This window comes from Pholcus phalangioides, unplaced genomic scaffold (genome assembly GCF_987345545.1).
Source record: "Pholcus phalangioides strain wild (caught in Gottingen) unplaced genomic scaffold, Ppha-v1.0 ptg000004l_1, whole genome shotgun sequence".
NCBI classification, from domain to species: domain Eukaryota; kingdom Metazoa; phylum Arthropoda; class Arachnida; order Araneae; family Pholcidae; genus Pholcus; species Pholcus phalangioides.
The window spans coordinates 30418927-30707284 of record NW_028301597.1 but is presented as its reverse complement, the minus strand read 5'-3'; the positions used below and the strand labels follow the sequence as shown (position 1 = coordinate 30707284).

The window sequence follows — 288358 nt, the reverse complement described above, 5'->3', positions numbered from 1 at the left end:
GATTGTTTCAGTTGATCATTATTTTTGGATAACTCATAAATGAAAATTTAAAGAAATTTAAAACAATTATGTAAACATTTAAAACTACTCCAAGAATTTATTTGTACCCGGTAGCAACCGTATTCGACAAAAAAATATCATTCTATACAAAGACCATACATGCACTTCGTACACATTCCTCTGTGGAATATCTAATAAATCGTAAAGAATGTGGAATATCTAATGCATGTTCAGAGGAATCATTCTGATTAGATATCATTCTGAATATCTAATCAGAATGCATGTTCTGAGTGTATATGCGCTCCTAATGTATTTATTTTGTCAGAGTTGTTCTTGTTTTGTATTAGGGCTTGTACTGCCATCTAGCTTCCATATTTTGAAGTGAAGATGGTAAATGCTTGAATTTTTCATGCTATGTGAGTATAATGTTGAAGGTCTGACTGCTCTCTGTGGAGAGACTATCAAATGGGAGACTGACTCGTATTTGCACCTCGAAGTTGCATGTCATGGCTATACAGTCAAACCTCACTATACCCAGATTATAATTTATTGTTTTTTCCTCATTCTATAGGGTTTTTCTTTATGAATTTGAATTTTGTAAACCAAATTTTCAGATTCTTGGAGTTCATTTGATTATATTTAATGAAATCTCTTCAAAAAAAATCAAGTCTCAAGACATTATGAGATAAATTTTTAAATATTGCTTAGATTGTTTCCCCCCTTCCCTCCCAGCCTAATATATCAAGGGAAGAAACTTTTTTTTCTGGATGTTAATACCAAGGTGAACTTGGAAAGAAAATTCTTCTGGTCTTTGTTGAGACTCAAATCCTGGTCCTCTTGCAATCCGGGTAAAGTTAACCTCAGAATTACATCCAGAAAAAATTCTCTTTCTGGATAGAAAATATATTTGCAGCTATGCATAAGTATTCTTAAAAACATGTTATTGATCAGAACAATTGCAATACTTTCCTTTGTACCATATATTTTAATATGTAGCACAACGATTTATTTATCTCTAATTGTGTAAGCCTATATATTAGCACCATTAATGAAATTACAGATTAATTATATATTTGCTTCTATTTAGCTTGATAAAAAAATGTTTATTTATTTTATTTTTTTGGTATATTTCCTCAGCATCATGGAGATCCGAGCATTGGCGTCTATGTGATCGATCGGTACACATATTTTGCTCTGGAATATTTGGAAAAAGTAACTTCAGAAAGTCCCAGAAACATGGGACAGTTTGTAAGTTTTTTTTATACATATTTAGGTGTACAGTAGAGTAGTATATACTCCTCAATAGAGAGGAGTTGGAGATGAGATTGATGGTCAACGGATGCTGAGACACTGATAGCCTTCAACTGCTTTTCCAATGATTTTACGTAAGCAACTAGGGGACAATGCCATTGTCCACCATTATGAAGAAAACAGTCAAACTTGCCCCACTTTCTCAATGATCCCCCCAAAAGTGAAAATGGTCTACATCTGTTTTCGAGGGAGTCTAAATATTTTATAACACCAGTTACCCATTATAGGGCTAGGGGTTGCGTAGTCCCTTTGAAACTGCTGTACAATACATATGTAATACATAATATTCTTGAGGGGGGAAAAATAAAGAAGTTGGGTTCTTTGAGGAAAAAAAAGAGGGTCTCAAGAAGGAAATTCGAAAATTTTCAGTGCCTCAGATTATCCGGAAACTTGAACTTTCGAGACTACTGTATGTTTGTTATTTCACTTGAATGAATTTTTGTATCGCAAATGATATTATGTTTTCTGATATTAATGTTTTTTTTTTTCCTTTTGAAAAATATATTTTCAATTCATTCAATCATTTATTGTTTATTTTCAAATACTCTTCAGCTTCAGGTTTGCCCAAAACGTGTTTGCATTTCCACTGTCAATTATCGAAGCGATCTGTTCAGGAGACGTCCAGAAGATGTGCCGTTGACTGACTTCTTTGGCAGTGTGAGAAATGTTGAGCTGACTCGAAGCAAAATTGAACTCCGTTCTTTTGAAGATTTTGGCAATGTCACTCACACAGAGTATGTATGAAAATATTGTATTCCATGCAGAAAAATTGATAATTGTGAATTTTTTGACAACCCTCACAATTTTAGTCACATTGCTATTAAGCGCATTAATTATCAGCAGATATTTGGCTTTTTTTCTACTAAAGTAAAAAATGTTTTTTTAATACGTGAAATGTGTGGAACCAAGTGATTAACATATGCAAGATCACTTAAAGAAGAGGTCACCAAGTTCCCAGAAAAGCCTAAAAAATGTGTGGCACCTGAGAATTTTGGATACTACTTTACCATATACCAATGCTGGCCATATGAATTTACTACTGATCGAGTTGGGTTGGAAATGGCACCATATATCAGTGGCGGACCTCGGGTTCGGTACGGAAAGAACTTGTTATCTATGTTCCTCCCCGGGATCAAACCCGCGGACCTGAAGGTAGCCTTTATGGTGGTAGATGAACATCTTACCACTGAACCACTCGGGTGCAGAGAATTATGGCTATTGCCTAATTTTCTTGATTTTCATGCCCTGCAATAGCCTCTAAATAATTTCAGTAATTACTGAAAACTCAGATCATAATCAGGGGTAGTGCTGGTTCAATTATCAAGACTGGCATATCCTATTTTCCTCATACAATGGAAAGACAGAGAATGAATATATATTTTTTTTTCATTTAAATAAAATGGTCACATGCTTTACCATTTGATAAATCATTTCAAGTTTATCCCTATAACAGGAAAAAGTTTTCATTGCTTCGTATTTTTCTCTCTCACACAATCATTACAGTTATGATGAAGACAATGAGGAGTCCGAGAAACTAAAATGGCATTATGTGGAACCATTCCCAAAACTATGAAAGTAATCTCAAAAAGTAAAAATCAATGTACATATGTATCTATTTATAGCTTGGAATTAAAAAATTCATGTGTTTGTGTTTAATTGCATTAGTTAATGTTCAAGCCAATTAAATTTTGTTTGTATGCATCAGGGATATTCAAACTCATGTGGCAATGCTAACATATCTGAGGATGATGTCACTCTCCGCTATCCATACAAAAACTTTTAACAGCTGGCTGATGAGAAGATTAATTTTTCAGAAGACAAGAAAAAAGGCTTTGATGAATTTTCTCTCTTTCTGAAAAATTCATCTTTGCATCAGCCAGCTGTTAAAAACCTTCGGAATGCTAACATATACTATGGTTCAAATCAGCACAATGCCAAAATTTCCGAGAGTTTCAGTGAGCACAGTGTTAGTGAGCAACAGGTAAATAGAAGCCTTTTAATGTTTGAAATTTGATATAAAAAATTTGATTTTCTTATAATATGAACTACATTCAAAAAATTTCTTTCAGAATATATCTACAAAGGTAAAAAATGAAGCAATTTAAAAAATTCAAACATAGGCCTATTTCAATTCATTAAATGCATTTAATCAGTATCAAAACAGAAAAAGTAATATTAAAAAAAAGAACTTTGAATATTTAAGAAAGATTAATGAAAAAATATTTTTAGTTAAATTTTCCAGAAAGTAAATGCTAGTATTAAAAAGTTCAAGATTTATGTTTTCTGTTCAACCGGTCTTATAAGTACATCATTTATGTCCACGTGAGGTGGCATCTGCAGAATCGAAATAACTGTTGCTGCTATATCATCGGATTGAAGACAGAAATCAATAGATTTGTAGAACTTTTCAGCTTCTGAAGGATCATCTGGATTCATTCGATATGCAAATTCTGTCTCCACTATTCCAGGGCTAATGCTCTGAATAATCAAAAAATTCATATATAAACATATTTTCATATATCATATGTGAAAAATGTCATAAAAATCTCCCTGTAGTTTGTATAAAGACGAGCTGTTAATGTACCATCATTCATTCAATTGTTGGAGAAACTATTCTCAATTTGGACTTGTCAGCAAAAATAATTTTATTAATTTATGCTACTATCTGTCCATTAACGCCGTACAGTCACCCCAGGTTATATTTCTCCAGCTGGTACACAGCCAAATTTAGTTAATAGGGAGATGATTAGGAGGGTTAAATATATTCATTTTGACATTAGCTCCTGTCATTCTTTGAATTATTTTACTATGTAATTTTATATCAGAATGCAGATGAACTTTTATAGATACTTGTTCTGAGATGTGTTCAACAAAAAAAATTAATGAAGGTGGTCTTACCGCTACTCGTATGCGACTATTTAAGTTCTTGAGCTCCCGTCTATGACCCTCTGTCAAAGCTCTCACCATATATTTCGTACCAGAGTAAAAGAATGCACCAGTGGGAGGTATTCTGTGACCAGACATGCTGTATAGATCAAATAATTGAGTTACATATCAGTTAATTAACATTTCAATCAACATCAAAAACAGTTTTTTGTAATTTCCATTATAGTTTATCTATAATGGAATAACATCTCAAACAGTAAACACTGCACTATCTTTTTTTGAAAGTAAGTATCAGAGGAAATTGTAAGAATTTTACTTGCCTCATATATGTCTTACTCATTCATCTTTTTTTTTTTCATAATTAACGCTTTTAAAATTCAATAAATTACAGCTTATTTCACTTTTGTATAGTAGAATAAAAAATAATTTGTTAAAATATATAACAAATGTCAAATCGTAAAAGACTGACCTGCTTATGTGAATAATTTGACCATCATCGATACCATTCTCCTGCATTATTTTCACAGCTTCTTTCGTACAAAGGCAGAGGCCTAAAACATTCACCTGAACAATGACAAAATAACTTCATTTAGAGTGAAAAAATTTACAGTCGAACCAAAGGCATGCAGGGGGGGGGGGGGAACATCGGAGGCCCATGCTCTACAAGCCAACCATAAATTAGAAAAAATATGTAATACTTCCTTAAAAAAATTGAAATGTAGAAATAAAATACCTTTTTATATATGCTATTTTAATCAACTTCTGTTGATTTAAATGCTTTTTGAAGGGTGGTAACTCAAAATTGGGCAAAAAATTTTTGTGCCCTCTCCAAAGGTCGATCCTGCATATGCCCCCAAGTCAAATGTCCTTGTCACTCACTGGTCAGAGATTTTTGCTTAATCTAATTTTGAGTTAACCACCACACTTTAAAAAAAAAAAGGTTCATTTAGATGGGAATAGATTTTGTGTTAACGAGTTTCATTGAAGAGTACTTACTGAAGATACTTTTAATTTTTTGAAGAATACACTCACAAGCAATATGTATATTGGATTCTGCTTAATATCATCCTTCCCCTCATGCTAGGAGCACGAATGTACGTGCCCTTGGGAAAAAAAAATGTAGAAAATGACGTTTGAATGTTTACTCTACCCATGTACTATGGAAGTTATTTTCTTAAAATGTTTTGCAACATATTTCAATAGTGATACACATTCACATTTCTGACAAAACTTAGATAGTAAATTAAGGTATCCAACCAGCTGATAAGCAAAAAAAAAAATGAAAATTTTCACATTAGTGTTTCTAGCATGAAGGGAAATGATGATCATCCATATAATATAAACGTATCAAGCAGGGAACTTATGAAATATGAAATGTTTCAATTTAGGAAAGAACTCTGTGAATAAGACTTCTCAAATGAGATCCACTGCAGTATGTATTTACAATTATAATCGTAATTTAGGACGACTTCCTGTATTTGCTTCTGAGTTACACATATAAAGTGAAACTCCTATATAATGATCCTTAAAGGACTAGAGAAAAGTATTGTCATATAGGATTATATATAATCATTACAGAGAGCTGAAACATATTAACACTATAGGAAGTGTGTCAGTACAGAGGAGTAATATATATCATTATACACTGATTATCATTATATATTATACATAGAATCATTATACGGCAAAACCCACTTTTAGGGATATGCATTCGGCCCCGACCTCACTGTAAGTTATTGGAGGCTTCCACCAATTCTTTATTTCTTGTATTGATTCTGAATTTTCATGACTTGCAAAACTGTTAATTTTATTAATTCTTAATTTTCATAAATAATGGAATTATTTTTGATTCATCAATTCTGAAATTTTCATTATTTTTGGGAATTGTTTCCTCTCATTAGTTTAAAATTAGTTTCAGTGTTGAATTTTCATCAATTTTTGTGTTAATTTACATTTCATTGTTTAACGTTTTTTGTATGGATAGTTCTCAGCATTTTCCTGTATATTCTGATCTGAATGATAGATAGATGCTGATCCCTCCCACGGCAAAGGAAGATCCTAAGCATTTTTGGTGCCACTGAAATTTTTAAAACGCACCTGGCCCCGCTTCTGGTAAGGGCGAGCCTGAGTGAAACTCCTGTTTAACAATACTCATAGGACAGGAGAAGCTTATAGTTATAGATGGAATATTAACATTATGAAATTGCATTTTGGGACCAGAGATTAATGTCGTAGAGGTAATTATCTTCATAGATGGTATCATTATGAAGGATTTTCACTTTGTAAAAAACTTACATCTAACATTCCTTTCCATTCATCGAAATTTCCTGATAGAAGCGACGCTTTAGTAGAAAATCCAGCATTGTTAATGCATACATCAATGCGGCCATATTGTGTCTTGATTTCTTTGAACATTGATAAAATTTCTGATTCCTTAGACAGGTCACACCTACAAAAATAATAATAATAAGACAGTTATGTGACACTCTCTGACGTTTAATACAAAAATTTCTCAAATACTGATATTTTCAATTTGTCCAAAAAAGCATCACATACAAGATTATATTTATTTTAAAATACAGTCAAACCTCGTTAGTGCGTCGCCCAGTTAACACATCACTCCGCTTACCAAGTCACTTTTTGGAAGTCCCAATTGTCCTCGGGCAGGAATTGGCACGGCTATGGCTTACTCCATTTAACGAGTCACTCCGCTTTCTATAAGTCACATTTTTGCTCTCCCAAGAGTGACTTATTAACGAGGTTTGACTGTATTAGCGTAAAGAAGCTTTTAAAATCAATCTTAATGTTTGATGATGACAGATCCTGCATTAATTTGGTTGACGCATCATGCCATATTGAATTAATGGGAGAAATGCATAGGAAAACAACTCAGATTGTAGTTTTACAAAAATTATCTCAGAGAAATGAAGTTATTTCATGACGAAATAGAAATGTTTTCCATACTTTATGGCTGTGATAAATCCCGGAGGAAATTCCTTTGAGATATCGTTGATCTTTTCGGAATTTCTAGCGCATCCGATGACTTTCATGCCATGTCTAGCCAGATGTCTACAAATCGCTGCACCAATTCCGACCGACGCTCCTGTAACAAGCGCTACTCGTCCTTGCCATCTTTCCATTATGTTTATTTCGAAAAAATTAACTGAATCGACTATTTATTATTTGTGATTGACGCCTTAATACTGTTCACCCCAGTCACCACCGATATCGGTCAATTGGAAGTGAATATAACCTTCGACGGAGAGAGAGAGAGAAGCATCTATTGCGAAACAACTTGAATAGGGAAAAAAAAAATTTCAGATTCCAGAACTTGTGAGAGAATAAATGCGATAATAAATGTATGTAATAAATCTTTATTATCTTTGAGAGGATAAAATACTGCCATCTGTCGGAGGGAAAAAGACAGAAAACGTGTTCGTTTGATTATATATGTTTTAAATATTCGTATGTATATAGATTTCCCCGGAGAAGGAGTGGATTGAGAGGAAAAAAAAGTCATTAATTTTTAATAAATGAGTTATTTTCTTCAAGGGAAATCTTTGACAGTGCCTTCTTAATGTAGGATCTCAGGCAGAGACGCGCGCCGATGCCCCAAAAAACCCAAACTTCACGCTTTTTTTCTAATTTAAAAGGGCCCAATGTTTTTTTCTTGAGCCCGAGAGGCACCAACCCACTAATATCCACTTCAGCCCAGCCCAAGTGTTAAAAGAGAAAATGAGATCTCTAAGATTTTCGAGATCGAGCATGCAAATTAGTAGGTAGGCATTTCTAGCTAAGTGAGGGAGTCAGAAAAATCGTCTTGCCCCCGGGGCAACATGATCAGGGACGCAACTAGATGCTTAGTCACCCGGGACAAGTGCGCATTTTGGCGCCCCCATGTAATGTTGAAGGAGAGGTTTGAGAATAAAATTTGGGCCCCCTATGGCCCGGGGCACGAGACCCGCCTGCTCTCCCCCAGTTTCGGCCCTTTCCGTAAGGAATATTAACGTGGGTATCTGTCTGGTAGTTCAAGTTCAAGTTTCGGCCCTGCCCATGATGCTTTTAAGACGACCCTGAGTGCCGCCTTAGAGCTAGTGCAAGGGGCGTCGGAACTATTTTGAACCCGTAGGTGTTCGTCTTGAGATATATATATGGAAAATTTTGATTTCTGAATAAACTCTGAGGACCTGCAGTTGCTCATGCAAGCTCTTATATATATATATATATATAGCGCAGTGGTTCCCAACCGGGGATTCGCGCACACGTAAGGGTGCGAGAGAGCATTTTGGGGGGGGGGGATGCGAGATAGCGGAATAAAAACGACAACATGTTGACTGATTATTCAAACTGAATTTTTCAGTTCCTAAAAAAATATGAATCGCGTCAATATTTTGACGCTTCATCTTCAGACTTCTGTTAGCAAAAGTGTGTCGTACGAATTTTGCGTTGTAAAAGTTTCTTTTTCGATTAGCGATTGTAGTTTCATTTCGGTTGAGGAAAAATACCTAAATTCGTAGTTTGTTAAAATTGTTACCTCATGTTAATTAGCACGTTTGATACTGTCGTGAAAACACAACTCAGGAAAAACGTCAAAAAATTCAGTCAAGTGTCAAAGAAACATTAATTTATAGTTGGTGCGACAGGAATCAATGTGAAGAACGGTTTTTCCAATGAATCTTCTTTTCCAAATCTCAAAAAATTTTAAGGTCTTGTTTTTTTTAGTTTCGTTTCTAAATTTTTTCGAAAAAAAAAAATATGAAGCCAAAATTAAATATTAGCCATAGTCGAAAAAACATTAAACAATAAGTAAAATAATTCATGGAAATTAATTATCGAATAATTAATGTAATAAATTTAAAATAAAATAACCCTGAATTTTTTCTAACATACAATAACGTATTATCCAACGGGGTGCGGGAAGGTAAGTCACATTGCTCTGTGAGTGCGGGAAGCATTGGCGTCGGAGCCGGGGGTGCTGTGGGTGCTCGAGCACCCACGGAAGTTTGTAGAACGGCTCCGAGCACCCACAGAATTGATTCAAAAATCGAAATTTCCTACATGAATCTCAAGACGGGCACCCACAGGTTCGAAACACTTCCGACGCCCCTGGCGGGAAGGAAAAAAGGTTGGGAACCACTGATATAGCGCCTCCCGACTCCGATTTCACTGGGTTAGTGTGGCCCAGGGTCGCAACTAGATGCTTTATCAGCCGAGGCAAGCACGCATTCCGACGCCCCCGTATAACGCAGAAAGAGCAATTGAAGGGCGAATTCGCCCCTCCCCAGTCCAGTGACTGTAGCAGCATACCTGCCTTCTAGTTGCAGCCGCACCACAGACAAGACTTTACAAAGCATCCCGCACTTTGACAAATGTGCGCATTTTTTTCTTGACCCTTACCAAATATTTACATTTTGCCTACTCATTTTTCATTTCATTGACTTTCCAAGTCGTCGTTAGAGGAGGTATATAGAAGCCTCTTATAAGTTGGGAACCCGTTATATAATGCGCTTGTAAGGCTGCGCTCATAGTTACACGAGTTACGAGAATTGCGATTAGAGGAAGAGATGTCCACACATAGTAAAAGAGGGGGATAGAGAGAAAATGGCAGCAGGGGTTCCGAAATGCAAGGGAGTGATGATGATGATGAAGATTCCCTCCGCAGAAGAGGGGAAGGGAAAATATAGGAGAAATGGACAATTAGCCGATAGCGAGAAAATCAGATCGAGGTGAAAACAAACAGGTTTATTCAAATCGCGCACCTCATTGAGCGGCCTCTTTCTCCCCGCTTCTCGAGTATGCGCGAGGTAGAACAAAACGACACAAATGTTTTGTCACTAGTCTCTATTGTTATGTACTCCTGTACGTGTTGGTCTCCGCACTATATGCATAGCCACACAGGTGATGAATTCGAGGTAATAGAAATGAAAAAGTTTTTGTTTTTAAAAAGAGCGGCCCTGATATCTTAAAATCATACATGCTCAATCAGTGACTCTGAAACTAATAAGGTTCAGAATCTAATTAGACCAGTTCAGATGATCGATATCCATGCATATTTAATATGTATGGATAGCAGTCATTGAAATTTGAATATTTTAACTTGCGAGTGACGACACGTCAATTATTTTAGATGAGTTCCTAAATAAAATTTTCCGGTTCCTCGCCCTACGATATCATGCAAATAACCAGAAAAAAAATTAACTTTTTTTGCAACTTTTTCTTGCAAAATTTCCCAAATTGGGCTATTTGCAAAGCTCTGAGAGTTTAAGATTTTATTGATTCAAAATTTTTACTTTGGTTACCAAAAACTCTGATGAAAACTACATCAAAACTCTTTGGGGACTGATTCTGCCAAAATAGTGATGCTGGTTATGTTCTTGTGAAATTTTTATTATGGTATTCAGAAATGTAAAAAAAAAAAAATTATTTGAAACATTTTAGTTTATTGTAGCTCACAATCAGGTAATTGAATTACCTTTGAAAAATGGTCCTAATTTCTGAGATCTTTTGGTTTTCCTTTAATTCAGAATTTTTCCTCAATATGATAATGACAAACCATGCGTTGGGAGTTGGTACAGAAAATTACAACACATACTTTTTCTGAAAATTATGCTCATATCTGTTCACGACTTTTACAAAAAATATCTCACTTTTCTAGGATTTAATAATAATAAATTGCTGCTTTTCCAACAAATGTCTCATCAAAACATGAATTAAAGCCCCAAAAAATGGGTTCTATCATAAAAATTAGGTTTTTTTCCCCCCTCAAAAAAGTGTTCCAGACATTTAGGCAGAAAACCCTCAAAAATAAGAACTTACAAAATATTATTTAGCCATCATTAATTGAATTAAAAATAATTAAGTCAGTAGGTAGAACACAGTATATACATTAATAGTCAGTTTACCCAGAGCACAAATGTAATCTGGTCTTCCGTTTGAAAAAGTCTCTCTGCAGATAGCAGGCAAACTTTCAACATGATACTTAGATAACAAGAAAATTCAAGCATTTACCATCGTCAATTCAAACTATGGAAGACAGATGGCAGCAAAAGCACAACACCACAAATATGTAGGGCCACACATATAACACACAGCACGTTCTGGCACTGCATTAAAAATTCTGCAGAAGAACGTGCACAAGGTGTATATACAGTTAAAGTAGTAGCTCCTCAAGCACAATAAAGACAATGCCGTATCACCAATCATAAATGTAATTCAGATTAGCAGAAGTATCCAAAACTTGAAAACAGTGAAAAATACCTGTATAAAAAATAATAATTTAATGAATCTTTATTACATTAAATAAATGATGGATTGATTGGGAAAAGTGCTAGCTTTTGGGAAGTCTCGTTTCAATGTGATAGAGATCTTTATCCTCTTCAGAAATCACTGCTGGTGCACCTGACATCAAATCCTTGCCTTCCATAGACTTTGGAAAAGCTATTACTTCACTGATGCTGTGGCAACCAAACATGATTGCCATGAGTCTGTCAACACCTAATCAGAAAAAAAAAACATATATATGACTTTATATTGAATTTTTAACAATATCTTACAAACTGTAGATGATTATCCTTACTGAAAATCATGAACACTTTAGCTAGAGATATAAATTCAAAAGTAGGAAAAATAAAAGTAGCTGGAAAGGTGATTAAAAGATTAGCAAATCATAGCATTAAAATGGAGCATAGCGTTCAAACTTAACTCAATGATATTAAATTGAGAAACTAAAGCTTGCTAAAATTTATCATCTATATATATAGGCCCATCTGTTATTTACCTAATGCGATACCACCATGAGGAGGACAACCACTAGCTAATGCATCTAATAAATGCTGCAAACTGCTTGAATCCTCCTGTGTAAAATAAAAAATATTTAAACAAAACATGGGTGAAATGAAGTGAAATATCAGAATTCAACACCAAGATACTATTGCATTACTGTGACACAACTGATGATTTCCTTGTATTAATTTACTTTTAAAAATATATATGTGTGTGTGTTCCGTTGAGCTTAATACAAGAAGCCAAAACATCCAGTATTATCTCATACTAGCTGTTATTTGTGAGATCTATGAAAGAATATTGTCCCCTGTATGCCAGAAGCATCAATGTGGAATTTTTTTTATATCATCTGGTTGAATACCTTATTTTGCAATCTAAGTATTGTTTGAAACGCAAATGCGTATCCTATTGAAACATGTTACAAAACATTAAAAAAAATAACTTCATGGGCAGAGTAAACATTCGAAGGTCATTTTCCAAGGACATTGCACTTTTATGCTTCTGGCATGAGGGAAACGATACGTATAATATATAGCAAAACTTATGTAACAACTTAAGGGGATCGGAATAAAATATTGTTATAGAATATATTAATGCTATGGGAAATGTCCCATGTGACTGGAGGGTATCTCATTATAGTAGAGTTTTATTGTACATGGTATATTATATAAAAATAAGCGAAAGAGATAGGAACATCAAGACCAAGAGTTCACATTGAAATCGCCAATGAAATTCAGACAGAATGCTTAATTATGTAAGGTCATTGTTTGTTAAAGTGCATGTCATAGCTCCTAGGAGGCATAACCAACCTTTATCAAAGGTATTGCAGTGAACTGCTGACATTTATGGTTAAGCCTATTCTGTGCTTTGAAGTGGCTCTTTTTTAGACTATTCTGGGTTACCCGGCGGTGACCTATTGGCTATAAATTCTTTGAAATATGGAGGACTAGGTTACCGTTTCAGTTAGTAAGTAAGTAAGATTATCTTGGTAAGCCGTAGATAACCATTGTCATGACAATGGAGTGGCAGGTGGCATAACCACTGATAAAGACATAAAAAGCTCTTACGCTCAGCTAAACTAGGAATAAAATTTCATTACTTTTAGAAAAACCAATGTGTAATTAAATTTAAATAAAAATATTTTATAAGTATATGTACATGAAATGTGAAATTGGTTAAATTCAAAAACCACATATCATTGACATTGTCATATCAACTACTAATGCAACACCATTACCCTAAGAACCTCTTCTAGTACATGTTTCTGCAAGAGGGGATCATGAATTCTAATGGAGCCACCACCAACTTCTTGGCCATTCAAAACTAAGTCATAATGTTGACCAACTGTCTGCAAAGAAACAAATCAGTTATCATTTATAAATCACTACATTTGCTGGCATATTGGACAAGATCTTTTTTATGTGCACACAATCAAACACTGAATATCAGAATATGACTCGTCCAGTTTTTACAATGCATTTTCCGAGGAAAAAAAAGGAAGGCATCTATTATGCATGCTTCACTACACATCAAGGTATGAAGGAATTCAATCAAGAATTTCAATAAAAAATGTTACTGTACCAAATAAAAATGAATGAATAAATGAAAATTTTATTGATCAGTACATATGTGCCAATCAAGGTTGGAAATACCGAGAAAAAATAACAAAATAACTGTTTGGAAAAGTGAATAAATGTTACATACAGGAGAAAATATTATCGTGTTCTTGTCAAGTTATATGCAGGTAATATAACTTGACAAGAACACAAAGAAAATGAAAAAAATATGCACCAGAATAAGCCCCAAATAAATACACGTATATCTCAATAAATTTCAAATAATCATTTTAAAACATTTCACAGAATTTTAACATGTTTTTACAAGACTTAATTCACATAAAATCATAGTGTTATTCTATCTAAATGAGTTCTAGGAAAATAATTTTTATACTTTCAAAGGATCTGTATATACGTTGTCGATGTGTTCAGGCAGTGGTGCTGTGAATGGGTGATGAGCCGATTCCAAAGAACCTAAAAATAATTTTTTATACATAGAAAAATATTTTTGAAATGTACAGAGAAGGTAGCCAAAAACTCAACATGAAGAATTTGAGAAATGTGAATGCAATAGACATAAAAACATGATATCAAAACACTCACCATCTTCAGATTCAAAGAATAGAGGAAAATCTGTAACCCATAAAAAAGACAGAGAATCTGATTTGAATACATCCACACCAAAGGATTGTATTAACTCTGCTCCCTGAATCCTGATTTTCCCCAGAACTGTATTCTAAATAACAAAAAAAAAAAAAAAAAAATTTAATAGTTGTGAATTTCGTTAACCTGAAATAACATTTTCTGCAAAACTTATATTTGGCCCTAACAGAGTTCTTTTAAAACTTTTATCAAATAACATAGAATTCGGTAAATGCAAAATAACTCTTCCTAACTTCCTCTGTCCTTTCAGATTTGTGATGATGAGGTACGACTGACTTTGAAACAAGACCCAACTGACATTTTCTGACAATGTTAGATTTCAAAACCAAGTATAAAAAAGAACACACCATATGATTTAATTTCCCTCGTTAATCAAAGAATCTTTAATCAGAATAATGTAAGCGAGAGATAAACACAGCTATGGAAATTACAATAGAGACATAATTAAATTCACTAAACCAGAAAGTTACTCACAACTTTGTTTTCAGGTCCCGCAGCCATCAAAATCAAATCATTTGGCTTTACCTTGAGAATCTCATTCACAGCTTTTTTTACATCATCTGTCACATGTTTAGCTAGAAACGAATCCCATGCCAATTCTTTCTTGATGCGCACTTCAATCAAGTCCTGGAATTTAGAGATGTACATCGTAATCTTCATTTACCTTAAAAAAACCAAGAGTATAAAAATAAACAATTTTTTATATTTGTATGCAATTTTGTTTCCTCTTAGTTTTGCGAAAGATGAAAATGTTTCTGTGCATGCAAAACCGGGAAATACAGGGGAGCAATGCCCTCAGTATCAATCACACAGAACAGAATATCTTATGTAGTGCATACATATCATCATGCCACCTCCCCCCCTCAGCCTTTTATGTCTATCTCTGCCTAGGAACCACAGGTGATATCTCAACATTCTGCAAGCAGAAAAAATGGGTCCATGCAAGTAAAACAAAAATAGGAGGGAATGTTGCTTGAATTTCAATATTTTTTATTTACGAGAAAAAAGAAAAGAAAAACTTACCGGTACACCTAATTCTTGAGCTCTTTGTTTCATATCTGCAAGGACTGATTTATTTATGAATTTCTGGAAAAAAACAAAGAAACATTAATGAATAAAAGAAAATAGCAGCATTGGATAAAATACTGATAAGCTACATTATAACTTATGTATTGTGTACGTGTGTGAGTGAGGGAGAGCGAAAATGTTTCTTCACTACATCATGATAGATTTTCTTTGGAAGCAGCCTCAATAGCAACATGTACAAGTAATGATAAGTTTTGAGGGGGGAAAAACACATTTCATACAAAAATACCAAAAAAAAAGCTCAGGTATTAAAAAAATTACTTACAGAACCAACTGGTAATGATATTGCACCTATGATACAGTTTTCATCTGCAAGTGCCTTGTCAAAAATTCGAATTCCTTGGCCAGCAAGAAAGGGGCTCAAATTGTGTATCTATGCAAACGAAGAAAAAAATAAATGGATTCTGATATAAATAAGAACTAAACATACATTCTTGATCATTCCAAATGATATCAACTGATATGTGGCTTTCATTCACTTATTAAAAATGTATATGAAATAAATATACACTTAATTTTTTTTTTTTCAAATATTTGATGCATCTGATAATGTTAAATGATACTGATTCTGCTAAACTAAAATTTTATATATTATGACTCTTTACTTCTATCATTTTTAAATGCACTAAAACCACAGAACTTACAGCTTATTAACACTGTGTTATTAATTAATAGAGATTTTCAGGGTTAATATATGGTAAAGCTAAAAATTATCATTGTCCCAATTTTTCAAATTCTTCTCATTCTGGCAATTCAACTTCTGTTAAAGTTGTATTTCCAAAAAAAGTTTACATCATTCATATTACTTTGGAATTTAAGAAGGGAAAAATGGTAAACAGTTGGAATAACTATTACCAATATTTCATATCGAGTGTCTGGCTTATCGGTTCCATACAATTTCATTGCATTTGCATATGTCATGCAAGGAAATGGTGTTTCAATCTTATGCTTATCTTCAGGCCAGCTGTAAGATAGAAGTTTCTCCACTAAGTCTCTAATACAGTCTGCTGTGGTGAAAGATGCTTCAATATCGACCTAAAAGACAAACTCATAAATATCTAAGAAAAAAATAAGATTCCTTAAACTTGAAAAATAGTCTAAAAAAAATTGTGGGTGATCAATTTTTGGACAACAGTCGAAAAGCAATTGTTTAATAAATTATAAAGCATGAATTAACTCTTTGAACTAACCTGAGTAAATTCAGGTTGCCTGTCACTTTTTGTTCCCTCATTTCTATAACATCTGCATATTTGGAAATACCTGTCAATTCCACCAACCATAAGAAGCTGTTTAAACTGAAATATTGGTGAAAATTTATCTTACAGCTAAGTAAGAAAAAAGAGAAATGTAAAAAAAGTACACATCTGTAAAGCACTTTTTGAAAGAAACATAATTCACTTTCTGGTACTATGATACTAGTTATGAAATATTTATGGCAACATTACTCAGCCATTAAGGCTGTCTTAAAAGCATCTAGGAGTCCTGGCAAAATGATATTTCTGAAGCCTCCCCCTACCTGGCTAGAAATTCCTGCATACGAATGTACATGTTTATGCTTACTTTCCATTGTTTAAATTAGATATTTTCATGAGGCTCCCTGACCATACCCGGTCGGACCCATGCGTTAAGATGGCACTGACAGCTAGTGACTAAGGCATAACTTTTTTAGCATGGGGCGTTCACACTGGTAACTGGTACATAAGTACCCTGAACCCAGCTCTTTTTTAACATTTTATTAATGGGGTATCTGCTGGGCCATAGTATGTCTTTTCGGGCCAGAGGCAGACTTTTCTCTTAGGGGAGGCACTTCTTGAAAGGGTTGTTATTATGCAAAATAAGTGAAAAATTTTTAGGATCCCTATCTGGCTCATGGCCCTGGGGTAGTGCCCCAGTTGCCCATGCCTAGTTATAATCCTGAGTTTCTGGCCCACCAGTGAAGTGAAAAACTGTTTGTCTATCAAGGATTATGATTCCAACAAAACTGTTTGATGAAAGTCTCACAAAATGACCTGCCCTGAAGAATAGGATAAAAGTTTTGGAGAAAAAAAAAAATTTCCAGCTTGATTAGACCATAAAATATTTGGGAAAAAAATTATGATTGATATGGTGAGAGTTTTAAAAAGAATTATTAATTGCAAAGAAAATTGAGAAGGTTTTCAAAGACATTTATATTTTCTCAATATATAGAGTAGTTATAAACTGACCACTACTCAGATGTAGGTAGCTCCCATTCTGATGGAGGTATTTTGATGAAACTTGGTATATAGGATATATGGACCATGGGGAAAATGAAGATTCAATATAAAAAAAAAATTCAATTTTTGACCTCCAGGTGAAACAGTGGCACTTTTTTTTTATCACACTTATCTTTTTTCCATGCTCCAAATAATGTATATATGCCAAGTTTCAATGAGCTACATCCACCACAATGGGCACTACACACATCAGAGTAGTGTCATAATTTAACTGACACTACTCTCCAACCAATGTAGTGCCTGTTGTGGTGCACGTAGTTCATTGAAACTTGGGATATACACATTATTTGGACCATGGGAAAAATATAACTGTGATAAAAAAAGCGCCAATTTTCCACCTGGTGGTCAAAAATTGAATTATATTTTTTTATATTGAATCTTTATTTTCCCCCATGGTCCATATATCCTATATACCAAGTTTCATCAAAATACCTCCATCAGAATGGGCACCACATACATCTGAGTAGTGTCAGTTTATTTATAACCACCCTGTATTCGAAAAACAAGTCATTCTCTAACCATGTTTAGACATATTTTACAAATTCGAATAGATATGACTTTTTGATGAGTCCAAAACAAAATACAGATGAATGCTTTTCTTCCCTATGATTCATGTGGAACAAAGAACACTTAAATTGCAATAATTGAAAAATTTATTTTAATTTAATGCATAAAACTAGACTGAAAAACTTTTGAAAAATATGTTGATAAATGTGGGGAAAATATTAGTATTTTTTATTAGTTTAAATGTAGCATATATTTTTAAGTAGATAGGCAAATATCTCTATAGCCTATTACTGAAATAAATGTTTTTAAGAAATGGATAAACGACGCAGAGGATAATTCTGATAATGTTACACAAAGAATAAGCAAATAAAACTAACCTGCTGTGGACTCTGAACCAATGTATAACATTTACCAGGATATTTCGTTGGCACAATAAATTCTTTGGCACCCTGAAAATATTAATACACAGGAGCAACTGAAAATTGTTATTATAATGGACAATTAAAATCAAGAAACAAGAATTTATATTTATTAGATATAAATGGAATATTAATCGATAAAATTTAAAGAATGGACATGGCATATTGCACATGTATATAAATGTAAATTAGGAAATGATTTTTAATATAGTATATCTCACCCCTGGTGTCCCACGAAATAAAGTTGGTGTCTCGACTTCGACAAAATCTGCGAAAATATTTATTTTTGTTTATTAAAAAGTGTGTTGAAATCATATCACGAATTTATGCTATTTTGAGGGAGAAGGAATAACATAGGATCACAAATCACTCACTATGATGATTATGTAAAAAGTCTCTCATCTTCATAACGACTTTAGATCTTGTCCTCAATATCTCTTGAGATTGCGGATGTCTCAAACTGATATACCTGTATCTCTGTTTTACTGGTTCTTGGACCTATTATTAAGTAATACAAATTGTATGGATAATATATCATCATAAGTATTGTACGTAAAAAGAATTTATTACCATTATTTTTTACTAATCAAACTATAACATACCTTCTCATATGTTCTGGAAGTGAATGGAAGATTTGGAATGCAGGTGTTTAATATTGTCACCTCGTTTGCTATAACTTCTATTGATCCTGTTGACATTCTCTGCAAGACAAAATGCACAATACTGATCAAAACTTTGCAACATATCTGATAACTGGTCCTTTTCCACTTGCTACATCGTTTTCAAGTCAGTGCCATAACTAGCCATTCTTGTGCCATGTGCAAGAATTTGCATTTAGGCCATTCTTGGGCCTCAGAATAACCTTTTTAGGCTCATTCTGGCTCGCCCCTTTCAAGTGGGTCCTGAGCGGGTGCACCTGTTGCACCTGCCTAGTTATGGCACTGTGTAAAGTATTTATGAATGTCTAAACATGTTCAAGTGGCATACTGAATGGAATGCCTACAAAATTTGGCTCCATTTTGGCTGTGTTAAATTGTAAATAGTGCCTTCATGGCAATTCGCTGGATAGGGCTAGTTTTTTTCTGTCATATTTAAAACCTTGAGAGGGAAATTGGGCTAGGTCCACATTGAAATTGAAAAAAAAAAAAGTTTATCATAGAAAACAGCAAAATCTTAAAATTTCATAAACAAGTACATGAATAGATGATAGCATGTGCAAAATATTGCAACTATTAACCAAAATTATAGGTACAATACCAATTCACGAGCAATTTACATAAAATATAACCACAATCAAGGTTATATATTAAAGTTGTATACAGTCATAGAAGAACCTGAGTGGTTAGCATATTGTACCGGATAATTTTCCACAAGACTTCAAAATTGCAAAACAAGAAGCGGTTTGACGGACAAACACAGATTTTAGAGAGATATAGATGGCTTTTTTCTCAGCCAGAGATATCAAGGAAACAGTTATTTTCCGGATATTATGCTGAGGTGAGCTCGGAAAGAAAAGTCATCACGTCTCCGCCAGGACTCGAACCCAGGCCCTCTTGCATAGAGGATGCCCAGGCCTCTAGCATGCTTGCCCGGTATGCAAGAGGGCCTGGGTTCGAGTCCCGGCGGAGACGTGATGACTTTTCTTTCCGAGCTCACCTCAGCATAATATCCGGAAAATAACTGTTTCCTTGAAACACAGATTTATTTACAGAACAGCAATTTACACGTATTTACAGGCTAATCAGAGAGCTAACAACTTCTTCGTACAGTTTAAACACAACTGACTGAATCTCCTTGTGCCTCTCTGAGCCTGTCTAGCCTGCCATCTTGTGAGCGCCGCACTATTTATAACCCCGACGGAAACTTTGAGAAATAGAACATTCCACAAAATTCTATCTTACAGTTTCCTAGTCGGCGGCGCCACCGTACGGAGGGGCCGAACCAATGTCTGGAGGGCGGGGCTTTCTGGAATACTCTCAGCAATAGCATCTTCCTCTGATGAACCAAAACCGGCATCAACCAATTTCGATATTTCTGAGAGCCATCGAACAAATCGCGCCATCTATCGCCTACAGATCATAACAATATCAATCTACAGCTAAGCAGATTTCAGTCAAAACCTCTGTTTAAGCCATAACTAGGATTTTTGGCGTCCAGGACAAACATGATTCAGCCACATGTGGGGGTGGCAAATAAAGTTGTGGGGGCAAATATTATTTTTGTCCCCACAACTTTAAGGTTTGATAATTTTATAAAGTGTTTTTTGTTGCCATCTAAAATCGTTGCAAAAGCCATAGATATACACTTCTAAGCTACTTTTACAGGTGATGGGAGCAGTTCAGGGATCAAATATATGAAGGTGCAAGAGAATTCTGCCTACCTTTCAAAGAAAAACAAGGAAACGAGAAAGAAAACGTAACAACAAAGGGAAAAAATACAAAACCTTAAAACCTTCATGCTAAAAAAAGTAGGCTTGTATTTTCAGGAGCCTACACAGTATTTACACTGAAGAGGGCAATGTGGAAGGTTCTGGGGGGGGGGGGGGGGTAGAAGCTTTAGATTTAGTGTAAGATCCTATGGGTTGGCTCGAGTTGGGGGTGATGAGAAAAAAAATTTATAGAAGGGGTGATGGAAGAAAATGTTCGCAAACTATGCTCTAACGCAAAGTGTGTTTCAAATTATAGGGTTCTATAACTTGCTCGGTCAAGCACAAGAAATTAAAGTACTTAGAGGATAACCAAAATGAGTCAAATATTATTAAAAGCTTACCTGGGTTATTTTACCTTTTGGTCGTTTTCGAGCTACACCTTTTATCTGCACAACTGATTCTATTGGTAGTGAATTCACAAAATTTTTTGTCGTCATATCCTGTAAATTACAGAAACATTATTTTTTTGCAATAAAAGGTTAGAAATTAAAATTGAATATCTTATAATAATGAGGAATCAAAAAGTAACATGGACAATTTTCAAAAAATCACGGTTCTAGATTCCAATTTCCTTCCCTCTGACTGAATATTATCTCCACACCAACCATCTTCAACTTATTGCTCGCAAGTACCACGGTGATCCTCAAAGCTCCAAGTACGCTCAATGTTCATGTTTGATTTAGTGATCGTGAGCACTTGATCAACGCTTCAATTAAATGCCCTGTAGAAATTGCATTAAAGGATTACAATTATGCAGATTTCCAGTATAGGTATTTAAAAGTTGGTATCGGGAGAGGCTTCTTTGTTTGATGATGAAGTGTATAGGCAACGCTCGCGACTGAAAAAAGATTGGAGACTCCTTATATACACAGAACATCACTAATTCTCATAGAAAACATTATCAGTGAAATTTATAATTATTTCTAACAAACAGTTCTTAACCATACATAAAGTTCTATAGCAAGTTTGCGGTGAATTAGAGTGCTCACGAAGAAAAGGATTGAACATGGCACATAGGTGTGATGAATTTATAAACAGTCATATGAAAATTATCTTAGTCTCAAATTCCAGTAAAGATTATAAATAAAACTAAGGTTAGTTGAGACAACAGGAAAAAAATACGCATTTTTATTCAAAATAATTGGGAAGCGGACAGGAACATAGGAATGTAAATCAGAATTAATTGGGTTAACATTGCTCCCTACAGAAATCAGCTTTGAATGTCAATTATTTATGTTGCTGTGGTGTCATCACAATTGTGTTATAACCAGTCATTTTAACCGAAACTTTACACAAAAACAAAACAAAAAATGTGCCAAGTAGCATGACTTTAACAGAAAAGCATCAACACAAGGAATCTATTTTGTATATTTAATGATATCAGCTGGGGAGTGTTAGTAAAATCAATTTATAAATGTCACTTACATGTTCGTCAAAGAGAATTTGAGTTGCTCCATATGCGTCTTTTAAAACGACGAACTTGTTAAATCTCTGGTACGAAATCCAGCCGCATAAAGTTACTTCCAATCCATCGTGTTTTTCTCTGAGTTCACCGCAATTATGGGTACGCCATGTGAAACTATTCATCCCTGAGATATAAGAATTACAGAAGTATTTGTAAAAAAAATACTCAGTAATATTAAAACAAAATTGTATTGTAATTTCAAAATATATATATTTTATCACAAAGGCGAACTCTCTGGACGACCAGACATGAGCATCACAACTCCACGACTCATTTGTGTAGATTCTGACCACGAGGTCCTGATGACGGCTCTCCATTGTAGAGCTGAAACGCGTCGACCATTCAATCAATTAAATTTCATTTGTCTTAAAAATGTGTCAATTTTTGTATAAATTGTATAAAAATAAATATATATATATTTGTATCATATTTATATAATTTATGGTAAATAATGTAATAAAAGCATCAGGATCACATCATAAAGCATACATGCTCAACCCATGGCCCGCGGGGCAAAACATAGCTTTCAAAGTCATCTGATGTGGCTGGTGACCTCAAACCTAATTTGTAAAAATGAAACTAAGTGATGTTTCCAGATCATTTGAGAGAACTACTCAACTGCAGAGCATGTAAGTGGACTGCGGCACATATGCAGATCATTTGAATGAACAGCGGTACAGGGTTCCAGTTCACTCAAGCAACCCTTGGCACATTTTCCGGACACTTGAGTGACTCATGGTGTAGCTCCACGTCATTTAAAAGGAGGCTTGTTGCACTTTGCCGGATCCCTTAAGTCAGCGGTTCTCAACCTTTTATTTTTTGAATCACTGAGCCCTCACTGGCCCCAAAGCAGAATATGCCGAAATGTGCGACGTACCTCGCAGAACAACCAGTGCTGTTGCAGAACAATCTGGAAGAATTTTAAGAAAAGTGTAGAAAAACGCTATTATGTAGATGCAAATTTTTACCGCAGAAAATTTTAAGTCTGCTGAGGGATCGTTGCAGAACGCAAAACATTCTGCTTTGGGGCTCACTGGTATATAACTTCTACGGTGGAGCCCCCGTAGGCCTATTTGATATTTATTCATTAAAATTAGTGATTTATTTTTATTATTCAAAAATATTTATAATTATATATATATATTTTTTTTCAAATTTACTGCCTTTATTTTCCTCGAGCGGCCGAAGTTACTTGCAATGCATTTCCAGAGCACTTATATGATCAGTGGTACTGTTTCAGATCACTTAATGTCTCATGGCACATTTACATATAATTTGAGCGAACCGCGGCACAGTTTCACATCACTTTATTAAGCGGCCTGTGGCACATTTTCACATCAATGATGTGGCCTGCATTCTCCCAAAGGTGGATATATTTTAATAAAATAAAAGGTTGATATTATTTTTAATGGAAAAGTACAACTTATGACCTGTTTAAACACTTGCCAAGTTTTTCCATCAAACTGAGCACAACTCCGGTCTATATATATTGCCATGAGTAATTTACTAACAAATGAGTTGTGTGGGAAGTGTACCTAACAGTTTTAGTGCGTTTCTAGTGTTGTGCATTAATTTTCAGTGCTGCCACCTATCTAAAACTGAAGTGTAAAGACTGAATATTTGTACCGCTGTAGGCTAGACTTTTCCATGAGCACTGACTACTTAATTACCTACATCAGGACAGGTTTTTGAGCTCTTGATGACTTAGAATTTAGGTAACTACTAACCTATGTGACACATGTAAACAGGCCTTCAGATCAAAGGTGTTCAACCTTCAGGAGATCGCAAGCCACTTCACTGATTTGAAAATGTGCCACGGGCCACTCAGTTGAGACATCAGGAACAGTGGTGCCAGTCACTTTAGTGATCTATAAATGTGCCATGGGACACACGTGTGATATTTTTCTTTCAAACCGAGAACAGCTGCGGTTCTATCGCCATGTGCAATTTACTACGAAGTGAGTTGTGCCGGAAGTGTGAGTGTGTATCTAGAATTGTGCCTGATTTTTCAGTGTTGACATCTATATTTAAAATTGTAAGAGAAGTGTAATGAGATTGAATATTTGCAGCTCTCTGTATCAAGACTTTTTAACAGGGAGACCGGCTCGCATTCGCGCCTCGAAGTTTAGGAACCACAGAAAACCAACTTGAGTGATCTGAAAACGTGCCACTTGAATTCATTTTCCAACAATTAGGTTCAACGTCACGGGCTACATAAGTCGAGTCCGAGGGTTACATTTGGTCCGCGGGCCATGGGTTGAGAATACATAACTTGGATCATGGGAGCTTTCATTTGTATCGATATCACATTTCCCGACAAAGTGTTGCGTCATTGATGAATACCGGCGATTATTATGAAAGTAAAGCCGGGTTTTCCTAGGAGCAGGTTTCCTGTGCCGCGCGCACCGTGATTCACTCAGCGCGACACGCCGTCCACTCGCCAACAAGAAGCAGCATGACTGTTTTCCTACAGAGCGCAATACGCCTGACGACAGCGCTTTACGTCGGGCGTGATTGGCCGACTGCTGCTGGAGGAGTAAAATGCGTCGTGCGCCGCGGTTTTGCCGATATTCTCTTCACTCTTGTGTGTTTTCTTTTCCTTCCCTTCAAACCGGAGCATGCAGACGACAGAGTGGCTGATGCCAAAGCCATATACTTTATATAGCCGCCCTGATCTGATGCGCCTCGCTAGGAAAACACAAACGCGTAGCGTGATTATGTAACACGTTTCTGTCGGCGCGAAATAGTCTAATTCGGTTCACGCTGCGCAACAAACCTATTCCGGCGTTAAGAAAACAAAATAATCACTATTACGTGAGCATAATCGGCGGCGAATGGTGCCACTGGCTGTCAGGGAAGAGCTGAGCACACGATAAAGTCTTTGCATGTTCAACATCCCTGGCGATTGTAAACAAACAAACCGGCAGTTAACCCTATAGGTGATAGTGATGATTGTGACTTCATACATAAGTAAAGAAAAAACTTATAACCATACGTCCCGTCTGAAATATAGTCAACAGTTGTTTTTTTTTAACAGTAATTTTTTCCTTCCCCGTTCTCTTTAGTTCAATCATCATTTTCAGTGACACATTTTTCCATATTTGTCGCATGTTAGACGTTTTTGAGCCACCCATCAGTGAGTTTTGATGTTATTGTCGATGTCCCGTATTTTGCAAAGTGAAGGTTAAAGCCTTACGAGCCAATCATTCTGGATAAAAGAGCTTGAGGAAAGTTTGTTTCTTTGTTTACGAATCAGTTTGAAAAACTCGTGCTTTCTCTTCCCCACATGACTGTCGAGATCAACGCAAGATCTGCAACTACAGAAATGAAGGATTCCGTTGCAGCTAAAATGAAGTCGATCGAGGATCTGCCACCGGAATTATTGGTAAGCATATTTACGAATTACATGCGAACCGAAGGGCCGAAGAAATTCTTGAGAAACATCCCATTAGTGTGCCATGGATGGAAGAAACTCTCGTCTACTATCTCCTTGTGGGATGAAGTGACTTTAAGGTCACTGGATTATAATATCGAGCATTTAATCAAGTTAGGAGAAAGAGGATTTCTAGCCTCTACTCGGTCCTTGAATTTAAATATCTACTTTCGGGATGAATGTGATTTTGGTAATCGTTGGAAGCCGGATCACGTGGATCTTTTCAGAGTGGCTCGCTATTGCCGTAACTTGAGGGCAATCATGAATTCCGTGACCGGTGCAATTTCCAACTACTGTCTTGCAAATCAGTGTGATTGTGGGAGTGCAGTGTCCGTACGCCAATTAGAACCGGTATTCAGCGTGTGGGCGCCGAAATTGAAGCATTTGAGTTTAGAGAATTGTTACTTCAGTCACGATAACGAGCCGATTCCGAAGGTGGCCGATCTCTGCCCTGCTCTGGAAGAATTCAAAATGCTTGATGCTCGTATTTTGAGCAGGGAGATTTGTTTCCGGTGTCCGATAGGCAAACTCATGAGGGGATGTCCCAAACTCCGGGTGGTGCAACTTTACTTCTGTGACTTCGTGTTCCAGGACGATGAAGACTTCGCTGGGTTCAGGGATGTGAGGGAATTCGTTGCGTCATGTTGTGATTATAACGGTTTCGACGTGAGCTTGATGTTAAGGAATTCCACAGAGTTGGAGGTCCTGGAGGTCTGTGGAAGTTACGAAGAAATGAGGAACCTAGCGGAGATCCCATCCGAGAAGTTGAAACATCTTCGAACTGATTACAGAGGAGGTCCGATGAATTATCTTATGAAAGCTGCAACGAAATGGAAGCATACATTGAAGGAGCTCACGGTAGGTATGCCGTACGGGGAATATTTCACTCCTGTTCTCGAAGCTTTTTTAGAGAACAATCCAGAACCGCCATTGGAGACATTGTGTCTTGATTACTATGTGATGCCAATGCCATTGTTGAAGAAGCTCGTCCGAGTGTGCAGGAACCTCAGCTTCCTAAAGTTGGGGGGGTGAAGAGGATAATCATTCACCGATAGTGTTCCGGAACCGAAAAGAAGTCGAGGAAATTCTGGATTTGGATAAGCCGTACTATCATTGGCAAGCAGAAGAAGAATATTTTATTTTGTAGCGAATATAGTAAAATTTGCTTACTGTTGTTCGAATTTACCTAATGGCGTGACTTTGCGTAACGGACAATTTTTTTTTTTTACTTTCTCTACTTCAGAACTTCTACCTTAAGTCTGACAATCAAGATCGTACTTTCTACATAACATCTTTCGATGCTGTATCTTTCATTATTTTGTACATAAACCATTTATGTTTTAATTGTGCGTTCATTCCACACTCTACGAGTTTGTCAAAACAATTTCGTGACAGCATTTGAATGTGTCAAATACAGGGCAGGACTTTTACTCTAAGGAAAAAGGTCCAAAATAATGCTTCTTTTGACTTATTCAGGGCTTAGTGGCCGTCTTCCATGTTGACAGATATGCCGCTATGAATTCCAAACATTTGTGTTGCTCTCAGCCTGCAATTTAGTAGCTACACAGAGAAAATTTTAGGTGCCAATACCAATTTTTAAGTCGTCATAGCAACCTGACACCTGGGATTTGTCCAGCCCTATTGAAATATATGTCTATTGTACTACATAGTGTCCCATAAATTCATAAAAAGTTTAAAAGTTAATAGGGGAATTGAAGGATGGTTTGCGAAAGTGTTATTCTCTCAGTATTTAAAAAGAAAAATTCCACTCTAGGGTTTTGTGGGTCCTTGCTGGTGGTTAAAATTTAAAGTATTTTCTATTAATTATACCTATTAGTCATTTACATAGCACCCTAATGTTTTCGACTTGCGCCCCCCCCCCCCCCCCCAACATCCTGAACCAAGGCCCCTAACTCAGACTTTTCACGGGCCCTCCATACTTAATTTGTAGCTTGAAAAACTAAAAAAATAATGAGAACCGCCCTGTCAGTCCCACTCATGTGGGGCGGCCTTGGTTTTTGAAGCGGCATAGATATGATGAAGATGCAATCAGCGTGAACCCTCATTTTTCACCATTCGAGGTCATCGATGTCTTCTGCACATTACAAAAAGAAGGGGGAAAATGTAATGAATAAGGTGGTGAGTTTTTTTATTTTCTTTTAACCCTCACCCTTCGTGTTCTTTTTCGCTCTTATATGTATGTATACAGGGTATCCTGTAAGTGCTAATGCAGCCTTTATCTCATCAACCGTTTGTCCTCTAACTTTCAATAAGAAAGTTGTTGCCCTGTCTTTCCGTTATGCCTGTTCCGTTGCCTGTCTTTCCATTCCAAGTTATGAAAGAACACCAAAAATTAACGGACAATGCTGCTTTTCCTTGTTTATGCTGTCCTTTCCCAATTTTTCTACAATTTTGAAACTCGAATATCTCAGCGAATATTGCACTTGAAAACATGGAATTTGTTGTTGGCTTCAGGAAGGGACAGGGCAAGAACTTTCTAATTAGAGTTTAGTAGACGGGGAGGGGAGCGTTTAAAAATTTAGATTTTTTTTTTTATTCAGATACACACTGTGTATTTTCACTCTTAAAACTATTAAAAGGTAATTTAAAAAAAAAAAATTTTTTTTTAGCAGTTCTTAAATTTAAGCTATCCCCTACGAAGGATGCTCGATGCGAAAAAGATCACATTAGGACTTACAAATACAACGCCACAACAGGCAAATTGCCCATCGAGGTGGCTGACTTAAGGACATCATGGATCCCCCACCCCACGAATAGGTACATCCGGGAATGTGCGTGTACGTGTAGTGCAACCTGACGTAAAGTTTGTTTTCTGTGTAATGCTTGTTATGTGTAGTGCTGCCATCTGCCACCAGGTTTTCTAACTATGAGTGAAGTGTTATGATTGAATGATTTACCGTTGTAGGACTGTTGCTCTCCGTGGCGAGACTTTTTAACGGGGAGATCGGCTCGCATTTGCGCCTTGAAGTTGGGAACCACAGAAAACCAACTTCAGCCGACCACCACTGTGGGGTTCGAACCCGGATCCTCGCATGACGAGTCCGTCACTATAACCACTCGACCACCACAGCGGCGACAAGACACCCTTTATAGTAGAAAGATACATTATATGTGTGGAAAAAATCACTAACACGAGTATAGAAAGAAAGGAAGGAAAGGAAAAGTTACTTCCATAGAGATAGGGTGCTATAAAGCTTATGGAGAGAGGAAAGAAAACACAGAGAACTTTTGTTTGAATTTGTTCCTTTGGCGTTTGGACACAATATTACGTCCGTGATCGTAAAGGGGGTTAATAAGGGAGACCCCTAGATGATACTTGACAAAAATGTTCACAACAGATCCGCCACGGCATAATGCCATGTATGTATAGTGTGATCTTGTATGACCTTCACCATGAAAAAAAGGATTCAATCTTGAGCAAGGAGAATGTGCGGAGGGGGGGGGGGGAGGAAAGAACTCCAGCAGCAATTCTTGACTAGGGTGACCATACGTCCCGTATTTCCCGGGACAGTCCCGGTATTTTCTCTTTTTTTGGCCGTCCCGACTTTTTGGCAAAAGTGTCCCGGTTTTTCCCGTATTTCACACGACGCCTACTTGAATTTTTATTCCTTATTGAAGTCGAAGATTGAAATTATTTTTCAACTCATAAATTATTTTATGACAGTTACAACTATATATGGGATATTAATCTCCCACATTTGCCTTGGTAAACGTTTTTTTTTTTTCGTGGAACACATTATAATCCACTGCAATTTGCAGTAATGCATCATTTCCCGCCATTGTGATTTTTCCGTAATTTCAACAATATTTGGCAACTTTGTTTGGTTTTGGCATCGTTTTTGGCGATAATTGGCGATGTCCCGTATTTTCCCGTATTTGGAATCTCGATGTCCCGTATTTCTCTCGAGGAAATATGGTCAGCCTATTCTTGACGATGTTTATTTTCTTCCCCCCCCCCCCACTTTTCCATACTGAAGAATGAACCCTCTCTTTCGTGCAAGGTCAGGGGCCATCTTTCCGTGGTGACACTATACCATATATGCAATGCAAATTGTATTAAGTGCAATGTACGATTTATGTAAGAATTTTAAAAGCATACTGTCTACGAAGCAATTTCGTGATGGCTATAGCGGTAACAGAAAATGATGAATTTGAAACATTGCATGTCATACGTAACGTCCAGTGGTGGCTAATTCTGGGGGAAGGGGGGGGGTGCCGAAATTTTTTCGCTTTTTTTTCTGGTACTAGCAATCTGCCGTAGTATTTTTCTGCGTACGATCCGCATGTGAAAATTTCATTTATCGATTTTGAAATCTCAACCAATGGAGAGAGGGGGGGGGGGGGTTGCTTGGCACGTTTTCTGATAAATGCCGATTTTCGTGCTCTCATCAAAATGTGGACTATAAATATTATTAGAGATTTATTTTTTACATATTAATTTTTCAAATTATTATCTCTCTATTCAATAAATCTGTAGAGATAAGACGCAGAGCGGTGCATACGGTAATCAGGGCCGTCTCAACAGCATCATGGGGCCCCCGGGCCAAATGCTTTTTCTGAGACCCTACCTGGCAAATCCCCGAAAAATTCAACTACTTTTCATTTTTCTGAGGCCCCTTCCCTCTCGAGGCCCCCCCCCCCGGACCGTGCCCGGATGGACCTATGTTTTAAGCGTGCACTGACTAATCCGCAGTAAGAAATTCCAATGGGTCTTTTTTCAACGCATTATACGCAGTAAAATACCATGAGTGGGATTACACTATAAAAGTTTTTGTATAAAACTTGTAAAATGCAACCCCAATAAGAGTATCGATTACATTCGCTGGAATGAAACCGATACGCGTATTAGTTTTTTTTCCCCAAGATCTTTCATCAAACTCTTATAGTGTAATCTCGACCTTAGGGGGGATGTTGAGGGATGCTTACGTCATCAACTACTCTTTACAAAAAATATTAAAAATTCTCAATGATATACACTGGTGTACGAAATTAAGAGAATTTGCAGATTTGGTCGATTATCTCTAGAACTACTGTACCGATTTTAATGAAATTTGATATGTACATACAGTGATACAATACAAAACAAATAACCATTCAATAATTGTAATACACACGCATGATCGTGCGTAACACTCGTTGGAGTCAGAAGGTATGAAACAGCGGTTGCAGAATAAACAAAAAAATGGGTTAATAGGGGCTTTGGTCCCCTCTTACAGATATACAAGGTCTCGCAGCGTGATTTCATACTTGAAATAAGGCAGTTTATCATTTCCTGTGGCAATTGGTCCCACTCGTTCAGCAACGCTGTTTTCATTCCCTGGATGGTTCCCAGAGGGGGGTTGCGAGTTGCAATTGCCCTCCCCAGAGCGCCCTAGACTTGCTCTATAGGGTTAAGGTCAGGAGATCTGGCTGTCCAATCCTTCCGGCAAATATCCTCACTCTCTAGAAAATCGTCGAGCAAAAGAGCTCTATGTGGCCTCGCGTTATCGTCCATTAAAATGAACTCGGGGCCAACTGCACCCCTGAAAAGGCGAACATGGGGCTCCAAGACCTCATCCCTATACCTCACACCAGTCACAGTGCCTCTTTCAAAGACATGGAGAGGTGTGTGGCCATCCAACATGATGCCTGCCCAGACCATAAAACCTCCTCTGCCATAATGGACGATGTCGCTGACATAGGAGGGTAGGTAGCGGGTCCCTGGTTCTCTCCATATGAACATACGGCGAGAATCGGTGCTTAGGCTGAACCGGGACTCATCAGTGAAGAGAACGGTCGCCCATTGATCCATACTCCAATCTCTATGCTCTCTGCACCATGATAAACGGATTCTCCTGTCCGTAGAAGTGAGTGGGACACAAACAGCAGGTCTTCTTGCAAACAACCCTCTCTCATGAAGTCTTTTGGAAACAGTCACCCTTGATAGACGGGTTCCTGTGGCTGCATACATGTCACGAGAGAGCTGAGAAGCTGTAGCACTCCTGTTATGCCTCGCTCTAATCGACAAATGGCGATCTTCTCTGGCCATCGTGGCTCTTGGACGACCTTGCCCAGGCTTTCTCTCGATGGATCCGGTATCCTGGAACTGTTTCCATAAGTTACACACGACGCTGGGCGTTAAATTGAACTGTCTACAAATCTGGACTTGAGATTGGCCTGCTTCTAGCCTCCCCACAATTCGCCACCTCATTCCATCATCTAAACGTTGGTGGTTACTCATTTTTACTGTTACAGTTTGAAATTAACCGATTGCTGCAAAATAACACCAAGAAATTCGCCGAGGTGTGCTGGCGAACGAAATGCGTCTTAACTTACGCGCGCTTATAAAGCCTGTTTCTCTACTGGCTCCGCCTACACACACGTGTACGCTTACGTATTTGACGTACAAGATTTGCATTTTTGTCTAGAAGCAGTGGTTTTACATTCAGTTCAGTTCTTTTCATGAAATTCGATAAAATATGCAAATTCTCTCAATTTATTTCACCAGTGTATTATACTTTTCCCTTTTTATACATGTTTTTACCTCTTTTTCCTTTTCTAACGTGCGATTAAGTCAGCACAAGATTTATCACCGATTCGTCAAATAGAGATAATCCAAATGTCTTGCCAAAAACTTGTACGTGAAGTGGTTGAATGCAAAGAATACTCACCAAGCCGAGAAGAGAATAGGGGAAAAAAATGCACCATTTTCCACACCACCCAAGAGGTATGGTGCCAGGCGCGTTACCCCTTTGTGTACGGCGGGTTCCCACGTAGGCATATTTCCGTCTTCATCCTGCGCAACCCGTCGAAGATCTTCTCTCGACGGGCCCCAGAGCAGCAACCGCAAGTTGGTTGGGTGCACTGGTAGAGGTCTCGCCCGTACACCACGTTTCGGCCGAGCCCCGGACCCGGTTAAGGTCGTATGGCTCGGCCCAACGATGGAAAGAAGCCTTTCGACGTGGGCTGCTTCCTCTGCCCCGGCTTCCTTGACAGTCAACCATCTCGCGCGCGAGAAAAATGGCGACCGACCAGCTGCACACGGGGCAAACTGGGGATCGGCCATCCAAACTCGCTGTCTCCGAAGATAGGACGGGCAAAAGCCGTGGAGCGCTCCTCAGAGGGGGATGGATAAGAATGAAGCAAACCAAAAACATTATGTTTCCAATCAAAACAATGCAATTTTTACATTGTTTAAGAAATTCGTTCTAAAAAAAGCTTCAACAGTAAAACTTCATAGCTCATTGTTTGATTTACGAGGTGGGCTTCAACATACCTACGCCAGGATTTCTCAACCCTGGGGTCGTCGTGGGACTTCCATATGGATCGTAGAAATTTTCTTACAGCTAAAGATTCTTGAGCTACGGGTCACGATTCAAACTTGACGCGTAGGGTCTACCGACATATGTCATTCAAATCAACTAACAGCTCGGGTGTCTTGACTTATGTATCGCGACCAGGACCGCCATTGGGAGGGGGGGTCAGGCGCCGGACCAGAGGGGAGGGGGCTCAAATTTCACCCTTTACCCTCACCTTCAACATTACAAGAGGGCATCATCGTGGTCCCTCCCCCCCGGCTGACCAAGCATCTAGTTGAGCCCCTGTCTACGGATCCGGTATCTTGGAACTGTTTCCATAAGTTACACACGACGCTGGGCGTTAAATTGAACTCTCTACAAATCTGGACTTGAGATTGGCTTGCTTCTAGCCTCCCCACAATTCGCCACCACATTCCATCATCTAAACGTTGGTGGTTACTCATTTTTACTGTTACAATTTGAAATTAACCGATTGCTGCAAAATAACACCAAGAAATTCGCCGAGGTGTGCTAGCGAACGAAATGCGTCTTAACTTACGCGCGCTTATAAAGCCTGTTTCTCTACTGGCTCCGCCTACACACAAGTGTACGCTTACGTATTTGACGTACAAGATTTGCATTTTTGTCTAGAAGCAGTGGTTTTACATTCAGTTCAGTTCTTTTCATGAAATTCGATAAAATATGCAAATTCTCTTAATTTATTTCACTAGTGTATTTACTGGGAATGCTAAAACGAGAAAAACCTTACCTTTCCCCTAGACCCCCTTTTGATAAGTTCTCTAGTAGACCTCTCTGACTATTCCCCCCGTCCTGCTTCACTCACGGGGGGGGGGGGGCTGTTCCATGCCGCTGATAGATGTTTGTGGTTTCTACTGTGCTATGAATGGGGGGTCCATGGGAGACACCGGGATTTCAGGGGGATCCACGACTGAAAGTATTTGCAGGGATAGGAACATTGCGCCAAAATTAATATCTTGCGCCGTCCTGCTCCAATATTGTATTTTCGTATTTTTCTGCGCCAAAATAGCGAATTTTGCTTCAGTTTGCCTGGAATTTTGGAAAGGACGTCAAAAATTGTTTGTTCCTGCTTACCGCGAAACGATTCTTTCCGATAAGAACGTGTTTTATTATGTCACGGTGGCAATGGTTTTATTCCACTGTACTTAAACTATCGCCTTATTTAAACTATCGGACTTTCATCGATAATATCCGTGATTGTGAAACAGAAGGTGGTTTGCAATGGTCTTTCAGCTATAAAGCGCAAATGTGAGTCAGTTTCCGTTTTCAAAAAAAAAAAAAAAAGTTGCCACTGCACGCAGCAGAAATTACTGTAGTCGATCGTCATTGCGTCAAATCCTGATGTCTCTTGAAAAAAATTTCATTCCGGGAGTAAAAGAGCATGTCCGCTGAATAACGAATGTGATTTAGAAATTAATAAAGAACCGAATAACCAGCGTTAAATCGCCAATGTTGCCAAATAACGAGTGTTAAATCGCGAAATAAGAGTGTCAAGTCGCTACTTTCGCCAAATAACGAGTGCTGAATCGCCAAACGTCGTGTTGATTCGTCCAGAATTCTCTCCCATTTTGCAACAGTTTCTTTCAGAATATTAAAAAATTGAAAACTTATAGAACATTTTTATCCCATTTGAACGGCTGCTGTTCCAGACAGCAAATAGTATTCTCAGTAAGCGAAAATCATCTTAAATAGACTGATGTGACAAATTTTATGACAGCCACTCTTTTAAACAAGGTGCCAAAAGCCTGAAACACCAAAAGAAAGATGATAAAAAGATGTTTGGAAAAGACAGTGCGAAGAGATGGTATTTTTCGGCCCGAAATATGCAGAGAAATTTAATTTTCTGGATGTTATGTCGAAACTGATATTTGGATAGAAAAGTGATTTGTCTCCTCCGGAAATCGAACCCGGGTCTCCTTGCTTACCGAGCAAGTGCGCTAACCAATACACCAGAGACACACTTTTCAATTCCTTATTACCATCAACGCCACCCCTTACCCTGTATTTGGGAACCGTTGCAATAGATCAGTTTCCCAAACTTTTTGTTCCATCGCCCCCTTCTTTAGAAATTTTTTCCCCTCATCGCCCCCCGACTCAAGCAAACCCATAGGATCCTATGTTATACTCGTAGCTTCTATCGTCCCCCTGGACCATTCCATCGCCCACCAGGGGGCGATATTGCCCACTTTGGGGAAACAGTGCAATAGATGATGCGTGATATAAGGCGGCTTTAGGAAGATAGGCTAACAGTGATATAATCTCTGTTAATCTCTCTGAAAATTACAATGATCGAAAGCAGATTAATTTCAGGAGTTGAACATAAGGTATATTTCAATCAGCAGTTACACCAGCAGAACCTCTCGCTAACGGACAACCTTGACGCAAGAAATGTTTCTCGCTGGGGAGGAGGGGGGGTCCGTTAATGGGTGGTAAAATATAATGGAGCCTTTTGACGAAATTAAAAAGTGTTCGTTAATGGGAGGTGTCCGCTAATGGGCAGTGTCCGTTATGAGAGGTTTTACTGTACTGACCACCATAGGGTACGCAGAATTTTCTCGAGGGGGGTTTCAGATTTTTTTTCCCCTTCTAAGGGGTTTTTACGATAATAACACTATAATCTTGGCTCAAGCGGGGGAGGGGGGTTCTAATCCTCCCCCCCTTTGCGTACGCCACAGTAATTGACCTAAAATTTCCTATGAAAATATTTTGAAGCACGATGATGTGCAATTGAAATGTAGTCGAAGCCTGAAATTCGCTCTACTTTACTGAGTTGAGATGAGCTGTAAAGTACGAGATCAGATCATCAGAATAATCTATACCTCAAGATGTGTCCGCCTAGAACTGTCGGCTCCCAGACCACGAAATGCTTTGGATAAATTTAACCTTTTGCAGTCCTATGTCAAGGTGAAATCGTTATAGGACAAACAAACAACTGGACGACTTGAGATACGTCAAAGCTTCGCGCGGAAGCTTTCCGTGTATAGAAGGTGTTGCCTGGTCCGCCATGAGGAAGAGACAACTGTACTTCTCATCGTTACAACGATTCCTTAAGATAGGTAGAAGGCTCCCTCAGTGAATTCGGTTTTTTAGCGAAACTCCGCTTTAAAAAAACCGCAAAGAAACAAACATTCAGGAGCCTTCCTCATGGCGGACCAGGCAACACCTTCTATAGCAGAAAGCTTCCGCGCGAAGCTTTGACGTATCTCAAGTCGTCCATTTTACCTTTAGCCATTGGATAGATATAGCAGTCCGACGTTTGCAAAATCTTTACCTTTTCTGCAGTATATTCAATGACTATAGGTGAAATGGACGACTTCAGTGACCACACCAGTCATTGGGGGGGGGGGGCGTTGCTTTATCCCTTCTTTATGAACGGCTTCAAGAAAATAGTGGAGATATGATCTTTCTGTTTTAACTTCATGAAAACCTTATTTATGGAAAGCTGGCTGTTTAGAGGTGGACAAAGGTTTACTTTAATCAGTGACATTTGATCTACAAAGAATCGAAAATCATATTTTGAAGCACAATGATGCACGAATGATCACTCCTCTAGGAGTTTAAATTCATAATTACACAGTAGAAGAGTTTTCTGTATTATTAGCGTCACGAGCACCGCTAATGCCTATAGTAGATGAGCACCCATGAAGCAGCTCTGAAATATTGCTTTCATGCAAATCATCATTATACCAGTTCTTGGAATCTTTTAAATGGTATTTAATTGGAGAGTTCACATATAAATATTTTGCGAAGACTGAAACGAACATAAGCATGGGACGCCCTTGGGTATTTCAGTAAGCACCTACGTGCGTACAAACAACAGGTTGAAAGGTTTTTGATCTAGTAAATTGAGTTAGGCACCCATATATCTCCAGTTAGGCTACAACATTGATATACCAAAAAAAATTCATTAATTAGGTAAAATTTATTTAATTCATATGGATAGAGAGGAATAGGAAAAAAAATCCATTTGAAACAATGTCTTGCGTTTGACTGTTACTATGATTGTTTAAACTGAATGCATTCTTGTAAAAATATATTTCAAAGCGCAACAGTCAATTTTTCTTCAGTTTTGGATCGTCGCCGGACCGGATAGGACGTTCAAGACCTCCTTCGTATTATCGATTATAGGTTTCCCCGCGAAATGTAGGTATTGATAATTCTTTTATTCTCAATTGTAACTATTTCACTCTGTTCAAATATGGTGTGGATGGAAACCAAATAATTTATTTATTTTTTTCAGATGGTAGGTGAATGGCAGGTCCGTAAGAAGAGTTTCGACAACACGTGTGTAAGGATTCTCGTTCGGGTAAGTACGGGCATAGTCGTTTAGGTTTCAATTAATGATATGTTTTATTTCATACTCAAGTTTTTTTTTTTAAATTCCTGTTTTGTTCTATGTTATGGATAGGAGCTATTGAGGAAGACTTTTGGTAGGATTATTAGTTTTTCAAAAAGTGGGCAATATCCGGGAATTCCCAAAGTGGGAAATACGGAATGATCCAGTAGAGGGGGGGGGGCGGACATGAGCGGAGATACGGGGGGGAGGGGGGAGTCTAACGTGGGGTCGGCTGATCTAATGTATATATTGTATGTATAGATGAATTGACATCATCATCATCATGCCCCCCAGCAATAATGACTTTGCCCCCCCCCCAGACTTCCAAGTCAATCTCCGCCTGTGGGGGCGGATCAGTAAAAGTGTTAGCTTCGGTCAGGGGCGATGAAAGGAAAAAAAATTAAAGTTTGCTTGCAAAAAAAATATTGGATTAGAGTAGGGGTAATTTGTTATTGAAGCACATGCTTTGGTACGAATCTAGCACAGTGGTAACTATCAAGACACTGGGAAAGAGGTCTTCAAACTTTTTCGAATACCAAGCGGTGGTTTATGCCTATTATTATCAGAAGAGCACCCATACGGCAATTTTGACACTTCCTCAGATTTAAAATAAGTATAATGTTAATTATGCAAGTTGAATGAGATGCTCAAATGGTGATAGTCAAAATGGGATGCTCAATCAATAGCTTAGAGCACGAAATCGGAATGGAGCACTCTTAGGTGCTTTAGTGAGCATCGTAGTTATTGCTAGGTTCTCGGTAGAATATGGATGTAGGGATTCCTCGAGAAACTTGACAAAAATGTCTTATTAATCAAAATATGTTGTAATGGCCAAGTAAGTGAAATATAATGTGTCTAAATAAATGTCCCAAGCCGACCCCCACTCACTACGGCCTTGACGATGCATTGTAGAGCAGAGCAAAGAAATACGGATTCGTGAATCAAATATCTTTGCCGAAATTTAAATTATTATAATTTTTCCAACACAACTTATGTAATTGATAGTTACAGGGAGCCAAGTTGTGTATACCGTATTCCTCCACATTAGCGGACATGCTGTAAAACTTGAAAAGTTGCTGCGGGGTCTGGTCCGTTCCTAGCATGTTGGGAAAAACGAGGTTTAACAAGGTTCACAGTAAGCATTCAGCCAAATCAAATCAATGGATTTTTAGAGTAAAATTGTTTAAAAATAAAATATGATTCCAAAATTTCCCAAAATGCTGGAAAATAGGGGTATTCCTGGCATGATGGTTCCCTTGTTGTTTCCCGGCATGCTGGGTAATAGGGAGGGATACGGTATACGTACATAAAAACAAATACTGTATTAATCTTTATTTTTTTTGCTCTGAAAATATTGGGGATGGGTAACTGGATCCTACACCACATTGAACCATCAAAATGCAGATTAGATGATAATAATATTAATAGATGATAATTCGATACATTATATTACAATAGATGCTGTCTTGAAGAAGATAATCGTCTCGAAGTCCAACATCCTTGCTGAGAGATGACATCGAAGAAGAAACTCCATCTTGCTGGGATCTTTTACGAATGAGTGAGCTCAATCCGTGTAGCTATTATTATCGCTATTTATAATATGGTGTAAGATACGTATAACATTTTATACGTATAAATCATTGTTTTCTAAAGTGGGCAATACCACCCTTTGGAAGGCGATGGAATGGCGGGATCTTAGCTACAGCTATGATATTTGAGTTGGGAGGGGGCGATGGGGAACAAAAAGTCTGGGGTAATTCTGCTATAGAATGCTTTTATTTTCCACTAAATTTATGAATAACTAATTCAGAGTTTAAGTTAAGTTAAACTCTCTCTTAACAGGGTTAAGTTTTCTTACATATAAATCAGGCAAACAATTTTAATTAGTGTAAAAGAAGGACAGTTCAATAGTTTTACCAAATGCCAAAACATATTCCGTTCAAATAAGAGTAGTGCCAATTGTAATATTTATGAGTTCGAGTAAAATTCAAACTCTATGGACGAAAGTAAAAAAATATATATATTTCCGAAATAAGTCGCACGAATGCTGAAGAGTCCCCAGTGGTGGATAATAATCTATAATACAGCTATAGTCATGGATAATTTCGGTAAAAAACCAAGAGAAAAGTGAAATAATCAAATAGTCCTGACATATTCCCTGATCTGGAACTAAACCGAATTAATAGAAAAGTCCACAATATACAAACAATGCAGAACGAAATGAACTGATTCAAAATAAACAGGCGTAAACTGTAATTATCATACCAAAATACATTCAGAAAAATAATACAAACAGGACCACCTTGACGAGGGACTCAACCAGTTTTGCGAGTATTTTTAACTTATTTATAAATTGTCTTCTAACGGTGAATCAAATATGGAATAACAAAATAAGCTGGAGTATTGAAACATAAATTCAAAATGAAAATAGTTTCCGATCAAATAGGTTAAATAAGATTATTTGAGAGGCCCTATTGACACTCTCTGAGACTAAAAATAACCTAAAAGGTCACATTATGTAATTATAACGGGGATTTCTACTCTGAATACACTCTAAAATACATAGTTTGACATATGATAGGGAGTCAACAGATTGAAATAATTTATGGTATAGGGCTACCATATAAGGCACGGCTTATACCCTGTTGGTGAAACAAGTAAGTGAGCGTTGCAGAAAGCTTTACCAAGAGGGTATGACGAGGCTGCATATGCGTATCAGCTATAGCTATAATGCTATATTCCTCTCATACGTAGATGGCTTGCGGCGTCATTAAACTGGCAAACGAGTAGGTGAGCGTGCTGAAAAATTTGCCTTTGAAATGTGTCAATAGAATCTACGTGGATGCCAAAGTGCAGAAATATGATTCAAAGAATAAACCTAGTATAGGTTTAATACTTGAACAAAATAAATATAATTTTAATATTTGAAATAAAAGTAAACAGAAGTTCTCTCTTTATATAAGAATAATTTAAGTAGAGGTTTTTAAGTGGATAAACGGAATAGTATTTTAATATTAATATAAACTATGCAGAAAATTAGTAGCGAAAATATCTGGTAGAAAGATAAATTTTATGGCTTCATTTAAATTGATAGGTGGTTACATAATCGGTTTAATAAATGATAGGAATCGATTGTAATACTTATATAACAATCACATCACCTACTGTACTCTTCGGCATTCATGTGAAAAATCACCATCGTCCATAGGCCGTACAATCGAATTGAATTATCAATTCAAAAAATGCCTGCAGATCTTAACTTAAGAATGCCTTTCTATCAGAACTAATCATTTGGTTAGTAAACAATTTCCCCCAAGGCGTAGATATTTTCCAATACATACCTTAATACCTTAGGATTAGTTCAGATGCAACAGAAATAATTGTAAAATTTTTATTGAAAATTAAGCAATAGGTGACGGAAGAATCCGAAAATCTACGGTAATCAGATAAATTTTAAAAAATTTACCAAACGATTGCGAAAATGTAATTAATATCACATATAATTCCTTGTAATTTATTATGCTAGAGTTTAGAATTCTAATACTTGAGTTTAGGACCAATATGGGCACGGCGTCTACCCTGTTTGGTAAATGAGTAAGTGAGCGTTGCAGGAAAACTTTACCAAAAGGGTATGGTGAGGTTGTTTATACATAGGTCTCGGCCTTGTATACGGGACTCCTACACGTAGATTTCTGGAAGAGTTTATTCCACTGAAAAGGGAGTAGGTGAGCGTTGCTGAAACCTTTGCCTTTGAAATACGTCAACAGAATCTATGTGGACGCTAAAGTACAGAAAATATGAGGAATGACTGAAAACTAACTATGTATAATTAATATTAAACTATTTTCAGACTATAAGTATCAATGCACTACGCGTAATTTATTACACCAAAATATATCTTTAAAGTAAACATTTAATACAAAAATTCATTGAATAATATAAATAACATAAATTAAAAACATATAGCACGATTCCGAGAAACACCCGTTCCTATTTTTTAAGAAAAATTGTAGCCTTTACCTGCAAATAATAAATTTTGCAAAATTAAAGCTATGTCACATAATTAACTGATTATAAGCATAGAAATTCATTGAATAAAGCCCTTGCTATAGGAAAATCAATTATACATAGAACAATTTAAGACACAGTTATAACATTAATACGTTCTAATTTGAAATTAATGAATTAGGGTCCAAAAAAAAGTAAAATAAACTGAAATATATTATTAATTAATTTTCAGAATAAAAGTGATATTACACTATAATATTTTTTTTGAAAATCCCTAAAAATACATCATGAACTATTTCCAGCAAATAATAAATCTTGAGTCGAAAAATTAAAGGGCATTCATGTGGAATTCAATCGGACCTGGAATTTAAGGATATAAATCAGTTTCCCAAACTTTTTGTTCAATCATCCCCCTCCCCCTTTAAAAAATTTTCCTTCTCGTCACCCCCCAACTCAAGCCAAACCATAGGGTCCCATATTAAACCCAACTCCTTCCGCACCTGAATCTTTCCATCCCCCCCCCCTCATGGTGTGGTATTATCCATTTTGGGAAACACTGATATAAATTCACTAAAAAAATTTTCCAAAAGAAATAATCATAGTAACAATTAAATTTCTAACAATTTATATATAATATTAATTATTATCAACGTAGTGTAAGTATAAACTTTTTAGTGTTTTTATGTAAAGCACGGCGTCCACCCCGTTGGTAAACGAGTAGGCGAGCGTTGCAGATACTTTACCAACCGGGTATAGAGAGGTTGTATATTGGTATGTGTACATGCTTCTCACACGTAGATTTCTGGAAGCGTTATTCCACTGGCAAACGAGTAGGTGAGCGTTGCTGAAAATTTTGCCTTTGAAATGCGTTGGCAGCATCTGTGTGGATGCCAAAGTGCAAAAGAAAGCAAAGAAACTGTAGATCATAAGATGTAACGGTAAAAATTTTTCCTCGTAAAAACAGTATATAATATTAACTACTAAAACAGTAACTATTTCAAATTATGATTTTAACGGTTTCAAAACTATCATTAATGCCCTAATCACACTACAAATATTCATATGCTGCTAATATTTTCAACACACACACAAATAAACTAAAATTTTAAATCAAACTTTTTTAGGATAAAAACCTCCCGTTTGCTTAAAGTTTACAAAAACACAAACTCTAAAAATACTAAAATGCCTAAGACGCTGATAATACTAAACTGTACTAAGGACGATAGTCTATCTAATTTTTCAAGCTTAATCACTCATTAAAATCATAGGAGATGGTAGAAGTTTCGATATTTGACTCATTAAAGTTAAAAAAACTCCTAATAATTTCAATTTATCACAAAAATTAGAAACTTTGCCTGGTTTTAATTTATACAAAAATTGCCACGCTTTCAAGAGAAATAAATTCAATTGGTCTGACCACGAGGTCCTGATGAAAGCTCTCCATTGAAGAGCCGAAACGCGTCGACCATTCGACCAATTGAATTTATTTGTCTTGAAAGCGTGGCAATTTTGGTATAAATTTCAATTTAATTTTCTCTATTCCGTTTTTGCTGTCTCCAAATACTTTTTTACGTGATACTGCCGATTCAACTTTCATCCTTTCAGATCCAAAAGCCTCGTAGCTGTTTCAGGACTCCAGTTAAGAAGACATAAATAGGAGTCTGGACGGGATTCCTGAAGAAACATTCGACGTTGTGTAACCATTGATTTGAATAAATACTCGAAATCTTAAAAATAGACTCGTTCATGTAATAATTATCGTAGACGCACTTTGATAGTGTCACGTGTACTAAATATTTTGAAGAAACCAATAAGTTTGATTATATTAGCTCCAACTTATGAACATTGAAGTGTTAAATAAATTGTATTGAAAAATATCGTAGCAACAAAGAAACGGGGGGGGGGGGAGAGAAGTAGGGAAATACTGAAATATTTCGACAAATAATTTTACTAGAAAGGTAGCAAAATTATATACAGCCAAACCTCATTAGTGCGTCACTCCGCTTACCGGATCACTTTTTGGAATTCCCAATTATCTTCAGGCAGGAATTGGCACAGCTATGGCTTACTCCGTTTAACGAGTCATATTTTTGCTCTCCCACGAGTGACTCATTAACGAGGTTTGACTGTATATGAAAGAGTGTATAGTGAAGAATGTTGATGAATTCGAATCAGTTTCCCTCTTGATATAGATAGATATACGTACAGTAAATGTTATATTAAATGCGATAAATTGGTTATATTATGCATAATTCAATCGGTTGTTATACGCGATTTCTAATCGTTTAAGAAAGCTTCATAAATTTATCATCTTCATCACCATTCATGCATAATACTCAAGCGTCTTTGATAAACTTGATAAATATTTTAAAAAAGTTATCACTTTTCTTGTGACAATTATACACCCGATACGAATTTTTTCCCACGTTAATATAGACAGTTCGGTTCTTTGAAAAAGTGATAAAAACGCCCGAATGACAATATTATCCGTGATTCTGATAAGTGGCATAGACCGTACAATACACATGTATAAATAACTATAAATATAATGTTACGTCTATGCCAACATGGACATCATTTTGGAAGAGCATCATTTCCATTATTCTCAATGATAAAACATACGTTTTAAATGAGATATAACGAAACTGCGGATCAAGAAAAACTATCGTTGTAGAGGGATTATCGTTATATCGAGAGACGGCACGTGCCATCAAATTTATGCTGCGTTGGCATCTTTTTTTTATATCGGCGTTGTTAGCACGACCAGAAAATGTACTTTTATGCATTTAATCGCAGGGAAAAATATATACTGGTCATAGCCGTTCCAAAGGCTATTCGTCGACAGAAAGTTTGCGTATATCGGGAAAAAAGCCTCAGCAATCAAAGATACTGAAAAGATTGAAGAAAAACTTCCTTTTCTCCGTGAATTTTTTTTACTCAAGTTTGTTTTTGTCTCAATGGAGGTCGTCGAGAAGAACGCAGAATTACATGTTGACGAATAATGATGAATTCCGTTCCAGCTCCCGAAGAACAGTTGGCGGCTGTAGATGCAGCTAAAATGAAGTCGATCGAGGATCTGCCACCGGAATTAATGGCGGAAATTTTTTCGAATTACATGCGAACTGAAGGACCCAAGAACTTCTTGAGGAACGTGCCATTGGTGTGCCAGCGATGAAAGAAACTCTCGGCTACCCCGTCCTTGTGGGATGAAGTCACTTTGAGATCTTTGAACCTTAATTTCGATCATTTACTCAAGCTAGGAGAAAAAGGATTGCTTTCTTCTACCCGTTCCTTGAATTTAAATACCATCTTTGCGGTCGAAAATGCTCCACGTGACTTTACTCGACGTAGGAAGCTGGTAGCCGCGGATATCGTCAGAGTGGCTCGATACTGCCACAATTTGAGAGCAATCGATATTTCTTACCGACAGATATCTGTAATTGCTATGGAGTACCTTGCTAGAAAGTGCCCGAACATCGACCGATTGATCATGGATTCCGTGAAAGGTACAACATTCGACAACCATCATCGGTTTGATTATGACAGGGCATTGTCCCCACGCGTGCTAGACCCGGTATTCAGCGTCTGGGCGCCGAAATTGAAGCATTTGAACTTGGAGATGTGTTTCTTCAGTCACGAAGACGAGCTGATTTCGAAGGTGGCCGATCTCTGCCCTGTTCTCGAAGAATTCAAAATACTCAATGCCCGTGTCCTCGGTAAGACGTTTGGTTCCAGCTGTCCGATCGGTAAACTTATGAGGGGTTGTCGCAAACTCCGAGTGCTGCAACTTTGCTTCTGTGACTTCGTGTTCCAGGATGATGAAGACTTCGCGGGATTCGGGGAACTGAGGGAATTCTTTTCAGTATGTTCCAAGTATCACGATCTCGACTTGAGCCTGTTGCTAAGAAATTCCACGAAGTTGGAAATCTTGGAGGTCGATGGAAGTTACGAAGAAGTTGGGAACATACCAGAAATCCCCTCTGAAAAGTTAGAACATCTCGGGATTACGTACAAAACGGGTTCAATGGAGTATCTTGTGAAAGCTGCGAGAAAATGGAAGTACACATTAAAAGGGCTTACAATTGGTTCACCTCATAGGCATGATCTTATGAGTGTTCTCGAAGTTCTTCTTGAGGACAATCCGGAACCAGTGTTAGAGGCATTGTGTCTTCCTTGCTATGTGATGCCAACGCCGTACTTGAAGAAGCTCGTCCGAACGTGCCGCAATCTCAGCTTCTTGAATTTGGGAGGGAAAAAGGAGCGTGACGCACCCATAAAGTTCCGGAACTGGAAAGAAGTCGAAGAAATTCTGGATTTGGATAAGCCGTACCACCGTTGGCGGGAAGAAGAATACGTGTCATTTTGTACTGGAAAGTAAAGTTCGCTAACTATCAAATTTGCTCTGTGGTGTGGTGTGACTTGAAGGGAGTGCATGTCCTTGGAAGAGAGAAGACATTTGAAAACTTTTACATTCAGTCTGATAATTAGTACAATGTTTGAAAATATCTTTCAGTTGCTATGATAGACCTTGAAATATTTTTAGATGAGAAAAAAAAAAAGTTTTTGGTTGTTTGTTCAGATAATAAAAGTAGGACGCTGTCAAAATGATTCTGTGACGTCATTTGAGTCCGAGTAATATAGTGTTATGATGTAGATATTCAAGGAATACTTCTCATACAGTAAACTGGGGTGACTTGGATGCAGATCGTGGGCATTTTTTGTATTATCAATCTTAGGAATCTTCATCTGTCTCAAACCGGTATCACACTATAAAAGTTTGATAAAAGCTCTTTTTGTGTAAAACTTGAAAAATTCAACCAATAAGCGTATCGAGTGCATTCCCTGAAAATAACCAACAGATTTATCGGTTGATTTTTCAAGTTTTGTACAAGATCTTTTATCAAATTTTTATAGTGTAATACCGACCTTATATGAGCATTTTTTAATAAGATTTGCACTACTAGGAAAAAGAAGTTCAGTTATTTGTTTATGCAAATATATTTGTTTTGTGACTTGTTATAATGGAGAAAATAAATGCAAAGTCGTACCCAAGTCACCCCCACCTGAAGGGGTGATTACTCTATTGCTTTGATATTTCGCTTTTCAAAAAGAATGTTTTCATCTCACCCAACTGGAAATAATTAGGGACAAATTACATGCGCGTATAAGTACATAAATTTTGTTTTTATTACAAATATAAATACAGGGAATTATTCTTTAACGTCTACAACAGTAATTCCCAACGTGGGCATTACCGCTCCCTGGGGGGATGATGGATTGTTCCGGGGGGCGGTAGAAGCTACGGGTATAACATAGGATCCTACAGGTTAGATTGCGTTGGGGAGCGATGGGGGAAAAATTTCTGAAGAAGGTGGTGATGGGATAAAAAGGTTGGGAAACTACTGTAAATATGCCTGGTCGAAGATACCCGTTTTAGCGTTAATCTTTAAATGTGGTTTAGATCTCTTAAATTGATTAAAAAGTTTATCTGATGTGTGCAATTTCTATAGTGCCTGGATTCTAACGTTTTCTTATATGTTCGTTTCATCTGTATAACTGTGTGCCTGTAACGAATATAAAATATTGTTCTCACACAAGTCACCCAGAAAATATTAAACATTTCACTAATAAAACAAACGGTGTTTAACAAACTGATTTATTTAGATTAATTATCATCCACAGTTAAAACCCATCAGCCCTGTCAATCTCCCGCAGAAGTCTTCTTTACGGGCGGCACATGAGGCTATGCATCCGGGCAGCAGGTAAGCTCGAGCCGCCCCTAGTAAGATGGATATTAAAACAATGATTTATGAAACTACACAAAAACAGATTTTTCTAATAATTTTTATTTTATCACATTGCACCAGAAATATCGTGTACAGTGCTAGTCCCGACACAGCTGAAGATTGTTTTCTAATAAAAACCTTCTCACGTCTAGTAGATTCTGCAGGTCCTACACTGAATACGCATATCCGAAAATAAATGTTTTCAATAGAGAATTTCTATATTTTAAAAAAAAACGACTTTTCCCTGGAAAAAAGCATTTATTTTTGTGAATTAAAATGCATAAAATGCGAATTCCTGAAAATAAATAAGTAGACTTTTCTTCATGTTGTAAAAACACAAAGTAGCGTAATATATAATTATAACGCCAATGGAATGATGAAAAATCGACCTTTAATTTGAAATTGGAAAATAAGTCACTCGATGAAGTTGTGCGGTGAACAAACCTAAATGATGTGACGATGGACACTCCTCCCGTCTTGCAGTTTTTTTTTACCTTTGAGCATCTAGTTCCCAGGAATTCAGTTGTCATAGCTGCCCCCCTTTCCCTGAAATTTATAACTAAAAATAACGCATATTAGGGAAACGAAATATCTTCAAAGACAGGAAGAATACGATTCTTAATGCTTCAGAGAGTAAGTAACATGTGAATCAACAATCTTTCTGTTCCACTAAAATGAAGAAACCAGCTCCATTAGTGTAACTGTCCGAATGGAACGTTATCACCGTCTCGTCTTCCAAAAACTGGTATGTTCCTAGAAGAGAATAATATCAATACAGAAATCATGGCACACGAAATAAATAATGGAGTAATATACAGTATTTCTCAAACTCAGTCTTTATTACCTAGTAACTTGTATACGATGGCCATTCGAAAAATAATAAAGAACTATTTCATTATTCACAAAAACAACCAATACTTATATAACTGTACATGCACCTCGTACATATTCCGCGGCGTGAATTTCTAAAGAATTGGTGCATACTCAGCAAATCACCAACGAATAAGGCAAATACAAGGAAAATACAGAACTCCTAATGCATTTTGACATGGAACTGGGTGTCGTCTTCAGAGGATAAGAATTGCCACACTGACCGAGGATACCACTTGGATTAGTAACCAAATCTTAACTCTCGGTTGCCCGGCGGGAAGGGGTCATTCAAGTATTACGTCAGCATCGAGGGGGAGGGGGGAGTTTCGGATTTGATGACTTTTGATGACAAGGGGGGGGGGTTTGAAGGTTTCTTACGTCATCAAACACCCCTTTTTGAAGATATGAAATATTCTAAGCTGCTGACGAAATTTTGCTAGGGGGGGGGGGGATCAGTGTTTTGTTGACAAGGGGGGGGGGTAAAAAATGGCTGAAAATCTGCTTACGTAATACTTGAATGGTCCCAAAGAAAAAATATACGTATGTCCAAGTGAAACGTCGTGACCAGAATGAATCTGCGCAGCTTCAGGGCGTTACAGAAGAATCGCATGCCTGCTTCGAGACGTCTTACAAAACTTCTTACACGCAGGCGCTCAGCTTCATTCTGGTCACGACGTTTGACTTGGACGAAGGTATATTTTTCTTTCCGCTGAGCAATCAAGAGTTAGAATTCGGTAACCAATCCAAGTGGGTTCCTCGGTCAGCGGGATAACTTTCATCTTCTGAAGACGACATCCAGTTCCATGTCGAAATGCATTAGGAGTTTTGTGCTTTCCTTGTATTTGCCTTATTCGTTGGTGACTGACTATTATTAGGAAAAGTTTGTCTACTCTTAAAGAATTGGTATATGCCGGAATGTGCGTGTTCTGAGTGCATATGCAGCCTCTAACATGTTTATATTGTCAGAGTTATTCGTGTTTCGAGTTCCAATAGAACTGCCATTTGCCTTCCATACTTTGAAATAAGACGGCAGATGTCTGAATTTCGTTTTATGAAAATATCATGTTGAAGGTCTGCGGAGAGACTTTTTCAAATAGGAGACCGGCTCGCATTCGCGCCTCGAAATTGGGAAACCAACTTCAGCCAACCAACACTGTGCCGCTGATAGGGTTCGAGCAGGAATGTGGGTCCAGTCTCTTAGCCCTTATTAACTGGCTTATATCCCCTAAGGGACAGAGTGTGGGTCATGTCTGGTCCAAAAGTCTTAGCCCATAGCGCCCGAATTGCGTGGTAGTAAGATGCTCGTCTACCGCCATGAAGGTTGCTGTCTCGGCCCCGGGTTCGAAAGAGGATATAGATAAGATATTTTCCCTAACGAACTTGAGGCAACCACCGATAGACAGCGCCTTCATTTCCAACCCATCTCATTAATGGCAGTAAATTGCAATATGGCGATATGGCCAGAGTTGGTGTTTGGTGAAGTAGTCTTATAGCCCGTACGATCGCACAACAGCAGTCCAGAGTGACTACAATCATTGGAGAAGCATACTGCAACCAGGCGAGGATCGGGGGACCGCCTCCAATGTGTCAGGACGGGGGCAACTAATTGTGTAAGTTCGTGGGATCATCCTATGTTTTATGGGACAGACCAATTTTTCCCATAATTATTCGGCTCTTGAGAAGAGCGATCGCTACCCTCCAGATCCACTCCTAGCTACAACCCATCTTTCTACGAAATCTTCCGAATTGGGAAAAATCGTGGCTCTCCCTCATGCTCCCAATATTGTTGCCCAATATTTAGCCCCCACAACCTCAAATGTATTACACCATATAGCCTTTATCTTGCTCTGTGGGAATATATTCCCTCGGAGGACGAAATTTGTGCTGCAGGACCAACGATTTCTTGCCAACATGGCTGAAAAAAAAAGGCGAAGGTGATTTTGAAAGAAATATCAGAAGACGACCACGTTTTCCAAGAGTGGCACGCCCTGGACCTAGAAGCAGGGCCGTCTTAAGAGTATCATGGACCCCTGGGCCAACTGAGGCCCTACCAAACAAATTCTCGAAAATTTCAACTAGATCTCATTTTTGGGAGACCCCTCTTCGCGTGAGGCATCCGGGCCCATCCCTCAACACGGCACTGCCTAGAAGCAAAAAGTTATGGAAGACCATTTTAAAAGAGACTTCAACGAGCTAAAATTTAACGAATACACTATAAAAGTTTTATAAAACTTGAAAATGCAACCAATAAGCGCATCGTTTACATTCAAGCGAATGTAATCAATAGGCTCATTGTTTGTTTTTTTTTAAGTTTTGTAAAAGATCTTTTATTAAACTTTTATAGTGTAATCCAGGCCTAATCAAGTCATTCTTCTTGACTGGCCGACGCATACCATAAGGCTGTGAGCAAAGGCTTACTTATCGAGTCGTATTCCATTCTTCCACAAAGTTTTTGATCCGAAATTTCGAGGTAGTCCTTTTCGCAGTCATTCGACTGCTCGATGTCGAACGTGTAGAACTTCACCTGCAGAGCACATACTTTGAAAGAGGACTTCTTGACGGTGTATCGGCAATCTGTATCATCCGGGTATGAGCCTGTCTGGTAACCGGGACTTATAATCTGGATTGTCTGACCAGTGAATGTCTGGTCACAGGCTGTGAATAGAACAAACATTACATGAGTCAGACATCGGGAAGAATTTGTTCTTTTGAAAACAGTCATTGAGGTAAATTAACGCGTGACAAGATCAGAGCCGCCCTAATGGGGGGTGTGCGACAGGTGAGGTCACGCCGGGGCCTCCAAATTTTGGAGACCCCGCATTCACGGTCAAAATAATTTATTTTAGAAATTCTGAGTTTTAATAAATTCTGGAAAAAATGAATTATTTCTTTTATAAATTCTGGATTTTTTTTTAAAAGAAATGCTGGACTTTCAAAAGTTTCCGAATTCTGAAAATTTTCATCGATTCTGAAACTATAACTATTTCTTTCAAATTGAATTTTTATCAATTCTGAAATTTTGAAGTTTTATCATTTTTAGAATTTGGAATTTTCATCAATTCACTATTTCTTTCACATATTCTGAAACTATTTCTTTCACATATTCTGAAACTATTTCTTTCACATATTCTGAAACTATTTCTTTCACATATTCTGAAACTATTTCTTTCACATATTCTGAAACTATTTCTTTCACATATTCTGAAACTATTTCTTTCACATATTCTGAAACTATTTCTTTCACATATTCTGAAACTATTTCTTTCACATATTCTGAAACTATTTCTTTCACATATTCTGAAACTATTTCTTTCACATATTCTGAAACTATTTCTTTCACATATTCTGAAACTATTTCTTTCACATATTCTGAAACTATTTCTTTCACATATTCTGAAACTATTTCTTTCACATATTCTGAAACTATTTCTTTCACATATTCTGAAACTATTTCTTTCACATATTCTGAAACTATTTCTTTCACATATTCTGAAACTATTTCTTTCACATATTCTGAAACTATTTCTTTCACATATTCTGAAACTATTTCTTTCACATATTCTGAAACTATTTCTTTCACATATTCTGAATTTTTCATGATTTACATATTCTGAATTTTTCATGATTTACATATTCTGAATTTTTCATGATTTACATTTTCTGAATTTTTCATGATTTACATTTTCTGAATTTTTCATGATTTTCATTTTCTGAATTTTTCATGATTTTCATTTTCTGAATTTTTCATGATTTTCATTTTCTGAATTTTTCATGATTTACATTTTCTGAATTTTTCATGATTTTCATTTTCTGAATTTTTCATGATTTACATTTTCTGAATTTTTCATGATTTTCATTTTCTAAATTTCCCTCTCCCACAGAAGAGAAAAATCTTGGCTAAGAGGGTCCCCACTGTTATTTTCGCACCGGACCCTGCGTCTGGTAAGGGCGGCCCTTTACAAGATTTAGGTAAGATCTAAAATAACGTGATTTTAATCATAAATAATAAACTTTTATAAAATTTTCTCACATTTCGGAGGCACGGGACTGCATCCGGAAGTCAGCTGTTTGATTTCGATCCGGAATCCTGAAAGCTGGTCGTAGCTGTCGGTTTTAAAATGAAGACTTATCTCGTTTTGAGCTTTGGGGAAATCCACGAGCACTATAAAATAAGAATAAAACTTCAAGAATACAATATGACACACTTAACTTTAAATCAACTGAAAATTTTCAAACGATCTTCCTCTGTATATGAAATGATACACGATACACGTGTGGAGTACTTGCGAATTTAGAAATGGAATTATCGTCTTCCCCGAAATTAGCCGGTATGCCGTAAAAATCGGGGGCCGTCAGCATTTTGAATGTTGGAGTCTGGTCCATTCTCGGCATGCCGGAAAAAAAAAGCAATTTTCCATGAGAATCACATGATACACATTCAGAAGACTGGTATCGGTATCGGGATAAAGTAATACTTTTCACTGTAGCAAAACGTGTTTCCCTCATGAATTTGATGGAAACAATGGAAATTAATTTACTTATCGCTCTAACCTAATTATGGCCAGCCTAATACAAATACTGTGTTTTGCCTTGCACATTTCCATGATTCACATATCCAGAAAGACAATATTGTCGCTTTAGTGTTATAATATCATGGTTTGCAATGGGATTTTTTTCAATTTTTTTGCTCTGCCTATCCGAATCTTGAACACACATGATCAACGAATACAAAATATTTCGTAGTGTACTAATTTTTCTATTTAATTAATTCTATTCAGCAATTCCAAATACCTGCAACGTAGCTATTATAACAGAATAGATTATCATATGCTGAGAACAGACAAGGTTCAAATCAGCCAATTCAATCAATTCTCGGAATCGATATATATATAATAAGGGGCCGTTCAAGTATTACGTCATCATCGATGGGGGGGGGGGGTTCCGATTTGCCGACTTTTGATGGGGAGGGGGGTTTGGATAATGCTTACGTCATCAACCACCCTTTATGAAAATATGAATTAGGATTCAGAGGGGCAGAGCTGATGACGAAATTTTGCTGACAAGGGGGAGGAGGGGGTCAGTGGTTTGCTGACTTTTGCTGACGGGGGGGGGGGGTAAAAAATGGCTAAAAATTTGCTTACGTAATACTTGAACGGCCCCTAATTATACGGAATCTGTGACATGAATTTCCGGCCATGTCGAAAAGTACGGTTATTCCCTGAAGGCTGGCCTCTCTGGCTGTTTCCCGGCATGCAGGCTAATGCTGGAGAATACGGTATACAATATGTGAAATTGTGCCATATATGCAAGACTTATATCCCTGTCTTGACATTACCTGTCTGGCCGTCTCTCTTGCCACAATATCGATCACCCTTTATTTCCAGATAATCTCTGTCACAAATGGCACTGTTGTCGCTAGCCACGTCAAAGTGAGCGAAGTACAGTTCCAGCTGACAGATGTTCGGATTAGCTCGAATGATTTTGAATTCGCAGTCAGTATTCGGTTGGTACAGTAGCGGGAAGTTCTCGCTCTGTATGAAATTCGTCTGTTCCGAAAATGTTCCGCAAACTTTAGCTGCAGGACCTGCACCGTAGAAAAAATCAAGTAAATTATATATTAATTGATTATAAGTATCAGAGTCGGAACTAGGTGAGGAGAAGCAACAGCCCCGTTCGACAAAATTTCAGACACGCCAATTTTAGGTAGGAACAAGGAACACCGTTATAAAATTATCGAATTTTAAGGATGTGTGGGCAGCAAAATCATGTTTGCCTCAGGCGGCAAAAAATCCCAGTTACGACCCTGATTAGGATAACCACAAAATAAATGCCTTTAAAACTCAAAATGGCATCAGAGTTGTGTTTTTCTTACCTATGGGACGGTAGCAAGAGTTTTTGACTTGACGAATCCTTGCTTCGAATCCTCTTCTTTCCGTTAATGCATCGGATTTAAAAACCATTCTCAAATTTTCGGATCCAGGTTCATAAAGAAGCACTAATGTCAGAAGATATATCGAAATTAAATAAAGACAAAACACAATTTGAACCACGTTTTCTTATGGTGTCTGAACACAGCATTAGAAATGACCGACAATAATTCTATCAAAGAAGAGGGAAGGCTATGAGATATGTAATGAATTATAAACGTATAGTATGATTGTTATTTCACCTTTATCGTCGGGGGTTCGAGCCCCGCACAGTTTGTTTCCCGATTTATCGGTCTGTAGAAAATCGCTCGTACAGCCTTCACTGTCTTCGATGTCAAAGTCCAAGAACTCGAGTCGGACTTGACAAACCGAAGGATCAATTTTTTTCACCGTAAATACGCAGAGTGAAATTGGCGGGTAATCTTCCGGGTAATTTGGTGAATGTATCACTCCCGTGTCTTCATCCACCGTCATATCGCAGGATGCCGCTGAAATCAATGGAATGGATTTAGAAAATATACATCAAAAAGCAAAAAAGTTATAAAACCTTTATAACATTGACAGCAAACGCTTCTAGAATTTCGCAATGTTAACGCATAAATACACTCACGGGGTGGAGGAACTATGCTACAAGAATTCGGCAGTTGTCGTACTATGATGTCAAACCCTCGTCCTGCTCCAATGGAGTCCGACACGAAATTCAACGTCATCACGTCACTTCCAATCGATGAATAGTCCAAGACCTCTGGAAAAATATATGAACATATATTTAGATGGACGCTTGAGATCCATGCAGTGGTTTATATCACAGAAACAACGCTAAAGACACGTATATGTTACGGTAAAAACCCGAAGAGTGGTAAAAACCTAGGTTTTACCAAGTCGAGTTGGTGAAAGCCCGAAATACGCTTGAAAACGTATACATTTCGGGCTTTTACGAAGCACTTCGGTAAAAGCTGACATTTAGTAGCTTTCATAAAAATTATAAAAATGCGAATTTTCAAATTTTCATAAATTTGAAAGCTTGTCATTTATCAATCACGACGATATTGATGCTAATTAAGATCTTAATTAATTAACTAATTAGTCATTCAAATTGGTGAAAATTAGTGAAAATGCCAATTTTATAATCCCGTTATAACGAACTCCAGGGTACCGGAGAAATCACTTCGTTATAGCGGAGAATTTCGTTATAAAGGAATTTCAGGTATTTGCATTGTTCTTATGCAAACTTATCTGGGGGATTAAAAAGTCTTCGTTAAAACGAGGTTTTCGCTATAACGGTATTCATTAAAACGGGATTCGAATATATATATATATATATATTTTTTTTTTTCTAAGCAGCAGCGAATGTCCAACCACTAAAAGAAATATTGATTCGGCACACTTGCGGAAAACATCAAGACATAGCAAACGGTATTTTATGATGGTATTCATAAAATATACTCAATGTGTGTGTGTGTGGGGGAGGGGGGGGTTATCACAAAATTAAGAATTTTCGATATTATAGTTTTATAATCATTTTCATGCTGCACACCGGTTTAAAACCAACAAACAATTTTACTCGAAAAGAATTATAACAAGTACTTTTGTTTTTATTGGATAGATGGGGACAGGAGTCCCAGTTCAGCTCTGTTTCTCGCGTATGTAGTAGTAGAGTTAACATGAAATATATGTATTCGTGTTCATCACGAGAAAAATAATAGCTGAAATTCTACGGCAAACATCAAAAAATAGTAACCAGTAAAGTAATTAAGTATGCAAAAAAGTATTGAAATGAACAGTTTTTGGTATCATATAACATGTTGTTTATGTTGATGTTACTCACTGGTTTTAAATGAACAACCAATTTTATTTCCTGCATTAGTGGCCGTTCAAGTATTACGTCAGCATCGATGTGGGGGGAGGGGGGTTCGGGTTTGCTGACTTTTGATGACATGGGGGGGGGGGGTTTGAATGAAGCTTACGTCATCAACCACCCTTTACAAACAAGAACATGCGATATTCTCAATGGCATCTTACTCTTTGTACAAAAAAACGAGAAAAACGTTCCTTGGTTCGTGGGCACCTGAATTAACATTCTTCCTATTGATAAGTCCTCTATAGAACCACTAGTCCCGCTGATCCTTCAACCGATTTGGAAATGTGTCCGGGCCGCTCAAGTGTTCTAGAAATATGCAGCGGGCCACTTAAGTGCTCTGGAACTGTGTCGCGCATCACTCAAATGGTCTATAAGTATGCCGCGATCACTTAAATAATCTGGGAATGTCTCTAGGGTAACTTGAGTGTTGTAAAACTGCACTGCGGGCCACTTAAATGATGTAAAACTGTGCCACGTAAGGGATCTCTAAATGTGCCTCAGACCACTGAAGCGTTCTGGAACTGTGCCGTGGGTCACTTAAGTGATCAGTAAATGTTTCGCGGGTAACTTAAGTGATCTGTGAATATGCCACGGGCCAACTTGAGTGATCTTAAATGTGCCTACTTGAATGATCAGAAAACGTGCCGCTTAGTTCATTTTTACAAAATTAGATTTGAGGTGGCGGGCCACATCAGATAACCTCGAGCGCCACATTCAGTCCGTGAATCATCATGACATAGAGCATGTGTAAGCGATCAGAATAGTGACCTTATAAAGTAAGGAACTAAAACAGTAAGCAGGCATGAACCATTGGAGTGACCAAAACAGTGTGCAATCATATGAAAGTGTGACTGAGAGGGTATGTGAACGTTGGAATGACCAAAAGAGTAACTTAGAGATACAAGTGTACTTGCAGGGAGGGGGGGGGGGAGAGACCAAGCACTGGTGGTGAATTCGAGGAAAGAGTAGTCAAGAAATTAAGAAAATCAGTTTAGAATGGTACAAGGGCTGCAAAATTTGAGTAGCCCACAAGCGATAAAACCATAAATGTGCTTCTGGGAGGGACGGGGGGGGGGTGCATTATCATCTGCAAGAAATTGGGGGAGGGGGGGAGTCTTTTTTTCAAATCTTCTTGAAAAAAAAGATGTGACATTATACAGAGAGCTTTGTTATTCCCACTGTGGCAGTTGTAATGCAGCTCAGTGAAAAACATTTATAAAACCTCGTAGAGAGACGGTTATAATCGATTGTTGATTAATTGACTAGTTGAATGTTCCGAAGAAGACGTTAAGTGCTTACTGGAACTAGCCTGAGTACCGCACAGCCTGGACCTATCGGGAAACTCCAAGTAATCTTCGCTGCAACCGGCGCTCACTGCCACATCGAATGACCGGAAGTCTAGCTCGACTGTGCAAGTGCTCGGTTCTGGTCTTCGGATCCTATATTGACAACGGAGGCCAGGCGTGTAGTATCTCGGATACCCAGGAGATGAGATGCGTCCAGATGTTGTTGATATCTCTATATTGCAATCTGGAATTCGAACCAAAATCACCTTTTTTTTGTTTCAAGTAAATTAATAATGCAACAAATGTTGATTCTAAATAATGTTTTAATTACGTATATATATATTTTTTCCCCTGAACTCCTTACTAGTGGGTGGAGTGGTGCAAGTGTTCCTTCGTTGCAGGACTCCTATATCAAATCCGCGGCCGGTTCCATAAGAATCGGTGAAAAAGTTCATCGTCAGAGTATTACTGCCAGTTGGAAATTTCACGATTTCTAGACATAATGACGAAAATTTGATATTATGTATCAGTATTATAAACTCTAACTTTTTAAAACAACGGATACACTCATAAACAGTTACAATAATAGGCATTATTTCCTTGGATACAGAGGGGGGGGGGAGGAATACTACCGACCTCCCAATAATTACACACGTGATTCCATGTGAAAAGCTATGGAAAAGTGTTTTCAGTTCTTTGATTTGACCAATACTTATGGAGTTATAACGCATTAAATATTGATAACGTCACTTTTGAGAATCCTGCCAAATTCACCAAACATGCACCAAACTCATAACTTGGCGTTTTTAAGCTGATATCAATAGTATAACTCTGAGAGTAATCAAGAAAGCTAAAGCTCTCTGTGAAAAAAAACTAGCTTTTTTTTCTTTACCTTTTCTTTTAAAAATTTGACTTAACAGTGAAGAGAAAATAAAATTACCACATTTTGGCAAAAAAAAAAGCAATAAATCTCATTTGTCGAAAGCTTTACAACTCTGCTGATAAATTTGTCATTATGGTGGGGTGATGGTAGCACGTAATAACAAGGTCAAAATCTCTACTCTACACGAAGGAGAAAAGAGTCAATCGTGAAGGAACTGAACTTGACTTCTAACGGGATTGAATATTTCAGTTAATTTTCAATTAGCGGCAACCCGCTGCATTGGGAAAAATTTTGTTTTTCGTTGGGTGCTTGGCGCTTAACTGACCGTTACAAAACTGACACATCACAAACTTCCGAAACATTACAACTCCCTCAATATTCGTCCGATCCTAAAAATGGAAAACACTTTTCCATATTCGTTTTTCACAAGGAATCACGTATGCAATTATTGGGAGGTCGATAGTATCCACCCTGCTGTATAATTACGAGTACAATGATAAGTACGAATAACGTACAAGTATGAACTTACGAATTCCAGAAGTTGCTCCGCATATCCTGGTTCTGTCGGGCATCAGCAAGAAATCCTTGGAACATCGATTTCGAGAAAATTCCAGCTCGAACTTCCTAAAATCAAATTCAACGCTGCAGACCGTCGGATCCACCCGCCTCACAGTGTAAGTGCATCGCTGGTTCGTCGGGTAAGAGGACGGGAAATTCGGGCTTGTGAAACTACCCCTGTAACTGCTAACTTCCTGATCACAAGAACCTGGTGAGAAATTCAACGACATAAACAAATAGTAATGATAATAATATCTATTATTTCAAGTGTGTCGAAATATAACAGTGTGTTGAATGCTCGAGCTTTAGCTCTGATCTCAAAGAACTGCAATTATGTATTATACAGGGTGGACGAGAAGTCCTGAACGCATCTTAAAAATTGATAACAAATCAATCAGTTGACATAGAAAGGTCCAATTCGCACTAAAGTACTTATCAGGGCTTAGAGAGATTTTTTTCCATTGATAAATTAAAAAAAATTCAAATTTTACTCACAGGTGCCGCTGTAAAACGAAAAACTCGATATAAAAAGTGACACAAATAGTGCATGAGTAATGCTTATGAAAATTTGCGTCATGACAAAATGCCTACACCTAAACGAGTTAAAGGTTGCTCATGTTGAAATACGGTAGTTTTATGTAACGCAAATTTGGCATAAACATTAATTATATACTGTTTGTGTTGCATTTTATGTATATCGAGTTTCTTGTTTTACAGAGCCAACTGTGTTTGAAACTGAACATTTTTTTTTAATTTATCAAAACAAACACTAGGCTATATGATAAGTATTTTAGTGAAAATCACACTTATTATATGATGACTTTCTATTCAATACGTTTCTGTTCAGTTTTTCATCTTTGGAATGTTTCCAGACGTTCCATGCGTACAAGATTCAGAATTGTCCACATGGGGGTCATGCATTTTATAATACAATTACATTGTATATCCATGAATTCTTGGGGGAAGGTGGTGGCTAAGCCCTTTTACAAAGTTTATTTGGGAGGGAGTGGAGCCAAGCACCCTGAGTTCCGTGGTTCTGGTGTCTTACCCAACATGGTGTACGTAAGATGAACTTCTATCGATATAAGCACATACACACAATCTGCCCATTGCGATATTCAAATTTATGGCTCAAAAATTAAAGCAATTTAGAAGTAAAAAGAGTGACAAACACTGAATATTTTTACGAAAATAACAGGACAGTCGAACACATTACTTCGTAGGAATGGGAAGAATGCTAGTGGCCCGTAAAAACGGGATGTATGGTCTGCATGTTAGTAGAGTGGCACGCGCATTGAAAATACTCTTGATTGTGGCACGGCTTGGAAAACGGTTGACCATCCCTGGCATAGAGTGTAATTGAACATTAATTGTGTAATTTAACAAAAAAATCTAATTCGTATGTAATAAAATTAGTATTTTAGATTTTGGTAATCGAAATTTTCGAGATAAAGAGGTCAGACTGTACTTCAATTACCTTTTGGCCCTGGCCTGCTGCACGTATTGAATAGTTGGGTCACGTGGATGTCAAAACCTGGTCTCTGTCCGTACTGGTCACTTAGAAAATACAAGTTGATGGAGTCGGTGTTTTCAGGCATATCGATTAGTTCTGTAACAAATCAATACATTGAAATCACTGATACAAAAAAAGTTCCGATACTGTCTTATAATCTTTGGACTAAACGAACAACACACAGAGACATACGTTTTCCGCTAACTCTCCCACACAGACGGCTCAGATCTGGTAGTGAGAGATAGTCTTTGGTACACCCAGGTCCACCGTACTCTACGTCAAAAGAGCGGAAGTCCAGTTCGATGCTACAAACGGCACTGTCCACTTTCCGGATGATGTATCTACAACGTTCGTTGGGTCCGTACGAGTGAGGATGATTAGGAGTTCTGAAATGACCGGTTATAGTCGATATCTCTTGATCACACTGTTGAACTACTGCAGAGAAAAGGAAAATCAATATTCGCATACCAGTTGAAATAGCATTTGACCGCACAATTTTTCATGTTTTTCTGGATGTAACTTTCAAAGTATTTGTTGTCCTCAAAATTATTATAATCAAAAAAATTTTTTTTTCTGATCATACCCGTGGGTTTTGGAAGTGGAGGAGTTCCACCGCAAGAATCGGGAACTTGGAGAACTTCAATGTCGAAGCCTTTTCCTGAAGCATAACCATCAGTTATAAAATGGAAAGTAAGTAGATCACTTCCTCTTGGAAACTCCAGGATTTCTATTCCAAAGAAAAATAATCAAACACTAAATTTTTGAAGGTCTTCAGATAAATGAAGATGCACAGCGCGTTTCATACAGAACTTCAAAATTTCGTAAGCTAATGGGGGATTTATTCATATGGGTTATACATACTTGGTTTTGATGTGATCTAACAGATCAAATCATCACAATTTTGCCCGAGCGCAAAACTTGCACAACATGAAAATCCAGGCATTTGCCGTATCTCTTCAGAATATGTGAGACAGGTGGCAGCACCAGTGCAACACGAAACAAGCATAACTTTAACAACATAAATACGTCAGGGTCCATATACATACACAACATGTTCTCGCATGTAACCGATTCATTATAAATTCCTTAGAGGAATGTTTATGAGGTGCATGTAAGGTTAAGAAGTAGTTTACTCCAACCAAAACACGCCGCAAGTACAACTTGCTTGAACAAAAGCATCCATTTTGAAATGGATGCCTCTAGTCCTCTCGCAACGATAGAATTCGGCAACATAAAAACCTAGGTGAGTGAAAACTTGAAAATTAGTGCTACTAGATGATATCAAAACCCAACTACATAAGTCTTTTGGATACATGGAGCTTATCAAATTGCGAAGCACATTATGAAACATCCTACATCATAACGAGCAATAGGATCATGTAAATACGTACTTCTTGAAGGGTATGCCTCGCACACTCTAGATAAATCCGGCAGTTCCAGGTAATCTCCATGGCAAGGTGAATGCGAACTCCGTCCGAAGTCGATCTTCCTCAACTCAAGGAGAACTTTGCAGATTCTGGGATCGGCTTTGCGGACAGTATAAGCGCAGCGAAGATTCGGGCCGTAGCCATTTGGGAAGCCGGGTGACGCGATCGAATTCGTGAATGTATCGATGTATTTATTACAGAAATTTGTCCCTGAAAAGAGATCAATGTGATACATATCGACTGAAATTGCAATACACAATAGAAGGAATCACTTCAACGTGAAGAAGTCAAAATTTCAAGCTTTCTAGAGCTTACCGAAGAAAAGCAATAATCAGTTTCTTCAACATGTATTCAGTACTTACTGCTAACACCAGTGACTCCGCAAGAATTCGGAATCTGTTTCAATTGTATCATGAACCCTTTTCTAGTGCTTTTTCCATCGCTTTTGAAGCGTATAGTTATAGTTGATTGACCGGAACGGTATTGAAGAATTTCTGAAATTAAATAAAAACACGGTTGCTCTTTTTTTGCCCCATTTCATAAGATATTTCATATCCGTATAAGATGAATGCATATTTTTTACACGGTATAACCTCCCATATTAGAGACCACCAAAACAATTTTTAAATGCATATTTTCGGAGATACTTTTGAGCCGAGAGAATTTACGAGAAATAGGAGTGACAATTTTTCTGAGATGAAATTTAAAAAATATTCACATAAATACAAAATCCAAAATCACATTATTTAACCTTTAGTAGACTGAAGATCATTTTAGCTTTTTACAGCTTCGATAAGAAATTACTAATACAATACAGTACAATACAACTAATACAAATACAACGCCACAACAGGCAAATTGCCCAACGAGGTGGCTGACTTAAGAACATGAACATCATGGATCCCCGAGCCCCTACCTACTACTGCTACACCACATATGCACCCCCCCCCCCCCGCGGAACCCCCCAACGAATCGGTACACGCGGGAATGTGCGTGTACGTGTAGCTCATATTAACTCATATATGAAAATTTTCTTATCTAAAACGGATTGAGCTCCTTTTTATTTCGGATACAGGGGATTCTAGTACAGTAAAAAGGATCATAATTCATGGAATTATATATCAATGGATCATAATTGTATTTACTATAGTATACTAATCTAGTATAGTAAATTGAATCATAATTCATTGTTCATTTAAAAAGAGTTTCTCTGAATCTCTTTTTTTTATACCGTAAAACGGACTACTTTGACCAATTTTTTAAAAATTTCATTAAAAAAAAATTACTTCCCAATAAACCCAATATTATTACTACTAAAAGTTCTGGTAACCTTTTATATATCGATATACTATGCATGTAAATAATGAACAGATTTTTTTAACTAAACCTAATTTATAAAAAAAAAAAAAACTTTCGCCCAATTTTACCCTTGTTTGTACCTAACTTTAACCCACTTCACTCTTTCCTATCTTGAAGCATTAAATGAAAAGCTAGGATATTTCGTGAACCTGTGGGCTCGTAATAAAACTTCAATTTTTGAAAGATAACTTACATTTCAACCTGTATTGATAATAAAAATAGCAATAGCTACATGTTTGGTTTTTTTTTTTTTAGATTTTTTACTTAATATTCATGTCTTACAAAATTGACCGAAAAAGACCCCTTTTAATATCCTTTACAGACTTAATTATTATAGACACATAATCACACATTTTGCCAATGTGACTAGCAAATGCTAGTTTTCTTCCTCGGCACTGAAACCCATGGGATTGCCCTTGTTTGCTAGGGAATGTATTTTTAATTTTGTTTTAAATGGTATTTTGAGGTATTTTAAAGTTATCTGCAGTTTGTTTGGTTTATTTCAACAGATCTAATTGCATCTAAACACTTTTTGAAGGTGGGCATTGCTATAGTCTGCATAACTTCGACTTCCAGGAGCCATTCATACGCCATCTTTCAAGTCTGGAAACAAAAACTTGAAATAGGATAGCATAGTTAGTAAATGCATAATTATGATTTTAAGTGTACTCACAAACAAATTTCCAAGGGTTTTAAAAAATACGACCTACTTTGGCCCATCGACGTGTTTTTGAGGTTACCAGAGCTTAGATTTTCAATTAATGTTTTCGGAAAACAATGAAAGATTAAACGAAATTTCAGTCATAACTACAGTTGAAAGCATCAGATTTTGTTTCTAATTAGGCATTTACCTATCTTGAAAAAGTTGTTACGACCTACAAAGTTGAAAGTTTTTTGAGAGATGGAAAAACAACGTGCAAAATCACAACATACAAAACACGGTTGTGCCTAGTCGGGCATTTGTGGACTACTTCCTCCTCCTCCTAACCAGATCATGACCCGCTGCTCTGCCTCAACGAAGAGATTTTAGCATGTTGTCGAAGATGATTTAGTGCACAGCGTGGGCGTTAACGCCCCATGAGGGGTGATGGAATGTTCCAGGGGGACGGTAGAAGCTACGGGTATGACATAGGATTCCATGGGCTAGATTGCGTTGGGGGCGATGGGAGAAAAAAATTCCTGAAGAAGAGGGCGATGGAACAAAAAAGGTTCGGAGGCTATGATCTAGTTCATGCTGGAAGCTGTGCATGTATGTGTCGTGAACTTAACGTGAAGTCTGTTTCTATGTCATGCTTGTTATGTGTAGCGCTGCCACCTGCCGTCAATATATTTTAATGAAGTGTAAGAATTGAATAATTGTATCGTTGTAGGTCTGTTGCGCTCTCTGTGGCGAGACTTTTCAACGGAGAGATCGGCTCACATTCGCGCCTCGAAGTTGGGAACCACAAAACCAAGTCCATCCTACCACCGCTGTGGCAAGGGTGGGGTTCGAAATTCTTGAACTACCTGATGCACTCAGTTGCCTTGGTCTACTTAGCAAAACTATAAAAACTAGTTCCGAAATTGTTTTCTACAGTACTATCCAGAGTGCATTTTATTATTTTATCGTTTTGGGCAAAGTATAGCCAAAGTATGTCCAGCAAATGATTCGAGAACGGCATGCAGTCCAGAAGAGCGGCTCAACAAAGATGATTTGAAAATAAATAAGTAGATGTTTAAATAAACATATATATTTAAACTGAATAAAAATGAAATTTATACGCCCATATGAATAAGTAGTTTACCAGTCTTTTGCCATCAAGTGATCGGCGAAAAAGCTTGGTTTGTGTTACTTGGCTTGGAATTCCAAAATCGGCTTTAAATTGTTCCCACCAGTTTTAAACCCGAAATAGTTGTTATTCGTTCAATGTGATCCAGAAAACCCAAAAGTTAGACCTCTTGAAGGTCTGCTATATTTAAACGTTCATTTGCGAATATTAGGCTGATCTTAATCTCAGAAAGACAAAATTGTTCCCAAAATAGCGTTTCGAACTCTCACGATTAGATCCACGAAACCGGACAGAAGTTTTGTGTGACATTTCGTGTCAATCGAATGTGTGTGAGTGTCTTTTCTTCATGACAAGCGATGCGTAATGAGTTTTGTATTTAGTTATTTTTCTTGTCATTAATTTTTATTTCCTCTTTCAATCTTCAGCCATCGTTTTTAATGGAAGACAAAGCAAAACATTGCGTGTGCTCTCGTGTCACTCACGCAGTGAAACCGCAAGGGCGTGTGTCTTTTTTTTTTTGCTGAAAAAAAGACAGCTTCTTTTACATTTTTAACATCAGATTTTACGTGTTTCTTTTCCTTCAGGGATTTAAATAGTTTCGAAATAAGCGTACAATAGCATATTAATGTATGCAATTAGAGATTGCGTTTAGTAAAATAGTTGTAGCAAAAACTAAATGGCTATTAATGTTGTAATTCTTTCTAATGATATATCTATTCTACTTTTATTTCTTTCCTTTTTTATATACAGTGTTTCTCAAAACTCCAAAATTCGGGAGGCGGTGGAGCACATTGAAATAAGCCATACACATGGTAACAGTGGTGGTCCTAAGATTCGGGAGATGGGCCAGTCAAGTTTTTGTATGAGACCCCTAAATATTAATGAATGATGCTTTCAGAATTTAAATCTTACTTTTGGTTCCAGCTGCCAGCGTACCACATAGCACCCCTTGCTGGCCATCCCGTAGATCCAGGTAATCAGCCAGGCAGTTGGGGCTTTCCTCCAGATCGAAGTCATTCAGCGTCATCTGCACTTTGCAGGTATCCACGGTGTGCCTCTCGATGACGTAGTAGCAAGTACGATAATTCTCGTAATCCGATGGATAGTTCGGGGTAAATACCCAGCCTTCGCGATCTCTCACCAAGGCGTCACATTCTGACATTCGATCTGCCCCACGACCTGTTACGTACGAAACAAAATATTAATTCTTAGTCCATTGAAGCAGTAGTTACGAAACCGTTATACCATTCGATAATTGGAATAAGTCGGAAAAAATATTCCACATAATTTCTCCATAAATTTTGTAGGGAGTAAAATTCATTTGTGAATTATGTGACACAAATTAGGCTTAACCAAAGTGAAAACAAATGAAGTGGTTCTTTTTCAGACTCTTACCATGATTTCCACCACCGAATTCTGGTCGATTTACCTGTAATTAATAACAAAATATCACTAATGAAATATGCATATAAAAATAATAAAAATCCTAATATATGAGATAAAGAGCTAAGTGTTATAAATTTTTCAGTCAAATTCTTATATATCAAGCAAAGAATAGTTACGAAACCAATGCAAGGGCCACCGCCGTCGTAGGCAACTCCTTCCCCTACAAAATTGGTTTAAAAAAATTATGAGTAGGGAATTCCTATCGAAACTATACAGGTCGAATGCATGTTTTGAGTGCATGCGTTGCCGTATAGTTTATATGCCAGTGTTATGTTTCTTTCTTGTTATACTTGTACAGCCATCGGCCTTCCATATTTCGAAGTGAAAATGGTAAATACCTGAATTTTAGTATTATGTAAGTAGGTTACAAGTAAGTATCGTGTGTATAATTAAGTATAATTATGTTATGTAAGTATCGTGTTGAAGTTGTCTGCTCTGTGCGGAGAGACTTTTTCAAGTGTGACGGGCAAGACAACTACGTACTCATCGCACATTCTCATCATCTGTCTGGTATGAAGAATAGTCCGTTGACTTCTCTGTAATGAATTTGGCACCAGAAAGCCCGAGCGTGATTCCTATTCGAGCACGTTAGGGTGACACTGTGTAGAAACCAGTACGCGCAAGTCATCCAAAGACGGCAACGCTGCCTGAATTGTATATAACTCCAGCTAACGTTTGTAAGCAATACCACCAGAGCACATTTCGGCACACTTCATGCATAGCACCCAAGCGTCGTTGGTAAATTTAATAAGTACTAAAAAATATCACTTTTACCGGTGATTATGCTATGCATAATACCCAAGCGTCGCGTCGTTGATAAACATGATAAATCGTACTGTATGATAACAGGTATGCATAATCCCTGATATAAAGGCGATAAATTTCTAGTATTTATCAAATTCACCAACGACGCTTGGGTATTATGCGTAATCTCCGGTAAAAGTGATAATTTTTTTTCATTATTTATCAAACTTACCAAGACAATTGGTAAGGATGCATAATAGCCGATTTATCACATTTGCCATAACGTATAAATAACACATACGTAGCAGATTCCGACATGCAAACTCATTCGTGAGAAATTTCTCAAAAGAAAATTTATAAGGTGCATGTGCAATTTAATGGTAGTTAATTTTTTTTCACACTATATGAGAAGCCTGGGACCCGACTTGACCATAGGCTACTCTAAAAGTTTGTCAGAGCTAGGCAAATAAATGCCCGAAATGGGCGAAAAACTGTCGGGCAACAATGGTTTCTCGGCCTAAACAATCAGTTTCAGAATGTTTACTTTGGTTACCGTGGTTCCCAACCAATGCGTTTCAGACATGTATATGCCTTTCCAATGCTTTGCCATTTCTTTAATCCTATTTAGTATATGTATAATAGTTTATATATGCCTTTATAATGGTTTGTCACTTTTTAAATCCTCCCAGCAATGAGGCTTTTTGGATCACGTGATATTCCCTCCTCTTGAAGGACATGCAAACCGTAGAAATAACCAATATGGCAAATTCCTGCGCGACTCATGAAAGACACAAATTTAAGGCCGGTATTACACTATAAAAGTTTGATAAAACCCATTTTATAAAACTTGAAAAATCTAACCAATAAGGTTATTGGTTACATTCTAGAAAATGCAACCGTTGACCTTATTGGCTGCATTTTTCAAGTTTTATAATAGTACTTTTATCAAACTTTTATAGTGTAATACCGGCCTAAATAAAAGAAACGAAAAATGAATCGTTTTTCCCGAAATGGGCGAAAAACTGTCGGGCAACAATGGTTCCTGCGCGTCAACAATCACTTTCGGAACGTTTACTTTGGTTGTCGTGGTTCCCTAGCAATGCGTTTCAGACATGTATAATATGCGTTGTATATGCCTTTACAATGGCTCAATCCTGTCAGTATATATATGTATAATATTTTATATGCCTTTACAATGGTTTGACACTTTTTCAATCCTCCCAGTAACTGAAGAAAACCCGGGCAGCGCCGGATATTATAGCTATAGTTAGATATAAAAATAAATTTTCAACGTAAGAGTGTCAAGAGAAGTATAGAGGCAATCTTTCCTCAGGTTCGTTGGATTTCGGATTTTCAAGGACTAATTTGAGAAACAAGGAGCGGAAATCTCGTCAGTACGAACTATATATAAGAAAGAGGAATATGTGTTTAATGTCCATTTCACCATCTTGAGGCTCGATATGAAAAAAAAAAAGAAGATAAGAAATAAAAGAGAAGATGGGCGGGAAATTAAACTCAGCCAGCCATGCTTGTAGAAATAATGAAAAGGAAGTTGAGAAAGTATTTGTGTCCCGACCTTCACATTATCAGTGGTCCGTAAAAGGGAATGTCAGAGACGAGACCACAATATAGATACTATACGTATAAAAATATATCTAAGTGGATGTCGGTGGAAGTGAACACTGAAACAGCAATTTTCTTGTTCTCCGCTTGTATACATTTCACAACAAGACATCAATGGCTCTATAAAAAATGCTGCTTCTGTTACGGTTGTTAGACTAACAATATGTTATTTTTGAGATTGGGATCATGGCCACGAAGACACTGCCCGGAAAGCACGCCACTGAAGGCTGTGTATTGAACGCATAGAGTCTGTATCAAACAATTTTTCACGTACTGAATGTGTCATGTGATGGATGCAGGGATTCACAAACAACATTTTAATTTTAAGCGCTCGTGGTTAACCTTTTAAACAAGATTGGCTAACACCTGTGCTATAGTTTTAGTTTTCTCTTCAATTATTCATGCTGGTGAAGGCACGGGGGTGCTCAGGAATCTCATGCCCATCCCCCTCCTTCAAACCGACCAAAAATTGGAAATAAATATTAATATTTCGGTGAAAAATTTAAATATCAAAAGAAAATACCCTTTATACGCAAAATGAACCAATTTCTGTTAATTTTTGAAGGGGGATAACTGAAAATTTCGCGGGAAGAAAATTTTTGCGCCCCGTCCGAAGGTTCAACCTGCGTACGCCATTGCCCATAAGCTGAGGAGCACGGGTCTTCAAAAATTTGGAAATTTAATTTTCACTTCAGACCACAAGTCACTACTAGATTATAATCCCACTAAAGGGACCACATCTCAGCAGAGGTCCACAACCTGCTGGAAATACGAACGCACTGGACGAAAATTAATTAATTAATACAGAAAATTAATGAGAATTTGAAATTAATGAAAGCAATGCACAATTCCAGAATTGATGCAAACATTGCCTTAGGGAAAGATGATTTAAGAACTAATGAAAGAAATAATTTGAAATAAACTGAAAATAGATGAAAGAAATAATTCTAAAGGTAGCAAGAATTCGGAATTTATGAAATAAATGATTTTATAATTGGTGACAGTTTTCAACAATTTTGCAGGGAGCCCTGGGTCTGGCCCCGTTGAAACTACCTGTTAAGAGGACACTGGCTATGTAATAAAACTATCTAAATAATAAAAACCAACCATTTTATTATTTACAAATACAGTGAAATCTCGATATAACGATACCAAGGGGAAAAAATGGTTGTAGAGGGTATTATATCATATCGAGTATCGTTGTAGTGAGGTTTCACTCTATCTAATAAGTATTTTTTAAATCCGAAATGGACCCCCCCCCCCCCCCCCCCCGATAGGTCGAGAAGTTGATCTTGTTGTTGATTTCGGGCAACACCACACTAAAGATATTTCCAGTGAGGTATTGTTTTTGGGCCGCTGTGCAGTCGTGTGGGCATCGTAATGGACTCTCATCAGTGTGAATTTGACTTTATTAACGAGCAGGATAAGGGTTCGAACCTCGTTAACGGTACAGTGGTGGTCGGCTGCAGTTGGTTTTCTGCGGTTTTCTATATTTAAAGTGCGAATGCGAGCCGATCTCCCATTCGAAAAAAATCTCTGCGCAGAGATCAGGCAGACCTACAAAGCATACAATACTTATATAACATGAAAACTCAAGCATTTATCCTCTTCACTTCAATGTATGGAAGAGAGATCGAAGCACCAGCAAGAACACGCAACATGCGTAACTCAGACGACATAAATACATTAGAGCTACACGTACACTCAGAACACGAATCCGGCAGATAACAATTCGTTGGAAATTCCGGAGTGTGTTCGAGGTATCTGTACTGTTAAGTAGTAGTAGTAGTAGTTGTTGATTTTGGGTCGCGGATAAAAATAGGATGAGAATGCTATATGTAAAAATGAACTACTTTACCGCACACCAACCACAGTCATATATCGCCATATGGAAATTTCCAACTAGTAGAGTTGGGCGGGGAATTAAAGCGCCATCTGTCAATGGTCGCCCCAGGTTCGATAGGTATAGAACTTTTTCGGATGTTCTTTTGTGCTGGATTCGTACCCATGGACCTTAATAGTAACCTTCATAATGGAAGACGAGCATCTTACCTCTGCCACTCGGGCGCATGTAAATGAACTGGAGAGCTACATGCATTATTTCATTTTTGAAAAGACTTTTGAGTGCGACTGCATGTTTATACTACATATATTTTATAACTAATTTTAAATGAATACTTTATATCATTAGTGATTAATAGAACCCGAATGTTTAGGCATTAAAAATAGGCAGAGAAAAAGGGACTAAAAATGCCTTTTGTCTGCCTATGGAAGGTGGCACTAAAAAGAGAATTTATAATTAATGGAAGAAAGGGGAAAACAATTGAAAGAGCCTGAGTGTCCGAAAACTGCCTCAAAGTTGTTTGCTTTACTCCGTCTGTTGTTTCAATTATAGCTTATAATAACTGCATTATTTTCAAAACTAAATTGATTTTATACCAAAAAAATATACAGTACAGTAAAACCTCTCTTTTGCGATCATCAGCGGGACAAAAAAAAATTCGTCCGTAAAAGAGGGGTGACCGCATCTTAGGGGGTGTCAGTTAAGAGAGGGTTTTACTTTGTTTTTTTAGTTCCTTGCAGTGTTTCTCAACCGCCGGGCCGCGGCCCCATACTGGGCAGTGACGTCATTCATACCGGGCCCCGACTGATCTGCCGTTTCATTTTCCCCCATTTATTTTCCATTAGTCGTGTATTTGACCGGGCCTTCCACTTACAAAAATGAATGAAACCGGGCCGCGGGCTTCCAAAGGTTGAGAACCATTGCCTTACAGGATAGGGTCGATTAAAGGGCCAGTATTACCAGACGAGAAGCCCGTAGAGGAAATGATTGTGAGGCTCCTTCGAGTTACAAATGATTCTCATTTATTTGCTGTGCATTATTTGGAAAATTCATTATCATTACATTAGTCAGGAGAGAGAGAGAGAGAGATATGTCATCATATATATTTCTACAAGATTCATTGAAACACTGGTTATTTGTGGAGAATTTATCTCCACAAGTGGAGAGGACATTTCTATATGTATATATATATATATGTATATATATTTCTGGCCCGCAAATGACAGAATTACCGCATATCTGGTCCGCTGATTGAAAAGGTTGTGCACCCCTACTTTACAGTTATGAAAATAGTGAACTGTAGTGTTTTTATTTATTTTCGTTACCACTTATTATTTTCGTTACACAGTTATCTGTGTGATTTTTACCTTTGGGGCCGTTCAAGTATTACGTCATCATCGATGGTGGGGGGGGGGGGGGGGGTTCCGATTTGCTGACTTTTGATGACAAGGGGGAGGGGGGGGGGTTTGGATAATGCTTACGTCATCAACCACTCTTTATGAAAATGTGAGTTAGGATTCGGGGGAGGGTCAGAGATGATGACGAAATTTTGCTGAAAAGGGGGGAGGGGGTCAGCGTTTTGCTGACTTTTGCTGACAAGGGGAGGGGGTCAAAAATGGCTAAAAATTTGCTTACGTACTATTTGAGCGGCCCCTTTTGAAAAATATTTTTTATTTCCCCATATATGGCTCCTTTCGGGCAAAAAAAAAAGAAAAACGCCTTCTCTTAATGAGAAACCAGTTTTGATTTCCAGATGTAGTTTATTTTCATTCAGTCTATGGTTCTTTATTTCTCAAAAATAAGTTCAATATGTATTCACAACAACAGGCCAAAATGGCACCGAAAATTTTTAGAAAAAGAGGAAAACAGCAGAAAATTAATCTTTTGAATTTTTTACACTAATTCTCTCTCTATCTATTCGCACAAACCGGGCCGCAACTGGGGAAAGGGGGGGGGGGAATCGCGTGCCCCGGGCGCCCGACCAGAGCGAGCGCAAATTTCACCCATTACAATGTGGGTGCCAAAAGGCTAGCTTATCCCGGCTGACCAAACATCTAGTTGCGGCATTGCGCATACATTATACAGTCGGTGCTCGTTATAACGAGCATAATTGTGGTGATTACAGACGAGATGGGATTGGGAGTTGGAGACTTCCAATCCCATCTCGTCTGTAATCACCACAAAATTTGTTAATCGCGACACTACCCAATTGTCCGGGGAAAATATGTTGTAAAAATTTTGTATGTTTTTTTTTTTTTAACACAAAATAAAGTGTTCCAGACTCTGCCACGAAGCTGGGCTGGAAGAGATCTCGGCAACGGGATAAGTCCAGTGGCAAAGTTCTGGCGGGCGTTCATTCATTCGTTATAACGATCCCCATCGCTCCACGGAAAATAGTCGTTACATTGGGAGGTTGTTATTTCGAAACAAGCGAAAAAAAAAGTTGGCTTTTTTTTTTGCTTTTACGTGGGTTCGATTCCCCTCGCCACGTCCTTTCACTTTAGTAGTCTAGTGGTCTAGGGAGTTCACCTGGAAAGTGAAAGGACGTGGGTTCTATTCCCAGCAGTGGATCTCCGTTGAATTTTCTCTCTTTCCAAAATATATCTTCGCATCAGCCAGCTGTTAAACACCTTTGTATTTATTTATTATAGACATTCTCTTGTGTCGCCAATTACAAGCAGAGGCATATTTGCAGGAAGGTCTAGCAAACAGGTTGAAACCCAGGGTAGCAAGATCGGAGGGTTGGAAATTTGAAGGAATGTGTGGTCAAGAAAATTAGGGGGCTCGGCAATGCCTTATTTGCGGTAGTTCCTCTCGCAGCCCTGCGGGTCGCTGAAGACCGTGGCGTACGAAACAACCGTTTCTTCTGTAGAAAAAACTACCATCGCGCTACCATTGACAGTCATTAATAGGGATTAGCTGCTATTATTGCTCCACACACTAATGCAGCATCGATTCATTTCAATTTTTAATGGAATTACAGGTTCGTAACATGAAATGGCTTGTTCATATTTACTAAAACTATAATATATGGATTTCATAAGAAATTAAAACAACCATACAAGCGTGGAGCTAGAGTGGGGGTAGCTGAATGTCTACCTCAGCTCACTCGCAGCTGAATATATCTGCCTCCGCTTCATACGCAGCTGAATGTCTGCCTCGGCTTCATTCGCAGCTGAAGATATCTGCCTTCACTCATTCGCGTAACCAAGGGAGGGTGACAGGAACCATCACCCTCCTAAGAGCCGAATAATATGGGATAATTTGTCTGGCCCGTAAAATACGGGACGACCAAATGAACTGAATTGCACTCATTTTCACCCCTACCGTCACGTCATCCTGGATCCGCACCTGCAACCCTAAGCCTTTTGTTTGCGTGTCTGATTACGTCGATCACAGAAAATACTTCGGAAAATTTTGAGCATATTCAACAGCACTAATATCGATCTTTTGAATTGATAAAAATAAACTTATTCTACGATTCATTAACAAAAGTCGATAATCCTTCCGTTGCCCTCTTCTTATCGTCCATCTTACCAGATAATCACACACAAAGAAGAATGTTTGGAATGTGCTGATCGGAATCGCGAGAATATATATCAATCATGACAAACTCATTAACATGAATTTATTTATTTTGTACAACGTTTCTATTGTGTTTAGAGCCATCAATAAACATAATGCGACTCACGAATGTATCTTACGAATATCGTACAAATTTGGTTACAAGTGACAAATGGCGTGACGAAGTGCCATTCCATTTATTTTTATTCATTTTATTCATAACGTGCCGAAAGCACAAACGACCGTGACTGAGAATTAAAGATGTTACTCGGTCGAGGAAAACATAGTTTTAATAAGTTTGCATTTGTTTTCCCGCATTTCCTGAACACGAAATGATACTTGTAGCAGAGTCCTTAATGGTGAGCGATAAGTACAGTCGCACCAAGACCCCTGTGTTTTTGGGTACCCCACACTTACGGCAATGATAAATTCTGGAATTCTGAATTTTAATCAATTCTGGAATTCTGAATTTTAATCAATTCTGGAATTCTGAATTTTAATCAATTCTGGAATTCTGAATTTTAATCAATTCTGGAATTCTGAATTTTAATCAATTCTGGAATTTCCTCAATTGTAGGGCTCTGAATTTTCATGAATTCTGAATTTTTTCATCAATTCTGGAATTCTGTATTTTCGTGAATTTTGGAATTCTGAAATTTCGTCGATTCCTGGAGTTACAAAATTTCATCAATTGTGGAAGCCTTTCTTTTATCTACTCCATTTTTATTCTGAATTTTCCTCAGTTCTAGTTATTTCTTTCATTCATTCATAATTTTCATCACTTCTAGAAGTATTTTTTTCTATTTATTCTGTTTATTTTCCGAATTTTCTTCAGTTCTGGAATTCTGTATTTTCATAAATTCTGGAATTCTGAAATTTCATCAATTCATCAATTGTGGAAGTATTTCCTCTACCTATTTCGTTTATTCTGAATTTTCGTCAATTCGGGAGTGTTATTTCTCTCTCTCTCTCTCTTTCTATCATTTATTTATAACTTCTATCAGTTCTAGAAGTACTTCTTTCATTCAATCTGTTTGTTCCACATTTTCCCCAATTCTGGAATTTTGAATTTTCATCAATTATGGAACTGAATTTTTGTCAATTCTGAATTTTCTGGAATTCTGGAATATTATCAATTCTGGCAGTATATCTTTCATTTATTTTGTTTATTCGGAATTTTGATCGAAGGTCTGGAATTATTTCTTTCATTTATTCTGAATTTTCGTGGGTGCTGAGATTATCTCCGTTAATTATTTTTCTAAATTTTGATTAATCGATTCTGAATTTACATTAGTTTTCAGAAAATTTCTTTTATTAGGTCCCAATTTTAATTGTTTTGGAATTATTTCTTTCATCAACTCAAAATTTTTCTCTGCAAAAAGTTTTCACCAAATGTTTTTGTTAATTCAAATCTAACCACTTCACGTTCAAGCATTCCGCACCATTTTTTCCTCTCTCGCGCCCTCCTACTCAAGCCGATCCATAGAATCCCATGTTGTATCCGTAACGTCTAACGCACCCCTCCCCTAATCAGTCCCACCCGGGGAGGGGTGATATTACCCACTTTGGGAAACACTGTTATGAAGCTTCGCGATGGTGAAGATAGATTAAAGAAATCACAGAGAACTTCTTTGAATTTATTCCCTAGAGTTTGGACGTAATATTACGCTTGTGCTCGTAAAGAGGTTGATTGTGTGTACATTTTTGTATGGACAATTTTCATTGTGTTTTTTCCCCCATTTTTTGTCCTTCAATTTTCATTTTCACATTCTTGTATATTTTGTTATAATGTATGAATATTTGGATGTGCCGATTCCCTCTTTCCCACAGGATATATAGAATCGGGGCTAAGGGGGCTCCGAAGTTATTAAGACGACTCTGGCCCCATTATTATTTTCGCATCGGGTCCGCATCTGGTAAGGGTAGTCCTGACTTGTAGTGGACGTTACAGTCATGAAATGTATTTGATATGCGATTGAAATTCTTGCTCAAATCAATGATAAAAACATTATTTGCATTACGAATGACGATATGGATCATTACCGAAGAAAAAAAAGAAATGTGGAGATTTACGGTATAGAATTTTAAACAGAGCAATACAGTACAGTAATCTATAGAAATCCTAGAAATTACTGTATAGTTAATATTACCGAAAAAAATAAATGTACACAGATTTCTGTACTGTTGAAATTACCGAGAAAAAAACCAGAAATGTAAAGACTGCTGGGCGGTTAAAAAAAGGTATGTAGAAAAATAGACAGTACAGAAATCTAGAGATTACTGTATGGTTGGTACTAATGGAAAATAAGAAATGTAGAGATTATTCGATGCTTAAAAAAATAAATGTAGAAAAAAATAAGAAATCCAGAGTACGGTTAAAATTACTGAAAGGAATAAATGTGAAATGTTGTGATTACTGTGCGGTTAAAATTACTGAAAAAAGGAAAATGTAGAGAAAACTGTATGATATGACCGAAAAAAAAATAAAATGTATAGATTACCGTACGTTTAAATAATTGAAAAATAAGAAATGTCGAGATTACTCTATGGTTAAATTTGCCGAAAAAATAAGAAATAAAGACACTACTGGATGTCTAAAAAAGAAATGTTCAAAGGAAGAAAGCAAAATAAATCTAGAGATTACGGTATAGTAGAAATTACCGAAAGAAATTAGAAATTTAGAGACTACAGGGTGGTTAAAAAAATAAGGATATGTAGAAAAATAGAAAATATTTAAATAAAAGCCTAAAGATTACTATATGCTTAAATTTACCGAAAAAATAAAAAATATGGAAATTACTGCATGGTTAAGAAAAAGAAATGTTGAAAAAAAAGGGGAAAAAAATATTCCAAAGATTATATATACTGTATGGTTAAAATTGACGGAAAAAAGAAATGTAGAGATTACTCTATGGTTAAAAAAATCAGAAATGTAAAAGTCTAAAGTCAACGGTTGCAGAGATAGTTCTATGAACAAGCAATTTGAAACATCCTATATAACGACCTCTCAATATAATGTTCGTTTTTGCGGAATAGGGAGACGGGTCGTTATAACGAACGTCTACTGTATAGAGTACATTCGGGTAATATGGAAAACCACTTTTATTATTCCAATTCGAAATATGGTAGAAACTTAAAATATAAATTTCTATGAAATTTGGTTTCTTGTCTTTGCATTGATAAATGTATCGTATTTAAAAATTAATATTATAACTATGAAAAAAGGTATTTAAAAAAATAATTTCCATGGGGTAATGTAGAATAGAGTCGGGTAATAAGGAATATGGGGGTTCAAAATGAAGAAAACTAATTCGAATCGGTCGAAAACAAGATTTAATGAGTCTATGACAGTGAAAAATGAAAATTTGACCTTATATTTTTCATGTAGTTGATGATGCGGTGGTGTCATAGTCTATTTACAAGAGTCACAAATGCAATATTCCTAATCTGCATCAAAACAGTCAAGGTGACCCACACCGAACAGGACACACATTATTTCTAGAATCTTTCCTCTTTTATCTTACTAAACTTTCCATTTTGGAGAGATATTCTAGTTCAACTCAGATAATATTTATAGTACGTATTTCGTATTATCCGACACATCTGTGAAAAAATAACGTTCCATCTAACCGGAGAGAATCACGAGCTAAAATTAGCACAGCACAATAAAATGAAACACTTGTGATGTGCATTGTGCTTAGTTTCAAATTAATGGGCACATTTCCAATAATTAATAAACACCTTTATAAATTTGCCTGAGTAAATTTCAGAAAGCAGAAAAACAAATTTTCTCCTATAGCATCCATGGTGATGATGACAACCGAGTGACACTGACTCTATAGCATCATGGAGGGCATTTTGAAGTTGTTTATCACGGTTCCACTAAGAGGTCACACCTGAAGGTGGAGAAAACCCGGTATTTCATATTACCCGACTATTCCATAATACCCGAATGTACTATAGATATCTATAACACTCTTATCAGCATCATCGTTCAGGTATTATAATTTTGTTTCATTTTCGATTCATTTTGTTTCACTAGTACCGTTTTATTATGCAGAAAACTTGCTATTTTTTACTCACCGGAAAGAAGATACCTCGTGGTTCACTGGCGTCAATACCCGTCCTCCGTATAGAATCATAATTGATCGTACTAGCCTGCAGAGTAGAGTTCGAACTCATGTTCTGGCCAGAAATCCTGTAGATAGCCATATTCACTAAAAACATCAAATAAAACATATCCCAAGCTGTCGTTCACAATCACGGGAATTAACAACAACAAATATATTTGTATAGCACTGATTACTTATCGATTTCAATCCAACTTTGGTAAAATTTTCGGTCAACTTCGCACAAGAAATTTATGCATCAACTTTCTTAGATGATTTTTCGTAACTCTTCAAAGTGAATCATGTCTTTTTTTGGAAAACGGAACTAAGTTCTTCTTTATTTAACCAAGCCGATCACCTCTCTCTTATAGACTCTAAGAAAGTGTCAATAGTTTCAGCTGCGAATTTCCTTAATCGTGAGACCCAAGATGCACGCCATGACCCTCAGCAACTGCAGCAATCGGGCCTAAGGTAATCATCACAATAACTAAACGCTGAATTTATCGACCACAAAATGGTTCTTTTAGAAAGAAAAAAATATTCGAAGTGTTACTAATAATCATAAAAAATGGAACGAATCTTAAGCTTAAACTCCGTAGAAAATTTTCTACAGCCACAAATACTTATGATTCCCTAGCGCAGATGAAACTCCACAATGGTAAACTCGCACAAACACTTCTATAGACAGGAAAAGGGTGTTTTTCTTCTTTACTATTCACTAAAAGAAGCCACTAAGAATAGCGTGTTTGTATAGAAAAAGTTCAGCCAGCACATGCACACACTAAGGCTGAGTTGAGCTGAAGTTTAATAAGAGGGTTGGTTGTTGTATAAAGACGAGAATAAAAGAAAAATGTATTGAGGACGGAAGAACCAAGGTGATACTCTTTATATAGCGGTCATCGGAATCTTCACTTTCTTCTTCTCTTTCAAAAGTTTTCTTTTTCTCCTATTCCTTTCCTCCATTAAAGTTTCCGGTTATAGTTGCAAACACTGTCAGCCAACCATGTAACACACGCTATTTATTTTGTTCTCTTTTCTTACGAGTAAAAATGAAAAATGCAACGTAAAATAAACTTAGAAATTGACGGCGTCACCTCCAAGAGATTCTACAGACATCAACTCTTTTTTTTTGTTGAGTTTATTTAAGGGGGGTGCTATCAAAAAATACAGTGTTAAGAAGGCGTGAGATCCGTTCTAAAATCAAACTTTGAATCTCTCTCTCTCTCTCTCTCTCTCAAGAGTTTTAGAAAAATAATTTTTTTAAGGGATATTTTTTATGATTTTTTTTTTAAAGTTTAGCCTAGTAAACTATTGCGGCTGTTAATCTAGAGGTGGTTCCCGGCTTGGCACGGGATGGGTTATTCAGGGAAGGCATGGGGAGGAGTACGCAAAAATTAAACAGCAATGCTGGAAAAAACGACTAAAATGTTGAAAAAAAGTGCGAAATACCAGCAATATATGAGAGGTAAGAAAACATCCTGTGCATTTCTGGAAGTGTGTTAATTTAAATGTGTAAAAATTGGATTTAAATTTAAAAAAAACTGATTTGAATAAAAAAATCTAATAAATTTAAATCAATCTTTATCTCATTTTTTCAATGAATCCTGATTTTTCTTTTTACCCTGACATAGGCGTGAGAACGTGGTGGCGCAGGGTTCTTGACTCGTTACTTCCAATAAATGTTGCCCCTCTTCCCCTTCCCCCCCCCCACCCCCATGTTTTCTTTTTTCGTGCCCTTTCGTCTGCGTGAACACCAACCTCACAACTGCTGCACATCTAATTCCTAATTTCTAGAGACATGCTAGTCTAGGCTACCAGACGCAGGGCCGGAACCAGGCATGAGGCAAAGAGGCAGCCACCTAGGGAACCATGATTACAAAGGCGCCATTTTTTATAACGAATAACGAATTTATTATCACGATATGTTTTCACTCTCGGAAATTGTTACACATCGAAATGATTTTAAATAATAATAATAAGTGCGCGTTGTCAACACGCGTGTCACCACTGCTTCCCCAACAAAATCATAGCCCCAGGGCAAAATGAAAGAGTGCCTACGCAGCACCTCTTCATTTACATATTTATTGTCATAAATCATTATGCCAGACTTATCGTGGAAACTCCTATTCTATGCAGGACTGAGGTCCTTGCATGGTCCTCCACAAAAAGAGTGAATCGGGCAGGGCTTCTGCCCTGGGGCCCGATTTAATTCTCATCAGACGTGATTCTATTTTTGTTTTTCGCACTACAAATTCATATTAGGGAATGGGGGAATAGAGATGAAGAAAGAAAACTCTTTTCAGATGGTCGTATCTTAAGGATGGCAAAATATTACTCGCCTCAGGCGGCAGAATTTCTAGGACCGGCCCTCCTTTTTGATGTCATTTCGAGCGCCCTTCTGCGTTTCGGAAAATTCGTCCATGTTGTCCTTCTTTTCAGTTTTCTAGAATTATTTTAATTTTTTCTTATGCAGCATATGTAATTAGACTTAATATAGCATGAATATAGTTTTTGATTGATCTCTAAGGGGAATTTTGAAAATTCATAGGAGTACAGTACTACTCCAGTCATATACTTATAAAAACTAGGGATATATATTGTAACTCCGGGATATATAAAAACTTGCATACATTTTTTCTTGACTTTATTTATTTCATTAGTATTATTTGAGAGTTTATGCTAATGATTTTCATTCAAAGCTCTCAGCATTTATATAATACATTAGAGAAAAAGGAACTGAATTTAAATTATCGATCAACATGCTCTTTTGCATAGTCTTTCAATAGGTACTGCTAAAACAGTGCAGATTTCTGGTTTTACCGATCACAAGAGGTGTTTGTTTAACACTGCCATCCACTGGCGTACGCAGGGGGGGGGGGGGGGGGTTCAAACCGCCCCCCCCCTGAAAATTCTGTGTACGCCTATGCTCATCAAGCTTATATTAGGAGGAAGCATCCAGCCGCAGCAACGGCAGCGACATCAAATGCAAGGAAATCACGTGACTCGGTGAAAACAAAGTTCGGGGCAGGCAATTTTGCCCATAGAAATGTACAGTTCGGTCTATAAATATTGGGGTTTTAAAGACTAAAAAAAGAATTTTTATACCTAAGATGAAAAGGACCTAAAGATGAAAAAAGATTAAATTATTTATTTCATTAATACTGGAGTAATTTCTTTCATTAATGCTGAAAAATTTCTTTCATCAATTCTTGAATTTTCCTACATTGATTCTTGAATTTTCCTTCATTAATACTAGAATTATTTCCTTTATTAACTATTATTTCTTTCATTACTTCTGGAATAATTTCTTTCATTACTTCTGGAATAATTTCTTTCATTACTTCTGGAATAATTTCTTTCATTACTTCTGGAATAATTTCTTTAATTGATGCTGAAATTATTTCTTTTATTAATGCTGGAATTATTTCTTTCATTAATTTTGGAATTATCACTTTCATTAATTTTGGAATTATCACTTTCATTAATGCTGAAATTATCACTTTCATTAATGCTGAAATTATTTCTTTCATTAATTTTGGAATTATACATTTTCCTTAATTCTGGAATTATCTCTTTAATTAATTCTACAATTTTTCTTTCATTAATTTATGAAATTATGAATTATCTCTTTAATTAATTCTGTAATTTTTCTTTCATTAATTTTGGAATTATCTCTTTCCTTAATTTTGGAATTATCTCTTTCCTTAATTTTGGAATTATCTCTTTCCTTAATTTTGGAATTATCTCTTTCCTTAATTCTGGAATTATCTCTTCAATTAATTTTGAAACTATCTCTTTAATTAATTTTGAAATTATCACTTTTTCATCATTCTGGAATTATCTCTTCAATTAATTTTGAAACTATCACTTTTTCATCATTCTGGAATTATCTTTCATTAATGCTGAAATTATAACTTTTTCATCATTCTGGAATTATCTTTCATTAATGCTGAGATTATAGCTTTCATTAATTTTGGAATTACCTTTTTCATTTATTCTAGATTGTTTTCTTTCATCAATGCTGAAATTATCTCTTACATTAATTCTGGAATAATTTCTTTCATTACTTCTGGAATAATTTCTTTCATTACTTCTGGAATAATTTCTTTCATTACTTCTGGAATAATTTCTTTCATTACTTCTGGAATAATTTCTTTCATTACTTCTGGAATAATTTCTTTCATAACTTCTGGAATAATTTCTTTCATTACTTCTGGAATAATTTCTTTCATTACTTCTGGAATAATTTCTTTCATTACTTCTGGAATAATTTCTTTCATTACTTCTGGAATAATTTCTTTCATTACTTCTGGAATAATTTCTTTCATTACTTCTGGAATAATTTCTTTCATTACTTCTGGAATAATTTCTCTCATTACTTCTGGAATAATTTCTTTCATTACTTCTGGAATAATTTCTTTCATAACTTCTGGAATAATTTCTTTCATTTATTGTTTTAAATTCCTGTGGATGCCATAAGAAAATAACGGGGGATTTTGTGTGTTTTCACCCAGTCACGTGATCTTCCGACAAATGGTGTTGGGACTCCGTTCTCAGCACTGCCAAGACGGAGGCACATGTTCACCATATCTACAGACAAAATGTTAAAAAAAACCCTGTTTTCTGTTCCCTGAGGGACGGAAAATACCAACTTGCCCCTTTTCTTTGCGACCTTTTTACCGAAAGAAGATAAATGGAATTGCTTATCGTGACGTTTCTTGACGTAGCCATAGGCAACTCATCATGTGTGCACAATACCACATACCTAGGCTGACCACATTTCCTAGAGAGAAATACGGGAAATTGGTATGCCTAATACAGGAAAATACGGGACATCGCCAATTATTGCCAAAAATGATGCCAAAACCGAAAAAGTTGCCAAATATTGCTGAAATTACGGAAATATCACAATGGCGAGAATTGAAGCATTACTGCAAATTGCAGAGTGGATTAAAATGAATTCCACGATAAAAAAACACGTTCACCAAGACAAATGTGGGAGATTCATATTCTTATTTATAGTTATAATTATCATAATATAATTTATCAGTTTTTAATTTTAATCTTTGACTTCAATGAAGAATAAAAATTCAAGTAGGCTTCGTGTAAAATACGGGAAAAACCGGGACACTTTTGCCAGAAAGTCAGGACGGTCAGAAAAATAGAAAATACCGGGGCTGTCCCGGGAAATACGGGACGTATCAATACCTTCTAGAGAGAAGGTACCTTCTGCTCTAGAAGGTATTGGACGTATGGTCATTTTACACATACCCATTTTTTTTTATGGAATTGCGACTCCTCGTCTGCAGCAATAATGTCAAGATACGGTTTCTTAGCAGAAAATTACGATATTTTTTCACAATAAGTAATAATTCATCAATATTAAAGTTGAATTTCATTTCGCAGACGTACAATGAAGGCATTGAGCCTTAGAGGAGAAAACGACCTTAAAAAGCCAACAACCCTGTATAATCAAATCGAGCTGATAACGTTTGTTTATTTACCACGTGAGCTGCTTTGCCTTTAGATGCTGTAAACCCCTGGATAATAAAGTCAAGTCAAGACTACGTGCGGTTTGTTTACATGTAGCCTCACGTTCAAGTGTAATTTCACATTGAATCACTTAAAGCTTTTAGTTTGCACGTACAGCAGAACCATGGATGATCTTCTCAGCGACTCATCCGTGGAAAGCGAAGTCTCGGACGAAAATGCTCATCCCGCCGTACATTATTACGATGTTGCGCCCGACGTAGGTGCCGAGCAAGTTGCCGGAGTGTCTCCCATCAACGACGGATTGAAAGGCGTCGCGATCGAGGAAGAGGACGTCGTTGAGCTCTTGAACAGCTCCATAGTGTCTCTCGGAACGACGACGACGTCCAACTCGACGCTGTTGCCTTGCATTTCGACGTTGGTGTTTTTCGACCTCGAGACCACGGGCCTGCCGAGTTTCTCCAAGGATCCCAACGTACAGATCACTGAAATATCCATGATCGCAGTTTCTAGGAAAGATTTCGAGACTTGTCGGCGTGTGGGAGATCTCCGGGTCTTCAACAAACTGAGTCTGTGCGTCAAACCTCGTGCGATGGTTTCAACTGTGGCGGCTAAAATTACAGGTAATAGGAGGAACAGCTGCAGAATAATCCTCCCCTTTTTGGCGAGAGAAACTTCCGAAAGCATGACGGGTAATCGCCAAGACTGAAATGGAGTCGTGCTTTCGAACGTCTTTGTTGCCAAAAACAAAAAAATGGGGTAGGCTGTATCGTAGATGTAGGTGTGAATACGTTCTTTGTGTCTTGAACATTGGCTAACGCAAAGGGGGGGAAGGGTTTGGGGTTCTAACCCTTCCCTTGAGCCCCCAAAGCAGAATGTTTTGCAACGAGCCCTCAGCTGAATGAAAATGTTCTGCGGTAAAAATTTACATATACATAATAGCGTTTTTCTACACTATTCTTAAAATTCTTCCAGATTGTTCTGCAACAGCACTAGTTGTTCTGCATTTTGGCACATTCTGCTTTGGGGCCTTGAGCCAAGATTATAGTGTTATTTTGCAGGAAAAAACGTAAAAATCCCCCTCAGAAGGAAAAAAAAATCTGAAAACCTTCCCTTGAGAAAATTCTGCATACGCCTATGGTCTTGAATCCCACAGTAGGTTCTGACACAATGAAATTAGTATCATCTGATTCATCTTTGAAATATCTATCAGATGATACCATTGGCTTCTATTTGTGTTGGGAACCTCTCGAGATATTGCATAAAATTATTTCATTACAAAAGCAAAGCTCAAGCTTGGTGACCAGACTGAAAGAGGTATTAAAACCGGGGTGGCATCTATAGATTTGTCCCAAAAATGTCTGTCAGATGACACAATTTGCTTTTGTTTGTGTTGTGAAACTCAGCGTAATGCATTTTCATTACAGTAGTGGAGCCTGGTGACTAGGCCAAAAGCGGTATTAAAATCTGACTGGTATCATCGGATTTGACTTAATGAGATCAACCCGCAGACATAAAAAAAACAGTGATATAGTATAACTACTTTCTGAGATATGAGTGTTTAAAGAATTTCGTCACATAATTATTTTTGAATGCTCAAGGCATCGTCAAATGATTTTAAGGCTTTCGTCCAGGGCAGCAAATTTGAGGAATGAGTGGTCCAGAAAATCAGACTAAATAGAACGAGGGTAGAAAAATTTGCATAGCCAACTGGCGGCAAAACTACAAAATAATAACAAAACAATAACTCTGTACTCATTTTTGATTGAACTAACATTTCTTGCAATACATTTGTGTAATGACTATTTTTTAATATTTCCTATAGGATTGAACAACTCTAAATTACAACAGCAAAGGACATTCGATGATTGTACTGGACAGTTGATCTATAATTTCATGATGCGGCTGCCAGAGCCATCTTGCTTATTAGCTCACAATGGCAACATTTTCGATTTCCCTCTACTTAAAGCAGAATTGGAACGATTGAAGTTATCCTTACCGCACAACACTTATACTGCAGATACTCTGAAAGCATTCAGATCATTCGAGATTTTTGGTTCAGCTGCAAATAAACAGAACAGTGGCAAGAGAGGGAAGAAAACCGGTGGTAAGAGTCCATCGCATAGCCTTGGAAGCTTGTACCAGCATTTCTACCAGAAGCGTGCTCCGAACAGCCACAAATCTGAAGGTGACTGCGATGCATTGTTGAGAATATGTCACAAAACTAAAAACCAGATGCTTCCGTGGATTGATGAAAATAAAAGACTTCTGAACTCCTTTGACAACATGTGGTAAAAATAAAACATGATTGTAGGTAATATGAACTTGACACACAAATTGGATTCGGAGTTTGATTGCCTTTGTCCAAATATCAGTGCAAACTCGTATTTCCTGGTAACGTAACTAGATTGAATAGTTACGTAAGAAAACAACTGGTTTAATATGAATATGCTTTATTAGCACACATTTTTTTTGTATGCATTGTGTGTCCACATAAAAAAAATGCCCCCCCCCCCCACTTTGCTATTGCGACACTTCATGTGGTGAGTAATAAAAATTATTCACCAATGAGGCTAAATGGCATATCCACCAAGTGTCTCCAACAAGAACATTTGACTGCAAAAAAACTTTTTGTTCAATTAGTTAAATTGCTATTAATATTACAGCAGGAATGAATGTTTCTTTTTGTTCCCTTCTCATATGCGTGGAATGGCAATTTGTCATATCAGTTCAGTCTATGGTGCATTTTTTGTTGTTGTATTTGTTACAGTGTATTTCATAATCTTATGTGTGCAAGAAGCATTTTCACAGTGACAGCTTAAAAAGAACTCCGGTACGAACTCTGATGCGATTTCAGATTGTAGCTGGTGGGAAGTTACTGGGAATTTGTAGCAATGCACTTTCTCATACATAGGCTTCATTCATCTGAAACAAAATCATGTGTGTCTAATCCAGTAAAAGCAAAGTTGATATATGCAACATCTGGTTTCCCATCTCTCAAGCACTCACACCTATCTGCATTTAAATGCAGCTGGAAAATGGAGGCTTTCTGATGATAATTATTACTACTACTAAACTTTACATGCACCTCCTACATATTCCTCTGCGGAACTTCTAACGAATTGGTACATGTTGGAATGTGTATGTCCGTGTTACGAACCTAATGTGAAGCTTGTTTCTGTGTAACACCTGTTATAGTGCTGCCATCTGCCTCCTATTTCGCAAACTATGAGCGAAGTGTAATGATTGAAGATTTTACTGTTGCAGGCCTGTTGCTCTCTGTGGCGAGACTTTTTAACGGGGAGATCGGCTTGCATTTGCACCTCAAAGTTAGGAACCACAGAAAACCAACTTTAGCTGACCACCACTGTGGCGACGGTGGGGTTTGAATCCAGGCCCTCGCGATGAGAGTCCGTCACTATGACCATTCGACCACTACAGCGACATGATAATTAGTACAAAGAGTTGTCACCACAGAGAGCAACAGGCCTACAATTGTAAAATCCTCAAACATTACACATCACTCATAGTTAGAAAAGTCGATGGCAGGTGGCAGCACTACACACAATGAGCATTACAGAGAAACAATGTTTACATTAGGTTCACAACACGGACACGAACAAATTTGTTAGACGTTTCGCAGAGAAATATGTACAAGGTTCGTGTGTCGTTTAGTAGTACTACAAATTGGAAAAATATTTTAAAAAAGGTCAATTCTTTTGTTCCTGATGTTTAGAATATCCAATTTCTGTAGAATGTGGCCTCTGAAAATCATGAATAAACTTAAAAACACACATTTATAGCAGAAAAAATTCTAAAGGTGTTACAAAAAAAAAGACAAAAAGGGGCATTTATATCATTTTACATCATGTACTTCCAGGCTCGCCGTTATGCATTTAACAATATGACTAGAAAGCGCTTAAGATTGCATTCTACGTAAGAAAACCAAACAATGTAAGGTCAAAAGAAAGTTATGATGAAAAAGTAAATTGTACTTGGATGTTGATTCATGGTAACTTATTATTTGTATTATTGTTTTTGCATTTATGAAATTAAAGCAAGGGATGTTCTGTTCTCAAAACTGATTTCTTTTCCTGCTGGCAAGAAGAGAATCGTCTTCCTTGCATCTCAAATAAGGAAACCATCATTTGACAAATTTTTACATTTAAAGTAAGCTACGGTCAAACTGGAAAATCTAGTCATCAAATACATATTGTGCAGCCATAAATGAAGAGAAATTGCTTTTAATGTAAAAATTTTGCTGAAAATATTATCAAAGTGGTCAAAAAAATCATGGAAATTCTCATCAGAATAAGGTTGTAATCATGATTATATCAGCTTAGAAATCTCACCAGCATTTCTTATAAATATATCTGCTAACAAATAAAATATTAGGATGGCTGTCACAGTACGGCAACCATCTATCTACAGGGTGTTCTGTTAATGGAACGAGACAAATGCAGAGGGTTGTTAGTAGAAATCAAGAGGGACAAAAATTGCAATGGAATATGGTATCGTAAATCATGTTGAGAGGGTGAAAGTGGCATGCAGGTTTTAATGTCATGCTGGAACGACAAAAAGTACAAAAAATTTTATTTTATTAACTATTACGAGAGTTGTTGGAAGTGGCAGCCGCTGACATCATTGCACAGTCTACAATGATGTAAAAACAATTCCAAGACGTGCTCAAAGATACCAGGTATGCTTTTGACTTCTACCGCAACGACGACAATCTGCTCTATGAGATCCTCCAGTGTGTTCACAGGCATCGCATAAACGAGTGATTTAAGGTGGCTTCAAAGGAAAAATTCAGATGGATTGAGATCATGTGAAGGCCAAGCAACACATTCAGTGATCAACTGACATCCACCTTTTGTCTTCTCTGGAGTCAGAGCGCGCATGCATTTTTTTTGCAATTTATACCCTCTCAGCGTTGTTTGCGACACCATGTTCTATTGCAATTTTTGTTGTTCTTGATGCCTACTAACAACCCTCTGAGTTTGTTGGCCCATTAACAGAACACCCTGCAAATACTATTTAAAGTAGATCTATAGCCGAGGGTGACAAATGTTATTAAGGCTGGCATTGCACTATAAAAGTTCTTTTATAAAACTTGGAAAATTCAACCAATAAGCATATTGGTTCTATTGAAGCATATGTAACTAATAGGCTTATTGGTTGTATTTTTCAAGTTTTATAAAAGGACTTTTATCAAACTTTATAGTGTTATCCCAGTTTAAATAGTGGTCAAAGAACATGAAATTAATGACTTTGCCATCCTCCTCCCATTCTAATCTGCCTGTTTTACATAGGATTGCAATCACTATAATTTGTGATTCCTGCGTTTTGGTTTGAGAGTAAGAGAAAAAAAACACAGACACCTCATAATAAAAGTTTAGTAACATTTATTCATACCAAGTAGCAAACATAACCTGAATGTCCAAAAGTTCCACTTTTTTTTTACACATTGGTAGGGTATCAGAAAGTAAAAGAAATGAAAATACAGAACAAACGGCACTCTTTAAAAAAATTCATAAATCTTCAACATGGTGAATCACATATTCCAACATGAAAGCAATGAAAATACAACATATTCTTATAAGATTACACAAATTATATATATATATCAAGCACATCCATGCTGAAATATTAGCAGTGGAATTTTAAGGTTAAGAGTGGCAAAAACTTTTCAGTTTGTGATTTCATGTCATGCAAAGGGGGTAGGGGTTTATTAGAGTCCTGGAATTAACAAAAAGGAATCGAGAGCTATTTTGAAGGTCTCTGTTGGCACAATTATCGAACACAATCACCCTGCTTGTGAAGTAATTTTTATTTCGCCCCCAGGGTGACATTATACAGGAAAGATCTGACTGCATATTTATATAAAGGGTGCATAGCAAAAGGGGGGGGGGGGTTATAGTATTTTACTGGCGAACCGCTGATGCTAGAGCCATACTTCCAGTTAGAAAAAATATCCAAATAACGTGTAGTATTCAGCTATGGCATTGATATGTTGTAAGGGGTTATATAGTTACTAGAATAAAAAAAAAATTAACTTTTCATACAGTCCGTGTGTGTGTAACATGACGACCCCCAAACCCAGTTAGAATGTTGTTGCCCTCTTTCCTGATGCCCCCAAAGCAGAATGTTTAGTACTGTTCTGCGATGAGCCCTCTGCTGACTGGAAATGCTCTGCGGTAAAAATCTCCATACATGTAATAGTTTTTTTACACTTTTCCTTAAAATTCTTCCAAATTGTTCTGCGACGTACGTCGCAGATTTCGGCACATTCTGATTTGGGGCCTGATGCTAATAAAAAAAAAATTCCGCCTTTCTAAGTGCAATATTCACTGACATATAATTTTAAAAAACTAAGGGAAAAACAGCATTAAATACGGGTGAAATGGTTTTTCCACATTTTAAACTTTTTTTTTCCCCCCAGCTTTCCTCAGTTTTTCGAATTATCTCAGTAAATATCGTACTTGGAAACATGGATTTTATGGTTGGCATTGGGAGAGACAGGGCAACAACTTTTTAATTGGAATTTGAGGCACACTGACTGTATAAAAAGTTAGTTTTTAAAAAAAATTCTAATAACTATACAATCCCTTTCAATATATGAATGATATACGAGTACTACGTTATTTGGAAACTTTTTCGAATTGCAAATATCCCTCTAGAAGTATCAACCGTTCGCCAATAAAATGCCATACACCCTGTATAATATAACTGTATGTGTAAGCACTACAGCTGATATTAAACAGGTAAGCTAAAGTTATCAGAACGAATTGAAATTATCAGTGCCTTTTTAAGAGTTTAAATCATTTTTTTTTCACTAAATCAAGGTAGGCTTTTTCCTGTGTAAGCTTATTTTTATTATTGTGTGGTCTACAATTGTATATTATAATATACAGTAGAATCTCGTTACAACAAACTATTAGAAGCTGAAGGTCCGGTTTGTAACAAATAATTCTTATAAGTTAGGGGTGCAATACTACAATGAAAATACAGTAGTTAGCTGTATAAAGTGTTTATTATGTCAAAAAACATAACCTTCAACATAAGTTTGAATTGAAAAAGATGTGTACGTATCAAGGTCTGGTGGCACCCGGTGCAGAGTTTTAATTTGTCACCCCCTACGTCCACCAAAATACAAAATGAAATTTATTGAGGAAGCAATTTTATTATTCAATTGGTTAAGTAAAGAGAGCATAATATTAATTATTTTGTAAACAATTTATGAAAAAAAAAATCATGAGTAACGTGCTATATTGAGATAGACATACTTGTTTACTTTATGGTCAGTGCTTGACCGGGCAATACTTGCACCCCAAATATGTAATCACCCCCAATGCCGTCTTAAGAGCATCATGGGCTCCCTGGGCCAAGTGATTTTTCTGAGGCCCCACTTTTTAGAAATTCTCGAAAAATGTAACTGCTTCTCATCTTTCTGATGCCCCTCTTCTTGTGAGGTGCCCGGGTGGGACCATGCGTTAAGATGACACTGCCCACTCTGCTGTCTGAAGCGTTTCCGAGCTGACTATATGATGATGTTCAGGTTAAAAATGTCATCTTGTTGCACAGAACGACTTGGGGAGAATGATATTTGGGCAGGGATGAGAAGATGAGTTCACCATGACCGGTTGTTTGTTTACTTGAGCACCAGCACAGTTTAAAAGAAACAAGGCAGAACACCCCCCTCCCCCCTGCACCACACAATACTATTAAATCATTACAGTATCACATCATTCACCTGCAATTAGCGATTGTAAAGGTCCATGTAAATTATTTGACGTTATTTTATGTAACAAAAAGGCGCATTAATACAAAACCGGCAATTTTTGTCACCCCCTCAGAGATAGTACCCGGTGCGTGCCACACCCACCTCACTACGCCCCAGTGGTACGTATACTATATTAATTTTCATCTTTTTGGTTAGTGGGCTATGAGTCATGCAATGCATTCCATGTTTACGCAAAACAAAACAATGATCAATGTTTAATCAATACCTATGAAATGCTTTTCAAGTGAGTTAATACTTTTTTAAATATTTATAAAATGAGTTTTAAATACATCTGCACATAAAAATCTCACAATTTTTACAATTTTCTTAGCTGCCCATTACAAACGAAGTCCGTTATAGTGGGATCTTACTGTACTTGTATGATAAATAAAATTTGTAATCAATTATTTTAAACATGTTACCATTAAAGTGTATGATTCAGTTATATATATATATATATCATAGAATAATTAAAGTGTGGAATAAGTGTGTTATTCTACACTTTAATTAGTGTGTGTGGTGTTATTCTACATAATAACTGATACACTTTAATGGTAACATATATAATTGCATACAAAATATGTGGTGTATGAACTTTTGATAGAAAAAATAATTCCATTTAGTTAAATTAAAAACAGTGAACTGGGTCTCAAAGTTGATGTTTTGTCTGTTAGAATGTATATTAAAAAGTGATTCAATTAGAAATATATACGCATGGTAAGTTATGGGCGTAACATTTTCTGGAAAAAAAATTCTAATGCTGCTGTCTATAATCTTGCATTGTGAAATTGAGTTTGTTCATGGAAATCACAAAATTCATGGGATTTTTAATTTAAAACACTGACATATATGTTTCTAATTTAAATCTAAATAACCGTGCACTTCAAACAAAATTACATATAATGGAGTGGTATATAGTCAAATGACCAAGATAAAAAGTGTCTGAACAGGCAAAGGAATTTTGTCGGTTGATAAAGTATAGTAGGACAATATATAAATTCCATTTAGCTTATTTAACAACTCAACCATACATTCAAATCATAAACATTCCTATGGGGAAACTTCTCAAATTGGTGAATGTAATGCTCGTTGTGGGTAAATGTCTGGCCCCAACATATTTAGGCTGAGTTATGCTTGTTTTATGTAATACTGGTGCTGCAATTCATCATCCCTATTTTAAGATGGAAAATGGCAAGTGTATGAATTTTTCTTTTTTCAACTGCTACACTCAAGTATCTTCGATGGCTATAGTTTAGGTTAACTGGTATAAGCTTATGCTATTGATAGTCAGTATCCTTATTCCACAGGCATAACGAAACATTAATGTTCTTCGCCTGGCAAGAAAAATATAGAAAAAATCTTCCATTCTAGAAGATATATGATTATTAAAGGGCCAACAACTTATTATGTTCATCTATTGAAAATGTGTTAGCAGCGAAACATGTTAAGCATGGAATTGATGAAATAAAAGTTGAAATGAGGTAGGAAATGGCAAAAAAAAAATCATATTTTCTCAACTATAACAAAAAAAAAATATGCTTTCATGCCAAAATATGTGATTAAGAACTTTTCAATGACATGCGAGCACCACATATACAATAAATGAAGCAACGATGTGTTTGGATACAGAAATGTCCATTGATCACAATTTTTTTTCCCGATCCAATTGAATTTCTGAGAATAAATATAATAAAGCTTCGTCTTAAAAACATTTTTAGTCAAAGAACAACGAGTCACTGTTTTTTCCACGAATTCATATCAAATATTAAGTAAAAATATTTTTTTTCGTGATGGGAATTTCAAAGAAAAATAAACTTGGAATGTACACATTCATGCTCCGATAGACATATACATTAAATAAAAATATATCTAGCATGTTATGTCGATAGAAGAATAAACTTGTAAGTTATATAGATATATATAGAATCAATTTTTTCCCTTTTTTTTTCTTTCAAACATTATTACATAAAATAACACTTTTATTGCCGATTTCCTTTATACATACTCAGATAACATTCGTGATCCAATTTACAATATGCAACATAGATAGATATCATCATATTAACAAAATCACTTCAATATTTATCATATAAATATGTTCCATTTCATTAAAACTTAACCGCATGTTAGAGGAGGATGATGTATACTAAAAATCACAATTTCGAGAAGAGCATTCGGAGGTATTTGTGTGAAATGAAGGGAAAACATGATACATAAATAATTTGCTTAAATAATTAATTTCATTCCTCGTAATATTATATATATGACAAATTTTATACCAATGGTTTTATATCGCAATTTCACGAATAGGATTCAAAATATCTAACAATTTAATTTCTATTTGCCGATACATTGAATTTAGAAGCAATAATTTGGTCCATCTGGTGTTTCAGATAAATTTTTTTGGGACTATACCATCCTAACATATTCAAAAACAGAACATCAACGAGAAGTCCAAGAGGACATTAATGATTTCTTTGAAGTATCTACAATCTTATGTTAATTCAGCAATAAAATTCTTTGTATCTCAGATACCATATAGCTTCACAGGACCACCAGCTAATTGGATTTTTAATAATTAACATCTAGGGCTACTGCAGTCAAGGGCGCAGCAACAAAGACCCAACTGTTAGTGTATCTCCATATATAAATTACTTAGCTCTCATTTAACGAGACATCAATCAAAAATTATTTGTAACAGTATCTAATTACTACTATGTGTGTGTAACCAATATCATTAAATTCATAGTCCTCACAAGTTGGTGGATGGCAGGACTGTAGTCCTGGGGATCAACATTTTTAAAAATTTTTAAAGTTAATTGAAAATCAAAACATTAGACAGTGTTCAGGAGATCCCGATTATGTCATATTTTAGGCATGATGAAAGTTCATATCTATCAATCGGCATTCATGACCAACAGAATAAATTATATGATAAATGTTCGAATTAGTCATTTAAGGATCCCTCACAAAGAGGGAAAATACCTATCACTACCAATGCCGAAGCATTAAATTCATCTTTCGACTTGAAAATTCAATTCAACACAAAAGAAATAAAATTTCTTCATCCTCCATAGGAGTGCCTTGCTGTTAAATAAAGGGAAATCATCTCCAACCGATATTCGCATGCATTTCTGTTTGATAATCATCACAATGTATAAAAGAGTCAAAAGTGGTATGAACGAATTCTTTTCATGTAAGCAGTATTAATAGAAAATATAGAGGAAAAACTTAAAAAATTCCGAAAAGAACATTATTAACGTCTACAAATCGAGGGGGGGGGGGACACCCAATTATTACCAACAGCCACACAAAAATAAAGGAAAAATTAATGTGATCAGAAGAAATCGAGGGACAAGGTGAGAGACACAAAATACATTAGAGAATATTGTTTAGTATTTACCGCACACACGTGCAAAAAAAAACAGACATAAAATTCACCGGTGTAAAACTTTCTCCCGTTGGTTCCTCATTTTTTACACTGTCATCATAAAAAAATACATTCAAAGTGAGAAAATGACACGAGGAAAGAAATTGATAATGACCCTCTATAAGAATGCTTAAAATGATGATTTAAAAAAAAATACCAAGCAGTTCCGAACAAAAATATTTATGAAAAGGGAACTGTGGAGATGTACGAAAAGAAGAGGGGGGAAAAAGCATTAACACAATAAACACTTCCATATATTTACATGCCATCATTGAGAAGTGAGACTTTAATACATTCAAAAAACGTGTAATATATATATATATTCATAATATAATTATATATGCTAGCATTTTCCGCAATAACAGTACAAAAATACAATGAAAATCTTTTTTTTTTTGTTTGTACACAAGAAAAAATGAAACATTTTTAAAAAATAACTTTTTTTTCGCTTTTTTTTTCTCTTTAATCTCTTCAGGACAGCATTTCTTTTATGGCGAAGAAAAATAGTAAAAATGGCTGGCTTTGAAGAAATGCTTCGAACATTTTTTTTTTCTCGCTTTTCCAAAATATTTACTTTTTTTTTTCAAACTTTTTGAACAATCTTTTTTATATCTATTTAAAAGGCGAGTAAGACTATATAGACAGATAAGAGATTAAAAAATACTGTACTAGACATCCACCGTTTTCGTTTCTCCTCTCGCTATTCATATATCCGTGGGGAAAAAAAAGATTTTAACGGTTTTTCACCCGTAAAAGTGATTTCAGTTGCTAAAAAAAGAAATGCTTTGTCCTAAATCTACTTAAAAAAAGAAAAAAAACAGCATTTTTTTCATTTTGTTTTTTTCAAATCTGACATTTGATGCCAGTTCAACAATCGAAACATAAAATTTAACATCACATTTATAACAAGAGCTAGAACATTTACTTTACAAACACTACGATAACAACGATGACATGGTTTTGGTGAATTAAAAAAAAAAAAAGCTATCGATGTGTATTCCATACCATGTTTTTACACATTTGTCATTTTTCGTTTCAATTATAAAAAAAAAAAAGTCATAATTATCAAATTGACTGTCTACCCGTGATTCAACAAAATAATAATAATAAAATGCCGTAAATTATTCTTGGCAGTATGTGGGCGATTTCTTTTTTGCGTGAAGCATCTCCATGAGCAGCGTTTGAGGTGGTGCGTTGCCGCTCAGATGCCTATAGAGTAAGAAGTCCTCACCTCTTTCACTGATTACATGTATTTCAGGAAGCACCTGCAGCAGTTGCGTAAACTTTTCCTGTACAAAAAAAAAAAGAAGAGGAAAATTTTAAATTTTCAGAAATAGTTTGATGAGTTTTATGCACATTCGAAATAATGTTTATGACTATTTCAAACTTTTTAGCTTGCGCTCTGGATTTCTTTAGTTGGCCGTATAAGAGCTAAACTGCTTATTCTGTGAGGCTAGTAGGAACGAACACTGATTTAATCAACTTAAACATAGTTATGCCAATTTATGTTGAATTGTTTATGAAGATTAACTTCTAGGCTATTGAAATATGGTCTGAAAAAAAAAATTAGTTCACAAAATCTATCCAGAGCTATGGTGGCCATCTTCAGAGGTGTCTTGTGAAGTTAAACATGTATCATACAAAATATCAGCATTTGCTGTCATATAAAAGTGAATGAAATTTTGAAGCATCATTATTTAGAACAAAATCAAAAATGAAGAGTGAATTCTGCTTGGCTCCCCATGTATACATGCTCGCAAGTCTCTGCAATCTTGGAGTTTCACACTTGCGGTAATAGAAATGAATAAGACATTGGTGACCTGAGAAAACCAACAAATACCAATCTAGTAGGACCCTAGCCATATAAAATAAGAAGCGACTTTACACAATTAGTCATCTTTTAGTGATGTTTAATAGCTGTTTATATAGGTTTCCCAATATGGAGATGTGGGTGTAGTTATGCTCATGGCTATCTTAAAAACATCATGGGTCCTTTGGCACAGTGTGATGTACCAGCCCAGCAATTTGCGTCTTTTCTCTTGAAAATCCCAATACCAAATCTATTCATCATGGAGCCTCATAAGCAGCTGGATTCCTCCCTTCCCAGGGTTGGTAAAAAAAACCCAAAAAACCATGTTTTTTTGGTTTAAACCAGTTTTTTTTGTTTTAAATAGTATTAACATTAAAAACAATGAAATTTCTGAAAAATCATTCAAACTTCTAATAATTAACTGAAATAAAATGGTTATTAATGTAATTAACACTATTTCCATATTAATTAATCAATAAATATTTCTTACATTTTAACAAAAACCAACTTTTGCAATTTAATAATTTTTTGCTTAACTCAATGGATTACTGTGTGTTTGAAAATTCTTTTAATGTTATTATTAATCATATAATATATAAAGGTTTTTCTCCAGTTACTTTCAGTATACTTAATTAGAAAGCTATTTTGCAAAAGTAATAAAAATTAGGTGAATATAATGTATTTAATGAAGCATAAATAATGCAGATTAATTAGCAATGATTTACGATATACAGGTTGACCCCAAAGCAGAATGTTTATTTAGAAGACACCAACGATTAGTAGTGTTCTGCGACGAGCCCTCAGCTGACTGGAAATGTTCTGCGGTAAAAATCCCCATACATGCAATAGTGTTTTTTGCACTTTTTCTTAAAATTCTTCCAAATTGTTCTGCAGTAGTGGTAATTATTCTGTGACGTACATCGCAGATTTCGGCACATTCTGCTTTGGGGCAGGGTGATTATAACTAAGGTTCTGATTTCAAAACACTGTAAAAAAAGAACGATTGTCAAAATGACTTGAAAATTGACATGAATATTCCTGAAAAAATGCAATTTTATTTGGTTAAGGGGAAAAAATACTTAAAAATGTAAAATTAATGACATCATCCAACATGTGGGAAATTGCTCGCAGAATGGAAACGATAGCCAGTCATGGCCAAATGATATCTTAATTATAGCACTCCACGATTTCATAATTCATGGAAACATCACAAAAAACGAAGTAATTGAACAAATAACTACAACTTACTTAAGAAATGTTAAATGTGTTGTCCAACCTGAGGTTGAAAGCACCAAAATTGTTGTTCAACAACAGAATCGGAGTATGCCATGGGCATGATGTGGATGTGCTTGCAATTCAGCTTTATTAAACCAAACGCGCCCCCATGTTAATATTCCTGAGGAACTTCTAACATATAGGGGATGTGCTGGAGATTGCAATTCACCAAATTTTGCAATCTGACCACTGTTTATGACATTTTGAGGTACCCCCCACAGTCAGAAGTTAAAGGGGTTAAGGTGCATCCTGTCAAAATGGGTTTTCAGCAGCTGCTTTGCTGGTATTGCAATGTGCATGCATCTTGATAGAAGTTCTATCCACACACTGATGCTGTGGAAGTGCCAAAATGATGTGGTTGCACAAAATAGATTATACTGCTGGCCAAGTACAGCATCGTCTACCTGCACATTTTGCACTACTTGCATTTTTTTTTCCTTTTGCGAAAGAAACTTCCATTGCTTCAGGAATATTCATGCAAATTTTCAAGTCATTCTGACCAGTAGTTCTTATTGAATAGTTATGGAATCAAAACTTCAATTTATAATCACCCTGTATATAGCTGATTATTTTCCATAAATCTGTTATTATTATTCAGTAGAACCCTGATTAACTGGGCTTAACAGTGTGAAAGTATAAAAAAAAAACTACTATTGAATATTAAGACTGGGAGATATAACAGTAGGAGATGTGCTACTTCTTATGGGAAAGAAAATGAAAATGTATGTGAGGTAATGTAACTACTAGTACACTGGTCTTTGTCCTTTAAGGACAGCTGATGTCTTTATTGGATTATAGGACCACCTGCCCCTAGCATGATGGTGTCACTACTGTTGCTGCTTCTTTGTGAATAGAAAAAGAAACCCTGTGAGATAATACACCACTACATTTAGATTTGTGATGCAATCCTTATTCATGAATTTGCTAAAGATAGAGCATCAGAATGTAGCCAAAGGTTAGAAAATGTTGTAAGAATGAGAAATTTTGGCTTTTGTATAGAACTTTAAATAACTAAGATACTTCATATGAAATATATATATATATATATATATATTCTGGCCACTTTTATGAGACTTTTTGAAAAACACCACTTATAAAATCTTATGTCATTTAAAGATATACCATCAGAATGTACCCCAAGGATATAAAATGTGGTAAAAATGAAACATTTTGACTAATAATGAACCAATATGATATTTTTCAAGGAAAAAAACTATATTTAGGCAACTTTTATTTGATTTTTTGAAAAAACCACTTGGTTAAAACCATGGTTTAAACCAAACAACCCTGCCCCTTCCCCAGGGCATGTTCAAGTGAGACTAGCATTAATAACTCTACCTGCAGTCACAGTTTGTGGTTGATCATTTCAGATTGTTTCTCTCACTTGCTGCAGAGGAGACTCTTGTATAATATCTCTGAAGATGCACCCCCACAGTTGGAGGTAGAATGTAGGGAAGCAATTTTTCCCAGAACAAGACCCAATAGCCCAGAAATTACATGTGTATGCAATTTTTCAGTGCTCATCAATTTTTGCTTCACAATTCTCCTTTCTTTGCAATTCAATTTTTCAAGAAAGTGAGGAACAAAGTATTAAAAGGAATTGGAGAAAAAGTAAAATTGGCCCCTAATTATTCTGGTCGGAATCTTGGTGATTTTTCTATTAATTTTTTTAAAAATCAAATGATGGATGTAAAAGCCAAATTATTTAACGGATTGACTTACAGTGACCTGAGGATACACAGTGACTGTGTATTCCAGTAATGCTTGCTGAGTCTGTTCATGGGCTTCTTGGACCAACTTGAAATTTGACAAGGTCCGGACATCAGCTATGCAATGATAGGGGAAAAAAAGAAAAATTAAAAGCAAAAAAAACATCTTCAATATCATCATCATGCATGCAAATCAATTATAATTTTATATGGTGGCCATTTGTACCACCAATTTAAATATTACTGTTTTGAAATACATATTATTTTACAACGTTAGATCAGTGCCTATAAAATATAGCTTAGTCGTTGGTATTCAATTGTTTGAAAGGATTGCTTGGAATAAACATACATTAAATATAATTAGTAAATATAGTTGTGTGTGGTAATCATTATGTGTTAAGAATACTCTTGGGCGAGAAAGACTGCACTTTGCCACCTATTGTAAAAATGGAGTAAAATCGGTTACCATCCACCAAAAATGTGGGGTGGGTATAAGCACATCTATGACACCTCGCTCTGTCATCTAATCATCTGGTTTTGTTCAGAGCATGTTTGTGCTTCCACTCTTATCACTTTTTTTTTGCTTTGATAAGTTTCTGGTGGAAAAGGTGACCAGCTGTATACTTTTTCGTCCTACCCCCCATTTTTTTTGCCCAAGGTCTTATTCTGGAAGCCAAAAAAAAAAAATACATTAAAGAGAATTTGGGACAGGTAAAGCACCATCTGCCAATAAACTTGAGGTATTTTTAGAAAAACTCTTAAAATTATTTCAACGTTTTAAGATAAGGACAAAAATTATTGATACAATAAAGGAAATGATAATTTTCTTCTCCAAAGTTCTCACTCTGGAAGAAAAAAAATTACTGAAGAATTTGGGATCAGTAAAACAGCATTTATGATTACACACAAGGGATTCCTAGTACAACCCTTAGAAATATTTTAGCATCTTTAGATGAAAATGAAAATTGTTGCACCTAAGGAAATGGCAATGATCCACAAATTAAGAGCAAGTGGTCTGTGTTGTGCTTACTCGACAGATTCAAGCTAAGGCTGAAAACGTATAGATTTCCAGAACTATCTCGAGAAGATCTTAGAAGTCATTCTGAGTTTTTTTGTCTTCGAAATCACAAAATCCCTTAGGTGTTTTTTTTATTTTACTTTTTGCCATTAGCCACTCTTCTTTTAACATCATTACACTTATACCATCACACTTTTTTTTTGTGGGAGAGGTCACAAGGATGACAGTTTTAAAAAATTCCACTGTATCTTTTGAACTGGCTTCAAAACAATGAATCACCTTCAGAGAAGCAAGGTAAGAACCAAAAGACTGCTTCAACAAATTACGTCCAATATTCGAAGACAATATTCTTTCTGTAAGACAAGTTTTTCCAAATTGGGAAAAATTAACTCAAGTCTGATGCTATACTAAAATTATGGCAAATGATGTACATTCATCATGTACTAGTATCAACACAGCAATTTATACTTATTAGAACATGAATTTTCAGATATGCATAAATGTATTACACTGATGATTTCTTAGAATTATGCTGATAGAATTCAATTTATAACATGAATAGTTTCAGAAAATTATCAATTCAATAGATTAGGAATTATTTACATCATGTAAATAGTCAAAACTCATATCACTATTAACTTTATAAGACTTTGTATCATCATTAACTTTATAAGTAGGCCTACTAATAATTTGTGTAATATATATAATGTAGAAAAATATAAAAATATCTCACCTTTGTTACATGCATTAGATACCATTTAATGGTACCATTATTACCTTTTGTGCAACTGAGGAAGGTACAGAAGTCGTAAAAAGGAAAATGATAAAGAGGGGAGATTTTAAACTTCCATCACTCATGATTCCACCTAGTTATACATATATATACACACTCACAAATGCATATTATGCATTGCTATATATCAACTGCTGAAATGAATGCAACAGTAAATGCATATTTTTAGTTGATAAAAAAGTCTCTAGAAGCAAAAAAAAAAAGCATATGCTCACTCCTTGGGTATCACATTATAACTTGTACTCCATTGAAAAAATAACAAACTATTTGAATGATGTGCCAATTGATAATATAGTTAAATATCAACAATTAGTTGATTGGAAATCTATATTGAATTTCAGAAGGTATAAGTGCACAGAATTTCACTGAAATAGTTAAGATATTGTAACTTGTTTTTTATTGACATGCATCTGAAAATGTTAAAATTATAGCACCGCTTCATTCTAATCCGGTTTTGAATGAAGACTTTTACCAATGGTCAAGACAGAAAAAGTGTATATTGTTAGAAGGAATAAAAAGTAAAAGTAAAGAATTAAAATTTTAGCAATGTGATTTCAAAATTTCAAAACACGAGCTGAAATAATACACGCACGCAATTCCCTCTAATCAAAAAACACCTGAAAAATGTTTGTGTTTTCACAATTTGTAATCGAACCATCTAAGACTCAAAACATAATTTTCATTTAATCTCCAAATTCTAATGACGAAAGATTAATCATTGATCTCACTCTGTTTATGCATTGATAATTTATCATGAACATATTCATAGCACACTACTAAAAAGGTAAATTTAATCATGTAATGCATCTGCAGAAGTCATTCTCTCACCTAACATTACTCTCTAGCCCAGTGTTCCTCAAATACTGGGCCACAAGTAACTGCCGTTTCCCTTTTCCCCATTCATTTTCTGTTAGTCGTGTGTTTGACCGAGACTTGCATTTGCAAAAATAAACTTAACTGGGTTTCCAAAGGTTGAGAACCACTGTTCTAGCTTATAAAGGAGAGCTGACTTATTCCCCTTATCAGTACTCAGTTTCTTGAATTGGTCTTCATCAGCAGGAAAAATCTGGACATCCTGAATCATTTTTTTTAAATCTTAATTTGAAAAAATTTGGAGTTCTACTGTATGACATTTTAGTGTTTGAAAGAGATACTTCTAGTAGCGATAAAAAGAGTAGCATTCGAAGGGGATCTACACAGTGTCATACACAATAACTAGCCATATCACTGAGATAAAGATATTGGATACAAAATGCTGGTATTTCAAGGAGTTCTATTTTGAATACTTATTATATTTACTTATGTTTAAAAAACTATGTGTTTTGAAATTTTGTTCTGTATTATCCAATATTCAAGAAAAATTACTATTGTGAGTTGATTATATCAAAAGCTTCAGGGTAGCACATCATAAGCTCTATAATGATCTTAAAAGAAAAATACTTTTGAATGCTAAAATTCTACCTAGAAAACCTTGAATAATATCAATTCTAGTAATTTAGATGCAGCTGAATAAGCAATGATTCATATGCTGAAATTTTTTATGGCAAGTTAGTTATAATTTAAGGCCATCTTTGGCTAATCTTTCAATAATATCAGTTGAATCTCTCAGTTAAAATCAAAAAATCTGCTGAAACTTCTGGTGTTTGCAATATTTTCTAAAACCTATCTCAAACCGCCAGTTGAGTATTGCATACAAAACTGTTAAATGCATAAATTATCATATATTGTAGATTCTGCTTAATAGAATCATTTTTGGTTTTACAGATTTGGTTCCATTAAGCTGAAAAATCAATTGAAAAGAAAAAAAAAAATTATAGAACAATACAGCTTTCTTTCTACTTTCACTACTACTCCTCAACCATACATACACCTTCTACACATTCCTTGGCGGAATTTTTATGAATCAGTATATGTCGGAATGTGTCGTGGGCGTGTATGTATATGCATGTGGCCTTAATGAATTTATGTTGTCACAGTTGCACCTGTTTTGCGTTCTTGCTGGTTCTACCATCTTTTCTTTCAAACCGAGCACAGGTCTATCATCCTCTATGGACAATTTACTATCTAGTGAGTTGTGCGGAAATGTAAAGATTTGTACCTAACAGTCTGAGCGTGTATCTAGCGTTGTCTGATTTTTCAGTGATGCTATCTATATTTCAGAAGTGAAGTGTAATGATCAAATTACATTTGTACCGTTTGTTGGTCTGTTGCTCTCTATGACGAGACTTTTTAAAGGGAAGATCAACTCGAAGTTGGGAACTACAGTGGTTGTACCATCTGTTTTCTATATCGTGAAGTGAAGAAAGTTATTGTTTGAATTTTTTTTATGTTATGTAAGCAGGGCCATAGAGTGCCTTCTTGGGACCTTGAAGCCCTTAAAAGGGGAAAAAGTTATGCAAAATAAATGTACATTATTTGTGATGCCCCCCTCCCTTCCTATTTGGCTAAGGGCCTCAGTTGCCCCCCCCCCCCAGCCTAGTTACGACCCTGTATGTAAGTATCGTGTTGAAGGTATGAGTATGACCTGCTCTCTGGGAGAGGAGGCTTTATCACACAGGAGACTGGCTCTCTCACCTCAAAGTTGAAAAACCCCCAGAAAACCAACTTCAGTCGACCATCGCTGTGGTGCCAACAGACACAAACATGAATCATCTCGATGAGAGTACAGCACAATGCCCACATGATTGCATAACCAGTCCCTACTTTAACTATTAATATTTGGTATTCTGGACTTTCTATTAAAATTGAAAAGTTTTGGCTGAATAAGAGATGATACTGTATATAAAGGGGTACTCAATGACCATTTGTTCTTGTGCAATTTTTTACTGGATATCCTAAGTATAGGAGTACTCAGCATTTTCTCGGGGGGGGGGGGGGAGGTCAATTTTTTTTCTTCTAAAGGAGGGGTTTTACATTTTTTTCTGCAAAATAACACTATAATTTAGGCTTTGGTAAATGAGCATATATATTGGGGGGGGGGGGGGAAGTGAATAAATTAACCAATGATTTTATTAAGCAGAATCTTTTGCATCACAGAAAATTTATATGAAGCCAGCATGTATGAGAAAGCTCAACACCAACGCATACATGCTATACTCAAAAATTTTGGATACATTCATTTTTCTTGAATGAATAGATACCATGTCTCAAAATATAATTCAACAATACAGTGATACCTTGGTTAACAAAGATAATTTGTTTCAGAATCATGTTCATTAGCTGAAATGCATATCACATAGGTTTCTATGGGAAATTGTTTAATTCGTTCCAGGTACTGCCCAAAACTTATATATATATATTTTTTAAAGAGATACATTTATAAAAAACATCAAGGAGTGCTATAAAAAAGGACAAAAACTAAGCAAAGGCTATAATTAAAAGCTTCAAAATTGGATAAATAAGAATTTATAGGGAGAGGAGATATTATAAGATCTTCAGTATGTAATAACCAGCCCCAACTTTAGTCTACTAAAGCTGGTGTTGACACAACCTTGCCCCATCCATTAGGAATTCAGTCAGCTCATATTTGTGTCTGATATAGATGGGAAAAAATAAGCTCCTAGAATGTCCAGACTGTTCAGTTTGATGCTATGAGGCTTGAACTGAAAGAATGTGTGCTCTAAAAACATATGGTCCTCTTTTTAATGCATTTTATATATTAGCTGAATATTTCATTTTACATGAAATGATCCAATTACTGTCAGAAGGAACAGTGGAGGCACATCTGGAAAGAGATTCCGAAATGAACATCAGTTAATCGAGATCGAGTGATTGCAATTCTGATGATCGGTGCTAATATTCAGCTCATAACGTGGAAATGCTTTGAGAAATGAAAGGGTAATGAATATATTCCCACAGCCCAGTGCGATTGATGGCCGTGTTAGATTACATGTGCATATATATCAATGAAAATATTTGTTAGCCGAAAAACTTGTAAGCCGAGATATCACTGTACTGCAAACACAAAAACTAAATTTATGAAATTCAATAGGAATTTTAAAAGAATTGCTATCCATCTATAAATTTCACATTCATCCACTCACCCATTCCTTTCTGAAAACTAAATTGCCAAACTCTATTCCCTAAGTATTTTTTAAGTACATAAATTTTGCAATAGAAATTCTTGGCCTCCTTACATACTGAAGCACACATATAGAGCTTCCTTTTTCAACTGAAACCTACTTATCATACCGCAGAAGCTTGTGATGGATTTAACTTACCTAAAGAAAGAAATAAAGTGAAAAATAATCGGAGTGAATACTTTAAGGTCTTCTGAATTTTTTGATAGGTTTTAAAAAACAAACCATAACAATACTAGCCTCCATATCTCTTTCATTCAATTGGCCTGGTGAAAATATAATTGTTTTTAAAGATTTGGTTACCATAAATATTTAGGCTCTAGGTTATTGAAAAAAAGATTTTGTAAGAAAGAGCCAAAATTTAATAAGACCTTGCATTTGCAGATATTTGCCATATTGTAACATGCATCAGTGACATTATTACACATTGTTACTTCCTTATCTCTACAACCAATGTTCATTTTAATTTATTTTACTTATGCAGACCTGTTTTCTCTGTGCACAGAAAAGCAATACAGTGTACTATGTACATATTTAGTTATATACATAGTAGTTATGTACGTGTTAAGTATATTAATCCATATTTAATTATAATATGGACACATCCATTAATATTATTACTCATGTAAAATTACTTCTGCTTATTTTCATCACAAAAGTTCATTTTTCACTTAAAGAAATACATATTAATGGATGTGTAACCTCTTCCATTATAGTCTAGTAGAAACTCTTCTTAACCAACTCAGGGTCCTGGGATTTTGAGAAAATTGACTTGAAAAGGGTTCAAGTAATTGTCACAAAACTACTTTAAAAAACTCTGACCATTTCCCCACCCCCTACAAACAGCGGGATATCAGATTTAGTCTTACGTAGTTTAATATTTTTGTTCAGCCCACTCCTGAGTACACTGTTATGCTTTGCTCACACAAATTGTGATTTGTGATGTACTTGGTGATTTTGTGCGAGCAAGTATTTTCAATATGCATAACCACACATGGAGTTTAGAGACAATATTGTCTATGAGACAAATGAGGAGCTCATAAAATCATAATTTGGCATTTTTTAGATGGGCTTTCTTCAAGCATAGAAGAGGAAAATGTGTTGCTAGATGTCTTTGCGCAGAAGTTTATATTATTTAAATGGGCTTTTCAGTGGACTTCCAGTAATCCGCCACACCATGATCTGATACGTGCCAGATTAGCGAGAGTCTACTGCAGCTTACATGCATATACAAAAAAATAATTTATGATCTTGAACTAATGATCTTTTACGTGACTCATCAAAAGAATTTGAATAAAATCAATCAAATCAAGAGAATCTGAATAGAATTAATCAATTTTCCTAATCATGTCTTTAAAATACCACAATTAATGTCTATGCATCAATATCATAACGAGGGTAACATGAACTCTTTTTTTTTGTTTTGTTTCATAAAGATGAAAGATCTAACCAATTCATGAAATGACTGGCCACTTTGCGAATGACCCAGACTTTCACTTTGGAACATTGACCAGTGTCCATGATAGGTGAAATCTAAGACGGACACTGTACAAGAGCGGAACCGGTCTTGAGTGGAATCAAAAGACAGTCTGATGATTAGTGCTTTGATGTGCACCCTTATAAAAAAGATTATTATAGATCTGTTATTTATCTCTTGACATTCTGTTTTGTACAGGTTTCTATGCATACATAGAATCTGTCTGAAATTTCAAGATTCTGTAATTTATCCACATTTTTCCAGCCCTTTTTTCTTCTAATTAATATTAACTATTCAACTTCAACCTCACGTGCATAAAGCAATAATTGTGATTTTGTAAACAGTAATGCTATATAAATATGATCATTATGAAAGAAAAATCACATTGGGAATTTCAAAAATTCATGCACTCTCACAAACAAAAAATGGTCATCCATTTGTTAATATTGTACTCATGTAAAATTACTTCTGCTAATTTTCATCACAAAAGTTCATTTTTAACTTAAAGAAATACATATTAATGGATGTAACCTCTTCCATAAGAGCCCAGTAAAAAGCCTTTTTTACAGCCCTTCTTAAGAAAAAGATTTCACTATAATCAAATCTATGGACTATGGATACATGGACTTTTTATACAGGAATTGTAGATTCTAACTGGCATTTCAAATCGTTTAAGGCAGCAACATCTTTAAGCTACCTTCCCCTAAATTTTTCAGATAATGTTAATGCACATGTGCCTTAATAAGAGAAGTACCTATCTTATCACTGAATTACAAACATCTGTGGTTACTTTTTAGTGGGGAGGGGAAAACCCTCAAGATTACCTGGATTGAGCAGCAACATGAACTTCAGGCAGATGTAATCAATGTGATCGAATTTTAAATCTTGTAATCGAGCTGCGACATGCTGTAATTGGTCAAGCATGCTTGGTACTCCAAGTAGAGCCAAAGAGACGAGGTCGAACCTCTGCCCATTCGCCATGGTTATTTCCTCAGGTAGACCGTTATGCAGACGTTGGTGGAGGTGATCCAGTACAAGCATATCACTCCATGAATGCTGGAGAAGTTTCATCTGGTCATCGACCTTTAAGGAAGAAAAAGAAAGAAAAACAGAACACAGCTCTGTATGCCTGGGACAAAAAACTACTGAAATTTTTTTACATAAATGAGGTGATGATATTTAATAACTCTGACTTTGTGTTGTATTTGATACACTGATCATTAGTGTCGTTTACATGTGCAAGATTGCAGGTGCAAAGAAGTGCTTCATTTTTCAATATTGAATGTACTTGACACATCACAAAAATTATATTCTCTTTTTTGGGGGGACATGTATAAGGTTCATATCTTCCTTTTCAAAATCCTTTGCATGACAAATGGGGGAAAACTGTTAGACATTCTAGTGCTGTGTGAGTGGTTCTCAAATAGGTTTTAGCAATTTTTCCCTATCGTCAGTAAAATACCAGATTCTTTTAAAAATTTCTCATATAAACATGTGGCCATTAGGTTAGTTAAATACTAAATTTGGTGCTCTACCTTACAGATTAAGTTAGCGAGTACGTTTATGATTTTCAAGCACCCTTTGGCATTATGACAGAAATGGTATCAGATTTGAATTTTATATTCAAAAATTCTATATTATATATATAAATTTCTATAATATATATATATATATATATATATACATACATATATATATACATAAATATATACATATATATATACATATAAGTCTAGAAAATGCTATTTTGGGAATTTTTACAACAGAACATTTCTAGTCAGCCGAGGGCTCATTGCAGAACAATCCAAAACATTCCCTTTGGGGTGTCTCGAACATGTTTATTCCTTTACAATGGTTCATCACTTCCTCCATGCTTCCAGTATATTGAGAAAACCCAGGAAGCACTGGATATTATAGCTAGTGTAGTAATATGAGAAGAAAGAGACCATCTTACTATTCCATTCCTTACTATACTATTAAAACTGTCCTTACTATAGCTACCGGCATGAAAATGAACTAATTTGCTAACAATTCGTAATGAGAGGTCAGAGAATTTTTTAAGATCTTCAATCAGAAAGAGACCACTTAGAGCAGTTATTCTCAAACTTCTGCCACCCTTAGTTCTCTTTTCCTAGTCATCAGGTTTCCGCTGCAGTGGTTGAGTGGTCATATTGACATACTCACATTGTGGGGACCCGAGTTCAAACTCTACTGGTGCCATAGTGGTGGTCGGCTGAAGTTGGTTTTCTGTGGTTCCCAACTTTGAGGTGCTAATGCGAGCAGAGATCTCCTAGTTAAAAAGTCTCACCACAGAGAGTAACAGGCCTACAACGATAAAATCTTCAATCATTACACTTCACTCATGTTTAGAAAAGTTGATGGCAGCACTACACATGGCAAGCATTGCACAGAAACAAAATTTACATTAGGTTCACAACACGGACACGCACATTCCAACATGTACCAATTCATTAGAAGTTCTGCAGAGGAATATGGGCGAGGTGCATGTCTGGTTTAGTAGTGGTCATCAGGTTGGTGATGCCACTGGGAGCAGCAGCAACACATGCTCTAAGAATTCCTACAGAGGCTACTACTACTGATAAAGTAAGCATGCACTTTGTAAGTTATGCATAATTTCTAACAAACTGGTGCGTGCGAAAAAGTGTCGCACATACACTGAAGTGTCAAGTCATGGGATACCTCTTAATATCCTGTGGGACCTCCTTTTCCCTGGCGAAAAAAGTGCAGCAATATTAAGAGGTATCCCATGACTTTTGGCACTTCAGTGTACGAGCATAACCTTAATGCTTTAGATGTCTGAATGTTTGACTCATGTTTGAAAAGACCTGCCATCCATCTTCCATGTTAAAACTGGAAGCGACAGATGTTTGAAGTATCACGTTGAAGGCCTGCATGCTCTCTATGAAGAGACTTTTTTTAATGGGCTGGTTCTCATTCATGTGACAAAATGGGACTATAGATTAACAACTTCAACTGACCACCACTGCCTCACTTGCACGAGCCGAATCTCTGCATGTGAATCCATCATGGTGTCCATACAACAGCACAGTAGCAGTGATATGTGAGGCTACTCTTGAGAAAAAAGTTGTTTTCTCATTATTATTAATTTTTTTTTATAATTCAATTGATCGCAAAAAATGCATCAACATGAAATAGTACATTATCATCAGCTTCATTCATCGCATCAGGCACCCATGCAACTTCCAGCATTTACCCAGAATCAAAATCGAAAACATTTTTAATTGATTCAACACATATCAAGAAGATCAAATTGATTCATGTTTAAACATTTGAAAAAGAGGACTTTCACTCTTTTAATGGCAGTTGGGTAGCGTTAATTTTCTGAGGTGTTCTAGCTTCAAGATGTGAGCAAGAGCTGCTCTCCAATATAACAAGTCTCTCCACCGTGAGTAGGCAGCTAAGCAGCAAAATGCTCACAAAATATTCAGGCATATTTTCATTTCTATTTTTGAAAGGCAGATGGCAACACTCCAAACATAAATCAAGCATATCTCCGGCATCATCAGAACCACCCTTATGAGACGTGGGGCCTAGTGCGAATATAATTTCGGGGTTCCTTAGCTCCGATTTTATATATTTTGTGGGGGTTGAGGAATCGCCATCCAAAGATTTGTGTGCTATTACAGAATGTATAGGAATGCTGAAAAATATTAGTCATCAATCAAAATTTAGAATGACGGAGAAAAAATCCTGTAATTGAAGCAGCATAAATCTGTTGTAATGCTTTAAAGGCAATAGATGGTACTGCAAGGGCAGAGGATTTTCATCCAAAATTGAGGAAACAAAGTAGTTGGTGTTGATAAAACCAGTATAACAGTGTGTGCTTGTTGCAGCTGTCTTATAGTTTTTTTAAATACTTGTTGTGAATTGTATGCTTGATTTCATTTGATCATTTTTGTTGAACCACGGCCATTTTCTGCACACAAGGGCTAATTAGATCGGGCGTACAATTAATTGCCGATTACAAACGGCAACCTTTTTTATACTCACAGAGAGGTTGGCGCATTAACCACTCAGTGTGGGACTCCCTGCGGTAAGCAATCTTTTTCTGTGGACATGTTGCCATATCTGTTGTACCCCGTGTCAGGAAAGTTTCTGACAAGGATGAACAGGGTATCAAACTCGCAACATTTTTAAACATCCTTTCATACTTCAAGCGAGTGTCTTATCAACCTGGGCTACCACACCCCTTAATTGTCATGTCCATTAATAAATGTTGTGTTTGTTAACCAAATTACATCTTGTCCCTAAGACTTGTCCCATCCTTGCCTTGACTAATGTGTCACGCTATACAGTGTTTGGGACACATATATAAAACTTTCTGGCGAAGCATCCGTTAGTTAGAAATTATGCAGAGGAATAATTACAAGGTACTTTCCAGCAGCAATCTTGCTTCTGGGACATCAAAAAAAAAAAAAAAAAAAAATACACAGTTTGCCTTTTCTCTACAAAGATAGGTTGTGTTTAAAGCGAGGCAGACTAAAGAACACTGGAAGTTTAATTTAAATATAAATTTTTTTGTTAAATTATTCACTATATTAATTTTACTACACCTTGCATGTTTAAAAACCTGTGTTTGTGTCTTTAAAGCCTGTTTACATGAGTTTATGGATTTAGTAGTTAACTAAATTTCAAATCAATATAAGTACCATTTAAATACGTTGTAAAGTAACCAAGTAATGAATGACCATTGGATAATAAGAGGTCACGCCTACTGGCACATGGGCATACTGCCTTCTTAATAAATAAAAAAAAGATAACTGGGTTATATTCCACTAATCTATTTAACCCCTTATGTATGTGGCACAGGTTTGATGACTTAGAATTTAGTTAACTACTAAATCACTCAATTCGTGTAAACATAGGCCTAAAATCCAAGTTCATAACACTTATTAAGGCAGGCATCTAAATATAACTAAAAAATAGAAAATTACGATTCCTTATTTAAAAAAAAAAAAAAAAACCCTGCACATCATACATATATTTAAAAATTCAATTTCATTACATTTGAATGAAAATGAGCAAAAAAATGAAAGAAGTGAATCATGAGCAAGAGATACGTACTTTCAGATCCTTGAAGAAAACACTGTTTCTTGCCCAGTCCACTTGTGCAAACAAAGACTGATCAATAACTTTACACATCAGTTCAAAAGGATCAACTTCACACTGATTGTACGTTTGACTCTGTAGCAAACAGATGAGTTGATTCTGAAGGTCCTTGTCATCTGGCATCGTAGAAAGAAATTCCCGTATGAGTGGAGGCAATTTCACATTACCACCAACAAGAAGTGCAACAGGGGATGAACTCGTATCAGCGTAGCCATGATAGCTCTTCGGAGATGAGCTACCGTGCGGGGATGGCAACATCTGAAGAGATGGCGGTACCTGATGCTGTGACCATGCACTTGGCTTCGCTGGCGTTTCATTTAAAGAAGGCACAGTTGAAACAGTTGCAGATGAAGGGAGAGCGAAATGAGTAGATGCTATAGATGTTACAACAGTCTGGGCAGCCGAACAAAGTGGTGATGGTGATGTATCTGGACTACTAGTGGATGAACTCAATTGAGGAATTTGAATTAATTCTTGTTTCACGTGATGATCGGTTGAATACATGGAAGGAGAAGACACACCCGGCGACGTGAACGGTTGTGGACCACTACATGGCACTACTTCACTGGTGACAACCCCCTGGCACTGTGCCCTTGCTATCTGTTTTTGTCGCATCATTTGAAGTTTGCGTGCTCTGTCGCGTTTGTACATGGGACCAAATTTGTTTCTTCCACCTCTCATTCTGTCTGCTCGGACAGCTGAAACATGTGGAGAAGAAAAAATTAATGAAAATATGTTCAGTTGAATATATTCATCATCAAAACTACAATCACAGAAACACATCAGATTTCTGTAGCCATCATTTTCCCAATGGAAATTTTTCCATCATTACAATGACTACAGTAAAACGTCGGCTAGTTGTCACTCCGGTTAAGTCATTTTTCTTCAGTCCCATTTAGCTTTCATAGATATCAATACTATTAAACCCTCTTTCATAGATAGAATACTAGTAAATTAATCACTATGAAAATCTTTGCAGGAGAGAGACAGATGATTTCTATGGCCCACTTTAAAAAAAAGAGCTTGATAATAGCATTTCCATATGTTCAAAAGTGACCATAAAAGTCTTATGTAACAAAACTGAACAGCTCAAGTTACACGAAAGATGTTGATTGAGAGACTAAAAAACAAAAGTTCTTGACCATTAGGGCTGTTCAAGCTACTTCACCAAACACCAACTCTGGCCATATCGCTATATTGCAATTTACTGCTATTAATGAGATGGGTTAGAAATGAAGGCGCTGTCTATTGGTGGTGACCTCAAATTTGTAAGGGAAAATATTTTATCTATATCCTACCTCAGGTTCAAACCCAGGACCGTGACAATAACCTTCACCCACTACTCGGGAGCTAAGCTGCTCAAGCTGGACGAAATTTCTGCATGGGGCCCCTCACTAATTTAGGGTTTCAAATTGAAAAAAAATACCTGAGCAGCCATTTTTCCCCCCCGAGTTGAGGCCTCCTAGCATCTGCTTTGTCCTGCCCAGCACCCACTCAAGTCGAAATTTGGCCCCAATATTAGAGTTTACCTTGTACTTGTAGCATGAACTACTGATAAGTGCACCAGTGTATTTTACCATAATAAGTAAATTGCTAAAAGCTCAAGAAAGGTTAAAAAAAAACAGATTTTTTTAAAAAATTTTTTAATTTATATTATAATTTTAAATCAAATTTTAACAAATTTTATATTACTGCACATTGAAACTGATGGCACTTTGCTTAAGTCGTCATACTGCTTGATTTCGTCATAATTTCTCGATAATGTTAGTGACTGTATTTACAAACTTAATTTTTTCATGACTGAATACAAAGTTAGTTTTTAATGCCTGTTATATTTCATTATTGCCAAGGCTCGAATGTTGTTGATCTAAAGAATCCTGAAAAATGACCCAAAAACTCGAAAAAATGTCCAAAAAATTAAAAAAAAATTCCCCAAAAATGTCTAATACTATCTATTGAAAATCACATTCCTTCCTGGCATTAGCTTTCATCAAAAATTGCCAATGGAATTTTTCAAACAAACAATTCATAAGTGGGTTATGAAATCTAAAGACAAAATAGAAATTTCTAAGACTAGATAAACTTCTCTCAACATCAACAGATACTACTGGGAATAATTTGGGGGGAAGAAAGATATCTAGTCTACTCGCAGTGTTAATTTCTTTCAATTTCAAAACTTTTGGACATTCCCATAAAAATATTAAACATTTTGCTGTACAGGCGATAAGTCCACTTTTTTACCCCTTTATTTTTGTGAATTTCATGATAGCAAATTGCCCTACCCCACTTTTAGAACACTAACTTTATGGATAGCATCAATTAAGCTTCATAATTTTCTTCAAGGACTGAGTGGTAGAAACCAGAATGTTGAAGACAGATCTTATGTGTGTCATCAGTTCAATATTCCCAAGGCAAATGAAAGCCTATGAAATCATACTGCATGCAACATTCTTACCGATTAAAATCATTCAACAAGAATTTTCAAAATTCCCCCTGTTGTTCATACAAGTACTCTATAACATGATCCCTTTTATATAATGAAAATTCTTCTCCCTCAATATCCCATATAGGATCAGAATTTCTTGAATTCACTTTCATTTACTGTTTTGTTAAGTGTGTGGAATTTTTATTAAATACAGTATAAAATTGCCTGGAATTGATTCTAAACTTTGTTTGTCATCAGAAGATACAAATTAAGTGATGAAGGTAATGCATTCAACTTTTTATTTTGAAAAAAATTCAAGAAAGAGAAAATATCCTAAAAATGCCAAAAAAGTACTATAAAACCTGAAAAAATGCCTTAAAAGTGAAAAATGCAAATGTCATTAACAACTGGGCCCTGCTTATTACCAATATTTCTAAGAATAATTCTATCACAGTGTCCTGTAAGCCCTAATTTGGCTACTATCTCATCAACTGTTCATCGTAGAGATATGGTTCCAAATAAAAAAAATGCTGAAAATTTGTTTATAAATCATCGTGGACCAGTTTTGAGAGTGAAAATACAGTATGCCACAAAACAAAAAAAATCTAAATTTTTATGATTCCTCAACTTCAAATTAAAAAGGTATTGCACTCCTGGGATCAACAACAAAAAAAATTCAAGTTTCTAAGCACAGTATTCGCTGAGATATGTGAATTTGAAAATTTGAGAAAGTTTGGAAGGAACAGAAAAACTAACAGACAAAGCTTCTTTCCCAACTTTTCGCCGATATTTGAATTAAAATATCTCAGCGAATATCGTAGTTTGATACATGAATTTCTTTTCTTGTTGACCTAAGGTGTGCAACAACATTCTAATTGAAAGTTAGAGAGGGAGAACCACAAAAATTTTGAGCATTTTTTAATTTGGAACCATACCCTCTATACTGAAGGGCTGATGAGACAATAATGACCAAATTAGGGCTCACAGGACACCCTGGAAATAGCATAGAAGATAGTGAACTTAGTGAAGACAACAGAATTAGTATATATATGAGCAAAACTTTCCCACACAATAATTCAATTTAAACCTAACAAATGACCTCTGTCTTATATCTTCTTAAACTCACTGTGGCAAATCATTAGATGTATGAAGTTCGGAACACTGGTCACCAAGTACAGATGGAGACAAGTTTGGAGAGAAAATTCATGCCTCTGTTGGAACCAAACCACCAACCTCTTCACTTTCTGGGCGAGTGCTCTACTATTAAGCTTCAGAGGACTGACATTTTCTTTCCTAAAAGTGTATATGCGCACTGAATGGGACTGCACATATCGATAGCCTCCAGACTCAGATGATAACTCATACGGCAATTGTCCTCAGAATGATGTTAGTGGTTCAATTCTCCACAGAAGAATTGTGGATTTTTATATCTAAGGTATTATGAATCTTTTCTGCAATATACATGTCAGCAGGGCCACAACTAGATGCTTAGTCAGCTGGGGCAAGCTCACATTTTGGTGCCGCCTTGTAGTGCTGAAGGGTGAAATTAGTATCCCCATAGTCCGACACCCGGGGCACCAGACACACCTGCTACTCCCCTAGTTGTGGCTATGCATGTGAGTACCACCACCTTATGTGCCTACACAAATAAACATTTTATAGAGAGCATTTGATAAGTGATCAGTGCCTGTTTGCTGATACTCAAAGTTCAATTTAAAGACCTGATGCTAAAAATCAATAAAATAACTTTTCTTTGTCTTTCATTTTGTAAAACTTCTTTAAAATTTGTAAAATTTCTTTAAAATTTGTAAAATTTCTTTAAAATTTGTAAAATTTCTTTAAAATTTTACTTCCTTCTAAAATAAAAAAATATCTAACCAGAGTAATTCAACAAGATCTAAACCAAGGAGAAAAAAAAAGTGTTGATGAGGCAATTGTTCAGAGAAAAGGTATATAGTGGTGTGCCTCACAATTTGGTCACGATTTCCATTTGCATTGTTAGATTTTTATTAGTTTTATTGTTAGATTGACGCCCACACAGAAAACATTTCCCAGCAATCAGACATTAGTTAAGTGACATATTAGTATCAAATTAGAAGGGCATCGCTTTATATTGTTCCATTCATTAACCACTGATAAAACTCTCAAGACATCTGTATTAAAAAAAACAAAATAAATCAGAGGAAAAAAAAAAAAATCACAATTTTTTTTAAAGTTTCACAATTATTTACTTTAACAATTTGGTTGAGTTGAACACCCCACAGCTACATGTAGCATCTCATTATGTGAACATACCTCAATTATTAATTTTGAACAGAAAAACAAAAAACTCTCCGCCCTTTTTTCTCCAAACATCTCAAAATTGCGTGTGAACAATTTTTTCCTACAATTATTTTGACATCGTAAACATAACTTACTAGACACAAGTAACTGAATGAATGAACGCCAGGGTCTCTGCCACCGGACTTATCACGTTGCCGAAATCTCTTCCAGCCCAGCTTCGTGGCAGAGTCTGGAACAAAGTGAGTGTGTACACCTAACAGTCTGAGTGTGTAGCTAGTGTTGTGCATGATATTTCAGTGCTGCCATCTATACTTCAAATTGTGAGTGAAGTGTAATGATTGAATATTTGTAACGTTGTAGGCCTGTTGCTCTCTGTGGCGAGACTTTTTAACGGGGAGATCGGCTCGCATTCGCGCCTTGAAGTTGGGAACCACAGAAAACCAACTTCAGCCAACCACCACTGTGGGGTTCGAACCCGGATCCTCGCATCGCGAGTCCGTCACTATAACCACTCGACCACCACAGCGGCAGACACAAGTAACTGCAACGTATACAGAAAGTTTACAATAAATCAGTTTTTTGATGGGTAACAATAATCATATCCACATTAAATTACATTACAAAACTGTAAACTGAAATATGACTACAATAATACATCCATTTTAATTCTTTTTGTTTTGTTGATGTAATCAACTGCATGATTTCAGAAGTAAGCTTAATATAATTTTTTGATAGTTTAATACTTTTAAATTCTTTTCACCAAATTTAAATGAAAATAAATTTAATTATTCATAAAATCAATAGCTTTCTAAGACAAGAAAAAGATGAGGGAAAGTTTATATTTCATATTAACGCAGCACACATCTGTTTTTTTATTTTACATGTGTAACAGTAACATGATAGAGTATAATTTTGGTTAACAAGCATAATTTGTTTTGTGAACATGCTCATAATCCAAATCACTCATTTATATCAAATCAAACTTCCCCATGGGAAATAGTGTAAACTCAGATGATTTGTTCCACAACTATCCATTAGCGCGCGCACACACACACGATACCTACACATCTAATAAAATAATACAATAACACATAAACAAACATACAATGAGAGAGAGATGGGGGACTATCATTCAGGACAATTTACGAATTCACTGTTGTCTGTAAACTTGTTCTTTTTGTGACAGTTTGAAAAAGAACCTATCAAATGACACTTGTCTCTTTTCTAGGATTGCTCTGAAATCAGAAATTGCATAGTCGTTGGCCAGATTCACTGCTCATACTGCTACAGCTTTGAGTTGTTCTTTTCTGCAAAGTTTTACACAGATTCCCACATTCTGTCCAATCTGTGTAATTTAATTTGAAATGAGGGATTCATTTCCCTATTTCCCTATTCCTTCTCCTCAGACGAGATCCCATCCACAAGCTCTTTCTGTTGAGGAAATCCATCAGTTCATCTATGATCTCAACTCTGACATGTTTCTTCACTTGTTTTTCAATGTAGTTATTCACCTCCAGTCGCATGGTCTTTTACAAGGACACAATCTCTTTGACAATTGGTGGCTCCTGTTCATGAGCTTGACCCTCAAAGTCAGTCACGCTCAATAATACAATCACCTCAGTTTTCTTAAAGTAGAATTGCGGGTTCTCTTGGTGACCATCTCAGGTTATATTTATGACCATGAGGTGGTGCATGATATTGAAATGTTTTTTCCCAATACTCTCGGAGGGTAGAGTTTGTTCCTCAGTCATCTTGAAGCATCACTGAAACAGTGCTTTGGTGTAAAGCTAATCAAAGTTGGAAATTACCGGAGACTATACGGGAGAACATTACCCACAATTCCATAGTATGTGTGCAGGCAAAAGTGAAACTAAATAAACAAAGCCCAAATTACTCGTAATGTAAACCATAGCTTGTATACTGAATCAAAATTATTCAAAATATTTGCTCATTAACTGAATCACTTGTTAACCGAAGTTCAACTGCATACCTAATACTCTCATTTAAACAATGGACTCCCATTTCAAACCAGGGCATGACGAACCAAAAAATTCAGATGCCAGTCAAATTTCGTAAAGACCAAACACATTTTTTTTTGAGTGAATATTTAAAAAAAAAAAAAAAAAAGCAAAAGGAAACATGGCTGTACATCTATGGCTGTTCATTTCCTATCAAATTTATGGTAGACAAATGACCAACGACTGAAAAAACTGCCTTCCCATCCACCTTTCAAAAGAACAACTTTGGAAAAAGAACAACTGAAATCAAGATATGACACTTAAAATCCACAAGGATTTACGTGACAGATAATAATACTGTCTTTCTTCGAGTAGCAGCCCTCAACTTTTAACAATGAATGTTCAGAAGTGTGGAGTTCTGTCATATTTATCCATACAAAAAAAATATCCTTGCTACTTTTGTCCCCCCTGTAAAAACTTTATTTCCATTTGCATGCTCATTTAAGAAGCAAAATTTATAATATATTTAATTAGGAAACTGAAGATAATTTCACCCTTCTGAAGATATTGTACTCATATTATTTGTGACATCACATCAACCAAGGTCAGCTGCAACCTATATAATAAACTAATGCTGTGTAAATGGAAAGATTGACACAGGAAAGGTGTTCAGCCATTTGTTAAAGATGAAATGCAGTGCACTACACTTAATGTGACCACATTGGGTCACATATGGCGATATTTCAGTTTAAAATAAAAAAAAATTCTGCATTTTTTAAATATTATTATTCAACCATTTTAAGGAGTTCAAACTGTCTGATGCAGTGGTTCTTGAAGTGTTTTTCTGATCACAATAAATGATTGATTAGTATTATAGCTCCAAAACAAATGTGGAAGCAAGTAAGATGACCTCACATGTGCCATTTCCCCATTTTTTCCCACATAACTGGTTTCAAAATCTTCAATCATGCTTTATATATATACTGTATATTGTTCTTAAACAAGATATTTTAGTTTAAAATATAAAAAAAAATCCAGTATTTTTTAAATATTATTCTTCAACCATTGTAAGGAGTTCAAATGGAACTGTCTGATGCAGTGGTTCTTGAAGTGTGTGTTGCCACTAGTTAATAAAAGTTGAAATATTTTAAGCTAATATTTTTTACATGTTCCTTGGATTTCTGACGAATTAATATACTTAAAACATGAGACACAATGTAGGCCATCTATAAATGTAATAACAGACATTTTTATTGGATTTTCAAATGCATAAATATCACAGATTAATAATTCAGCTTATCTTTTAAAAATACTAATTTTTGAGTCGAAATTCATTTCCCTTTGAAGAAAATTTTCATACACTCAATAATCATGAATGCTGCACATAATGCTAAGATGAAAGAGATTTTTTCCAAGATACAGCAACTTTTTTAAATTACCTATTTTTAAGGATGAATAAAATTTAATTTGTTTTGTTTTGATTTTAATGTTGTTTCTATGGGCATTGCAAGTCCAGAAAACATAGAATTCATGAAAAAAAAATGTTCTTGTATGGTTGATGTCTCTAAATCAGCAGTTCTCAACCTTTTCAACTCGTGGAGCCCTTTTTAATAAAAAAAATTTTATGGTGGAGCCTCGCGCGTGGGCATATTTTTTGTTTATTCATCAAAGATACCGATTTATTTTTATAATTTAAAAATATTTATATATTTTTTCAAATTTGCAGTTTTTTATTTTTCTTGAGCAGCTATGGAGAGTGTACATGGAGCCCCAAGGGCTCAGCGTAGAACCGGCCGAGAACCACTACTCTAAACTAAAAGATCAGAAGAGGAAATAACAGAAAAAAAAACATTACAAAATCAATTCAAATCTTAATTTGGCAAGTAAAAGGCTAAAGGAAAGGAATAAAATATGTTTCTCAGCGATGTTTAAAGCTAATGCCAAACTTAAAGTGGAGGCTCAAATCACAGTTTGACAAATCGTAAAAAAATTGTCAGCCAAATTTTTTAGGAGCCAAACTTTTGAGAAAAATAGAGCAAAATCTTTTTTCCCCTTCTAATTTTCTGGAACTTGATGTCTCATCTCCAGTTAGGACTGGGGAAATTTCTGTGGTGTTCTCGGGCTTCAATTCAAATAATGCAGAAAATTTTAGGCTCCAATACAAAATTTTTAGTTACCATAGTGACTTGGTGTCTGGGATTTGTCAAGCCATGGCTTGAATGAGATAATCTTTTCAAGCATTTTGTTTAAGTTAGTAAAGAAAGAAGTATGAATTAAAAATGTTATTAGTTCTCGTTGAAATAAGAAAAATATTCCTTTAATTTTCTACATATAATCTGCAATTTTTTTTACTTTTAGAAGAAAAAAAAAGTCACTTCAATAATTTGTAATAAGCAATCTTCTGGTTGTTGCTTTTATCTCCAATACTGAACTTTTGAATGAAAGAGAAGATGGCGGCAAGATCTGGTCTGGTTTTTAGAACAAACTTGGATTATTCAGAACATAAAATATGTTTTTGAATTATTTCTAAAAATATTCATTTTTATTTCAACCTCTCGGGAGGAAAAAAAAAAGCTGCAGATAATATACACACAGCTATTTACAATTCACATTTTAAAAAAAATTCTAATTTTTTTTAAACATATAACCTATGAATTATTATTGTAACATGCAGTATAAATCAGGAGGACAATAGCATAAGGTCATTGCCAAGAGGGAGGCTTGGCAATGGCCTCCAATGAATTGGGGTGGGGGATACTCCAATACTATCCAGAGAGAAATTTCTGACTATGGTCCATGAATAGCATTCCAAAGTAGCACAAAAAAAAAATCACAAAATGTTCGGCTATGTACCAATTCGTAAGAAATTCCCTAGAGAAGTGGTTCCCAATTGGGGGTGCCTGGACCTCCAGGGGAGTCCAAAGCCTTTTTACTGAGGGTTCAGTAATATTTTAGAATTGTAAAAAAATAAATAAGTTGTAAGTTCAGTTTAAAAAAAACGAATAACTTGAAAATAAAAGTTTCAATTAAATTAACATGTGAAAACACTGCTGAAACATTGGTAGACTACAGTAGTAATATTGTTATGATTTGACAAAAATTTTACTAGTGTAGTGACATCTCTCGACAGAAGTATGAAACATTGCTTTAGTTTAGGCAGTCCAGATATTGCTATCTCGTATCCCATTTACTAGTACTGGATAGAATATCCTCCATTGCCCAATAACATTCTTGCTGATAGATGGCAGTTGCTTTTGCATGATACTTACATAACATGGAAATTCAAGACTCTTTACTTCAAGATATAGAACACAGATGGCAGCACTGGCAAGGACACGAAACAAACAAACTCTATCAACATAAATCGTTAAGGCCATGCATATACATACAATCACACAACACTCTCCGGCATGTACCAATTCATTAGAAATTCCTCTGAGGAATATTTGGGATTCGCAAAGCATTTGAAAAAGATAAAAGTAGAAATATCTGTTCAAAAGGATATAGATTTGTAATATACTCTTTCGAAAAAATGGGGCCATGAATTTGTTTCTATATATGCAATAAGCTTTCAAAAATTAGGAGTCCGTAATATAATGTAACCATTTTTCTTCTAGAGCATAGTCTCCCAAACTTTTTGTTCCATCGCCCCCTTCATCAGAAATTTTTTCCTCTCATCGCCCCCCAACTCACGTAAACCCATAGGATCCTATGTTAAATCAGTAGGTTCTATCGCCACCTTGGACCATTCCATCGCCCACCAGGGGGCGATATTGCCCACTTCGGGAAACACTGTTCTAGAGGAAAGATGAACATTAGTAGGGTCACCATATTTTGAGACTAGGCCGGCTATTGGGTCTTGCAGCTGCACATGACACAGCTACTAGGAAGAACATCAAATCTGAGGGCTAAAAAAGCTTTGTAGACCAAAAAAAAAACTGGGCCTGGGGGCGAAAAAAACAGGTCCCCCATGGGTAGAGATTATTCTCAAATGGGCCCCTGTTTCGAAAGGAAAACATAGCATTTCAATATCTAAAACAGAACACCAAGTCAATTGGTGATCAATAAATGTTTTTACTTGGAGTGACTTGATCAAAATCATATCAACTGTTTTAACAATACCAATAGGAACTAATATGAGAAAAAAGTTAGTTTTGAAAAAAAAATTTCAATTTTGATCGTAACAAAAAATTAAAAGATCCAAGGCATTGTTACTTTCTTTCCTTCAAACCAAACACAGTCCATGCTCTATCGCCATCGGGCAATTTTAGCCATGTCCCCAATGGGACTGGTCTGTGGCTGACTTTGTTATACGAGGATACAAATAACAAGCATTGTTAGTGATTTAGCCTATAAACTGCTCCCAACCTCCATAAGTGATTGCCGTAATATTTTAAGTTTTGATGGGGGAAGGGGAACCATACAACCACTGCTTGACCAATTCCAGATGCCACATCACCAAATTTTCTACGCATGATTGCTAAACTTGAGGCTAAGGACAGCACAAATCTCTTCAAATTTAATTTGCTATTTGTATCAGAGTAACTGATGGCATGGAAAAGGGTTGTTATGTCCTGGATAGGAAGCCAAAACAAGAATGTTTTCGGGGCGTTTTTCTCGATGTGGGAGAAATATGCTTGGCTCTGAAAAAATTTAGTTGTGTCTAGATTTCTGTTTCCGAATTTTCAAGCTCTGCATAAAGCATGAGCTCATTAAACATTTCCTTCATTAAAATTATCACAATAATATATTCCAAAAAAAGAACCGGTTTGACTACACTCTTCTTCACTTATTTTGTTCAGATTTTTCTGTGATTGAAGGGGGCTTTTGTGGCCACTGATTTCAAATCTGGCATTGGTTTTGTCAGATTTTCTAATGATACGCCCTGAAAGTTAAATTGCAATGGTAATACATAAGCAGCATGCAAATCACATTCAAAGTGTGCAATATGTAAATCAATAATAAACTTAATATCAATAAATAGTGACCGCTGATGGCTTTGTATGGGCTACTTTGTATACTTGTCACTGATCGTGACATAAATGCAATAATATATTGAATAAAATAGGAAAATAAAGAATTGGAAGTAAAAATTTGACAAAAAAATTAGAGGTGATAGATTATACTGAAATGTTCGGAGTATGCATTATTTCAAAAACTAGAGCCAATTTGGCAAAACCAACATCAGTTTTGAAATCAGCAGCCCCAATATACCCTAAAACAGTGTTTCCCAAAGTGGGCGATGGAATGGTCCAAGGTGGCAATAGAACCTACTGATTTAACATAGGATCCTATGGGTTTACATGGTGTTGGGGGGTGATGAGAGGAAAAAATTTCTGATGAAGGGGGGGCAATGGAACAAAAAGTTTGGGAGACTATGCCCTAAAACCATTTAAATTTCCTTAAGAACATGAACTTTTTTTGTTATTGAGCAGTGTTACGATTCTGAATAGACGTAACGTCAGTAATAAATTTTGATAAATGCAAAGAAAAAGTTCTATTTATCAACCTTGCAGTAAGTATGACATTACTTTTGCGTAATAACTATCCTGAATCATGTATTGGGGGGACTCGAGAAAGATTGAGTGAAAAATTACTTTACAACTTGAACAAGAAAAAATTGAAATTAAAGTTTTGGCAGCTAAGAATGATGGCACTAACATATAAAGCACATTAATCCCTTTTCTCTGAGAATATTATTCATACAATTATTAGAAAAAAAAAAAATTTGAAAAAATTTTCATGAAATTTCTCTTAAATGACCTTGATGATATTTGATAACAATCTGTATGATACATGCTTTGATTTTAATCTATCATATGCTGTCTCGATTAGTGAGTCTATTCAATGACATGATTCACTAACCCATGACAATTTATTTGGTCAAAGAATTTGTCATAAAAGATATATTTTCACTTATGTAGTCAAAGAATTTATTTTCTGTCACAACACCATTTTAGTTTCACAAACTAGTCATGTAAATGAATTACATCTTTTTGCCAGAACACTTCCAGCTGCCTCTTTATGCCATGCTACTCATTGCTTCATAAATACTTATTAAAGCATCTCTGATGCAGAACCACAATTATCCATGTGATCATGAATAATTCATGAATAGAGATAATTTAGCAGGTGGCTTTCCCGAATGGTTTTAAATAGAGTCAGGTGGTTGGCTACCAGTTACCTTCACATAATTTCTGGTTCATTATTCACTATAATTTCATTTAAATGAGATGAATCAATGACTATGAACAATAAGCTAAACAAACGGATTACATTATTTAAAAATTGTTCTAGAGAAATTACTTATGTATTTATTGGGGCTATTTTTTTTTTTTGATTGATTGAATTTTCATTACAAGTTCAATTTATGTTATCAGTTTGATTTCCTGCGTTCTTTTTTTTTTTTTTTGTTATTTTACATAAAAAAGAATTGCAATGCAGGGTGGGTGAAAAATTCTGGATACATTTAAAAAATCAAACAATTGACATAAAACAGCGCTGTTTGCACAAAAATACTTATCAATTCATTGAATTTCCTTTAATTGGTTTAATTTGAAAAATTCAAAATTTTTCTCCCACAGATGGCATTGCATCATAAAGAACTCAACATAACACTTAAAATGCGACACAGTGCTCAATAAATGTTTATTATGATTTGAGTTTCATAAAAATACCTCATTTTAATATCAGCACCCTTTCTAGCTCAGGTTAGGCCTACATCTAAATGAGTGAAAGGGTGCTCATATTGAAATGTGATAGTTTTATGTAATGGAAATTGTAATAAATATTAATTATGCACTGTTTGCATCACATTTTATGAATTATGTCAAGTTCTTCAAGATTGTTTTTTTGACGAATAATAAAAAAACTATTTGAAAGACTTTATGAGTGATTAGGTGCAAACCATACTTTTTCATGTCAATTGTTTAATCGTTTTTAAAAATCAATGTTTATAAAACGTGTCCAAGTATCACCGTGTATAATTCCCATGAATCAAAATATGGTTTTTAACTGGAGATTTGTGTTTATCTGAACCAAAAGTTACCAAATTTTCTGTTCTACCGCCCTCCTGCTTCAGAACTTTTTTTCTCATCCCCCCAACTTAAATCAACTAACATAACATCCTATTATACCCAGAGCTTCAACTGCTTTCCCCCCTTCTTGGACCATTTCATCACCTCCGTGGGGAAGGAGGAGCGATATTGCTACTTTGGGAAACACTACTACTACTACCAGACATGCACCTAGTAAACTTTCCCCCGACTTCTTATCAGTCGTAGGTCCTCGGCTGTACCTCCACTACGATTCCAGGACGAAATAACAGGATTCTAGACTCCCAAAAGAAGAAAACAACACTTTATTTAATTTATTATCCAACACCTCCAACGGAACCGTCCTGTCTCTTCGGTACAAACTTTCACACTATCCCTCTTTTTCGAATGTCTGAAATCGTTCTCGTTTCTCTCTCGCGCGACTCCTGTTTCTCCTCTGCCTTTTTCCAACCTCTTTTCTCCTGAACCTTACACACCTCATCCATATTTCTCTGTGGAACCTCTAACAAATTGGTACATGCTATTAAAGAAAGCCATATTTGCTTGAAGAGAAAGGGTTTTTATATCCTTTATCCAATCTGATTGAAACAAGGCTCACATGTGAATTAAAAAAAAATTCCCACTTTCTTAACTCTAGTATAATTTTCAAATTAAAGATTCCCCTTTTCCCCCAAAATAACACGATTCTCACAATAGTGAAAATAACAGTGGAGGAATTTTTAAATTTGTCCTTGATTTGTATAATTTATATTTAATCTAATTATTTGAACAAAAGATTTTTATCTTAAAGGAAGGGAGGCCTGTGAGAACCTGAAAACAGTTAATTGGTTTGTTTATATATTTATTGTATTCACAAATTGAAAATTTTTGGGTACAAAAAGAATAACAAAATGGCAAAGTGATTTAGTAATAAACAGTTAAAATAAGTAAGTTCAGCTGTATTAAATTTTTTTGTAGCAGCATCTACCATAAGCTTCCAAAATTACCATACCCTTCCCTCCGCACGTCCTCTTACTATGAATGCAGTACTTTTAAAAATATTTATTGATAGGGGAAAAAAGTATTGTTTTGATTGATATAAGAATTGCATCATTATCACTAGTGCGGAAATTCATTAAGACAGTCCTGTATGTGGCAAAGTTGAAAAATTAGTGTAAAATATATAAAGTTTTACATTCAATGAGATTAAATAAATTATTGTTGTAATCAATTTGCTAATTTTCTGTGTATTGCTGGAAATTTTAAGAGAAATCATGCGAATTGTTCGAATCCCCACCACAATAATAGAGACAGAAGATAAAAGAAAATGATATTTTGTAAGAAATATATTACATTTATACACACCTCATTGTCATCATGTGTTAACATTGATCCAAGAAATTTAATTTTCCAAGCAGATTTAATGTTTTACAGTGAATTTCAGATTTTTTTATTACTATGGGCAGACAAAAGATATTCACCAGATGATAAAATTTTGCACTGTTTTTATCAGCATGACAGATCACTTTTTATGTTTTATGCCCTTTCGATTACAATCACAGAAATTTCGGTTATTTTCTTTTATCCACCCTATACTTCCTAATTTTAAAAATTCAAGAAGTTGTCAAATGCCATCCCAAAAACATACAGGTCCTAAAGCAGTGGCTCTCAACCTTTGAAAGATCATGGCCAAGTTATGTTTCTCTAAGAGTGGATGATCCAGTTAATTTCTGTTTATGAGGTGATGGCCAGTCATTATGTGACTAAAAAGTTTCATTAACTGGGCAATTTGGAAATAAATGGGGCAAAAAAAACATGTTAAATCCCAAGGGAAAGGAGGGGAGCACTCACCCATTGATTCGACTGATTCCTGGTGGTTGGGAAAAAAACTGTCTTCAAACACATATTGAAGTAATATATTTTTTGAAATTGCTTTATGGCTGGAATGGGTCATATTGGCCTGAAGGATATAGCTTTTTTGCACACACAATCTAGAATAAACAATTCATTTTGAAAGCTTTGCTAACAAATCTATATCCATTAACAAATTATGTTGGAGCTGAATGTGAAGCATTTCTGCAATAACGGGTCTCTAATTTAGAACTAATTGAAGTAATTACAGTAGCAGTTCCTTAGAAATACACTTAAAAAGTCTTTGCTTAGGATTTATTAATAGGAAAACATCTCATTTCCGAAGTCTCAATTATATTCCAATTAAATTCAAATATTGCTCTTTTAAGAAATTTTTCCCAACTACATTTACATTTTATGGTCCTGCTGATGAAAAACCAAGTGGGATCTGCTGTACGATGTGAACAACTTGCCTTTCAATTTTCTCTTTTTGAAAAAAGAAAAAAAGATAACATGCATTCTAGTTATTTGAGAATTACTAACATAACAGTAATTTTTTATATTTAATTACAAGGGCATAACTTGTGTAACTTGATGAATTTGAATTGAATGGTATTGAAGAGATAAAAGATAATGATGTTAATAATAATTTTTAGGATGGTGAAACCCACAACCTGAATTGTAAACTGAGTAGTTTTTTTGAATTTTTTTTGTGAAACAGAATGAAAGTAATGAAGAAATTGAAGTCTCAATCATGCAATTGCATAATTCTTTATGCAACAGAATTTAAGGTCTGGAAAATCAGGTCTCCATAATTATGCCAAAGATGATGATTGTTCAAAGAAACCAAGACGTTTTACAAAGCAATGAAAAATAATGACCTGATTAAATGAAAAAAATTAATGAAGCACAATAAATGATTTTTCTAAATAAAAATAAATTAATAGATGAAATGAGGATAATGTATCTTTTTGGAGGCAATCAAAAAGGAGTGAATAGATTTCAAATTTCTTCTCTCACAGCATTTATTTATCAAATATAAATTGACATGGAATTCAGAATCACATAGGTCATAAGTATTACAATCAGTATTTAGAGTTATTATTGTATCAATATTCATTAGTGCAGTGGGTCTCGCTGGGATAAGATACGGGGGAGTGTTATTCGTCAAGGTATTGATATCAAGTCATTCATGAAAATAAAGCAATTGAAAATTTCCTTGCTAAAATCATAGCAGGTGTAGAAATTTGAAATAGGAAAAGCGCACTAACCTTCAATTTTTTGAAAACTGTTTATAAAGTTTAAAACATTGTGTCTCATAATAAAAAAATAGTAAACATCAAGTATACTCAATGACAGCAAGCTTCCTTATCTATTTTTAAGAAATCCAATAGGAGGAATATGTAGGCAGACAGTTAGGTCACTTACCTATTAAAATGAAAGAAATAATGAATTTAGTAAAGGTCACAGAAATTTTATGGCATGATAAAAATGCATTTAAATGCAAAAATAAGATTCAGGTAACAAAAAGTAGAATGAAAATGCCTTTCTTTTTGTAAGAAATGAAATACTGAAGAAAATATTCAGAAACATCATTTTAGAGCCTGGATTACATGCATTAAAAAAGTGGCAAAATATGTTCTAAAAATATGCAATTATGCACATAAAAATACCAAAATATGCACTTCAAAATGCAAAAAGATGCTTAAAAATTAAAAATAAGTTCTGTGCTAAAAAAAAATACTGAAAAAATTAAAAAGTTTCGAAATACACGTGTATAAGTACATAAAATAGTAAAATATGCATTGAAAAATCACCACACGAGAAAAGCAGATGTTTTAGCATTTTTTTCCTATATTTTATATATATAAGTGTGTATTCATTTACAAAAAATATCCCCAAATATGTATACTACAAAAAGTTCTACATATTTTTAATTTAGGAATTTTTAAGTTCCAGTGTAGCTGCACGGTAGCAAAATAATTTTGACATTATTTCTAAAAAAAAATTTACTTTTTAACTAAAAAAAACAATCATTTGACACACATCTCTAATAGCCTTACAATAAAACAGTTGATATTTGGAAAATGCCAACATCTCTATTAATTCACTACATCTCATCAGCAGAAAAAAACCCAATGTTATGAAAATATTATGAGCAATACTTATTTAAAAAATTGATATAAAAAGGTGATATTGAGCTGAAATAAATCTTCAGAAATATGCACTTGTTCTGAGAATTCTTTGATTTCATGCATTTATATCCATTAATGCCAAAATATGCAAATTCATATGCACTCACATATAATCTGGACTCCACTGATCATATTTATAAGCAATAGGTCATTCAAAAACTTCAGGTAACTTTCACACACACTGGAAAACGCTTCAGACTAAGACATTTTTCAGTGCGACGGTTGCACGAAGGTGTGAATAGCATATTCTCTTATGATTAAACTAGGTTCCTTTACAATTCACTAATGAATGACAAGTCCTTCCTCCAGATGATAAAAATAACAAACTAGTATTTGAAAAAGTAAATAAATATCTTAATTATGCTTTTTAATTTTTTTTTCAATTTGAAATATTTCAGAGGTTAAAAACCCAAAATTTCCCTAAAAGAGATTTTCTGTACCCTTCTATCTAATACACCCCAGTGCCCCCTCCCCGCACAATGTAGGTAGTGCATATGTTTGAATCAAAGTGTACAAAAATTATAATAAGTTATCTCAGGACATACCTACTCTACAGCAAAATTTGGAATGAGATATCACTCTTCTTAGTTTAAAATATAATGAACTCAGACCTATACCATATCTCTCATTGTTGTAAAATATATCATCAATGTATAAATGCTCGAGAAAAAATGTGGTGGCTACATTGAAAATCAACTTGAGATAAGTAAATCTCTTAAATATAGGTAAAAATCTTCAACAGTGTTTTCTAAGGATTGCAAACAAGAACTGAAATCTTGTAAATTTTTAATAAGTATGGAGTTTTATGCTATCCATTTGAATCAAAAATACATTTTTTTTTCTCTTGTCTGTAAAGTGAAACTGTCAAGTTGAAATAAATTTCACACCAAGTATCTTCATCATATCAAGCATCTTCAACTTTTGGCACAGTGTGGGCAACATTTGAAATTTTGATTAGAATTTTAGATGAAAATGAAAATAAAAATCATTTAGATGAAAATGACCAAAAAAATTTGTCATTTTCATCTAAAATATTTTATATTTCAAATTTTAAATTAATCAATCTTCAGTTTAAATGAATCAATCTTCAGTTTAAATGAATCAATCTTCAGTTTAAATTAATCAATCTTCAGTTTAAATTAATCAATCTTCAGTTTAAATTAATCAATCTTCAGTTTAAATTAATCAATCTTCAGTTTAAATTAATCAATCTTCAGTTTAAATTAATCAATCTTCAGTTTAAATTAATCAATCTTCAGTTTAAATTAATCAATCTTCAGTTTAATCATTGATCAAAAAATGTGTACCAAGTTGAAAATTACAATTGGAAACTATAGTATCCCCCTTGTTATGCTGTGTTATAAAACAAATGTGCCTTGTTATAAACAAATTCAGATATTTTACATATTTTATTAGAGCTGCGGTTGAAAATTTGACTAACATTAACACCTAAATAAAGTCTGTGGTTTATTTCGTTTTCAGCACACAGAATATTCAGACATATTGGAAAACAACTTTAACAGAATTTAACTTCGACCAAAATAATGCAAAAAATGATAACTTATTATGACAATGGAGCTCAAGTATTGAGTGTGGTTCCTTTAGAACACACATACACACAGTTATAAAGTATCCACATCCATATAGCGATAATGTCTTTTTCCCCATGTAGGCGAGGGGTCCTCAACTGTCCAGACAGTGGGGCAATATTAAAAATTTCAATGCTGTCTGTGGGCTACCAAGTCATACTATGGTATTTGGAATTGCAAACGAGTATCTAGACTCAAAAGAAATTATGTAATGCAATAGCTCTCAAACATTTGTCCTCAGCATCGTCCTTGACCTAGAAATTTATCTCTCATCCCCCCCCAAGCCTCTCCTAAAGCTAGGGATCATTTATCTCAATTCCCTTTACCAAGTCTTCATTTTTAATCGCTGTCTTGCCTTACTAGTTATATACTGGTGTAACAAAGCCTGACTTTGACATGAAGGCGGTGGGCTCAACCATTCTTAACCATGGTTGGACCATGGTTAAGAATGTTTGGTTACTCAGTGCATATAAAGTGAAACATCCCATAACGGAACGTTCCGTCAATACTTTTTTTGAATTATGACGACGAGCCTCGCTGTATTTTACCATGCATAACAGACATTCCTCATTAGCGGACACAATGTTTGGTCCCATGGGTGTCATTTATCGAGAGGTCTCTCGATAACGGTCTGTATTTGGCTTAAATTTTGGCCTCCTTAAACCATGGAGCCCTGGACAAATGCCCCACTTTCTCATGCGGAAATTGGGCTCTGTCTTTTATATTACCACTCATTTACCCTAATGTAACATACTCGCGAGTGACTTTCCACTGTTTTTCATTTAGACATGACTTCTCCCGCCTTAACTATTCCGCAGGTTCTTAGCCTTGGCTGTCATTTATCTGCGGACCATTACCCTAATGGTATCCTCATATACACACACGATGCATGTCTCCCACATCCTGGAGCGGGGCCCCTATGCTGGGATCTTTTGCGGGCCCCACGGTCAGACTTTTCACGGGCCCCTTCTGTAGTTAATTTATAGTGTGAAAAACAAAATATGATGAGAACTGTACCGTACCCCAGGGCTAGAGCCCTGTCAGCCCCCCCCCCTTTGTAGGGGCCATGCACGATGTGTGTTACAAACGTCTTATTCAGTTGGGAAAGAATTCTAATTTCTAATGATTACTATGAGCATCTGCACACTTGGTAAGACGCCCCAAGGAGCCGCGACGCTTACTTTGAGAACCACTGATGAATACAAGAATGCACAACGTTACTTGTGAATCTCGAAAGCACAAATAAATATTCTGCGGGCTTCATCGAAATTATTTTCATTCACCGCCATTTATTAAGTAGTCCTCTATTTCAAAACATTAGACGAGCAACGGTAAACAGCTCAGAGGGCAACACCAGGGTCGTCTTAAGAGCATCATGGGTCCCCGGGGTAAGTGATTTTTCTGAGGCCCTACTCGGAAAATTTCAACAAGTTCTACTTTTAGTGAATCCCCCCCCCCCGTCTCTTGAGACCCCAGGGCCGTGCCCGGGTGGGCCCATGTGTTAAGATGGCACTGGACAATACATTCACCCCCCCCCCCACCAATGGCGGACACTCGCAAGGAGGACGCCAAAAATTGTTGTCAGGAAGAATCAATCGCTTAGTAACACGAAAAGAAAAAGAAAATCTAATAGAATTCCTCCCACTTCTTACAAATCTATTTAGAAGAAAAAAGAAAAAGGTAAATTGGAGAAGATTGCGAACTTCTCGTCCGCTTTCGCCGTCCCTCCATCCACGGCCACTTTCATAGCGGTCGTGATTGCAGAATCTCATCGAGGGTTTGGCAATCAGAAAAAAAAAAGTGCTCATGAGACCCGATTTAAACCAAGGATTTGACCTCATTTCTACACGTGGCCCAACACAAAATATTGTGTGTCTGCGCAACCGGTCCCAATAAAAAAAATAATAACTCCATGGATGGATTCTATTCTACCAGAAAGCGCACGCGCTGCGCCACCACCACCGCATTTAAGTTGGATAATAGCACTACCCCCTTTCACCACTTATATATCCTTTCTTCTTTAACCGTTTTTATCTTTTCAGATTTAATACGGATTTAGAGGCAATTCTGGAGAGGAAAAAAATAAAACAGAAGAAAACGATTAGTGATGAAAGTGAAAGTGGATTCCCCTTTCACCCACCCCGCTCACTTCCCATGCATAAAGAATGTTCTTTCTTCTTTCTTGATCGGTGATGAAAAGGAAATTTTCATAAAGATCTATGTATATGTACATAAAAAATCATGTTTTCTTCTAATTCATATATTAGTGAAAGATTCCCGTAAAAAATGATTGGATAGTTCACGTGACGATGAAGTTGAACCTCTTCAAAACATTGAATAACGGTGGGAATTGATATTTCCGTTCGTCCAACTCTCGACAGAGAGGGGGGTTAAAAATATAGTTGTCCCGGATTTTTTTTTAAATCTGGTAACAAATTACCCGCTTAAATGGATAGAATCTTCTTGCACCAAAATTTATCCCATAGAGACAATATTAAAGTTCCCCGCTTAATACGATGATTTAAACGACGTTTCCTCCACTTAATCGAATATTACGTTTCGCACGTCAACTATTAATACACACATCAACCACTATACACATGTTTTCAGTGAATGAAACATTTGGAATTAATGGAAAATATGTTGCTAAGTTGAGATAAATACATTTGAGAGTAGGTGTTGGCCTCCAAGTATTCAAGCTGTCTTCAGTATGTACATTTATTTAGTTATTTTATTTTAGTTTTCTGTTGAACTAAGAGGGCGCTAACTTTTCAAGTAAAAATCTTAGGTGTGATCATTGTAATCAAATATAATTTTCATTTCACTTTTGATGTCTGACTTATTCGAAAAACTTTGATCCCTCATCAGTTTTCAATATAAAAACTATAATGAAGTTGTAAAAATGCAATTGAATTGTTTCCCCTCCCTCACTCACTCACGCACGCACGCGAAACTAGCCGAAAATGGTGTTCCCCAGTCGAAATTGAATGACGGCGCAACAACAACCCCCCCTCCCCACCGTGAGCAAAACTTTGATTCCCCCCTTCCCGTAAGCAAAATTTCGTCAGCTCTACCCGCACCTCCTAAAGCATATCGGGATCAGAGGTACATGCGGAGGGGGAATTACCTTTACATGTTAGTATTATAATCAATTTCTGATACTTTCAATGACGTTTGAAGACTAATAAAAATTTCTCTTTTAAGAAATTCATTGTGCCCCCCACCACCATAACGTCTTCAAATCTGAGACAAAACTAACCATTAAAAAAAAATTCGATTGATATGTGTTTATTGTATGTCAAAATACCCTATAAAAATAAAAATTTTGAAAAAAAAAATTAATTAAGCTATTAATTTGGGTCGATATATTTTCTTGGAAAATTTGAGTTAGATACCATCACGCATACACATACCTCAAGTCTGAACTTTAAAAAAAAACCATTGAAACCATTAAAAACCGATAGAAATGAAGGTACACATATTGTGTACTTCGGGAGTGAAGAGGATAAGCTTTATGCGCTTCCTCCAAAGGTCGAGCTTGAGGTATCGTAATTTCACCACGAGTATGGTCCACCCACCCGTGCTCACTAAAGCATCGATAATCCAAATGCTAACAACATCTAGTGAACTATTTATAATTACTAAAGCAAAGAGCATACATAGTGTAATATGGAGATGTGTGTGGGGTTAAGATTCCCTTTCTCTCCAATACTTTCCCGTGAATCAGCTATTAGCTGAGGGTTATGTTTTTCACGTTATCTTGTCAGCTGCAAACTTTCCGGCTACAAGTTACTACAACAAGCTGTTCTGCGCCATTGGTGTTCTGTATTATAGGTAATTTAGTATTTGCATATGTTTTAATAAACATTTTTACTGTTGCGTGCGTGTAAAAATAATTATAGGAAAAATAATAGAAAATTGTACTTCGTTCTCAAATATGGCCCAACCATTTTTATGGACCATAAGCTGTTACCCGCAGCATCGCTCGCGCGGATTTGAATCTGAAAATGACTTAGTCGATGATTCCCCCACATAATATTTGAACCCCTCATGACCCCTTGGGGATGAATTTTCAGAAATCCAGTCTTAGTGGGTATTTACATTATAAAATACAATATTGACTAAATTTCATATTCATGGTTTCAGCGATTTTGACTCAGTGATGATTATATCTCCTCCATATAACCTTTGAACCCCTCCCTAAGGGGACCTGAATTTTGGAAAATCCTTTCTTGGTGAGTCTCTACATTACAATACAAAAATACTGACCAAATTAATACGACCACCCCCCCCCCCCATTAAACCCCTTTATGACCCCTTATGATGAGTTTCAGCGGTTTTGGCTCGGCATGATTTCTCTATGAACCCCCTCAGGGTCGAATTTAGAAAACTCCTTTCTCATCTCCTAGCAAAGAAGACAAAGATGGAAATACGATATAGTTGAAGTAGATTCTCTCAACTATGATTCGTAAGCGATTTATAACACGAAATATTTGATGAACTACAGTTGGGACTTCATAAAACAACTATGGTCCAAAATTAAATTTTTAAAAAATCCATATTTGAGCTACATAAAGGAATGAAAAAGATGTTTAATATCAATGCCTGATCTTTCTACGGGTAATATCAGCAAAAAAAAAGTTTTCGAATAGCTTGAATACAGAAGTTATAATTAATCTAGAAAATGGTGTTATTTCGGACCATAGTTGTGTGAAATTACGGTACGTCTTTAATTGGATTGCCCTTCGAGAATATACATAGACGGTCTATATATATATTCTATATATATTAACCACTACGTTCTGGCACTGCTGTAGTGAACTTTGCTTATGCATGCAAAAAGATGGTTTTCACGTGATTACAGACTGAACGCACTATATTTTTAGCTTGCGTTTCGAAAGTTTGAGCATTAATTAATGGAGTGAGATATAGATTTCCGTTTCTGGTTGGTGGGAAGTACCGAGCATTGAGCTCTCATCTTCTTCATAATGGTTCGACTGAATTCCAGAAATGTTGATCTGTCAACGGCAAGATGATTGTTTAGAGCAACTCACTACGCTCGAATGACGATTTTTTCGAAAATAGTTTTATAAATTCATTTGGAAGAACGTTTTACACAGAATCCAGAACTATTTTATTCTTGTACATGCAATAAGTAACAACAAAGTTATTGCCGATTTAAATGATCTGGAACAATGGTTTCGAAGGCAACAAACAATTTTCAAACGCGGGTTTTTTTTTTTGAAGATTCATTTTCTCGCTACTTTATTTCACGCGAAACCATTTTTCTCAAAACTTTGTTAAATAATTTCATGAGAATATCTTGCAGTGTTTCAAATAACGTTAGCTGTGCAATGAACTAGGATCTTGGCAATATGCTAAGAATTCAATATTTTACAGCTATTTGAATTTTTGCGAAAATTCATGAAAACTGCCATATCTCAGAGAATATTTTGTATATCTTAAAACTTTTATTTAATTACACAGATAGTCATAGAAACATTCAGTATGAAAACTATTCAAATAAATTGTGTAGTTTTCAGTGTACAATGTCTGGCATAAGTAATGAAAATGAGCCAATTTTGCCGACCCCCTCCCCGGCATTCTAAGACAGCACGAGGGGGCGGTCTGTTGAGGTCCACTAGATAGGGAGGTCAATAGGGGATTTGTCTACAGAAATGTTAAGAGGAGCTTACGGTGCCCACAAACTAAGGAAAATTTCTCTCTCCTTTGGCGTTCCTAGTAAAGAGAGAAAATAACGATTCCATTTCACATGGTTCGCACTATCTAATAAAAATCAACCTCTTTATGCATCATCTTTAAAAGATAAGTGTAAGTGATGATGGCACACCAATAAATGCTATTTTGAGAATTAAGTTATCCGGCATTAGTAAGAACGGTAAAATAATACTGGACCAAAAAGCAGAAAAATCCCTTTAAAAGTGGGACGTATGGTCTTGAACATTTTGCGCGCTAAACAATGGTGTGTGTGCGGCTTTCTTCTGACAGAAATACAAAAAAAGGGAGTTATCTCGAGGTTTCCCAAGACTGGAGCCCTGTCAGCCACCTGCTTTAGGGCGTCACATGAGGTTTCGCATTCGGGCGGCAGGTAAGCTCGAGCCGTCCCTGGCTGGTATCTCTACTAAAGCTGGTGTTGATACAACCTAGTCGAGTGTGTAGGTATCCTAATCCATTTGTGATTTGGTCAGCTCGTATCCGTTTCTCACACATGCATAGAGAAAAGATAAACTCCTAGAAATGTCCAGACTGGTCAGTTCGATGCTAAGAGAACATAGAAAATGCATCGAAAAAAAGAAACCTATTAGCTGAATCTCATTTTACTTGAAATGATTCAAAAACTTTCAGAATGAGAAATGGAGGTACATCTGGAAAAAGATTCCGAGGTAGATATGAGTCAATCGGCAGCTGGCTGATGCGAAGATAAATCCAGGAGAGAAATTTCCACTGGCCTTGCGGGAACTCAAACCCACGTCCTTTCACTTGCTGGGCCAACGAATCCTCTCTCCTTAGAGAGCTGAACCAACACTATCTACAGCAGAAGGCTGAAGCTCGTGAAGGTGGTCATCTCACCAACAGTCATTGGATATAAAACTGGATATATTCCCCCTACAAAAAAGGGTAAAGATGGCACATGCGTAGGCTGTTATATCCAATGGCTATAGGTGAGATGACCTTTAATGACATCACGAGCTTCGCGCGAATGCCTTCTGCTATAGGTGGTGTTGGCTGAAATGGGGCCGTACATGGACAGCCAGACCAAACTCAAGCCCACAATTTCCACCCTGGGTAGTAGTGGTCTAGTGCATCCGGCAAGGTGAAAGAACGTGGGTTCGATTGTCCCACAATCGAACCCAATCGAAGCAAGGCCAGAATGTCCCTTCTTATATTTATCTTCGCATACCAAGCTGTCGAAAACTTCATAGACTGTTGTTACCTTACAACAGAAAGAAAATTTCCCAATTCAGTAGTTTCTAAGCAGCGTTTCTCAGCACACTTTGAGATGCCTTCATCTATTGGAGGGGACATGACAACATGCCCCATCAAGTAGGTTAATCAATTCAATGATGGGGATACATAAACTGCTTAGAATTTGAATTATTGGAAATTTTGGTACCGAAAGGGCTCTGCGAATCGAAAAAGTTCCAGATCCACTATCCTTACTACTCACAAACTCACGTTAACTAAGTTTTGGTAAGTTAGGAGACCAATTTTCGTCCAATTTGAGGGAACTTGGTGTTCAACCAACATAGGTTAACTTTTCTCCTATTTCGTGTATTTTTGATGAAGACTTTGGTAGCCAACTTGTATGATGATTTTGCAGCAAAGGTTGCTCTTGGCAGCATTTTTTTGTCGTATGCATTTAGCAATCAATCTGGATAGAATGGATTTTGCTGTGGTAAGTCATTAAAAATGCTCTTTCTGATATTTTTTCCCACTAATTTGTTTTTTTGATAATAATAATAAATTTTTGAATAATTCATCCAAACAAAGTTTGTTACTACTGCCGTCTCAACAGCATTATAGCGCCCGAGTGCAAAATGAAAGAGGGTTCAGGCAACACCATCTACAGCAGAAGGCCTCCGCCCGAAGGTCATCATCTCACTTATAGCCATTGAATATAGCAGGCCGACGCATACGCCAACTTTACCCTTTTTTGTAGTATATTCAATGGCAAAGGGTGAAATGACCCTTCAGTGATGTTACGAACTTCGCGTGGAGGCCTTATGCTATAGATGGCGTTGGCTTAGACACCACCTCTTAATCAGGGGCGTAAGCAAGGTCGACCTTCGAAGTGGGGCACAAAATGCTTCGGGTACAAAAATTTTCTTCCCGAGAAATATTTACTTATCACCCTTGAAAAAGCATTAAAATTAACAGAAATTGATTAAAATAGCACATTAAAAGGTATTTTCTTTTGATATTTTCATTTTTTGACCGAAGTATTGAACTTTTTTAAATATTTGGTCGGCTGGGAGGGGGAACGGTCCCCTTATTCCTCCTCCCATGAATAGTGGTCTCTGCTCTCAATATACATATTTATTGTCGTAAATCATATACTCGGCGTCAGATATTATCGTAGAACCCATATTCAACTGAAGTCCCACACGCGTCCTATAAAGGAGGGGGTCCGTCTATGAGTATTACCTGGGAGCTATCAAAGATCTCAGCTTAGGGGGCCCTACTGCAGCATGGGATCTCCATGCCGTACCCGATTGAACTCATGGTGAGACTAGAGAGGTTGGAGCCCTGTCATCCTATTGGGAGGCGTATTCACGAATCAAGAGCTTTTATTGTAAACATCACCAGGGATCCCGTACAATAACTCTGGCATGTGCTTTAAATAATCATGAAAATGGTTGAAATAATCATGATGCTAATCATTGAATCATAGGGTGTGTACCTGAGTTGTCGGTTTTTTTACACTATAAATTCACTATAGAGGAGGTCCCACTGAAAATCTCAGTCTAGAGGGATGGGCTCCAGGGTGGGGCATGATGAGCACAGAAATGCTCGCGGGGAAAGGGAAATTTTTTAATCCTACTTGTGTGCCGCCTACAACTTCCAGATCGGGGCACATTTTCTTTTATTTCACCAGCATTGATCTGTTTCTTTGCGCACAGAATTTCGATGTGTATGCAGAATGACAAAATAACAGGCTACCGTATACAATATAGAGAATTTTTTCAGCGTAGCAAAAAAAAAAACAAACTCTGTACAGGGAAGCATTCTCAGTCACTCTGAGACTCTAAATATCCATATTTTGTGAACTTACTATTAACCACGAAAAAATGGTGCCTTTTCCTTTGTTTGTCCATAACCAACAAATAGGTAAAAATAAAATTCCCTCCACCACAAAATATGGCTTTCAGAAAACTATACAGTACAGGATGTATTATAGTTATAGCCAATGTCGATAGAGAAGTTCAGGTATACTTTAGAGATATTCTTCCAGAACAACCTTCAGCTTTATTTCCAACAGACATTGATGAAGTAAAGTCTATTATTAAAAATCTTAAAAAGAAAAAGTCACCTGGTCAGGACGCCATCACAAACAACACTCTTAGGAATTACGCTAGTTAAACGTAAGAAAACAATCGAAAAATTCTTTGAGAGAGATATACGATTGATAATATAATTATATCATTGAGTAATACTATTAATATACATACTATGCTTCATAATAAGTCAATTTCTAATTGAGTTGAATTAATCGTAAGAGGTCGCGTGAAAATGCAGTTTTCTTTCAAGAAAAAACACTACGTAAGTTACCGTAAAAATTTTCAAGTCAAAAAAATTATTTTTTTTAAATCGACGCTATCGCGAAAAGAAAATACTATCATACGATGCTGAAGGAGCATGTATCCCCTATCTGTATATTCAGAGGAGAAACGATGCTTGTTTTCGAAGATAAAGTCAACGCTCGTTATGAGAACTTCACGTTATAGCGACAAAGACTGGTAGGGTAAGTCCCAAATGTTTTATGTTTTACTTATATAACGACCGTCCCAATCAGGTCCGACCACACCCCCAAGTCTCCCCCTCGCTACGACCTTGCTCCAAATATAACGTCCATTCTCGACGAGACGAAGGGGTTGTTATATCGGGCGTCGATTGTAATACCAAAATTTCTCTTTTATTGCCTATACGTATTGTCATAATCACTGTAGATATGGATAGCATTCTTGATAAGCATGAGTAGGCAGTAGTGCCTTTTACTGAAGCTATGAAAATCGGTCATTATGAGAGGTTTTAGTAACATCAAAATGCATTATTGTACTTATGGTGTAGATTCAACAAACATCTTCCGTTACAGCAGTCTTCCTCAAAGTGTGCGTCGCGGCTCTTGAGCGTCACCCCCCTGCCCCTTCCCACCCACATCCTGCCGCAGGGCACAGAGGCTATTCTCTTTGCCGAGCCGCCACTATAGTGAATTTTTCAACGTGGGGAAAAAGAATGATTGGAATCATCTCAGGCTCTGAAACCAGAATCCTGATCCCAATCCCATCTTTGTGGGGGTTGGGGGGGGGGGGAAATGACTCGAATAATGACAATATTCATTAGTAAAAACAGCCCCCGGGGATGCAGGACCCCAGATGGTGTGGAGATCTGTGACAGTAGGCTTTACCGATCAATTTACAGTTACAATACATCTGGAATGTACAGCGCACATTCAAAGGGAGAAAAAAACACTTTAGCTCTGATGAAACAAGTACGAATTTCTGTGTGAGTTTAGTTTTCACGACTCGAGGTTTATAATGACAAGCGATCTTCGAAACGGGCAGCGCGAATGTTTGGAAGAATTCATTGAAATGTATAGGAATAAGAAATGCTTGTGGCAGGTGAAAACTAAAGATTGCCATAACAAAATTAAGAAAGATGACCGTTATGAGAGATTGGTGTGGAAAATGAGAGAAATAGATCCTCTAGCGAAAAGAGACAGTGTTGTTAAAAAAATAAACAGTTTGCGAAGCAATTTCCGAAAGGAATTGAAAAAAAAAAAGCTTTGAGTAGGTATCTTGATCCATTCTGAGAAAAATTATGCCAATCTTTTGGTGCAAATCTCAATTCCTGTAATAATTTAACGTGCGAATATTGTTGCCCCTTTTTTAAACCAATCTTTGTACCACGCTACCCGTTTTTTTCTTCTTTTTTTTTTGAGTTAATAACTTTCAGTGCCATAACCAATCCAACTACACCCAAAGCATCATCTGTGGAAATCATACTAGAAAATTCCGAACTTTATAGACTATGAAAAAATCCGAACTGATCAAAAGACCGCGAAGACAGAGATCGAAGAATGAAAATATCCCCACAGATTGCCTAGAACCGGTTCCAGAAGCTTCGCCTGCACAGGTATAACTGAACGTGTGTAGGGCCCTTTATGAAGAGAGACTTCATTTTTTGAATATGTTCACATTGGATGAACGCAGGTGTCGAGGAGATATGATCGAAGTCTTCAAAACTTTCAATGGGATGGATAGGATGGACCATGAACTTTTACTACACCGCCAATCGACTGCTTTTACAAGGGGACACCAGTATCGATTGGTGAGAAACAATGCAAGGTATGGTGTCGCAGGGAATTTTTCTCTAATAGGGTTGTTAATAAATGGAATAGCTTACCCCCGGAGGTGGTAAATTGTAACACAACTGACACGTTTAAAAAGAAATACGATAAACATGTTGGGGTAAATCGAGAAGCTATCCATTCTTAGAATAAGACAACCATAAGTATTCTTTATGGGCGTTGTATAATATTTTATCACGTGTATATATTGTTTAAAATTTTTGTTAATTGCATTAATTGGGTTGCTGTATTTTTGAAATATATGACATCCATATTTTTTTTATGGGCATCTTTTTCTCAGCCACCTCGTTGGGCATTTTGCCTGTTGTGGCGTTGTATTTGTATTTATTAATCGGATTGATCTATTATTGCAATATGAATAGACTATTTTTAGTTTTGTGCTATCCCTATCTGAACCGACAATGAAATGCAATCGTAGGAATACCACGTCACGGAATTTCCACGAATCAGAATTCACGTCTTTGACTTGACGAGAAATCACGTCACGTCAGTGTAGTATGTTTCGGCCTCAAGACGAACTCGCTTTGTAAGAAGTAAATATATATTTTTTTACGATGAACATAATCAAACCGCTGTTCTGTCGGTTAGTGCGAAATATTTTCGGTGTTACTTTGACTTCGTCTTAACGAAATTGGACTAACTGTTACAGCAGAGTTTCTCAACGGGCTGTGGCATCTATAGTCCGTACGATAACAAATCTTAAAGCCTAATAAGGTTCCTGTAATAATCAGTAGGGCTTTTTTTAATGGGTTAATTAATGTGATGTCAGTAAATAATCACATTCAGAACCTGGATGTCTCGCGGTTTCTGAAGTCAATAACCACATGAATAGCGTGTAATTAAAATGAAAATTGTTTATTAATTATCTTAATTCTCTAATTTACCGGGCCGCGGTCTCAAAGAGGTTGAAAACCACTGTAAGAGTGCACGAACGAGTTTGACTGCAGGGAGTTGAAAGCCTTCTACTGGTGCTCAGTATGTCTTAAAGTAGCGAGAAGCAATTCAATTGAAATTCCAATTTGGTGGCAAATATACAAATTAATTTCACTGGGTAAAACGAAAAGTGATTTTAGTTAACCGGATTTTTATAATTTTACAGTATGTGCAGAGTGTCCCATAATTCGTGAATAGTTTAAAAATTGAAGAAAATTGCATATTTGAATGCCGTTTTGCAAAAAAGTTGACTGACTGAGGTAGGTACATTTTCTCAGGGCGTACCGAGTCTACTGACTCCCATAAGCTTCCCTGTTCGATGCTGCTCCGTACGAGCTGAATGAAGAAGTTAAGAAACTGTTTGTATCAGGGTTGACAGTTTTTGACGGTTTAAACTGTCACGTCAAAAACCTCAAATATTGTTTTTCAATATAAAAATTCCCATTGAAAATGCACACGTTAATTGCATGTAATGTTGAAAGTGACTATGTTATACAAAGAATAAATATTAAATATGATTGTAAAATAATTTTCTACTCTACAGAATTATTTTGCACAAAATATATATTTTGTGCAAAATTTGGTTTTTTTTTCTTATAAAATATACAATTTGAATAGAGCAAAGCATAAACACTGAAGGGAAAACTATGGAATGATTTGACATTCTCCGATTCAAGATGATTCTTGACCTTCCAAAATTTCTTCAACTGCTTATATATGTGTACATTGATACAAATCATATGCTGCACTCTTTTTCTTTTTACAATAGGTAAGTGTTTAAAAAAAGGTTTATTACATCATATATGCAATGTTGATTTCTGTTATTAAATTATCTAGATAACCACTGACGCTTAAAGCAATACTCTTATTGTGCATAACATTGAAATATATCTAGAGATCAAAATACTAAATTGTAGGACTAAAATGTCATTTAATTTGACAATGCTAGCTTGTACGATGCTTAAGAAACTCCTGTAACTTATCCTTAGTCAAACTTATTCTTCTTTTTGCACTATGATATGGTATACAGTCAAACCTCGTTAATGAGTTACTCTTGGGAGAGCAAAAATATTACTTAGTAAGCGGAGTGACTCGTTAAACGGAGTAAGCCATAGCTGTACCAATTCCTGCCTGAGGACAATTGGGACTTCCAAAAAGTGACCCAGTAAGCGGAGTGACGTGTTAACCGGGTGACGCACTAACGATGTTTGACTGTATTTACTAGCATTTATAATGCAATGGTTTTCCAATTGAAGCTGTATTCAAATATGCAAAAAAATGCTTTAGGTATCAAGTCCTGTCAGCTCTGCTTTGGTTGAAAATACACTTTAAAACTATATGAATTTATACACGCTGAACTAAGAAATTTTTGGGGGAAAATAAATGAGTTTAATTAATGCATTAACAGACGCTGCGTGAGAATTTTCGTGGAATAAAATTTTGAGAGGATCAGAAAATTTAATGTATCAAAATAGATATTTTTCCTCAGTAATTATAATTCTGAATATAGAACCCTTTAATCTACATAAAAGTAAGCGTTTTGTTATTTAACATATCTATCAGGTTAACAAGAACTATTTGACATCATTGACAGTAAGTTTTAATACCAAGTTAGTTTCTGGGGTCAAAAACCTAACTCTGATGCCCTATCATACATATTTTGAATAAACAGCTCTATTCCGCTGGTTAAGAACCATACATGCCTAAGTAGTCATGTATGGTTTCAAGTTCCTCAGAGATTGCTGAGGGTCCCTGGATGCCGTAAGGATTTTCGAGTCGTCAGCATAAGAAGCTAAGATTCATTAATAAAATCATTAATAAAAATATTGAAGAGTATTGGGCCAATTACTGACCCTTGACAAATAGATGCCTTAAGTGGGCGTCAAGTAGAGAGGGCGTTTTTGATACGGACCTGAAATGTCCTATTCCTGAGGTAACTGTGAACCATATGTATCAAGTGGGAGGGAACCTTCTAAGTATCATAAATGGCTATAAGTGTTGAGTGCTTAACCTTATCGCAGGCTTTCTGTATGTCTGAATCAAAACATACTACATAGTCCTTGCGGATGAAAGCATTTTGTATGTATTCTACAACACGAACCAGTTGTGTTACACAAGAATGTCCGCTACGAAAGGCATGTTGTTCATCTCGGATGAAGCTGTTATCCTCGAGATACAAAGTTAATCTCGAGTTGGCTTGTAGAAGGAACAGATTACCATCGGTTGTTGATTTGGGCGATGTACCCTAATGGCGATGGCCTCACTAGTTGTGGATGAAGGAAGATCAACTGTCTCAGTATGAAAATTCCTCTCGATAAATATAAGGACACCTCCTCCTCCTGGTAGGTTGGGGCGGTCAAGCCTATGGCATTCATATGTAGGCACTTTGAAGTTGCGTGCCAGTGAAAGCCACGATTCTTGTATGAGAACCACGTCCGGGTCAAACTCATCAATGGTTTCACACAATTCATAGAGGTTATTAGGGATTCCGTCAGCGTTCCAGCTGAAGATTCTAACAAGCTTATAGGAGCAGTTTCTCACAAAGGGAGATTTTTTTCTCGTATGGGGGGAAAAAATTAGTTAAAATTTTTTTCGATAGGCAATATTTTTGGTGTCAACTTGTATCTGACCCATGGGTCTTTTTAAAATGTGTTTTCCGAAAAAGTTATTCTCGCGAAACTATTTTTTTTCTTTTTTGGTACAGAAAAACAATTTAATTCAAATTTTTGTCTACAGGGATAGCTGCACGAAAGCAAATCGCTGTAAATATCCAAATCAGACTTCTATGAAATGCAGTGTGTACGATTAAGATCTCATTTCTCAATTTTCCTGTTACTGACGCTTACATAGGTTTACATTGGGATGTGATAAATCAAAATGATTCCTGGCCCTCTATCCGAAAAAAAAAATTGTCTTTTTTACCAAAAAAAAACCCCCCTTTAGACTTTCTCACATAGAAATATACCAATTCCCTCAATTTTTATGAATTCTTAAACTATTTACGGATTTATAGGGCAACCTGTAAAACAAAAATTATGAAAAATACTTCATTTAAAAATAAAATTATAAGGTTTTTCTGTTTCGGATTTTTCCCGACATAGGCGGAATAATAACTCACTATCCGTCCTATTAAAATAGTCCTATTTGATCATTTTTGTCGCACAACGGTCATTTTCTGCACACGAGGGCTAATTAGACCGGGACCTACAATTTATTGCCGATTCCGAAAGGCACGCTTGTTTTTTTATATTCATCGAGAGGTTGGTGCGCTAATCCTTCGATGGGGGACTCCCTGCGGTAGCAATTTTTTGCTGCGGTCAAGTCGCCGTTTTTTTGTTGTATCCCTGTCAGGAAAGTTTTCTGACAAGGACGAACCGGGTATCGAACTCGCGACACCTCTAAACATCCTTTGGTACATTAGGCGAGTATCTTATCTACCTGGGCTACCTCGCCCTAAAATAGTCCTATTTAAATAGCGCGCATACGCGTAAATAGAAACCCAACAAGCAAAGTTTGCAAAGACACTGTTTGCTCAATATGAACTTAAGCTTGCTTTTCCCATTTAGTATGCCAGAATTTTATTTCTTGAATTTTGCAATGAAGGGTTTCAATTTTATGACACCGTTTTGATTGCTCACATAATTCCATGCTTTTTACATAAATCCTAGCTTGCAGTCATGCCCACCAACGCCATTCAGTGCTCCTTATAACGAACAACTCAGACAGTAAATATGTTGTATTCAGTATATATCTTTGAATATACAATCCAATCATACCACATGCTTCACAGTGGTTTAAGAAGAACGAAGATGGTGATTCTTCCAATTCGTTTATGTATGAATATTTTGTGCGTCATATGTATTTTTTTAACGAAGTCCGACACACTTTGCCTCAACATGGAGACAGAAGCTAAAATTGCCAATCTAGCCTGAGCCGTCTTGGATGTAAATAAAAAGGTATAAGGGAAAGTGCACGAAAAATCTGCCCACTTCACATAAATTCGTCCCGTCTCTAATTTGCGTATACAGAGCTGCTATCTTGCAAAAGTGCCAGTACACTCTTCAGAACCATTCAGTTGACTACTTGTAGTGACGAAGTTGCTTTGCTCTCTTCATTTACGCTTTAATTTTTCAAAAACAGTTTTTGTTATAACTCGTTATAGTGCGAAATAAACTTTAAACAGTTATATTTACGCCTTAGGGAAAGATTTTTTTTTATCAGTTAGCGATTGATAATTATAGATCACTCCTTGAATAGTTGTCATAGTCGTGTAGCTGTAGTTGTTTTGTCAAGAGCTGTCATAATTTTTGCTATAGCTAAATTCCTAAATCCGTCCCCTCTGAGTATCAGAGAAAACTAATCACACGTATATTATTTGATATATATTTTTCTTTTCCTGGCTACTTAGATTCATTTTGATTGACGTATGATCACTTGTCGACCTTTTATACTATTTTTAACACGTCTATGTCTTATTCTTGGGGGGAAAAAAAATTAATTACCGTATATACTCGTGCGTAAGGCGACCCGAAAAAATCCGTTCATTTTAGTGAAAAAAAATTATATTTTCATGCAAAATGAATAGCTTGCGGAAATTTACATTAGAAAATGATTCACACTTTTTAACCCGTTTCTTCTGAGTCTCCAAGCTCATGGTAATCCATCAGATCATAGGGGGTGCGGCATCTTCGTTTTTATCCTCATGTGGACTGTCACTGCCATTGTCACTTTCAAAGAGGATATCATCTTCAGTTCCGTCCATCGCATTGTTGATGCGAAACTTTTTGAAGGATCGGATGATAATTTCGGTGGAAACAGAATTTCGCGCCTCGTGTACTCATTGGCACACTAGATCAATGTCAGGTTTCTTCAAGGCACCAGTTTTTGTAGTTTCTTTATCATCGGAACTCATCCATTCGATTCACAAATTCCTCAGTTTTTAAGATGCTCACATCTAAAGGCTGTACAATCGACGTTAGCCCACCTGGTATCAAAGCCAATGATGTTTTCGATTTATCTGCCTCGGCTTTGGCATTATCAGTTCTGTGGGGGTTTGTACATATCCCGTACCAATAATGCCGGTTTCTCGAACACTTACAAATATGACTACTGATTGCGGGGGCCGATATTTTCTCATGAAAAAAACTGACCCGAGTATAAGCCGACTCCCCCCCCCCCCCCCACTTGAGGAACGAATTTTTCCACAAAAAAAAACTCAGCATATACACGAGTATATACGGTATATAAATATAATAAAGTAATAAGTATTAAACAAATATAAATGTAACTAATTATATATGAGTGGTTCACAAGCATAGACCAAGTCCATTTATCTTTATTATGGATAACAAAACCTTAAAGTCTTTGATAGATAATTAATTCAGTTCAAGTGATGTGAAGGAATTATATAATGTCAAAGTTGAGTTAAAACTACCATTTTTTTTAGTGCTTACTTTTGCAAACACTTTAAGGTGATTTTATATATAATAAAGATAAATATGACTTGGTCTACCATGGTTGTGACCCCTCATATATATATATATATATATATATATATATGAATATTAACTAAATATTATATATAATACAACTAATAAGCGACTAAACTAAATGTGTAGATAACAACTTGAACCCTGGACGGATCGTAATGAAGGGACAGAATTAGGACACCTTTGATGAAAATCTAAAATTTGCGTTGTTTTGATTAGTTATTTTTTGAGTGGGGGGGGGGTTTACATTTTTTTTAAATTCAGTTTTTCCCCCTTACTTCTGAAATTATTACGGAAAAGTGTGAGTTTGGAACGACTGCCATTCAACTTGGAACAGTTTAGCAAAGAATTGTAGCTCCTTCGTTCAATCAAGGTTTTTGATTGGGCTGAAAAACCGATTCCCCTGAATTTCCCACTATTACATCCCATTTGACACGATTCTCAAATGAAGTGAAGTTTGAAAGTTTGATAATGACGGAATTTCGTTATAAATTTAATCGAGTGCGATTTCTCATATACGGTCAAACTCGCATATAATGACATCGAAAATTCCGCGAAATTTTGTCGGTATAACTGAGGTGTTGTTACAACAGAGGTTGACGTTTTCAAGACCTTTTTTAAGGAAAAATACAATCAGAACACAGTGTGTGAAGAGCGATTGGCTTTATCGATAATACAGACGTACATACTTCACTCACTCAAATGCGGATAAATAAGCACGAGACGTCAAGGAGCCCCTAATTCTAGGAATTCCTTGGGAGAAATGCTATAAAACGAAGCAAAATCAATAAAAATTGTGTCGTTATATCCGAAGTCGTTACGTTTTCACCAAATTTATAAGCAAGATTAATTAATTAGCATTATTAACTTTGACAGTCAGCTGGGACCGCCAATTATTGAACTTACAGCCGATTTGTCGTTACAACAACGATTCAGGATCATTAAATTTACAAAACCAAATACAATATTACGGAGAAACCGCACTGAAGGAGCGCTTCTCTGTTCGTTTTCTTTGCACACGTTGGTGCGTGTAATATTATATTAATTCAGGGCTTCGACAATCGAATAGAAATAAAAAAATTCGGTGGCAGCCAAATTTTTTAGGAGCCAAGTGTATTTTTTTTTCTCCGGGAAACGGTCCAATATCTTAAGGTGACCAATATCTTAATTTTAAACTCGTGACTGAGTTAATCGAATTCGGGAGCTGAACAGGGGTGGTCTTAGGGCAGTGCGACCGGTGCAATTGCACCGGGCGCTAAATGAGAAGGGGCGCCGAAACATGAGAAGGGCGAAAAATTAGAAAATGATTTCTACCCGCTCTAGGAGGAGCGCCAAATCCAAGGTAAAAGGGCAGAAAAAAATTCGTCGACATATGTTATGACATAAAATATCGCTGTTCCTTTGAACGCATCAAAAAGGAAAAATTGAAACAAAAGTTTTTTCAATTAGGGAAAGTCAAGGACATAAAACGGTCCCACTCGGGTAGAGATTTTATCTCGAACCGCCCCTAAGTGCAACATGTGTGTGTGTGGACTTGAAAATTGTAACAAACCGTACATACACAACTGAACATCTTTTCGGAGTTTCATGGATCTTGTTCCAGATACCCGGTTAGTAACGGTAAAGCTACCTATGAGGCTCCTGGACAGTATCTCTGGTAAGGTTTGACCACAATGGGACTTTGAAAGGACATCTTTTTGCTTTCAAGAAACTAATGAGGAACGTATGTTGGGAGTTCAATTTGAGTTTTTTAAACAGCTTTGTAAACCAGATTCTACAATCATGGACCCCCCCCCCCTTGAGATTAAAGCCGAAGTCCCTGAGGTTAAAAAAAAAAATCTAAAGAGAAAAATAACCCCTTCTCAGTGCCGTTTTAAGGCATGGACTCACCCGGGCGCTGCCCGGGATCCTCAAAAGTAGAGGGGCCCTCACGAAAATGAGATCTAGTTAAAATTATCTAGAATTTACTAGGCAGGGCCTCAGAAAAACTACTTGGCTAGGGGGCCCCGATGCTCTTAAGATGGCCCTGCCCCTTCCCCAGGTCCGTAGCGTGCTTTCTCGGGGGCAGACTTTTCTTGAAATGGTTATGCTCAGAAAAAGGAGTTACAAGTGCCCCCCCCCCCCCATTCCGCTCGGGTCACCGTCCAAGTTGCTTCGGAATAGTTACGGGCCTGCAAAATTGCAGAGCCCGGTGCTTCAGCTGGTGTCTGCCTGCCCCTTCCGTTTCTTAGTACTGGGTCTGAAAGGGATAATTTTAAATGAAGTTCACATGAGTTTTATAAATATGAAAGAAATCATACGGAAATATCACTTTCATTTAACCACTTTCATTATCAGTTTAACCCTTACGCGTGAAACTATATACTTATTTTACCATAAAATTCAATTAAAATAAGTATGAAGAATATACACTGCTCAAAACAATTAGGGGAGCAAGCAAAAAAGTGAAGAAAACCGTGCGAGACAGCCACGTATTGGCATACAATGGATCGTACACGCGTATCAATGCGCAATACAGAAAAAAGACGCAAAAAAATTTGGAATTAAGCTTTAATTCTTTGAAAATATGGAAAAAACATGAAAAGATAATTTAGGGCAACAATTTGGTTACATGTAAACGATTAAAAAAAGTACTGTTTAGACATGATGCATGAGTTTTAATAGGGCGTGTGGTCTCCTCGAACAGCTAAGACTGCTGCACACCTGTTTGCCATGGATGCGATGAGGTTATCGATCAGACTTTGGGGAATACTGTTCCACTCCTCAAGAAGTGCAATCTGCAAGTCTCGGACAGTAACAGGCGGCCTTGGTCGCGCAGCATTGCGTCGTCCGAGCATGTCCCAAACATGCTCGATTGGATTCAGGTCAGGAGAGCACGCTGGCCATTCCATACGCTGTATTGTTTCAGCTTCAAGCATGTTCTCCACCAAACGAGCTCTATGCGGTCGGGCATTATCATCCTGGAAAACAAAGGAATCTCCAATGGCTCCAGCGTAAGGGATGACATGAGGTCGCAGTATCTCGTCTGCATACCTTCGGGCCGTCAAAGTGCCATTCCGAATGATATGCAGGTCCGTACGTCCGCCTATGCTGATTCCACCCCATACCATCCAACCAGCTCGTCTGTATTGTGACCTTTCACGAACGAATGCGGGGTTATTTCGAGTGCCCCTGTCCCTCCATACCAGAACACGTCGGGTGTCACACTCCAGACTGAATCGGGACTCGTCTGTAAACAGCACTTGGCTCCAATCATGTTGCTCCCAATCTCGATGTTCAGCAGCCCATCTTCTTCGGGCCGCACGGTGGCGTGGGATCAACGGAATGCAGACCATTGGCCTACGTGCATAGAGCCCTCCCTCATCAAGCCGATTACGTACTGTTTGGCTGGACACCCTTCGTCCTGTTGCCAAGAGCAACCGTCTTTGCAGCTGCGTAGCATTCTCTGTTCTGTTAACCGTACATACCGGTCATCAGTTGCTGTAGTGGCGCGTGGCCGACCTTGCCCTGGTCGACGTCTAACATTTCCTGTTTCTTGGAATCGATTCCACAGCCTTGCAACAACACTTCTGGCGACTCCAACAGCGTCCGCGACACTACGTTGTGTTTGCCCGGATTCCAGTCTGCCTATAACACGCCATGCCATGGATTCCGGTAAATCACGTTGTTGAGACATCCTCAAGTCACCTTGTCTCAAAAAAAAATACTGCGCAATCGAATTTCACAGTTACGGCAGTAAAACAGACGTTTCTGCGACATCCCGATTTCTGCCCTTATCTCCTTTTTCTGGTTTTTGACGTCATGAACTTTGATTTGCATATGAAGTTTTCTTCTTCCGTTTCCTGCTAGGCTTTAAATTATGGATGATTCATTTTATGTTACTTATCGGTATACATCTTTGCGTAATTTTGTTAAAACCATCTGCTTCCCCTAATTGTTTTGAGCAGTGCAGATCCTATGTGATGAGTACCCTGCATAAATGTGTGACGTTTTTTAATGTTTTTAAATCAAACAAGTTAGGTTTTTATGCTTGTTTACAAGTTAAATGGTGGTAACCCCATTTTAGGAAGAAAGCTTTTCCGACTTCTTCGTCCCTTAATATCCAACCAAGTGGGGGGGGGGGGCGATGGGGACGATCACCACAAACCGAGTCTGATAATATGGTAGAATGAATATGTCCCGTATTTTACGGGACAGTAATGACTAGCAAAAATTGCCTCCTCCGACACATCACTCTGGATCCGCACCTGGGGGGGGGGGCGGCTGACTACTGTTTTTGCATCGGGCGCAACTAGGTCTAAGACCGGCCCTGGAGCTGAATATACCGTTTTTAGAATTGATCACACATTGCGTATGGATTTCTGTTTTCAGTTTCCTTCCATTGAATGTTTCCGAGATGATTAATTTCCTCTAGTTATTAATAACTTTTTTCAACATCGCTAATCTCTTTAGATTCTTTCCCTACTCTTTTGTTTAAACCGGATCAATATTGCACATTGCTAGAGAATGATCCCTAGAACAAAACCCGAATGATATGAGGAACACGTGATTAATGCTTGTAGAGGTTTCGGAAAGACGTTGCAAAGAGGTCACGCTTAACCCCCACACACAACAGCTGTCAACGAAAGAAAAACCCTGTCTGATTTAGAGCAAGATTTCAACATTCAAGAACGAATCTAATCCACATTGCAAAGAACCACAGAAAAGTAGATTTTTTTTTTCTCTATGAAACCTTTTTTCCCTATTCATAGATTTCTTAATTTAAAAAAAAACATTTTTTATGGTTTAATAAATTAAATTAGTTTCCCGTCCAAGGCGTAAGGGCACACAACGTTGAAGACATCGTTTTAAAACTCGAGTAACGCAGACAGACAAAAAAAAATTAGAATTTATTTTAAAATAAAATGAGAAGCAATAGAGAGATACAGTCGGCTCCGCTTAATCGGATAACGGACACTCCACGCTTAAACGGATAAAATGCTCCAGCACCAAAATTTCTCCTATAGAGACAATGTTAAAGTTCCCCGCATAATACGATAATTTCGATTTTCCCCGGCTTAATCGAATATTACGCTTCACACGTCAACTGTTAATACGTATCAACTACTATACACATAATGCTGTTATCATCATTCGTCGGAAAATCCCGTGACTCGTTGAATATCAGCGCAATATCCGTTATTTTCGAATGCCATAAACAGGAGTTTAAAACAATAAACGAAAGAAATAATTTCAGCATCGATGAGACAATTCCAAAATCAATGAAAGAGATAATTCCAGTATTAATGAGAGATATCCCTCGAGCTGATGATTTTTTTCACAGTGGATGACACGTATATAGAAAGCTTGATAAATTATTTTAAAAATCTATCTCAAATTGTACTGCTTATAGAGGGCCGCAACTAGGGGAGAGTAAGCGGGTCTATTGCGATGGACCACAAGCAGCACGAAAATTTATCCCTTTAAAATCTTTCCTTCAACACTACAAATGGGCGCCAAACTGCCTGCTTGCCCCGACTGACCAATCATCTAGTAGCAGCCCTGTTTGAAGAGACCGAATAGAGGCTCAAAAACCACCCATAAAAAAATGTAAAATAAATACCTTCTTTGTGATTCACACTATCGTAGGAGAAAAACCTTAATTTGGCAAGTAAAAGGTTTTAAATTCGCTCACGTAGCTTACTGCAATGTCCCGGTGTGAATACATCAAGCGGTCTTACTGTAATCTTTATTGTGTATATATAATTTACTTTATCTACTGGTAGGGTGAGCGTTATTCAACTTCATGGGGGGGGGGGGGGGAAGGAGCCTCTACTTTATGTTTCTGTACCAATTTGTGACTATCACGGCAGATATCCATAAATTTTGGATGGTAAAATAAAATTCAAGGTATTATATTTATTTTTGGGACCAGATTATATAGGTGATCTGCTGGAAAACACTGCTAACTCCAAAACCAAAAAATAAATAAATAGTAACAAATTCATGTAAATTTATCCTAAAGATAAAATATTGTTACACCATCTGTTGCTCCCCCTAATGATTTCATAATTTAAAGACGAAAAGAAAAACAATCGTTGAAAGAAGCAAATAAATGTTCAAAAATCAGAAGGGTGCGGAACTTAGTGGCAGTCAGGTGAAAATAGGACACAAACAAATATCAATGAATGAGCAATTTACTGAATGATAAAGATGAAATCAACAAGCTATGAGTAATCGATGTCAACAGTGGAAGAACAGTTCAGACAGTGGAAACATCCGAAATTCAGTTCGTGTAAATTTTATTTTGTTTAGCAAGAGCAAAAAATATTCCCATTACGAGTTTTTTTCAAGAAAAAGCAAAGCAAAAAAAAGCAGCTCAACCCTGTTTAACCCCTCAACTATACACTCACAATAAAAATAAAACATACCAATTAAAAAATGTGTTGAATAATACAGTTGCATGAATATATACTTATATTTTACCACAAAGAAAGCCACCATATGTTTTATACATTTATTAGGAAACACTTTGTGGGGTGCAATGTTTTGTTGCATCACACAAAAGTGTAATGCAGTAAACATCCTTACAGGAGCGAAACATCTAACTGAATTTTATTACAAGATAACTGGATGTTGTGAAGATATTTATTTTTTGAGATGTTGATTTTATAAGGAAGGGAAAAAAACTCGTCTCTACCGGGAGTCGAACCCGGGTCTCTCGTTTGCCGGACGAGTGCTCTCACCACTTTTAAGCTACAGAGAAGATAGAGATTTTCCTTCATTGGAGCGTACATATGCCGAACGGGAGCGTGCAATGGACAGTCTGCCACGATCAGCTAATAGCTCATGGACAAGCCACCAGATGGCTATATATATATATATATATGACAAGTGGAGAGTGACATCATGTCATATGAATTTTATTAGTTAACATATTTAAAAAATAGTTATCTCATACTTGTGCTGTCATCTGCAATCGTATAGTTAGACTACATTCTTCTCAAAATACCAACACCCAACAACGCATATGCGAAATGTTACAGGGGTTAAAAAAAGGTGGTACTTCACAGTAGTCAAAAGGTTAAAATATAGGATGAAAGGCTTTTATTAAAACCAGGTTTCGAGCAAAATCTGCTAGATCATATTTTCCTGACAAAAACTTCTGAAGTTTGTAATTTCTGCTTTCTGAAGAAAGCACTTAAAAAAATCTTAATCTTGAAAATTTTTTTTGTCATGTTTCACACACACAGTTTTTCTCCTTCACCGAATTTTTCCCTGACTTCTGCCAAATATTTTCCATTTTTCCTGATTATTTTTCATTTCCCCTCACTTTCTAGGTCACGGGGAACCCTGTGAGAGTTCGTGTTAAGGCACAACTCGCTGCATTAAACTAGTGGGCAATATCACCTTTTTGAGGGCGATGGAATGGTCCAAAGAGGCGGTGGAAGCTTATAGTTATAATTAGAGCCCGAATTATATGCACTAAACATATGGCAAAATATGCTCTGCAAATATGCACTTAAAAATGGCAAAATATGCTCTGCAAATATGCACTTAAAAATGGCAAAATATGCTCTGCAAATATGCACTTAAAAATGCCAAAATATGCTCTGCAAATATGCACTTAAAAATGCCAAAATATGCACTGGAAAATGCAAAAATATGCACTGGAAAATGCAAAAATATGCACTGGAAAATGCCTAAATATAAATGCACAAAAACACCCAAAATAAGTTATGCACTAAAACATCCTGAAAAGTAAATAATTTCAAAATATGTACTAAAAATGAGAAAATAAGTATTAAAAAATCCCCACGTAAAAGGGAGATTTTTTTAAAATGCATATCTTCTACTTAGTACATATTTCATTTAAAAAAACAATATCCCCCATATGTATATACTGCATATGCAAATAACTTCTACATACTTTCTATTTAGGCATTTTAATTTATACTTTGTTGCAGCTGCTCAGTAATGAAATACCAGTGGCAAAAGAATACCGACACTGTTTCTAAAAACAACTGAACACTTTTGACATATCTCTAGAAACAACATTACAATAAAGCGTTTCATACTTAGAATATGCGTACTGCAAACATCTCTATTCATTCGATAAATTTCAAATGCAAAAACCCCCCGATGTTATGAAAATATTATGAGCAATACTTATTAGAAAAATTATAGAAATGATTGAGCCTAAATAAATTTTCAAAAATATATACTTATTCTGAAAACTCTTTGATTTTATGCATGTATATGCATTAATGCTAAAAAAAGGCCAAAATATGCAATATAATCCGGGCTTTAGTTATAATATAGGACCTTATAGGTTGGTTTGAATTCGAGGGGCGATAAAAAAAAAATTGTGAATAAGATGGGGGGGGTGGAACAAAATGTTTGAGAAAAACTACATTAAAAAATGTGAAGAGAAGTAAAATATTCAACAATGACAAGAATACCAAGTTGAAAAACTAAAGATTTTTTTGAACTAAAAGGTAAGATTGAATGCAAGTTCAAAGCCAGTTTAATCTATATATATAAAATTGATTGTGTGTGTGTGTATGTTCTCTATACAAATCTACAATTTCAGATCGATCGTCACCAAATTTTGCATATATATACTAAATGGGACCCGACTTGAACGATAGGCTACTTTAAAATTTCGTCAGAGCAGGGCAAATGCCCCAAATGGGCAAAAAATCATAGGGCAACAATGGTTTTTGGGCCTCAACAATCACTTTCCGAACGTTTACTTTGGTTACCGTGGTTCCCTAGCAATGCGTTTAAGACGTGTATATGCCTTTACAATGGTTTGTCATTTCTTCAACGATGTCAGTATATGTATAATATTTATGCCTTTATAATGGTTTGCCACTTTATTCAATTCTCCCAGTAATGAGAGCTTTTTGAATAGACACCATCATCAGCATCACTTTGAGGGTAAGGCAGAGGATGGTCCCTCATAGAAATCAGTGTTAAAATTTCCGATTTTAATGTAGAAATGCGGAAATTTGGTGGGGGGTTTTCTGTCGCATCAATAATTTTAAAAATTGTATTAAATACTCGATTTTTGAAATATTGAGTTCGCTTAGAGATATACGAAGCCCAGGAGATTAAATATGAAGCAATTAGCCGGACATACTTTCGAATTGGATATCCATGCAATAACATTGATTTCAACTGTTTATTTGTATCTTCTCAAGAGTGAAAATTAATGTCTCCGTATTGTCTTTTAATATTGAACTGCATAAATTCATATAGCTTAGGTTGCTTTAAAATTAATTATGGGCCCCGTAAAAAGTACATCGAAAATATTCCACAGCTTTAATTAAGCATTTTTGTAGCAGAAACAGGCAGAGATGGATAACTTGAAGTTCAAAAAAGGGGGGGGGGGTCGAAATACCTAGCACCCTTTAAAAAAAGAAAAAAATATATATATTTATTTTTACGTTTCTTTAAAAATCTAGATTTGTTTCTTTCATGAGTCGCGTAGGAAGTCGATATATTTGTGAACTTGGACACGGTTTGCATGTCCCTCAAAGAAAGAGGGAGATATCGCGTGATCCAAAAAAGCCTCATTGAAGAAAACCCGGGCAACGCCCGGGTATTATAGCTAGTAAAATATATAAAACTGGATTATATTTTAGACTATGCAATATAACTCTCAAAATATTCGAAGTACACAATAAACCTGATTCTTTTTCCTAAATTCTGACGATAGCAAAGTCATCAACTTGGCTAATAAGAAGTATAGTAAGTATTGTATTTCGTGTAAAAATTTTCTCTATATTATTCAAAGAAACATTATGTATGAAAAGATTTTCCACGTAGTACATATTTCAGGCACCTCTGAATAAGGGGATACCTTTATTTAACTCTTTCAGACAGTGTGACGTATATCTATAAACCTGTGTTTTCTCTCTCATCCTCCGCTCCATGCAGGAGAGAAAATATTTAAAAACCGGAAGATTGTTCGCTCTGGTCAATTGTTGATTTAAATTCCAGAAAATAAAGATTCAAGATATTCAATTCAATAAAATTGAATAAAATAAAGATGATGGAAAACGAATGTTTTCTTTATAATGGCGCCCCGAACTCTGGTAAATTTGTACCAAGAACCTCAAGTTACGTCAATGAATAATATTACCGATTTCTCGAATATGATGGAAAAAACCACAACAATTATATGTATCAACCAATACTTGATTTTTTGAACCAATTGATTTTTTGGAATTTTCAACGTGTTTTTGCATTTTTGATATTCAATATATACATATATTAAAAACATAAATGCCAGCAAATCCTTATTATTTCTTTTTCTTTTGTGAAGAAATAATTCCTTTCATTCACATTTTTTTAGCCAAAATGATGCAAGATGTATTTATCTTTACATAAATTTTTTTCCAGAATTTTTATAGCTAAATTTTATGTAATAAATCATTCTTTTCCCCTCTGGAGCCACTTTCGCTTGGAAGCCATCTTAAAACCTCTTGAAAGTTAAACTTCAAGCGCTGCCCTCTAATGAAAGCCCCCAAAGTAAAACGAAAAAAAATTCTACAGTAAGTTAAAGCAAAATCCTCATAGTTATAGGGTCTGAAAGGGTTATAGAACAAAAATGTGTGGTCTCATGAATGCCCTTTATTGGACGGTTCTACTTTTTATGAATGCTAAATGACATTAGGTTCATAAAAAGAACGGAGATCAAATGATTTAACGGCATAAAATATGGCGCAATACATATACTATCCGAAATGAGAAATTTTTATTGAAACAAACAAAACTAATGATACCAGCCACGGCCCAACGGTTGCTTCCAAACAATGATTATGTGAGAAAATCTTGCATGCTATACTGTAAACTTTAATAGAACTCTGGAAGGAAGATGACGTCGCATACAACGAAATGAGAAAAATAACAGAAAAGAAATAAGGAAATTTCTTGAAGATGAATCAATGGTACTGTAAAAGAAGAAAAAAATTACTGCGATTTTGCTACTTTGGATGCTTCCAAGCAGGAAAAGCTCTGATCGGGCAAACATCTCGAATGATTGGGTAAATATGCAGTGATGTCAAATATCCGATATTACGAAAAACAGACGCGAAAAATTTTGAGTTTCACGAGAATCTCGCGGTATATCTCTACCCGTTAAGGACCCGGGATCTTTTACAGCCTGGGTTCCAAAAACCAAGGAGGGTAAAAAATGAAGTGATATCACTAAATATCATTCACTTCTCACAAAACACAGAGGAAGTTGTTGGAAACATAGAAAGAACACAATATTAGGTTTTTCTTAAGACAATAGAAATAAGCGTTACTGCCTAGGATTTCTTTAATCTTGGAGCAGAAAAGGGACAACCCGTGGAAAAACGTGCTGTTCTGGAATCACGAAACCAATCTAAAATATCGAAACCATTGTTGCCGCAATTGTTACACGTGCTCCGTTGTCAAGCTTTGACGCACGATAGGTAACTAAGTAACCTATTGTTCATGTCGGGGTGCATTTCAATATATATACAAAATTTAGGAGATCGGGAGAAGATTACAGATTTGTACCGAAGACTGGTATACAGACAGAAAATCAATTTTATTTTATGTAAAACTATAACATTTCCTGGTACCGTAATTTACGATGAGCTCTTCCAAGCTACATCGTAACTACTCGACAATTGGTAGTCGTTACTGCTACTGCTTTGGTTGTTTTTCAACAATATGAAAGTTTAAAAATGTTTCAAACAGTGCGAGTGTGTTTGGGAGCAGTAACATTTCAAGCTATAACAGTGGACCGCACTCAGGCTGTTAAGTGCATGTGCACACTTGGGGCAAAACTCATTCGGTAGTGAATTTCCGATGGAGATAGTGCTCGGTTTGTAAGAAAGAAAGTACGAAATTTCAACAATTGTTGCTGAACAGTAACGAAATTTCAACAATTGTTTCTGAAACAGTTAAAAATTTCTGAATTAAGATTTTTCAGAACAGTAAAAGGTTCAGCATTTCCCTCAACGATAAAAAAAAGCACAGCAGTTTCAACACTGAGAACGTTCTACAATGAAACTCTGGGCATATTCAGTTGCCAAAACATTTTATCACTTTGGGGAGTGAAAGGAAACGCCAAACTTCAATCCGTTTTTCAAAAGTAGGTTTCAAAATTTATTTGGCATGTTGCCAATTTCAACACGAGGATTTCACGGGCTATTACGCACGTTAGCAGTAAATAAATACATTTTTTTTTTCAACTCCTTGTTTTTTCTTGTCGAAATATATATTTTCATTCACTTTATTTACTGTCAAGGAATGAGGTTTCACAGTATTGAAAACACAAATTTGGTGACCAGTAACGTGTGTTTCCGCACGTTTGTCATTATTGTTAAGGAAAATATTATTTTGTAAGACATATATTTTTAAAAAAAATGTCGAATGGAAAGATTTATAAAGACATTTGTGCGGCATTGGGAATTTTTGTAGAAACTTTACACTTCGGTAAACTTGATTTAAGTAAAGCAAAATGAAATAAATATGTATGTTACGGTAAATGTGAAGAACCAATTTTTTCTGCATAATAACAGGCTATTATGTATAATCGCCAATCGCCTCGGTAAGTGGGATAAATTCCCCACTTTTACCAATGATTATGCATACTACTGCACATAAGTGTCGTCGATAAATTTGATAAATGTAAAATAATTACTCTTTTATCAGTGATTATACATAATACCCAAGCGTCGTTAGTTATAGTTAAGGTTGTTGAGTGAGAGTTCATCGGGGTACAATCGTAAAATTTGTCTCATAGGAGTGTTCGTTACATCGAGGTTCGACTGTCGAATAGGAGTTAATCATATTGGGGTCCGACAGTAGAATTCATTAAGTACGAGTTTGTTACATTGTGGTCTATTTGTATACGCACAAAAGCTTGTGAAAATCCGGAAAAATGGATAAATCGAAGAATTTGTTAAACGTGAGTTCGTTATAGCGGGAAGCGATCGTAAAATGTGTTAAATGAGTCATATCGGACTCAGATTTCAAAATGCTTCAAATGAGAGTTATTTCGGGGGCGTTTGGAAAATTTCGTTAAATTAGAGTTGATTATATCCGGTTATATTCTATACTCACGAGTACGGTCACCCAAATATAAATCTTCTCACGACAATGGGACAAATTTACCAATACAAATTATAAATAACCTCCAAATGTGATGAATTCAGTACGGTATATCATGTTTACCATCGACGTCCGTTTATTACGCATAATCGCAGGTAAAAGTGATAAATTTTGGGAAATTCTTTAAACTTACTAAAATGATCGGCAATTACGCATAGTAACCGTTATTATGCACACCAACCGGATTTATCACATTTACCGTAAAATATATATCCCCGTTTTGCAAGGTTTTAATTGATGAAAAATAGTGATGGGATCGGGCTCCGTTGCTGGATGCCACTGACTCACTACCCAATGAGTTTAATTTTTCATTACTACTACTGCTTGACGTTATCGGCGACTGAGTTGTGACATCACAACCTACCTGAAACTCGAGAGAAAGAAAACCAGTTTCTCTTTTTATTGTCTTTGAACGCAGCAGTTAGTACTCGAGATCAACAGGTCACGTTAATGATATGCTAGTTTCACTGTCCCCCCCCCCCCTCCCTTCGGTAATGAGTCAATAGATATGTGAACCTTCTTTTCGAAAGAGAGAGAGAAAGGTCATCAATCAAATCGGGGATTTGTTGACGAGCTGATGCTGTGGGAATTCAAACCTATTGAACGGCTTCAACGGACTTCGTCTCGAGGAATTTTCAATTGCAATAAAACACACGGTCGGTTACTGATCTGTAGGCCTAAAATTTCAAAAACTGAACAGAGAATTTTATCGTTTGAATTGGCATCGTATTTTGGTATCTACGAATAAGAATTTAATAATCACGATTTTTTTTTATTTGATTCAAAACTTGACGATTCTTAAAAGAGAAAATTCCCACAATGTATTCAGAATAGGGTCGATATTTCTATGGTAAAATGTCAGTCACTTTTCCCAAAAAATTGAGTTGTTCGCATTCTGGTGTCTCGCTCGTCGAAATTTTGGAAGGTGACGAAATTTCGTCCATCTCTTTCGGTTTATGAGGAACCAACGGAGGCAAATTGCAATTAGTCAAAAAGCCACAGTATCACATTTTTACAAAATATTGTTCACAAATTTGCCCTCGTGAAATTTTGAAAAAGTGACTTGTTACATTTTGCCATTTGAACACTGATTTCACTGACGGAAATTACTAAAAGGGTTGATTTTTTATCAAAAGAGCAACACAGGGTGCCCCATCAATTCGTAAGCAGTTTAAAAATTCATAAAAATTGGAGGAACTGGTATATTTGAATGTAGTTGTGCAAAAAGTTATTCTCAAAAAGGTGGTTTTTTTTTTGGCACACAAAACAATTTAGTTCAAATTTTTTCCGATAGAAGGCACTGAATGAAAGCAAATTGCTGGAAATATTCAAATCAGAGTCCTATAAAATGCAGGGTGTACGATTAACAGCTTATTTCCTAATTTTCCGGTTACTGGGGCTTACATAATGTTTTCATTGTGATGTTGACGTTGGTGGATGAAGCACTACTGGTAAGTTGATTTACCTTACGTTGAAAGAGGGCTTAGCCTCGTTCCGCGTTAACTTTTGAATTAGGTTAGGTATTCTGCGTTAGCCTGTCTAAATGAATTATAGTCTGCAAGGTCTTCTTTACGGAGCTATTCTGTCCCGAGCGCAAATCTTGTGGAAAAAGTTATCTTATTCAGCACTGTCTAAATCGGGGATTTCCACAAGGGGGCAATTTGAGAATGATTTTTTTTTTAAGACTTGGAACCTTTCAGAACCTTATAATTTTTTAATATCAGTTCAAATTCTTACTTTTTAAAAAATTTCTTGATGAATTCTTTCTTTCATTTTTCTCCCAGTGTTTTCTTTAGAAGGGATTTCACCAGGAGTTCTTAATGTTTTGTGTTCCGCGGACAATTGTGTGACAGTAAGATGAAGACCATGGACCCTCTGTGCCAGTAAGAGCCATGTAAGCCATGGATCCCTTCACAATATAATATTCTGTATGTAGCAATGTAAAAATAATAAGTTAATTATTATCTCATCCAAGCTCACGGAACCCTTTTCAAGAACCGTTGCTTTTAACTAAGAAAATAACTTTCTTGGTTCCCTCAAAGTGAATAGGACTTTACTTTTTTGAATAACAAGAATTACGAAAAAGGGGGGGGGGGTAGCAAAGCCTCCGGGTTGCAAAATTTAAGGATGCAGAGCAAAAATGTTTTTACATTAAAAAAAATTGCCATAGAACTCCCCCCCCCCCAAAAAGTTCTAACTACTGTCTTGACGGGGGACACCAGGAAGGATTTCAGACATGCTTTGGTGGGTCATGAAAAGGGTTGGGAACTACTATTATAAGGGCCGTATTCACCGACATGGGTTAAAACCTTGAATTTAACCAATCCGTGTCGATCTCTTATCAAAAAATTGTGACTATAGCTTAAACCATGTCGGTGAATACCGCCCTAAATGGTTTGAATTGCTTTTAATCCATTCTCTAAGACCGGTCAGTGCACTATAAAAGTCTGATAAGGTTTGATAAAGTTTCACAAAACTTGAAGGAAAAAACAATAAGGCCGGGATTACATTGTGAAAGTTTTGAAAAATTTGATAAAATTAAAGAAATTAAGTATTTGCGTTGGGAAGTTGGACAGTAAATTCATTCATTTCAACGTATACAAATCCATACAAATTACGCTGACATCCGAAGAAAATTCTCAAACTGCGTAAAGCAGAGGTGTTCAACCTTTTTCTAGTCGCAAGCACTGCCTGTACCCATCATCAAAAGAAGAGCACCCTCACGGCAATTTTGGCATATACGAATGCATAAAATCAGGATTTCAATCCTCATTTAATTGCAATGTTGATCAAGTGCTTGCGAGCGCACGAAGTTGCACACTGGCATCGAGCACTCTGGGGGCTTCAGGGAGCACTATGGTGCTCGCGAGCAACGGGTTGAAGATGCCTGTTGTAGAAAGTAGGTTCTCAATGTAACACTGAACATTGATGAAGATACCGTATATAGTCGATACCGCTTAATCGGAAAACGGATAAAATTTCTCAGAGACAATGCTGAAGTTACCGCTTAATCGAGTCGTCCTGCTTCACACGTCAACTATCGATGCACATTAACCATTACACACGTTTTTATCGAATGAATCATTCGGAACTGATAGAAAATATGTTAGTAAGTTAAGATAAATACATTTGAGAGGTAACTGACCTCTAGTAATCACGTTACCTTCAATACATACATTTAATTATTTTATCTTTATTCCCTCTTGAGTCAATAGAGGGCTTTAACTTTCCTAATAAAAAGTAAAAATCTTAGGTATCGTGATCATTGCAATTAAATATAATTTCCATTCTTCATGTCTGATTTATTCGAGATGTGTTATTAATATCGATCCTTCATCAGTTTTCAATATACAAACTATATTAACGTTGTAAAATGGCAATTGAATTGTTCCCCGCTTAATCGAATATTGTGTGCTGGAATCGTTGATATCTGATTAAGCGGGATCAACTGCATTATGTAAACACGCGTAACACCTCAGAAAAAATTATTTCACGAATTAATCCAGTAGCACAATTGCGCAGATTTAAAATTTTCAAATACTGTAACTTTACGCCTGTATGAAGAACATTAAAAATAGAACTGAATGTAGACATAGGTAATACTAATGACTGACTGCAATCAAAAGCATTCATGTAACTAAACGAATAAAAAGCGACTGGCTATCAAGATGCCTGGAAGTCCAAAGTTGACTGAAGGAGCGAAAGAAAACAAACCCCCCCCCCCCTCCGTATATAATGCCTTTTTAAGCACATAATCTCATTTATCTTTCTTCTCTTTTGGAACGATTGGATGTGGCGGAGGAACATTCAAGGCATCGGCAAGAAAAGAAAAAAATCAAAGACGACCTTGACCCATATATGTATGTGCAAAAGAAATGAGGCCAACCCAGAAATTTCTCATGACTGGCAAAAGTGTTAGAAAGTGTGCGTGTGAAAACGCGCGGAAACTAGGCGCGTCGTTAGAAAAAAGAGAAAAAAAAATTAGAAAACACTTTTTTTTAAACTTGTGTTTGTGATTTTTCCGATACAAATTGCTCCCTGGAATCAAAGCAAACACACACATAAATAAATTCTTCTCTCCGTATACGTCACAGAGCATGTAATAACAGCAATAAAGAACGCTAAGAAGCTAAATGAATAATAATAACCTACCAGAAAACGTGAGCGTGCGATTCGAAAGCATGAATGAACGGACACGCATTAAATTGAAGAATAGAGAAGAAAAAAAAAAATTTCATCTCGGCAAAACATTTCTCTCACAGATTTCCAGTGATCACCCGGGAGGGTATTTTCCAAACCAAAACAAAATGAGTTATTATGGGTCATAAAAGAAGGATAATATCGTCACACTTTGTGAACCGGAGATGATTGATACTGAGTGTTAGCTGTTAAAATAGAAGGGGATACGGGGAATAATAATAACTCTCATAATTACACAGTTTGAACGTTATCCAAATAATTCCAGTCTTGACATTAATAAAATTAAAATAATATAAGGACGTTACAATTAAAAATAGAACAAATGTTTCATGTAGACCCGGTTCTTTGGTTGTTAATATTTTTTTAGAAAGAAAAATGAAAATAATGAAAACTTCAAAAATGATAAATGCATTTCTTTTATATAGATTTATAACACGGCTTGACAAATCGAAAAAAACTGTAGGCGCCAGCCAAATTTCTTTGGATCCAAATATGGTTTTCTTAATAAAAAAAAAACCTTTTAAATCTTTTTTTCCCTCGACTGACTTTTCATGGACATAATGACCCGCCCCCTTCTATGTTAGAAGATGCATAATTATGAGGTCAGAAAATTTTGCGTCATTCTTAGGCTCCGGTTTAGCCGTCACGGTTAGAAAATTTTAGGCGCCAATACCGATTTTCTGGCGATCTGGCGCTTGGGATTTGTCACTACCTGGCCTATAATTAATTACGACGTAAATTTGACATATAGATTTTGAAAATAATAGGAAAATTCCATTCAGAATGTGTCATTTCTTTAACTAATTTCATAACTATGGTTCACCAATTCCTCAAAAATACAGGGTATTTTAAACGGTAAAAGAAACTTTTTTTTTGCCAAAAATTGGATTCCAAAATAGGCGGGTTTCTTATACATGAATAGTATATTTTATCCCTCTCAGACCAGAGAATTTATTTTTGGGAACTATCAAGATGTTCTTGCATTTTTGACACAAAAAAAAAAAAAAGAATAATAATTAGAAAAAAATTTTAGCAAATTATTTTTTTTCGAATTTTTTGTACAATTTTGGAGGTTCATAAGCAAAGAAATAAATCACCAAAATTCAAACTTTTTTCAGTCAAGATGATGTAGAGGATATTTATTTATACATTCACACATATTTTTTTCAGAATTTTATGTAAGTCAATATACAATTTTCACAGCTGGTTGATGCAAAGATATTTTAGGAAAGAGAGAAAATTCAACTATATATTCTATTGTATGGATGGCGGAGAGTGACGTCATCCTCGGATAAATTAATATACACCGCACTTTCCCTGGAAACATTTTCTCCTGGACACCGTCTTGAAACCACAAAGTTTAACTTTGAGTTATACCCTCTGATGGAAGCTCCGTAAGTTCATATTCACCATTTTTCTAACTCAGAACACACACACACAATTCTTCAAGTCGGTATCAAGGTTAAAAAAAAATAAAAATCTACAGCAAAGGGTTATTTTTTGACAAATTACTCAATTCCTTGCAATTTAAATGAGTGTGACTCTGATGAGATAACTCTGAGATGATCCCCCCCAACGCAGAATATGCCGAAAACTGTCGCAGAACAATATCGGGTAAGATTTTAAAAAAGTGTAGAAATCACCATTATGGGGACTTTCACCACAGAATATTTCCAGTCAGCTGAGGACTCGTTGCAGAATAATGCAAAACATTCTGCTTTGCGGATAATGATAATGAGTTTGTTGATGTAGCTGATTGTGATGTGTATCAGATGAGAGTGATGAATAATTCAATGGTTTCTTTGATGAATAAAAATATATTTTTTTGAGAGATTAAAAAAATATCTTTGATAAACATTTTTTTCTAATTTTAAGCCAAAAAAAAAAAATCAGGGAGGTTCCTTGTACACATTAAAAGACGTTAACTAAAAATAAAGAACGAGCTTATCATAACTTTCAAAAATTATCGAGAAAAAAAAGTGTTTACAGATTTTATAGCAGTTAGGTGTACCAAAGTCGAGATTTTGGAAATTTTTGAGATGCGATACAAGGACGGGGAGAAAAATCTTATTTCGACGATTAATGAGATGAACCACGTTACTTAAGTCCGAAAATATTTTTAGCTGAAAAAAATTCTTAAACCCCCATAAATTACGTACATGAATTTGAGTTCAATGAAGTTTCAAGCGATCCGTGGAAAAAATTTGAAATGAAAAGTTTTTGTCCCGGCAGGACATTCATTTTCGCAAACGCAAAGCTCACGAAAAAACAAAAATATCATCAAAATACATTGACTACGAATTTCATTTCCGCCTTAAAACTACTTGGCCCATTCTAGTTCATGACCAAATTGCCAACAATTTTGATGTAGGATTAATGGTCACTTGAATAAAATATTTGAGAAGTTTCAAAAAATTGGACGTTAACCTTAGTATGTTTCTCTTTCAATGTTTTTTCCCGTTAAGCAAAAGAGTTGAAACAGTTATACATAATGTAACTTTTTATAAACAAAATTAACTTCATCCAATTAAAATAAGTGACAAAAAAATAAGAAAAAAAATTATTTCTCTTTGTATTCAAGAGGAAAAAAATTCCTACGAAGAACGAGGGTAAAATCAAAATTCAATCTGAAAGTTACATTTTTGAAAGGTGATAAAAAAAATCAAATTTCGTTGCAAAAAAACTTAGACACTCTTCCCTCATTAGACCTTTTAATTTTCAAAAATAATTGTTAAATAAATTAAAATTACTAGCATTTTTTTTTAACAAAGTGTTGCACAAGCACAGTCAAAAATGAATCAAGTCGTATATATAGCTTAAAAGTCTATCAATTTATAATTACCGTATTTAAATTACTAACAAAACTGATCATATGCTCATTGAAAAAACTCACAACACAGATATTGTACGAAGCTGCCAAATTCCCGAGCCTAGCTGTGACTGTTGTATGAGTTCCAGATGTTTCGAAATTGGAATATACCGGTATACACTGAAGTTCTCCCTCTCCATAAAGCACATAATTAGGCTTCTCTATAATTTCATTAACCGAGAGATTAAGATGAAATTTATAAAGTTTTTTCCTCCGAAAGTCTATCAAATGTACCATTTGCCCCCCCCCCCCCAAAAAAAAAACGTTTCCCTAAACCAGTTCTCAAACTTTTGTCACAAGCGGCACTCATACCCACTTCATGGTTCATCTGCGCCTCCCCAGAATAGTTTATATAGCAGATATTTTCACTCATAAAAGAACCATTCCAAACCACCCAAATCACTATCTCCAGCTCGCCGCGACGCACACGTTGATAAACACTGTTTTATACCATAGTCTCCCAAATATTTCGTTCCATCTCAAAATATTTTTGTTCTCATCGTCCCAGCTCAAGCCAACCCATAGGATCCTATACTAAACTCACAGCTTCTACCATTCTATCACCTCCATGGACCATTGCTTGTTGCCCACCTTGGGGGAAACACTGCCCTAACACAAATACAAAATAATTTTAGAAAGAGAAGTCTAATTATTTCTAACGGGTGGAGGAAAGAGTTTCAACACCCCCCCCCCCCACACACACACACAAAAAAAACCGAATTCTAATTAACCCATAAAAAAACACAGTTCAGACCACCCACAAATAATTACTGAGTAAAAATCATTTAGCAATCTCTCAAGCGCAAACTTCAAAAAAAATTAAAACTCCCTTCTAGATTTTAATGTAATTTCCCCTTCAATTCGCAATAATTTTTTTCTTTTCCATTCCGTCTTGAAATATTTATGAAAGGAACAGGTATTATTTCTTAACTTGCTAAAACTGATGAGATTTCCTTGAAAAAAAAAAGTCGACCAAAAAGGGTTTTTTTTTTTCTTCTTTTTCGCCGTGCTAAGAGATAGAGGGGAAGAGAGAGACACAAATCAACAGCTTTCAATGACCTAGTCCAACATTCTCATTTTTACTTCTTTTTTTTTATCATTATTATTACTTTTTTTTCCCCTCTCGCTTTCACTTTACTCTCTCCATGGTCTCTTTTTTTGGAATCTCCGCTCTCACTCACTCTCCCAGCACCTACCTGCTGATATCACTTCCACTCCATCTTCCCATAATAACATTCAACCAGTACTCGAAACGAACGAACGAACGCGCGCGCACATACATACACACACGTTTTTTCACTTGCGCCATTGTCGCTGCTTTCCTTGCCAACCAGGTCAGTGGGTCAGGATAGCCTGAGCGGAAAACTAGGTCGACAGAAGGGCGGTTGTTTTCGGCGCAGCAACATTTTCAGCATTTAAAATACATATACGACCAATATATATAGGCAAGCTAACTTTGAACACACTAAAAGGGGAGATTTGTTTTTTTGTAAAATACTGATAAAACAAACTGCGAATCCTGTGGAACAGTTAAGAAAAATGAATTCGCGAAAATTAATTAAAAAACAATTTTTTTTAGGGGATTTCTGGAGAAATATGTATGTTTCTGAAATTTAAAGTAAAACCTAACGAAAAATATAAGGATAACTTTCCGAATTTCAAATGAGTAATCAAAATACAAAGCATTTTAACCTATCCAAATGGCACTCGACTTTTTAAAAACGTAATTTTGGATAGAGTTAAAACGCTTAAAACAATGAGGGTAACACAAAATTTTCAGAATTTATGTCATTCATTCATTAACAAGGAAAAGGGGATGACCAAGACATGAAAAGTCGGAATTTTTTTTTTACCTTCGGCAGTTTTTCCCATGGAGGGGGAAGACAATACTTGGCTCCTAAGAAATCTGGCTCGCGCCTAATTTTTTTTTTCGATTTGTCAAGCTATGGTGCAATGTATATAGCCTCAATATTTGACAGGGAGTTAATTTTCTAAGAAATATTGCGTATACAAGAGGCCATACATGTATAGTCAATTTTCTAACAAATATTTATCTATACAAGATCAACTTCCTTTATCGCTTATATGGAAGTTAAAAAATATATGACGTTACGTTTCCTTACAAAATATGGTTATATTTAATTAAATTATATACAACTATTGCCTACAGCCTAATATCACACACAATTATTTTCTCAGCTTCTAAAATATATTTATTACATGGCACAATGTTTTCCCCCTCCCTATGAAATGTCTATCCAGTCATGCTCGAGATGCCGAGAGTGAAAGTAATTATACTCAACTGAAAGTAATTTTGTTGGGAATCGACTCGTTAATCCGATGAAAATCCTAGAATGATTGCGTTGAAGTCATGCTAATTCCCAAATAGACGAGAAACAGGTTCAAACAAATCCGGTTTTCGATTTTTCTATAATTCGTATGGGAATGCGCATTTAAATGCCTCCTCCCTCCTGACTCTTGTAAAAGTTAAACTGCCTTACAACAATGGGATTTCAAGGCTATTCAAAATTGTAAAGATGATTTACTTATATTGCATCACACCCTTGAAAAAAATGGAGAAATATATAGGCATGTTTTAAACAATAATCATGCTCGGATTCTTCCAAAACAAATAATCCTGATACTGTGAGAAATACCTCAAATTTAGCAGAACTAAGGAAGCTAATTTTGATTTTCCAACAGGAGAATTTTTGAACATTGATTTTCCACACGAGGTTTTCAATCAAAAAATTTAAAATTTCGGGAATAATTTTCGGAAAAAAGGGTAGTTAGTAGGAAGATCTCGAAATTTGTATGGGAAAGATAAGAGAGAAAAGCCTACTGGAGAGAGAGACTAACGCAACACGCAATGGTGAAATACCAACATTATTCCTGTTTCTCTTTCTCAAGATATTTTAATTAATATAAAGAAAGGGGAAAAGTGTTGATGAAGAATTATTCCCAAGAAAATGAAAGTGATGCATGTTTACATGAATATGCAACGAAGAAAACATGTTAAAGTGAGAAACTGGGTAAATGGGTCACGGTCTCGGGGTAATTATGTCAGGTCCGATTTTGAAGCTTGGGGGCTATCCAATGAAATAAATAGAAATGTGGGGGAAGGGGGTGTTCAGCCCATAGTTCGATTGAAGAATGAGCACTTGGAATGTCTTAAATCAATGGCTTTCTTTACCATATAATCGGTTTATTGAAAAATTCATGGATTCTGTCTAAAAACTTTGAAAGTCAATACAGGTTTTAGTATAAAACAAGAATACTTGCATCAAGTATATACTGACCAGACAAATTCTGGTTAACCTAATTATATGACTGGCAGTGAAAGTTACGAAATAAGTTTCATAAACTTCATTTTAAGGGTCATAAAGTGAAGTTTGAGCAACGACAAATGATTAGAATTTCGTATAATGGAATAGTTGACATGCTTCCCTTGTTTAAAGACTTAAGAATTTTGAACATTAATTTTACAAAGGTTTTTTTTATCATTCATTATTACCTTTTGTGGCACACCTTGACTTCGAAAAAGATGAGGAGGAAGGGAGGTCGCAGATTGAATGGAACCTGCTTGGTTCAGTGGGAACATACACACCATCACCAACCAGGTTAAGATAGGAGAAAAAAAAAAAACCGATGACCTAGAAACCTGAGGTTTCTAATAAAAAAAAGGGGGGCATTGAAAAATGAAAGTGATATGGGACGCTAAGAACTGTTCCTTCCTCAGTGCAAACGCGAATGTATGGGCTTATGCATTGTGTACATAAATTGCTGCCCCTTTTTCCCCTCGACAGAGAAATAGATTAGTATGTCCTGGATCACAGTGATCTCCGTTTCTCCTGAAAATTTTCCACGCCTCAGTCGAATGGATCAAGTTCGTATATTAAACACATTTCCAAAATCCATTTTCATGCAGTAATTAAATTTTTAGTCACTGATTTTGATGATGGCACACACGTTATATTAGTGCATTACAGAATTAGAGCAGGAGGACAAATCCCAGGCGCCAGCCAGGTCGACTATAAAATCGGTATTGTGGCACCAAACATTTTTCTATATTTGATAGTTAAACAAGCCTAAGAATAATACAAAATTTTCTAATTTCATAATAATGTGTCTTAAAACATTAAAATGGGGCCATCAATTCTCGGAAACTTGAAAAAACATTTGAGACATTTCTATGCTTGGCTCCTAGATTTCTCTGGCGCCAATATGTTTTTTTTATAAATTTGTCAAGCCATAAATTAGGGCACATCAACTAATAAAACTCCCTGAGCGTTAATCTTTCTTATGATAAGTCCTATCCTATAGCAATGCTTTTTTAATTGGCACCTAACCAAGGGATCGTGGTCAAACACAGAGAAATAACCACCCGGGTTATGCTACAGCGAAAATTAGTGAAAATATAACGAGCGACTATGTTCTGAAACCTATCACGCGGATCCCTTACTGACCTCTTGCGAACCATCAGGAGGCCTGTAGACCACTTTCGGAAAAAAAGCATCGAATATTCATGAAATTACAATTGTTAATTGTTTTTTTATACAAATCATAAATAAGAATGGATTTTCATTTAGGGAGCTGGAAAGAGAGCTATACTCACAGATGGTATAGAGTTTGACAAATCTAAAAAAATAGGTTCCAGGAGCCAAAAAAGCATGGCTTTTCTCCAGAAAAACTCCTAAATAGTAATTTTTTTCGACTTTTCATGGACACAATGACCCCTCTCCCACATTCAGAGGCATACGCACCAGGGTGTTAAGGGAACCATGGCCCCTCTCAAACCGACCAAAAATAAAAAAAAATATTTAGGTGAAAAAAATTGAAATATCGAAAGAAAATACTTTTAAATGCTATATTAACCAATTTCCACTGATTTGAATGCTTTTTGAAGGGTTGGTAACTAAAAATTTTTCTGAAAATTTTTTTTTGCGCTCTCCCTAAACCTCTTGTGCTTCCTCTTGAAAGTCGATCCTGCGAACACCCCTCCCTACATTGTAAGCATAATTATGAAATCAGAAAATTATAGAGACCGATACAGATTTTCCAGTCGCCATGGCGACCTGGATTTGTCAACCCTGGAAGATAGTATACCACGTATTCATCCTTTCAGAGCTTATGGTAAACTAAGGACGCAAAGCAAGTAGAATTCCTTTCACCTCCTCAGCTAAGGACTGAATTACCGTTAAAGGGGAGGACGTGATATATCCTTAACGACAAAGATTTATGGATTTTCATTTAGCTGAGCGGCGGAATCACTTATCTACAAAGTGAATAAACATTTAATTGGAACAAATTGTTTTTATTAATATGGGGGAAGGTTAACAGCGTTCTAGGGAGAAAGTAAAAAAAATATAACTATATCAGGTTTTTTTTTGTGGTTAGTGGAAATTATATCAGAATCTTCTCTAACATTTTACCATAGAATAGAGAAAATACCACGAAGGATTTCTTTTTCTTAGAAGGCAAACATTTATAGCTCCGGGGGGGAAGAAAAAAACAATAATAACGATGACAAGGACATCCATTTATTTATAATGATTAGAATGACGAGATATGAAATATTAGGCCAATAACGTCTTGAGAAATATCAGGCAGAAGATTCTCGGAAGGAGGGGAGACGGAAAAAGAAAATAACACGGTATAATCGAATTAATCCGAATGGCTTCCAATAATCTTCCAAGGGATTCAACGTTTATCGTTCATGGTATATATCTATGAAGAAATTTCTTCCCTGATATAACAAACAAAATAAATACGTGGAAAGATTTGGCGATAAATCGACAATCTCATATTTTTCCGTAGGTGTAATTTAATTAAAAGCTCGCTTTCACGGAAATCCTAAATTGAATTAATTGATGAATTTAACGTTTCCCTCAATAACTGGACAATGACGATGGTTGCAAAAATATGCTCCGAGAGAAAAGACACGCATTAAATTCATACACATAGGAGACATTGGACTAAAAAAAATATGACTGAATATCAAATTGGGGGCTATATATATATATTGAAATAATTTCTACAGATAAAACTAATTTGGTACATAAGTATAGAACGGGCTTTTCCCGTCCTAAAATTCCTGGCAATCATCAGATTAGAAAAACATCATTTGGATCAGGTTAACATGTAACTTTCATTTATTATTATTGAAGAGTGAGATGACAATAAAACAGTGATATACTATACACATGATTTTACATTTTCATACTAATAATCTGAATATTCAAAGGAAACTTATATACAGTGAATCCCGCTTATAACGTTTCCATTCAGAACGTTTTCCCGCTTAGTGCGGCTCATTTATATGGTACGCTAACTCATAATAATATTCATCTAGATTTCCCATTTACAACGTTTTTCCACAAAAGTTTTTTGAAAAACGTAAGCGGAATCCACTGTAGAAGATTTGTATATCTTCCTCTTGGGCATGACTTTGCTGACTGCTGACGTAAAATGGAACATTGAAGTTTTGTTCCGTTTCACGTTGCACACACGCACACTACAAATCTCTCTATTCCACTTCACAAAATGTTGTGCATCTAATTTAGTGATGTTTTCTAAGAGTGTTCGATGTGTGACTGGTGAATTGAAAAGCAATATATAGATAATGAAGCAATTCAATAATTGGACGAAAAAAAGAGTTAGAATAATTTTGGTGTGAACTCACCTTCGAGTTTCATTCCGACGTCCAGGCACTTCTGGAACCTGCAGTAGGGACACCTCTTCCGCTGGCTCTTGTCGATGTGGCAGCTGCCATCTGCCACGCAGTTGTAAACCTTTTTGTTTTGGACAGTGCGCTTGAAAAAGCCTTTACAGCTCTCACACGTGAGAAGACCGTAGTGATAGCCCGACACTTTGTCGCCGCACACGGGACACAACTCCTCGATGCCCTCCTTGGTGTCCGGAGGATCGTGGTATTCTATAACTGGACCAGCTGGACCTGGCAGTGGCACGAGTGGGCCAGTCGACGGTAACATCCCCGGGGGAGCTACCAAAAAAGACGTATTATCCATTAAGTGATGGTGATTTGACATCATGATATTGGTGTTAAAGCACTGCGTAAAAAGTATAACAAAAATACTCGGTCGAAGTTTGATTTTGTTTTTTTCAAACCGAAGTCAACAAATGGGTAATTTGCACTGTGCCCCCCGGTGGACACCCGCCAAAAAAAAAAAATTCACTTGGGATGGACACACAAAAGGGCAAGATCAAGACGGTTGAATGCTATACATGTCTGTCCGCTTTAAGGGGGTCGTCGTCGACGCAGACACTCTCGTGTTCGAAAAATGTCGAAAGGCGGACAAGACAAAGTGTCGAATTAACTGGCAACCGAATCGATACACACGGCAATCGAATTTAAACCGCACAGATCATCCCTGTCTGATTAGTTGTTTTCTCGACCGCAGTACACACGATATAATCCCAGTATTTGATAGTAGACAGTGACGAATCGATTAACGCGCACTTTCTTTTTTTACACACGCACAAAATCCACACGAGGTATTGAAACGCGGAACCAAAAAAAAAAATTAAATTAAATAAATAACACAGTAGGTACGAACAAATCCACTTGTCTTCAGTGTTCAATAAGAAAAAAAAATATCCATAAACACACCACACACACACACACACACACAACGGGACTTCCCAAAAAATTCACTAAATACAGCCCTCAGCGACGAGGAAAGGCAGCAGTGAAAGTAAAAAGAGCGTTCGAGGCGGTGGAAAAAAACACTCTCCCGAGCGCGACACGTGAGTTCGCGTTCGCGCGATTAGCAACTTTCTCGCTGACCTACTAAAAAACTCCACACACTCACACACACACTATCTCTCTCTACTTTACTAGTGGGTCTATGTCAGCTTAAGCCCACTGACCCATAAACACTGGCAGGCGCTACCCAATAGCGGAAAAGAGGCTCCTCTACCTCTACGCCGCTTATTTTCTGCCATTGCTACTACTATAGCTGTTTCAAAAAAAAAAATCCTAAAAAAGATGTTTCGAAATACGCACAACCACACGCATACTGTTATTTTTTTTTCTCGAATGTTGGACAGACGGACGTACGCGCGCATTTACAGAGTTTTTAACGTGCATGAACTTCGAGAGCACGGGATATGGAACAAGTGGGCGAAAACCACGCACGAGATGAAGATGGAAAAGGAAAAAAAAACAATTAACCTCCCGTGAGCAAAAAAAAAAAAAGCCTCTTGGTTAGAGCTATAACTTGACCTCTGACCTACTGCTAAAAAAATTTAACATGTGATCCAACGTTTGAATACTTTTAACTCGGGATGCTCAGTGTATTTGCACACCACGCACGAGTATCCCTTTCGGACAAATTGATTCAGAACACACCTGAGATTCACACCCCCAGAATTGATTCAGAAATTAAAATTTCCGATATAAAACTAAAGACGAGCACCCACAGTTTCGAAACACTTCCGACGCACCTGCAAGAGGTGCAAATATATATTTCGAGCCCTATCTTTTCCTTTCGCTCCAAAAAATGACGCAGCGTTTTTACAGCATGTTTGGATCATCTTCTGTATTTTCATCACCCGAGTCGGCCAAAAATTAATTAGTTTTGATATCAGTTAAGGTACCTAAATTTGTAAGTGGACTGTCCATTTCCATAGAATCGGAAAATGAAATTTCTAGCTTCAAGTTATTTTTGGTAATGCCCCAGTGTTCTGAAATTTCATTTTCAGCATTGTTCTGAGAATCGTTGAAATTCGAGTGAACCACCAGATCTGATCCTTCATCGCTTAGATGACTGGTTCCAAACCGCAACTTTCTTGAAGCAATTTTGAATTATCTGTTGGCTGACTGTTTTTCATGCTGAACAAACCATCCACATGGCATCACCCCCTGTCAATCATAGTTACTGCTCATGATTGACAAGGTTCCATCAACACAAAATGGACTGTAATACGTAGAATCATTTCTTATCAGTTTCTTTTATCTCCGGGAAAAAGCCAGAATTACGCGGAAGACAAAAAAGGAATTCCGTTCGTTTTTTTTCACTATCATAGTGGCTTTTGCCTTCGAGATATAGGGTTAGGGAGGTTTGACTGTATTGATATTAACATGGAATTTTTTTCCCAGAATTGCTAAATTTTAACATTGCACTCGACCCGGAGAAATTTCTCCTTGAAAAACATCAAGGTCAACTTTGAGTGTTTCCCTCTGATGGAGCCCCCCCCCCCCACCCAAAAGTTCATATTTACCACCATATTTCTAACTCAAACCTTTAAGCCAGAACTTAACTCCCTGAGGCCAAAACAAAAAATTCTACAGTGAGAAAAATCAACCACCACGTTTGTGCGTGCAGTGTCTGAAAGAGGGTATGAGCGAGCCGACCATACTGTCTTTACTGTAAAGTCCAGTGTTTCCCAAAGTGAGTGATGAAATGGTGTGAGGGGGGGTACGATAGAAGCCACTAGTACAACATAATATCCTATGGGTTCGCTTGAGTTTGGGGGCGACGAGAGAAAAAATTTCTAAAGAAGGAGGCGATGGAACAAAAAGTTTGGGCACTATTCTGTATACCAGGCATCTTCGACCCGTTACTCGCGAGCACCCCACAGAGCTCCCAGAAGTACCTAAAGTATTCTATGCTCACGTCCTATTTCGTGCTCGCGAGCACTTGATCAACGTTCCAATTAAATACCTTGTACAAATTGTACTCGAGGATTGAAATCATCCTCATTTCACGCATTCGTATGCAAACTTGCAGTAAAAGTGCTCTTCTTTTGATAAGTGCAGTCAGTGCTCGCAATTGGAAAAAGGTTGAACACCTCTGCTGTATACAGTAGAACCTCCCGACAACGGACACCCATAGGACAGAAAATTTTGTCCGCTAACAAGTAGTATCCGTTAATGTATAGCAAAATAGATAGAGTCCCGTTGACTTAAAAAAAAAGTGTCCTGTTATAAAAATTGCACTTATTGCGCTACTGGTTTCACTGATCTTAAAAACCAAGTAGACCAATGGGCCGCGAAGTTAAAATCACATTGATTTTGGGTCGCGAGAAAAAAAGTCAAGAATCCTTGCTGTAAAGTGACAATTTGGTGGACAATTTAGAAGAGTTTTATTGACTTTTCCTTTTTGATTGCCAGTAGCTGACGAAAAATTTACAAACAATAAAAATCCATACGATAGAAATTATCATAATAAATAGTGTTCGTGGGCTGGAGAACTTTTATGAACAGAATCCCTAGTGTCGAGACTCTTTTTTTAGGTAAAGACGAGAGCACCTTGTTAGAATCTTCTGAGGCTTGTACAGAGTTCCCAGCAAAATCTGCTTGATCAATTTCCCTGACTAAAAAAGCTTAAAAATTTCCTCAACTTTCCCTGATCAAAACTCTTGAAGAAAAAAATATAATTCAAAATCTTAACTTTTCAATTTTGTGTTTGTTTTTTCCCTTCACTAATTTTTCCCTAACTTTTGCCAAATTTCTTATATTTTCACTGACCATTTTCGATTTTACTGACTTTCCCTGATTTTTCAGTTCGCTGGGAACCCTGTTGTATTATGAGGTTCCCATTGGAGAAAAAACTACTTTTATTATCTATTTTCATATCAAAAACTGCTAGGAACAACGTATGGCTAATTATTAAAACTGTAACAATCAATTTTTTTAAGCCAATTTAATGAAGTGTGTGAGTATACCACTGGCTGACAAATCTCAACCTGACACCTGTGGGGTTTGTTAATCATAGAAAAGTGGCGACTAGGAAATCAGAATTGGTGCCTAAAATTTTCTAAACGCTATTTGGAAAAAAATTAATTATTAAACATTCTGAAAATTGATTATTGCGGAATTGGAGTCTAAGGATAACACAATTTGTTTTCAGGTTTCATTATAGTACGTTCGTCAACGAGGGATGGAGGTCTCAATGTGCCAGAAAGTAGGAAAAATAACTAGAACTGTTTTTTCTTCAGCAAAAACCATACTTAGCTAGAACTTTGGCTGACGCCTAAATAATTTTTCAATTTGTCAAGCCCTGGAGTTTACAATATTAACAGAATTTGTCAGTAAATAGTTCCTTTTTTTGAAAAATTCCAACGGATTTTCGTACGATTCCAAACTAAAAATCAAGAGTCGATAAAATTAGAATTAATTGATAGCCTATACGAAAGTGCAGCTTATCATATTGTAGCGTCACATGATCTTACCAAAACCATAAATGATCGAAAAAAAGTTTTGAGAACTACAAATCAAGAAAAATCATCCGAAGAAATCATCTCATCAATTGACCGATTGATTTATAGACCGAAACACAACAGCAACGATCAAGCCCGTAACTAGAGGGGGGCAGGGTGGGGGGCAACTGCCCCAGGCGAAACTTTTAGGTGGGAACAAAGAACACCGTTTTAAAATAATTGAATTTTAAAGTTGTGGGGGCGGCAAAAATCCTAGGCAACGATAACATCGAGTATCCTCGTAAGCAAAGCGAAGTATACGCCAATGTGACAATGGCTTCTAGCAACTTCATATTCCTCGGGAATTTCATACCGATTTCTCAGATCAGATACCGATTTTTCTTGGACCTCTTCCAGAAATTCCAGCACTCTTATAATGTCTCTCAACTGGAAAGTACCGCAAAGCAAGACTCTCTAACGAATGTTAATCACTACTTTGACACAAATTGAACAGCAAAATAAGAGTAACCCAACCTACTAAATGCCGGTGCCAGGAAAATCTGGACTTAATTTCTTTAGATGTTGCCAGACTATTGGTAGGTGATAGACATGCCGGATCTAATTTCTTTTCTTTTTCAATATCATCGTACTTCTGGCAATAATATTTCGAGGGAAGCGATAGAAGTTTGTGATTAAAATCTCCCAATTTATAGGCATGACGAAGTGGTTGTTTGAGAGCGATTTCAGAGAACCTAGTCCTATAACATAAAATTAACGTCATTGTGGTATGCCACGAATGCTAATCGAAATCGGATGAAAATGAGCAGTGGAAGGTGAATTAATTGATAACGTTCTCCAAATGAAGAAATGTTTTTTGAATGAAAATTGATTAAAATATTTTATATATATAAACAGGGTTTTAGATCAATTACATTACTTATATTTATTTTAATCTCTTATACACCATTTTATGATGCAAAAGGAAAATTATAAAAATGTGTGTGTGTTTGTGTGAGACTGAGAAAAACTTAAAAAAAAACCATTATATGCAGATTTTATAGCGTCTAATTCTACTTTATGAGCGACTCTAAATATATACCGTGACAAAAATATATACCGTGACAAAAATATATACCGTGAATTTTTCTCTTAGAAGGGTCAGTTATCTTTTAGAGCCACTCTTTCACGGCCAGAATTTTCTCCTAAAGATTAAATCATGGGGTTAACTTTTTTTTTAAGCCGCAATCCACCATCGACAACTTTGCGAAACCTTGGGCCTATTTCAACAGTTATTGAATATTCCTAAGGAACAAAGTGTTTGGTTCTCAAACAAAAATCGAACCAAACAGAGTCCCCAAATTATTGAAGTTTATTTTTTTAAATAAATTTTTAAATTTATTTCATTAATTTAAAATGCTCATCAATTCCGAATTTGCATTAATTTTTATTTATCGTTGATCATAGTTTTGTACAGATATTTTTCAGTATTTCTGTGCATTCTGAAATAATGCAATGTTACTACTTTCTGGATGCCGACTTTTCCTCAAAAAAATTACTAAATCATCACTCAAAAGGTCCTCAAAAATGTCTGTGTCCTTGGGGACAGCAAACGTCACAGAAATCGTTAAGATGCCCCTGGTACATTCGTAATCGGATTGTGTACGTGGATTTGTACGATCCCCACCGAGTGTGGATCGCAATCCCCCCAAAGGTAATTTGGGAACCCCTAATTTAATGTTTCCCCTCCATTAAAAGACCACTTTTATCCAGTTTCTCCCCATAAAGGAACACTTTCTGGAGAGGAGATAGTTTCATTTTTTTCAAAAATAGAAATAAATTCATGCCATGACTTCAAACTGTACAGCTCAGAAGTGGTTATCTGTAGGATGCAGTTTCTTTCATGGCAGGTAAGCAAAGTATTGGAAATCTATCCATAGATCATGTAACTTGATGTCAAACTATGGAAAGAAAATACGAATGCAATAGTGAAAGAGGCGGAAAGGCTATGACTTACTTTTTATAGAAGTGAAAATTGAACGATAAGCAAAATAAAGACTAAATGTGAGGAATATAGAATTTATAAACATACTAATGAATGCGTGGTTTTTTATAACTTATAAAAACTATTTAGTGTAAATCCTTTACCTGTTTCGAACAGTTTGGACAAATGAATATGCAATATTTCTGATTAAATTGTGCAAAACGAGTTTTTGATCTTCTCATTAATAAAATGCACAAAATTAAACAGGAAGAAAAACAGACTTAATTTTTGTTTTTTTTTTACTGTATTCCACAGATAATTGGTTATATATATACACGTTTGATCCATTTTACGCCAATAAAAATTTAACTGGTTACTTTTCACTGCTGTGTAGAGTGTAGACCAGGCATCTTCAACCCGTTGCTCGCGAGCACCACGGTGCTCTCTGAAGCACCCAGAGTGCTCGAGGCTCACGTCCGATTTCGTGCTCACCAGCAATTGATCAACTTCACAATTTTCTCAGCCACCTCGTTGGGCATTTTGCCTGTTGTGGCGTTGTATTTATAAACACCTTGTACAAATTGCATTCAAGGGCTGAAATTATGCAATCGTATGCCGGTGAGTTGCCCTCAGGGGTGCTCTTCTTTTGAAGATGGGTACAAGCAGTGCTCGCGAGTGGAAAAGGGTTGAAAACCTCTGGTATAGACATACCAGGAATTAACTAATCCTACGCGCCCTGTCGCCAAGGGCATTGGCACACAATTTTTTTCCCATGTATGATAACTGAATTGGAGTCTCAGGCAAGGCTGGACAATTCGCAAAAAAAAAAAAAATTACAGCCAGAAAAATTTTTTTACCGGAAGAAAAAAGTCCAAAAAATTGCTTCTTTCGACTTTTTTCAAGGCCATGTGATGGCCCTCTTTCATGTTGGCTGCTATAAATTACAAACATTTTTTTGCTCTCAGCCTGCAATTCAGTAACTACACAAAGAAAATTTTAGGAGAATATCAATTTTATAGACGCCATTTCGACCTGGCATCTGGGATTTGTCCAGCCCTAGAGAAAGACCTCACAATATTTTTAGAAATTATATCAGCACGTCTATATTACATAGAAAAGAGTGTCCAAGTCCTGGACAAATTAAAGAACTATTTTGGACCTTTTTTGCAGGAAGGAGGGGGAAATACTTCGCTCCAATGAAATTTCTGGCACCTAATTTTTTTTACAATTTTGCATGCCGAGATATATCACAACAAAATTATTGATGGAAATCATTTATAATATTTCTATATATATGTTGACCCAGGCGAATTTTTAGACAGAGTCTATTCAAAGGATTCGTATCCCTTCACGAAGGGAATCTTCTTTCCCTTGATTCGTGGAGAGATTAAGTGTTACTGTACATTCTGACCAAAAAAAAACTTTGGAAAATATTTACACATAGAGAGAGAAAGATTAGAAATAGTACAAGTTGTACTAAACGTAATGAACAGAAATAAACGGCGATATCATATTGTGCCGGTCTAAAGATAGATTGGGGGTGGGGGGGCTATCTTCATACTCTTACCCCGACGTATACTAATTTCACACACACACACTTATCACTTAATTTATTATTGACTCGCTCATTACACGCAACGAGGGAAAGTGAAAAAAAAAATAGTATTGTGAAAAAATAAATAAATACATTAATATGTTGTATTTCTTGGTTGAAAAGAAAGAAAATTAAGTACGTGGTCGTATCCGCAGGAGATAAGATTTGGGTCAAGGTTTCGGAAACTGCAAAACCGTGAAACAACACACAACGTTGTTCCGTTGAGCGAACAAGAAATAAAAGGAAAAAAAAATAATAATAAAGAAAACACACATACGTAGGAAAAAGATCTCACAATAGAACTATAAAAGCTCTCAAAGTAATTTTCAACGCACATACAAAAAAAAAAAAGTTATCTTAACACTTTCAATTTTCAGAAATTGAAGTTTACTATAGAATATCAGAATCGTATTATCATCGGCTTAGGAGAGAGAGATTCTCTTTCTCTTCCCCACGATCGATCATTTTCTTTTACAAGTAAATAAAAGAAGAAAAATGCCGAATTTCTCTATTTTTATTTTTCTCCTTTATAATAAACGGGAGTGTGAAAGAAAAAAAAAATCTCGGTCAAAATGAGAAAAATGGCCCAATTAACCTACTTATCTGTTTATATATATATGAAGCAATATATATGACCTTGATATATATTTTTAAAAGTAATCAAAGGGAATCATGATTCCGATGCATGGGACGTTCGTGAAAAAACTCCCAAACGCTTTTATCCATACCAAGACCTCCAAAAGAATAAATTAAGAGAAAGAAAAATGATAATGATTTTGTGTTTTACGCTGTTTCCCACAAGAATTCTACGTTCAAAATGTTTCTCACAAAAAAGATGTGAAGCCTGTTTAATTTTGTCCATCGATTCACTGATATTGAACCCTCGAAATTCCATGGGGTATTTGTTAATTTTTCCCTCTTAACACAGCAAAAAATTCACTAAAAAAGGGGATTAACGGGTTTAATATCGATATATATAGTATCTATATAGTATCGATGAATTTCAATAATAATAATAATACCGTACAGCAATGATTAAGGTAAAAATAAATTTCCAACAGTACTTAAGGTCAGGGCTTGACAACTGAAAAACAACAACTTCGTCATCAGCCAAACTTCATTTATTCAGCAAAAAAAAAAAAAATTCTCCCCGACAAAAATTTCCTAAATTTGTGCATCCCCTTTCTATGCTAGCAGCATGAAACATTTTAGGCACAAAGGTAAATTTTTTACGTCCCTATGGCGACCAAGAGCCTGGGCTTTCTCAATCTCTGCTTTAAGGTACCAATACTCTTCTAATAATTGTTTAGGTTGCAATAATGTCTCGACTTTAACCCTTTCAGACTAAACTCTTAGGCCAATGCCAATTATTTTATAATCAGAAAAAAACATCGAAGGCCATCACCTACACTGACGTCAATCAGAAAAATTTTCTCATCTGTTTTACGGCCAATCAATATCTAAAATACGTGCATGGATCTATTAATCGACCAAGAAAATAATGTTATAGTAAGGGAATAAGGTTAGTAACGATGCTAAAGAAAGGATAATTACTTTAGATTATTTATAATGATAGATTTCGTGTTCTTATATCAATCAATTTTCCACAGAGAATACAATAAAACTTTTAAAAAAATTATTCATTTCTTTCCCCGTAGCGCAAATTCGAATTTAATACCGTAAATTATAGTTCAGAATCATCACCAGATGAAAAAAAAAGTGCCCAGTTCCGCTTCCGTGAACTACAAAAGCCTGTGAAGACCGAAAAGAACTTTAAAAAAAGACAAACAATGAAATAAAGTGAAAAAAAAAAAACCTTTTCACTATTTTAAAAGCCTACATTTTACTATAGATAACACGAGAGATATAGAGAGATGTGTTCCGGTCTACATTTGAATCTATTGAAACCGAGCTTTGCGCTCTTCTTATTTGACAACTTGTTTAAAAGAGTGGTTCTCTGTATATCTCCCGGGGTTTTTTTTTTTTTTTTGAAGGGCGTACGAACCGAGATCCAAATGAGTCGTTGGTAACGAGAATAACCTGATTCCTAAATACGGTCGACAGAAAAAGATGGAAATGCGAAGGAAAAAATAAATATACGCTATTTAAATTAAGGCGAGGCTAACAATATAATATATAGAAATGCAAACAATTCGAAAGCTGTAATAATACAGCGTGGCCTTTAATACGACATCCCTTTTAACTTGCGGAAAAATTTATTTCCTCGTTTATTTATCTTGGTAGAAATAGTTATTTTATGATTTTATATCGGGGAAAAATGGATCCCAGAGAAGAAACTATTCAGCTTGAGAAAGATTATTTTGCGACTCGACTGCTCAAGGAAAAAAACAAACTACAAAAGCATTCGCGTAGTGGTTTGATTAGACACCAAGATATATAAAAATTGTCGTTAACACGAAAAACAAGTAACATCATGACATCAATTTTCGATGGGGAGGAGAGAGTGAGAGCTGATGCAATGGTAACAACCGAACTACAATATTTAACCTCCTCACTGGCATTGACGAGACATCTCGCCTCCTTCAAAGCCTCTTATTTTAGTGATGACACCTTTCTTTACACCCTTCCTCCCCCACTATGCACCTGATGGAACTCTGAATGAAAGCCTACTTCATTAAAATAGGTATGGTATTTCACAAGGGGCTTAGAGATTTCTACTGTGCCGAGGAAAAAATTAAGATAAACTTGAACGATCAAGAATAACTGCAGTAAAACATCTCAGAGGGTAACCGTAGTGTTTCTCAGAAAACCAGCGTTTTTGTGACGTGACCCTTGAATAAAAGGTGAACTAATGCAGTGATGCAGTGACTCTTTACCCTTTTTCGCCTATGCCCCGCCCCTACGGACCACATTATCTTCACGTGGCCCCTGCCTTATTTACACCCTCATCCAGAAGAGAGACCTTTCATACTTATGAGTTTTTGAGTAAATTTACAGTGAACAAACGTTTTATGAATAAGATTGATTTTCGGACCCCTGGGCTAGAGCTCTTGCAAATAAGGTGGATCTCCGGACTCGGGACATCACACAATGATCTTTCTTGTAATGGGGGTTCTACGAAGAGAGCCGTCTCAACATAAACTGGGCTTATATGCAGAGTGATGTTCTCGGGTCCTCATACTTAGCTGGAAGTAATATATCAGTGTACCAGATCTCATGTAGGCCCAATGGGCCATGCGATAATATAGTTCAGTTTCTATTGGAAATTACGCTGGGCTCGGAAAATAGTCACATCTTTTTCTTATATTTGGCTTGAAAGCTTTATTTCTTCGCATTTGATTTTTTTCCCCACAGCTCTGTGACTACTTTAACCACCTGTCAAGGGAAAGGGTTCCATTCTAAGTTTTATCGGGGGCCCATTAGAAGATCTCAGAACTACAAGGTGGGGCAGGACAAAGATTCCAGGTTGAGAACCATCCAATGAGAGAGTACAGGTGAAATTTTCCAGATCAGGAAAAATTAGCCTTATTGGGAATCAGCCTTACAGATAAGTTTCACTGAAAAAAAAAAAATCATTCATGTAACGAGATGTATAATTACATACTAATTGTTCGATAAATTGTTTATTTTGCCAACTTTCGTCTAGAGAAGAATTGCAATCAGAGAATGTTCTGAGGAGAAACAACATATATACGGTTTACAATGAGAATCCTTCCCCCCCCCCTTCGCCTGTGAAAATTGACCCTGCGGAAAAGTGTCTCTTTAGCAATTTGGTGGAGTAGTTAATGTGAATACGAGATGAAAAAGAGGACCATAAAAATTTTGGCCCTATGGGAAAGTGGTCAAATACTTTATCAGCGATCGGGAACCCATTGATCGCGATTCGCCAGTAGATCACTCCTCTTTCGGACAACATTTACGACGATTTTTCTTTGAAAACCTTTACAGTAAAAAAATTTTAAATCATTAATTTTTACCCGCTGATAGGTCATCAGCATAACATCAGTCGTTAAACTTGAAAGATCGGTTACAATCTCCTAAAATTCAAAACGTTGACAAAACCTTTGACTAAATTTAGCGATAACATTGAGAAATACGAAAAAAACATCCTCACCATTTTCCTTCCACTTTCCCTAAGCTTTGTTTAGAAAAGAGCCACCCGTGCTCTTGATCTCACACGGGGCTTAAGTTATGAAGAAAGACTTGATTGTTTTGAAAATGATTACATTGGAAGAACGCAGGAAGGGGGGATATGATTGAAGTGTTCATCGTCAATCAACTGCTTCGACAAGAGAGCACCAGTATCGTTTAGTAAGGGCCAATTCTAGGTTGTGGTGATGCAGGGAGCTTTTCTCTAATAGGGTTGTGAATAAATGGATTAGCTTACCTCCGGGGGCTGTGGATTTTAACACGATTGGCACGTTTAAAAAGAAATACGATAAATATAGAGATAAATCGAGAAACTATCGTGTTTTAGATGGGACAACCATAATTTTTTATGGGCACAATATATGTATATTTTATCATAATTATTGATTTTTTGTTGCTCTTATTGGGTTGCTGTATTTCTGATATAGTTTAGATATAGATTCGACATCCATAATTTTATGGGCATCTTTTTTCAGCCACCTAGTTGGGTATTTTGTCTGTAGTGGTATTTTTATCCGGGGGACCACAGGAGCAGAATACATTGGCCCTGCTCCCTCCTCCTATTCCTGCCCCTATTTTACGCGACAGAGCCCTTATTTTTCGGTGCTTATTTTACCATCCAGACTTTTAGAAATGGCAGTGAGATCGCCCTCTTTCAAAATTTCCCACCTCGAGGACTCGCATCATACATCGGAGTCGATCTTCGGCAAGCGAAAAAGCCACAAAAGTTGAAAAATGAAGTAAAAAAAAACTCGTGTTGCACAACAATCGACGAAGAAGGAAAAAAAATTAGAGAGCAGATCAATACACCCCAACATCTGATTTCCTAAATTGAAAATGATTCAAATAGTAAAAACCACACCCTTGAAAAAGATTTTGGGGATTGGTAACGAAGCGTTTTGTGGAGGAGGGGAAAAGAAATGTTGGAAATTTAATTGAAAACGGGGTCATTTCGCACCAACAAAGCCAAAAACCTGTCAAAATAACCAATGAAAGAAATTAGGGGCAGTAAATATAGGGAGGAGGAATTGTTTTTTCTTCGGAAGTTGAGCTCTTTGTGTGTGTTTCGATTGCAAATAAATATGTTCTTGAATAGGAACGTTAAAGATTCCGAAATATATATGTGAACAGATTGATATCGGCATAAAAAAATACAGAATGCGTTAAGAATCGTAAGTGGAAGAATGAAAAAAAAGTCACATAAATTATAGAAAACCGTAAACGGTTTCGATAATAGGCACAGGGCGCTTATAAATAAGAATAAAAGCAGGGCTATAGAAGCCAGGCAAACAAAAGTCATTCCTCAATGAGATAAGAAACCCGAATTTCTCTCTTCAAAAGCGTATAACGGAAGAAATGAGCGCAAAATCTACATATGGGCGCCGCTACTTATGACAGCAAAAATATGCTTTTCCCCTCACTTTTTTTTTCACGTAATAACGAGTCTGAACTATATGGGATCATTGTCTATCCATATAAGAATACGGTATTTCACCCTCTCCCAACGCGCACACAAACACGGGCGAATGCAATAAATTACTACACTGAAATCACAAGTGAAAATGGGCAATTTTCCTTTGAATATCCTTACTACTATATATATATATATACACACGATTACAAATGCCGGAAGATCAGAAAACTATTTAGGAGAATTTTCCAAAAGAAGAGTAAAGAAAAAGAACAATTGATGTCTCGTGGAAAATATGATTGATATTACCAATCAAGCTATTCTTTGTCATATTATTATTGTTATGACCGAAAATGGGAGAAAAAGCATGAGAATAGAGGATTTATAAATGGGGGAAAATGCTATTCACTTGACGAAGCTTCCGATATCAAAGATGATTAAAATTCATCTCCGCAACGTCAATGACGGGCGCACCTTAAACAATTTTATTTAAAGCGGTATATTATAAATTCTAAGTGATTTTTCCGGGTGCTGAACGAAAATTGGTGATTTATATAAAATTTGTAAAAAATCAGTTCGTTAGCTATTCAGTTCTACCGATAACATTGAATCCCATTGATCTTTTGCAGTTATTGTACAACTAACTACAACACTCCCACTCTGTAAAATACAAAACCACACTCACATTCACGTCATTAACCAAGAAATCCCTCAACACAACACACAGTAGAATTTGTCTTCCTTTTTTTTAGGTCATGGTCTCTAATTAAGAATTACTATTTCATCCGTGCAAAGCTCTACCACTACCAAAACATGCATACATTATAAACAGAGTATCCCGCTTATAACGTTCCCACTTAGAACGTTTTTCCGCTTGATTACGACTCATTTTTGTGGCCTCCAACTTTCACTAATACTCACAGAGATTTCCCTTTTTTCCACTTAACATGTTTATTCATGGTTTTTTTGAAAAACGTTATAAGCGGAATTCATTGTACACCTGATGCCCATGCCTGGTTTTTTAAGCATAAAGCATAAAACAAGCATAATATTATTGAAAAAAAATTATGTTTTGTGGAATCAGATCTACACAAAAATCAATACGAACGTCTCATCGCGGCCGTTTAAGAATAACCTATAAAAGTCTCCTAGACTGTTAGTCTTTAACTGGGAACCTTTCGGCGTGAAGTTGGGATCCTCCAACTGGACTATACAGTTCATAACGGCAAAAGTTATTCAATTATTTTTCCTTAGTTTTGCAGAGTTGAATTTTCTTGTACTAACCACTCGAGGGAGGAGAGATTACTGGGGTAGCAATGAGCTTTACGGCCATCTCGTCGCCGTTACTGTTGTAACCCTGCCTCAAAAGATTTCCGAAAAGTTCACGACATTTCTGAACATCGCTTTTGAATAGTAAGGAAAATATCTTATCGAACTGGGCTACCACGAAATTTATCTCCTCCGGCTATTTCAATGCTTGCCAATTAAAGGGTTAAGATCATCCAATCAGTCTATTACTCTTTTGAAAAATTCCTGGTAAGCGGCATTGCAATCGTATGAATGGTTCCCGAACATTGTGCCAAACTACTATAGGATCCCATAAGATCAGTCAAGTGGGAGGAGGGGGGCATCAAGATCAAGCACCACGTTACTATGGCGACTGAAAAATCAGCATTGGCGTTTAGAATTTTTATGTAATGTACAATAACGAAATAGGAGTATGAGTACGCCACAAAAATTTAAAAAATACGCCAACATGTCTGATAACATATCAAGAGGTCCCAAAAAAGTCAAACAAAATTATTTTGGGCCATTTTTCTGAGAGGAGAAAAATACTCTGCTCCTATATTTAGCTGACAACTAATTTTCTTGCGATTTGTAAAGCCTTGATGAAAGTAGAAATGGGGATGCGATACCAACCAGTATGTGTATCACGGCACATTAGAATTTTAAAAAAACGTGTCTCAATTTCATCCACAAGAATGTTGAAAAGCGTGAAAAATTTGGGAATCTCTGTTATAACACACACACACACAGTTTACTAAAGTGAGAAAATGGAATGGTTTGGGGGCGAAAGTAAACGTTATTGGTATAACCAGGGGCTGGACAAATCCCAGGTGACTAGAAAATTAGAATTGGCACCTAATATTTTTATGTATGATAACTTACTTGAAGTTGAAGGACAGCACAATTATCGGAAATTATGCCAGAGTGTCTGCTAGCAAGCGCAAGCATATAAGGGGGAAGAGATCCCAAAGCAATGGATAAGTAAACAAATGCACTATTTTGGACCGATTTTGTCGGGAGAAAAAGTTCCCGCACCTACATTTTTTTTCCGATTTGTCAAGCACTGGGTATAACATCTGGTCATATGGGTTGAATTAAGTTGAAGCCAACAACTTTTTTGAGAAAGGGGGGCGGTAGAATAAAAAGATTAAGTAACTGAGATATAACATATCAAAATCTAGACCAATGTTCCCCAACCTTTTTGATGCCGTGGACCCCCTTGTAATGAAGGTCAATTTCAAACGCGATCCCCTCAATCCCATGATGCCCAAATCTCTGGTGGGTCCCCGAACTGATTTTTCACTGACCCTTCTCTAGTGAATCTATTGTATGAAAAAAAAGATTGGAATCGTTTCGGACCCCCGGCATCGGAACCCGGTCCCACCCCAGTGAAGACATGTCCAATTCTCATAAAATCCAAAACGTATTGTGTTTTAGAATTTGCGTATCGTAAATATTGAAGTAATAATTACAATTTCACAGCGATGTGTCATTCATGCAACGGTAGTAAATGAAAAAATGTTTTGGCGGACCCTTTAGAAAGTACTCATGGACGCCAAAGGGATCCGCGGACCACAGGTTGGAAAAACACTGATCTAGACCGACTTCCGTTATTTAAAAAAAAAAAAAAACTTACATGCCGAACAAAAACTAAGAATAGTGAACCTGTTCCCATACAAAATCAAAAGGGTGCGCGTCTTCTTCATCGCTGTCAAATCAAAATCGAATTATAAAAAAGGGGTAAGTACAACCATGTATTTATCATGGTTCCACAAAAGAAGGGCATTCATATGGTTCACTTCACAAAAAATTACCTAGAAAAGAAAGAAAATTTGAATAATATATATATATTTCTTTTTTTTCGGTAGGAGCTTCATGATTCCTGGTTGTCGCCTTCACAGAGAGATTCTTTTCATCATCTCATACTGGTAAGTAAGGAAGAAGCAGGAAGACTTCAAGCTAGAAGGACACGTGCTACGAGTAGGGTGATCTATATTTTACTCTTCTTTCTCCTGCGGAATGGGGGAGAAAAAGGCAAAAAAAATGAAAAAACCAGATGAGCTCTGTGTGTGTGTGTGCTTCACTTTCGCTGTTCTCCTCCCAGATTAAATAATATATGAAAAAAAAAAATAATCTCATCTTCCCACGAGAGACGAGAGGTTCCTCCTCCTCCTCTTCCTTGAAAAAAAAAAATGTTACGTAATATTCGGGACAGGGGAACGAAACAAGAATCTCGTCCAACGAGGAAATTTTTTTTTCTCTCTCTCTCTCTCTCCCAACGTGGAAAAAGGAAGAGAAAATATGGAATAAAAAGAAAACATTTTGACGCCCTTTCTTGGGAGAAAGTGTGAGTGAAATACTTTTTTCGAGCATCAATTCACCCCAATCTCTTGATCTAATTTTGTACTCCAGTCATTATTCGAGGGATTTATTTTTATTTCTCACCGAATGTAATGATAGTTCGGGAAGAGCTTTGACACCTGGAGAGGGTCGTTAGGAACATCGTTATTTAGGTGTTAGTGTAGTTCTTGGATGTCCCACTCGAACTCTTCAAAAAGAAAAAACTTTAGTGTGTTTATAATAAATATACAGTGAAATTTCGAAAAAAGTCACGGCATTTCCTTGTGCCTTTTGAGCACAGTGTGGAAAAAAATTAGATCCAACGTAGATACAAAGAATTACATCAGACAGCCGTTTCAAGGCTATATCGACCCTTGTGGAAAATGGTCTGATATAGCGTAGACCGCTCGCTAGAATAAAAGCACCATTCGCGCACTGAGCTTCTGTTCGACTACGTGCTTTTATATTCCAGTGAGTTGTCTGAGCTGTGTATCAGACCATTTTTCACTGAAAATGACGCTGTATTAACCTTGAAACGGCTAATTGGTGCTTCAATTTTTTTTTTATTCCGAGCGATATACGTTGGATCTAATATTTCATGGGATAGAGAGTTGAGATTGCCTAGTGCCTTTACCGCTGTATCAGTTTCTGACACTTCCCATTGAACTCAGTGAAGATATCCTTAAATCTCAACAAGACTGTGTGCAAGTTGGTGGTTGCTCCATAATAGTCTGTGTAGCGTGTTTATCAGGCATGGTTAATAGATTTTCTGGTCTTTGGTCTCCTGCTCCGACCATTCGCAGCCATTTCCTAATATCCCCGTCAAAGAGTCGCCACAGAGCAACAGGCCTACAAAAGTAAAATCTTCAATCATTATACTTCCCTCATAGCTCGAAAAATAGTAGGCAGATGGCAGCACTATAACAAGCTATTACACAGAAACAAACTTCACATTAGGTTCACAACACGGACATGCATATTCCAACATGCACCAAATCGTTAGAAGTTCCGCAGAATAATATGGACGAAGTGCATGTATAGTTAAAAGTAGTAGTAGTAGCAATTTCCTGAGCAGCATCCTGAACAACTATAAGGAATGATTTGGCTTTCTAGACCACCAGACAATGACCTCGAAGAGCGATGGGTCTCAGTTTGCGTCGTGGTGAGCTGTTGATATTGACGTGTTCCTGTTCAGTTCATTGAAGTGGTTCTCTAGACGACTATTCCGGAAAGCCAAGGGTAGTAAAAGTTGTCGTAGTAACACTGCAATATGATCGAAGCATCGATCCGAGAGCCAGCAACAAACGCGCTATTTATACGGGCATCAGGAGTATTATCACTAAACGAAACATTAAACTGTTGAGCATTCCTCCGAGTTTCTATCGAACTGGTTTTTACAGGAAGGTGTGCGATTGAATAAATGTGCCCCCAATGCCTTTTTGTGTGTCTGAGGGGCGCATGGTAATGTGCTCGAAGTGCGGTCACCCATTTTTCACATTGGAGGTGAAGTGGCCTTCTTGTGATCCTAAGGGGGTTGTTGTAACAATGAAATATTGGGTTTTCTTGATGTCCAATTCACCTAGACATAGGACCCTAAAAGGTTAAGTACAGACATTGTAATGATTTTTGTGTATGGAAGTTTGATATCTGAGTAGAGTGATTGGGACAACATGGCTTAACTCATCTTCGGCGAAAATCCAAAATCCGACTGGTACAGTCACGTCGAGTTAAATGCCTTTTCTGGGTGAAACTATCGGTTATCATCATAAAGTTGATATCCCATGAGTTTTGGCACACCACGACTTTGGTAGAGTCACGACGAGTCCACGTCTTTCAACGTATGGAATTATCCTCCATCATTATTAACATGGGCTGAGATACTGGGGGAGGGGGCAATGCCCCCCCCCCAGCGTGTCAAATGTGGAGTCGACTGATCTAATGTATATATGAATTGACACATCATCGTCGTGCCCCCCCCCCCTCACACTTCCAAGTCTATTCCGCCTATGATTATTAAGTAGGTATCTCATGACATTTTGGAACTTCGGTGTATATTCTATGTGATCTATTGACAGTATGGTTCACCTTTTGTTGTGGGTAGCACATCACTGATCATGGGATCCGGCTAATGCCAAGAATTATCTTCATCCAAAATCCCAAAACTTCCGTTGGCATTTACTGACCGCATGTTTTGAACCGAAAAATAAAGTTGTGGTGGTGGTGGCATCTTTCGTGGACGTAAATCAAAGAAAGAGGAAAAAAAAAACCAACTATTTGTCATGCCTCAAGAGTTCAGAAAAATCCGAGTACGAACGAACGTATTTTCTTTGCGGTTTGGGGGGGACACACTTTAGCCACAACCGTCAAGATCCATTTCCTTCCAATATTATAAATGCAACTATAGCCAGCCTTCCGTGTGTGTGCAGGTGGGAAACCTACTCGGTAATGGTTGCAACTCTGGAGCAGACGATCTTTTTTTTTTTCCCGACGGGATGATCATTTTGGCCAGCACCTGTATTTATGAGATGACGCATTTGCCGAAATTTCCAGGAATGAAGTAAGCTGCGTATAAGAGGCGTGTATTCTCATGACTCCAGAGTCAATACACACACACACACATCCACGCATAGACGAGATGGTACATTAAGAACATAATGAATGCACGATTCCCATTTATTTGTCTCCCCTAATGTAGTTTTCTTCCTTTGTTGAGTTAAGAAACAATTGCTCATCAAAACATGACTGCTATACGCTATCTGTCATCTTTAATAACGATCAAAAATATTTATCTCGTAATTATCTGAAATGCCCAACGGTCTGAGTCCCCCGAAAACTCTTCAATGGATCTAAGTTCTGTACATGTAGTCGTAAAAGGCGGCCATATAAAAAAATACGCAGTCAACTCGGTTATAACGACACCTTGGCTATAACGTCAATGATTGGTGGTCCCGACTAGCAGAATCTGTTAATGAGAATTGCTTATAACGTATGCGGGGAAAATGGTTTACCCGAATTTAATGATGTTCTTTTCCCAACTATTCTCCGTTATTCGACTATCTCAATGAATATTGCACTTAGAGAAACATGGCGTTTTTTTTGTTTTGTTTTTTTCATCAGGAGAGACAGGCCAACAACTTTCTAACTTCTGGAAACATGGGGACTGCATAAAAAGCTAATTTTTTTTCTTATTTTAATAACTATTCAACCCCTTAAAACATGAATGGCATATCTGAGTACTACACGTTATTTGAAAACTTTTTTTAATTGGAGGTATACCTCTAGGATCAACGGTTTGCCAGTAAAATGCCATACCCCCTGTTTATTTCTGTGCACCCTGTATATATGATGGTCATTCCCGTACTTTTGTCTGTTACAAAAAGTGCTTAGTTTTTCAATGCTTCAATAACTTTTAATTTTCAGCCTCCCAAAATCGGCGATGAAGATAATTTGCATAATTTACGAATTATACAATAAACGAATATATGAAATATTCATCACATATTTGCCATGTTCAAATTTTTTTTTATATTGTGAAATATATTTTAATTCACTGCAGACTTGCTGTAGCACTATATTTCTCAATAAGGGTAAATTATAAGCAACAATGGCAATTAATAACGTTTTTTGGCGAGAATTGGCAATGTCTCGTAATTATGACCCGTTTCCGTATTTTTCTCGCCAAAAATATGGCCACCCTATTTATAATGAAATAACTAATTCATGTTATAGTATAGAGTGCATCTGATTATATTTTTCATTCTTAAAAGATGCCGGAAACGTCAATCTTGGTTGTAACGACACCTCTGTTAAAACGAAAAAATTTCGTGGAATCTTATAACCAAGTTTGAATCCACCCAGGGCTGGACTTGAAGTAGATGCGAAGGGTGCGGCCCCTTCCCCAGCCCCCGCTAAATTTTAGGGACCACAAAACAGAACAAAAATACACCGATTACATTTTGACTTCAAAACTAAGCAACAGCTCAAAACTATGTCCAAGATGGGAAACCTCCATCATTCATGTATTGAACCTTCTGATCCTGGGTTTTGACAAGCTGGGGGAAGAGGTGGGTGGGTAGGGTACAAATGCATCTGCTGTCCCGAGCACTGGAGTAGAGGGGACACTAAATTTTTCCTTTAACTTATTACCATTAATTATACGGGAGAAGACAAAATTCATGCTTGCTCCGGCTGGAAAGCTGGGTAGACCCACAATCGGTTCTCCAGCCTCAAAAGCCCTTTTTCTTTCATACAGATATTGAGGACAGTGGTCCTGGGGCAGACACACTTGCGACTTTTTTTCACCCTGGGCACCGTGCACTAATGTCAAAATTTATTATCGAATGTTTTTTTTTATTGCCATAAAATAGTAAGAGTTTGATAGTAAGTCAAGGGTGTCAATGTAAACCAGACGTGCACCAGGGACACTGGAAAACACATTTCAGAAAGCCGCCAAATACTTCGGCTACGTCCCTGACTGCACCTAAAAAACTGAAACCAGAAAACGTACGAACTATACATCTTTTGAAAAGCATTGCGAATGTTACTCCCATATTCTGCCCATAATTGCACACGCCCAACGAATCAAGCAAAATTAGGTTTACCGAGTGTTTGCGTAACACGATAATAATTTAAGCAATGATACAAGGGGTATTAGTACAGCTTCTACAACAAGGTATTCATCTCTTCCGGAAAAGCTAGGTTAGGTCCACGAACGGATGAATCACAGTTTATTATTCTGAACTGAACATACGGGCACTCCTGATAATCTCTCGGGATGCATTACAAATCACTTTACGTGTTAGATTTCGAATACGCACGTTTCGAGGTGGTGGGTTCCACTCGAGTGGTCGCAACTTCCTCCACCAAAAAGACATACAACGACCGGAAACTCAAAGAACAAGTCTAGGTTTTTGCGAAACCCCATTTATGAAATAACTCTCCTCGACGGCTAATAAATGTAAATTAAATGCATTTCTAGTTTCCATGGATCATAGAGCGAAATCTAGACAGGCCAGAATATCACGTTTTGCTTTCCCCCCTCCCCTCTTCGTCCACACTATATCATACTAACTCTACCTCATTATAACATTATATTTCTCCCGAAAAAAAATGTGTTTTGTTGAGCAATGATGCGATCTGTAGGTACAGCTGAATGAAAAGAAAAAAAAAACCACTACGCTAAAGATGTTATTGCTTGTGGAAAGAGGAAATTCCGTCGTTCAGAAAAAAAGAGCACCTACTTCTTCCTTGATGTAGATGCATTTTTCTATTCCTATTTACGTAACATCGGGGATTAACAACCCTCATTCCATTTGCTTTATTTTTTTTCCCATAGCTGTACCTCACCCGTCACAGTTGTTAATATGTTAACTGTTCTAAACCTTCCTTTTTTTCCTCTACGTGGAAGCATTTGATCTCATCGCTCCAGATAATACGCGTTGGAAACCATGGATAATGTACGTACAAACATTTAAGCATCGGAATATTAAAGAACTGTACTATGTGCTTTTAGGGCAGTCAATAATTTCAAACGGTATACGAGTAAAATCATATTGGAAGCCATCGCAGATTCTAGATTTCATTAATAAAATGCATTCGAACACTGTTTTGTTTCGATACATGATGCCAATTGAAATTTTCTATCGTGTAAGATCACCGAAAAACAGAGGAGACATGGCCACAAAATTGTTAAAGCCAATGATAAAAAGGAAATACAATAATCAATGGTTATTCAGTGATTTCTTGGGCTTCGAGTTATCTAGGATTTAACAAATCAAAAAAAAAAAAAAATTTAGGAGCCAGCAAAATTTCAGGCACCAAGCATTGTTTTTCCTGACAAAATTGGTCCATAATAATGTGGGGGAGACTTGTCACTGGTAAGTTGCCACAAGCATTATTTTTCAGAGCATAGATAGTGCCCACTGTCCACATAATGGTACAGTTTGTTCATCTGGTTAGGGGGATTCTTCTTCCTAGCATTCATCCGCTTCGGACATTTTCGTAAGTTTTTAGAAAAAGATTACTCGTAGATTAATTGGTTTACAGTAATTTCTCTTTGTCTCAGTTTTTGTTTTATTTCAATGGCCTACCCTTACTAATTGCGATTTTGTCAAATACTTCTGTTATAAAGTAATGTATAAGCTATTAATTAGCACAGTTATAAACTTCCTTGCTGACAAAAAAAAATCGCTGCTGAATGAAGTTTTTTAGTTATGTGGATTTGAGGCTAGTTGTTCCACACGAAATGGGGTTGGTTGTCCCATGCGACAACCTACCCCTAAGAAAATTACAGTGTGTTAGTTTGCCTTCACTTGGTTATTTTTTTTAGTATGCATGTATAAGGACATAGTACTATATTATAGTGAAATCAATGTAGAGGAGGAAATTACAATTTCGGAGAATATTCTGACATATACCTTCCGTGTTGATTCCAAAAGCGAGTCTGGGGAGGGCCCGAGCTCTTTTTTTTTGGGACCCTTGAATTAATTTAAAATGCTGCACATGTGTAGTAATAAAGTTTTTTAGTAATTTGAAGGTTCTTATTTCACTGTGCCGTACGGGACTCTCTGTAAACCCCCCCCCCCCACTTTCTGTAAGGATGCCACTGTGCACAAGTGGCAATCGCTTGTCACAATAGCCAAAATTACTATTCAAAGGCGGCCGTAACTAAAATTCAAACAAATTGCAGTTTAATTACGTTGCGCCACGGAGAGCAACAGGCCTACAAATGGTACAAAAACTCAATCATTACACTTCACTTCTGAAATATAGAGGGCAGCGCTGAAAAATCAGATAGCACTATATACGTACTCAGACTGTTGGGTACACAAGCAGTTAGCACGGCCCAGGCTAAAAATTAATGGTAATTATTATTATAACAAGAAAAGATAATTATTATTCCACAAATAATGCAACAAATATACGAGAATTATTCGCAACTAGAGAAGGTTGCGATATAACCAAAGATCATTCTCTCTAGGGGCTCGGTGTCTGGCAATGATGGTCCTGGAATTGATCTAATCCTGAAGGTCTACTAACATTTTAATTTTGGCTTGAAACCAATTTAACTTGCATAATAATGCAGTTATTATAAACTGTAGTTAAAACAAGTCGACGGATTTAAGTGCAACCAATTTTTCAGCTAAGTTTTGGAGACCCTTAATACCTTATATAGTTTTTAGTTATTTTTTCTTCCTTCCATAAATTACAAATGCCTCTTTTTAATGCATATTTTAGGCAGTTTTAGTGCCTTTTTGCTTGCCTATATCGAGAACTTTCAGTGCTTAAACTTCCGGGCTCTAATAATAATCATCCGACATATATTGACTGCCCCCAAACAGTGAGGATTACAGCTTGTAGTAAAGTGAGGTTTCATGAATGACAGAACTTATCGGCAAGAGTTTTATGATGATCAAAAAACAAACAGACACCGTAGATCCTACCGCCTCCTGGATCATTATTGCTCACTTTGGAAAACATTGATAAGTTACGCGCTCGGCCAATAGCACAGTTGCTGTGTACCATTTTCGTCCGTCTACATTGAAAATGTAGATGGATGTCTAAGAATAACGATATGCTATGGGTATTCAAACTGATTTGAAATTTTAAGTTATAAAAATGTTATGTTTAACAAGAAACTGATGAGGGGTTTCTTTTTTGATTTTTACTTCAAAAACATCATAATCTTGGCCCCCACCCCACTCCAGTGGTCACTATATATGAAAAAGAAAATCTCCGGATATAAGAATCGGCCACTTATAAGAATCAAAATGGCTGAACCTTTTCTTATAAGCGTCGGCTACTGTCTATATATATGTGCGTGCGTTATTTTTCTGAAGATGATCGACAATTTTATGAAAAGTGAGTAATTTTGCGAGACTCCGAACAATCAGTTAATTTTGCACAAAAGAAATAAAATTTCAAATATACGGTTTCGTAAATTTTCATCTTGCGAAGGGTTCCCGAAGACAGACCCAAATTTCTGCTGCAAAGAGTCCTCTCTTCTCTGAATAGTACGGGAAATCCGGATAGCCCAATTATCATGAGAGAAGCACAATTTTCCTGCTGAATAAAAACTTTCTATAAATGTTTCTTTTCAGAAGAAAGTTTCTACGAAAATTGTAGAGCCACGTAATTCATCATTCCAAAAAAATTATACAGAAATCTAAAATGCCATAGTTATCCTTGCATTAACAATAAACAACAACAGCGTGTCTTGTGCATTAGAAGGGAAGAAGACACAGTCTGGAGTCCTTGATCAAATTCTTCCTCGTACAGAAACAAACATACGATGGTCAACCTTTTCTATTTTGAATTAGGGTGAAGTACACATAATTATATTCACAGACAAGATACGTTTGTTTGTATTCACCAGAAATACATTTATATATATTTAAAAAAAAAATTCTATCATTGTCATCATCATCATCGCAGATGCGCATCTACTTCCGCGCATTGTTACGTTATTATCAGTGGGCAACGTGGCGATGGAAAAAAACAAACAAACAAACCATACGAAAAATTAATAACAATAATGTCTAAACAGCAAGGCCTCTCGTGAAGCGTTAAGGTATGAAAAATACAAAAAAATAGTGTATAAATCCGCCGCCATTATTAGTTTAGCCGGATGTAACGCCGTTGTAGCAGCCAAGCCAGCATTTTATAAGGAAAAGACATTATAAAAGAAAATGTGGTTTTTTTTTTTTAAGCTGGAAAGGGAGAGAGTGAGAGAGAAAAAGCTAGATCTTTTTCAATCGCACCAGAGTTTTTAGGGGCTCTATCGCTCTTTCTGTAGTTATCTCCGTGCTGGTTATAAGTGTGTCGAGGTCGTTTCGTCATGCCGTAGAATTAAAATGTAGGCCGCTGAGAGAGTGTATCGGGACGTTTTTTTTCTTTCTTCTTGTATTTGACTGCATCTACTGCTACATACACACGCACACACACACAACGTTTGTATGTAATGTGCCGAGGCTAGGAAAAGTTGGAAAAGAAAGAAAACAGTAAAAAAAAAAAAAGCTTTTGGTGGCCTCGTGACAGAGACCCACTGACCTGCTGTTCCACTTTCCATTTCGTTTTAGACGTAGAAGCTGCTGTTGTGGCAGCAAACTGTCGCTTTCAACCGATATTTTTTTTTTTTATTTTAACTTACGTGTTATTATTTTTTTCCCCACTCTAATCGTGTTGCTTTTTTAGCCTTGAAAGATGATGACGAGCGTAAGGAGAAGAGAAGCTTTTTCTATGAGTGTGTGTGTGTGCTCATATGGTGGAATGGGGTTGAATGTGAATGTCGTTTGTCGAGAGAATATTCCCAAACGAAAATCGTACTTGTTACTGTTGGAACACGAGAAACACTTTCACTCTCTCACGTACAAGAAAAAAAAAAACCGAATAAATTTATAAATAAGTCAAAGTTTACGTCTCCACGACGCTGACGTAATTAGTACTCCTTCTCCCATCCAATATATCCCACCAATAACACAAACACACACACGAAATAACACTAATTCGAACCTCCTACCTAACTTACGATTCTGGAAACTGGGGAATAAGATTTCGCCAGCTTTATTGATTTTTGTGTCCGACTTTTCGCGAAAATGGGAATTCAAAGAGACATTGAAAAAGATTTCGTGAGATATATTAAGTGACATAGTTTTTGAAGGAATATGCATCACAACAGATAAACCTCTTTTTTTTTAACCTTTCCCTTCGGTAGGATAGGAGTGATAAAATATAGGAAATCTATATCAAAAAAAAAAACACGAAGCCCGTCCCCCTCCCAATGTATTGACTGATTCAAGATTGATTGTTCACTCAATACATAATTTTATTTGATAGCGTTCGTGTGGATGTATATTAATTATGCATTTGGATAAAGGCCAAACGAAAGTGCAACTAAACCATGTAATGGAGTGAATTATCTGTGTGAAAACGAAAAATGAGCCAGAGATGGGACAACAGGTGGATCACAGATTTTTGGAATTGGGTCCCTGAAATGTCAAACGTCCAAGACGACGCCCTCAAATAAGACGGAGTGAGAAAATTCAGAAGGCTGACTGGGGTAAAATAACATTAAATAAAAGAAAATGAAAAATATTTTCTATGATCCCTTCAATGCTTACAAGGAGGCCACGAACCCCTTTTACACGAGGCGTTGCATACTGAAGAATAATGTTCAGTATATGAGATGAAAATAATGAGTTAACTGGTCCCTCATCCACGCTCTTGAACCTTCGTTGAATCCCCCCCCCCCCCCCGAAAGACTTCGGGTCTTCATAAGGACCTCAAAGGTATAGAAACCCTCCTTTAGAGCAGTGAATCTTAATCCGTTTCTTTTGATAATGTGCTCTGCGAAGCCGTTGGTGAATTTTTTTCTCGTAACCTACGTCTTAACCAAGGTTTTCTTAACAGCAACAGAGGACTCCACAGTGGTGTTTTGGGGCTCTACTTAGCTTAAAATGCCTACCTCTGTCACAGTACCAAATCTCTCTATCACAGGAACCGTTAAAGGCCCTGGGTCGTGCCCAAGACGGAACTGCACCCACGACTGAGATACCCCTCCATGCATCACATTGATTTCTGAATGAATTTAAAAAACAAAAAACTAACAATAAAATTTATCTCTGTAGTCATACTTTTGCCCGTTATATAGTGACGCCTAGGCGAACAAACTTTTTTGTCGATGGGGATGCACTCGCTAACATAAAACAGCCGCGTCGTGAGCTTAATTTTCACGTCGATCATCGCATCAGAATTACTGTCACTCGAGCCCGATTAACTTCAGTGTTATCATTAGAAAATGTAATTTTGAAGAGTAATTTCACTTCAAAATTTTAAGGGGTATTTTGTAAAACAAGGGTTATTTTATTTTGTATTAGTGAGAAATAATTCTTTTTAGAGAATTACCTAAATTTGAAGGAGTATTTTCACTCCTCGACGAAATTTGGAGTACAATTGAATTGTTATGTGTATTAGTGAACACTGATTAACTCACACATCCACCTCGGAATATTTTTCCAGATGTGTCCCCACTTTTTCCGAAAGTTTCTGCACTACTTTGCTATTTTGTGTAAAATGAAAGATTTAGCCAATCGAAAATACATTGAAAAAAAAGGAGTCGGTTTTCAGAGCACGCGTTCTTTCAGTGCAAGACTATTAACATCTAACTGAACAGCCTGATAATTCTTGGAGTTTCTGATTTTCTATCTGCATGTATCACACACTGAAATTTGCTGACCAAATCACAAACAGATGGGGACACCCACGAACGCGACTGGGTGGTGTAACACCAGTTTTGGTAGACTAAAGCTACGTTACCGCACATCAACTCCGGTCATATATCGCCATACGGCAATTTCCAACCATTCCAACCAATGGAGTTGGGTGGCAAATGAAGGCGCCGTCTATCGGTGGTCGCCTCATACTCGGTTCGTAAAGAACTTGTTTCTCATGTTCTTGCCGGATTCAAAACCGTGGGCCTTGACGGTAACCCTTCATAGTCGAAGACTAGCATCTTACCACTGCGCAACTCGGCCGCAAGGTAGACTGAAGCTATTTTTTATGTACATAGTGTGAAAGATTTTCAGTATCTCATTTTGTTGTAAAAATTCTCATTTATTCAATTTTGAAGCTGGTCAGCTTTTGTCTTTTTTATAGCTCCGCTTGGTGTTTTAAAAAAAACTTGTCTTCGAATTTTGGGCAGCACCTGGAACGAATCAAACGGTTTTCCCATAGAAACCTATGGGAAATCGCGTTTTGGCTAAAATGAACGTGATTCCGGAAGGAAGTCCTTCGTTAACCGAGGTATCACTATATTCACTTGAATCAGTGTTTCTCAAAGGCACGTCGCGACTCTTAAGGGCTTCGCGGCGAGTTCCCATATTAATGGACAGGTCACATGGCTATTTATTGCTATAAAGTGGTTATACTATTCTGGGAATGAACGATGACTCAAGTAAGGGAGCCGCGAGAGGCAAAAGTTTGAGAACCACTGACTTGAATGGTTAATATCTGTGCGCCCCCCCCCCCAATCATCTGCATAGCTCCCGTTTTACTTGATTTTTAGACACAGCCTCCCCCCCCCCCCTAAAATAAATATCCTGTGGCTGGTTGAGAACCACTGCTTCAGAGGAAAGCTACATTCAGCAGTGGATTGAAAACGGTCGATGATAAAAATCAATGGATTGAAGCATTAGATGGGAAATTTGATATTCCCTAATGTTAAAATTACGTGTAATGAATTAACGAATTTTCAAATACCTACATATTTCATGTGAATGGTATTATGTGGAATAAGTATACCCTAGAACGAATGTATCTGCAACTAAGGCGTAGATAAAGGGTGCTTGCCTTTACACATTCCTACTGTGATGGCTTATGAGAAGGTTATCCACTGTAATCGGGCACATCTTTTAATAAATGGTTTGCTCCGGAACGTACTATAAATACAAATGCTACAGTTTTGTTTTTTTTACATAGATACAGTCGGTCCCACTAAATCGAATAAACAGATTTCCCTCGCTTAAAGCCGGGTTTTCCTACGAGTAAAATTTCTGCGCAGTGTGCTGCGTGAAAACGCTGATTGGTTAAAAACCTGAAATTCAGGTTTTTTTGACCAATCACAGTTTTCACGCTGGACGTACAGCAGAAAGCCTGCTCCTAGGAAAACCCGGCTTAAACAAACAAAATCATCTGGAACTGAAATTTCTCCCATAGAGATCATGTTAAAGTTCTCCGCTTAAGTGAATAAGAATATCCTCACTGAATCGAATGTTATGATTTACACGCGACAAATGTTAATATACATCAACTATTATGTGTATAATATTTTTGTTGGACAAAACATTTGGAATTAATGGCAAATACATGTCGCCAAGTTAAGACTTGGAAAAAAATCTAGACTTGGGAGTGGGCACTGGCCTCAATGTATCAAAGTTGTTTTCAGTACGTACTTTCAATGAAAATTAAACATTTTAAGCATTGCGAGCCTTTTATCTTTTTCACACATTTTGATGTCAGATTCATTTCACATAAGCTTTATTAACATTGATCCTTCATAAGTTTTCAATATACAAACTATATTAACGGTGTAAAACAACAATTGAATTGTTCCCGCATATGTGCAGGAACCGTTGATACCCATTTAAGCAGGACGGACGGTATGTATTTCCATGAAAAGTTCTACGACTCTAACATACAGTTTCAAATTGAATAAAACCATAAATTCATTGACCAAACATAGAAAAATATACGAGGGTGTCACTGACGTATATTGGTGACATTTAAAATAATTTAAAAAACTGATTTATCTGGTTGTTTTTTTTCTCTTTGGTATTCATATTTCCTCACCTGATTTTGTGCGACAACCGCAAAACATGTTTGAAAACATAACACTATGAAACTATTTCATTGTGGGTTGAAGAAGCGCAGGAAACTAGGGAGGGAAAAACACATTGCGTAATAAAACACAAGCGGTCGAAAAATTAAATAAAAACCGCGTACACACGTGCGAGAATACCTTCAAACCTAAAAAATATATTTAAAAAAATTTAGACAGATTTATGCTACAAACGCCATATTATTTTTGAACAACAACAAACAAACAAACAAACTTTCAACTATATCTAAACTATGCTTCAAAAACGGCAGAGGAGAATCCGGCCATCGATTCAATCAATTTTATTGGACGATTTTTTTTTTTTTTTCAAATACAAATACAAATACAACGCCACAACAGGCAAAATGCCCAACGAGGTGGCTGATAAAAAGATGCCCATAAAAATATGGTTGTCATATGTTTCAAAAATACAGCAACCCAATTAAAAATGCAATTAACACAAATTACAAACAATATATACACATGATAAAATATTATACAATGCCCATAAAGAATACTTCTGGTTGTCTTATTCTAAGAATGGATAGCTTCTCGATTTACCCCAACATGTTTATCGTATTTCTTTTTAAACGTGTCAATTGTGTTACAATTTACTACCTCCGGGGGTAAGCTATTCCATTTATTAACAACCCTATTAGAGAAAAATTCCCTGCGACACCATAACCTTGCATTGTCCCTCACCAATCGATACTGGTGTCCCCTTGTAAAAGCAGTCGATTGGCGGTGTACTAAAAGTTCATGGTCCATCCTATCCATCCCATTGAAAATTTTGAACACTTCGATCATATCTCCTCGACACCTGCGTTCATCCAATGTAAACATATTCAAAAAATGAAGTCTCTCTTCATAACTCAAGCCCTGTGTGCCAATAAGGACACGCGTAGCTCTTCTCTGCACCCCTTCAACCAAGTCTATGTCCCTCTGTAGGTATGGTCTCCAAAACCTTACAGTATACTCCAGTCCAGGACGAACTAAGCCTCGAAAAAGCGGAAGAATGACTTTATATAACGCGAAGAGACCTTTTTGAAAATGAGACCAAGCATTCTATTCGATTTTTTGACAACCGCTGAACAATGTTCAGAAAACTTAAGTCGCTCGTCAATGAGAATTCCCAAATCGGTGACTCTAGTTGCATCCGGGATAGTGACACCATTCAACTCGTAAGAGAATCGTGGGTTGTTCGAACCAAAATGAGCGACCATGCACTTATCTACGCTAAACGTCATGCTCCATTCATTTGCCCATGCTGCAATCTTGTTTAAGTTGGTCTGGAGCAACTCCCTATCGCTTTCATTTCCGATTACCCCCATTAGCTTCACATCATCTGCGAATTTGCTAGTAATTCCATCGATACCCTGATCGAGTTTGTCGATAAAAAGTGAAAAAAGTATGGGGCCAAGGACACTTCCCTGAGGAACTCCACTTGTGACGTCTGTCCAACCAGAGAATTCCCCGTCCACCATAACTCGTTGCGACCTATCTCTTAACCACGATTCTATCCAATTCAGCAAGTTGCCCCCTATTCCAATCTCGTGTAAACGCTTCAAGAGTTTGCCATGTTGGACCCGATCGAATGCCTTCTGGAAATCAAGGTAAACAACGTCGACATTTTTGCTCTTACCCAAAGCCTTAGTCACGTAATCATAGAAGCAAAGGAGGTTAGTTACACATGACTTCCCCTTCCTGAACCCATGCTGATTATCCGACAATACATTATTCTCGTCTATCCACTTCACAAACTGCCTTTTGATGATAATTTCCAAAATTTTCGAGAGGGAGCTCGTCAAACTCACTGGACGATAATTAGACACCACTTCTCTACTACCCTTCTTAAATATCGGAACAACGTTAGCCAGTTTCCAATCTCTCGGGACGATACCCTCAGCAACACTACTCCTGTATATCTGTGCGACTGGCCCCAACAATTCATTAGCACCTTCCCTGAGAACCCTGGGATAGATATCATCTGGTCCTGGTGCTTTGCTTGCACATACATTTCTTAGAAGATTTAGGACCTCCACGTCTTCCACTTGAATATCGTTGAGCGTTTTATTACCCCATGCAACACCCGTATATCGAATATCATTATCTCCATTAAAAACCGACGCGAAAAAGTCATTGAAAGCACTACACATGCCTACATTGCTCTCTACTTTTGAGCCTCCTATCGAGAGGGGGCCAACTGTCCCCTTACATCCATTATTGACGTATCGAAAAAATGATTTTGGGTCAGAGCCAATGTTATCTGCCAACCTAGATTCAACTTCCTTTTTACTATCCCTTATCGCTTTCTTCAACAGTCTTCTTTTATCAGTAAACAATGATAGGTCACCTCGTCCACTTTTATACTCTCTGAATGCTCTTTTCTTTTCAAGATAAAGGTTCCGCACGCTATCCGTGAACCATAGAGGGTGTGATGTACAAACACGCTTTTTTCGAACAAAGGGTATGACGTCGTGCAAAACAGAGGACAGCTTCGTACTAAATTCTTCCCATTGACTTACCACCCCTACTGATTCCAACCGGTCTTTGAAAACTTCCGCTAACCTTCTTCGCAAAACATCAAAGTTAGTTAGTTATTTCAAAATCAGTTTTTCAATAAGAACATGATTTGTTTCGATTTTGCTGCGAAGTTGAGTAATTTAAGTTTGAAGGAGACGATCCCTAAACCGGGGGATTTTCAATGGACCCACTGGCCAGAAGCTCTCACAGACGCCTCCGTCTAAAATTTACAGTGCAAACCCCAGCCAATCTCACGCATGAAGAGGTAATGGGTGTTTGTTCTCATAATCTATAGTGATTTAAGCCATTAAATCAAGAACAAAACAGGTAAGAGTAAATACGAATACGTAGATCCGAAAAAAAAATCATAATTACAACAAAATTAGAAATTATATTTCAGCAAATTATAATTACATTAATTAGGTTCCCATTCAACGTTAACTTCAATTGCAATATCCATGTCTTCATGTTCTTGAAAGTCATTTGTGGCCCCCGCCCCCCAACCATCCTTGTTCTGAAATTCTTCGCGTTTTCTGTTTTTTCGGATAATCCAAGGTGTTCTCGATTACGTTCCCCACGAATTATCGAAACTACTGTATTTATTATCTGTCGCAAGACATGACTATAAGAAAAGACTTTCCGTAAAAGCTGGATCAATAAGTACCGAAAAGTTAACATTCAACGGAAGAATATTCCATTCACTCGGAATCTCTACACAATCGAAGTGGAAGAATTGGCCCGAATAATGGAAAGTAGGCCAGAGAATGATCTTGAGCTATTTCCGGTGGCGCCACCTATCGGACTGGACTATCGCACTCACGGTATTAATAACTTTCTCTCTCTTTCATATCTTTTTTTGTATCTAAAAAGCTTAAAAGAGGCTGACACACTTGAATTTACAGTCTCCCTCATACACTCAAAAATAAAGAAGGATATTGGATTTTTTTCCCCCCCATCCACACTACTCACCCAAGAGACACAAACCCTAAAACATTTTCATCACCCAAAACATGTGGTCAGAAAGAAAAAAAAAATCCGTCGGGAAAAAGACCAAATTGAAATATAGCAACGAATCGAGGTCATCTCTGAGGGTGGTAGTGGCCTGGATCAAAGAGCCACTTCTGTCACTCTCTGTATGTACACGACTGTTGCCGCGATTCTGTTATAGGCCACGAGTGGGCCCTTTAACGCCTACGAAGGTGACTCCTCGAAAAATAAAAGTCCAAACACACACATAAACCGTCTTTCATTTGAAACGTGATATTTACACAAATGTTGAAAAAAAAAATCTCTCAACGGCTTTTTTTTTTTTACAAACACTACTAGTTTAATTCGATGTAATGATTTCGGTTGACAAGATAGAAAAGAAGAAAAACTTGGGCGGGTCCATTCTTTTATTTTTTTTCTACGGAATGCATGCATCACCAGCATTTTGACTAGTTGAGGCAATTAGAAAACTTCTATGAATTATTCATAGAAACGCTTCGAATTTCCGGAAATTCGCACATCAACGCCCTGAATTCTAGAAAACTATTTTTAGATTTTTAATTATTCATTGTGTACAAACTTATCGACTCATTCACATATAACACTTTGACAAAAACCAGATTTTTTTCAATCAACATTCGTTTACAATGGATGGAATAGTTATTGGAGGACATAACGCGTTTTTATTTCCCGGATATAATGCCCCATTAACATATCACTGTTATAAAAGCGGTTGGAGCAGGATAATTATGTAATGGACATTTTAACACATTGGAAAGAATTATTATAATCAAAGTTCAACGCTTATAAGCAATGCCTTGAAAGAAAGAAATAAATCGAAGAACGTTTCTCTCTATGAATACCATTAAAAACTGACCCCATGTTTGATAAGTCTCTCTGATAAATTGAAAACCTGTTGAAGTTCAGTATCTTATGCCCATTTTTAAATGTTCAAAAACGGTCTGTAGAGAAAATAATAAGAGGGAGAAAGAGAGACAAAACCCGTTCCTAACCGAGGATGTATGTATGTTCAAAAAACGAGTTGCAGTTACGTGATAAAGGGAGGGTGAATAGCGGCTCTACTGCGTTTGCTGGTCAATTTATTTTGTCTATTTTTTTTTTCTTTTTTTTCATTTCGTGGTTCTTGTAGCGGCGCTACTAGTTCTCTCTTGTCGTCCGTTTGACCTAAATTAACGAGACTACCACGCATGCGAAAAAGAAAAGAAAAAAAACATTCTCTTTCATCCCTCTACACGTTTTTCTTTCACAAGTATAAAAATACATGGATACTGACTGAATGCGACGACGGCCCCCGAAATTAGTTCAATTACCAGCAACGGTTTCACTATTTCACGGCCATATTCTCTACGGCGGTAGTTAAGTTGAGAGAGAGAGAGAGAGTGTGTGAGTCACTCCTCCATCCAAAATTTTACAAATTAATGACACAAGCATTTACAGCTCTGACAGTGGCTAACTGCTGCTAAATTAATAACGCAAACACCCACATCAATCAGATAAGTAGGGGAGGAGAAATTAAATTCAATCGACGGATGAAAAAACAACAGTCGCTTTTTTTTCCATTATTATTGACGATAAAAATAAAAATCCGGGCGATATTACCTTCATTACAATTTCTATTTGCAAAATGAATTACGAGTATTTCACGTTCAGTATAAATCTCGATTGTGTAGTGCAGAGGAGTGTAGGGCTTCTGGGGCGATACTTCAAGCGATGCAGATGGTGAAAAACCTAAAATCATAAACATATCCGTGTCGAGTTGCATGCTGCATCTTTCAAATAGCCCATCCTAACACTTATCTCTAAAGGACAGAGGGTGGCTCTGTTAGAGAGATTTTTCTTTGCACATTGAAGTAATCTATCTATATGGCCCAACTAGATGTTTCGTTCCAGCCGGGGCAAGCAGGTAATTTTAGCATTGCACTTGTAATGTTAGTCTCCTCTGGTCCGGCACCGGACCCGCCTGCTTCCAACACAATCTATAGCAGAAGGCCTCCGCGAAGCTTTGACGTCACTGATGAAGCCAGTGTAGCCATTAGTCACTATTTCACCTGAAGCCATTGGGTACAGCAGGCTGGCGTATGCGATACTTTTATCTTTGCTTTGCAGTAGATCCAATGAGTATAGGTGAAGTGGAGTGACGTCACGAGATTCGCGCGGAGGCTTTCAGCTATATATGGTCTTGCTGGTCCTTACTCTCCGCCCCGCTTCAGTTGAGACACTGTCTACGCGGACAAGAATGTCGCCTGAACAACAATAAAACGTAAATGAACTAGAAATCAGTGGTACAGCAAAGCTTTTTTCTTTCAAACCGTTTACGGCCCATGACCATGCTAGAATTTTATTATAAAAAAAGGGGGATTTACAAAGTCTCCACCAGTGTGAGCAAAGCTTCTCTAAAACAGCTAATAAGGACTGGCTCACGACGCACCGGAGTCGGTACCAGCTGAATTAATGCGTGACGTCTTTGTTCTGACAGAACAACGTTATAGCAGCACCTCCGCACGGGTTGCCTGTAACGTCATTAAGACTACCTAGCAAGTTTTCCACATTTTGAAGCACAGCATCCTATTTCGTTTCTTCTTATTTTAACGAAGAATCTTCCTGGTTGGCTCACAAATACCGCATGATGATTGGATGTGGGGCATAGAAATCGCCAATTCTGAGCCCGATTATTTCTTTTCCGCACAACGATGATACTAGCACAAGCAGGGAATTTTTTCCCCCTGAATATTCCAAGGGAAAATGGACTACTTTTTGACGTCACGAGCAGCGTGCGGAGGCCTTCTATCTCTAGGAGGTGATGGTTATAGCCACAGGAAACTCAGAACGACTGATCATCCACCATTAATGGGCAGAGTGATGTCAATATTATCGCTACAACCAATAGCTGTTTTCTATGTCATTTTTTAACAATTAGACAATTTAAGTAAATTTTAATTTAAGGATTTTCTAACGATCTATTTCATAGATTAAACTAAAAAGTAAGGTGGCAATATACCCTAGCGGACTCGACGAGGGTGGAAAAACCAGCTTTCTGTTCAAAATGACGTCTGATCGTTGGGGTGGGGGGGGGGGGCATAGAAAGCAGCTATCGACTGTAGCGATAACACTGACGTCACATTACACATTAATAACGGATGATGAATCGGCCTAGGTTTCAAGCCCCAAAGCAGAATATGCCGAAATGTACGACGTACGTCGCAGAACCACCAGTGCTGTTGCAAAACAATCTGAAAGAATTTTAAGAAAAGTGTAGAAAAACGCTATTATGTATAAGTGAGTTTTTACCGCAGAACATTTTCAATCAGCTGAGGGCTCGTTGCAGAACATCGCAAAACATTCTGCTTTGGGGGTTTCAAGTAGCAGTACCGAAAAGTATCGGAGCAGTGACGTCACGCTCCGAGACCACACCCACTGAGCCAAGGCAAGTGCGACTTCAAAGGGATGAAATAGCCCTTAATACGGTATATAGCCCTGCTCTGAAGGGTCACCTCTATGAATGGACCACATTCCAATACAGCCAATTTTTTTTTTGTCTGGAATTCAGCACTAGGCATTAGTTCACATATACTGAGGCACCACCTATCTCTGAAAGGTTAGTTTTCTGAAGGACGGTGGGTGACCAGAGGGATTTGATGTATTTATTGAGATGATTTATACAAAATGCGGACAAGATAGTTTGCTTTTATCATGATTTATACATCGTCTAAACGTTGCAGTTAAGAAATCTCGCTCATTTCACGTTTCCTACTACGTGTTTCAATATTTACAGACAAAACAAGAGTAGTCTGAACTGAGCATTTACTTCCCCACCTGTCCTAACGAAAATAGAAAAAAGAAGCATCTCCGAGGCCTTGGATTCTCGCTTGAAACAGGATTAAGGTCGTTATAGATATTTTCGGGGCGGGCATTGAAGCATCATTCATTAGTAAGGTAATTGGAAAGTGAGTTGCAGCAGATAAGTCGGAGAGTGTTGAAGATGTGCATCTTAGACAGGTGCTTCACGTATCGAATAATTTTTCTCATCTTTTTTGGAGAGAACGTGATTGACACGCATGCGTAAAATGTTCGATCAAAGGATCAAATTTTTTCAACACCAGCTTTAATAGCGCTAATCTAGCTAGAGCTACTGTTGACTTGTTTGGCCTTGGATTCGCCTTCCCATAGCTCTTAGCAGAAAAAAAAACTCGGTGCGCCCCCCCCCCCGTTAATCTACAGCTGCCAGTCCCCCACTTTCAAATCGTTTTAGCGCCCATTTTGGTAAATTCCGGTCAAGTTTCACAACTACTACCGAACATGCGCCTCGTGTACACATTCCTCTGCAGAATTTTGCTTTTAAACTGCATTGTAACCCCCTTAAAACCGGTGTTCTTAACCTATGGGTCTCGGGAGCTTCTGAGATGGGCCATTCAAATCCATTAGCAGACAGCCGGGGCGCGGTAGCCCAGATCGATAAGATACTCGCTTAAAGTACCAAAGAATGTTTAGAGATGTCGCGAGTTCGATACTCGGTTCGTCCATGTCTGATACTTCCCTGATACAGGGATACAACAGAAACGGCGACATGACCGCAGAAAAAATTGCTACCGCAGGGAGTATCCCATCGAGGGGTTAGAGCACCAACCTCTCAATGAGTATAAAAAACAAGCTCTGAATTAAAACAACACTCCAGACTTCATTCAAAATAATTGAGAATCACTGCTGGTGAATTCGAGGAAGTACGGGAAGTACGACGGAATCCAATTAAGAGAAAAGAAATACCGTATATACATTTGGGTGCTATTTTCAAGGTCCCGAAGTCCTTCCAGATAAATAATCTCTGGAATTATGTCTTCAAGGAAATGGGGAGACCGAGTGTGTACGCAGTGGTGTGAATTATTGTTGAAGAAATTATAATCTCAGAGAATTCATCCTCCCGACTTTTTTTTTTCTGCAATCGAAAGCATTCAACTGCAACGTTGACTAGTTTTACGCCACTGGAATGGAGACCGGAACAACAACAACAACAAAAAGCATCAATATCGGGTGTCGGGGAATTCTTTTTCACTTACTCTCCTTCTATATATATATATATATATATATATATTTTTTCTCTCTTGTTCATAAACTTGTCCCCCCTGAAGTTCACTATCCACAAGAAAGAAAAAGGTATCCGCTTACAACGGACATTGAATTTCCTGGGAACATTATACCGAAAATGATGTAGTAGTCACGTGAACTCTAGCTTCGTTAAATACTTATTACTACGCAGTGACCTTATTCTCACTGTTTCCTGGCTCTATTTTCTCCTTAAACACGAAGGGCTACTATAATGGGAATTTAATGAGGATTTCCAATATCCAATACTGTTCTGTATGTTACTGCACTTATCCAATACTGCACGTTGTATTTGTATATGAGCCACCACATCATTTGATTATTTACTACTAATTAGCCTAATAATTACCACTTTTTGTACATGGGACAAGTGAGATTCCGAAAAATTACACATCCTGGGAAAAATCAAAAGAAAGGTGAATGTGAACCAAAGAAGAGCAATAATTTCAATGAGAACATTTCTTCAAATTTTACCAATTCCAAGATCATGAATATGAAAACTTGGTTAAAGGAATAGTTTCATGAAATAGAGCAAGAGCTGCTGTCACTGGTTCACACAGCTAATAATAAAAAATTTTCTAGGTAAATAAAACATTTAGTTTTGTTTGTCTTATGAACACCAATGTTCATTGATATACAGTGTCCCATAAATTTGTAAATAGTTTAAAAATCCATAAAAACTGAAAGTGATCTGCGAAAATTTAGTCTCCCGGAAATGGGGGATTTTTTTGTACAGATAAATATAGTTCAAATTTTTGTCGATAGAGAGCGCTGCATGAGACCAAATAAAGAATGACTAGGCCTGAACCTTCTTTAATCTTTTCTGTAAAGCCCGGGGCACACTCGTATCAAGGCTGACCCAATACGTTCCATGGAGCAAGTAATGTGGCCACTTCACCATTGGCAATGATCGTCAAATTTTAGAGGCTGGAAGGTTGGTCGAGTACCTTCCAGGTTCCAACCCAGGTCAAAAGTGCCGCCTGTCTGGCCACACATTGGTCGAAGAACGCCAACAATCAAAACACGTGGAGGAGTACTCTTTTCCTTAGAGAGTGCCTCAAGAAGCAAATATTCACCGAGGAACATTGTACCAGGCTAGGCCAGTGTGTAGCCAGACTATGTCACTGCTGCTTCTTTATTTACATAAAGACAGGGAAACACTCGTATCGAAGGTGGTCCAAGGCATTTACAAATATTTGTTCCAATATTTGTCTTTCCCCTGATGCAAAGAAGCTACAGCAGCATAGGCTGACTACACACTGGTCCAATATTCCTTGGCGGTATTTACCAAAGAGCTAAAACAGAACCGGTTTACCCAGAACACTCTTCATGTTGTGACTATTGTCGTTCTTCAACGTATGTGTAGCCAGACGGATTGGAAGATCGGAAAAGAAGGTTGCACCATTCACTTGGGTTGAAGTTTTTTTTTTTTTTAACCGAGCACAAGTCAGGTCTATCGCCATAGGCAATTTTCTACCTAGCGAGTTGTGCCGGAAGTGTAATTGTGTGTACCTAACAGTCTGAGTGCGTATCTAGTGTTGTGTATGATTTTTATGATCTATATCTAAGAAATGAAGTGAGTGATGTGTCGTGACTGAATATTTGTACTGTTTGTAGGTCTGTTGCTCTCTGTGGCGAGACTTTTTAACGGGGAGATCGGCTCGCATTTGCGCCTCGAAGTTGGGAACCACAGCAAACCAACTTCAGCCGACCACCACTGTGGCGACGGTGGGGCTCGAACCGAGTCCGTCACTATGACCACTCGACCACCACAGCGGCTGGGAAGGCAAATTGTTAGAAGCAAATACTTGAAAATGACCATTGGGCCAGGTTTGGCACAAGTGGGGTCCAAGCTTGACCCAATGTGCGTAAAGCTGCAGCCGGTGATTCGTGACTACTATAAATAAATACTATAGACAAACTACTATAGATAAGTCACTATTGGTGAAAACTTCACCAATAGTGATTTATACGCCGATGTCAACATACAACGAAAATCTTTTGTAAGCGCTAGTAATAGGAAAATTCAGATACGAGCTGCTAATCATACAGGCTGCATTTTATAGGACTGATTTGCATATCTCTAGCGATTTGCTTTCGTGCAGCATCCTCTATTGACAAAAATTTAAACTAAATTTTTTTCCTGTACCAAAAAAAACATTTAGTAACTTTTCGCAAATTCAAATACACTAATTACTTCAATTTTTATGGGTTTTTAAACTATGTATACCTTTCAGGCCCGTAGCCAGAAATTTAGTTCGGGGGGGGGGGGGGCAAAGTGATAGAACAATGGATTTGGCCATCTTTTTCCCTTTTTTTCGGTCATTTTCTCACATTTTGGGGGAACTCCCCCCCCCCCCCAAATCTCTGCCCTCCTCGCTACGGCCTTGATACCTTTATAAACACAATGGTGATAGAGATACATTGAAACATTTATTTCATTCAGATACCATAAAGAGGTCCAGAAATTATTCATAGAAATTTATGAGTTCATTGCAGAAAATACATAACAAAACGACTACCACTTTTCAATAGAACTAACAGCACTATAACACAGGTGTAAAGTTGTTGGAAATATTGGAAGGGCTCAAAAATATTGGGGTGGGGGGAGTGGCGGCTCAGACCATGGGTTAGATACAAGTTGACACCTATACCATCTTAGTAAGTTTGTGCAGGCTATGAGACACCATTTATAGCACAATCCCATCAGAATACATCCCAGCATGTCATGATCAATTGTTATTAAATTTAGATTCTGTCAAAATTCAAATTTTCAATAAATTAAAACTCTCGTGCCATGCGAGCGTCATCTATGATCTCAAATTGATTGCTGTATCTTTTATCAAATTAAATACAATTGAAGCTTGAAAGCAATATTTTTATAGGTGTTATGGAGATGATGACAAATATCGGTGGGGTTGGGGAGGCAAAATTTTAATGGATGCAGGCCCATATGATCTAATTTTGAGGCTTGTTTATATCCCACTCCATAAAATAGGAATTCACCAATTTTTCAGATTTAAGCAATATTTTATGCTGCAAATGCTACCTGACCGGTATCGTAAATTACTGAAACATGTAATAGGCCTTATTTGTGTATAAAAAAACCGTATTTATTCAGCGTTATTTAAATTTCTTATGAATCTTATCATGAGAATAAGAATTTCTCATTTCATTTTTCAGAATTTTTTCATTTTTTCATGTATTTAATGATGTGAATGGACATATTATGATTTATAAAAACTATATTCAATAAGGTTGTCTGTAAATAAGGTTATAAAAAGGGTTGAAAACTCCTACACAACAAGTAACCATGGCATATAAAAAAAATTGGTACATACTAAATTGGAGTCGCCTCCAAACCAGATTATGGCCTGCCGCTCTGTCTCAATGAAGAGATAAAAAATGAGTGGTCGAAGAAGACCGGAAGCCATGCTGGGAAATGTGTGTATGAGTTGTGAACCCAACGTGAAGTTTGTTTTTGTAAATGCTTGTTATAGTGCTGCTACTACTACCAAACCAGATATGCACATCATCCAAATTCCTCTGTGAAACTTTTAACGAATTGGTACATGTTGGAAGGAATATGTGTGCATGTATAGTGAACCTTCTGTGAAGTTTGTTTCTGTGTAATGCTTATTATGTGCAGTACTGCCATCTGCAATAAATTTTTTTAACTATGAATTTTTTTCTCAACTCGTAGCGAAGTGTAATGAATGAATAATTGTAACGTTGCAGGCCTGTTGCTCTCTGCAGCGAGAGTTGTTATAGTGCTGCCATCCATATTTCGAATTATGAGTGAAGTGCGATAATTGAATAATGGTACCCGTTGTAGGCCTGTTGTTCCAGCCACTTTGTTGGGCATTTTGCCTGTTGTGGCTTTGTATTTGTACTCTGTCGCAAGACTTTTTTAACAGGGAAATTAGCTTGCATTCATGCATCAATAGTGAAAACCACAGAAAACCTACTTCAGCCGACCACCACTGTGGGGGGCATGGGGGAGAGTTGAAACCCAGGTGCACGTCTGTCACTATGACAACTCAACCACCACAACAGCTAAATTGGAGTCTGAGGACAACACAAAATTTTTGGAAATTATATTTTATATGTTCGCTATTAACATAAAAAATGCTCATGTTCCAAGGTATTCGGCAGGAGCTCAAATTATGTTTCTATCTGTTAAGCACTGTTGATAGACTACCAGCAGGTCTCAAACATTTGCTACCTCCATTTTGTTGGGGATGCCATAATTATTGTTGCTCTACTGCTATCCACAATAGACTAGAAAAGAGCACTTCAAAGCACTAGCGCATAACACACATCAGCATAGCCAATCGGTGTCCCATTTGAAAAAAAATCTCTCGGCAGAGAGCAGGCAGATCTTCAGCATGATACTGACACATCATAGAAACTCGGGAGAAAATGTCATTTTCACTTCAAAATATGAAAGACAGATGGCATTACCAGTATAAAACAATACATGCATATACAAGATATACGGAAGACTGGATGTTGTGAAGATATACACGCATCAAATACATGCATAACTCTAACATGAATGAAGTTAAGGGATAACACATGTTCTCAAAACATGAAAACTATTCCAGCATGTACCTAATTCATAAAAAATTCCTCAGAGGAATGTTTACAAGTCAGGTATCGAAAAACTGTCGATTGCCAATAAAGAAAACTACCCTTTTTATCTGGGAAAGGGAATGTATTGACAATCAAATGGTAATTATAATTAGCCTCCGCTGTGGTGGTCGAATGGTCATAGTGACAGACTTGCATCGTGAAGACCCAGGTTTGAACCCACGGTTGCCGCAGTGGCGGTGGGTTGAAGTTGGTTTTCATGGTTTCCAGCTTCGAGAGCCAATCTCCACATTAAAAAGGCTAGCCATATAGAGCAACACGCCTAAGATGTTGCAATTATGCAATCATTGCACTTCACTCATAGCTAGACGAATTGATGGCAGCACTACACATATATAACAAGCATTTAACCCGAACAAACTTCAAGTTAGATTCAGAACAAGTATGTGCACACATTCCGCATGCATCAATTCGTTAGAAATTCCATAGAGAAATGTTTAGGAGGTGTGTGTGCAGTAAGTAGAAGTATTATTGCTAATACCTCCATAGCATCTGTGATCCAGTTTTATCATTCTATTAAATTATTGTTCAAAATGCAAAAAATCGAACATTTCGCTCTTAAAAAAATAAGGTAATACAAGATAAAATAAGTCACTTATATCATAGACATGAATAGGTTTGATAGGATACCATCAAAGTTTTTTTTTCAAATCTCAGTCCACTATTCCATAAGCATGAATCGTGCGGCAAGGCTTACGAATCTATAACCATTTCAATTGTCTTTAAGACTGGGATTACACTATTAAAGTTTTATAAAAATTCTTCTATAAAACTTTACAAATGCAACCAATAAGGTAATTCATGCATTTGTTCAGAAGTAACAGATAAGCTTATCGGTTGCATTTTTCAAATTTTATAAAAAAACTTTTATCAAACTTTTCTGATTTTGTAGTTTACTGAATTTTTAGACCATGCAAAAAACTGAGTTGTCAGAATTGTGTGTAATGTTAATTACATTAATGACAACATTTTCTGAATTTCTCTTTGAGATGCAAAAAAGGCCCCCAGCCAGTCACTTATTTACAATATCTCTCAGCAGAGAACAGACGTCCAAGATACTAACATAAATGCAAAAATTCAGGCATCTCACACACTTACACTACCAACATGGAAAATAGATGACAGCACTTCTTGAATTTTAAAACAAACATAACTTTGACATCATAAATACTTTAGGCTTAGAACAACTCTTTCCAGCATGCGCAGTGCATGCCTGAGCCAGGGGTGCTTGAGCATCCACAGAATTTTGTGGAACAGGTTTAAGCACCTCTTGAATTAAATAATAAATAACAATTTCCTGCGTAAAGCTCAACCTGCGCACCCTCAGATCTGAAACACTTCATGCACCAATTTTTTAAAAATTCCCCAGAAGAATGTTGACGAGGTGTATGCATGGCAGCTATCTACAACCGGCTGCTTGTGAGCGCTATGGTGCTCCCTGAGTCATCAAGACTACTAAATGTGCATGCCCAATCGTGTGCTCACAAACACTTGATCAACGCTTCAATCAAAACCCGGTAAAAATTACATTTAAGAATCAAGAGTATATCACCATTTCAGTAAGGGTACTTTTAATTTGATAGACAGTGCTCAAAACTCAAAAAAGGTTTAAAGACCCCTGATGTATGATTAAGTGGTATTAGTACCCCCTTTGGACAACCTGAGAGAACGTCATCTTGATATTAAACTGTGTGAAGATGTGAAGTTCATACAAAGCCAAGACTTGAAGCAATTTAACATATTTTTACCAAGTTAACAGTTATGCAACATTGTAAATCAAGGCTTGACAAATCCCAGGTGCCATGGCAATTAAAAAATTTACATTGGCGCCAAAAATTCTGTATGTCTGACTACTAGCTCAAGCAAAAGGTATATGCTTGACGCTTGAAATATTTGGTTGGCACCTAAAGTTTTTCTTGATTCGCCACACCCTGTTTGAAATTTTTATTTATGCTCTCATTCATTTACGACTTTTATTAAAAAGTTTCCAATACCGATGACTAAAATAAATGTACCAGTTTTTATACATTACTGCAGGGGACTTTATAAATCAAGAGGAAAATCTAGGCACCAACCATATATTTTAGACGCCAACCTTATTTCTTTTCCCGAGCTAGTAACGACACACCGAAAACATTTTAGGTGGCAATATCAATTCTTTAGCCACCATTGCAACCTTTTGCCTGGAATTTGTCAATCCCTGCATTATTGTACAGCATATTAGTAGTTAATCAAGTTTTCATAGCCTTTACTGAATTATGGAATGTTTTGGAACACAACTTTTGTGAGAAAAACAAATTTCTCTTAGCTGTGAATGTACAATATAAACCATACATGTATATGGAAGGATAATATCATACATAATTTGGGACATGTTCAGTATACCATGTGCAGCAGAGATATGTTCAGTGAAAAGGTGTGTCTACATCAGTGCATTTTCCTTGAGTGGTTTATTGAAACTTGTGCTGCGATTGATATGTACTGGGGAAAGAGAAGACAAACAAGAAAAGTCTGCTGCTAAAGATTTTTTCCCTACAGTCAAAACATGCAAGCAGGCTTAGTCGTAGATGCACTACAACAGACGAGACATACTCTTTATACCATGTTCAGTGGAGACAAACCGAACCTTGTTTTTGCAAGGGCAAATGTGGGGCACATTCGCGCAGGGCTTCAAAATTCACACATCATGTATCTACTGACTAACCAAACATCTTTGACCATCATTGTGGAACCGCTTCCCCGCCTGTCAAAGTCGAGTCATGATACGGCTTGACAAAAGGAAAAAAATTTTAGGTGCCAGCCAAATTTCATGAGCTGCACAAGAATGATGAAGGTCAAACAGTCCTAAATCACGTTTCTTCACCTTCTCTGAGATTTTATATATTTTTCCTATATTAAAAGACACGCTGTCATGAAATCAGAAAATTTTGTGTCATTGATAGATTCCAATTTAGCGATTGCATACAGAAAATTTCAGTCACAAATACAGTTTTATAGTCACTGACAATCTAGGATTTGTCAAGAACTGTCATATGCAGGGTAATACGTACCAGTAGTCTCCATTGTATGTATAAGGGGACAACCATGTCTCAATCGTTTACTACTGTGAAGATTGCCGTCAGGTTCCAGGTTCAATACAGAGGAAGAATATAGATGAGATATTTTCCCCTAACGAGCTTGGTGACCACCGATAGATGCCATTTTCACTTATTTCCTACTTCTTAATGGTGTAGGAAATTGTAGTGCAGCGATGTGGCTGGAGTTTGTGTGGTGAAGTAGTAGTGGAGACATATTATAATACGCATTTTCGCACCGATGCGCCAAGAAACTTTATGAAAGAACAAGTCTAAATCTAATTCACATTTCAATAGTTCCCTTTCATCCAGTAAGGACCCAGGTCTCTCAAACCCTGGGTTTCATTAACATAAATCAATTAGAATAGAGTGCTTTAGCACATATACCCTGCTTGCGTGATTTACTGTGGCATTTGGTACATCAATACAAAGTCAATGAAGCAGTTTTCAAACTTATTAATATCAGGACTTGACAAATCAAAGAGTAATTTAGGTGTGAGATTAACTTTCAGCAGAAAAGAGTGTTTTTTCGAGAAGAATAATTTTAAAATTGGGTATACATATTTTGGACATATATATATATATATATAATGACCCTTCTCCTGCATAATACCCTTCGCTTCCTTTGACAGTCTATATACATCTATTGCCCAACGTGCCTGAGACATGAAAAAATTTTCATCAGGCATGAATTGTTTTTAGGCATGACCAGGGCCGTCTTAAGAGCACCATGGGCCCCCGGGCCAAATGGTTTTTCTGAGGCCCTACCAGGTAAATTATAGAAAATTTCAACCAAATCTCATTTTTGTGAGGCCCCTCTTCTCTTGGGGCCCAGGTATGCCCATGCGTTAAGACGGCACTGGGCACGAGTTGTACATGGACATGAAAATTTCTGGAGATTCCCGAAAACTATAATGAGACAGGGTTCTAATGGGTAGTATCTTTCTGGAGATTTTGAAAAATTATACAAATATCATAAAAGTTAACTTGAAATTCTTTCAATTTATAAAGAAAATTGCAAATTAAAACAGAATTTTAATTTCCATCTACAAAAAAAAAAAAAAAAGCCAGTTTTTTTTACTCAAACAAAAATTTAATAGACACAACAGCATTGCATTATGGATGACATCATCTCCAAGATTACAAGTTCCCTCCAAAGAGGGCACTTCAAAAAAATGAAGAAAAGACGCCGCTTCTCAAGGACTTCCTCCACTGACTATCCTTGGTTGCATACCATCCACGCGTGCATTTACTAATACCGACTTCACCCTATAATTTTTCAACTATTAGTAAGGTCTCCTAAAAAAAAACATTTTTTACATCCGGGATCGTACATAAGCCACCATCGTAGGGCCATCCATGTAACACTATATATATCTACTCCATCGAAAATGTATGTAAATGCCGTCTCAACAGCATCATGAGCCCCGGGGAAAATTATATTTTAGGGGGGCCCCTCCTCACTTTCTCTCAAAAATCACAACACCCGATCTCATCATGGAGTTCCCGAAATGCAATGAGGAACCTCAAAATGTTAATGGGTAGGCTCATGCGTCAAGGCGGCCCTGGGCACGGGTTCCACGAGACGGGAATGCCAAAGAGATCCACAATCAGCTAATTCATAGCGTAAAATATGCTATCTAACGCCTCGAGGATTTTGGCGTGGCATTCATGACCCTCCCCCTCCTCACAAGGACTCGAAATATATGTTTTATTTGCACTAGTCATTTTAGAGGGCCCGCCAAAGATTCCAGGCTAGGGGTCCTGTTGCAAGATATGGGGGGGGGGGGCATGGTGGAATTATAGCAACACACATTTTTTGTTCGTTACATAATAAATTTAAGAAAAATCCTCGGACCCCACAGGCTAGAGCTCCGTTGCCTCCACCACGTGGGTACCCCCAAAAATGAAAAAAAAAATAAATAATAATTTAAATGAAATAAGTTTCAATATTTACCCGGAATCTCTGTGACATCATCCGATGACTGTTGAGTAGATGCCACCACGGACGTCACCACAACAGCTGCTGAAGTGTCACTGGTGCTCATATCACCGATCACTTTCCCCGCCGATGACGGGCCATCAACGAGCATAACTCACGGGGGGATGACCACCGGCGATCACCTTGGGAAGAACGTCACCTTGACCGGCCGCCGCCACCGCACACACACACGCACTCTCACAAAAACAACAATCCAATAACAGTAACAATCCACGCCGGACAGTTTCGAGGGAGGAGGCCACCACGCGGGCCCCGGACAGACAAAAACAAACGCAACAAAGTCCTTTCTTCACGCACACAAGAGAGAGAAAAAAAAAACGTCACCGCAAGAGTACGGACGTCCCAATCGTCAATGTAAAAAAAAAAAAATAACAATCCTCACAAGTAATATTCGATCATCTTCCCGGATAAATCCCTACGGATAATTCTCGCGGACACCCTTCGAAGCACCAACAGTAGAAAGAGCCGGACATTTAATACATAATAATGATAATACTAACAATAATAATAATAGTAGCAGCAGCAAGTAATGCAATAATCAAGGGCAAGGCTTTTTCTTTCCTCCTCTTGCGCCAAACTAACACTCACTCGCGGCGAACTTCACTTTCCCGGCTCTGGGTATTCGTCTCTGGGCAAGCGCGAAAGTGGGTTAAGAAAGCCGCTTACGGCAACGAAATTGGGTCACTAGTGTTAAAAGGGAAGACGCCGTTCGGGACGACGACAAAAGCTGGGAATCGAACCCCGTGTCTTCCGAAGACGTCTGGGAAATCGTTCGGGATCGATCAGGAACCGCGTGGAAATCATTTTCCCGGGGAAAAAAAGAAATCAGACTCCGTAACAGGCGTTCGTTGTTGTAAGCGACATAATAAACACAAGTCACGTGGTATATATAACGCCGCGCCGCCATAGCCCCGCCAAACGTCCCTATTTTTATTATTATTTCGTTTTTTTTTTTTTTTTCACATGGCACCGGAAAAAAAAAACGCATACGTATTACACTACTGTATTATATATTTTTTGTGTGTGGCAGTGAAAGTTTCCGTCGGTGAAAGGATGAAAAAAAAAAAAAAAGCTTGGCTTTCCCTTTATCCGACATTTTTTTTTTTGTTGTTCTGTGTAGAAAGGGAGATGAGATGTGGCCCAAAGGTATAAACGTCGTTCGTCCTTTGTATAGCAGCTGTGTATAGGAGGAGGAGGAATTTTCATTTTTTTTTTCCCCCCCCCACCGTGGTGTGTGTAGTATACAATCTCTCATGCGTATATACTACTGATAATATGCACGGAAAAAAATAGATAAAAGGGCGCCCTACTTTTTTGCTCTTTTTCTTTTCCTTCCCCAAGACAGTGAAAGTTTTTTTTTTTTTTGGGGGATATGGAAATTAGTTCGATGAAAGTGAAATGGATTTGGAATGAGTGAAATTGATCAGATACTGTTTTAATGGCTAGAAACAAGAACTGGGACGATTTTTCAATTGAGATCATGCCCCCCCACACATAGGTGGAGATAGACTTGGAAGTTTGGGGGGGGGGGCACGATGATGATGATGATATCAATTCATATATACAAAAAAACATTAGATCAGTCGACTCCACCGTTGACGCTGGTGGCACGCCCCCCCCCCCCCGTATCTCCGCCCATGCCCCAACATCCTGAAGCAGGGCCCCCTTTATGAGGAATTTATAGCATGAAAAAACAAAAAAAAAATGATTAAAATCACACCGGGCCCCAGGGCTGGAGCCTTGTCAGCCCACCCCTTGAGGGGACCATGCAGGAGATTGTGTGTTACTGTGTGAATCCGGGATGAGACATGGCGCGGCACAGGGCCGTCTCAACTCATGGGCTCACCCGGCCACGACCCGGAGGGCCTGGAGATAAGTGGGGTCTCAGCACAAAAATGAGAAGTAGATGAATTCATCAGGTAGGGGCCTCAGAAAAATCACTTGGTCCGGGGGCACCCATGATGCTCTTAAGACGGCCCTGGGGCCACGTGATGATGCGGTTTGGTTACGAATTTTCTACAGAACGTATATTTAAATTGGTCGACATGGGGGGGGGGCCTAGTTAAGCGAAGGGGAACGGGGTACGGTGCGCCCGGGTGGCAAATTAGATGGGGCGGCAGCCTCTGCTTTTGTTTAGACACATAAATTCGCATAATACTTTGAAACAATAAAAATTCACATGACGCTACTCGTTCTCACGCTTTTGAGCCATACCTTGGCAAAGGGGGCTTTGTTTATAATGTAAAAACATTAAATTTTCTCTCAGCGCGAGTTCCTCCCCCCCCCCTCCCTCGTGCGTACGCCAGTGCTCATAATAGAGTGAGTACGCAAATTGGCAGGCTGGTACCATGACCCCATATATCGTACAGTGGGGCCTTTGGGCTCTAGCCAGATGTTTCACGGGTCCCTCTATGGAATTTACAGTGTGATATTAACATATGCTTACCAATTTACATTTTTGTCGCAGCTTATCATCATGAGCCCCTTCCTCGTGAGCCCATGCGTTAAGAGAGTGCTGTAACTAGGCAAAAGCTTCAGAATCTGCTCCTATTCCTGCATAGGTAAGAGGGCTATCTACAGAGGGTCCCTAATTATATGTCTGCTAACTAGACAAATAACGCTAACCTCAGTCGGGGGAGTGACTTCTCTCAACATAATTTTGCCCGGGGGCCCATGATGCTGTTAAGATGGCAATGCTATTGCCACAACTATGCCACTGGATCAGGGCATTACATCTCTCGGATGTATCTCTAGGAAGTAATGATCGGGGGGGGGGGGTGTGGTACTGCAAAAGCATATCGGAAGCTGCCGTAAGATAGAACAACCCCCTTCCCCTTTTTTTTACTAACAATAGTGTGGCCCGGTAGATTACGCCAGTGTAGCAATTGAGACTGGGAAGGAAAGTTTGAGGGGAAAAGACAGATTTTACTTTGTTCACATAAATATTGTTATAAAACTCATTGTTATAAAGGATATTTTATTGCAGAAGTCATTGTTATTTAGGCTACCACATATTGTAAAAGTCATTGTTATTTAGGTTACCACATATTGTAAAAGTCATTGTTATCAAGGATATTGTCGTAAAAGAGTTTTTTACCAAGGATATTGTCGTAAAAGAGTTTTTTACCAAGGATATTGTTGTAAAGTCATTGGTATCAAGGATATTGTTGTAAAAGGAATTTTTACCAAGGATATTGTTGTAAAGTCATTGTTATCAAGGATATTGTTGTAAAGTCATTGTTATCAAGGCTATTGTTGGATTTATAAAAGGGATTTTTACCAAGGATATTGTTGTAAAGTCATTGTTATCAAGGATATTGTTGGATTTATAAAAGGGATTTTTACCAAGGATATCGTTGTAAAGTCATTGTTATCAAGGATATTGTTTGAAAACCAATTGTCATCAATAATTGAAATAGACATTAGTGCAGGATATGTGTGTACTCAGAAGAATAAATATTTAAAAATTGAATATGGCATCAATATATATATTTTTTGCAATTGTTATCAATGATTCTATAAATTTTAAATACTTTTCTTAGCAGCAAAAAGAATCGAAGCAAAATAACGTTCTAGTCAACCACGAGATGTAATTGTAGATTGAAAAATTAATTTTAAAATATATGAATTTTTCCAATAAGACATTCTTGAAATAATTTTTCGAACTTATTGTGCTGGACATCAAAAAGTTTCGATAAAAGCCAAACACATGAAAGAACGGAGTCAAACCGATTTGTGAGGCCCTATTGTAGGTCGAGCCCGGAAGGCCTTATACTTTACAACATTTTCTCTTTCTTCAGCGGTAAAAGAAATTTTTAAGGGCCCCAAAAAAATTACTTTCACTCTGGCCCCCCTTAATGAAAAGAAACAATTCTTGCTCGAATGGCTCCGGGCCATAGGAGACCCATAAGAAGCCTCAACACGAAGACATTTTGTACAGTAAGAATGATCTTAAGATGGGCCGCTAAACGCGTAATCAAAATACGTAACTCGACTTTTTTGAAGAATTAATCATGCACTAATTTTAAAATTCAATTTTTAAAAATTCAGAAATATTCAAATTGTAAAAACTTTGAATAATGAAAATATTCGGCCAATACTTAAATACAAGGAATTTTACGTAGGTTTTTGATTATTTCAGAATTAATGGTCGCAAAATCAAAAAGATTTAGAAATGTGGAAAATCAGTGGCGTAATGTTTAAAAAAACTGAAATACAGTGAATCCTCGTTATAACGGTATTCAATATAACGATAAATCTCTCTGCAATTTTTTCAAGTCTTGTTTGAAATTGTCTACAATGTTAAACTGCTGCCTTGCGATATAACGATAATCCCTTACAACAAAGATGCTCAACCTTATGCAAAGTGTGGGACATTTGCCATCTTAACGCATGAGCCTACCCAGGCACGGCAAACACCACCTATAGAAGATGGCCAGCTCACGAAGCTTGTGACGTAACTGAAGAAGGTAGCCATTGGATATAGGTGGTGTAGGCATAACCCGGAGAGCCCCACGGAGATAAGAACCGGTTGAAATTTTCGAAAATTTGCGATGTAGGGCCTCAGACAAATCACTTGGCCCGGGAACCCATAATGCTCTTAAGACGGCCCTGCACTTCATTGGTATGAAAATGTGTCACGCGCCACTTAAATTATGTAGAACAGCTGTCGCAGGTCACTTAAGTGATCTGAAAATGTGCCGCTGACCACTTAAGGGATGTGGGATTGCACCGCGGGTCACTCAAGTGAATTATAAATATGACGTGGATCACTTAAGTTATCTGGGAATGCACCGGATTACCATCGCAGGGCTGCAACAGGTGGGGGAGGGGGAGCAGGCGGGTCTGGTGCCTCGGGAGCAGCGCAAATGGGGGCCCGAATTTCACCTATTAACCTCTTCTTCAACAGGGGCGGCTCGAGTTTACCTGCCACCCGGATGCAAAGCCTCATGTGCCGCCCCTAAAGAAGACTCTTGTGGAAGGCTGTCAGGGCTCTGCAATAGGGGACCCTGGCAAAGCTACTCAGAGGCATACATAATTTTTTACCAAACTGAATGTTCGTGGTCTGGAGTCATTTTACCGTTCTTAATTGTGGCAGAAATAACACAATTCACATTGCAGCTCTTATTCTGAGTTATCATTACCTGGCACTTATCCTGTGAAGGAGGAAGTACAACGGGGTGACTTTTATTTTAAAAATTATTATTATTTTTTTTTTTTAAAGCCGTTTCTGGTGCGCCAGGGATCGGACAAGTAAAAAGCCGAATTCCTAATTTGTTTTCATTTGACCGTTCCAGAAATATTACTGGATTAGAAAATCAAAACACACACTTGCCCAACATTCTTGTTTCTGATATTACCTACCATCCCAAAAAGCTCTCCCTCAAATTTTCTCAACGTCTTTGTTGGCAGAAACAGGATTTAATGTTCAGAGGCGTATTAAAAGAGGGGCTTAGCGAGCTATAGCCCATGACGGCAAATTTGAGAAATGAGCGGACAAAAAAATTAGTATAATAGGAGAAGGGTGCGAAATTTGCAAAACTATGAATCCGCCTCTGCCCAGAGAATGAGAAACTTGGTCGGTGAGTGACCAAACGAATGACCAAGAGTTTGCAAGCATATGAGTAACCAAAAAGAGTGATGTAATGAGTTTACGATCCCGTGAGTGACCAAAACAGTGTGCCAGCAAGTGAGTGACCAAAACAGTGTGCCAGCAAGTGAGTGACCAAAACAGTGTGCCAGCAAGTGAGTGACTAAAACGGTGTATCAGCATTTGAGTGACCTAAAATACAAGGGAAAGGACCTAGAAAGTTAGCAAGCATGTGAGTGACAGTGTCGTCTTAAGGCAAATCACCTGGGCACGGCCGGAGGCCACAAGTGCAGGGAAGAGGGTGGGGGGGGGGGTATCCTGATGATGAGATCTGGTAAAAATTTCCGAGTAAGTATACAGGGTGTTCTGTTAATGCACCAACAAACTCAGAGGGTTGTTGGAGGAGGAACCATCAAGAGGAACAAAAATTGGTGTCGCAAACCACGTTGAGAGGGGGAAAATCGCGAAAAATGCATGCAGGCTCTGAGTCCAGGGAGGCGAAAGGTGGGTGTGTCAGTTGATCGCTGAATGCGTTCGTGGGTTCACTCGCCATATCTGACGTACCTCTTGATACCTACTAACAACCCTCTAAATTTGTCGGTCCATTAACAGAACACCCTGCATACATTGGTAATCAGGTATTTCTAGCCAGGTAGGGGGGGCCTCAGGAAAACCACTTTGCCCGAGGCTTATGATGCTCTGGCGAGTGATCAAAACGTAACCTAGAGAGTAAGGGACCAGATCAACGGTGACGAAAAAAGTAATTAAGAAATAGAAGCATTTACAGAGGCATTTACAGGATAAGCCGGCATATATCCCGGCAAATTTGAGAAATAATCAAAAAACTAGACTAGGATGAGAGAAGGGCGGAAATTTGTGAAGCCCGCAGTCAACTAAACCATAAATCTGCCGCTGGTCATGTGAATATCGGAATTTTTTAAAATTTTTCTCTTCAGCTAAAGCCTAAGCTGCCGCCCCCTACATCCTGCCTCCCGGGTGCACCGCACGCTTGCCCCGGCTGGCCAAGCATCTATAGTTGTGGCTTTGCACCTGAGTGATGTGGGTGCATCGTGGGTCTGTTTAGTGATTTGTAAATGCGCTGTAGCCATTCGAGTGATCTGAAACTTTACCGCTTACTATTTAATTGATCTGTGAATGTGGTGCGGGTCACTCAAATCAGTGGCGTCGGAGCTGGGGGTGCTCGAGCACCCACGGAAGTTTGCAGAACGGGTTCGAGCACCCACAGAATTGATTCAAAAATCGAAATTTCAAAAGACGGGCACCCACAGGTTCGAAACACTTCCGACGCCCCTGACTCAAATGAGCTAAACGTGTGCCGTGGACCGTAAAAGTGATGTGGAACTGAATGTACTTAGGTGATAATGTGCCGCTTAGTTCATTTTACAAAATTAGGTTTGAGGTCACGGGCCACAGCAGAATTATCAGATGACTCCGAGGGCCGCTGGCCCTAGTGCTGTAGCTGCCTGAAGTAATTCCTGGGCGGACTGATCCTGAAAAGTTCTCGCAGCATTTTCTATCCAACTGCTTGAGGGGGGAGCATGACAAGGGATGGGGCTACAAGGCTCTAGCCCTGGGGTCCGGGACGATTTTCATTATTTTTTTGTTTTTTCACGCTATAAATCCATCATAAAGGGAGTCCGGAAAATCTGGTCGGGGGGGCCCCCGCAAAAGATTCCAGCCTAGGGGCCCTACTCCAGGATGTGGGGGCCATGGGGGGGGATGGAACGGGAACCATGCTCTGGTCTGGTAGTGGCCCGCAGGGCCATGGGTTAACATTAGCTCCACGGACGGAGATACGGGGGGGGGCAGCGTCAAAGGTGGAGTCGACTGATCTAATGTATATGTGTATACATAAATTGACATCATCATCGTGACCCCCCCCCCCCCCCAAACTTTCAAGTCTATCTCCGCCCATGATTAACACTACAACGATATTTTTTCTTTGCCCGCGGAATGTCGTATCGAAGTTTCACCGTTAATACTCGAAGCGCCATCTGCTGCGAAGAAAATTAAACTCACGTGCGTTTTCCTCTTTTTCCTTCAGAGCCACATTGAATACAGTTACACTACTGCTTCCCAAATGTGACCTACTTTCATAACTGAGAGCAGCAGTGACGGCATCAGCCTTATCAACACGCGATTTTTTTTTTTTTAGAAAACGTGTGTGTAGTCGTTGAGAAATTTTTATTTTCAAGTGCCACCGTGTGTGTGCGTAACTGCGTATGTACTGTGTGTAACTGTTCAAATTCCGTACTACGCAGTCGCCGGAAAATATATTTTTTATACGTATTTTATTCTTTCATTTCGATATTTGTAGTAAGTCTGCGAGCAAAGTTCACGATGCAGTGGAATTTTCCGGCAGTGGCAAAAGGTGCAGCCGAACCGGGCCGCATGGGCCTACCCCTGGACACGGCCCGGGGGCCTCAAGGGAAGAGGAGCCTCACAAAAATGATAATTGGTTAAAATTTTCGAGAAATTTCTTGGTAGAGCCTCAGAAAAATCAGTGGGCCGGTGGCCCATGATGCTCTTAAGATGGCTCTGCCGGGCCGTAAAACGGTATCAAAGAAACATTGCTACAACGATAAATCCACCTACACTGAGTACGTGTAAATTTTCGAATCCTGTTTGGAATTGCCAAAAGTCAAACTCCTCTCGCTGCAACAAAATTCTGCGATAAACCTCTCTATAACGATATTTTTGAGGCTATTTCGGAACCGTTATAAGGGCCGTTCATGTATTACGTCAGAAAATTTTTAGCCATTTTTGTCGCCGAGCAGTAGTCCGATTGGCCGCTGTGGTGGTCGTCAAAGGTGAAGCCGATTGATCTAATGCAGCGGTTCTCAACATTTTCTGAGTCGCGGATCTCTTTTCAGTGAATAATTTCTATGGCCTTGTTTAACTCGAGGAGCCCTTTTTTGTATATTATTTACCCGTTAGGCCTCTTTTTTTTTTGTTTGTTTATCAAATTTATTGATTTATTTTATTGTCTTCGAGTTGCCGCGGAGCCCCTGGAAAATGCACAAGGAGCCCCAAGGGCTCCGCGGAGCACCGGTTGAGACCGCTGATCTAATGTATTTGCGCATATATGAATTGACATCATCATCCTGCTTCCCCCCCCCCCCAGACTTTCAAGTATATCTCCGCCTATGGGTGGTCATTGTGACGGACTCGCATCGCGCGGTCCCGGGCTCGAACCCCACCGTCGCCGCAGTGGTGGTCGGCTGATTTCTGTGGTTCCCAATTTCAAGGCGTGAATGCGAGCCGATCTCCCCGTTAAAAAGTCTCGCCACAGAGAGCAACAGACCTACAAACAGCACAAATGTAATTCAATCATAACACATCCCTCACTTCCCTTCTGAAATGTAGATGGCGACACTGAAAAATCAAACACGACACTACATACGCACTCAGACTGTTAGGCACACACACAGTTACACTTCCGGCACAACTCACTAGGTAGTAAATCGCCCATAAATGGTGATAGACGTGAGTTGTGTTTGGTTTGAAAGAAAAAAAAAAGAAAGAAAGTATAACAAACCCACATTACACAGGAACAAGCTTCATGTTAGGTTCACAACACGGACATTCCAACATGTACCAATTCATTAGAAGTTCCGCAGAGGAATATGGACGAGGTACATGTATGGTTTAGTTGTAGTCCGATCGAGCTAAAAATTTGCGATTTTTTTTTTTTTTTTGATTGAAACAAGATAGAAGATTGTAAGTTAAACTTTTAAAACGTTGAAAAAATAAGCCCCCCCCCCCACCCCCTTCTCTAATGTACACTGGAATACTATATTTTTACGCTAGGTCATGATATTTTTATGCAAACCGCATCTTTTTATGTCAATTGGTTAATTTTTTTAAATTAATTTTTAAAATGTTCCCGAAACTTTTCACCCACCCTGTATATTACTCAGATTTTTACACATTCTCGTTTGTATCTCGTTCTATATTACAAAAATAAGGAATAATTTTTTGTGAAGCGGTGGCACAGTTCTGGCATTCATTCATTGAGTGAGTGTGAAGCAGCTCTGTTACATAGTTGTAAACAGGGCCGCAACTAGATACTTAGTCAGCCGGGGAAAGCAAAGATTTTGGTGCTCCCCGTATATGTAGATGGAGCAGCAATTAAGTGCATTCACCGCCCCCCTCCCCAGTTGCTGTCCTGATTGTACATAAGTGTTTCTCAAAGTGTGCGTCTCGGCAAGGTATGGAGATATCGACCTTTATTCCTATTTATGATTTGAAGATGTTTTTAATATGGGGCAAATGTCTACCAAACTATTTTGGGGAGCCGTGGACGGACGATGAATTGGACAAAAGTTTGAGAACCACTGCTGTACATTATAAGTATGACCGGTTCTAGGCCTCATTATGAGGAAATTCATATAATTGTGATACATACAGGAGTATTGTGCATAAGAACTATGAGAAACTCCCCTTAAATATATACTAATGAACCTATACTAATGACAAGATTTCTCTATCTCAAATGGCATCACCGAGTCGTTTTTACAACGTCCTACGTTTATTAAATGAAAGCACAACCAGAAACTAATGTTAATTTCATCCAAAAATATTTGAAGACTGAAAAATATTATGAAACATTATACTTTTAGTCATTAGACTGAAAGTAAAAGTTTTCAAATGTCTTCTCTCTTTTCCAATGAAATGCACTCCCTTGTACGAATTGGATAGTTAGCGAACTTTACTTTCGGGCGCATTCTTCTTCACCGCCAACAGTAGTACGGCGTATCCAAATCCAGAATTTCCTCGACTTCTTTCCGGTTCCGGAACTCTATGTGTGCGTCACGCTCCTTTTTCCCTCCCAACTTCAAGAAACTGAGATTCCGGCACATTCGGACGAGCTTCTTCAAGTACGGCGTTGGCATCGCATAGCTAGGAAGACACAATGTCTCTAACACTAGTTCCGGATTGTCTTCAAGAAAAGCTTCGAGGACACTCGTAAGATCGCGCCTGTAAGGCGAACCGATTTCGAGCGTCTTCAACGTGTACTTCCATTTTCTCGCAGCTTTCACAAGATATTCCACTGAACCTCTTTCAAATGAGATGGTCCTGAGATGTTCTAATTTCTCAGATGGGATATCCGATACGTTCTCCGTAACGTCTTCGTAAGTTCCATCGACATCCAGAATCTTCAACTTCGTGGAATTTCTCAGCAACAGCCTCAAGTCGAGACCGTGGAAGTTACAGCACTCTGTAACGAATTCCCTCAGTTCCCTGAATCCCACGAACTCTTCATCACGTCGGAAGACGAAATGACAGAAGCAAAGCCGCAGAACTCGAAGCTTGGGACATCCCCTCATGAGTTTGCCGATCGCACATCGGGAAAAAAACTTCTTACTCTGGAAACGAGCATCAAGCATTTTGAATTCTTCGAGAGCAGGACAGAGATCGGCCACCTTCGGAAGCAGCTCGTTGTCTGGACTGAGGAAACAATTCTCCAAATTCAAATGCTTCAATTTCGGCGCCCAAACACTGAATACTGGGTCTAATAGGCGTGCGGACACTGCACTCTTACAGTCAAATCGATGTCTACAAGTATGATCGTAGTCAAAAATCGTACCGGTGACGGAATTCATTATCAATCGCTCGATGTTCGGACACTTCCTAGCGAGATACTCAATGGCAGTTACAGATACTTTACAGTACGAGACATCGGCCGCTGTGGTGGTCGCGTGGTTATAGTGACGGACTCGCGATGCGAGGATCCGGGTTCGAACCCCACAGTGGTGGTCGGCTGAAGTTGGTTTTCTGTGGTTCCCAACTTCAAGGCGCGAATGCGAGCCGAAATCCCCGTTAAAAAGTCTCGCCACAGAGAGCAACAGGCCTACAACGTTACAAATATTCAATCATTACACTTCACTCACAATTTGAAGTATAGATGGCAGCACTGAAATATCAGGCACAACACTAGCTACACACTCAGACTGTTAGGTGCACTCACTTTGTTCCAGACTCTGCCGCGAAGCTGGGCTGGAAGAGATCTCGGCAACGGGATAAGTCCGGTGGCAGAGACCCTGGCGTTCATTCATTCATTCAGTACGAGACATCGATCGTCCTCAGGTTATGGCAATATCGAGTCGCTCTGACAAATCCACGGGAACAATCTTCCTACGATGAGTCAAGTCACGTGAGCCATTTTCTTTCGGAGAGGTAGTATTTAAATTTAAGTACCGAGGAGAGGAGTCCCTTTTCCCCCAACTTGAGTAAATGGTCGAAATTATGGGACAGTGACCTCAAAGTCACTTGATCCCACAAAGACGGGGTAGCCGAGAGTACCTTCCATCGATGACAGACCGGTTGGATGTTCTTCAAGAATTCCACCGGTCCTTCGGTTCGCATGTAATTCGTAAATATGCTCACCATCAATTCCGGAGGCAAATCCTCGATCGACATCCTATTAGCTGCATCTTCCATCATCAACTGTTCTTCTGAAGCTGGAACAGAATTCATCATTTCGTCAGCAACTGATTATGACCGCCATTGACACATAAAATGCATGTACAAAAATTCAAAAAGAAACATGAACCTCACACATTCAATCTTTATTATCCAAGGTTACTGGCTGCTGTGTCCTGTGTGTGAAGCACTGAGCTATAAAGAATATTTCTCATAGCTAAACTGACTATATTTCCGCGAGAAAAATACGGGAAATTGAGATTCTAAAAATACGGGACATTGCCAATTATTGCTAAGATCAACGCCAAAAGTGAACAAAGTTGCCAAGTATTGCTGAAATTACGGAAAAATCACAATGGCGGGAAACGAAGCGTTACTGCAAATTGTAGTGACGCTCAATTAAAATGAATCCCATAAAATAAAACGTTCAACAAGACAAATGTGGGAGATTAATGTTCTTATTTATAGTTGTAATTATCATAATAATGTATAATTATCAGTGTATAATGTATAGTTGCAATTATCATAATAATGTGAGTTGAAAAATAGTTTCAATTTTTGACTTCAATAAAGAATAAAAATCCAAGTAGGCGTCATGTAAAAAACGGGAAAAACCGGGACGCTTTTCCATAAAGTCGGAACGGCCAGAAAAAGAAAGAAAACCGGGACTATCCCGGGAAATACGGGACGTATGGTCACTCGACTTATAGTTCAGTGGTTTGTGTGAAGTCTTTCTCGTGAAGCATATACTTTCATTCACCAAAAAGTCTTTGAAACGCCTACGTCCCGGTTTTCCGCTATTAAATTCAGTCCCGATAAAAGCTATAGCGATGCCTGTTTGACCCGATTTTTACTTCGCAATTAAAGATCAAAGAAATAAAGTCACGTACTGTCAGCAACTGTCAGTACCCTTTTCCGGACAGCCATGATTATAGAGTAGGGGCCTATTGGCATAGGCGAAGATAGACTTGAAAGTCTGTGGAATGCCTTTTTAATTTTCGCGGTGGCCCGCAGGCATAAAGCCCTTAATAATTAAAGAAGAAGAACGTTCGCGGAGCGGCCGTTTCGAAACGCGCATGCGCGTTTGCGTTTCACGGTAGACCATGCATTCTTTGATGATAATTGTTGGCGTGTACTATTCACCTCTTAAAGTTTTCCCCATCTTTTCTGAATCACCCTGTATACATTATATCGGTCGACTCCACATTTGACGCGCGGGGGGTGGGGGGCATGGCTCCCCCGTATCTCCGCCCATGCCTAGTAGCATGGTCCCCACAAGGTAGGGCTGACAGCGCTCCATCCCTGGGGGCCCGGGATGGTTCTCATCATTTTTGTTTTTTCACGCTACAAATTCATCATAAAGAGGGCCCATATTAGTCTGGTCTGGGGGCCCCCGCAAAAGATCTCAGCCTAGGAGCCCTACTCTAGGAGGGCGTATGCCTAGTGGTTCTTAGAATCTTGAAATTCCCGGTCACACCAAGACTTTTTTTCACCGTGAATATAGTATATAGTTTGATAGTCATTCTCGGGTTCACTCATGTAAACCTGGTCCGAGCCAGGGAGCCGAGGACACTGCAGGATCACGGAATAATCATTTCAGAGGGCCGGAAAGCGGTTTCTGCACCGGGCAGCAAAGTACTTATATCCGTCCCTGGGTTGAATCCTCTCTGATCTAGCTTTGAGGGACAAAACACTTTTTTTTGGAATGATAATATCAAGTTATCTTAGATAATAATGCAGTTGATAATTATTGAAATATAGACAGAGAGTAAACGCACCAACTCTTTAGTCATTTTCATGTCCTTAATATTGTATAGTTATTAGTTATTTTTTCCATTTAATTATAAATGCGTTATGCGTTGCCCCTTAGCATAAAAAATACATACTGCTAGGGTTACTAGGTTCGAAAACTGAGAAAGGAGGACACCTAAGTGACATAACTTATTTCAATTTTCACAATAGATGGCGCCACTATTTTTTCTAATATATATAACTATTAGAAAGGAAAAAAAAAAAAGCCAGAAACAAAAAAAATTCTGAGAATTTCCTCGGCTATTGGTGAATGCATGTGGGAAAAGAACACAAAAACACTCATATCAATGAAGAAATATATGTTTCAACGTGGGAAAAAATTTCCCCAGGAGAAACAAAAAAAATAATTCAAGAAACCTGAAAGGGAGGACAAAGTGTAAATTTTCCGAAACGTGAGAGGACGCTTGAAATCACATTAAAAAGGAGGATGGTTGGAAACCCAACATAGGCGTACGCAGAATTTTCTCGAGGGGGGTTTACTTTTTCCCCTGTAAAGTAACACTACAATCTTGGCTCAGTCAGCCCCCCTCCCCCCGTAACCCTATGTAAACTACTGAATCATACTGTATATTTTTTGATGGATACGATTTAGAGGAGGTGTCGCCATCTATTACACGTGTCAACAACGATAAATAAAATTTTATTTTCTTTAAAGTTCAATTAAATACAAAAAATTTTACTTTAAATATCAAGTAAAAAAACTTGAACTTTGAATGAACATTGTGTTCCATAATTAATTATCTTTAAATTATTTAAAAAACCCATGGTTGCTAACCTTTGTGAATTTAAAATGTTATGGAATCTGTTTCATTTTTCCTTGCCCGACAATTAACTAATTCATAAAATGAACACCTCTCACTTGTGAAATAAATGAAACAAAGACCAATTCACTCAGTCATTCTAAATTTAATAAACTATTACGTAATTAATTTATTTACGTTTATACATATAAAATTATATTTTAAAAACATTGAATGATATTCAGATAGTGAAGCATTAAGCATTTTTTTCATTATTTTAATTTATTTATGTTTTTCGTTGCTTGATTTTCAATATTTGTGGATAATAAGTGGTTCGTAATGTTTATTACGTTGTGATAATAACTATGATATAGAGAACAATAGATGGCAGCACAAGCTCTAATTAGAGAAAGAATCCCATATGTTTAGGGTTATTAGTTCGGAAGACAGGGAAAGGGGATCTGCGCACACAGTCTTAGTGACGTCAGTTATCCCGATTTCCCCAATAGATAGCGCCACCATTTTGAATAATACAAAACCGGCCCCAACAATAACTTTCCCAAATGTAAAAATAGACCGCTAAATGAAGAAGAACGGAAAAAATTCTGGGAATTTTCGACGACTATTGGTGAATGCGTGTGTGAATGGAGAAATTATCAATGGAGAAATTTATGTTTCAAAGTGGAATAAAAAATATTTCCTCGGAAAAATAATTCCGGAAACATGAAAAGGAGGACAAAAAAGTGGAATTTTCCGAAACGCAGGAGGACGCTCGAAATGACATAAAAAAGAGGTTCGTAACGCTATACAAAGGCGCCGACATAAAGAAAACATTAAGTGTGCTGAAAGTTACTGGTCGTCCCGTATATACGGGACTCAAGCGAGCACGCAGGAGAGAGAAGGTGCATTGCATTGTTCTTTCAGAAATTATTGAGGGTCTCAGCCCCCCTTAGAAATTTTATTGGGGGGGGGGATCAAATGGTCTGAGTACCTAGGTTCCGGCAACTATGACATATATGTTTTTATCTTGTCAATTGAAATACGCATTCACATATATTTTATTTTATTACAGAGGTTTTCTAAAACGAATAGTTCCCATTATGATTCGGCAAAATAAAATGTTGAAAAGTGCATTATTATGCAGAGCCGTAACTAGAGGGGGGGGCAGAGGGGGCAAATGCCCCGGGCGACAAAATTAAGGGTGTGGTAGTTTCAGGTGGGAACAAAGAACCCCGTTACAAAATAATATAATTTTAAAGGTGTAGGGACGGCAACATAATGAATGACGCTCTGGGCGGCAAAAATCTTAGTTACGGCCCTGTATTATATGAAGAAGTGATGATTTATGGTTTTTTAGAGGATCTCTCTCAAAATCAACTTTAATTCAGTGTTATCAGTAAAAATAGTTTTGAAGAGTAATTTCACTCCTCGCCAAAATTTTAAAGGGCAATTTTGTAAAAAAGAGGGGTGTCTGGGGGGGGGGGGTTTCTTGTGAAAAGCAGAGAAATAATCCTATTAAAAAGAATTATTCTAAAATTTGAAAGAGTATTTTCACTCCTCAACAAAATTTTGAGGAGTAAAAAATTGAATTTTGAATATCACTCCTCTAGATGCGTATTGGCGAACACTGCGTTGATCGCTTTCGGTTTGAATTGACTGATAACTTTCCTCACACTAATTTTTATAAATTTCGGTTTTAATTTGTTTATGTATTGATATTTTTATTTCAAACAAATCATTCTATTATCGAATCACTAGAGCCCGGAAGTTCTGGCAAAATGCCATAAGTGCTCCCCCCCACCATCTTTTTTTTCGCTATTTTCAAACATTTCTTTGTAAAAATGCCTTTAATTTTTCCTGCCATAAATTCCTATTTCAACACTGTTTTTTGTTAATCCATGAATTTTAGGGGCCATGTTCTGTATAACTTGCTCTTTTTAAAAATCTCAATCTTATCAGAAAGCCCCACCGCTCCCAGCCGCATTCAAACGAGAATAAGCGTGAAAGTGCTTGAGATATCACCCAGAGCCAGAAAAAAGGCGAAAAAATTTAGGGGCGGCAATTTTAGGAGGGAACAAAAAACACCGTTATAAAGTTATCGAATTTTAAAGTTGTGGGGACAGCAAAACAATGTTTGCCCCGGGCGGCAAAAATCCTAGTTCGTTATTATCAATATAACGAAGAAAAAACAAGATTTATTTATATATTCAACTCCTTATTTCGTTTATTCACAGATATAATTACATTATAAGGTTTTCAGGGGAAAACGACATAAATACAGGGTGATGTAAGTTGTAGTGCATATATATATATATATATATATATATATATATAGAGAGAGAGAGAGAGAGTTTCTGAATAAATTCTGGGGAGTGCTCGAAATGGTATTGCAAAATACTGTGGGTGCTTCACTGGGGTTCGGCACCGATGCCCTCTGGCCCAGGGACCAGAATAAAACAGTCCCCTCAAAACATTGAAAACTTTTACAAATGCTGAAATTATGTCTTTCATAAATTATGAATCTCTCTCTCTCTCTTCATTAGTTCTGAAACCATTTCTCTTATTCATTTTTGATTTATTTAGTTATTAATTTTCAATTATTTTACTCTCTGATTCTAATTTCAATTTTATCATGAATATTGAATTTTCAATAAATCACGAATTATACCTTTTGTCATCACTAAAAGTTATCGTTAGTTTTGGAGTTATTTCTTGAATTTATGTGGCATTTATGGTTTTGCCGCCTGTAAGCTACACGAATTTTCGCCACCCTTCTCCCCCATTCTATAGTCTAATTTTCTTGACAACACTTTCCTCGAATTCACCGCCCTGTGCTTTAACCCGCTTGGCATACCCCCCTCTCCTGCAAGTACACCTGTGTCTCTAAGTCACTCTTTCAGTCATTGACATGTTTGCTTACTATTTTTTCACTTATACGCTTGCATACTATTTTTTTACTTACACGCTTGCATACTATTTTTTCACTTACACGCTTGCATACTGTTTTCGTCACTCACGTGCTTGCACACGCTGTAGGTCACTCTTTTGATTCCTCAATAACATGGTTCCTTGCTCTATAGGTCACTCCTTTAATCATTTACACGTTTATAAATGCTCTAGGTCATTTTTTGGTAATTCACACGCTTGCCCGCACATTACATCACTCTTTTAATCATTTACACGTTTACATGCTATAGGTCATTCTTTTGGTTACACATGCTTGCAAACGCTCTAGGTCCCTCACTCTATAGGTCACTCTTTTATTCATTCATATATTTGCTCACGCTCCAAGTCACTCTTTCGCCCACTCACGTACTTGCAGTTTCTCTAGGTCACTCTTTTGGTCCCTCACTATCCCTTTCCTTACCGTCTGGGCAGTCGTCTTAAGAACATCAAAGGCTACTGGGCAAAGTGATATTTTTGAAGCCGTACCTATAGCACATGTTTGTCCGTAACCAATTTACACACTTACTCTGGATAATTTTAACTGGATCTCATTTTTATGAGGATCCCCCCCCCCCCGTGCTCTTAAGGGCCCATGCGTTAAAACAGCACTGCTCGGTAAACGTGGATTTATTCGTGGTTATACAAATTTTGCCGCCCTTCTCCCATTCTACAAATTTTCTCGGCCAATCATTCCTAAAAATTGCCGCCTCTCTGAACTTTCTTCCAGCCCCCCCCCCCGTAAATACGCCACTGTATAGCACGACTTAGGTTTCTAAAGCAGTGAAAATTCAATAAACATCTTGCCCTATACGGGAGTAAATACAGCAATCCGTACTAATTGATTCCGATATTTTTTAGGTACAATCCGTGGATTTATGCGCAGGAAAATACGGTATTCAGATATAGCGCCAAAACATGCGATAAAATTGCTCATTGGAATCAAAACTTCCGACCAGTAAGATCCCAGTTATCACTCGTCTTCGTACGAAATTTGTCCCCATTATTCGTCACCACTTATTGCAATTAGTTACTTTCACTGAAATGAATTTCATAGTACTGCGACTTCAATTCACTGATGCGGTGTATTTATCGTTATTATTCTGAATTTTCTGTTCATGGTTCTATAATGTATGGAAGCAGAGCTTTTTTATTCAATATGGAGAAATTCTTTTCGAAAATGATCTTTATCTCAATTCTATATCCATGATATAAGAAGGAACTATCAAAAATAACATTATATGCAGATTGATACGACAACCAAAAAAAAAAGGCATTCAGCCGAACAACGGTTTACGTCATTTTTTGACGTGAATACGTCTTTTAAATCACCTGACGATACTGGAAGAATTCGCAAAATGTTGCGTGACGAAATTCTTTGAACGCTCATATCTCAGGAAGTACCTGTTGAGAGGCATCGTGAGTTCGATACTCGGTTCGCCTTTGGCCGGGATTACACTATAGAAGTTTTGTAAACGTGCTTTTATAAAACTTGAAAGATACAACCAAAATATCGGTTGCATTTGCCCGAATGTAATCGATCTGCTTATTGGTTGTATTTTTCAAGTTTTATAAAAGCACGTTTACAAAACCTTTACAGTGTAATCCCGGCCTTTGTCAGAAACTTTCCTGACACAGGGATAATACAACAGAAATGGCGACATGAACACAGAAGAAGATTGCTACCGCAGGGAGTCCCACAGAACCAACGATGAGTACCAACCTCTCGGTGATTACGAGAAAAAAAAAATTGCCGTTCGGAATCGGCAATAAATTCTAGGTCCCGGTTGTATTGGCCCTCGTGTGCAGAAAATGACCATGGAGCGACGAAAACGATCAACGATCAGGAAGTACCTAACGCAAGTCAAAAAGCAGTGGTATCGTAAGATGCACATGACAAAGGTGCATCCAATGATATCACTCCGGTTTCGATATCACTTCCTGTATGGGCACCAGGCCCACTGCCCTGATTCGTGACAATTGTTTTTTTTCGCTATATACCGAACAGTTCACAACGAAAAAGACGGCGTTGGTGTCGTTTGTTAGATATTCCGAAGACAAAGCTGATGATGATGACATAATATGTCAGTAGTCAGTATCTAACACGCGATTCAAGGCACAAAAAATTTATTCACGTCAGAACTTGCGGTAGTGCTTAGATCACAGCCTACAACAATTTTTTTTTCAAATTTTAGAGGAGACACTATAAAAGTCATAACTGAATTAGGGAGAGCACTTTTTTCGCATGGATAGCTGCAATGTAAAATTTCATAGTAACTACATCTATTGGTTTTTGTAGGAACTTACTTTAGGAACGTGTAATGGAAGCTATATGTAATGCTATTCAGTCAAAATAGCGATTTCCCAAAAGTGTGACTTGGACCGTTAGGGGCCATTCAAGTATTACGTAAGCAGATTTTCAGAAATTTTTGACCTCCCCTCCCCCCCTTGTCATCAAAAATCAGCAAACACTGACCCCCCCCCCCCCCCCCTGTCAGCAAAATTTCGTCAGCAGCGCTTAGAATATTCCATATCTCCAAAATGGAGTGGTTGATGACGTAAACAACCTTCAAACCCCCGTCACCCCCTTTGTCATCAAAAGTCAGCAAATTCGAAATCCCCCCCCCCCCCCCGATGCTGACGTAATACTTGAATCATCCTTATTCGGCCGAACTTTATGAGGTTTTCCAACTTCGAGGAGCGAATGCGCGAGCTGGTCTTCTCCCCATTTGAAAAAGTCTCTCCGCAGACCTACAACACGATAATTCACATTTCCGGAAAACTAAAGGATTCACTATGTTTATTTCAAACTATGCAAGACAGATGACAGCACCAGCAAGAACCCGAAACGAGTACAATTCTGTAAACAGAAATACGTGTGGGCATGCAATATAGATACACTCATACAACACGTTCCGTCATGTACCGATTCGTTAAAAAATTCGGCAGAGGAAAGAAAATGTGTAAGACAAGGGTGTCCAACCTTGAAGAGACTACGGACCTCTTCACTTGTTTAGAAACTTGTCTCAGGCCACTTAATTAAGTGATCTGGAACAGCGCTGCCAGTCACTGAAGTACAGTGCCCGAGTGGCATGGTGGTAAGATGCTCGTCTACCGTCGTGAAGGTTGTTGTCAGGGTCCCGGGTTCGAACCCAAGGGAGGATATAGATAAGATATTTTCCCTAACGAGCTCGAGGCGACCACCGATAGACAGCGCCTTCACTTCCAACCCAGCTCACTAATGGCAGTAAATTGCAACTCTGGCCAGAGTTGGTGTTTGGTGAAGTAGTCACTAAAGTACTAGGGCGACCACCGATGGATGGAGCCTTCATTTCCCACCCAACTCCACTGGTTGGAAATTGCCGTACGGCGATATATGACCTGAGTTGATGTGCGGTGAACTAGTAACTAAAGTAAAAGTGCCTCTCTGGTGGTCAAGTGGCCATAGTGACGGACTCGCACCGCGAGGATCCGGTTTCATACGTCGCCACAGTGGTAGTCGGCTTAAGTTGGCTCTTTCTGCGGTTCCCGATTTCGAGGCGCGAATGCAAGCCGATCTCCCCGTTAAAAAGTCTCGCCGCAGAGAGCAACAGGCCTACAACAATACAATTATTCACTCATTACGCTGAGAGAAAACTCATAGTTTAAAAAAATTGATTGCAGATGGCAGCCCTACACATTACAAGCATTACACGGAAACAAACTTCACGGAAGGTTCACTATACGTACACACACATTCCAACATGTACCATTCCGTTAGGGGCAGTATCCCCCGTCATGGTTTAAACTATAGTCACAATTTCTTGATAAGAGATCGACACGGATTGGTTTAATTCAGGTTTTTAACCGATCTATGTTGATTTCTTATTCAAAAATTGTGACTACAGTTTAAACCATGTTTGTGAATGCGGCCCTAGAAGTTTCGCAGAGGAATATGGACGAGGTACATGTCTGGTTTAGTGGTAGTAGTCACTAAAGTGATCTGTAAATGTACCACACGGTCCGCTTAAGTGATCTGGAACTGCGTCGCGAGCCACTGAGTGGTCCGGAACTGTGCTGTTGGTCACTTAAGTCGTCTATAAAAGTGCCGCGGATCATTTAAGTGATCTGGAAATATGCCACGGGTGACTCAAGTGATCTGGAACAGCGCCGTAGGTAACTTAAGAAAATTCACCCCACGGGCCACTTAATTGCTCTTCAACCGTACCGCACATCACTGAAGGGATATGTAAACATTCCGTGGGCCACTTCAGCGGTAAGGAACTGAACCGCGGGTCGCTTCAGTAATCTGTTTACGTGCTCTGTTCGTTCCCACAAAACTAAGTTTGAGGTCACAGGCCACATCAGATGACTCAGTGGGACACATTTGGCCTGCGAGGTATGGGTTGAGCATATTTGGTGTACGAGATCGCATATACGGTTAAGTAGTAATAGTAGTAGTAGTATTCAGCCGTACTCTTCAATTAATACTCCTGATATTCGATATTTCAAGCAAAATTCGTGTTATTGTTTCAATCGAATCGATATTCATCATAACATTGCTCGTCTGTTTTCGAAACCTCGGCATTATATAACATTATATAACATAACATAGTGTGTGCGTATAAATTATTTATTTATTTGAACTTATATTTCTAAAACCGTCATACATGTACCCGGGAGAAGAAACATTTATCAAAATGTTTTTCTCTCGCAGATGCGATTCAAGCCGAAGAAACTCCTCTTCATTTATGATGTCACCAGAAGTTGACACGATGACATAAACAGATGCCTATCATCCATTTGAACTACTGGCGTTATTACGCGCACCTAATATATTTCTGGAACAGCTGTACATTCCTGTAATCAACTCTTTTTCACGCCTATATTTTTTTTACACATAAATTTATAACTGTTTGGGTGTTAAAACATGGGAAGAGAAGACTAGAAGAGTACTCGTGATGTTTACGTTGCATATATTCAGCTGAATTTAAACAAAAACAAAACTTGAAAAATACAGTATCATAAAATTTATTAAATTTCAAGCCAAATTTGAAAATTTAAAATAAAAACACGTCTGTTTAAAAAAAAAAAAAATTAAAATATCCCAGAAACTTAACTGGAAGTTAAGTCCGAGAATGACGTCACTCTCCGCTATCCATACAAAAGTTTTTTAACAGCTGGCTGATGCGAAGATATACTTAGGAAAGAGAGAAAAACAAAATCCAACTGCCCTTGTGGGGAACCGAACCCACGTTCTTTCACTTTCCGGGTGAACGCACTATACCAGTGGTTCTCAACCGGGGGCCATATGGCCCCCTAGGGGTACTGGGATACTTCAAGGGGGCCACGGAAGAAAATTTAGAAAGGGACCATGATAGGTGGTTTGGAGGGCTGCAGAGAGCTGAGAAGGAAATTAAAGTGTGAAGAAATAATGATTTTATGTTAGTGACTATACACTTACAGAATCAAACAAAACCAGGGCCGTCTTAGGGCATGGACCCATCCGGGCCTCACCGCCTACATTTTGGAGCACGTTCCCTAAGGATGGGGTTTTTCGCAGGCCCCCAGCTAGATTCTTCACAGACAGGGTTTTGTGAAGAAGCTAGCCTCTATATACTTATATATATCCACTCTATAATATATATATATATATTAAATTTATAGTGTGAAAAACTCACTCACAAAAATATGATGAAAACCATATCAGGTCCCGGGCTGCAGCTCTGTCAGTCCCACTCTTGTGAGGGGTCATGCCTGAGGGTCTCGCGTCCATAAGTTACCCCACTTTATGATATTTTGTATAGTACAATAAATTTAGGAAATATGTAGGCTGTTTATTTCCGGCTAAGTATGGGACCACCATAGCATCACTTTGCCTAGGGGAACCCACGGTGCTGAATAGAACTCGGATTAGCGGGTAGCTCAATAAATTCTAGGCCAGTGGTCTGGAGGCCAATCTTATTTGCAAAGTTTTCATTCAGTAGAAATTCACTGAAAAACTTGAAAAATCAATTCAATACGTATAAAGGATCTTGCTTCTAGATGAAGGTCGTAGACCGGGTAAGACAGGGGGCCACGAGAAAAAAATGTGCTTCAAAGGGGGCCACGGGCAAAAAAAGGTTAAGAAACGGTGCACTAGACTACAGAGGCAACGAATATCGCGATCTTTCCTTGGAGCTCGCGCACACTGAACTGACCTGAATTAGGTCCGACCATCCATGTACGGTCCCGTTCAGTGCGCACGAGCTCCAAGTAACGATTGGGATATTCGTTGCCTCTGTAGTCTAGTGGTCTAGGGCAATGGTTCTCAAGCTTTTGCAAGCCCGCGGCCCGGTTTCATTCATTCTTGTGTGTCGGAGGCCCAGTCAAGCACACGACCAACGGAAAATGAATGAGGAAAAATGAAACGGCTAATCACTCGCGACCCGGTATAAATGATCTCAGGGCCCGGCGATTGAGAAACACTGGTCTAGGGCGTTCACCAGGAAAGTGAAAGGACGTGGAATCTCGATTCCTGCAGGAACAGTTGAATTTTCACTCTTTCCAAAATACAGCCAGCTGTTAAAAACCTTTGTATGGAAGTTAAGTTTTTCACGGCCGTATTCACCAACACAGTTTAAACTGCAACCGCAGGTGAAAGGATCGAAGATCGAAACGGATTGGTTAAATTGAGGATTTTAACCAATCCGTGTCGATCGCTAATCCTTTTACCTGCGATTGTAGTTTAAACTGTGTTGGTGAATACGGCGTAAGCCTTCTATGTTTTCAAACTTGGACTTTCATTCAAATCGAGCACAACTCCAGTCTCTATCACCATGTACAATTTACTACATTGAGTTGTGCCAGAAGTGTGTGCGGATGGTTTAATTAGGGAGGATGGTCAAGAAATCGGGAGAAAGGAAATCAGGCACAAGAATCCAGTGCTATCGGGTGCTTCAATAAGTTACGCGGTTGTCAGCAGGGAGCATAGCAGGCAGAGATTCTCAACACGATGTTTGCAAAATATGAAAATTCGTTTGCTTCAAAATATAGAAGATAGCACTAGTTTAACATTGCACAAGCATAACTCTGAAATCATAAATACGTTAGGGCCAAACACGCACGCACGCACACACACACAAAACTTTCTTTTATGTACCAATTTGTTGGAAATTCTTCGGAGGAATGTTTGCAAGGTGCATGTACGGTTAAGTAGCTGTGTCGCTTTGGTGGTCATAGTGACGGACTCGCATGGCGAAGACCAGGGTTCGAACTGGTCGGTCGAAGTTGGTTTTCTTTCCGTGGTTCTCAACTTCGAGGCGCGAATACGAGATAATCTATCTGTTAAAAAGTCTCACCACAGAGAGCAACAGGCCTACAACGAAACAAAAATTCAATCATTAAGCTTCACTCGATTCACTTATGAAGTATAGATGGCAGCACTGAAAAATTAGACGTACCACTATATTCACACTCAAACTGTTAGGTACACACATGTTTCAGACTCTGCCACGAAGCTGGGCTGGAAGAGATCTCGGCAACGGGATAAGTCCAGTGGCAAAGTTCTGGCGTTCATTCATCCATTTGCTAAGTACACACACTCACTCTTCCGGCACAACTCACTCGGTAGTAAATTCCCCATGGCGGTAGACCGGACTTGTGCTCGGTTTGAAAGAAAGAATGGTACAGTAGCTCTTTAATACTTCAGTAGGAGGAGGTAACGCTGTGCTCGCGAGCAACTGGTAGCGGACGCATGGAGCTTTAATGAAGTGGTTCTCGAACTCTGAACGCTTAATATACCCGTGATGTCTCCAGGAAAGTGATAGTTTTGGAGAGCAGCGCGCGCACCGGATTCCTTCTAATCACTGGGGGGGGGGGGGGCACACGTCTATATACGTCACATCGTGCAGCAATTCCCGTTTTTCTGCGGTTTTCCAGCTTCGACGCGCGAATGCGAGCCGGTCTCCCATTTCAAAAGTCTCTCCGCCGAGACCAGGCAGACCTGAAACACGATACTGACATAACATGAAAATTCAAGCATTTCTATCTTTACTTCAGAAAATGGAAGACAGATGGCAGCGTGAACACGAAACAAGCGCAACTGTATAACATAGATAAGGGTCACACATTCACTCAGAACGCACATTCCGACATGTGCCGATTCGTTAAAAATTCCTAAGAGGATGAATGAACATGGGATGGAGAATGCGTACGAGGTGCATGTACGGTTAAGTAGCAGTTTCCGTGGGCTGGGATCTTTGGTGGGTTTTCAGGATAGATTTTCACACACGGGAGTCCTCTATAGCGAATTTATTGTATGAAAAAGAAAAGATAAGAATCATCATGGGACCCTTCGAGCTGAAGCACCTTGTCGGTACCCCTTTTTTAGGTGACATGATCCTAGGATCCATTTAACGCCTTTGAGAAAGTCGACACACACACACACACACTTTCAGAACCACTGCTCAGATGTATTGGTCTGTATGTTCTGATTCCAGTAGTTGAATATCATGTGTATGTATGTGATGGGAAAATGATATACGATACGGAATAAACGGAGTTTCCATCTTGAATTCGACCAAACTCATGGGAATTCATCGGGGCTTCAATGTCCGACTATTTATCAAACGTCATTTTGTAAGAAAAATATCGCGCGCGATTTTTATTTCTTTTTTTCAGTGAAAGCCCCATTTCTTGTGATTCTAAAACAGGCCTTGTTTTGTTCATATGGCACTTAGGCCGGGATCGCACTGTAAAAGTTTTACAAAAGTTCTGTTTTTTTTTATAAAACTGGGCAGATGCAACTAATAATCTGATCGGTTGCACTCACTCCAATATAACCGATAAACTTATTGGTTGCATTTGTCAGGTTTTATACTAGAACTTTTATAAAAATTGTAATTTGTACTTCCGGTCTACACTACAAAAGTTTTATACCAGTCCTTTTATAAATCTTGAAAAATGCAACCAATGAGCATTTCGGTTATAAGACCGAGATTACAAGTTTCATAAAAGTTGATTTATAAAACTTGAATAATTTAACCAATAAGGATATCGGTTACATTCGAGAAAATGCAACAAATAGCCTTATTGCTTGAATTTTTCAAGTTTTGTAAATGAAATTTTATGAAACTTTTATAGCGTTTACTCTATAAAATTATTTTACACTATAAAATTTTGATAAAAGTTCGTTTATAGAACTTGAAAGAAATTCAATCAATAGGCAGATCAGTGAAGTTTGCTCGAATGTAACAGATGTGCTTATTGGCTACACTTATTCGGTTGCAAATGCAACCGGAAAGAGTTTATTGGTTGCATTTGTCAAGTTCTATAAAATAATTTTTATAAAACTTTTACAGTGTAATATCTGCCGTTGGCTGGGATTATACTATAAAATTTTGATAAAAGCTCTTTTATAAAAGTTGAAAAATGTAAGCAATAAGAGCGTCGGTTACATTCGCGCGAATGTAATCAATAGGCTTATTGGTTGTTTTTTTTTCAAGTTTTGTAAAAAGTCTTTTATCATAATTTTATAGTGTAATCCCCGCCGTAGAACCGAAACTTAAAACGTTTTACGAAGAATGCTATTGTTTTGACAATTTGCTTGAGTTTGAAACATGATTTCTAAAAATCAGTTGATTGTATGATTACAAAATTTTAATAAAATATTGTGCAATGTATTGTTGAGGTTTTTTGACTCATATTTTTCTAATTACAGTGTTTTATAGATGGACGATACATAGAATGAAATTTCAAAAACATTCACACGTACATACATCAACAGATTTGAGTGAAATTTATAAACATACCATACAGTCCTTGTGGAAATTTGGTACGTAACCCGCATCATTACTAGTTGAAACTACTATGAAAACAGCCAAACATTTTATTCATAGAATTTTTGCAATCGTGTTTTGAATGTTACATGAATTTTGGTGATTTTTCATTAAGAATGACATAGCCTACGTGTAGTCTAAAATTCATTGTTTTCACCATTTTGTGAGACACTTTATATCAAAAAATGTTATTAAAAGTCACTCCAGCACCATTTTATAGAAAAGTGACAAAAAAGGTAGTGGGATACGTTAAATTAGATCTTTTAAATTATTTAAAGGTGTGTAATTTATATGCACATCTCAACAGGCTTTCATGCCGAGCACTACTCAGGTCTATCGCCACGGGCAATTTACTACCTAGAGAACTGTGCCGAAAGTGTAAGTGTATGTACCTAACAGTCTGAGTGCGTTGTCAGGTTTTTCAGTGCTCCCTTCTATAGTAGGCCTGTTGCTTGCTCTCTGTGGCGAGAATCTCAACAGGCTTAGCCCAATTACACAGATGTGTTTCGGTTAATAAATGAAGTTAATATGTGAAATTGTGATTGGGTTGATCAAGTTGATTGACTCAACACAAACTTTTTAGGTAGTTAACGATTAATATGGGAGGACAATTATTCGATCAACTACAATACCAAAGATTAATCGGGTTGACCCTAATTTTTGGAGATGCCAGCAAGTGTTGTGTACTGCTGTAGAAGCACATGTGCGATCGATTTTACGTTTGTTGGTTCAAATAGTTGATGTCCATTTGCATAAAATTATTCACGCGACAGTGCGCTTTTAATTAGATGTTCTCATTCAATTAAAAAAAAACTACTTTTTTTTCGGAAGCATATAAATGTTTTTTTCTTCACATTTTTTACCCGGCTACGTTCAAGAAAATCCTCTTAGAACAGGGGACTTCACCCTTGTGGGCCACATTGTGGGCCGAATTAGAACTTCCCATGAAGGCCGCGGGTTATCAAACTAAGACATTCTGCAGTATTCAAAGTTGTGGGAATCCAGATTTACAAGGACTTGATGTAATTTACAATGGCGGATTGGCTAACACAGCTCCGAGAAATAAAAATACAAATACTACGCCACAACAGGCAAAATGCCCAACGAGGTGGATGAGAAAAAGATGCCCATAAAAATATGGATGTCATATATTTCAAAAATACAGCAACCCAATTAAAAATGCAATTAACAAAGATTATAAACAATATATACGCACATGAGCACATATTGACCCGAGCTATTGAGCCCTATCTTACCTTTTCTCACAATACTTCATTTTTCACTTACCATGGTAGTTATTATCTATATAACACTACTGAAGATGGACAAGATGTCACCACGATGAACAGAACTTTAACCACTACCCTAAAAGTTGCTGCTGGAGAAAAAGAAATCAAACCCGGTGAAGAAAATAACCGAAGAAACAAAGAAACTGATGAAAGACTGGAGAGAATTTCAGATTAAGAATGACCCTAAATCAAAAGTGGAATATGCAGAACTTTGTAAGACAGTACGAAAGCAGATTACAGAAGATATCAGAAAGTTTAATTGTGATATTGTAAAGTTTAATTTTTACTACAGCATAAGTGGAGTGAAAAAGCAGCTTTGTCCGTTAGTTTATACTTTTCTCCAATATTTGAATTCAAATATCTCAGTAAATATTGAACTTAGGAACTTTCAAAAAAAAACCCCAAGGAGCACGGAAAGATGTATGCTAGGCATCACAAGAAGAGACAGAAAACGAATTACTTGAATAAGGAACCACACAAAGCTATATGATATGGAAAGAATTAAACGTCTAAAATGGAAATGGGCTGGGCATATTGCAAGACGACAGGACAACAGAAGCCCCCCCCCCCCCCAATAATTGAAGGTTTTTATTAATTCTGAAACCATTTCTATCACCGATTCTGAAATTATTGTTTCATTTAATATCTTTTTCTATTTCTGAAACCACTTTAAATGATTCTAACATTATTTCTTTCAATATTTTTCAAATTTGTTCTAATTGTTCTGAAATTAATTATTAATTTTTATCAATTCTGAAATTGTTTTCTCCAAAAGTTCTGAAACTATTTCTGCCACTAATTCTGAAAATGTTTTTTTAAAAAAATTTCTGAATTTATATTTTTCGTCAGGGAGTTTTCAAGCATTTTTGGAAATTATGTAATGTCGTATGTTTTTTTTTAATGTTGACTTTTCCCTCTAGAGATAATGAAAATAATTACCCCGAAAAGTATTCGGGCAATCCCCTCCGAACTTGTTAAAACGGACATCCCTGCTAGTTTGTGTCCAGATGGACAGCGTTCATGGTTATGGATCGCGTTACTTCGTCGAATTATTAGTTTTTATCCAACAGCCTTTTAAAGCTTTTGAGTTATTTCCTAGAAATATTCAGCAGGCCAAGATGAAAAGCTCTGCATCCACATTCGACCCACGGGTTATGTATGCATTGAACGCATGCCTTATTAACATACAAATGCAAATTTCGGACATGCTCTAAGAATCTGGCTTTCCAACTCGAACATTTCACGCTCGTTAGTTTCTAGGGGATGTTCTAATTTTTTTGAAACAATCGTGTAACAACGGCTAGATTTATTTCTATTTCGTAATCCTAAGAATTCTTCTTTTCAAATGCAAAAAACCTCGTCAAATTCGGAAAGAATAGCAGCATATATGAAAATCTTCTATTCTATAAATCGAATAGAGAGGGGGGAATAAGAATGGGGAACCAAAGAAGTGGAAAAGAAGCCCTAATTTCCTATTCTTGGTTCCATTGTAAAAGCAGCGAAAGTATTCCTTAACTTCCAAGGCACGTCCGCGTCCCCATTTTATTATTATTTTCTTTTTCCTTCTAAAAAAGACCTTTACATGGCATTGCATCAACACTTTCAATTCTACCACCAGGTGGATACTGTCTCTTTCATCTTCTTTCTTCTTTCCTTTTTTTTCACCCCAATTTTTCTTTTTTTTTTTTCGCTTCTGCGCAATGCACATTTCACATTCAATTCAATTGTGTATGCGTCTAAGGTAGATGCATTTCCCAACTTTCACTGTATCCGGTTTCACTTTCGATATTCTATCCTTCAATCACTTTTTTTCCCCTTTTCTATTTACTTTTTCCCCTTTTTTTCCAGATTTCATATCAAAATATTTTTTTTCATGATCACGATAAGAAATGAATCCAATTTTGTTTTCTTAATGATGAAATATGTTTTCAATATCGATAAATTAATTTTTTTTCCTCTCAATGTCAAATTATTTCAATATGAATAGACCTTTTTTTGCAATAAATAGTAAATTAAATTGCTTTTCAGTAATAAGGTAATTTTTTCAATGATGAAAATAATTATTTTTCAATAACAATTTTTTTTTCAATAATAATAAATCAACTTTCTTATAATTTAAATTAATTAAAAAAAAACCTCCCGTATTCCTCCGCATCAGCCGGCATGCCGTAAAAATCGGGGACACCAGATTTTTGAGTCAAGTCCATTCCCGGCATACCGGGAAAACAAAGTTCTATAAGGATCACGTGATATATTTAGAAGACCGATACCAAGAAATCTATTACGTATAAATAAAAACTGAATAAATACGCGCATCGGAATAAAATAATAGTTTTCACTGCGTAGCAAACGTGTTTTATAACGAAAATTATGAATTTTTTTTTACTTATCGTTCTAATGTATTATCACTAGTCTAATATGAAATGCAGATGATGTGCTTACAATTTTTCTTGCATGTTCAGGGATTGCAGAAATGTGCTTGCTGTCCGCTTTGTATTATAGTATCATGTTTTGCAGTGGATGCATTATTATTTTTTTCTCTGATTATATATTCAAATTTTAAATGCATGATCAAAGAATACAAAAATAATTCACAGTCTAACTTATTTTTCCCGTTTAGCAGATCTAATTTATGAGAACGAAATATACTTGGTATCTGACATTTATAATAAAGCAGGATTTATGGCAGCAAACGCAAACGTGAAATTCTCCAATGAAATTCTACTATCTGCAATGAAGTTTGTATAAACAGAAAAGATCCTGAAATGCAGAAAACAGATGCAGCTCAGAATCAGTCAATTCAATCGATTCTTTGAGTGTAGATATTTAATAATTTTCCGGAACCCGTGACTCAAATTTCCCGGTGTGCCGGAAAATACGGATATTCCCGGCATACTGGTCTCCCCGGATGTTTCTTGGCGTGCTGGCTAATGCGGAGGAATGCGGCAATAATAAAGGGGTCATTCAAGTATTACGTCAGCATCGGGGGGGGGGGAGAGGTTTCGGATTTGCTGACTTTTGATGACAAGGGGAGAGGGGGGGGGGTTTGAAGGTTTCTTACGTCATCAACCACCCTTTTTGAAGATATGAAATATTCTAAGCTGCTGACGAAATTTTGCTGACAGGGGGAGGGGGGGGGGGTCAGTGTTTTGCTGACTTTTGCTGACAAGGAGGGGGGGGAAGGGGGTCAAAAATGGCTAAAAATCTGCTTACGTAATACTTGAATGGCCCCAAATGAACTTTTATTTCAATAGTAATGATTGAATTTTTTTCAATATAAGTACTATTTTATTTACAAAATTGATAGCTGATAGGTTGCAGTTGCGCCTTTCATGCTTCAAGTACTACCCTGCAAATGCTTAGGAGACTTGTACAGTAGGCCTATACGCCTGGGAAAAATCTAAAACATGTGTATGTACCCTTGGAAATGCATATAAGGTCGGGATTACACTATAAAAGTTTGGTAAAAGGTCTTTTACAAAACTTTTCAAAAACAACAAATAAGCAGCGAATGTAACCGATACGCCTATTGGTTGAATTTTTCAAGTTTTATAAAAGAACTTTTTAAAACTTTTACAGTGTATTCCTGGCATAAGTCTTGCGTATTCCCAGAAATGAGTGCAAAAGATATTTTCTTACCTTTAGATGTACCCACATGGAAATGCGCAGGAGGTGTGTGTGTGTGTGTGAGCAAGCTTTGAAATGCTTCGAACACTTGCGTATCCTTGGAAATGAACAGTACTCAATGTATACTCATTTTGCGAATTATTAACAAAGTTTAGAAGGCTGGCGTATTCATAGGAGATTTACATTTTATTAGAAATACGTGGTGGGTGTCGTGCTCATAGAAATGTTTATGAAGCTTTTATACTCTTAGAAATGTTTTGGATGCTTTTATACTCTTAGAAATGTTTTGGATGCTTTTATACTCTTAGAAATGTTTTGGATGCTTTTATACTCTTAGAAATGTTTTGGATGCTTTTATACTCTTAGAAATGTTTTGGATGCTTTTATACTCTTAGAAATGTTTTGGATGCTTTGAACACTTGCGTATCCCGGGGAATGCATAGGAAACTTTTGTACTTATAGAGAAATGTGTGGTAGATGTGCGTACACTGCTCAGGGCCGTAACTAGAGGTCGGAGGTAGCTTTTGAAGGTGTGGGGGGGGGGGGCTGAATGATGTTTGCTCTGGGCGGCAAAAATCCTACCAGGCCCTGGTAGATTGTATGATTGACACTGCTAGAAATGTTCAGAAAGCTTGTGTGTCGCAAGAAATGCTTAGGATGCATACGTATTCCCAGAAATGCGCAGGATCCTTACATTCCACAAGAATGCTTAGATGCATACGTATTCCCAGAAATGCGCAGGATCCTTACATTCCACAAGAATGCTTAGATGCATACGTATTCCCAGAAATGCGCAGGATCCTTACATTCCACAAGAATGCTTAGATGCATACGTATTCCCAGAAATGCGCATGATCCTTACATTCCACAAGAATGCTTAGATGCATACGCATTCCCAGAAATGCGCAGGATCCTTACATTTCACTCCCAGTAATGATTAGGGGATTTACTTCAACAAGGAATGATTAGAAGACTTACTTCAGCAAGGAATGCGTGACAGGTGTGCGTACTCCTAGAAATATACAAGAAGTTTGCAAAATCCCCTTGTGTCTTAACATGCTTTACATTTCTTTCTTATTGATTTACTCATTCTTTTCTGAGGCCCTCTACTCGGCAAATTTTCAAAAAATTCTACTAATAATCATTTTTGTGAAGTCCCTGGACAGTGCCCGGGTAGGCCTATGCGTTAAGACAGCACTATACAGTATTGTCGAAAGAATGACATTTGAATAAGACAACTCCTGATTTTTAACTACCATTGTTCTGATAAATAGTTTATCTGTTTTTATTGAACCACAAGTCTCGTACCTTTCCAGGATATAAAATACAATTTTCATAATTACTGTTTTTTCTATGAATTCTGTAATGTAAATGAATACTTGTGAGAAAACGGTTGCTAAAAATACTCGGAACAAATTGAGAAAACGCTTGCTAAAAAAAATACTCAGAACCAATTCTGAATATTTATATAGTTGGATTCAAAAATTATTCAAATGTAATTTAATTCGATAACATTTGCATGCTGAACGATATTTTCATATTTGATAGTTTGTAAATTGTGTTTTTTTAGCAGCAAAAATTCAACGCGTCATCGCCGCATCAGCGTAATCGCCGCAAGCGACACAAGAATGGTTTAAAGGTTAACTTTATATCAGGGGGGGGTCTTCACAAAATACTTCAATGATCGGAATACCTAGTATAGAGTGTATTTCTAGCATCTCTATCTATGATGAAGTTCTTGTTATGCCATTCACTCGTATTTCTTTCGGTGTTCGACCACCGGGGTGTTTCATCTTGATTGACAGTTACACTCTATCGACAGGAGGGGCAAGAAGAGATCGGATGAAACGGGACTATTTTTTGAGTTAAGGATGAATCCGGAAAAGACGAAACGGTACCTAGCCATGCTCGGCTATGCCCTGGACTCCATTGGGCCCACCAGTTAAGACGCCACAGAGTGCAGCTAGGTACCGTAGTGCATCTTGTTGACGCTTAGGGGATCCATGAAAAATTTTTCAGACCGTTATAGATAAAAAGTTGTACCCCTGAACTTAGCTGCCTAACATTCTGCCTTACTCCCTTGAAGGCTGAAAAGTCAATGTCAGAAGAGATGGCCTTTTAATGCTTTTCCTTTTGACTCCGGGATTGACTGCCGAATAGGAGGATCTTAGCTCATCCTGTGATAATCAAGGGACATTAAAATTACCTCCCCCCCCCCCCCCTCTAGGTGAGTTTCCAGGAGTTTTTGAGTTTTGCCCAATCTACAAACAAGAAATGCGGATGTTTTATGACATTACACATGAGGGCAGGGAAAATTTGAAATCTACCAATTTTATTGATGCCATTCTATGGATGAAACATGCATCAAACACCGAGAAGGTTACCAAGCTATGCATTATCTAATTGAATAATAATGATAACAAATAAGCCGCGTATCCCCAGAAAAATTTCGTGATAATTCTGCTTGGCAGCCGAGTCGTTAACGCACCGACCTTTGGCTAAGTAGGTATAGATAGGTTAAAATCATAGCTAAAATAGCTACTCAAACAAAACACTTGAAAAGAGAAAATAGTTAAAAAAATTTTTCTTCTTTGGAAAAATTTAATAGATTTTCTCGGGATACCGGGGAGATTTGTTTGAAATGTTGGCGGAAATTCAAAATTAGAGTAATAATAGAAAATATGTATCACGAGTAAAAATGCGTATTTGTGTTTGAGAGTGCGCATTGTGATCTTGATATTGACAAAGGGTAGAGCATAGTTTCCTAAACTTTTTGTTCCATCGCCCCCTTCTTCAGAAATTTTTTTCTCTCATCGCCCCGGACTCAAGCGAACCCATAGGATCCTTTGTTATACCCGTAGCTTCTATCGCCCCCTTGGACCATTCCATCGCCCACGAGGGGGCGATATTGCCCACTTTGGGAAACACTGGGGTAGAGATAAGATTGCTGCACTAGGCAGTAAAAAGTAAAAAGTTTGTAAAGCAAGGCTGGGGCAAACTATTTTAGGAGCGAACCCAAGGAAAATAAATAAATAAAAGAAAAATTTTTGCCTGCCAAATATAAGTTATCATGAAACTCAATATTTTCATAACTCAGAGAAAGTTTTTAAATATATATTTCTATTCAAATTTTCACAACTACATTTCGCATATGCAAAAAATGGAACACTTTCTTGAATGAATTTTTTTAACAATGAAATTGAAAATTTCTCTTTCGTAATTTTAAAATGCCCGATGAGTCGGATAGAACTCTCTACTGGTCGTAGTGGGCCCATGACTGGAATAAAGCAATATCTATTGTAGTCTATGCTCCTTACAATGTGGCCTATTAACGTAATGTGGATTCACACTCTTGATCAAGTTATCCCATGACACTGACTCGTTAAGATAAACGTGGCTAAAATTCCTTTATCTAATAGGTAGATACCGTTTCGGGAGAAGGGTATTGTTCCCGTTCACTCACACACAAGATACAAACCTGGGACATTGTCGCCTATTTGGGGCCAACAGCACGTACGTCCCAGATTCATCAGATTTTAAAACAGAATCTTCAAAAAAAGAAAATCTTAACGAGATAAGAAGAAAAATAGAGTAAAGTAAGCAGAGAAAGAGAAAGCAAAAGCGTGACTTTTTTTTTTCTCGAAGAGCTTTCGAATTCCAAGTGAATCTCGAGCGAGTATCGCATCTATATTTAGGGACTTTTCTCTCTCTTTGCCTTCTGTTCTCGTCCAGTGAAAAAGAATCAGTCCGAACCACTGAGACAGAGTGAAAATAATTCTCTGGGTTATACAGCAGCTTTTCTGCAAGAAGAGGTTGGCGCATCGCCATAAATGTACTTTGTGGTTCTTGCTTTTGCTCGGTGACGTCATCGGAATAATCTGGCTACTTTACTTGAAAGTAGGGGGCTCTAAAACTGGAACATCTCAGGCAGGAAGGCTTGCTTTCTTAAAAGCACTTGCCTCACTTCAGTCTCTCTCCGGCACGCGGGAAAACACCTTTGTTTTTCCATCTCTCTTAGCCGAAGACTAGTTAGGAAGCATCATGGTAAGTGCGACAAACCCCATATAGTATACAATTAAGTTTTAGATAAATGCTGCATGATACAACTATGTGGATGATTCGTCGTCTCGCATGGATTTGAAACGGGCGTTGTTGTACTTTGATACTGAATTTGTACTCGGCATCAATGTCTTGGACAGTTGTGACTCTCGGCTAAGACATAAAAGCTTTCGGAATTCATGAACAGTTATGTTTTTTTGCCTTCCTTTCATGGACGTATATCTGATATTGCCAATGGCTGCAAAGTTTTGTTTTCCATTTCCGCTGATGCATTTGTAATGGATCTTTAATTCCTGGTTTTTTTTGGTTCGAATATAGGCATATTCATTCACATTATGCTCAAAATACTGTCTCATGGATTATTTATCTTCAAAAGTGATAATAGCTTAAACCTGTTTGATTCCATTGTGCCGATATACCGAATCGGGATTAGTTAATAGCAATGCACGACGTTTCAAATTTTTGATAGTGAGATGTTCGAGTTTGCTTTCAAGTTTAAGGTCGATTAAAAAAAGAGACAAATAAAAATATATTGAAGTGCCTTTACTGAAATACAAAATGTTGCACGTATTCTTATTGCTGTACAACTTTCTGATTAATTTAATTTTTAGATGAGGATTATTTATCAAAAAAATCAAATTATTGGCAACGGAGCTCCAAATAGCATAAGGTTTAACAATCTCTGGAGCAATGACATACAACTGCATAGATTCCCAAATGGTGCTGAGCCCGTAGGTTACGCATGAGCTTATTTCGGAAACAAAAGCTTTAAATTTTTCCATTGGTATAGTTAATAAATAAAATCAATATTTGAATAGCATTTGGTGTTTGCCCGGGTTCTGTGAAATAGCCTCATAACCATCAAGGTTTCGGCGAGAACGAAACAGAAACTTCTGATCTACTGTAATTCCCCCCTAACATTTTTTCTAAAATAAATACGAAGAACATTATTCCATAATGAGTAATTGCCACAGTACACCCGTCTTGAGAATTCCTCGACCTATGAAACCCAACCAAACCCGTGGAGGGCGACCTGAACCAGGTAGACTCTCGACCTTAGGATCGAAGAAGAAATCGGGTCATGAGGGGCTTCCGAGAGAGATGGTTCCTACAATCCACTTACATTCCCATATGAGTATAAATTATTGCACCACTGCTGGAATAATCTATAAAACCGAATTGATTCATAAGTTGCAAAGTTGCTCATGTTGAATTTGGATCGCAGCTAAAACAAAAGTTGAAGAACCCCTTGATCTAATTTTTTTTCCTTCCGATAAGGTGAATTTGGATTCGAATCCTATCCAAAGCAAAATTTTCAAATCATCCAAAAGAATTGGATCAAAAATGGCCTTTCAGGAAAATGAAGCAGGATATAAGTGTGTGTGTGTGTGGGGGGGGGGGACTTTATTCTTTTAGGCCAGTGGTTCTTAACCAGGGATCGGGAAAACATTTTTTGGGTTACGAGATAGAAATAAAAATATAACATGTACTAGGGAAATAAAACTAGGGAAGGCAGCTTTGCAAACACTTTCACCATTCGCTACCATCTTCCTTTTGCGAAATGTATCGAACTTTTGCTAATGAAAACAAAAATCACTTGAATGTGACAATTATGAAGAAGCTGTAGCAAATTGATTACTAAAAATCGAGATGTACCAGTAATTTAAACTTTGTTGCATTTGGTATCCGTGTGAGGTTTTTCTTCAATAAATTAATTTTGCAATTATCTTTTAAGTTAAAAATTTTTGTAACAATAAATTAGTGAAACATTAATGCAACTAATTACAAAAAAACTAAATTTTAAACGAATGGACAACACATTACTCGGGGGGGGGGGGGTGTTGCAGCAAGGTAAATTGAATCGCACTGGGGGTGCGGGATGGAAAAAATGTAAAAAAATCACTGATTTTTAGGCAAAAAAAAAAAAAAAAAAAAATCATAAATCCCGAAGTTCAACAAGTCACAGTGTGGTATGTAGAGTTACACAATGGCGTCTTAACGGGCGGGTCCAACGAGGCCCAGGGTTCCGAGTCGAACGGGGAGGGGCGATATTATTATTTTAGAATTTCAGTTCTCTTCTGAGATTATTTTTTCATTGAATGTGAATTTCTCTCTCTCTCTCTCATTAATTCTGGAATAATTTTTTAATCTGATAGGAATTTTCACTAATTCTGAAATATTTTTTCATATTAAATGTCAATAGTTCAGTCAATCAGTTCTGAGATTACTTTTTCATTAAATATGAATTTTCATTAATTTTGAAATATCCACTCGAATCCTATCCTATTCGAAGCTCCAATTTTCCAATATGTTCATCATGCATTCATTATTTTGAAATATTTATTGCTCACACAGCCCTATAATTCGGAAAATATACCTAGACCGTAGGAAAGTATAAACACGCGATATTATGCATTAAAAATAATCCTAAAAACCAAACAATTCAAAATAATTTTCAAAATGAAGTAAGTAGCTATTTTTAAATGCGGTGATCCATAAATATAAGAGCCGCGTAATCATAGTGTATTTGTAAAATGATAGACATCTCCTCCTGAAAAATAGAATTTTCATATCCATGAATAACAAGTAAAGAATAATACATTTTTTAGCGGTCATTTATTCATTAATTAGAACTTTCTAGTATCACCTCATCACACATGATGTAACATACAGTATAATCATTCCATCGCAATTACGTACGAACTTTAATATTCAAACAAAATAATACATAATATTAGGTAAAAAAACGTGAATTACACGAATTACTTTTAATAGACAGGAATGTATATTTACATAAAAATAAGATTTAAAAAAAATCATTTTTTTTGGTAACTTTAATCCGAATCATAATTCCTAGAATGAATAAGACAGTACGGTTATTTTTTAAAATGTAAATCTGATGCAAATGGTAAACACATATACGTCTCATTTCACTTAAAGTTAAAAAGTTAGTCAAGTTAAAAAAAAGAGAGGAATTAACATGATTGAACGTTTTTTCTCGGGAGTGTATCTCAAGTTACATCTGGAACTTCAAATTGGCACTTGTCTTACAAAAAAAAGAGGAAAAAAAATGGCGCGTTTGGGTGGTAGACCGCGAAACCAAGAGACGTCAACACATTACATCTGAAAATAAATATGGCTATAAAAATAATTAAATAATGTAAAAATCAAGAGAAAAATGTATACAGTTATTAAAAGAAAATTTCCAAGAAAATATACTTTTTTTTTTCTTAGAAGTAAAACAGGATTTTGGAACATGATTTTTTTCCACAATTTTCTTTTTGAGTTCGATTTTTCATGAAAATTCAAATATATTTCAATGTTTTACATGATTTATACTCATTTCATTTTTACATCGCGTAATTTATAATAAGAAATGTACAAACATACATATGTTACTGTATATCATATCACGCACGAAAAATGTTTTCGCTATGCTTTGCTTGAAAATATGTTGCTGGACATGACTTGACTTCATAGATGCTACAAGGATATGAAACGTAGACGGGGGAAAAAAATGCCAGAAAGCGACGATAATGTGTTTTTTCAACAATGGCTTTTGAAATACGAATTATCATGTTTTAAACAACTACCTCTTATATACATGTAGAAACAATTTTATCTGGTTATGCATTCATTTGGCTAACTTTCTTTGCTGTTGTTGACTGGTGTAATCAGATATTCAAAAATATTTTTACAAATTTTTTTTCAAATACAATCCTCAAATACAATTCTCAAATACAATCCTCAAATACAATTCTCAAATACAATCCTCAAATACAATTCTCAAACACAATTCTGAAATACAATCCTCAAATACAATTCTCAAATACAACTCGCAAATATAATTTTCAAATATATTCTAATCATATTATCCTCAAATAATTTTTAATGATGAAAATACAGTATTTCCCCAATTATCACACATTGATATTTTTTGGTTTGAAACATCTGAGAAATGTAGATGGTACAATTTAAGAATAAATTGAAAATAAAAATAATCAATTATTATGGTAAAATGTATCGTATTTTTGAAGTTATGTCAGTTTGAAAGTAATTTAATATCAAAGATATTTTTAAATTCCCCCCTCCTTCCATACTTGAGGAAATTTGGATAAATTTTTAAATTTCATGGAAATTTTTGTGAATTTTGAAACATGTTTTTAATAAAGATAATAATATCGAAATTATCTCAAAAGTTGTTTTTTTTAATATTTTGCCAAATTAAAATAGAATTCTTATTCACTCTGGCTTGAATTAGAAAAATAATTTTTGTAAGTTTTTAGGCTAGTCTTAATCTTAGTACTTGTATGTTTTGATTCAAATCGAGTTTCTCCTCCTGTAAAATAACTATTATAATGAAGTCACTTTAAAAATAATCTTTTTTTTTTTTAAATCAAGAATTCATTCAAATCAAAACTTTAACATTTTACTTCAGCAAAACTTATACCTCAGCGTTGTGTAAAAAAAACTAAAAAGATGGTATTCCGAGCCCATTCGGATATGTATTTATGGGAATCGATTTGTATCGTTTAGGTTAGAAGCAAGACTACGGGCGACAATTATTTTACTGCATGAAAGAGTGCAATCAATGGAAATAAGGAGAGGTGGATAGAAATGCCTAATGCAACAAATAGGTTGTAGAAATGCTCTTTAAAAATGGTATTTTTTGACCTACAGTAAATACAAATCAGTCAAAAAAAATGTATTTTTCAATGATTAGTTTTGGCTCAGGTTTAAAGAGGAGATATGCAATGTAATTTCCTGATACCCTGCTACAATTCATATCCATCGAAATACAAGATTATCGTGTACACATTTTTTACATCGAGCCCCTTATTACAAGGAACCACGTTGACCGTAGATCAATGTTTCTCGAATGTTTTTCATCTCGTAGCCTTCCTTCTCATCTTTTTCTTTCCGATAGAGAGCTCCGTTATTGGCGCACGCAAATGGGGGTTTTAGGGTTCTAACCCCCTCAAGCCGCCCCCCTTGAGAAAATTCTGCGTACGCCTATGAGCCCCGTCATAAATATTTTGCTTGTAGAAAGAACATAATTTATATAATGAGAAATAAAAAGTGCATTTTAAGAGAGAGAAGTACATATTTCTCAATCAATGTGATAATTATACTTGATGACTAGAAACAAGTGTTTTTAGCACGTGAACCAAGCCTGTCCATTTTGTTACAAAGATTCTACGATTGGCTAAGTAAATTATTCAAATATGCAACCTAAAACCAAATTTTACCGAATTTGAAACATAAAATGTCGTGTAAAAACCATTTTGGTTCATCCAAAAATCTGTGGAAACTTTTACACATTACCTCTTCAATCAAACAAAGGTGGTGTTTCTGTGTACCGAAGATCGATTGGTTTTCTGATCTAATTTCATGCCTAACGTAAATATAAAAATATAAAATAGATCTGCTTGAACAATATAATCATTATTTATTAGCCAAAAATTCATTATCGAAATAAATATATAGTATAAAAAGTAAATATTGTGCAAATGAAAACACGGAAGCTCGTGTCGGGTGAATACGTTTTTAATTTTTTAGCCAAAAATTTAAGAATGATTCTTGTGGGTTCTTGACGCGAAATTTATTGCAAATTATTCAAATTCTGTAGAAATTATAATAAAATACATTGGACAGCGTGTTTATAGTGAACAGGAATTTCGTTTTCAGCGATGACGAAAATTCAAACAAATGCAATTGGAATTCTCGTAAATCACATTTTAATTAACGCTCTCTCCGATAGAAAAAAATTGTTATTCTAAATTCATCACAAAGCATTGAATTTTCTCTGAAAATCATTACTTAAAAAGAGAGAAAAAATAGCTTTGATCAATAAATTCAAGAAGTTCCAAAAATATATTTATGTCCCTCCCAAAAACCAAAAAATTCATGAAAAAATTTATCCTATAAGTTTTTTGGATTTGCATATGTCCATAGAAACAACATTAAAGAGAAAATTAAATTTCATTCTTAATTGAAAAAGGTGATTTAAAAAAATTTAAATTTATGACGTTTTAAAATTTTGTTTTATAAACAAACTTTTTCTTCCCATAACTTCAGGGGAAAAATATGAAATGAACGAAAAATGTTTTTTACTAATTAATAAAACCGATGTTCTCAATTGGGAATATTGGCAGTAAAAGGCTTAATAGCATTAAGATGGGAATTTCTCCCATATTGCCTAAGGTTGAGATGTTTCTTAGATTGACAGACACATATCTCTTATTATCCTAGAAAAATTTTATCCCTATAATGACTACCACGTTTAGTATAATGATACTCATTCTATAGTGAAATTCTTTCTCGAAATTAATTTTTGTTGCCAAAAAATCGCTAGTCTTTCTATTTGTAGAAACGGAGGAGTCAGTCACCGCCTCGGAGAATTAAGCAAAAAATCTCCAGATGGAAACAACGGGATAGATTCCTCTTATTTTTTTCTTCTTATGAGCAGGAAACGGATGAGTAGTGCAATAGGATCTTGTCGACTCCTCCTGTGCAATCTAATTTTAGTCTTCCCCTTGTAAGGAGCTTAGACAGAATCTTCCTTCTCCTTAAAAAATTTTACTTTACTTTTTTTTTTTTTCTCCTTCTCTTCTTCTCTTAACACGTTTTTTAGCTCAGTTCATCTATCCCTGTGTATTTCAATCGCCTATTCGTATAAACGCTTCGTCAGCCAGAACCAGGGCTTTTCTCTACACGCATTACCCTCAGTTGCCAGGGCTATTTTCGGGGCCCTATCTACTTCTATTCTTAAACGGAGACGACGACGACGACGACACACACACACACGTCGCCTATGTCTTGTTTCTTCACTTAACTGGCTGCATCACCACCATCTTGAGACCTTTGTTGATCCGAGACACGGGCAATTGAGAAGATACTGCTACTCTTATTTTGTTTTTCACCACACATACATTTTTTTTTTAAATACGTACAATACATGCCTCTTTGGGACCCGAGGCTTTTGATAACAATAACCGATTGATTATTATATCCGAATAAAGAAACTGATGCTAATAGGATGGCTATATGACCTGTTTTGTGTGAAAAACTGGACACAGCTCTGGTTTTTTTTTTCACGCAAAACTCCATAAAAGGAGCATGGATTTTCTTCTGCTTTGGTCTTCTAATTGATCTGAATATTAATTGATGGGCCTACTGTTACGAGGCTTGCGAAGATTGAAAAAATTTGTTCTAATTCTGGAAATTATTCCATTAATCTTGATGTGCGAAATGGCCAATCGTGCTGCTGTATTACTTTGACTCATTTTCGGAAACATCGTAACGATCTAAAACCGATTTTTTTTTGTTTATTTTAACCCTCTATGGTCCCAAAGCATTTGTATACATGGTAAGAAAAAACCCGTTACCAATACCGATTTATTTTCAATTTTGGCGGCCAATGTTCTGGTTAGGAGAAGTGACTTTAGAAAGCAAATCTTTTAGTGTTATTTTTATGCCAAATTTACTAGAAGGAGCTGATTCCCTATCGGCAGGGCCGGAACTAGAGGGAGGGCGAAAGGGGGCAACTGCCCCCAAGCAGAAAAATTTAGGGGCCGGCAACTTTTTAGGTGAGAACAAAAAACACCGTTATAAAATTATCGAATTTTAAAGCTGTTAGGGCGACAAAAATCTTAGTTATGGCCCTGAAAGTTTTTTCTTTCTTGAGAGCTGCTAAAACTTTAGGTGTTCAGATTTATAAAATTGCATCTAATTAAGGGAATAGAAATGAAATTCAAAGAAACGAATCTTTAACTTTGCTAAGTTGGAGTAAAATTTTATCTGTTTAAGATAACAGCAAAATAAAGGCAAGCAGTGTTTGTTTCGCCCTTAATTAACCATTTTAGCTAATTACAAATCCACTCTAGTTAATAAATTGTGAGGGGATGTATTGTTTCAAATAAAAATATGCTAATAGCGCCAAATTACATCCGTTTTTGCGAAAAGTATTTTCTTGAAGGTTTAAGATAAGAAGATAGAGAGAGAGAGAGAGAGTGCTAATTCAACCTACTGGGAGCTGAAGAGAATTATTTTTACATTTCATTTGCCTTCACTGTATAAAATCCGAAAGCATCACATGTTTATGGATCATGGTGGCTACTACGGTTCGTTGAGGAATGCGTGAATGGAATATGGAAATGTTAGTCTACGAAGGGAGAAGAGGTTCACCTCTAACATAGTCTGCAGTCTGATAAGGATAACTTATAGAGGGTGAAAAAAAGTCTGGCACAACTTCAGCTTCAAAATGAGCAAAAAAAACTTTGAATGAAAAAAAAAAACTGATGACATAAACCGAAATTTTGATAACTGTAAACGAATTTTTTCCCACGTTAATGATACGGATCCGTACTTTTGAACTATACCAACTAACCATAACTAAGGATCGGATTTCCAACCTTAAAATCTTGAAAACATGCAGTCATTTATGACCATAAAAAACATAAAAATATGACCTGAAAATGTAAAAATATGAGTTTATAGTTTTACCACTATTTCATCTCTTCTTTTCCAGTTATTGCTTCTTATCTTACAAAATTAAAAAACTAACAAAAAACTCATCAATTTACCATTTTTTATCGAAGTTCTCTCACCAAATTCAAATGAAAAACGCCTACCTTATGCACAATAATTGTTCTTTAATAAGTTCTAAAATCGCACTGAATTTTATGAAATGCAGTTTCAAGTATTAAAAAAAACTGCTATTGTTCAGTTTCCTCTAAGAAATATTTGAGGAAACCACTGTCCTTTTGCAAAAGTTTTTTTAAAAGTTCAGGAAAAATTACCAGATGGAACAATATTTTAATAAAGCTTGTCAGAGGTCTAGTTACTACAATCTCGTCGATTGTTTCACGAGCTGAATCACAATGTTGCTGCACACTAAATCGGTTTTGTTGATTGATATACCTACTATACCTTAAAACTCTGAGTGCGCATTTAATGTAGTGCGTGAAATTAGTGTAGTATTTCGAATTGTAAATGAAGCGTAATGCTTGAATATGTGTACAGTTGCAGGCAGGACCGTAACTAGGAACTAGGAGAGGATGAGGCTGTCTGGTTCCCGTTCACCAGGTGTTGAACTGGGAAGGGCAACAATTTTGCTGTTTGTCGTTCATAATTATGAGGAGGGGGCACCAGAATGGCACCAGAATGCTTACTTCGGATGACAGTGCCAAATTTTTGTTCTTGGTTGCGGCCCTGGTTGTAAGATCTGTTTTGAGACTTTTTAACTGGAAGATTGTTTCCTATTCGCATCTGAAGCTAGAAAAAATTAGAAAACTAACTTGAGCCAACCACCACTGCATCACCAGTGGGATCCGACCCCCAGTTGCAAATCCTCCCCGATATCCTCCCAGTTTCTGAAGGGAAACTGGGAAAGGCAAGAGGACAAAGTGGCTACTGCTACCAGGAATGCAATTTTTTCCCATAAAACAAGAAAAGACAATCCATTGTAAGTGCATAATATATTTCTGACGAAAACGCCTATGACAGAATGACCAGAAAAGTGATCTATTGCTATAAAATTCCTCAAATTTGACCAAGAACTCGAAAATGCTTAAATATGACCAAGAGCTCAAAAATGCCCAAAATATGACGTCATAAAAATCCGAGCCCTAGTGATAACAGTACTCAAATGATAACATTATCCGCTATTAAAATATGTGACGTCTACTGTAATAGTAGCCTACAGTAATTATGCGTCAATATTTTGCGTCAATCTTGAGCTATAAAATTTTGTTTTTGGTGATAAGTTAATGAGAATCCGTGACTGGAATACAATACGGATTTTCGGACTCATAGATCATGATATTGGAACCTTGGTCTGCGTTATTTCTTAATATTTCGTCTACATTCCGAGAGAAGATGGAAAGTGGAGCGAGGCTGTGAAAGAATATCTTCGAGGTCGCGAAGGACGGGAACTGGAACAAGGCCTCGGTCTACAATGTTATGTATGCATTGCTACAGAGAGGCTTCGGGCGCAAACTAAATCTCGTAGGAATTTATTGACTAGAATCAAAACGAGTGATGGTTTTTTTAGTAATTCTTTCTAGAACCCGAGAATTCTTTTCTTGATGAGGAATATTGGCACCAGCCCAGACTATTACAACTACTCGTGATTAGAATACGCTCATTTAAATTATTTATTGGAAGTGGCGTAGAGATTGCCGACTAATAGTTCGTTTATATCTTAATTCAGCCTTGAAATTTGTTTTTTATTTCCTTGTATCGGATTTTTACGCCATTGAATTTGAAGCTTTTTTATGAGAAACTTTCGACATTCCCACGGAATATAAAATGAAGCAGTTGAATAAATATAATCACGATTATTAGAAAAAAATTCATTAATATCACCGAATCAATTATAATCTATGGAATCAATTATAATTTATGGAATCAATTATAATCTATGGAATCAATTATAATTTATGGAATCAATTGTAATCTATGGAATCAATTATAATTTATGGAATCAATTATAATCGAATCAATTACAATGTTAGATATTGCACTGTTCTATTTATAGTGCAAAAAATATAATATTCTTTCCGGGATCTGTTCCTGACCCCTCTTAGCTTTGTGAGGCCCATAGTGTAGAAGAAAAAATATACGGGGTGATCCAAAAGTCAGTTAACATTTAAAAGTTCAATAATTTACGGAATAATGCACGTAGAGAAATGAAAATTGACACACATGCTGGCAACGACTCGAGGTTTTATTAAAACCTAAAAAAATATATTAGTCATGAAAATGGCCAAAAAGATGGCACTTCATCTAATAACAAAACTGAGAATTATCATTATCATCAAAGATTAATAAATTTATTAATTAAAAATAGATAAAGAAATCTGCCTATCCAGATCTGTAATCCAGCATCATCTCTCTCTGTTGATGCTGGACAATTATTATTTTTTAAAGTTTTAATAAAATCCCCTGCCTTTTCCAGCATGTGTATCAATTTCTAACCCTCTGCGTACATTATCGCGTGAATTATTGAACTTTTAAATGTTAACTGACTTTTGGATCACCCTGTATATTACAAAGGGTACTGACGGAAACACGGAAGTTAGTGTCATGTAGGCGAAAATTGCAGAATATGTTTCGCCTAGTATGACAAAATTCATTGCAAATTATTCAATCTATGTTCTGTGAGAATTCTATTGAAAGCCCATATGATTTCTTAATTTTTCTCAGAAAATCTAAGTCATTGCTATTTTTCACGTTTTCTTTAAAACTAACTGAAGAAAATCAAAAAAGAATTGAAATTCTTATGTCTGTGAAAGAATTTATATTAATTATTTTAATCATCAATGCATTCAATTTTCTTTAAGAATAAATTATCGTAAGAAAAAGTATATATGTACATATATATAAAACTTCGATCAATAAATTCAAGAGTTTGCAGCTTTCATAGTTTGGGAGGAAAATATGAAAAAACTTGTGTCTTGAGAGAATACTTTCCACATAAAAGTGACTGAGAGACGTGAATTTCTTTCATTCTATCATGTAGAATAAGCCACTGGTAAGAGAGGGCAAGGCCTGCGTTAGTTACGGTCGTATTCACCAACACATTTTAAACTGCAATCGCAGGTGAAAGGATTGAAGATCGAAACGGATTGGCTATATTGAGGATTTTAACCAATCCGTTTCGATCGCTAATCCTTTAACCTGCTGCTGTAGTTTAAACTCTGTCGGTGAAATACGGCCATTACACTATTTCTCCCGCAGCAGTGATTTATCGATCGAGCCGCAAAAGGGACCTCCAATAAATTCAGATCAAGCGTGAATGTAGATCTCAATTTTCGTACGTTCCAATGTACCGCGATTGAACCCACTTTCTCTGAAGAGAATAAATGCAGGATATCGATTTATAAATTCTGACAAAAACTAGATTTTTTTTTTGCTTTGATGGGGGGAATTTTAGAGTTGTAAAAACACAGGAGGAATCTATATTCATTTTCTTTAAAAAAAAAAAAAAACTGTAACTGTGCCCCGTGAGATGGGAAAGTGGAGGCTCTATTTATGCTGGGTAAATATAAGTGCTACTACTACTACTGAACCACACATGCACCTCGTCCATATTCCTCTGATTTCTAACGAATTGGTACTTGTTGGAATGTGTGTATGTGTAGTAAACCTGACGTGTGAAGTTTGTTCCTGTGTAATGCTTGTTGTGTGTAGTGCTTCCATCCGCCATCAGTTTTTTCTAACTAAGAGTGAAGTGTAACGATTGAATAATTGTATTGTTGTAGGCCTGTTGCTTTCTGTGGCGAGACCTTTTAAAGGGGAGATCGGCTCGCATTCGCACCTAGAAATTGAATATGGGTGCTACGAGATCTAACGGTTTGGGAACCGTTGCTGTACATTTTCAAGAGAGTTGCCGTGAGTTTCCGAGAAAATTGCTCAAAACCACTGAGTAAAAACTACTCTAAATCATATATGCTCAATCCATGGCCCGCGGGCACAATGTGAAACTCGGAGTCATCTGATGGGGCCCGCGATCTCAAACCTAATTTTGCAAAAATAAACTAAGCGGCACATTTACAGATAATTAAAGTGACTTGCGTTGTAGTTCGACATTACTTAATTTGCCCGCGACACGTTTATAGGTCATTCAAGTGACCCACCGCATATGTACAGATCACTTGAGTGACCCACGGCATATTTATAGATCACTTAAGTGACCCGCGGCATATTTAGAGAATACTTGAGTAATCTGCGACACCGTTCAATGTCACTCAAACGGCCACGACACATTTACAGATCCCTCAAGTGGCTCACGACGCGTTTTTCAAACTAATGAAGTAGTCCGCACTCTCTCTTAAGGGTTTGATCCCCTTGCTCTATCTAAACTGTTGAGCAAAAGTTCCAAGAAAAAAAAAAAATTCAATCTCAATTACTATGTATTAATATAGAAAATTATTGAGACTTACGGGGACAGTCGTTCATGGATTCAAAGATCCTTTAGAGAAGTTTCTGGGGGTCCGTCCGTCTGTTTGGATGAAATACAATTAACGCACTTACGCAATTTTTTCTGACATGCCGTCCAATTTGAACTTGTATATGTGCACATATTGAAAAAGAAAAATTTTCTTCAAAAGGGAGACGAAGAGAAGAAAGAGAAGAAGAAGAAGAGCAAGAAGAAGGCAGAAGAAGAAGCACCCGCAGCAGCAGAAGCACCAGCTGCACCAGCTTCTAAACCCGCCTCCCAGAAAAGAAGAGCACAACGATCTGGCAGCAATGTCTTCGCCATGTTCACTCAACATCAAGTCCAGGAGTTCAAAGAAGTAAGAATAACCGTGTCCTGCATGCATGTAAAAATTAATATCCATAACGTAATTTTCCGGACTTAGACTTTCACAAAGTCATGTCCGAATTCTACATGCTTCGCGAAGTGATCAGCACTTCTCCAGCTGATCAATCCCTTCTTGAAGTGTCTGGAGTCAGGACAAAAGTGGCCGGTCATTTCATGGAGTGTCCAGACTTCGAACTTGGACAATAACATAATCCTTAATTCATATTTTAAATCTGCTCAAAAAGAGTAATTGAATGTCATAAGATTAACCCAGATCATTTTATTAGCGTTTGTGATTTGGTCTTAAATAACTTTTAGTGTATAAAGTGAAAGCAATATGCGAAGTGGCGTGACACTCTGTGAAGTGTCTATACTTCGGACTTGGACCGTAATTATCAATATTTCATATGTGAAATAGATTCAAAGACAGACATAGAAAATGCCTCAAACGTCTGATATCATTTCATAAGCGATTTTGACAAACCAAACTAAATAACTTCAATTTTACTTCATTTTTTATTTTTTAAATCAAGTTAAAATCAATACGCAAATCACTATCATGAATTGCAACTTCATTTTATTTTTCTTTCAGGCTTTCCAACTCATCGATCAAGACAAGGATGGTTTCATTTCCAAGGCTGACATCAGGGCAACATTCGACTCCTTGGGTAAATTTCAAAATACAGTGTATTACATATATTAAGTACACGGTAATATATACATTTAAAAAATTATAATTTGTTCAATTTAAATTTATTTAATACGAAAAAAGTTCTCAAAAGATTTCAATATTCCAAAATATCAGCCCCCTTCCTTTGAATTTCTACAAAATAAATCATACGAGGGCAAAAATTTCTATCATCTAAATATAAGATTGAAGATAGTTTTGATGTGATACATTGGTTACAAATATTGCTATTTAGTTGGCATGCATCGGTTTCCGTGATTAAATTGTTTTTCTTTCACTAGGTCGATTGTGCACTGAGGACGAATTAGCATCAATGGTTGCTGAAGCACCTGGACCTATCAACTTCACGATGTTCCTTACTATCTTCGGCGACAGGATCGCCGGTAAGTAATTGCTTAATTTCAGTTTCTTGGCTGTTGAATAGGTTTCTGCAACGTTTGTAAACTGAGGCTCCCTGAGACATCGCTGTGGGAAGGGGGCAGTGTCAACACCTACTAGAGAGTTTTCAGTGAGTGTTGGCAGTGTCCGCCAATACGCCTCTAGATACATCAGAATTCAAATTTCGTTGAGGAGTAAAACTACTTCAACTTTTAGGTTATTTTTTTTTAATAGTGTTATTTGTCACTGATAAAAAAAAAAAAAATTACCCCTCCTTTTACAAAAAATACCCCTTAACATTTTGGAGACGAGTGAAATTGCTCTTCACAATTATATTTTCGTTTAACATTTATTAGGGGTAGCCTATCTACGAGAAGTTATAATGAAAAACAGAGGCAAATATTAAATTCCCCAGAGGAATGTTTACGAAGTGCATGTACGGTTAAGTAGTAGTAGGGGCAAAAAGTTCTAGCAAAAGAACTTGGGCCAGCGTTTCCTCAACCTTTCTAAACCACCGATCCCTGACATTAGTCAAACCGGGCCGCGAGTGGCCAATCGTTTCATTTTTTTCCATTCGTTGCTCAATAGTTGTGTGCATCACCGGGCCTTCTACTCCCAAAAAAAAAAAAAAAAATCCATCGGGCCGTGGGCTTCCAAAGGTTGAGCACCATTGTTCTAACTAAACCCATCGACCACTAAAATGAGTAGTGCGATCATATAATCCGTATTTTACGAGACGGACGTCCCAGTATTTTTGACCGCACCGACTTTTTTATTCAACGAAGCTTATTTGAATTTATAATCTTCACCAAAATCGCGAATGGAGATAATTTTCATAACTTACAAATTATATTACGATAGTTAGTATTATGAATATAAATATTAATTTCATATGTTTATCTCATTTGCATTGCCGTAAACAACTTCTCAAAGTACTGCGATTTCCAGTAGCCTTTCATTTTTCTCATCCATTTGTAATTTATCAACAATTTAATGATTGGGGGATTTTGTTGACTTTTGGTGACAATTGGCGATGTCCCGTATGTTGGCAAATGTTTAAGATACCATTTCCCATATTTATTTCTATAGAATCACCCAAAGAGAGAGAGGGAAAACATCGATATTTCCAGTTGCCCTTTATTTTCCGACTTTTAGTAATTCTTGCAATAATTGTAAATTTTGTAGAAAATTAGAAAATTACACTTTTCAATGACAATCAGCAGTTTTCCATGTATTTAGAGAGAATATAAATATCTCCGATCATTTTGTCGATGAAATACGGTTACCCTCTATTAACCACTAAACCACACATGCACCTGATGAACATTCTTCTAGGGAATTTCTAATGAATCGATGCATGCTGCGGAAAGTGCTGTATGTCTAACGTGAAGATAATTTTTTTTAGGGAATGCGAGGGGGGAGGGGGGGGGGTGTTACCTGTTCGAGAAGTGCTGCCGTCTGCCATTCAAATTCGCAAGCAACAATTCTGTAGGTTATTGCCTGTACGAATTACAAACAAAATATTTAAATGCACAAAACGCTCAGATCCCAAGTTATCGATTCCCTGTAAGATGAATACTACTTCAAGAGTTTTGCAAGGGTAAACCGGCTCAGAAACTTTGAGTTAACACACACACCAACAGCCCATTTGCTTTTTGTAAACCGGCCAAATTGGCTTTAGAATCCTCCCTCCCCTCCCCCCCCCCCCAGTATAATTAACTCTAATGAACATAAAATGACCATATTACGATAGAAAACTTTTTTGTGTGATTATCACAGCATTTTAAATGATTTAATTCTATAATTAATGATTCAAGTACACACCGGTGTTCCTGTATGTGTTTCAAGATGCTGACTCTTACATTTAATCAGTTGAAATAAAGACTGTGTTTTTTAAATTCAGGCACTGACGAAGAAGATGTCATCGTCAACGCCTTCAACTTGTACGATGAGGGTGACGGCAAGTGCAAAGAAGAGACGTGAGTATATTGCATTTATAATCATCATACTCGTGAAACACCACTAACAACATAATGATAATCAAATTTCAATTCCTAGAATAAGAAAAAAATTACGTCAAATCAAATTTATTACTATCTTTACTGCACTTAACAAAAAAATATGAGAAAAATATAGAAAAAAAAATTGGCTAAGGAGAGTCAAAGAGTAAAAAAATGATCCATTCTGGTAAATGCTAGTAAAAATATTAGGATGGAAAACAAAATATTGAACGGATAAAACTGAATAAATAGTACTGGATATATATGTTATTGCCAAAGCCCGAAATTGGCCAATCCACGACGGGGCCGGTCACTTCGCGAATCGGCAAATTTCGTTAAATATTGACTCCGACCAGTTCGCGAAGGGGCCGGTGATCCCTGGCCAAAGTCCGATAACAAAGACATGATTCGGGATCATCGTCAAGTTGGAGTATTTTTTCGTGATAATTATGTTCACGTTAGTAACTGATTAAACCGGCGTCACGATGCGTTAGTCATTTTTTCTCGCCAAAATTTGGCAGTATAAAAACTATATGTTTTTATAGTTTTTTCTTTACAATTTAATTTTTTCCCCTCTCGCTTCACATGGAGCTGATCCAATATAGCTGCTAGGGTATGTAGATATGTATCACACGTTGGCTATAAAAAAAATCTATTTGGCTCGTACCGAGCCATCTTACATCAGCTTTGTTTTCCACACTTCTTTCGAAATCCCGGGCAGCAGTCTCCGGCCCTTATGCGCCACGTGCAGTTCCCCCCCCCCCCCAGTCATTGGGTTCAGCTATCCATTTCAGTCAAATGGCTTGTACATTGCATCGAGTTGATGGCTGTTTTCATGGGGAGAACGACGCGAGTGATTCGATACTTGCGAGCACGGGGAGCCGCCACTGTAAATCTTTGCAAACTTTTCAGACACAGATCTGCCTCTTTTGAGGTAACGGAAGTAAGGTGCTGTGCATCCGTCTGTGTGTGGGGTTGTGAGCGGTTCTATCTATCTATCTACATCAGCTTTGGCCAGGGATCTCCGGTCACTTCACGAAATGGCCGGCCAAAGTCCGAATCATTTTTGAAATTTGGACTGGCCAAAGCTGTTGGCCGATTTGCGAAGTGGCTGGCCCCATCGCGAATTGGCCGCACATTTCACCAACAGCGCTTTATCCTCCACCAATGTTAACATTCCAATTAAAACCTCATATAAGCGCTAGTAACAGGAAAATTCAGAAATAAGCTGTTAATAACCTTCATTTTGTAGAACTCAGATGTGCACATTTTAGTGATTTTCTTTTGTACAGTGTCCCCCCTCCCCCGAATTTATGGGACACCCTGTGATTTGGCTTATTATAAATTCATAGGAAAGTGAAAAGTATTAAATATTCATCCTTATTACTGTAACTATCATTAAAAATTCCAATATTTCAAAATTTTATCAACAAATCGGTTAGATTATTGGAATCAAATCGAAAACTCCTTTCACTTCCACTTTCCCTCCTTTCACTTTTTCACCCTCTTTCTCTAATTAACTTTGGTGCTACTTAATTACCGTTCATAAAAATGTCATTAGCGAGAGAAACCTCAACCCCGATTATCTTGGAAATCTAATTACTGAACGCGTGATCATTATTCCGTCAATGATTTAGAATTTATGTCATATCACCAGCGCCATCTATCGCTCAGAAGGATCAAGTAAAGATTTCTTTTTTTTTCCTTTTGATTATCATAAACCGGTTTTATTTATAATTTTTATATTTTTTGTTTCTTCGCCATAATGGCTCCCAAAGACTCTCTCCCAAAACATTTATCAATTGTGGGTTTTCGCTCTACTGTGGTTATTATTATTATTATTATTTGGCCGCTGTCACGTGGCAATTAAATATTTTTTATATGTACACTGTATGAAAGAGGGGGGTCGTCTAAATATTGTAGAATTTGTGATTTCTGAATGAAAAATTTTAATAATTCAATTTATTTTTAGACTGAAGCGTGCCTTGACAACGTGGGGAGAGAAATTCAGTCAAGAAGAGGTATATATAAATTATATATTCTTTTTCTTAAGTAATCAATTTATAGTCTTCAATAAGAGTCATAATTACAAAGCCATCATTTCATTAAATTTACACAGAAACATTAAAAATATTTTTACAATTCAAAAGGTATTTGAAAATTAAATTTAAAAAATAAAAATTTAGAAAATAAACAAATAAAAACTGTGGAAAATTAAGAAATTAAAATTGTAGGAAAATAAAAAAAAAATATTTTTATGCTAATTCGAATTTTACGCAAATGGGTCTCTTCTTGACGTAATGCCATCAGCACGTACATCGTACACACAACACTTTGCATTCTTTTACATTGTTATTGACTGTCTTCCATGATCATTTTCTGCAACTAGGACAATTGGATTGGAACCTACACGAATTCCCTAAAAGACCAGTACCTTCATGACTTTGTTGCACATAAGACAGACAGACAGACATGACCAGTGACCGCCCAGGGAGACCATCTTGGTGTACATAGGACAGGAGTTTTTAATCGGAGGTCCCACATATCCCTTAGGAGTCCTTGGGATTGTTTCAGTGAGGTCGGGGATGAGAAAACAATTAACTGAACTGAATATATTTTTCATTATATATGAAAATTATTTCGTGAAAGGGGTTCGTGACCTTTATCTTATTGGCGCAAGGGGTCCCTTTAAACGTAAAAGGATAAGAACCTTTGCATTGGAGTGAAAATGTCATACAACAAAGACTTCAATAAAAGTGATGAACGATATCGGCCATAAATTTCAGTGGTTTGCCTCAGCAATGATTGCTGTTTAATTTGTTCAGTAATTATCAATAAATAAATTGGTGACTCATGGTGTGCCGCTCGGAATGCCTTAAATGGTGTATTATGGGATTACGTGAAAATAATGACGGAATAAAAACTTTGTCCTAAACTTTCAATTAATGTGTCTGCGACAAGAGACATTTTCACCAAATTCGAATGGTTTTAAAGCTGAAAAGCTCAATAGTGTGCTTAGAGACTTCACGGCATCTTTTTCCCCATGATTTACATAAATTTGATTTTAAAGACATTTTCTTATGAATTGCGATCAATAAGAGCCCGAGCAGGGACGTATTGTGCGAAATAAGAATGGCATTGTTTCCTCAGAGTGATATTGATCTTGTTTTTAGAGATTTAATTCCGAAATCTATACTGGAATTTGTTAGGACAACGAACTTAGTGCCTACGGTGAAACATTTTGAGACTAAAATCACAATTAAATACAAACTGTTGCCTAAATCTTGATATTCATACGCTGTATATCTTTATGAATGAAGCAGAAACCGTGGATAGGCTAAAAAACACCAATTTTCTCAAGTCTTAAAAAAAGAACTACATAAATTTCACTACCTCAATTGAGGATTTTATTACGCATGTATTTTATGCAACCCAGTGTGTATAATTGTAGAAACGTAATTTTTGTGTACACACCACTACTACTACTTAACCGTACACGAATTTCGTACGCATTCCTTTATGGAATTTCAAATGAATTGGTACATGCCGGGAACGTGTTGTGTGTGTGTATGTCTATGCGTGGCCCAAACGTATTTATATTGTCAGAGGTGTTGACTACATAATTGTATATTGTACGTTGTATATACCACTAGTACATAATTTTATAATTTAATTTCAAACGCTTTCTTCTCATTGCATACCAATACACCCCGTATTTCTTCGAATAATCACTATAATATGGTGAAAAAAACAATAACGTACAGTATTTGTTAGCATTAGTTAGTTTCACACCTTTTGAATGCGTATGTGATCACTGTTTTCTTACATTCTACAAAAAAAAAATGCGTTAGAAAATGCTTGCTAAGCGTCTAGAATTATTGAAATTAATTAAATTAATCATTTTCGAAAGTTATACGATAGCATTCACGGTCAGTTTCTTTAATTATTGTTTTTCATAACTGAAACTAACGTGTCAATATAATCAGTATAAGCATACACACACTTCTCTAAAATATTATTTTGATAAACACCCCCTCCCCCGTGGCGGGCTTAAAATAAACCAAGAAATATGATAACTATTCTATCTGGTACAAAAGCCCTCTTGATTTTTTTGATTAATACTAATTAATACGACGTTGAAAGCCAAAAATTATGAATCCACTCATGAGATAATGAATTGTAATCAGTAACTTTAGATCAGCGCTTCTCGATCTTTCTGAACCAATAAAATATCTATAAGATGATTCGAGGACCTCTCACTCACAGCAAGAAATATAAGCTTATTCGAATTAGTAATTTTTACTTAGAATGGTGGATGAAGGTAATTTTAATAACTTATAAATTATACTATGAATACTCATCTCACACACACATACAGGGCCTATTTTTCAAGTTACTGTGAGTTCCGGTAGTCCTTAATTTTTCAGTCATTCAGAATTTTCTGCCATTTCACCAACAATTGGTGATTTTGCCAACTTGTGGCAATGTTTAAGAAAACAATTGGTAATATATCCAGAATTTTTTCGTATTTCACATCAGTTTCATGTATTTTTCTCAATGGAAATGATCCCCAGCCATATCCCCAGTCCAGTCTAATTTATGTTACTAAAATCAATAAAATTTATCACTAGAATCAGGGCCGCAACTAGGGGGGGGGGGAGCACCCGAGGAGGCACAAATTTCATTCTGAAACCTCTCCTTCAATATTACAAGGGGGCGTCAAAATGCGCGCTTGCCTCGGGTGACCGTTGCGGCCCTGACTAGAATATTACTAAAATCAATAAGAGCATTTTTCCCATTCATTTAGAATTAAAATTATCGTCTATACCACCTCTGGTGTAGAATAATTTTTAGATCAAAAGTCTTTTTAGCTTTGGCAATTTTTAAAAATTTATCAAAATCAATAACATTAGACAATTATTTATCGTCTCATTTATTTTAAACGTATTGATCAATCGATTAGCTTTTTTTTTTTAAATTAATCCTTTCTCTTGAGAAGATAACATCAAAAAATAATATCAGTAAGGATAATGAAACAGATTGAGTCTCCCACGAGAGAAGTCAATATCATTCTTTTAGATCTTTGAGTCGGATAAAAACGATCCAATTATTTCAAGATCTTAAGAAATATAAATCTTACTGCGTGCAGGTGGCTCATAACAGACAAGAGAGGAGAAAAAATTTATAGCGAAATGATATATTTTCAAATATAAAAGAAGCATTTTGGCAAATGCTTTTTCTCCCCCAAAGGAACTGCAATCTATTGCCAGCTGCTTCCCTTTCACTATTTTTTTTTGTTGTAAGATTCAACGTTGTTGAACTCGTTGACCTCCGCTTCCGTTTTTCTATGTAAGCCCCTCTCAATTTCCTTTCACTGGCCTGTCCATCATACGGACGGACACACACACACACACGAAAGATACTTATCGAGTCATACGAATATTGTTTATGAGTTTGTTCTTAATTGAATCTTTGGTAATTTTATAGGTTGAGGAAGCTCTCTCCGAAGCACCCATCGACGCCCATGGACTCATCGACATCAAAAAGTTTGCTCAAATTCTAACAAAGGGAGCAGAAGAAGAAGAGGGTGGTTAAACATCCAATACCACGTGACTTTCTGGTAATAATGATTATGATATATATGCAAAAAAAAAAAAAAAAAAATTTACTGTGTTATCAGTTTTAATGACAAAAATTCCGTTCAACCAATTCTTCAGCTAGTTCAAGTTCCTAAAAGAGACGGCGGAATAACAATTTCAGCGGTGAAGAATGGCTTGAGAATAGTAAATTTTCTCAAAAAAAATTCCGAAATCGGAAATTTCGCATAAAATTCGCAAAAAAAAAATCAATAAAAAATTTGGCATTTATTGATACAAAACGAGCGGGTTTTTTTTTTTTTTTTTTTTTTTGAATTAAAAACTACAGAAATAACAGTACAGTTGACTCCGCTTAAACGGATAAAATCCTCCTTCACGAAAATTTCTCCTACAGAGACAATGTTAAAATTCCCCGCTTAATATATATATAATAATTTCAATTTTTCACCGCTTAATCGAATTACGCCTCACACGTTAGCTTTCAATACACGTCAACCACACTAGTGCTTTTGTTGAATAAAACATTTGAAGTAAATTGAAATATGTGTAATTAAGTACATTTAAGAGTAAATACTGGCATTCAAGTATTCAAATTTACTTTGATACGTACTTTTAATTATTTTATTAATGTTCTTTGTTGAGCCAATAAAGGGCGCTAACTTCCCTAATGAAGAGTTAAATATTAGTTATTATGTCATTGTAATTGAATATAATTTTCCATTTTTGATGCCTGATTTGTTCGAGAAGCTTTTTTTTCTTATCCTTCATCAGTTTTCAATTTACAAACCGTACTAACGTTGTGAAATGACAATTAAATTGTTTCCCTCATAATCGGATACATATTGTGTGCTGGAATCGTTGATATTCGATTAAGAGGGGCCAACTGTAATTGGTTAAAAGTTTAAAAAACTTAGTAATCTACATATTCTCTTCCTTCAGCCTTTGCCTTCTGTCAGTAATATACTAAATACTAAATACTATACTAATATACTAATGTTGTACTAAAATATCGTTCAACATCTACGCTATTAGAGACTATGAAGTGTTTGAAGTCTTCAGAGACTTAGAAAAATTCAAATATCAGTATTCCTTTTTGCAATTTAAAGTCTGCATGATATAAACAGAAGTCTCTTGGTTCACTATTGGAAATAGATGTCCGTTAAAATGATTGTATCTATCGATGAGCCCATCCCTTGGCATGTCTTTGAGAAACACTGGAAGAATTTTTCAATGATAAATTTCGGTGTGAAGATGATGTAGAAGTTGTTATGGTTTCAGATGGATAAAATAGCTATGTGCTGGTAGGCTTCATTCATCGCGTTGTATGTCATGTGTAGAGTCAGTTTATTTGAACAAATCTGTTACTTTCATAAGTGTACTGTTCAATATCACCTTTCTGATTTTTCAAAATTTTTCTGTCGTTTTAAAAGAAAATGCTCTTGGCTTAGGAACTAAGAGAAAATTTCTACTTACTCCACAAAACGTGAGCTCACGGATGTAGTTTGAAAATTCCAAATCGTTAAATAATTCCGTAAATGGTCTTAGTCCGGATTACACTGTAAAATTTTTATTAAAGTTCTTTTATAAATTACAATAATCCCGGTATTAGAGAACTCAGAAATGCGTGAACTCTCGTATTATACGAGTTGGAGCTTCGTAACTGAAGAAACGTCAACTTGAACAAGCTCATATTTTGCGAAATAATGGCGTACGGTGATTTATTTAGTTCATGCAAGGAATATTAGCTTTGAGAGCACACACGGTTCAAATACTAAGCAATAACGACCAATATTTGTTTTAAAAAGTGAATCATCACAAGATTTCATGTAAAAGTAGCAAAAATCAAATTTTCACCTTCATTTTCGTCAAAATTTGCAAATTTTGCATTTATTGCATCTATTTCGCAAATACAAAAATGAATAACCTCATCTTTATCTCTGAGCTGAGCAGAAATTTCAAGTTAATCCAAAAGCACGAAAATCTCTTAATTGGCACCGATAACTTTGGACTAAGGAAGATTAAACATTCTGCTAATATGTGACACTAGGTCTGTCATTCTATGGATGATATTTTAGTTGTTATTGGGCTGAAACTAAGCTAATTAAATCAGCAATGTCTTATCAACCAAGCACAACTTAAAGAAATATATAAAAAGTCCGCGAGCATTTTTCGGATCACCAGATATTTTTGAAAATGTTACATTTTTTTACGTATAAATCCACTGTTATTAACATCCAAATTTATTGGTGCGGTTATTATCTGCTGCGTATTATCTGCAGTTTATCTTCTTTCGGAGAGGTTGTAATAAAAATAAATATTTCAGAAATTTATTTATAAAACTTCTTTCCAAGATTTACAAATTGCGTGTAGAGATATGAGAAGAAAAGTCGAAATTTTTCTACGAAAACGTGACAAACGATCCCTTACATTTCTTAAGATTTCGTTGGAGATGGATGGAATTTCCCCATGCTGATTGTACGCTACTACGGACTACGCGATTATGTTTTTTTTTCGCATGTATCTGCGGATTGTAAGCAGGAAATTACTGCATTTTGATTTCTCTATAAATGATTCTCATACAAAAGTGCAGAAAATTATCATATAAAATATTCGCATTTGTTAAAAAAAAATCGGGTTCATGGCATAAAATTCTGTACGAACAAAATTGCAATTACTTTTTTAGATTTTATGAAGTTAACCCTTTCGGGGGGGGGGGGGGCATGAGATCGATACTTCCCAACCAACTTATTATTATACTCCGTCTCAAAATTTTAGACACTAGATTTTTAACTGCGCCACATATACCGTTTCAAATTATGATTTCTTTTTTTTGCTTGTGATCAGGATGCAAAAACCTACTTTAAACCTCAGTCATTTTCAGGGGAAATAAGTTCTGAAAATTCAATAAGAACTCAAAATTTTGAAAAATAGCCGTTTTAAAAGTTTAGAGAAACTTCCGATTACATGCAAATTCCCATTTTTGCGTCTATATGGCGTATCAGAGATGTGATAGTACAAGAGTGGAAAGCTATAGGATTGGTTTTCATATAAAAAAAAATTGCCGAAGTCGTCGCATATTTTGTACGACGAAATCCTTCGAGTACTTCATTTGAAAGTAAAAAGAAAGGCGTTAAAGGCATTGCTATTTCTTTGAGAAGGTCGAAATGAAGTGACTGACGTGTTTTGACCGAACCTGTGTCCTAAAAGCCAAAACCTGGTTGTGGTAGGCAAACGCAGTACAAGTTTACGCGAAAACAAAACCGTTTGAAGATTGGCTTCAACGCAAAAAATGACCTTGCTTGAAATTATGAAAGATCCTGGAGTGAAAATTTCAACAGATACAGTTAATAGGCAGATCAGAGGAGCTTGTATTTGATCCATAAAAGAGGGTTAGGAAACCACCTGTCGCAATGAAGCACCAGAGAGAGGTGAAAAGAAGAGGATGAAAAATCTTCGTTTCCCTGATGGACACAGGCAGTACTTGCGACCCGAGAAAGGTTAAAGAAGCCTCATTCACAGGGGTGTCCTATAAATTTGTAAATAGTTTAAAAAGTGAAAAAAACAATGAACGCATTTGCATATTTAAATGCTATTTTTGCAGAAAATTCATCCCCGCGAAGGAGGCTTTTGTTTGGAACAGAAAAATAGAGACTGTTGCACGGTAGCAAATCATCAATCGATTTCTGGACTTGAGGCTTTCTTCAATATCTTCTGTATCCGAAACATTCACAAAGCTTCAGCCGGCGATTCGTCCCTGAGGTAAAACAACTTCATCAATAGGGCTTTATCTACCATTGGCACCAGCCTACATCACAATGAAAACCTTATGTAAGCGCCAGTAACAGGTAAATTCACAAATGAGCTGTTAATCGCACACCCTGCATTTCATAGAACTCCGATTTGCATATTTCCAGTGATTCGCTTTCGTGCAGTGCCCTCTATCGACAAAAATTCGAACCCTTCTCTCTGCCCCCCCCCCCTTCTTTGTGAGAATAACATTTTCGCAAACCGCATTAAAAAAAAAACCAATTCCTTAACTTTTATAAATGTTTTTTAAACTATTCACGAATTTATGGGACACCTTGTGAATATCAATCGAAAACGAGTTCTAAAATTGAATTTTTTTGACTTTCACTCTCCAGACGCGTCGTCGACGCACGTTTTCGAATCACTAATGGAATTTCAAGTAACAGACACCAGCTACAGGTATTGTATTAACGAGGCGTTGCTTGGGCCGCACCTATTTTTTTTCCCCCTACTTGTATCGTAACGGCTTGTCCAACAAGTTATATAATACAAGCCTATACATATACCTGACGGCTGACCTCCTATGAAAATGCAAATATCCAGCCTAATCACTATAATAAGCAACTTAACTCGGCCTACAACCAGCTCACGTCGCGATTCTCGCAATTAAGAAAGAGTATTAGAAGAGAAATCCATAATTGGCCGTAATACTCGATATTTTAGTTCTTTATAATTCTTTTCGAATATTATATACACGGTGGTAATTTTTCTTGTGTATTTCTATTTCCAGGTACCAATAGTCCAAAGGCAGATGTAAATGAAAATAAAAGAAGAAATGTTTCAAAAAGAACCAGATCATTAAATGTTATAATGTTCGTTTCTTCTCTCTCTGCTTTTTTTTCTTTCTTTTTTTTTATATACATATATAATTAATATTTTACCTTATAATATTTATGATAGAATTTCAATCGTCTGTTTTTTTGGAAAATATTTATACAAAAAAAAAAATATCTAAGAACTTGCGATAAATTTCGTATCTCCTGATCGTATTCCGTCCGATTTTATCGTAGGAAGTGGAAAAAAAAAATATATTATATAATAAAGGACTTATAATTATATGATACGCTTTGCATAAAATTACGAAATATCTCCGGTGTAAAAAGTATAATACATTTATTGTTGCGGTATCAAGTTTTTGTGAACATGCTTTTAAACATCCGCGTTATATAGAAAAATCAAATAAAAGACTGTCTGGAACTTTTTGAAGAAAAAAAAAAAATGTCTCTCTTTTTTTCCATTAAGTCTTTATGTAATTAATTAAATTAATTTTGATCGGGGCTCATCGAGTAGGAAGTAAAAAATATCGGAATCCATACACCTGCATTGAATTAATAGGATATAATACATATGAATCATAGTACTTTTGCACGATGATGAAATATATAAATGTACCAAAAATATTAAAGAATGAGTACAAGGAATGATCTTAAATAGAGCCGGGAAGTTTAGGCTCTAAAACTAGTCAAAATAAGCAGGCGAAAATGCCTGATATGGGCACAAAATAAAGACATTTATAATCACTAGTAAAAAGG

At 36.8% G+C, this 288358-nt stretch overlaps 7 protein-coding genes and 1 long non-coding RNA gene across 10 annotated transcripts in view; 4 read left to right on the top strand and 4 right to left on the bottom strand.

Annotated features, from left to right (window-relative positions):
• The window catches only part of LOC149087080 (putative GPI-anchor transamidase), an 11760-nt gene extending 8793 nt beyond the window's left edge, over positions 1 to 2967 (top strand). The window contains exons 7-9 of the mRNA XM_089231311.1: positions 1138 to 1248; positions 1864 to 2045; positions 2815 to 2967. Coding sequence (XP_089087437.1) covers positions 1138 to 1248; positions 1864 to 2045; positions 2815 to 2884 — 363 coding nt within the window. The 3' untranslated portion in view covers positions 2885 to 2967. The remainder of the gene's footprint in view (positions 1 to 1137; positions 1249 to 1863; positions 2046 to 2814) is intronic.
• Positions 2968 to 3436: 469 nt separating this feature from the next.
• LOC149087079 (dehydrogenase/reductase SDR family member 11-like) lies at positions 3437 to 7524 on the bottom strand. The gene is made up of 5 exons (XM_089231309.1): positions 7162 to 7524; positions 6493 to 6646; positions 4667 to 4761; positions 4210 to 4336; positions 3437 to 3789 (listed from the first exon to the last, which is right to left on the bottom strand). The coding sequence occupies exons 1-5, from the start codon at positions 7335 to 7337 to the stop codon at positions 3586 to 3588; spliced, it is 756 nt and encodes a 251-aa protein (XP_089087435.1). The 5' UTR covers positions 7338 to 7524; the 3' UTR covers positions 3437 to 3585.
• A 3927-nt stretch (positions 7525 to 11451) lies between these two features.
• On the bottom strand, positions 11452 to 25279 carry AspRS-m (aspartyl-tRNA synthetase, mitochondrial). The gene is made up of 17 exons (XM_089231308.1): positions 25173 to 25279; positions 22319 to 22482; positions 21235 to 21333; positions 19068 to 19166; positions 18840 to 18963; positions 18687 to 18733; positions 18424 to 18495; positions 16475 to 16579; positions 16140 to 16319; positions 15550 to 15657; positions 15222 to 15284; positions 14673 to 14825; positions 14139 to 14271; positions 13930 to 14009; positions 13217 to 13327; positions 11975 to 12050; positions 11452 to 11691 (listed from the first exon to the last, which is right to left on the bottom strand). The coding sequence occupies exons 1-17, from the start codon at positions 25252 to 25254 to the stop codon at positions 11525 to 11527; spliced, it is 1863 nt and encodes a 620-aa protein (XP_089087434.1). The 5' UTR covers positions 25255 to 25279; the 3' UTR covers positions 11452 to 11524.
• A 309-nt stretch (positions 25280 to 25588) lies between these two features.
• Positions 25589 to 43189, top strand: LOC149087077 (uncharacterized). Of its 3 annotated transcripts, none has more exons than XR_016192524.1 (5): positions 25605 to 25743; positions 37196 to 37271; positions 37369 to 37434; positions 38923 to 39022; positions 43078 to 43189. It is a non-coding gene; the product is annotated as an uncharacterized LOC149087077 (long non-coding RNA). The 3 variants fall into 3 exon arrangements; XR_016192525.1 differs by having other exon boundaries at positions 38923 to 39037; XR_016192526.1 differs by lacking the exon at positions 37196 to 37271 and having other exon boundaries at positions 25589 to 25743; positions 38923 to 43189.
• Positions 43190 to 47324: 4135 nt separating this feature from the next.
• Positions 47325 to 78714, bottom strand: LOC149087076 (cubilin-like). Its single transcript, XM_089231306.1, has 18 exons — positions 78015 to 78714; positions 66107 to 66140; positions 65624 to 65890; positions 61946 to 62077; positions 61548 to 61793; positions 60740 to 60883; positions 60349 to 60591; positions 60121 to 60252; positions 58615 to 58851; positions 57567 to 57695; positions 57216 to 57446; positions 54666 to 54800; positions 54298 to 54543; positions 54001 to 54123; positions 53464 to 53712; positions 52159 to 52290; positions 50547 to 50783; positions 47325 to 48011 (listed from the first exon to the last, which is right to left on the bottom strand). The coding sequence occupies exons 1-18, from the start codon at positions 78168 to 78170 to the stop codon at positions 47908 to 47910; spliced, it is 3177 nt and encodes a 1058-aa protein (XP_089087432.1). The 5' UTR covers positions 78171 to 78714; the 3' UTR covers positions 47325 to 47907.
• Positions 78715 to 83508: 4794 nt separating this feature from the next.
• LOC149087075 (three prime repair exonuclease 2-like) lies at positions 83509 to 87607 on the top strand. Its single transcript, XM_089231305.1, has 2 exons — positions 83509 to 84153; positions 85356 to 87607. Exons 1-2 carry the CDS (start codon positions 83697 to 83699, stop codon positions 85823 to 85825), a joined length of 927 nt encoding a protein of 308 aa, XP_089087431.1. The 5' UTR covers positions 83509 to 83696; the 3' UTR covers positions 85826 to 87607.
• Positions 87608 to 95144: 7537 nt separating this feature from the next.
• Positions 95145 to 225604, bottom strand: ftz-f1 (ftz transcription factor 1). The gene is made up of 6 exons (XM_089231304.1): positions 224699 to 225604; positions 175811 to 176131; positions 112011 to 112753; positions 107729 to 107987; positions 99551 to 99654; positions 95145 to 96032 (listed from the first exon to the last, which is right to left on the bottom strand). The coding sequence occupies exons 1-6, from the start codon at positions 224832 to 224834 to the stop codon at positions 95865 to 95867; spliced, it is 1731 nt and encodes a 576-aa protein (XP_089087430.1). The 5' UTR covers positions 224835 to 225604; the 3' UTR covers positions 95145 to 95864.
• A 35369-nt stretch (positions 225605 to 260973) lies between these two features.
• Positions 260974 to 287641, top strand: LOC149087073 (myosin regulatory light chain 2-like). Its single transcript, XM_089231303.1, has 8 exons — positions 260974 to 261032; positions 274163 to 274348; positions 274949 to 275024; positions 275326 to 275427; positions 277326 to 277401; positions 279395 to 279443; positions 282910 to 283042; positions 287557 to 287641. Exons 1-7 carry the CDS (start codon positions 261030 to 261032, stop codon positions 283015 to 283017), a joined length of 600 nt encoding a protein of 199 aa, XP_089087429.1. The 5' UTR covers positions 260974 to 261029; the 3' UTR covers positions 283018 to 283042; positions 287557 to 287641.
• The last annotated feature ends 717 nt before the right edge of the window (positions 287642 to 288358 follow it).

Bases quoted from the DNA above. Each gene is read 5' to 3' on its own strand.
- LOC149087079 (XM_089231309.1), bottom strand. From the start codon at position 7,337: ATGGAAAGATGGCAAGGACGAGTAGCGCTTGTTACAGGAGCGTCGGTC. The intron at 4,337-4,666 runs GTCAGTCTTTTA...TGATCTATACAG, and splicing joins CAAATTATTCACATAAGCAG to CATGTCTGGTCACAGAATAC. The intron at 3,790-4,209 runs GTAAGACCACCT...TTGATTATTCAG, and splicing joins ATAGTCGCATACGAGTAGCG to AGCATTAGCCCTGGAATAGT.
- AspRS-m (XM_089231308.1), bottom strand. From the start codon at position 25,254: ATGTTGAACATGCAAAGACTTTATCGTGTGCTCAGCTCTTCCCTGACA. The intron at 15,285-15,549 runs GTAAGTAATTTT...GTTTTTTTCCAG, and splicing joins TATCATTACCAGTTGGTTCT to AAATTCATAAATAAATCAGT. The intron at 11,692-11,974 runs GTAAATAACAGA...TTTTCTGATTAG, and splicing joins TCATGGTGGTATCGCATTAG to GTGTTGACAGACTCATGGCA.
- LOC149087076 (XM_089231306.1), bottom strand. From the start codon at position 78,170: ATGTTTTATTTGATGTTTTTAGTGAATATGGCTATCTACAGGATTTCT. The intron at 57,696-58,614 runs GTAAGTTCATAC...CATTATGTCTAG, and splicing joins CGGAGCAACTTCTGGAATTC to AAATCGTGAAATTTCCAACT. The intron at 54,544-54,665 runs GTGAGTGTATTT...CATTGATTTCAG, and splicing joins TAGCATAGTTCCTCCACCCC to CGGCATCCTGCGATATGACG.
- LOC149087075 (XM_089231305.1), top strand. From the start codon at position 83,697: ATGGATGATCTTCTCAGCGACTCATCCGTGGAAAGCGAAGTCTCGGAC. The intron at 84,154-85,355 runs GTAATAGGAGGA...TATTTCCTATAG, and splicing joins TGTGGCGGCTAAAATTACAG to GATTGAACAACTCTAAATTA.
- ftz-f1 (XM_089231304.1), bottom strand. From the start codon at position 224,834: ATGCTCGTTGATGGCCCGTCATCGGCGGGGAAAGTGATCGGTGATATG. The intron at 107,988-112,010 runs GTACGTATCTCT...TCTTCCTTAAAG, and splicing joins TTTTCTTCAAGGATCTGAAA to GTCGATGACCAGATGAAACT. The intron at 99,655-107,728 runs GTAATCTTGAGG...ATCATTGCATAG, and splicing joins CATGTTGCTGCTCAATCCAG to CTGATGTCCGGACCTTGTCA.
- LOC149087073 (XM_089231303.1), top strand. The intron at 275,428-277,325 runs GTAAGTAATTGC...TTTTAAATTCAG, and splicing joins CTTCGGCGACAGGATCGCCG to GCACTGACGAAGAAGATGTC. The intron at 279,444-282,909 runs GTATATATAAAT...GTAATTTTATAG, and splicing joins AGAAATTCAGTCAAGAAGAG to GTTGAGGAAGCTCTCTCCGA.